This window comes from Pezoporus occidentalis, unplaced genomic scaffold (genome assembly GCF_034315485.1).
Source record: "Pezoporus occidentalis ecotype Australia unplaced genomic scaffold, CSIRO_AGI_Poc_V1 ctg2, whole genome shotgun sequence".
In the NCBI taxonomy this organism is placed as follows: Eukaryota; Metazoa; Chordata; class Aves; order Psittaciformes; family Psittacidae; genus Pezoporus; species Pezoporus occidentalis.
In genome coordinates, this window is record NW_026913855.1 from 11947902 (window position 1) to 12236259 (window position 288358).

Here is a 288358-nt window from a genome sequence, read left to right on the forward strand (position 1 = left end):
GCTTTTTTGTAGACAAAACTATCATTTTTTCAAGGATGTGGCTAGAGTGTGTCCTGGAGATGAGGCCGTACCTGTCATGCAACTAGCAGGACTGAAGTTATTTTTAATTTTAAGTCATACTACATTTGACAGAGAAGAAGGACAAGTGAGATTTCTTCTTGCACTGAAGGAAATCACATATACAGTGTATTGCGTAGTGTTCCACATAGAGTGGTCTTCCAGTAACTATTCACAGGTGCTTACAGACAACTTGAGCACACTTAGTTCACTGAGACATGTGCGTAGGAGGCATTTTTACAGGAAGTTGATCTTTTTTCCTACAGTGCCATTTGGAGGTGATTTCTAGGAACCCGCAGAGAAAATTAACTAAGGAGAGCTTGTCAATCCCTCAGCACTGGCACAAGAGCTCAGAGCTGTGTCAACAAGGTTAAAATGAAGCAATCCTGTTTCTTCCCTGTTTTCCAACAAAGTCTTTTATTGATGTTAGCCTTGCTGGTTCTTAATGCTGAAAAGATTAGCATTTTAATGAAAACAGCTGACTGTGTCCTAGAGGGGGTTAAATCCTCCTAACAGAAAAGAGGATCTGAACAAAAAAAGAGGAAATAAAGTGATTTTTTTTTTTTTTCCCTACATGTCTGACTCAGACCTACTTACATAGACAAGATATTGTAGATACCCACAGACACATCCAAATCAGATGGGGAGCTGGGAAGAAAGCATTAATGCAAAGTAGCCTCTTTAGCATCTCGTATCATATTAGGGCTCTAATCCTCTGGTCTCTTTATCAGACTTTTATAATTACATGGAGCAGAGAATGAGAAGGTAGAAAACCAAATGCAGTTGATTCTGCTACTTGAACTACAAGGTTCATGTAGGTGTTTAGGGGAAGGGAGCAAAGCATACCAGCCCTTGAATGCTGAGCAGCAACACTATAGTAATAACTGAGGGCTGAGAAGGAGAATATTCCATTGCAAGTCTAATAAAACCTAGGCAGCACTGGAATTTGGTCTAGACAGGAGAACACTTCCACATTTACATTGTCACATCTTGAAAGCTGTGGTAATCACAGATGTTTCATGATTCCCGGTGGCTGCCTGGTAGTATTCTGGCCCCACTGATGACAATCACTCAAGATTTAAATGAGTTATAGTGTTGCTTGTGCTTTTGTAATGGAGGAGAATAGAGTTGTAAAAAAAGAGCTCCCATTTTTTGTTCAAAGTGTCTCAGCTGGAGAAAGGAGAAAGGCTAACTTCAACTTCTTACTTCAGAGAATTATGTGTGTGAGAGAGGAGGCTGACGCTTTTTTTCCCTTCCTTTTCTCATTTGTATTGTAAACTTTATGTTACCAAAATTCCCTGTCAAGTGACTGGAATAAAGAAGAGTCACAGGAAACTTTCTTAAGTCAAGTTTTACACATTTAAAAAGGCTTTTCAGCACAGAGCAATTCTTAATATAGCCTTTACCATTTAGCTTGAGGTCCCTTTGGTGTGGGGAGTTCTTGCTGGCTGGGTGTAAAAGCAAGCAAGCACAGCTGGAGCATACAACACTGTGATAACATTTGGAGTTTGTAGAGTGTTATCTTGGTAAGGAGGTTTCCAATTCTACCAGGAGATAAATTGCCCTCCATAGCCTTGGGCTTTTGGAGAACTTGGGGTAAGGATGACACTTCACTCCTCAGCTGTGAGAAGCAGAGCTTCTGGCACTGTAAAGAATGGAATCTTTATTTTCCCTGGTTGTTATCAAAATAGTTGTGGGATGACCCACAAATTGAACATGAAACAACAGGTCTACTTGCAAAAACTAATGCAAAGTGAGTTAATTGGCATTCTTTTGTATATATTAGATTCAATTCTCCATTGTCCTCCACAGCCTGCAGCCACTGGATGCCACAGAAGTTCAGCACAGGGGAGATGTGCATGAAAATCTAATAGTCTTACTCCTCTCCATCAAGTTAGTAAAGATACTTGGGACCTTTATAACTGCTCTGATCTGATGTTCCCTCTTACAAGATACAAGGTATTTTTAATTATGGTGGTAACATTTTAATAAGACTATCAGTTCCCTAGGGCTAATGCCATAACCCAGTTATTTGACATGTTGGGATGACAGGCAACTGTTACAATGTGCAACCTTGTTAATGGAAGTCACGCTAATGAGTGGGAAACCTAGGTGTCTTCTATAGCAGTTCACATTTGACCCTTCACTCCCATTTCCAAGAATGAAGGCACAAGCAAGAGATGGGTGTCAATAAAATCATTGTGCTCCTCATCCCTTTGGGCTTGCAACTACCTGAGTAGCCCCAGTGTGAAGCAAGTGTAAAGATCCCTTGAGAGTTTTCACTGTTACTCTTCCCATCATATATTGCACATGCCCAAGCTGCACTGTGGTACCTAGCACCAATTATCAAACTGTCTGAATAATGAGGGGGGGATGCACCTTGACAGAAGTTAACAGTTTATTAAAATAATTCATCCTCACAACTGAATACATTTTGCATACATGTAATGTAGCTGAAAAGATTTTTGTCCCACTGCTAAACAATAGCTAGTCAGAAATAGCCTTGTATTGCTGTCAGCACTATGAAGTATCTTCCTGTGTGTTAGCTACTCAAGCTCCAGCAAATGTCACCAGGTGATGCTGAAACAGAATTGTGGAGAGCATTTAAAGGAACAGAAATAGCATAAAATTAAGTAATTGACCCTGTACTGTCAATGCTGGGGTCCCCTGTATGCATCACATGGAATCAAGAGCTGTGCAGGAATGTTGTGTGCATGCTGTCAGTCATGGTGGAGCCATGGTGGGAAAAGGATGTCACTTGTTGGCCTCCTCCACCTGAAGCAAAACAGCGAGGCATCCAGAAACTTTTTGTCTGAGTCGTCAGTCAGGTTTGACAAGGCTGACGCATCTCTTACCACACCCTCTGCTTTTGCATGGTACAGAAGAAATTGTGCAGTCCTAAGAGGCATTCCCTCCCACTGAATTCAAAGACATTTTTCTTCTTAACCCTACCAGAAGCTGGTAGCATAATATCCCAGGGACTGTCTAAAAGGAGCACAGCAGGTGTTCAGAGACCTGGGAACGACAGCTCTTGGCAGGCAGTCCTGTGTTTGGCTAGTCACAGGCTCGCACTGAGCACCTTGTGCCAGTGGTTCCCTGACCTCCTCAACCCCTCCAAACACTTGCTGGGGCATATCTACCTTTTAAAATGGATTGTGGCTGCAGGGCATTGTAAATCTGCCCATAATCAGGCACCACCTGAGTGTATTTAAGATATATCTTCCTCATGACAGGGATATATTTGAATAAGTTGTCTGAGCCCTTTTGGTTTGTTATTAATGATATTTCAGACCACCTCTGCAGTCACTATGGAGGTGTTGCTACTGATACCAGCTGGTAAGCCTGTCTTCCCATACAGAGAAGAGCTCAGACTGTGGACTCAAGGGTGCTAATTGAAATTTTCTGAGCTGAGTTCAGACTGAGTAAAGTGAGAAGTGGAAATTCCTAGGACTGACCTTCATGTTGGAGTAAACACGGACTTTGTGAATGCTGCCACTATGCCAAAGCTGTTGCTTCCCAGGCAGCCCTTGCACAGAAGTGATGGTGCATCACTTTACAAAGGCACATAGCCAGATTAGTGGATTGCATGTGCAAACTTGTCCCTACTGCCCAAAACTGTAGGAGTAAGGCACACAGGAGTCACATGCCTGCTTTACCTGGATGATTTGATCTCTGTTTGGAATGTCAGACTTGGTTTTTCACAAGTTGCAATAATGGAAATCAATTACTAAGCCATATTCAGATTTGTCCTTTGAATGCTAGATGTCACTGGTTATCAATGTGTTTTAGCTATTTTAAATTTATCGGATTCCTTTCCACGTGAGGATGTCATTAAATAAGCTCAGAAGATAGCACATGAAATATAAGGGGCTGGCAACTACTGTTAAAAGTTGTTAATTAATAAGCCATTGAGAGGAATTTCAGTGTCCCCTTGGAAATACAGTTCCTAAGTTAAAATACAGATGTCTTCCTGGTATGGACAGGGACAAACACAGCTTGTTACATTCACCTGAGATAGTGTCCTGAATAATTAAAGACCCACTATCCAGTGGCCTAAGCCTGAAGTAGAGATTTTGGGTACACCATTTGTGTTTGGAAGGAGCCTTTTGTGAAACCTGAAGAAAGAGATCATGCCTAACCCTAGTGTTATGTATAAAGGAGCTTCCATCCATTTACTAAAGTGGTGTTTGGCTGTAGTTCCTTTGCCTCCTTACAATTGCTTTTTCCTAATATCCTCATGGTGTCTGCAGTTCCAAAGGAGGTGAATTAGGATGGAGGGCTGCAGCAGGGACTTTGGCTCTAGCTTGGTTTAAGGTGCCCAGAGGGAATATTACATTACAGCTTCTTTAGAATAACTTGCTTAAAGAAGGTCTCCTAAGACCCAGGCAGTTTTAATGAATAGATGTCTTAAGAACTACACCTTCTGATAAGGGAGATGAGCAAGAAACTCCAAATAACTGCACTTTATTCTGTCCTGTGTGAAGTTTTCGTCTGCAATTTGCAGAGTTTACTGGACATTTGCTCTCAAAAGCTCTTTGAAGTCAAAGAAGTCAAGGAACTCAGGATGTTGGGCACATCAGGATCAGACCTTTCCAAAAGTAGTTGAGCAAGATTTAAGCAAGATCATCCAGTTATGACACTGGTATTTTCCTGTAGTCGGTAGAATTTTAAGCAATGCCCACGTGACTTGATCCTGCTTCAAGATAACCGGGTCCATCTAGGGTAAGCACACAAATAAAACTTACTGTTTCAGCAAATAAAAATATTTGTGTTTACTTCTTTCATTTGCCCTTGTACAAAAACAGAGAAGATGATAGGAGCACTGCACTGTTATAAGTATCAGTCCTCCCCATTTCAGTGGGGCTGATTGTGCAACCAAGACCAGCAGAATCCACTTGCTATTTAAGTACATTTTTCTACATGTCCAGGTAACAGTGACTCATCCAGGCCTCTGGGTGTATCACACACACACATGCTGTCTCCATCACAGATAATGCAGTGTCTCACTGAGCTGGCACACCAATCCAAGCTGAAAGGTGGGGCTGATTGGAGGTGGTGCTAAAACTCAGCAAGAATCTCAGATTGGTGTAATACTTTTGATTTTCTAAATATGCATACATATAGATGGACAGATCTCAAAGGGACTTGCTGAAAGAAATACTTTGTGTTTGTTATGTCTAAATACAAGCGCCTGGCTTGATGCATCAACGCTCAAAAAATCTGACTTTTAGCTATGCTGGTGGTACTAATGCAGTGATAACTATTTATGTTTCAAAAAGTTTGAACTGGAGTATCAAGGCACAAAGTTCAAGTTTCCCTCATTCTGCGTTTCCCTTCTATTCCACATCTGTTTTCTACATTTTTACTTCCTTCTTTACAGCATTAAGCCTCTGTGTTTGTTTTTCTTACTCATCCTGACTGCTTTTGTATTCTGCTCCCTAATGACTTTGGACTGTAATATCAAATCATCAAATCGTGCAGATGTAATCTGTATTCAAAAAGCACCCCAAATCCACGTATATATACACACATCTATATGTATGTATGTATGTGGGTACATATTATGCACTGATTCACGTTATATATATGATTCATGTTCCATATAATACAGCATATATATTACAATACAGAAGTCGCTGTATGACTTCACAGGTAATATCCAACTTGCATTCCTCCTCTTTGTAGCACTCCATACAGCTCCGGGCAGTGCCATCAGGATGCCTTTTGGGACTAAGCAACCCCACGTTTGCTTGGAGGAGCTCCTGTGCCTCTGTTACACTGCCCAACATCATCTCCAGCAGCAGGGCAGGTTCTCACATCATCCGCACTGTGGTGCTCCCACAGAGCCCCAGCAGTTCCAGTGGCATTGAGGAGTATTGCACTTGATTTTCTCTTGAGTTCAGAAAGTCTTGTCCTTTGTTATGTTTGTATAGGTACTTTCTGTCCTGTGGCCCATCACTTGGATGTACAATACCAGGAAAATGGTGAGTGCAGGGAAGATGGAAACAGGCTCAAGAATTTATGCATGGTGTGGGCTGCTGGTGATCTCCCACAAATTTAAAGAATTTACCACACATACATTGTCACAGAGCATCAGATGATGGATATGGCTGGCTCGGTACTGCACTTCAGGATGAAAGCCTTGGGGTTATTTCAGAAAAGCTTGGCAGGGTTTTTAATGAGTGACTGCTGCTTCTTAAAATTTGGCCATCTTCTCCTTGTTTTCTAACACCATGGACAAGTGGCCAGACCAGTTGAGGCAGTGCCACTGAACGTAGCTGAGAAATTGTTCCAAATCAACACTTGAGACTGACCCAGTGGTCAATGGCTGTTAACGAAGGCACCACCAGGCATCCTACAGCAAACTGCCTTTGCCGATGCCCTGCACGTGCACAAATGCATTGAAATTATTTCGTGTCTAGGATCTGGCTAATTTATTTTTTTATTTTTAAAGAGTAAAGATTAACTTTCAGAGCACCAGAAGAGAGAAATCAAGAGAAACTAAGGGAAAAAGTCAGTTTAAACACCTGCTACTGGATATCCTCATTTACACACGCAAAAACAGTCATGAGCTGGTGCAAAAGTTTCAGGTGTGTTTCAGAAACGCACTGGGCTTGGAGTACCGACAGCTTTCCCACATGCAGGACCCAGCGTATTTCAGAGTTGATGAAACAAACATTTACGCCGTGCTCCACAGGAGCACGCCAGCCCTGTGATGCACAGGGACAGAGGGCCAGCAGACAGGACCCATCCTTGATGCCGATTTAACCAGCGATGCCTTGTCCAGGCGCTGGTTGCTGGCCGGAGTGGCATGAGGGTGCCTGGCGTTGTGGGCACCCTTGCGCCGTCCGCCCTGTGTCCCGAGGCCTCTGTGGCAGCCGCAGGTAAAGCACAGGCCGGTATGACACAGGTTCAGAGGAAGGTTTTAATGGGCTCCAAACTCCACTGGCAACTTGGGAGGGCAGGAACGTGGAAACACCGGTGCGAGACTGACAGAAGCCTTGCGGTGCCCGGGCGGCTGCCGCGGGGAGCCCGGGCCGGGCCGGGTGCGGCGGGGCGGAGGCCGGTGCGGCGGAGCAACCTGAGGCGGCCGCCGAGGAGGCGCGGAGGACGCAGGCGAGGCGGTGGCGGCGGCTCCACGCCCCGGAGCGCCGCTTAAAACGGCCGTCGAAAGGTGTGGCTTCGCCTTTCCTCTGCCGGCGGGGAGGGGACGGGACGGGACGGGACGGGACCTCTGCTCTTGCCGCCGCCACCAGCCTTCGCCGCCACCAGCCTTCGCCGCCGCCCGGCCGCCCGCACACCACCGCACACCGCTTCACGGCGCGGCACCCTTGCTCCCCACTCCCCTCACCTGCGCGCCGCCGTGATCCCCAGCGCTCGGCCCTTCCCCGTCCCTCGGTAGGCTGCGAGGGAGAGGCGGCACCGCGGCGGGGCGTCCCGGCGGTGAATGCCTTTCCCCCCGTCGGGTCCGGGTCAGTCTCCCCGTCGCTTTCCCCCTCGTCCCCTCTCCCCTCGGGCGGCGGCCCCTCGCGCTCCCCCGCCGCCATGAGCATCAACGGCGGCTCGCACCCGCGGATCAACACCTTGGGCCGGATGGCGCGGGCAGAGTCCGGCACCGACCTGCGCTACGAGATGAGCTCCCATGTGGTGGGGAGCGGCGGTGGCGGCGGCACCCATACCCACAAGACCTACTACTACCAGAAGACCTACGGGGGGGAGTACGGCTCCGACGGATACGGGTAGGTGCAGGCCGGGATGGGGCAGCGAGACCCGCCGGCTTCCGCCGCACTCCTTCGGGCCGTCTTAGGAGAGCTGCCGTGAGCCTGCTCGCGGTTTCAATCCCTGAGGAGACTAACTTCTAAAAGGCTTTTAAAAGCAAGCGAGGAGCTTTTATTCTAACCCTAAAACACTCCCAGAGCTTTTGGTGGGGACTCTCCATGAAGGGAGGGACAGGATACAAAGCAGAATGGTTAATGCTCCCCTTTGCACTCTGGGGTGTAAAATGCATCAGTGCTGGCTGTACTGACCCCACAGTTCTCTGCTGATAAACTCCCTCTTTGCCTGGTGACGCAGAACAGGCTGTACTGAGGTAAATTGCTCTACACCTCATACTTCCAGCCTCAGTTCTCACTGTCTTCCCCAGCAGTTGCATAACTAAGCATATTAAATAATTTTAACTAGTGGGAATCGTTCTCTTACTAATTTTTGAGTTTGTTTCTAGCCTGTGCAAGGCCCGGGAGTTTAAGGCCATAATATTTTACACAGAGATGCCCAACATTTGGTGGCTGGGGAGCAATGATGGGTGATGAACAACATCAGGCTGCACGCCTCCCCTCCACCTTTTCAACTTTCTACTTGTCCTGTTGCTACAAGCACAGTCAAGATCTTGTAGGAGGGCTCCAACTGTGAATCCTGGTTTGGAGAACGCCTGCTTTCATGGATACAGCTGTACCAGCAATCTGTGCAGATCAATTCTGGCAAAGACGTTTTGGAGCAAGGTGGTACTCTGAATGTATGAAAAATAAGTGCAGTGGTCATGACGACTTCTCCGTTAATCCCCTCGGCTGGGAGTTCATGGGACTGAAAAGCAGTTAACAGACACTGAAGGAAACAGCACTGGTGTATGATAAAGCACCTATATCAAACATCGCTGGCCATTATTCTTTTTCATGTGTGGAGTGGCTTTATTAAACCTATTGGCCTTATTATTGATGCTGCTGACTTAGGAATTGATTTGGAAGTGCTGTCATGTAATTTGTGTTAAAATTTAAGCCCTAATTTTATGGGTAGTATATCGTGATTGGATTGCAGAAACATGAGAAACACATACAGTAAATAAACAGCAGATGAGAATAGGCAGACTTTTTTATATCAAGCAGATCTGTAAATGCCTGTAGAGAATGAGGACTATCACAGAGAGCAGAGAGCTCTGTTTGGGTATGTCAGACCTGTTGCTAGACATACTAGACAAAACTCTCATTCTGCCTATTTTTTTATTAATTTGCCCAGTTCTTAGTTTTAGTTCTGCATTTGACTTTCAGTTTGGTGTGTGCACAGGTTAAGTTAGTTACGATAAATTGAAACTATAGCATGTCTACTTACAGTAGTATGAGAATACCTGTTTCTCACTGCATAATTAGAACAGTTCAATACCATGGGAGAGTGCACATACTAGGACACCAAAATTTTATTGCTGTGTTGCATTTGTGAGGATTTGTTTTGCTAGTGGTGCTCCATTGCAAATACCCTTACTGCTTAAAAGAGATAGACAAGAAAAATTAATGGCAGAACATCCTACTTCTGGCTGTTCTTTTCCAGACTTTACACTAGTGCAACTATATTGGATTCACTAGAGTGACTTCCCTATTACTCCTGACTTTCACTAAAGGAGAAACACATACCTTTAATTTAGCAGTCTTTATCTTTTGTAACATATTTTAAACCAGCCCATAGTTGCTGGGCTCTTTTTACTTTAGTATTCAGTGGTAGTTTAACAAGAGTGGGAAGGACAGACCTGATCAGGAGGTTAACAACCTTATATCAACAATCTTTCATTTACTCTTTATAAGATAGTATTTATATTTCCTTTTTGGAAAGGAGCATTTGGCACAGAGAGTTGCAATGAAAGTTCCTGTTCACTTCGTTGTGATGCTTCTGCATGGAACTAAAGACCCCTGTTAATGACATCAAAATACATAATGTGAAAAGATCTGACCATACAAAATACTTTAAATATTTTTTTTTTTGCAAAATAGTATGTGTGTTTGCACTTTACTGAATTTCATAGGTTTATTTTTAACCAGTGCTGATTTGAATTAAAATTTGCCCCAAAATACAAAATGAGGGTTTTGTTACCAGTTAATGAAAAAAGCAGTTGAGCCTGATTTTGCTCATGTGTTGTGTACAGAAAATCCACTAAATTCTGTGTATGTTATACTGGCAGGATCAGGGCCATCATCTATGGAACTGGTTTTAATAATTGCGTTCAGCCTGACATCTTCAGTGCCAAAGTTTAGAGGCAATTACTGAACTCACAAAAGTGAGGCTTCATTTTCCAATGGGGAAGATTACTGTACCTTAATTTTAAATGCAGTAAGATTCAACTGAGGGTCTAGTCTTGTAAGTTTTGGGGCGTATTCTGCCAAACAAGTCTGTGCTGAGTATTACATTACTCACAGAGCAATATAAGGCGCTCCCTACCCTTAGGCTCAGCAAGGTGCTTTTACAACATTCCCGGTTTCTTCTGGCTTGGGAACTCAGGATGAGCTTGGCCCAGAGTACAGATACTCAGCTTGACGGTGAGTCACACACACCTTAAACTGCCAATTCATCAGTCAAATATTTATCAATGTCTTTGCTACAGAGAGATAAAATCTGATCAGCTGTGAGAGGATTAAAAAAGTGGCAAGGTGTGCTGTTTTATTTGTCATTGCTGAAATTAGGGGAAAAAAAAACCCAACCCTAGGATTCATGGTCAGCATGTGATATGAAAATAAATGAGTTCACACAATTCTGCATAAGAGGTAGTGTAACTTCTGTGCTTTAAGTTAGAAAAAGAGTTAGAAATTCAAATTCCATGTCCTGTCATTACTTTCAGGAACTGACAGAAAAAGTGAACTTGGAGAATAGACTCAAAGCCATATTTTTGCCCTTTCCATAGGTCTCACAGAGATCTGCATGGTGCTGCAGAGTGGTGGTAGGGCTAGTGTGGTAACATCCCCTTTGAGCTCTTCTACCACAGTGTTGCACAGTGGGAAAACTGACTTCGCAGATGTAAATACTTCTGTCAGGCAAAAGGATTTGGCTGAGATTTGAGTCGCAGCTGTCTCGCAAAGGTGTATTTCCGTGGTCCAGGGTGGACCCTGGCGTTTGGTCCCTCCCTCTCCCAGAGCAGGAGGTGGGGAGAGGCAGTCTGTCTGCAGCCTGCTGCGCAGGTCAGGTATAGCGTTTAGAAATGGTGCCTGCCATTTCTGGTGCTCCTGGTGATTAATACCCATGGGAAAACGTGCAAAGATTTTCTGTTAATAGGTGTGGCAGGATCCCTTGTGAAACCGTGCTTGCTCTGAAGACGCTTAGCTGCAGGGATCTTGAGATTTCACCAGATCTCACCAGCGACTCTTACAGTTCTGCACGTTTCTAATGGTATTTAGAGCCAGATCCTGTGAGATGCAGACATGTTTGGAGGTTTCCTGTCATCATGACTTAAGTCTATGTGCATTCTATGATTCTGTAATTCTATGGGACTAGTTTGATGAGGCCGTGGTGTGCCAAAAACGATCCTAGTAAGAGCAGAGACATATGGGGATAACCCAGTTATGAAACTCAATGATTTCTGATGCTTGTATTCACCTTCTTGGTGTGTGTGGGAAAGGTGGTTTGTAGTATGTTCATTTCTGGTTATATTCTCGTGGATATTGTGATTCTCCACAGTTCTGCCAGCATATGCCTGTGCATTTCAGGGCACACACACCCAACTGTCAGGCAGTGGCAGATGGGTGGTGGTTTAGTCCTGGGGTGTGTGCAGGCTGTGTGCTGGGAATGGAGATTCCAGGTCAGGTTTTTCTTCTGACTTGCCTACCCTGGGCATGCCAGGTAATCCCTTGATGAATCTATTGCTTGTTCAAACAAGTTTGGGGGTGTGTGTGTGGGGAAGTGCTATGGTTTTGCTCTCATTGTTGAGTTATGGGAGTCACTCAATACTTCGGATGTGCAATACCATCTTTTTTAAAGCTTCCTTTACTTTTGAAGGGAAAGCAAAACAAAACAACACCATTGAATATTTAAAGGCTGAATGTTCTGTGAAGGAATCAGAAAATTTAACAAAGATTATTCTAATTTCGTTAAAAGCAGATCTTTTGGCCAAGAGCATCCCCTTTGTGCTTCCAAAGCTTTAAGGAGCTCTGAAGCTGCTGGAAGGCACTGCAGAGCTGCTGGATGTGCTGCTGCTGTCTCCTTTACCCTGCTTCTCTAGACACTAATCACCCCAGATAACACAGCAACCTCTTGATGTGTACTAACAAAGGCAGAAACCAGAGCAGCCTCCACACTGCAGGCATTTATGCTGGGGTGTTCAGGTCTTCAGCACCAGCAGGAGGCAAATGAGAAAGCAGAAGGTAGCTGGCTCTCTTCCTCGCCCCTTGGGCTCTGTGGGAATGACAGCTCGGTAGGGCCTGCAAGGGTGTAAGCCAAGTGTTTACCAGAGGATCTGTCATTCATTCAAAATTTATCACTTAGGAAATCTTTCGACTGGTGGGGTGTATTGATTCAGGGAGGTGTCTGAGCAGCTCCCATCCTCCCCACATCCCAGTGGCAGCAGGGCTTGGGCTGTCCTCTCATTTCTCTGGGAGAGCAAGAGCACAGGATAACAAGGGAGCGATGTGTTCTGCTTTGACATGCAGCAAGCAGGGTGGCTCCTGTAGAGAATGACAACAATGTGAAGATGCTGTGCCTTTTCTAGGCCTCTTCTGGCAGTAAAGAGATACAGGGCTACATTTTAAGATCCCAAATTAAAGTGATTCTTCTGTGTTTTGAAGTATTCTCATAATTTTAAAACAAAGATGTTAACCCCCGCTTTGTTTTGCTTTGCTCCTTTAATAGTTAATGATTATTAAAGCTAAGTAATTTTAATAAAGAACTCAGCTTAATAGCATCTTTTTGAAATTCATGAGTTGCCTTTAAAGTGAGTGTCTCAGTCTAACATTTTGAGTTGTAGGGACATATAGGTAGTTAAGGTATGAAGCAGTTCAGGCTGTTTCACTCAATGCTGTTCTGCAGGGTTTACAAAACAAAAGCAGTACAGCAAATAGTAAGATTATTGCAAATGCATATATTTATTAGTAGGAGTCCATGTACTCTTGAGCTACAAGCCCTAATAAAAGACCAGGCTCCAGTCCCTACCCTTTCTACTGGAATGTATGCTGTATTTGCAGGGGTGTAGTAAAACAAGTGAAAAACCTGTGTGTATTTTCACCATGTGGTGTGCATACAGTGTTTGGTGCAGCAGGATTCTACTCAGAGGTCTGAGCTTTGGATGCTGCCAGAGTTAAAATCAGATCAAATTGTCATCATAGCAGCAGTAGTTGTTCCAATGACCAAACATTTCTTTAAACTCACTCAGTTTCATGTAAACAAAATCATATGAAGCAAGGGAGACCTTGACAAGATACCATCTATAATAGTCAGCTTAATCTGTGTCCTGTGAGGATTGTTGAGGTTTTGCAGCATTTATGCCGTTCTTTCTGAGGGGTATAAATATATTTTTATAGAGGATCTAGGTAACATGGTTGTACTGTAGTCCAGCTTTGTTCTTGCCTCCACATTATGATGCCATCTAGCATGTTCAGGGATTAGGGGTTGCTTCATTGTCTTTGGTCCAGTATATTCTGTGTTGAAGATGATTTTCCTTTCGCTGGCTGTTTCCTTCTGCCTCAGGGTTGGCTGTCTGCTTACGCTGCATTGGGGTTTCTGCTTTGATCTACTTATTCCCATTAAAAGCCTGTTGGCTTCAATAAGAGGAATACTATACTGAGGGCCTTTTAAACTGCTTATGAAATACTCTCCTGTCACATGGGTGAAAAATAATGAACATGTGTCCATGTGAGATTGTGCTAGTGCCACAAGATTTATGAATCAATATATTTTAGAGGTATTGTCTTGCTAAGTATTTTTATTTTCTAAGTTCAGAAATTGATTTATACCTTTCTTAAGTATATTTGTACAGGCAAATCTTCTTCAGATTTGAAATCTTTGAGCCCTGTTGACTTGATGGAGCTATGCCATCAAACATCAGCTCCCGTACTGGTATCTGCTGTCTCTGAGTATGTGCTGTAACCCTGTGTAACCCCATTTGGTTGGCTGAGGGATTTGAAAGCCTTTAGCTTGCCCAGTGTTATCAGCTGCCTTTAACAGGCCACTACCTTTTCACCCATTAGCCTAGTATTGATCTCAATATTTTGACCAAAAAGGCTCTTTAACAACAAAGCTGACATCCATGGTGTTAAAAGCAGCATTGCTGAAATCTTGTCTTCTTCTCTGTTTTCAGTTTGTACTGCTCCAGCTTTTGTTATTTTGGCTATGTCTTTATCTACTTGATTGGAGGGCCTTGCACTTGCTGCTTTCTTCTTGCAGAGGTCCCTGTGAACTGTAAACAATTAACTTGCAGGCCTTTAGGGTGCACTTAAGCCTCCCACTTCACGGCATCTGCTCCTGCCTTTAAAATAGTTTTGTGCATCTTGTCTTCAGTTTTCCAGCTTTTTAATTACTTGGACAATAATTCTGGCTGTGGTATCCAAACGTCATTGGAATGAACACAGAATACTTGTAATCCTATCTTTTTATCTTTTGAATTGTTTTAGTAGTTTGATTTATTTGAAAATAACTTTTCTTTGCAATTTCTTAGCATTTTAACAATGACAGCCATTGTTTAGACCTCTTCTCAGAAAAAAGTAATGCCTTTGAGGTCTCTGAAGTTACACTAAAGCTAGTGGACATATGCTGATTTATTACAGTAGAATTCTGGTTGCCATCTTGTTCTTTTAGCTTTAATAGGTATCTGGCATGTATAGCTGTGAGGAGATGATTGAAAAAGCAACTGAAGAATACCCTTCTGATGTTCTAAAAAGAGAAAATTGCTTGAAAAGTTCTTCTCTCTTCCTTATTATGTTTCATTCATGAGAATAATTGTAGGTATAATTAAATGTAAATTTTAGATGCAGTCAGATACTTTTAGATCCAAACACAACAGCGATGCCTAAGGAGAAGGAATGATTTAGGAAAGGAAGCTGATGGGAAGCTTGGCACCAAATCAGACCCATATATTATTTTTCACAGTTGTTTTCTTTAAGCTGTTTCCAAGATACACAGGGGTGCATAGCACAGTAGGGTGCAGCATTTGTGCAGCCAAAGGGTCACACTACAAGCCAGAGGTTGCGTGTGTACAGCTTGTTCTAAGTCACCCAGTGATTCTTTCTCTGTCTTTGGGGGTCTATTCCCTGGTATTGGGGGAAGCTGGTGAAAAGTTGCTCAAACTTGTTCAAGAAGAGCTGAAGCACCAACTGCACATACTGCAAAAGAGCTCCTAAAAATGTTTCTCACCACTCCAATGATTTTCCCAGGGATAGCTCTGCCGAGCTTTTTACATTGTCATAATTCCTTTTTCAAAGGATAGTCAGAGTCTGTTGAAGTCAATGGAAAGATTTCTATTGAATCCAGGTGACTTGCTGGCTCTGAGCTGCACAAGTTTTCAACGGATAGTCTTTTTGATGTTAGGATGTAGTATGGAAGGTTTGAACCTCCAGTGATTTGTAATGGAAAAGGTTACCTACTGTGAGCACAGGAGTTAGAAAACTAAGTAAGGCTTGGAAGCGTCTTAGTTTCTTACCGTCTCTTAGTAGTGGTTTATTTTAGTTTCACTGGCAAGTGCTTGGACTTGGGAGCTGCCTGGGCTTGCTTGGGAGCTCTGATTCCATCAGCAAGGAATGGTTCCTTGCTTGAAGCACCTCACCCACATTCAACTAGCAGTGGCTCGCTTTGGTGGCTGAATCCCAAATGCTGGAAAAGCAACCTTCTGGCAGTATGGATGCAGTAGATTATGTGCAAGACAACAATAATGACCACTTTGTCTTATTCCCTCCTCCCCCCTCCATTAGTGTTCTCAGTTCTGGAGTTTTACTTGGAACTCCCACTTTATTTATTTGTAAGAAAGCGTGCCCTCTAATTCCAGGCCCTACATCTGTTTTTGTAGTAACTTGTGCATCCTGCAATTCCTTCTTAAGACACCACGCTATCTTCATGCATTTCTGTTGATAAAAGGGCCCTTCGTACACTTGTATGGACTTGTGTACTCATGCGCTTGTGTAGGAGAGGATCCTGTTTTTCCTTATGCTCTGACATTCAGTGCCTGATGTGATAACATATGTGATACCATCATGCAAAGGCTATGCTCTAATCTGTTGACTTTAACAAAGGTCACTAATAATTCATTCTTACTGTTACTACTGCCAAAATTTTGTCTACTAATCAAAGCTACAAATACCTGTATTGGGGAAAACCACCTTTCTTGTCTATGGCATGCCAGTTTCCACCTTCTACTCTGTGCTGTAGTGAAGTCAGTCCATGCCTGCTATTACAGAATTATGTAGTGGCTCTGCCATCATGGAATCAGCATTAGAACTTTACAGTGCAGTCATGCAGGAGGGCCAGATAAAGCGTGTGTGTCTCTGTGAAGCTAAATGAGGTGGATTATCCCATGTACCTTCCCTTAGCTGTTCTAAATTTGTATTTCTTGTGTCTTCAAAATATGTGATTACTCTGTACTTACTTCATCTTCTTCTTCTCCCCCACAACAGTCAGAATGGGACCTGTACAGTGTCCAGACGCCAGAACACCATCCAGGAGCTTTTGCAAAATTGTTCAGATTGCCTGATGCGAGCTGAGCTCATAGTACAACCCGTGAGTGCTTCTTGTTCTTATCAAAAGTGATTATGAATATTACAGAGAATGAATGCTGCATTGTTACCTGGATTCACAGGCTCTGCTTCTTCATCTCCTTTCTCCCCTTTCAGCTGTTTGTGTGAGGCAACTGGGAGTGGAGTAGCATGCCTCTTTCATCTCCCTCTTCTGTCTGCACTCAGTGTTCAGTAAAACTGAAATGTATCTGATTAAGAAAAGGGGGACTTCTTGATTAAAAAACCCCAACAAAACAACAAAAGCACCATTCAGACAGATTCTACTGCATCTAATTTTTCAGTTTTAGATCAAGACCACTGTCACTGTAGACAGCTATTAATAATGTTATGACCACTTATTCTCTCCTAGTGTGTCCTGTAGAATATCGGCATCATTTCTGAGGCCATAATGAACCTGGACCACCAGGGGAAGGACCTTTATTACCTTGATTTTATTTTTCCAGATGATTCCTAAAGTAGTATGTGAAACTTGATTAAAATCTTCTGGTCTGTTTCATCCCAAATGCATACAGATGATCTTTGCTGTACATTACACTGATACAAACCCATAGCGCCTGGGGTGGATCATTCACTGGCTCTAGATTCAGTCCCAGTGAACATGGGATGTCCTCTGTTCCTGCTGAAGTCAGAGGAGGTGCAGGTTGGTGAGTGTATCCTGCTGTTGAGTAAAACTCGTTCACAGCTCTGGCAGTGTATGTGATTTAATGCACGCTTTTGGACACTCTGTGAACAGAAAATTCTTTTAGGAATGAACTCTGTTATTAGCAGTTCATTTCCTTTTCAGAGATAGAGCGTTTGTGAGCATGTTTATATAAAAATCAATGCCAGAGTAAATACTACATCATGTTAAGGATTAATATTATTCCACTGAAGTTAAAAGAACGTGATGCTTAGTTCCACCTTGGTGCCACAACATACATTGCTTACTTTGTTTTTTTTTCTTCCTGCGGGACAAAGTAATGAGGTCCATCAATATTTTATTTGCAAAATCAAATCACAGCTGGGTTATGTTTTGATAAGCACGGCTGTGTCAGTGTGGGGTGAGATCAAATAGCGTGCCTTCCTCCTTGAAGCACCATGACCATGCTGGTCCACTGCACTGAGGCGGTGCATGAAGAATTTGCCTAGACTTTGAGTGATAAGGTGGGATGCAAATGTGACAGGGCATGGAGCTGGTCCTAGGCTGACAGGGTGCAGTCTGTGTTTTTGCAGGGGGAGAAAGTCTTAGAAACTTCTGAAAACACAGGAGCAATGTCCACGAACTCCCACTAGCACAATGTTTGCTTCTTGTCCTCTAAACACAAAAGCATAAGGTCTTAAAAACTTAGCACGCTGTGTAAAGCCTTGGTTCTGCTGAAATAAACATCAGTCAGACTGTGCCGTTCTTTGTGGAAAGGTTTGGTACTATGTTTTAATAGCATTCTTTCATGTTTTATTTAAAATAAGGACTTTCTGATGACTGTGGGTCTTCTGTTAATTTGCCTTCTGCCAGTTAAAGCTGGCAATCAGAAACCTAGTGGTTGAAAACTATCATGCTTCCTAAAAATAATCAGTCCTCCTAAAATCTTTTTTAAAACAGTGAAGCTGAGGCTTAGATGATTAATATTCAAATAAATCTAACTTTTTGTTTGTCTGTTTTTGTTTGTTTGTTTGTTTTAGGAATTGAAATATGGGGATGGTGTCCAAATTAGAGGGAACAGAGATCTGGAAGATTGTTTTGCGCAGGCAAATGACCAAATGGATATCCTGGATGGGCTGATCAGAGAGATGAGGCAGATGGGCCAGCCCTGTGACATGTATCAGAAAAGGTATTGCCAGGGAACAGGGGAGAGAATGTAGCTGATAAGTCTGTGGTATCTCAAGTGCTTGCCCTCCCTGATGTTGCAGGATGTGTCAGAAATTGGTAAGGTGGAACTAAATCTCTTTGGGGCTTGCTGCCGTGGAGAAGGCCCTTGCAGTAATGTATTTCTTACAAAATTTCACACCATGGTTGTCCCCATGAAATTATAGTCAGCATGTGTTTTCCACAGCCTGTACTTTCAGCACTCTGTTTTGAATACTTGGTGGTCCACTAGGAGAGATAAATTGTGTTGTTTTCATGTTTTCTGAGTGTTTTCCTCATAGGCACTAAGTGGTTCCTTCCCTTTCAGGCTGCTTCAGCTTCAAGAGCAAATGCGTGCCCTGTACAAAGCCATCAGTGTTCCCCGTGCCAGGAGGGCCAGCTCCAAAGGTGGTGGTTGCTACTCTTCTCAGAGTGGCTCAGGCTGGGATGAGTACACGAAACGTGTCACAAGTGAATGTTTAAACTGGATGAGGCAGCAGAAGGTAAATCCATGCAAAACCCAGAGAAAATGCTGACCTAGTGGTTTTTATGACTATCACCTCACATACGGTAATATTTTGGGTGCCAGTAGAGTAGAAAATTAAAAGCACACATGAATGCTAGTATATTATTCCAAGTACCTCCTCCCTCCCCACCCCCAAATTGAACATATAGTGGATTTCCACTGAAATGCAAACATGGATTTGGGGTCTTCTTTTGTAGAGGAAAAAGCATGGAAGTTAGCTTTGAACGCTAAATGAGACACAGCTGTTAGCATAACAAAAGGCATTGCTATGTTTGTGTTAGGGATTATTACACCTGATATTTCCTTCCTTCCTTCCTTCCATAGATTTCCTTTATGATTCATATTTATTTTAACCCTTTACACAGATAGGACCAGATTTACAGATTTAACCATTGTCCAGTATTTTACAGTTGTACCCTGCCTTTATTCTATCCTTAACTCAGTGAGAGCCAGAAGACAGAGCTGATTGCTACAGGACTAGGCTTTCAGAAGTCAGTTCTGAAAGACACACAGAAATGCTGAAGTTGCTATCTGTTGCATTTCCAGAATGAACTTTCCTGAGCACAGCTGTTGATGGTGTAACCTGGAGTAGAAAATGGATGTTGAATGCTCACAGTCTGGTTTTGTGTTGCTGCAGTGAAAGCTGTGTGTTTGTGGTTGGACAGCCCTTTCTGAGGACAGGGAGGATGGAACAAGATGGCTTAAGTTATACTTTGCAGGCTCCTTGTGAATTGAAATTACATTATTTGTATCTCTCTTTATTAGGTTGTTGCTTAGTGATCCTGTCATTGTTATCTGCCTATGGTGTTTGCTAGGTGGCTGCTATGTAAACCAGATAGGAAGGGGAGAGCTCTGTACAGCTGCCACAGTTTTATGTGGGTGCTGGTCACAGTCTTTTCAGTGCCCTCCCACAGTGTGACATGTTTTAAAGGAAGACAGGGAAGTGGAGGTGCAGTCCTTGAGTGGTAACGTGGATAAGTATTGTGCCTGGGCAGCGACAGCAGATATGATTGCTCTGCTCACTCTGTGGGGAGAGTAGGCTAATCATCAGACATGCCATAGTTTGAGTAGTGACATTGAACAGACACTAGGCATGCTTTCAGCGCTGAAAGATGGTGAACATGCAGCACCTCCCTAAGACACCACATGACACCCAGCTCAGACACCCCCTTGTCAAGCACAGGGAGCTTAAACAAGTGCTTTATAGCTGTGTTCCCACACAAAACCTCCTGTGAAAGTAAAAGGCTCTCTCCTTTTCCCTTTTGCAGTCCCTAAGGCAAAGCTGAGGTGGGGCTAGTAAGCACTTAGTTCCCTGTTGGGCTTTTGAGGTGTTTTTTTTCAGGGAAAATTATTTTTGAACTTTCCACCATGCATCTTCTTCCCTTCGTGCCTCGCTGTGTCCCATTACCTGCTAACACTGGGACTAGGATAACGTTTGCCATAGTAATGCGATGAGATGTGGGAAAAAGGTCTGAGCAGCTGTGGTTTTCTGTCGGTGTTCTTCTGTTTTCTGTCTGGATGGTTTCCTGACAGGAGAATCAGGTGGTAGGAGGGTTGGTCAAATTTCCAGCGCACAATTAGGGAAAGTTCAGTGAAACACGGACAGCCTTTGTTCGAGTACTGGCAGTCAGCCAGGGCTGCCACTGTTGCTGCAGACTCTTTGGACTGTTTAAATACAATGAGAAGGGTCAAAGTCCCGTAACTTTTAAATGGCTGAATGCAAAGTGGTTTTGCTTCTTGGATCTTTTTCAAAACTGCCTTTGAACCCCTACGCTTGAGTGTGGTTTGGGCTTTATTGTTATCTGTTGACTCACAAAGATTTGGCTCCAGGCTGGTAATTACCAAATTCGGTCCCAACCCAAGATTAAGAAACATATTTCTTTACTGTGTGCCTGTGCAGACAGGCATTCGGACACAGATGGAGTGTGTCTTTACAGCATAAAAGACGATTTGGAGTTTGAGGAGCTGAACTGTGAATTCATTGGCTTTTAATATTTGAAATAATGAAAAAAAGAACTGCAGTCAGATAGTTTATTAAGTTAGTAATTATCCAGGTTTATTACTTTTTTTCAAAGGCTATTCCTAGAGATTTTCACTCGGCATCCTGCAATAAATATTGCTAAAATGCAAAACAAACTACATGTTCTATAATGATTCCAGTGTATCTTCGGTTTCGTCATTTAGTTTGACTGAAGTTATTGGAGTTTACATGAGTGTAATTAAAATGGAAATATAGTGTACTGGGCTACAGAACTTGACTCTGGGTATTATCACATGAGCTGCATGAATAGCACTGTTTGATAAAGTAATAATTTGCTTTCAGGGTGATAACAATGTAACTGTACTGTAGCACATAAAAGAAAAGTTTGGTCCAAAGAGAACAGATGGAAACTACACTACTGAGCATGCTTCATCTAGTCTATTTTTAAGCAACTTAAATATTTTCTCTACTTTGTTTCTTCTACTTTGGGAGCCTGTCACACAGTTTAAGTGATGACAATTAAAGAAATTGTGACCCTCTATCCTGAACTTCCCTTTGTACAGTTTTGCTCTCTACTGCTTGTTTCCTTTAGTTCAATTCCTTTATGCTCCAATTTAGATAATAATGTTGGAAAAGAAAGTGCAAATACTGTCTCTTTCTCCTAGGCTGAAATGGAGCTAGTGAAATGGGGGTTTGATGCAGCATCCATTGAGCAACAAATTGGTGACCATAGGAGAACTCACAATGCTATTGGAGACTATCGCTGGCACCTGGACAAAGTCAAAACAGATCTGGTAATTACCTTACATGACGCTTAGTCTAGATTTATATCGTTGGCTTGCCGGTATTTCACTACAAAAAGGAATGCTGAGTACTCCAGCTTCTCTTCAGAAAGTAGTGGTGTCACAATAGCAACCAGTTTCAACCCTAACGTTTATCATTTCATTATGATTTTGTGTTCCACTCCTTTCCCCAGAACTTTAAAATGAAATTTTGGTAGCTATTTGACATTTTATTGTTGTGTACCAAGGCTGGCAAATAAATGTTGCAATGTTTTTTGCAAGAAGAATAGCTAAGAATGATTATTCTCACTTCCTGTTTAGGTACATTAAAACAAGAAAGTGAAAGGATAAGGTGGGTGCTTAGATACAGCATCTTGAATAAGGAGGGAGAATGAGGGAGTTTCTGTATTTTGCCTCTCTGAGGCTTCTCTTCCCCTCTGGATTTTGTGATTGGATAAAAAAGTCACTGAAAATGCAGTGATTAACTTCATCTCCTGTTAGCCCAGCAGCTAGGCATAGGAGAGAGGAGTCTTACTTCATTCCCATTCTTCTTTTCTGTTAATTGCTCACAGGGACAGGAGCAGAGAGAGTTGGATCTAAAGAAAAGGCACTCCATTCTGGAGCTCTGATCTCTCAGTCAAGCTGAAGAGTGGAAGGGGTGTTACTACCTTTTCCTTTTCTGTTTCCAAATAGGAAAGGTGATAGTCTGGCCCTTTGGAATACCAGTTCCAAGGTTGTGCAGGTTCCCAGTCCTAGAAAAGGTAATAAAAAAAAGAGCCTCTTGCTCATATTGTATTTTATACTACTTCATAATCTCCAAAGTTAGTTGTAGGACTAGCTGGTTTCCCATAGGTATCTAGGGGTTTGGTACAAAAAGTGATTCAGTTTTGGGAGCTGTTTTGGTATTACAGGGGTTACGTGCAACCTTGCTTATGTACTAAAGCATCCCTGAAGGAAGTGATCTTGTCCAACCTTTGGTTTTATACTTCTTGTGGTCTCCAGTGGTGCAGATCTCTCTTCACCTATGTCTCTTGCAGGAATTTGCAGATTACCACCTGTAATTCTAACATTATGATACTGACAGTTTGAAGAAGATACCAGCAAACAGGCAACTTGTAAAAGGCTCACTAAATATTTGCTGTCTCTGTTTCAGCGGGAGAAGGCGGCAGTTCATCAGCTGGAGGAAGAATATGAAGGACTGCTGGTAAGCATGAGATGTGTTCATTTCTGATACCCTCTATGGTGAACGTTGTTTTTGCTTTATTAACAGCAGTGTGATAGTCAAGGGACACTTCAGGTTTCAGCAGAGTAACAGATGAATATTTAAATAAGTCTGTTCTGCTGTAAGCTGACAGTGCTTTGTAGTTTCTACGTGGTTCAGTTTGAGTCATGAACTTGAGATTATTTCATTACCTGGTGTGTAATTGACTTACTCTCACAAAAAAGGTTTCTAGTTTGCACCTGCTGAAGGGAGTCGGTCACTAAGCAGGTGAAGAGTAGAACTCTACTTCCATAATGGGAGTAAATGTAGTGATGAAGTTAGTCTGTATATCATAGAATGGTTTGGGTTAAAGATCACCAGTTCCAAAACCCCTGCTATGGGCAAGGGCACCTTCCACTGGACCAGTTTGTGAAGGTTAAAAAGTTACTCAAAGGTGAGATTAGAACCAAGTTCTGTCTAGGGGTGTGTGTTACTCCTGCTTTGGACTTCACGTAAAATGCAGTGAGAATTTTGTGCAAATGATACTTGGGATTGGAAGCTGATTCTTGTACACATTTCAAGCAACAGGGTGTGTGTTGTGATGTGAGAACAGAGAAGGAATCTTTGCATGAAGTGTCATCTACGTAAAAGGTTCTGCTACAACATCAAGGATTTATTGAGGTGCAGATAAAAGTGATGCTAAATGTTTGGGCATTTCTTGTGTTTTCACCCATGCCTTTTTGCTTGCCTGTCTACATGCCTGCTACACTTGTGTTACTTGTGTTTGAAATAAAGCTGCTGACTTCAGGTTCCCTTTGTTCTATAAATCCAGACATATTGTCCACTGCCCATTGCCAGCAGGTTTCATAGCTCAGTAAACCCAAGCACCTTACCTGCTGTCCATTGCCAACAGGTTTTATAGATGTATGGCTTTTACTGTTATTTTAGTTTTTTATTTAAAAAAGGGGCATGTTGTCCTCCCTTCTCCACCTAGCAGAGGCATTTCTGTGTTCATGGCTTCTCATTTTTGGAATTTGTTTTAGAAATACTCCTTTGAGAGAATGGATCAGCTCCGTCAATTCCAGAACCTCATCCAAGCCACCAGCAGAGAGATCATGTGGATCAATGACTGTGAGGAAGAGGAGCTTCTCTATGACTGGAGTGACAGAAACACTGACATCTCCAGGAAGCAGGAGGCCTTCTCTGTAAGACACCTCAACCTCCCTAGGTTTTCCATGGTTTTCTTTTGGGATATTGAGGGAGGAACAGCCTGGCTCAGAGTGGGGACTGATCACAGGATGGTCCATCCTTCACTCTTTCGAAGTTCCTGAGGACTTTTATTGACAGTTTTGGATTAAGTACCATGTGACAACATTTTGAGTCAAGATTGGACACCTATTGGAAGATTGTGTTCACATTCAACTAGTTGTCATGGTTTCTTTTGATTTTGGAAGCTGGGCTTATCAGTACTGTCCACTGTGGACAGTAATCACATATAACTTGTGCACACAGTCATTATGTTGGCAAACTAAATGGAGGGACTTGAATCAAGCAGTTTGATTCTCCTTGTTAGGACGGTGTAGGATTTAGGGGTGTCCTCATATTTGGCCCTGATTGTCTGTCACGAGGAAGTAGAACTATACTAGAGGGAACTGCTCTCTTCTTCTGGCAGTTTTGCCAGCACCACACTGAGTGCACAGTCAGAGGTAGTTTCCACTGCTCCTTGTCTTCTGTGGGTAATTGAGCATGTGTGTTTCTTTAACCAATATTGGTGCTGATCTCCAAATTGAAAAAGGAGTAAAAGTTCGCACTATTAAAGAGGTACTGTTTTTTTAGTTCAGTTATTCTGGATGTTGCAAAATGCAATAATTTTTGCTTCCATCATTCCTTGGAAAAGCAGAACTTTGGATGCTTTGCTCCATGAAGCAGCAGCCCTAGAGACTAGACCTGGTTAGAGTGTACCTTCTTTGATTCTACTGTCTTCATAATTAACTTCAGTACACTGAATAGAATTACTATGTAATGTTATCAGGGATCATTTTACATTATTGCAACTATCTGGAAATTTTTAAGTAAATCATCCTGTGCAGCATGTTTGGGGACTTGTTTAATGCTGTGTTTTGGTTGTGTAGAAACGCATGAGTGAACTGGAGCTTAAAGAAAAAGAACTCAATAAGCTAAAGCAAGAAAGCGACCAGCTAGTACTCAACCAGCACCCTGCTTCAGACAAAATCGAGGTGAGTTAGATTGTGTGATTTCACTTGCTCCTTCACTTTTTACATGGGAAAAGTTTTCGGTGAAAGTCTGCAAATGGAATGCTACACTTGGACCTGAGAAGGGTTTGCCTGCCAAAAAGCATGTCCATGTTTTATGGAGCTGGCCACAAGAAGAGCAGACTTCTTAAGAGCTGAGAGAGCTACCATTGCTATCAAATTTGATGATAGATGCATGTAAAAATAATTCAAGGCTTAGAATGTTGTCTGAGTGTACTGAAATTGCTGTATCTTGAGTTGACTACAGTGCAGTGGAATTTATGGTGGGAAGGCATGTTGTCGTTGTTCTGCTATCTCAGTAGGCATGCTTTTGAAGAAACCCACACCCTTTGTTGAGGGTTTATATTTAATCCAGGTGCAAATACGTTCTGCAACTGAAATTCATAGCACATTTCTACAGCTTATTCAAGGCAGTTTTGCTTTCACAGCTTGATGTGCATTTACCTTTCAATTACAAAGGCTGCAACAATTTGGAAAATCTCATTTTATTAAGAAATGCTGTAGTTGTTGCAGTTTTAACATAGTCCTTCCTGCTTTTCAGTGTATCTAAATTTGTTAACTGTTAACATGTTGTATAAAATCATCATTTGTATTTCTTCTGTGGTCTGTTTCTGCCTTAAAGCAAAGTTCCCTGTAAGCTCCAACAGTAAAGTAAAAGTTGTGTGTAATTTTCTAAAGAATACATCAGGATTACTTAAGAAGTTTGAATTTAAAAATAGCCATCATAAAATAATCATGTGTGATATTGTTCCTTGGAAGAACATGACAATTTGCAATTGAAACATTTTATTTGCACTCATTTTTGTGCATTTCATCCCTTTTTGTTCGTGCACTTCAGGCTTTATGCTGATCAAACAAAATTCAATTCATGCACAAATTTCTCTCTGCATTCCAGAAGCAGGCATTTAACTCATTTCAGTTAGGTAGATGCTTAGAAGTTGGGGAAGTATTTGCATAAGTTTGTTGTAGCAGATTTTTCATTTGCATTTATGTGGAGCATAAACAGTTTTCCTTGAGTCTAGGTAAGGAGAGAGATCGATGTGGTGGTTTGAGTGCTGTATATTGCTTTTTTTATTAGGCCTACATGGATACATTACAAACTCAGTGGAGCTGGATTCTTCAGATCACCAAATGCATTGATGTTCACCTGAAAGAGAATGCAGCTTACTTTCAGGTGAGTAGTGATGTGGAGAATTCACACATCCCATCCCAGATATTTTTTCTGTACCAGAATCTTTTTATATGCATGCTTAGATATTTGTAACACATTGTTACTGTACTGTAAATGCTACCATTCTGCCAGATGTGAACTGGGATTTCTAATGAATCCATTGATTTTTAGCAAATATTTTTAAGAGCGGTGTACAACTGAAATCACAACTTTCCTCCAATAGTTCTTTGAAGAGGCCCAAGCCACAGAGTGCTACTTGAAAAACTTGCAAGACTCCATCAGAAAGAAGTTCATCTGTGATAAGAGCATGTCACTACAGTCTTTGCTGGAGCAGATCAAAGAGCTGGAGGTATTGTCACACCCACCTGACAGGTTATGTTCTGCTTTCCTTGGAAATCAGTTGCCCCTTTCAGATGCCAAACGTAAACCCAGGTGTACTGCAATTTTTATATACGGTACTGTATGAATTTGAAACCATAACAGTATATTCCTGCCTATGTCTTAGGAAACCCTACAAACAGATCAGTGTTATTTCAATTTCTGTAGTACTCTTTGGGAACTCTGATGTCTTTTTAAACCTGGAATGAGCCCAACAAATTCCCAAGTTTCTGACATGCTAACAAATTAAAAATCACTTTCATTCATAGGTGATAGAGTAGATTTTGCCTCAAAGGATAAGTGCATTTAAAAAATCATTCATTGTGTCACTATGTCACTGTAGTCTTTTTCAAAGGACTTAACTCAGCTTTTTTAGCTAAGTATTTCCTCATCATGAATTAGGTACTGCAATTCCAGATTGAATATACTGGAGAAAAAAATGGTCAGTAGTGGAAAAAGGCAATTGATGAAGGTTTGAGGGTGTAATTTTGTGGGGGTTTTTGTTAGCATCCATGTTATAATAGACTGCTTCTATTTATGCTAGTGCTTCTTACAGATCACATCAACCACATTGCAGAACTGTATCAAAAAACTCCTTTGCAAGTATTGCAAACTTTAAATTTTTTAATTATAGGCCAAAGGCATATACCACTGGAGCTAAAGGCAGTTTTGCCTACTGTGAGCACAGCATGTGTCCCTCTTAATAAAACAGTGGGAACTAGACGTGGTTTCTTTTTAGAATGATTTTTTAATATACAATTAATCTTTGCAGAATGAACGAGAAAGAATTCTTGAATACAAGAGGCAAGTGCAGAGTTTGGTGAATAAATCCAAGAAGATTGTGCAGCTGAAGCCACGTAACCCAGACTACCGGAGTAACAAGCCCATTATCCTCAAAGCTCTTTGTGACTACAAACAGGATCTGGTATTGTACCCCTTTCTGGCTGAGAATGAATACAATGTAAATTAGAATATGGCAAATGATTTAGTAAACAAACTGTTGAGCTGAGAGTTGTAACCCCTTTGTCTGCTTTTAGTCAGCATTTAAATTTCTTTGACAAAAAAGCTATGACTTTCTTGCAGTTGTGAATTACAAGCTAGGGTCTGGGTGGTTAACAAGTCAGTCAAAATTATTAGGATTAGTCCATTAAATAACATTAATACTTGTAACTCAAATTAGCACAGAAAAGTCTTATTGGTAATAGGGTTAAAACTGTTGTACAGCTGCTTCTCAGCATCTATGCCTATTTTTTTTGTGTTTGCTCACTTTTCCAATGTCCCTCTGGGTTCTTAGGTCAACACTTCACCTAACAAAAGGTGAGGAATGTACAGTGAGTCCTTGGTATCCCCAGTTTTCTGCTGGATGGAGTATGAAACTGATGGTGGTGGCTTTTCTTCTTCCTCAGTACTGGAGCTGGTTGGGCTTATTTCTATGTTTTTCTCTTAACAGTAGCCTTAGATGTGTTTTATGCTTACATGATGTTTCTCTTCATTGGTTCCCAATTACCCAGGTTTTCTGCTCTGTTATCTGTAAAACTTGTTTTACCTGATGCATTACGTTGCACTCTTGTAGCGACCAGTAATTGACCACTATGATTTGTATTTACAGTCTGAGTTTTCTGCTATGCACTGAGTGCACTTTTCCATACCACACTTTATTCCAGTCACAGGAGCTCAGCCCACATACAGTAACTAATTGTTACTATAAGCAAAAGTAAACAAATTTAGGCTACGCTTACCTGACTACTTGCTAGTTACTCTTACTTTAAGCAGGCTAAATTCTGCTCAGATGGAAGTTAGCCCAGACGAGTCTGGAGACGCTCCATGCTGAGATCAATGCAAAGCCCGTGGCCTTTTACTAGTTAATGTCAAAAATTGTATTTGCTGGCTGTAGAGGCATGGTGCAGGTGGAGTACAGACTGGATAAATTATAGGAGGAGCCTCTCCATCTCGGATGTGAGTGGGCTGTAACCTGCACTGTGGCCACATACGTGGCCACATGGTGTCAGGATTTCTGGCAGTTGGTGGATTTATCTATTGCACTTGCTTCCAGTCCCATCACAAATATAGGTGCAGCACTAAGCATTCTTATGTCTGCAGCTCACTGGCATACAGCCATACATGGTTGCATAGCTTTCTGTGGGCATGTGTCCATATTCAGTCTTTGATACGGGGCTTGGCAAGCTGCAAGACTTGACCTGGTGAACTGGACTGACAACAACTACTCAGGGTGTTCTGTGGCTTCCACTTGGTTTTCTCTGCTTTCTTCAAATGGAAACCAGATTCAGGGAGAAGGGGCTGATCTGTACTGATCTCTTGCCCCATTATGAAGCCAAGATGCACACCTAGACCTGGCAGCTGGGAACCACTCCCACTTCTCTGATCTAGATGCATCTTGTCTGTCTCTCCTAGAAACCCCATCTTACGTAAGTAAATTAAAAAATGGGTTTTGTGTGTTCCTTACAGAAAACAGTGCGTAAAGGAGATGAATGTATCCTGAAGGACAATAACGAGCGCAGCAAGTGGCTGGTGACTGGCCCCGGAGGAGTGGATATGCTGGTGCCGTCTGTTAGTCTTATCATCCCACCCCCAAATCCATTAGCAGTGGATCTTGCTACCAAGTGAGTTGCTGCCTGAGTTTGGACACCTACCACTGGGAGAAGATAGAACAGTTTTCTCAAAATAGCAGCCAGTTACAAAATCTGGTCTGTGCCTTAATCACAGTGCTCCCTGACCCTTATAGGATGGGGCAATAAGGGCTAGACCCTTAACTTGAGGAAATTCACTTCAGTGAAGCTTGCTGGGATTTGGGTTGGCATATTTAAAACCTATTTTAAAGTTTTTGCTAGGTTGGCAATATTTTAAACTTAACCTTTACAAGGTTTTTCTCATCTCTAATAATGAAAGTTATGGAGAAGTTAATTTCCAAGATTTTTTTTCAAGTAGAGAACAAACCTTAACACACTCCACATCTGGTGGATGTTTCTTGGGATGTTTTGTAGCTACGCTACAAGAACAGATGCATTTTGACCATGGAATTTCTTTTCTCATCTAAGAATTGAGCAGTACTATGAAGCTATTTTAGCTTTGTGGAACCAGCTGTACATCAACATGAAGAGCCTGGTGTCTTGGCATTACTGCATGATCGACATTGAGAAGATCAGAGCGATGACTATTGCTAAGGTAGGACACCAGCTGGCCTTACCTGTAGGCTAGGGTCAGCATGACCTGACCTCTGTTGTCCCAAACAGTGCTTCTTATGACCTGTGCAAATGTATGTTCTGCAATACCATGGGCCTTCTTTTTTCCTGGGTTGCACCAACAGTTATATACGGAAGTTGCCTTTTTATTAAAGGAGAAGCAAAGTCCTTTCCCATTCAAACATGGTATGGATAAACAGGAAGATTAGCTAAGGAGGTACATTACATACTTGCTGTACTTGTTCCCACTGTACAAGGGCATGAATAGACAGAGTAAGAGGTAGAATTTCAAATTATTCTCAAGTTATGAAACAATGATAAGAAGAATAGATCAGCTCAAAGGGCACTTTTAGCACCATACTTTTAGAGGCAGCTCAGGTGGGTTTTATTCTAAAATATGATTTCTTTGGATTTTTTTGTTATTAGACTGTTCCTTGATGATTAACTAGTCATAAACCTTCCCCAATTGTTCTGTTCTTTTTTAAAAATTCTCTTCTTTCTCATTTCAGCTGAAAACAATGCGTAAGGAAGACTACCAGAAAATAATAACTGACCTAGAGATCCATTATCAAGAATTCCTCAGGAACAGCCAAGGCTCAGAGATGTTTGGTGATGAAGACAAACGAAAGATCCAAACTCAGTTCACTGATGCTCAGAAGCACTACCAAACATTGATTATACAACTGCCCAATCAACCACGGCAGCCACAAACAGGTTTGTCATCTTTTTGCTTTTTGTAGAGATTGGACTGCTTGGATTTCTTTGTTCGAGGTGGTGGTGGTGCATCCTCATTATTTGGTAATGTTCTCATAAACATATGAATGGAAACATGTTCAATATTTTACTGCTGTCTCCCAACATAACAAAACTGGCAGGGAAGAGTATGTTTTGTTCTTCCTTCCTTTAGTGTGAATCTGGGAATAGCCCTCCGAAGTTCACGGAAAAATAGAATTTAGTCCACCTGACATGTTTTCAGTTGTTAGCAAGCAAAACATCACTGCTGCATTTGAGGAAGCAAGTTTGTCTTTGTGAAGGAGAAATTTCATTTCTCAAAATAGCTGCATAAGGGTCCTGATCTTCTACCTGTTCTCAGTTCTACAGATAAACTCAATGCTTAGGGCACTTGGGCACTACATTGGCTTTCTGTATGTAGCTGCTCCGTACTCTGGCAGCTGACATTTACCCAATTGTTTTACAGTGGTCCCAACTGAGAGCTGTCCTGTGGGTTCCTCTAGCACCATTATTGTTAATGAGAGAAATCGAGAACATGAGAAGCAGGAGGCCTGGCTGCTGATGGAGCTTCAGAAACTTCGGCGTCAGATAGAAGCTTCTGAGGTTCAGATGGTTCAAAGAGCTCCTCTTGGAGTGGATCAGGGGGCTGTACATGACTTTACAGTCAGAATAAAGGATTTAGAGGTAACTGTGGATGTTTTACTTTGAGCGTCTCAAGCTTGGTTTGACTCTGTGCTTCAGAGCATGCTGCAGTTGTATTTTTGATCAGCTGGAAAAGACGCACATCCTGTGCACAGAATTCTCAATTGGAAGCTAACCATGATGATTTGGATTGAAGTTTAACTCCTAAGTAGAAAAAGTTGACTCTTGGATGTTAGAAGTCAAATTCTGTCAGGCAAAGAATACAGAAAACCTAATGTAAAGTGAACATGAGCTCATGTGAGGCCTCATCCAGGTTAAAGCACTATTAAAATCGTTTTGCATGGACCCCACTTTACTACCAACCTCTGAAGTGCTGTGCGTGGGATGTAGAATTGATAAGTGGGGCTTACAGGATCTCTCCCTCTCCCAGTTCTTAAGATTTGAAGAAGGCTGGAGACAGATTAGTAAGAAAAGAGAATAGGTTCAGCATATGAGAAAGTCTCCTGAGGCAATGAGGTTGCAAAAGTCTTAAGAGCAGAAGGACTTTGGCATGTCTACAGAGGCAGCTACCAATAAAGTACTCTGCTTTCAACAGAGCTGAGTTTCAGGGTGGCCGAGGTACTCAAAGAGGTATTGGCTGTTGTGAACTGTGCAAAAAAGAAACAACCCAATGTTACTTTGCAGAAAGCAAACTTGCACTGCAAAGTCCTCAGTCAAGGTGGTTAGCAGGCTATTTGGATAAGGAGACTGATTGCACATGTGTTGTATAATGATCATTTAGCCACCAAAATGTGTAAATCAGGCATTCTTTTTCTTTAGGGTGTACAGAATGACTCTCAAATAATGGCTGAAACCCTCAATAAGCATAAGGACTTGCTGCCTAATTTCAGAGGCTGTGAAAAGTATGTGTACTTGCAGTCAGAGATAAATGCCCTGTTTCAAAAACTGGAAAATATTAATGGTGTTTCTGCTGGCTACTTAGACAGGTAAGAAAATTGAAGCTATAGCAATAATATGCTCACTTTCTTCATAATTGTTAGTTTGGAAACCTGCCTTTTGTTACCTGTAGTGTAAAATTGCACTTTCTTTCTTACAAATGCTGTACATGTGGGTAGAAACAGACACCTATTTGACTTTCTTCTCTTTCCTGGAAGACTTTAAAAAAAAAAAGTCATGGGTATCACTGAAATTTCTTCACTATTGTCTATTCTCTTTAATTAATGATCTGCAGTTAATAGGAAATACCACCTTTCTTACTCCAGTCCATAATGGATTTGTTTTGTATTATTTATTTTAGCTTGAATGCACTGAGATGTCTGCTTCAGGTTATTCTACAAACAGAAGATGTGATAAGAGTTTATGAAGTCAGACTCTCTGAAGAAGAAACTGTTCCTTTGGATCTTGATAAAGTAGAGGCTTACCGGGCTTGTCTGAAGGTGGGAGGCTAGGACCCAAGGACGCAGCAAGGCAAAACTTGTAGCTGGCAGCAGTGGTCTATTAAGCTGGGTGAAATCCTTCTGAAACCACAGGAGATGGAAATGCTGATACTGTTGTATTTTACTGCATAGACATACAGCGCTTTTGCAAATTATTGTAATGTACAGGTTTCTACTTCTTCCATCCCCTGGTTGTTGCAGCCGGCACAGCAAAACCGGTGGTGTGGAAGGTCTCCACAATCCATTTCTGTACAAAATTACATGTTGATTTGTATCACTTATGAAACTGTGCAAATTTTTAGATAACATTTAAAAACTGGATATGCGCACCCTGAGGCTTGATTCCACGGCTGTTGCAAATGCAGGAATCTTCTATAGTTCAGTTAAATTTTCTAGTCAGTTGTTTCTAGGAACAAGCAAGGCAGGCCCTTCCTTTTTTTTTCTTGTAGTTGCTCTGCATAGTTCTGAGAACCTGAAGCATCAGCTATAGAATATGACAGCAGAGGGCTTTGCTTTAGCAAATTATTTAAGCATGAGTCTAACTTTAAACATGTTCTTAAGTCAAACTCTATTTACTAAAGTAAGTGTTTAATTATTTAAATCCAGCTGACATCAGTGTATGTGCCTTACTGAAACTTTTAGATCCCAACACACTGTGCATGTAGTTAATGGTTGGTGGTTAAAGTATCCCCATAAGAATAAAATGTATGAGATCATTTTGTTTTTATTCTCCAGAAAATGAAAGCAGACCTAAACATGAAGAAGTCACTACTGAATGCCCTGGAAAATGAGCTGCAGAGAACACTTCAGATTCACTCACAGTCTTGCCAGTCATACACCCTGTATGACATGGACATTGGAAAGTTCTGTGACAAAGTTACCCAGCTAATAGACCGCTGGCAGAGAGTTGACAAGCAGATAGACAACAGGTTTGCACACACTTCCTAATAGCTTCTTCCATATTGCTATTGCTACTGAAATAATCTTAACAGTGAGTCTAAAACAACTAATGTGCACTAATGATCACTTCCAGAGGACAAATAATGACTTCAGGGCAATAAGACTAGAGTAGCCATGAATAGGTTGAATGTACTTTAAAAGGGATTATGTAAGAATAAGCAGGAAAATTTAGTAATTTAAATTTCTAACCTATGTGCTATGGAGTTGTTCTAATTATTATTTTTTTTTTTAAATTAACACTAAGAATTAAGTAAAAAAAAAATCTCAGCATTTTTTTTTTCTAATGCTTTATTGAGCTGTTGTTCAGAATCTCCTTGTAAAGCTTCCCACAGTTTTACCTCATTTATTACTGTGGCTTTTTTAAAAAGTTTAAGAGAGAGAGAGAATGCATTTCCCATTTTGACAGGTTTTCCTGTTTTTGTTTTTCTAGATCATGGGATTTAGAAAGGCAGATCAAACAGCTCAAAACTTACCGAGATCTCTACCAGGCGCTGTGCAAATGGATCTGTGATGCCAAGCGCAGGCAGGATGCTATCGAGGGCATGAAGCTTTGCGATTGTAACGCTATCATGAGATATCTACATGATCAGAAGGTATGCAGCACCTGAATGAGTTGTCTTCAATTATCCAGGTTTTAAATTCTTTTGCTACTTAGAAAACACCAATATCAAAGCAATCTGCAATGCAATGGCCTGTTTTGAATTATAAAGTGCACAAGCTACCAAAAACGTGTAGAAGGCAGGAGAGAGAAAATATCATCCTCATTATTTTCTGTCAGTACTGCTACAGATTATGAACAAGGCTATTTTGGCTCCTGTATGATCACTGACACTTTTACAACATCAGCTTTGAATTAAGGGACTGTGTGGTGATGCAACTTACGGGATAAATTATAGCACAAAAATAAAATGTGAGGAAATACATCTAAGTTAAAGTTAAGGAACTCCCCAGCTCTGGGGGTTGTTCAGTTGCTAGGTGTTCCTTCTGAGGACAATCTTCTTAGGCACAGAGAGCTTGCTGTTGTGAAAACTGCACAGCTACAGGTAATTTCAGGTCTCAGCCTCTGGGGATGCAGTGGTCTCATACTGCAGGTGCTTTCTGATGCAGGTTATGTCTACAGGAGGAAATACTCATAAATCCTGAAGGAATGCTTTACAGTTCACTTTTTTCTTGACAGAACTTGCACAGTGAAATCTGTGGGAAGCGAGACAAAGTTGAAGAACTTCTCAAGCACGCAGACCAATGTTCAGCCGCAATTAAGGTACTTGGATTTCAACATTTTTATGGGGTGTGGTTTTTCATGGTCAAATGCGTCCCATTCTCTCTGCTCTGCTGGCAGGTAAAATGTTGGCTCACAGATGTGTATGTACAGAAATTGTTGGGGTGAAGCGCTTGTGTGTACAAAATATAATGAAAGTAATCTGTGTACTTGCCAACTGAAGACTACAGGCTGATGCAGGAGATACCAGTGAGAATTTCTCTTCAGGAAAATCAAAACCTCCCTCTAGCCAGACCAAACTTTCCAGTTCACATGTTAAAAAAAGCCAACAAAAAACAGTAGAGAATTATTGGTAATTTAAGAATTAGGTCTGATTAGGATCTGGTCTAGGAGGCAAGACAAAGGCAGATTAGCAGGAGGAATGGTGTGCAATGTGTCACATGTGATATGAAAGAGATTCAGAGACAGTTATTTCTGATGAAGTTTTGATTGATAACAGTACCTAGACCGTTTGCTGCCATGAATCTTTTTCACCTCCAGGTGAAACCTCAACTAACAGAAACACCTGTCTTCCCTTTTTTGCAAAATGCTTTTTTCTCTTTTTCCCTTTGTTATTCTCCTGCATGAGTCTCCACAGTGATACTTGAACTGATGAGTTTCTGTTTATGATAGAGGGTCATCTGTATGTGGTCAGAGATATAAACAACGTAACATGTAGCTTTTTATTATAAAAATAAACCGAAACAACCCCAAAACTTTTTGGGAAATTCCGATTCCTAGAGAGTTCCTTGGTGGTCACTAAATGGGTCTTAACTTTCCCTGTTGTTTTACAGGATTATGAACTACAGGTTGCTTCCTACAGTTCTGGATTAGAAACATTGCTCAACATACCTATCAAGAAGAGCGTTGTTCAGTCTCCTGCAGTGCTGATTGTGCAAGAGGTATCCTTCCTTCCTCCCCATCGCTCTTTTGAATAGATTTGTTTGTCTGTGTGAGCCATTGTGACACATATCCATCTGGATTTTAATAATTATCACTGTCATTAGTAAGGTGTGCCAAGCACACAAGCACAAGGAATTAGTGCAGAACAGTCACTGTGCTGTAAAATCATACTTGGGCTCATTTAGTAGATTAGCCCTCAGGAATTTACCTCATTCCTATTCAGTGTCCATTGCATACATATTGTGAGAAAGTAAGATCCATGCCCCAAGTTGTTTAATCACTTTCAACCTGGGAATTAACTACTATTAAAGTTTAACTTAGGTTACCTGTGACAGTCAGACAAGAAGAGCATGATGAACCAGGGATGAAACCTTAGATTTAATGTCAACTCATCAAATGATCTGAGACATAAGTATGTTCATATCTAGCTGTAGTACAAGCTGCTAACAATGATTTTTCTTTTCAAGGCTAATGAGGCCCAGTCTCGCTACATAGAGCTTCTTACAAGATCAGGAGATTACTACAGATTCTTAAGTGAAATGTTAAAGAGTATGGAGGACTTGAAGGTAATCTGACTCTTATTTTCTTCACCTTCCATTTTTATCACAGGTTAGCAAGCTATCACTGATAAAGAATTCCTGCTTAAGTACAGTGGAAAACAGTCCACAAAACTAAGTCCTGAGCCCAGTGGTGTTCCATGAAGGAGGCATATAAGCAGATTCATGCATCTTTTGTCAAAGAATGCAGTATCTTGTGAAATTACCAATGTCATATGTGAGGTGGAGAACACTAGCCTCCTTGGTAAATAGGAGGTGCTTATCAAAGCACACAGGAGGTCCTTCTCTCCTCATTGCAGCCTTGACCTCAGTGACAGTAGAGTTATCTCCTTGCTCCTCGTGGTTGAGGAGCCGCACCTCATTTCAAGCTGTTTCTAAAGTGTTTCAAATGGAGTAACTCCCGATTTGATAGAGCTCAGTGGAAACAGAGAGGGCCGTTTAAGAAGTCACATGTACTGAATGTGAGTCACCTGTTTGAAAATCTTGGAGATTCTAAAGAAGGCTATTTAATACTTTGCCGGCCAACTCTTGGTACATCAGATTTTACTATCTGTATTGCATCTCCCTCCCCCCATCAAGTACCACTTTCCCTCTGAAAGTCATTATGCTGATTTCTGAATAAGGTCTGACACTGGATAAAAAGGATTCCAGATTTTGGCTTGATGACATTAAATAAAAAAGGATTTTGAGCTCTCATTGAAGCTAAGGAAAAAACGTTTTGTAAATTGTCAGTGTTACAAGTGTGTACTGCATTTCGTGATGATTTTGAAACAGTTGTCAGAAGTGTTTATGTAGGGTTTTTTATTTGTTTTTTTGCTATCATTTTGCAGATGAAAAACACCAAAATCGAACTCCTGGAAGAAGAACTCAGGCTTGCCAGGGATTCAAACTCAGAGACAAACAACAAACATAAATTCCTAGAGCAAAATCTGCAAAAGTACCAGATGGATATTTCTCAGCTCAAGGCAAAGCTGATGAGTTTGGAGGAGATGAAAAGACAAGCTGAAATGGATGGAAATTCTGCTAAGCAAAATCTGGACAAATGTTATGCCCAAATAAAGGATCTAAATGACAGAATAACCAGGCTGACTTACGAGATTGAAGATGAGAAAAGGAAAAGGAAGTTGCTGGAGGATAGATATGAGCAGCAGAAGAATGACTATGACCAGCTGCAGAAAACAAGGCAAAACGAGAAAGACAGCCTTGGTTGGCAAAAGTTAGAGTCTGAGAAGGTCATCAAGGAGAAGGAGTACGAGATAGAAAGATTAAGGGTTCTTCTTCAGGACGAAGGCACACGGAAGAGGGAGTATGAAAATGAGCTGGCTAAGGTAAGAAACCAGTTTAGCGAGGAGATGAGTAATTTAAAGAACAAGTATGAAACAGAAATTAATATTAAGAAGACCACAATCCAGCAGATAGCTGCACAGAAAGATGATGATGCAAAAGGCCTCAGAGCTCAGGTTGACAGACTGACAAGAGAAAACAGAGACCTTAAGGATGAGATTGTGAGGCTGAATGATGCCATTCTGCAAACCACAGATCAACGGAGGAGGGCAGAAGAAGATGCTCTTCAGCAAAAGGCTTGCAGTTCTGAGGTGTCACAGCAAAAACATCAGTTAGAGCTGGAGCTGAAACAGATCATTCAGCTCCGTGGTGAAGACAACTCAAGATACAAGCAGGCTCTTGAGGAAGCTGCCTCAACTATTCAGGATAAAACTAAGGAGCTGGAAAGGCTAAAGGCTCAGCTTCAGGAAGAGGCTAAAAGCCGATGGGAACTTGAAAATGAATTGGCTAAGGTAAGGAACAGTTATGATGAGGAAATTATTAGTTTAAAGAACAAATATGAAACTGAGATTAATATCACAAAGACCACAATTCACCAGGTCACCATGCAAAAGGAAGAGGACACAAATAATTATAGAACACAGCTTGATAATGCCATGAGAGAAAATAGGAATTTGTGTGAGGAAATTAGGAGACTGAAGAATACAATAAGCCAGACAACAGATAATCTACGGAAAATAGAAGAGAATGCTCAGCAGCAGAAGGCAGCTGGCTCAGAGCTTTCTCAGAAGAAACAGCAGCTGGAGATTGAGCTAAAACAAGTTATTCAGAGGCACTCTGATGAAAGCATGCGGTACAAACAGTCTCTTGATGATGCTTCTAAGACCATTAAGGAAAGAAACAAAGAGATTGAAAGGCTGAGAAAGTTGTTGGATGTAGAAACAAGTCAGAGAAAAGAAGTAGAGGATGAGAACAGTCAGTTAAAAAGAGTCCAGTTTGACCTGCAGAAAGCAAACACAAGTGCTACTGAGACAATTAACAAGCTGAGGATCCAAGAGCAGGAACTGGCCAGACTGAAAATTGACTATGAAAGAGTTTCGCAAGAGAAAAAAGGCAGGGATCAAGAAAGTGCAAAGTTCCAGAGCACTGTGAAAGACTTGCAGATCCAGAAACATAAGCTGGAGGAGGAACTTTGCAGGCAGAATAAAAACCTAATGGAGGAGACATCCAGGAGGAAGAAACTGGAGGAGGAAATAGAAGGCATGAGGAGATCTCTCAGAGAGCAATCAGTCAAAATAACTAATCTCACACAGCAGATAGAGGAAGTGTCTATTGTAAAGAAGAGGAATGAAGATGACCTTAGACACCAAAGAGAAGTATTAGACGGTCATGTGAGAGAGAAGCAGAGATACATGGAGGAGATAAGAAAATACACATCTGATATCGAGACGATGCGGCGTCAGTTGGTCCAAGAACAGGAGCAATTAAAACAAGCTCACCTACGATACGAGCACTTGCAGAAAACCTCTGAGGAAAAAAGCAAAAACTTGAATGAGTGCAAAATAGAAATCGAAAGGCTTCAGTCTCTCACTGAGAACCTAACCAAGGAACACTTGTTACTGGAGGAAGAGCTGCGAAATGTTAGATTGGAATACGATGACCTCAGAATGGTCAGAAGTGAAGTTGATGAGAAAAATACTGCCATTGCTGAACTAAAGAATCAGCTTCAGATGAGCAGCAAGCAAACCCTGGAGCTTCAGGGGTTGATTAATGATTTACAGAAAGAAAGGGAAAAATTGAGACAGGAAATTGAAAAATTCCAAAAGCAAGCTCTAGAGGTATTCATACATATTTTGATCCCAGCTTTACTGTCTCTCAGATATATAATTAATTGCAGTGTCCATTTGAATCAACTTAATTCACGCTTTGCTGTTTGAGTTCAATCACTGTACTTGCGACTAATATCCCCTTTATGGTCCTTCTCCTTGTTATTTTTTAAACAAAACCAGCAGGATAAGGAAGCACTTCCTTAGCTGCTTTACTCCCTGGGAGCTGTGCTAGGGAGCTGTGAGGACAGTCTTAACTGTCTAGCTGAGCCTGCCCTCAGCCCTTGCCCCAGGAGAAACCTGGGATCTGTGGCAGTCTCAACCACCTATTCTAGGGGAAGATGAGAATACATGGAGTACCACTGTGCTTTACCTGTGTACCATGCTGGCTGTGTGCTTCCCCAGGCTGTTTCAGCCAGAATGGGTTAAAGCAGTCCTTCAAGGCTGACCTGAGTGCTATCACAAACTATACCAGCTAAAAACCCCAGAACCAACAAGCTGTCAAAGTGGGTAAGGTGTTAACTACAAGTGAGGATTAAAGATTATGTTGTCAGCTGTACCAAAGGTATTTAAAGCCTACATTTCATTGACTGTTTTGGGGGTTTATGTTCCTAAGTCACTAAGGGCATTTGCAAATCTTATTATTGGCCCTTATTAAACTTGAGGTGACAGCATAAACAAGTTAAAGGAAACATCTTTTCATATTTCATTCTTCTGCCTGGTTTCTTTTCCAAAGAGCTACTATTTAAATATACACAAATGACCACTTATGAAAATGTTGTTTTTTTTTCTTTTTCCTATATTTGCTCTTTATTTTTTCTCATTCGCACTCTCAGCTATTCTTTTTTCAGTTTTCTTTATTTAAAAAATCTTAATCCTGATTTTTAAAGAATACTAACATTTAGGATTATCTGACATCTGTGCATGAATATAAATGCACGTATTACAAATATATAAACTTGTATTCTCTTAACTGTGGATACAAATGTGCGTGCTTGTAGGTGTTTGTGTCTATGTATACATATATGAAGACCTTAAGTGAATTAAAATATGAAGCAGCATAGGTAAAATTGTTCAGAGTAACACGTGAAACTAATAGGAAAGTGAAAATTGAGTCATATATTTCCTTTTTATCCATGTATGACCAGTCCTTAGCTGATACAAATTCAACCAGGTTAGTAGGACTAATCCAGGGTACATCTGCTGAGTATCAAACTCTTAATGAGTCTGACTGAATGCTCTGTGTATTTGTAGGTGTACTATGAGAAGTATTAGAAAGTTATAAAGAGCTAACTAAACCAGCAGAAAATCAAGGCTATGGGTAAAGAATGGGGTCTCTGGCAGTACTAGAGACATTGTCAGCGAAGGGACAATGTACCTTCACTAGTTTATATGAGTCCGTGGTCTTGGGTTAAGTACTGCTGTGACTAGAACATTCTCCAGTGGCAGTTTACTGTGGGTTAAAAGACAGGCTTGGAAGAGCATTGTAAGTGGAGAGCATAACTCTAACCAGCATAAACTCTAACCACTCTCTCTTGGTTTATTTCTTCTTTAAAATTGTAGGCATCAAATAGGATTCAAGAATCCAAAAATCAGTATAGTCACATTATGCAAGAAAGAGAAACCTTGCTGATAAAAATGAGTGCTTTGGAGCAAGACAAAGCTAGGCTGCAGAGATTAGAAGAGGAGCTGAACCGTTTGAAAGTTACTTTGGAATCAGAGTCTCGTTTGAAGCAACGTCTGGAAAGTGAGAAGCAACAAATACTGAATGATCTCAATCAGTGGAAGAGCCAGCACTCCCGGACAGAGGAATCCATAAGGAAGATCCAGTGTGAGAGAGAGAAGAGTGAGAGAGAGAAGAACACCCTGAGGACTGAGATTGAAAGGCTGCAGATGGAGATCAAGCGGATTGAGGAGAGATACCGGTGCAGACTAGAAGAGACCGCTGTTAAAAACCAGTCAGAGTTGGAGTCTGAGCGTCTCAGAATGCAGAGAGAGATTGAGAAACTCAAGCAACGCCCATATGGGTCCCACAGATCTACACAGACTGAGGAAGACTTCTGTATTGATGCCTCCAAGTTGCTGTTCTGTGGGTTGCGGAAGAAGATTACAGCAATGCAGCTGTATGAGTGTCAACTGATAGACAAACTCACACTGGATAAACTGCTGAAGGGACAGAGGTCAGTGGAAGAAGTTGCGGCTGACATTGAACCCTACCTCAAAGGGGCAGGCGCTATTGCAGGGGTGTCTCTTTCTCCCAGACAGAAGTATTCTTTTGTTGAGGCCAAGCGGAATCAGCTGCTTACAGCAGAAAACGCAGTCCTGCTCTTAGAAGCCCAGGCAGCAACAGGAGGTGTGATAGACCCGCACCGAAATGAGATGTTAACTGTGGACAGTGCTATTGCCAGAGATCTGATTGACTTTGATGACAGAGAGCAAATCTATACAGCAGAAAAGGCTGTTACAGGATTTAAAGATCCTTTCTCAGGCAAGACTGTGCCAGTGTCTGAAGCCATCAAGAAAAACTTGGTTGATAGAGAAACCGGTATTCGTCTGCTTGAAGCCCAGCTGGCTGTAGGAGGGATTGTTGATCCTGTCAACAGTGTTTTCCTGCCCAAAGATATAGCTTTATCTCGTGGCTTGATTGACAAAGACCTGTACAGGATGCTAAACAACTGCCAAGGCACTACAAAGAACTTCATTGATCCCACCACCAAAAAGGCAGTCACTTACATGCAGCTGAAGGAAAAATGTAGAATTGAACCACACACTGGTCTGCTCCTTCTCCCAGTGCAGAAGAGGAGTATGTCATTCCAAGGGATCAGGCAGCCTGTCTCAGCTGATGCACTGCTTGAGGCTGGAATTATTAAGGAATCAACAAGGAATGACTTGGAAAGAGGTGCAATCACAGTGGAAGAAGTGAGTGAGAGAATTATTGATTTCCTTCAGGGCTCTAGCTGTATTGCAGGTATCTACAATGAGGCTACTAAAGAGAAACTTGGCATTTATCAGGCTATGAAAATAGGTTTGGTTAGACCAGGGACAGCCCTTGAACTCCTAGAAGCCCAGGCAGCCACAGGGTTCATAGTGGATCCTGTCAGCAATGTGAGACTGCCCGTTGAGGAAGCTTACAAAAGAGGCCTTGTTGGAATTGAATTTAAAGAGAAACTTCTCTCTGCTGAAAGAGCTGTCACTGGGTACAAAGACCCAGAAACTGGAAACATCATTTCTCTGTTTCAAGCAATGAACAAAGAGCTCATAGAGAGAGGCCATGGCATTCGTTTGCTGGAGGCCCAGATTGCTACCGGAGGAATCATTGACCCCAAAGAGAGCTACCGCTTGCCAGTAGAGACGGCCTACAAGCGTGGCTACTTCAATGAAGAGCTCAACCAGATCCTTAGTGATCCAAGTGATGACACCAAAGGGTTCTTTGACCCCAACACAGAGGAGAACTTGACCTACTTGCAGCTGAAAGAAAGATGCATAAAGGATGAAGCAACAGGGCTCTGCCTTCTGCCTCTGAGAGAGAAGAAGAAGGTGGTACACACCTCGCAGAAGAACACCCTTAGGAAGCGCCGGGTTGTCATTGTAGATCCAGAAACAAACAGGGAAATGTCTGTTCAGGAGGCATACAGCAAAGGCCTCATAGATTATGACACCTATACAGAACTAGCTGAACAGGAGTGTGAATGGGAAGAAATAACTATTACAGGATCAGATGGTAGCAGTAGAGTAGTCCTTGTTGACCGAAAAACAGGTAGCCAGTATGATATTCAAGATGCCATTGATAAAGGTCTGGTTGAGAGGAAGTTTTTTGACCAGTACCGTTCTGGCAGCTTAAGTCTGACACAGTTTGCAGACATGATTTCCTGCCGTAATGGTACTGATGAGGTGTTTCGGCATGAGTCAGTGACCCGGTCTCCCACAGTGCTGAGTGTCAGGAGTTCTTCATCGCTGATCAGGAGTGGTTCTTTCTCAGAGACCCCAGAAGAGTGCAGTCCTATTGCAGCCATATTTGACACAGAAAACCTGGAGAAAATCTCCATTTCAGAAGCTATACAGCGGGGCATCGTGGATAGCATCACTGGGCAACGGTTACTTGAAGCCCAGGCCTGCACAGGGGGCATAATATGCCCTACCACAGGCCAGAGGCTTTCACTTCAGGAAGCCACCAGTCAAGGCATCATTGATCAGGATATGGCCACACGTCTCAAACCAGCCCAGAAGGCTTTCATAGGGTTTGAAGGCATAAAGGGTGGGCGCAAAAGGATGTCAGCGGCTGAAGCAGTGAAGGAAAAATGGTTGCCTTATGAGGCTGGGCAGCGGTTCCTTGAATTCCAGTACCTCACTGGAGGTCTTGTGGACCCAGAAGTGCGTGGAAGAATAACTACTGAAGAAGCCATTAGGAATGGATTGATTGATGGTCGTGCTTCCCAGAAACTGCAAGATACGAACAGCTATCCCAAAATTCTGACCTGCCCCAAGACCAAACTGAAAATATCCTACAAAGATGCAATGAATCGATCAATGGTGGAAGACATCACCGGGCTTAAACTCTTGGAAGCAGCCTCCGTTTCATCTAAAGGCATATCCAGTCCCTACAATGTCTCCTCAGCACCTGGTTCTCGCTCTGGCTCGCGCTCTGGTTCGCGTTCAGGCTCACGCAGTGGGTCTAGGAGGGGAAGTTTTGATGCGTCAGCATGCTCTTCATATTCTTACTCATATTCAGCCTTCAGCAGTGGGTCTATTGGGCGCTAATAACAAGTGAGGGGATGTGTCTGCATTTGAATATTATTTAGTTATACTTTCCTAAGAAAAAAAAAAAACAGACAAAAACCAGCACCAAAGTAAGTGAAAGCAAAACACTTCAGTCTTTTCTGTGTGTGTTCAGCTTCTTGTCTGACAAAGCTGTAAAATGCTTGAAAAATTATGAAATATAGATTAGGGGCTGCAAAAAAAAATTGTCTTTCTGAATTTTTAGTTTTGGTTCCCATTTCCTTTTAGTGTTTGGATTTTAATTGGTGTCTGTATAGTTTAAATACTGTCATGTACCTTCTGTTATCTCTGTCAACCCATAAGCTGATGACTGAGGCTTGAAAGTCTTGCAGTAGTTAATTTTTTTCCACATAGACTTTTTTCAATTTGCTATTATGAAGAAAAAAAATATTAACAATATGGACAGAAAATGCATTTAATATTGGTTTAGAATCTATATTATAAACATGAAAAGCTCTGTCTTCCAGATGCTCTACTTCTCTAGGGTTGGTTAGCCATTTTCTTAAGTATAACTTGGTGGGTGTAAAGGGCTATTGTTAGGCTGGGCTTTTGTTTTACTGTTACCCATATATATTTTCTACTGTTTTGCTTGATTTCCATGTAACAGGAGAGAAAAAAAAGGTAAATCTAACTGCACCATGTGAGCTATTCTGGGCAATAAACTTTTGAAGTTTTAAAGTACTTGTTGTGTGCTTATTAAATTTAGCTATAGACATTCTTTGTGGTACAAATTGAAGAAAGAACCATTTAAGAAAGTAGCAAATACTAGCTTTGTTATAAAAAAAAAGGATACAGGCACATTATTTTTTTGTGATGCTGATCCATCATTTTTATGAATATGGACTTTTCAGTAGGAAAATGAAGATAGCACTAGTAATGGAAACTATGCCCCTAGAAGAAGAAGGCCTGTTTACTCAGTTGCCTACAGACTTGATGGTGACCAGAAGCATAGTTCTGGTCATGATCCAGCCCATTGTCTCTGCAGCTACAAGGGTCTGAGTCAGATTCTCCAGTACATGAGTGTAACTTTGGACATTGAGCAGAACAAAGATAGAGTGGTGGGTCTTAGCCAGCCAGTTTGGTGGCAAAGGAGGATCTTTCAAAACATGAATACTTGCCTCCTGTAGTCTTCTCACCTCTCCTGATGGCTCCTGAAACCCTAGGTTGAGAAAATAGCAAGAGTATTTCAGTGTTTGCATGATGCCTTGCTGTTCTCTTTTCTATGTATGCTGTTGGTGGCCTGCTGGCTTCTTTTATCTGAGCTGAGAAGATAAGAAATCAGAGCAGGACTAAAAGACCACAGGATTAGAGCACACAAAAGTGGTTTGAAGCCACTTCAGCTGCCGTGAATATTCCTTAGCCAGAGCAGAAATGATTTGTATACATCAACATTGGGCCACTTGCCACAAAGTGCAGACAACTGTGGATGGGCACTCTGTTCTTAGCAGGGTGACAATGTATGATAATTTATTATGGTTTAGACAGCTGCTAGTACAGAGCTTTAATATTAGCATAATTTACCCGTAGTTGAAATAAATTCTTCCTGTAAGTAGTTGGAAGCATGTACCTGCCTTTAGCCAGGTACTGTGTAGGGATTCCAGCTGTCTACCAATTTCATCAGTTGCTGCAGAAAGAAGCTGATACGTATAAATGATAGTCACTGCTAATGACAGTGCCTAATTTTTGTAGCATGTTCCTTTTCTGCAGTAAGGAATAGCATGGGTTTTGATACTGCTGTCTCTGGCTAAAGTGTACCTGCTATCCTGGGAAACATGCCCAGTGTTTTCTGAAGATGAGAGCTGTGTATAAAATCTCTATCATACATAAAATACCGTCAGTTACTCAACTAAGAAATTAAATTGACTACTAGTGCAAGTGAGTGGTAGAGACCTCTATAGAAAGTAGGTGAGAAAGTGCCTCCCGCCTCCTAGGAAACTCCACAGCATCGAAGGTTTCTCTCTATAGCTGAAGTTCATCAGCTATACTGTGGAGGAAGACCCAGTGTCTGAGTGGTTTTCTGACTGCTAGGGAGAAACACCCTCTGAAAAAAAAAAAAGGAAAAATGATAGCACTGCTTTATTTAATCCCAGACTGCTTCTGCAGTTAACAATGATCAGGAAATTCCTGGGCTCTACAGTAAAACTAAAGCTGGTCATTCCTGAAGGAAAGTCTGCTCTTGGGTTTGCATGCCCCTGTAGTTTGCACAACCTCAGAATTCCTGCACACTTTGCAGCAGAACCGCCAAGGGACTGAGCATCTGGTTTTGCACAAGGCATTCCTGGCATCTCTGTTAGGTTGTGTAAAGCTCCATCTGTACAAATTACCTTTCTTACAGCTCAGCCACCCTTTTCTCCTGTCATAGTGGCCTAAATGTAAGATAATCTCCCAAAAATGCTAATGACACTGCTTTCTCCTTGCAGGTGCTCCAGCTGTAGATGCTAGTGTGGCATTAGTGCTGTTTGGTGCAGGAGACCCAGGTGCCCAGGGCAGCTGAGCCAGACTAGGCAGCAGGTGGGGCAGGATGCTGCTAACATGGGGTGGGTGCTAAAGAGAGCAGTGGAGAGTTTTCCTCCACCATATAAAGGTGCTGAGGAGGGAACTTAGGAAGAATCTCTGCTTTACAGAACTGAGGTTTGGCAATTGCAATTCTGTGGGGAGTCCAGCCAGCAGAGAGAAGCATGGCAATTGAGCACACCCAGAGGAGCAGCGTGTTGTGGAGCCAAGGAGACCAGGTTTGTGGCAGTGCCCAGTGTTTCTGAGCTAGGAAATGCCAGGGCTTTTTAAGAGCAGGTAGGTTGTGGTTTGCTATGGTGTGATGTGGTGGGAGAGCAGAGGTGAGCGTGGGGCTGCTGCTGTGGGTTTGGGACAGGATGTTCACAGCCTCTATAACTCTTTTACACCAAAGGTGAAATGAACTCTGATCATGCATTTTAAAAGAAAGACTGACAGCTTTAGGTGATCTCTGCTGCTGAGACAGTAATTCCTTAGTATTGAAAAGCCACGATAAGCTTGTTGATCCAGCCTGTGGCTGTGAGCACTTCCCTGTGCAGGAGGAGTGCTTGAGCGGGGTGCACCCAACAGAAGCCTTGAGTTTGCAGTCAATCCTGGGAATTTGCTGTGTCCTGCTTCCTGTCTCTGCCCTGGGGTAGGTAGTGCTCACCCTGTTCAATGGCAAATAAGCTCCCAAGTTGCTGACTTATGCTGGAGAGGGTTCAGTCATGAGCAGCATCAACTCCATAGAGAACTGAGCTTTGCTCTGAACAGGACTGGAGTTTATTTCACAGAGTTAATGCTCTTAATGTGAATTTGCTGTCTTTCAGCTTCAGGCTGGGAAATGGCTGTTCTTAGAACCCAAAGTATGTAAGACACCATATGGTTTGCACAATGCAGTAGTGCTCAAGCCAGAGTTTTGTTTGTCTTATTTATTTGAGATTCAGAACAGCCCTGTGGGGAAGGACTTGGGGGTGTTGGTCGATGGGAATCTTAGTATGAGCTGGCTTCAGTGTGCACTCACAGCCCAGAAAGCCAACCGTATCCTGGGCTGCATCAAAAGCAGCGTGACCAGCAGGTCGAAGGAGGTGATCCTGCCCCTCTACTCTGCTCTTGTGAGACCTCACCTGGAGTATTGTGTGCAGTTCTGGTGTCCTCAACATAAAAAGGACATGGAACTGTTGGAACAAGTCCAGAGAAGGGCCACGAGGATGATCAGGGGACTGGAGCACCTCCTGTATGAAGACAGGCTGAGAAAGTTGGGGCTGTTCAGCCTGGAGAAGAGAAGGCTGCGTGGAGACCTCATAGCAGCCTTCCAGTATCTGAAAGGGGCCTATAGGGATGCTGGGGAGGGACTCTTCATTCGGGACTTTAGTGATAGGACAAGGGGTAATGGGTTTAAACTTGAACAGGGGAAGTTTAGATTGGATATAAGGAAGAAATTCTTTCCTGTTAGGGTGGTGAGGCACTGGAATTGGTTGTCCAGGGAGGTTGTGAATGCTCCATCTCTGGCAGTGCTCAAGGCCAGGCTGGATGAAGCCTTGGGTGTCACGGTTTAGTGTGAGGTGTCCCTGCCCATGGGAGGGGGGTTGGAACTAGATGATCTTAAGGTCCTTTCCAACCCTAACGATTCTATGATTTTATTCGGAAATGTGCGCATTAATTAATAATCTAGACTTACAAGTATGGAAGAGGGGTGCTATTATAGAATAGCAACCATATGCCTTACTGTAAAATTGAATTATTATTAAATAATAAGTATTCATGTGGAGAGTGAGTTTAGTTGGTGTTTTTTAGGGGGTTGGGTGAGGTTTTTTAATTGCAATTTTTGTATATTTTTATAATAAAAATCTATAGGAATCATTTACTTTGAAGTTTCTGTGAGCCTTCACTGTTCTGAGATGCGCAGAATTCACTTGTCATGTGTAAATCTCTCAGAATAATGCTGTACTTGGGGGAAAAATGGTTTTTATATGCCCGAGTAATATGAGAATAATTCCTGGGCCCCTTAAGGCAGGCTGTGCATAGGTTCTCTGCTTCTTTCCGACCTGTGCTTCCTAGCCTGGTGCTAGATAGCTATGCTTTAAAGCTAAGGTAGTTTGAGGTTAACTTTTTTTTTGCCCTCACAGTTGCATCGCCTGCACAGTTGGTACATACTGCATTGTATAATAAAGGAAAAACAGTATTTGTGGCTCCATTCATTATCTCTCAGAGCCAGTTTCAGCTTTAATAGTCCATCGGCAATATATTTTATGGTAGCAGTGATCCAGTGGGAGGCTCCATTAGGAAAGCTGAACATCTACCTGTTAATACATCAGATGTTTAAGAAGCTGATCCACCTGTACATTCACGTTCTGCTGGCAGGTTGGGGTTGTACATAACACAGTTGTTTGCTTCACACAATCCAGGTGCACTTAGTGAACCAGTGCTGGATGCGCAGGGTGGCCACTGTCTGGGTGGGATGTGTTTTACCTGGCTGCCTATTTGGGCAGCCATAGGGTACCCAGAAGACCCTCAAAAGGAAAAATGAGTCAGTATAAAGAAAATACACTGAAAGAGTGGACTTCCCGCTGTACACCACCAAGCTCATGCTGCTTTGACTAGGAGTGACTCCACGAGAAGTGGAGGAATGTACCAGTGTAAAATGTGATGAGGATGTGTGTCCAGCACACGCGTTGAAGAAAAGACCAAAACAGTGACACAAACAATGGTGGTGATCAGGATGTCAATGGCAACTGAGCAGTAAAGCACTGGGGAGGGACATGCCTTCTCTTAAATTCTTTAGCCTGTATGGCTCCCTCCTCATGCAAATAGACTAGAGAGTCATAGAATCATAGAATCGTTAGGGTTGGAAAGGACCTTAAGATCACCTAGTTCCAACCCCCCTGCCATGGGCAGGGACACCTCACACTAAACAATCTCACCCAAGGCCTCATCCAACCTGGCCTTGAACACTGCCAGGGATGGAGCATTCACAACTTCCCTGGGCAACCCATTCCAGTGCCTCACCACCCTAACAGGAAAGAATTTCCTCCTTATATCCAACCTAAACTTCCCCTGTTTAAGTTTTAACCCATTACCCCTTGTCCTGTCACTAAAGTCCCTAATGAAGAGTCCCTCCCCAGCATCCCTATAGTCCCCCTTCAGATACTGGAAGGCTGCTATGAGGTCTCCACGCAGCCTTCTCTTCTCCAGGCTGAACAGCCCCAACTTCCTCAGCCTGTCTTCATATAGGAGGAGCTCCAGTCCCCTGATCATCCTCGTGGCCCTTCTCTGGACTTGTTCCAACAGTTCCATGTCCTTTTTATGTTGAGGACACCAGAACTGCACACAATACTCCAGGTGAGGTCTCACAAGAGCAGAGTAGAGGGGCAGGATCACCTCCTTCGACTGCTGGTCACGCTCCTTTTGATGCAGCCCCGGATACGGTTGGCTTTCTGGGCTGCAAGCGCACACTGAAGCCAGCTCATGTTCATTTTCTCATCAACCAACACCCTCAAGTCCTTCTCCACAGGGCTGCTCTGAATCTCTTCTCTATCCAACCTGTAGCTGTGCCTGGGATTGCTCTGACCCAGGTGTAGGACCTTGCACTTGGCATGGTTAAACTTCTTAGGGTTGGCATCAGCCCACCTCACAAGTGTGTCGAGGTCCTCATAGCTTACTTAGCATATGGCAGATGCTTAAATGAGGGTGGCTGAGTTACCTGGCACTGAAAAGACTGCTGGGAGAAAATGCAGCTTTCTTTCCCTTTCCTTCAATGTGCCAACAGACACGCTTGTATTGCTTCTCTCACCCAGGCCCTAGGGACATATCCTGTTACCTGCCTGCGCAGTGGCAACTGTCAAACAAACTCAGTTTCTCACAGAGGTCAAATGAGTGCTGTGATTCCAACACGGTGAAAACAGTACATGTGTAGGAGGTGCTGATACCAATATCTGATTACAAATAAGCCCTTTACCAGATAAAAAGCTTTTCTCTTGTATGATGTTGCATTTAATGACTGAATCAAGAGTAAATAGAATAAAACTTCAGTAGGAGGTGGTTGTCACTCAACATTTCCATTACCTCCAAGACCTTGGCCTCCATCTAAGCTAGGGAGAGATCTGCGCAAATTGCCCTTCTACCCTTTACAGCGTTTGTCCCCTGCATAATAAAATAGGAGGAGAAGCATGTGTGGCCACTGTGCAACTGTGCTTTGTGAACTGACTTTAGAGGCTTTTGGATTCCTATCTGGTTTCCCAGCTGCTCCCTTCACTCCAGGAAATCCCAAAGATTCTCCAGGGCCAGGCTCACCATTAAGTCCAAGCAGACCAGGTTTTCCCTTCTTAAAATGTTACAGATTTTTTCTTCCTTTTTTTTTTTTTTCATTTTAATTTAAATTAGGCCAAGAGTAATGTGTTTATTTTCATAGGAGGAAAAAAAATGAAACAAAGAATGAAGTATTGGAAAGTTATTTTATAAGCAACCAAGGATAGAACTGGGATAGTGGTTGGTTTCTTGGCTGAGCTAAGGAGCTTAAAAACATAATCCAGTGCTTAATTTTCATATGGTTTTATTTTTAAAGCTTTATAATTAAATTTAGTTCAATTTTAAAATGTTGCCATAAACATTTGCATTTAGGAAGGGTAGAAGGAATGCACTTGTCTATAGCCTGGGAACTTTAGAATCTCCATTTCTTTCAGGTTGCTATTAGAGCTTCCAGACTCAATAAGAAACATGGTATACCCATTGCAAGCTCCTGGTGGGGAATGATTGAAGAAGTGAGGTTGCAAAGTCTTCTCTAACAGTTACAACCTCCCCTTACCACTGGCTCTCCTAGGTGGTATGTGCAAGCTCTGGTCCCATACAATATCCAGTTCCACAGCAGTACACTGGACACTGACCTGCTGCATACTTGCTATGTCATTTCATAGTAGGCTAACATAGTATGTGGGGCATGAGCACAGACTATTGCTGTTCTGGTTTGAGTTCTGGTTGCTGCAACTGAGCTGTCATTGGCACCATGACTGTGTTTTGGTTGATGCTGCATTATGCTGGCGCAGCTCTCCCCTTTTTTTCAGGTGGCCTTGCCATCCTGGGAGGAACTAGTCAGCATCCCTTTGGTAGGGGGACAGGTATTGGCACATACGTATCTGACACCAGCTATGCACTTGTATTTTCTGAGCTTTGACTGTGCTCAGAAAGTTCATACACTTGGAACCTAGTAGGAAAATGTAGGCTTAAACATGACCAAAATACAGATTGTAGCTGAATGTGCCCAAAAGGGTTCTTAATAAATCAGTTTGAATGTCTGATACACAGTTCATGGGTCAGTCTGTGTATTGCTCGGTTTGGCCCGCTGTATTTGAAGAACAGATGCTGATTATTACACTTTACTTGGGCAAGGCAGTAGAGAAAGGCTTTTTATTAGACCTATGCCACATCTGTGTGAGGAAGGGGGAACTGGCTGTTGCTGCCTTGTTTTTGTTCACAGCTGGTTTAATGCAAAGAATGATGAATAGCCAGTTGCAAAAAGCTGGCAAACAGCTGTTCTTCTTGCTTGTGCTAACTGTTGGTAACCATGCATGGGTGAGGTGTGTCCTCCAGCTTCTCTCTAGACTGCTGTCTTTCCTGTTTGGTCTTTGAAGCAGCCTGGAAATGGCATTTGAAGCAGTAACAAAAATTAAATAAAATCACTGCTTCATACTTTACCAGCCCATGGACAGGCACACACTGCCACGTATGTATTTGTACTGCATTGGGTCCTAAAGCTGGAACCCAAGCTCCGGCACTGAAGAAGTAGATTGTGCTGTGTAGCACAGTAAAGCCTGCTCTTCCTTGGTCATCCTTAACTTTGCTTACCAAGGCACCTGAAAATATCTGGGATCATTCACACCTGGAAAAGGGCAGTTAACGGTACTAGACTTCAAGCACACTCTGCAGTTAAGGTGAACCTTAAGAGATTTTAAGCTGGACTCATCATGGTTTGTAGAACTTTTATTTGGTGGGGTTTTCTTTTAGTTCTGGAGGAACAATAAAATCTCTCTCCAGCTCATTTTTACTGCAACCTGACTAGCAGGAAAGGGGAGGCTTAGAAGGCAGAAGCAATTGCCAAGGATATTATTGGATTACATGGCAAGCCTCTTGGTGTAATAATAGTAAAAATTAGGCTCTAGGAATCATCTGGAGTTCTTTAGCCACTCTCAGATTTTGGCAAGGCTTTTAACTGTAAAGTCAGTCATGTACTGTTGGAAGGTAGAGCCCTGGAAGATGCTACTTTCTGCTATCATTTTGTTTCGGTCCAGTTGCTGTAAGCGGTAAAAGTGATTTTTTTCATGTGCTAGCCACACTGCATTGTCTTTTGGTCTTAGGTTTCCTGTCTTGCCTCCTGGCACTGTGATCCCCAAAGGAAACAGTGAAATCTGTCAGGGTATGCTCTTCATGCCTGAAAACTGGCTTTGTTCAGCATTTTGAAGTGAATGCTAACTCACATGCTTTTCTGGACTGCCATCCACTCCTCAGATCCACATACCCTTCATCACCCTGGAGATAACAAAGCACTCCAATTAAAGCTCCCCATCTTGCTCAGTATTTTCCAGTGTTGTGGAGGATCTTTTTGCTTTTGTTTGTGTGTCTGAGTTTAATGCTGTCCAATAATCTGCTTTGATACCGCTGGACAATCACTTTCAACACAGAACAGGAACGTCTTCAAAGCTGGAAGTTTACACATCATGTTCTGCCTGCATGCTTTTAGTTAGCCATCTTCAGGCACCAGGGAATAACTTTGATTTTAGGCCAACTGAACAACGTATGGAACAGTTTGTTCCTTTCCATTCTCCAGCTCACCCCCCCACAAGAGAAAAATCCCATTAGCCTTTCAGTAAATGAGGGAAATGGCATTTTTCTGCACACTATTATGCAGTGAAGCCAAAGCATTGCCGCTAAGTCCTTCCAGGAGTAAGAATATGGTGCTGTTTCACTGCAAGGGTGATGGCAATTTTCAAAAAGGGAAAAAATTGGGTAAAAGACTTTTATTGTGGATTCCTAAAAATCACTTTTTAAAAATTACACTTGCTTTTTCAGAAATTTCTGTCACCATTGATATCAATGATATTGGACCAAACTAGAAATAGGTATTGTTTTATATTATATGCTCCAGTCTCTCCCGTATCTCCAGCATAACCTTAGGTAAAGCACAATTAAAGGAATGGTGCTGTAATTATGTTGCCTGAAGCTTTGCGTGGTACACAGCGTACAGCATCAAAAAGATAGCGATCCTTTGAATAACAAGCATCAGAAAATCACCATTTATAAGCTTTTATCAGTCTTCAATCTCAGAATGGCTGTTTTGCAAAGACTACAGTCAGGACTAATCACCCTGTATAGTAATACTTTCCTTAATTTTTACAGTAATGAATAAAATCTCCTCAAGGCTGCAGTGTGTCTGTCTACCACGTAGCTACATGTTTGAATCCTGTCTTTTGGCTGGGGAAGCAAGATTGCCCAAGTACTTTGTGCCCTTCTTTAAGTAGCTTGTGCAGAAGTAGTAACCTGAAAGATTAGATGGCTTGTGGTAGTCTTTTCAGCTCAGTCTGCTGAAAACCAACAAATCCTTCCTTTTGCCTGATTTTTGCAGTCTTCATGGTCCTTGAGTGCTCAGTCTTGCTGGAGTCAGGAGGACTCATTCTAGGGAAAGGTAGTGAGCAGCAGCAGTGACTTAGTCCCTGTAAAGACATTTTTGTTACAGTGATGGGGGCTAGGGTGTATAGAGTGTGTCTGTGCCTCTTGGGAGCACCAGCACTGGGGTAAGCCCTGCTTCATTGCTGGTGACCCCACTGATTTCATTAATGACTGCTTGAGTAAGCACACACCAAAGAAAATAATAGTTCTGTATGCAGTAGGGCTATAGCATCTAAATCTGCTGTGACTTAGTTCTGCAAGATTTCTGTGAACTTATTTGGCCATTAACACAGGAAGGATTTGTATATTCAGGATGCCCATTTTCAGCATTGATGGAGGCAAAACACATGGTTTGTCCAGCTGTAGGACTCACCATCTTTCCAGGTAGACAGTTGGGTCCGTTAGCACCCGGAAAGCCCTGTGACAAAGGCTGGAGAGCTGTTATTCCAACACAGTTGTTTATTACTCACAAAATTATACCTGCAGTTCTTTAGCCTCCACAGCCAAGCCACTGTGAATTCACTACAAATTCTTTGCCATGATGTGTTCCTAAACTGATACCAAATTTAATATGATACAGGAACAGGGAAAGTTCAGTTCAGATTGGGTTTCAGTGCTTCTGTCCTCGTCCTGTGTCACTCTGGTTTCATCTGAAGCCAAGTGCCAGTCAGTAACACCAAGTTTAGCAAAACTGGTGTCTGGTGCTTTCAAAACTTTATCAAACTGCAGAACACAGGAAATAGGGAAAGTGGTGCTGTGTGCACCTCTAGGGATCTGGGTCCCTCCCACTGCAAGGACTACATCAGGTTAGACACCCCTGGGGATAGGGCTGCAACAGCCAGAGCTGGGCAGTGCAGACAGCATGCCACATCTGGAGAGCTGCTGTACGGAATAAAATCTGCTGCTTTAGGAGGCCTTCCAGTGCCGTGTGCATTACCCATGTTCCTAGCCTTGGACATAGACTTGAAAATCCAGCCTGCTTCTGTCCAGGCTCAGTGATGTTCAGAAACAATTTACAGTTCTTGCCATATGAAGTCCCTGGCTTCTGCTGACTTCTAAGCCACACCTAAAGAGACTATCTAGGAACTGTGTTGAGCTGCAGTGGCCATTTTAACCACTCCATGAGCAGTGATGCGTCTCAGTGCACAGAACCAGTGAGAGCTGGTAAACCTGAAGAATGTATCATTTGCATGGAGGAAAAGACAGTGATGTTTGAACTACATCTTAAGGATACCTTTTGGCAATGTTGTAATTATTAAATGTCTTCTTTCAGTGAAATGTACTATAGAGAATACTCAGTTTTTTTGGACCTCTCTTTCTTGTAAACACAGCAACAAGATCAAGTCTCATAAATGCATACTGTCATTAGGCTGACATTTCATACTTTCTAGCACATGAGCAACCATCTCCCTTGTTCTCATTAATATCATGCTAGAATGCAAAACCAGCTATTACTTTTGGTTTTGAGGGAGCAGTGTGATTACAATGATTCTTACCTAGCTGCTTCCAGCAAACAATGAAAAAATGCAAGGTATTAGTTGCGCATCTTGTTTTCTTTTGGTTTCAATATACCCTGTGTACTTAGCAAAGTAGAATCTCCCTGTGATGGAGAATTCAGACAGTGAAAACCAGACACATTGAGTCAATTGTTTCTTCTTTTCTCAGCCTCATAATGCACATGGTTAGACGTTATTCCTTACCGAGTACAAAAATGTCAGTGAGCTACCAGAGCCCTGCGCTGCTTGGCTTCATCAACACAACTAACAAAAGATAGTCTCGGACTGGGAAACACCACAATCTAAATATAGAACAGGAATTTGCAAGTGAACAAGACAGATAAACAAGGCTGATACAATTATGTACTAACTAAAGAAGTGAAGCTTGTTGTTAAAGGCAATACATGAAGCAATGTAAAATATTGGCTTCCCCAATTTATGAGCCAACTCAACCTGTTTCTTCAGAAAACCTGACAGTTATTCATGTGGGTTTTATTACTTAATTTATTAGTTAATTTATAATTACAAGTAAGAGGTTTCAAACCCATGTAACTGGGTGGTAAAACAGCTCTCTTTTTGGAACCACACAAACCCAAAGCTATTGAAGTCCTGCTAACTGATTTGCCTAATCCTGGTACCTGGCATCTGATAGTGAAAAAAAGATAATATTTGATGAAGGGAACAAAAGAATACAGCAACTGGTGCATGTTTTGAAATTACAGTGGTTGTAGTTATGTGTGATGTGTAAGGTTTTTGGTAGTTTACCATAGTTCCTGAGTAGCTTTCAGAGTTTACTGTATCTGAGTCAACCTGTCAACTCTAAAGCAAGTACTAATTGTTAACTCTGGAGCAGGGACATCACAGATCAGAGGAAATAATTTTCAAGCTGTCATTCTGGTAGTGTGAGTAGTCCCGAAAGACAGAGAAAGGATGAAAGTGCTTCTGTAGAAGCACTGTAGAAGTGTACAACTCTTGGTGCCCAGTGGTAATATGCTCTGCAGTAACTCATACATACCGTATGCCTTATGGTTCTATGTTTATACATGTATTAGGCTTGTCTAAAAGCAGGTTGTTGGGGAGGGAAATAAATAGGAAAATAAAGCCTCTATCTTAAAACATAATGATCCTGTAGTGCAAGGCTGAGTAAGAATCATACCTGATGTGTTAGTTGGGGGTGATGTTGGTGCTCAGCCAAGCTACCAGACTTTCCTTTTTAGTGTACCAACCAGAAGACAAGTATGATGATCTGATAAAACAGTTGCTACCTATCATAGGAGGAATTTTGAATGAGAAGCTGCCTGGATAAAAATCAATGCGGGTGTTAGTGACTTTTGACTTGTGGGAGTGTGGGGTGAAGAAGTGAGCCACTATTAACACATGCTATCACTTTTTTTTAGCTGCAGTTCAAATGCAAGATAATGGCTTTTACATTGGGAACTAAGAGCATGAGGAAAATTATTTAATTTCTAAGTATCTGACAGATAAGTATTATTTGCTGTTCCTAGGTGCTCCTAGGACAACTACATGGTTGTCCTCTGTACAGTCACAGAATCACAGAATAGCTGAGGTGGGAAGGGACTTCTGGAGGTCATTGGTCCAAACCTCCAGCTCAAACAGGGCGACCTACAGGTGGTTGCCCAGGACCATGTCTGGATGGGGCTTTGAGCATCTCCAAGGATGGAGTCTCTGCCACCTTTTTAGGCAACCTGTGCCAGGTCTTGGTCACCCTCACAGTAAAGCAGTGTTTCCACATCTTCAGATAGAACCTCAGGTGTTTCAGTTCATGCCCACTGCCTTTGGTCCTGTCTCTGGGCACCACTGAAAAGAGCCTGGCTCTGTCTTCCGATATTTGTACAAATTGATGAGATTCCCCTGAAATTTCTCTTCTCACGCAAGCCTTTCCTCATATGTGAGCTACTCCAGTTTCCCTATAGTATCTAGATGCCCTTCGTTTTCATCCCTTAGATGAAGAGCACAAAAACATTTCTGGAGGATAAGACATGATTGTGAGAACATCTGACCAGTCTTCCCTTCTGATTTCCCTTGGACATAACATGCTTCAGACTATGATGTGTGAGTCCCACATAAAACAAATGGTTCCAGAGTCTCAGTTAAACACAAAGGCTATAAAACAGTAATGGATTGAGATACTATACATCAGCGCTTCAGGTGGATCATTGCGACATAGAATCATAGAACAGTTAGGGTTGGAAAGGACCTTAAGATCATCTAGTTCCAACCCCCCCTTCATGGGCAGGGACACCTCACACTAAACCATCTCACCCAAGGCTTTGTCCAACCATATATAACAGAGGCAGGAGAGTGTGGTCAAGACTTCAGGCCAGAAATATGTAAAGGTGTTGTGTGAATAGACTGCAAGTTATTAGTATTTTCCTGCCTTTGATATTTATGAATCCTTCCCCAAAACCCAGTGTGCATCACTATTGGTAAAAGCCTGTAAAGGGTTAAAAAAGGAAAATATCCAGAGACTAGATTCTCTCCTCCAGAATTTGAATTTGCAGTGGCCCTAGAGCTGAAATCTATACTTGGATTCAAATACATGTCTCAATCAGAGTAACCACACCTGTTTGTAATCTTAGGTAAATTAAGAGGAATTAGAAGTACTTTGATTTGCAGCTATAAGCAGAGAGGCTTTGCCTCCTGGAGATCTAGGGTGAAGTTCTGGCTCTACAAAAAGAACAGGGAACTGGCTACCAATTCCAGTGGGACCAGTTTTTCACCTTAGTTCTTTAATATTTTCAAGCAAACTCAATCTTTTAAGCAAATGAGTAATACATTTTTGCAACCCCTTAATACTTCATGTGCTGTTGGAGGCTTGCTCTAATAGGTAAATATCTGTCCACCTTACCAGGTGGAATGGAATGATCTTGCTCTCTAAAAACACTGCTGCAATCCTTTGCAGTTTCCACGTATTCAACATAGTACCCTTGTGGGGAAGGGAAAGAACATACAACAAGGGAAGCTAATTAGTAGAGCACAGCTAGGCTAAACTTGGCACATTTCAGCAGTGTTTGACATACACTTTCCTTGTGTGTTCCAAGCAGAAGAAAATATGTATGTCTAATTTCCGTATTTACAAATCCATGAAGAAACTCCCCTGCTTATCTTGCTGTAAGGAACAAAAGAGTGAAAACTAGGCAAATGAATTTAATCAAAATCTCAGAAAAGAAACCACAAAGATGTGTTACTTGCGGTCACTCAGCTCACCAACCCGGTAACTTCACAGCAGGTTTCCTCTGCTGCCATGTTATGATCTACAAGAAGTTCAAGCTATGGTAAATCAACCTACAGGATAAGTCAATAGGAAAACAGGTTTTAAAATTCCTGAACAGTTGCAGTCTAGCTCCACTCTTCTGCTTATACATATGGATGCCTTCACTAGTATATATATGAGTATTTCCCAAATATAGGTCTAAATATAATAATGAATTCTCAGTTTGTGAGAGAAGGAGCTTGGCAAGTTTACGGATTTGTTTGCATGGTGCTGTGGCGTGGAAATGCTAAACCTCAAGGAGGTTTGTGCATTTAGTTTGGAGAGTGTTAAGGTATGAAGTGATCTCAGCTGGAAGTGAGCTTCTAGAAATTTTTGTCTATGGAATCCTGTGTTACTTTTCCCAAATTGGATGGCCCTGTATTGTTCCAGTGGTGGTTTTCTGCAGCAGGCCAGGGCCGCAGGAGGAAATGCTATGACTGCTGTTTTGAATCTCAAGGGTTATTTTAGCTATCGGACAGAGACCCGTTCTGTCTATTGGAGCAAACAAAGCAAAGGGCAGAGAACATTTCAGTCTCTTCTGTTAAACAGAAGGCGTAAATAATTTTTAGCCGGTCTCCTCTACTTAAAGTGGAGCACATCCTTTGCGCCCGAAATAAACCAAATACTGTTCCCAGACCCTAAATCCACACCGCTAACTGCACATGTGGTTCTAGCAGACAGTAATCCTGAACGTAAACATTAATGAAATAATTAATTCACGCTATTACAATACACAACAGAAGTTATGCATAGGGTAATTGTTGGCAGCTGAGGTCAAGTGGAGATCTACATACACAATAAGGCCCAGATGATTGCCCAGGGAGTTACATTGTCCTGGGCTCACCTCGCCTGGGCCCCATCTCTATTCCTTGCTCTATATTGACTGACTCTAGAGTGTGCCTTCTAGCTGGCACTCTCCAAACACAGTGACCTGGCTTTCCCTAGCACTCAGTCAAGTGTGTGCCAGGCTTCATGAAAACCTTTCCCAATTCTCAAAGATGGTACTCTCACTGCCAGACCCTTCTCAAGCTGTACTGTAGATACCAATTGCCTTGCTCTTTCCATAGAGATGTAACCTGAACTGGTTAGCCTCATCTCTACCTTTGTCTCCCAGAGGTCCCATGTCATACTAGAAGTGTCCTCTCATTATGAAAGATGGAGACAATTCCTCAGGAAGAACAAATATAGAAACAATCCACAGGACAGTTTTACACGTATTTATTCTTTGCTGTCAGTACAACAATATGAAGCCCCCTTGAAAAAATACATGTATATTTTTTTTTCCATTAATGATACCTGGCATGGAGAATTATGGTTGTCAGTCAAAGGTGAATAAATGTACCAAAAAGGGCTTTAGATGTATTGTAACACTATTGAAAAAGGAGAAATACCCAGACAAATGAGTAAAATAAAATATTATTATTCTCATATTACCATCACACATTTTAAATCTGAATCAGAGGGAACTGGACCTGCAGGTTCTACTAAATCCAGTGGACATATGGCGCATTATTTTTAGTACTTAGTTTGGCAGTCAGTTACACTTGAGTTCACTGCTGACAAAGGTATTGGAGAAGGAAGGCCTTGTTTAATGTCAGCATAAAAGCCCAAGTGTTTACCGATGTCACTTTATGCACTTAATTCTTCTCCTGATTTGCACACTTGGCCCAAGCTGACATGCTGCCAGGTTACTCTGTGATCCTGGACCAATGTAGACCCCGAAACCATTAGCTACATTGAATTGTTCCAACAGATCAGTGACTGAAGTAGGTGAGAATAGCAGCAAAAACTGAAATATATACTTGAAAGAGATTTTTCAAAAGAAAGGAAAGAGATGTTATTCATAAAGGTTGGATAAAAAGCCACCTCCGAGACAGGAGGTGTCCTTAGGGATACATGGCAGAGTAGCCCAGTTAGCTTCAACTACAGAAAAGTGAGGCATCTGAGCTTTAAAAAACAAACCCACCAACTTGTAATGCTACCTGAAGATAAATAGACCTGACAGTACAGATTTATGGAGCAGAACTGTAATAATCTTTCACGGTGAAACGGGATTACATAAGAAAGCTGACAGTTTTTTTGAGTTACAAATTGATTTTGCTTGTATAAGAGGCCTAATATCAGAGAGATAAATAATGAGCCTGAAATATTACCTGAATAAAGTGTTTATTGCCTTATTCAGCTATCTATATTCACAGTCTATAAAAACTTCCATTTGAATGTTCTGCCACATGGATATTACGTTTGACTGTTACAACATGTTGTAGCATAGGAATAAGCATGCCGCACTCCCCTTCCTTTACAGCTTCTTTCTTCCTGTTGAACAGTGTGGAGGCTGTGACACCTCCAGCATTGCTGTAGGTCTCTATTGGAGTGGGATAGGTATAGCTTGCTTGATGTGGTCTTTTCCAGCAGATTGGAAGCGTGATAGGCATGAGTGTTTTCCTTCATATAACGTGTGTCAGAATAGTCTGTGGTGTATGAGATGGTTGTGGTGGTCATTTTTTGCTTATTCCCTGACTCAGCTACTGAAGGGTGTACTTCCAGGTTCAGGAGCAGCTGGAAAGGCTGTTTGTCTACAGGTCCCATCATAATGTAGTCATCACGGCTTGACTTTGAGAACGAGTATTTGGGAAGGGCTTTACCCACGCTTACTACAAGCGCGCTGATGACTAAAAAGGCCAATGTGAGATAGGCAAATCCAGTTGCAAAAAGCACAGTGAAAGGTCTCCTAGGGTGGTATAGGCAGGGTGCAATTCTTTCTACATTGTCTTTTCTCCTTGAGACTAGTTCTGCGTGAGTTCTCAAAGGAGTCAACGGCATTATGTATGGTGTGTCTCCAAGTCTCCTGATTGGAGGCCAAGGTGGACCACTGATGGTAGTCAATATGGCCAAGGCTAAAGTATTGTTTCAGGGAGTCCTTGTATCTCTTCTTTGGGGCACTTCTCTTGCGGCAACCGGTGGCAAGTTCACTGTAAAACATGATCTTAGGGAGGCAGTGATCCTTCTTCCTAGAGACGTGCCCTGCCCAGTGCAGCTGTAATTTCAGCAATACGGCCTTGATATGTGTGTGAGGCATAGATAACAATGAAGGTGAATCTTTCACACATCAGCAAAGCTCTTATTCTAGTCTGTTAGCCCAGTGTTTCTGGGGCTTTCATCCTTCAGTATATACCTCTGTAGAAATCCTATTGGACTTTAAAGTCTACAGTCACATATAACAATCTATGGCACACCAAAGGCAAGGTTAATCCCATCTAGCTTTAGAAATCTAAATGTTAAGTGATTACAGCTAAGCATCCTCTGTATTCAGGGGGAAAAAAGAGAGGCATTGTCTGAATAAGCTTGCTGAATCACACAGTGGTATCAGCAATGCCTATCTATTTTTACCCATTGGAGGTAGGAGATCAGCTTAGACTGGGCACCTGCCTTTTGGAGAATTAGTCAGATCCCATCTTGCAAGCTGTGAATGTCAGTTCCATGCTGGCTTCATTTCTGCTATAACCTATTCTTAGTTGTTACTGTACACCTGCATCTTAATCTACTGGCATTTCAGTAATTGGAGTCACTGCCTGATTATTTAGAGTATTATTAGTTGAACATTGGGAAACCTACTGAAAATATCAGTAAACTAACTGGAAATCATAAAATTAGGAGTACTTTCTGTTTATTTTTACCTTTGGCCAAGCAAGTTAATTGATTTGATATTATGTACTGGAACTGCTGCAGGCAGATCTTCTCCTTTGACATGGAATAGCAACAAGACAGATTAGAGTGCAGGTCCTCACTGTTAACCATGTCACAGAGGAAACCTGCTGGTACAGCCAAAGACACTGAGGATCTGTGTGATTGGAAAGACAAACTTTTCCAGCTCATGGCAAAAGTACAGCATCTTTGTGGACTCTTCGAGAGTTTTACAGTTCTGAATTCATACCGCTGCTTTACATTGATTAGGCAGTTGGTCCCCTCCAACCTAAATGGTCCCATGATCCTATAATGATGCACTAAGCCAGGACAACAACATAATAACCTGCAGAGTGAAAGAGAGAAGAGCAGTTACTCTTCAGGGAGGCTTATGACTTCCATTAATGTATACTGTTGCTAGGTAAAATGCTGCAGTATTTCTGGTATGCCAGATGTGATACAACACTACATTGCAGGATAAAGAAAGAGCATTTTTATAGACCATGTAGATTCTCCTCTTGGTGAGTGTCAACAGCTTCCTGAAAATATTGGAAGTGTGCTGTTTCTCAGAGAAACCACGCAAAACCCATTAATGAAGTGAAATTCTGGACAACTGGAGTTCAGATGCTGCACAACAGTTCCCCTAAGAACTTTAACTAGCACTTGCCTGTGTTTTCAGTTACCTATTACATACCAGCAGAAGTTGACATAAGATGTATTTTTAGAGGATAGAAACTGGGATACCTGGGACGAACTCAAAAATTAATTTGTAACAGAGTTGTGACATACCTCTACCATGGCAGTTATGATACAGAGGCTTATTTAGCTGAAACCAGTGTCAACTGTTTGCTAGAAATCACTGCTGTGGTTCTTGTGGACATTTTCATTCTCAGAACTCATGTGCAGTGCTGAAAGCACAGCCTTTTCAGACGGGTTTCTTTTCTATGGAGGAAATAGTCTTTTGCTTTCTTACATAAACACCTCCAGCAACTTGAGTCACAGCCCTTGGGGAGAGCTTAAAAGGCTCGCCCACGGTATAAGGATGTTTCCCTCAGAGAGGGAAATCTTTTTACCATCTTAGTTATAATATCTGGAATATGCAGAGCTTGGGTGCATGCCTAATGGTAAGTACCGGGTTTAGGCACTTACCTGAATGGCTGTTCATTTAAAAATCAGTGGTAAAACTGAAGACCGCTTACAGAAAGTGCTAATAGTTCAGTAAACTACTGACTGGAGGGTTTCTGTAACTGAATAAGCTTGGGGGGGGGAAAAAAGTTACCCCTCTTGCCTTCCTTTATTTTTTTAACAATGTATCTACAGATAAAGTTTTGGGTTTGGGATTGTTCTTTTTAAGGTAAGCTTAAAATATATTAGGAAAAAGACATAATAAAAATAATTTTCTTCATGATTTTCTCTTATTTTTGTGCTTGCCTGTCTAAGTTTTGGTCACTTACCTAGAAATAACATCATTGAAGATACTCCTTAAGTTGTAAGTGTAAAGAAGGAATTGAGTTACAATTTTCCCCGGTGTTTAGGAACTATTAATTACTGAAAGTGGTCAGAAATGTGAGTAACCAAGATCAGTTGGCAGCAAGTCTAGACATTGCAGTCCAGAGGAAAAGGTTCCACAAAGTTTTCTATGAACTCAGAGGATGAGCACCTTATTTTGAATATTGAGATATATTGGTTTTGCTTGAGTTTAAGCAATTAACAGGCAAGTGCAAAATCTTATGTTAGTTTCGCTTTTGATCCAACATCTTTACTGAGTAGGGTGTTTTTATCTATATGCAGAGATACAGATAAATACTGAATTTGACAAAATCTCAACATTTAAAAAATGTAAAGCATAATGGTTTCAGCTAAAATGTGATTTAAGGTGTCTTGATCTGCAGCACCGCAATTTTCACTGCCTGCATTTTCTGTCTAGTGGTTTGTCACTTGGTTAATGCACCCAGAAATCTCAATGAAAATCCCTTTAACTGTAGTATTTACAAATGAGTGCAGGTTAAACTCAATCACTAGCATTCATTTAAAGACTCAGATCAACAGAATAGTTGGGTTGGAAAGGGATCTCTGGAGATCATCTGGTCCAACCCCCACCCTGCTTAAGCACAGGGGTGCCTAGAGCAGGCTGCCCGGGACCATGTTCATGAAGTTTTTTAATATCTCCAAGGATGGGGACTCCCCCAGGTCTCTGGGCAACCTGTGCCAGTGCTTGGTAATCCACACAATAAAGCTGTGTTTCCTGCTGCTCAGAGGGGAGCCTCCTGTGTTCCTTTTTGTGCCCCTTCCCTCTGGTCCTGTCACTGGACACCTCTGAAAAAAGCCTGGCTCTGTTGTCTTTGCATCCTTCTTTCAGATATTTATATACATCAGTGAGATCTACCCAGTCCTTCTCCAGGCTGAATAGTCTCAACTCTCCCAGCCTTTCCTCATTTGTGAGATGCTCCAATCCCTCCATCATCTTATTGGCTCTTTACTGAACTCTCTCTAGTAGCTCCATGTCTCTACTGGACACTAGAGGCACTAGACATAACAACTGGCAATGACTTACAAGATAAAACTTGATGCAAAAGTATTTGATAATACATTTTTAAACATCAATTTTAATTTGATTTTAGTGGAAACGATTTATGTGAATGACCAGCTCTTCCTCTAGATGGCTATAGGCACCTAGCAATTCCTGCATGTTGTTTCTCCTGATGTGCCTTATCTCACACTTTATCAACGCTGAATTATAACAGCTGTGGTGCCTCTTGATCTTCAAAAAATGACCCCTGAAATTTCCATGAATCTGTAATTTTCATTGCTCTAAATAATTTTGTGTCATCTGGATATTTTGCCTCTTCACAGTTAATCTCTCTCTTCTGCAAATGAGTCCTCCTGTATGGACTTTAGGATTCCTTTCTGCTGTTTCATTAAATTACAAGTGACTTTCTCTTTGCTTGGCAGTTTCTGACTGTAGTGCTATTTTGCCTCTTATTGGATGGTCACTTAAACATCCTTCTGAGACGTAAGAGACTGCTCTTGTTTTCCTCTTATAAGGTTGGGAGAAAGAAGTTGTCACTTATTGGAAGCACTGATTCAGTGCATCACTTCCAAGTTTAATTTTGAATTAAGACACTATGGGGCTTGAAGACATGTTTGAAGTTATGTAGATGGTTAAGTACTTTGCCTTTGAGCATGAATGAATACAGATCAATGCAGCGATGAAAACAGGCAGCTTTCATGATTCAGTGGTTCTCTGAAATAATTTTCTTTAAAAGTGGAACAAAACTTACCAAAACTAATTATTTCAGTCAAAGTGGCTTAAAATTCCAAAACAACAACAACTTGCTCAACCTTCCAGTTACTTTGATGTATCAGAAAGTTAGAGGTTTTGTTACAATTTTAAGCAGCAAGTTTCTCTCTCCCGATTTTTCACCCTGTAGCTATTCGGTAACATGTTACTGTCTCAGGCTGGAAGTCCTAAAAGCTATCAGTTCACAACTCTTTGTAGAAGTTACTTGATTTTTACAATCTCTTAAGACTGATGAAAGTAAGATATTTTATTTTTTCATTGTAATATATGCTGTAATAAGATACATACATGTGTATGTATATAATATACAAAGATATATGTACATATATATATGCTTTTGTAATACATGAGAAGCAACTGCTTATCCAAGTAAGCCACCCAAGTCAGCAGTGTGTAGTAAGCTGCAGCATGCCTCTGATGTGTGTGTCACTGCAATAACTTTCAAGGTACAGTTTTGCCTTGCAGATTATCAGTCTGTCTGAGCATTCTCCTTTGGGACATGAAAACATTTCCATTTCATTTCCATTTCATTTTATATGGGATGTTTGGTAGAAGGTTATTCAAATGGGGCTGTTTAAACTCAGTGCTTTGCTTTGATGTGGGAACTGCTGAAATGAAAGTTAAAGGAGCTGATGTCAGGTGAGCAGAAGGGGGTCCAGAGCAGTGGCTGAATTAAATTTTAGTCGATTTCTTACTTGTCAAGAGAGTGAGAAGTTAGAGAATCAAAATACTGAGCTAGTGGTACTGGAATCAATCCTTAGAGGAGAAAATGCTTTGCAGCAGTTTTGCTTCATGGATCACACTCTTGCCCATTTGCAATCTCGGTGCAATGCTGCAGCAAATACAGCTCTGATGTGATCAAAGTAATATTGGAAAGGGTACATATGTTTCCATCTGCCTTTCCATGAAGGAAAGGAGCCAGAACCATGGGTCCCAGTGACAGCAGTTCTTGAACAGTCCCACTAGCTTCAGCTGGATGGATCAAAAAATGACCTGAATATTCCCAAGTGCAAATCTCAGTGAGATCGCTCACAGACTGACAATTCAGCAATATCCTATATGTTGTACTATTGCCATAGTGTCTAGAAAGCCAAGACTTACGGCTGTATCTAGCTGCCACTGGAGTTTAAGGACAGGAGCTTGTCCTGCGCAGGCAAGTCCACCTTTAGTTATAGGTGATTACAGGACAGTAGGATGAGTGTATTTGCATCTTTTTTTTTCTTTCCATTTTTCTTTTTCTAGCTAGAAGAACAAACACATTTGCTCATCTCTTCACATGCAAAATACACTAAACTTTGTGTAAAGTGTCTAATTCACTGTCATGCAGTTCTGAAAATGCCATAAACAGTAGCTTAATAAATAGAGAAATAGGACCAGCTTGCCATACAACATGGAAATAGATGCCCATAAGAATGCAAGATCAGTCCAAAATTACATAGCCTAAGTACAATTCAGGAAGTCTTTTTTTTTTTAAGATTCTGTCACCTGGATAATTATTTTAATAGCCACACTGTCTTCCACATTTAATTCTGAGAACGATATTTGGAGGCTGAGAGATAAACCAGCTTATAATTAGTAAAAAATGCTAAAAAGGGAAAAGAGGTTTTACTATACCTTTGTGCTTGAGTCAGACATAAGTTCTCAATTACTGGCTCTAAAAGCACTGGACAGATATGTACCAGTAATTCCATATATAGTAACAATTATTTTAACACTTGCCATTCTGTTTATGTCTTCTGTCTTCCTTGACTGCCCCTTCCCTAATGAAATGGATTTTCAAAGTGTTTTCCCATCAGCAACTGTCTGGCAACTGTTGATCTTTGTGCACCAGGCACGCCTACGGCAATTCTCAAGACGATGAGAAGTATCTGCTTCCCAAATGCAAACATGTCTGACTCTCATAGCTTCTCTGCTCATCAGTTCTTGTCTTTTTACCCACCCTTAACCTCAGCAAGATCTGGGATTTAACTAGCACATACAATTTTTGTATTTTTTCATTATTCTTTCCTGAAAGAGGAAAATGTGAAACCCTGTATCAGAGGAATATTGCCCATGTCCCACTGAAGTCTTTTACTTGTCATATTCTTAGAATAATTTAAATCCAGCCTTATTTAAAATATGAAATATTTTCTTTCCTTTTTCTGATGTATTTTGAAAATATGCTTATATATGTATATATGGACACATATACATAAATGCTTTTCCATAACACACACCATCTCTTAGTATATGTTGCTTCACAGACTCTCCTGTTCTCGCCTAAAAGAAGAAATCCTCACCTCACCTCTTTCTTTCATCTGCCCCTTTTGCCTCAATGCCTTGACCTTTTCTCTCCCAGGTCTTTCCTAAATCCTTTCGCTGTGTCTTTTATAACAAACTGAAATTATCTTCACAAAGATCTCTGTTTACCTCTGATTTCCAGGACCTTTCTCCTACTTTGGCAGGTGGTGATTATATACTCACCCTTGTGTGTGTGTGCATGTTGCAGGTTTTCTGCAACTCATGAAAAGAACTGCAGCATTATTTGCAGAATCAAGACTACTTTTATGAGGGAGTGTATAGGGTGTTTAAATGTGCAGTATAGCCAACTACTGCCAAATGTGCAATATGGTAAGATTTTTTTTCATATATTCAAACTATTTGGGAAAAGGATACAATGTGGCCTTTTGACCACAAATGCAGATAGAATGCTTCAGAAATTTGAAATAAAGTTGACATTAAATGGACAGATTTGTTGATTAACTTTAATACTTAAAATAAACAGATCATGCTGTACATTTATTAGCTGTTAGTCATATTGTCGTTAATTCTGCCTGTATCACAGCAAATATAATCAGGTACCAAATGAGGATACTCAAGCACTGTATCTTGTGTATTTAATAACATATGGAAAGGTGAAAGGGGAAAAGAAGTTGGTGTGGGGGGAGCCCAGCTGCTATAAGCCATCCTATTCAAGTGACATATCACATGTATTTCTCATGAACTTGTCAAGGTGTTGGAAGGGCTTGAATTGAATCAGGGCTAAACCCCTTGTCTTCATCCATCAGCTGCTTCAGGTTGGCCTGATGAAAGTCATCACCTCTGCCAACCACCCCCCTTGCCTTAGGTCATACCCTGCTCTGGTTGCAGAGAGCTGGGTGATGACCCACCAGCAGTCATGCTCTGCTGTGGGGGGCCACTGCACCACGGGATGCTGCCATGAGTGCAGGGGTACAGTCCCAGCTGGGGAAGGTGCTGTCCCTGGTTCTGAACCACGGGGCTCAGCATAGCTGAGCCCCCCAAAAAGGTGCAGGAGCGCATGCGACTCCTGCCACCCGCAAACTGAGCACTTATTTTCATGGGGTGCAAGGCTGGTGTCCTCATGATTCACTGCAGTCTGGTGTACTGTACATGCTAGGACTGCTGTGAGAAGTCTTCGCCTCTGCTTATACATTGTTTACTGGACAATTTGTCCCTTGGAAATGGATGTGGCAATTCCTTTTGTCATGTGTGAAATTAAGAAAGAGCAATATCCAGAAAAGGAATAGGAGATATGCTGAAACATGTAAGCCACGTAGTTCAGAGCTCTGTGTCCTCCAACAACCTGATGATATAAACAAAACTTGAACTGAAATAGCCTGTTCCTTAGCGGATGCAAACAAGTTTCACTGAATTTGCTTTTTGTTTCTCACTCAGACTCTGATTAGTCAGGCTATGAGTCACAGCCTATTCACTCTAAGATAATAACCTTTCATCTACTATGAAACAATTTTGCATACCAAAGCATTTTCTGTAAGACATACTACTCACATACTTTATGTAGTATCTTTTTTAACAGTGGCTTGTTCAAATTTTGTGCTTGAATACGCAGAATTGTTTTTGTACCTGGAGTATGGATCACACTGCAGCGAATAGAATTTCAGAGACATTTATTCAGCCTGGAAAGCATTTTTACAACTTGGCCCCTTATTTCATTGTCTAGCTGACATGTGAGTTCTTTTAACAAAACCCACAAAAACAAAACAAGCAAACACCTATTCCACTCTTCAGAGGCCAAAAATATAGAAATTCTTTGTATCATCTTTATTTAATGTCTTAATTCTCCTTAGAGGAACCGTATGACAGGAGAGAAAAAGCACATTGAGTATTGTAATTTGTTTTGTATAAAATGGTTCCTTGGTCTTTGCTGTTTAGATTAGAAAATATTCATAGATTGACAGACCCTCCCCTACACACATATTAATGATGTCTCCAAACCCTTTTTACTTTCTCTTTGCCATTAGGCATTGTACATTTTGTTTGTATTATATCCTATTCAGGATGTAAGACATGGCCAGCTTTGTGTCCAGATTTGCCTCTTGAGTTACATGTGGACTATCCACATTAGGAAATCAAGCAGAAGGTTACAAAAAGAGGAAAGATGCCATAGGTTGGGACATAGATGCTTCTTCATTTATTATGTTTGCTGCTTCTAGTTTGAGCCACTCAGAATCAATGAAAAAATAGTTTCTATTTAATTTACTGCAAGAGCACCAGTAGAGTTCTGCCTGTGTACACTGCCATATAATGGCAAACATGTAAAAAGTCTTGTCGTAGGAATTGCCAGCTAAGCAGCCAAAAAAAAATGTTTTAACCATAATCTTTCTGGTTCCTTTCCCATCGGTAAGATTTTGCTGTCTCGTTTACTCTCTATTTACACAGGTATTATGAAAATAAATAACATATGAGGCATTTAGCTATTCAAGAGATGAATGCTTTAGAAAAGTTAATAAGCAGATTCTTAGAAGGGCTTAAATAATGTGCAGCAAATAAGGATCATACATCAAATGACAGCAGATAAAATATATATATCAAGAACAAAAGAATGTGACAATCAGTTATATATTCTCAATAGAACAGGGTTGGCTTGGAATGAAAACACTACCAACCTATTATAATGAAATTAAAGGCTAACAGAATTTGTAGACTCAAAGGAACCAAACTGATGGTCCATAAGTAACCCTAATTCTGGTATTTCTTGATTCTGATATGCTCAACTTCGCACATTGAGGAGTTCCTTTTTGTATTTTTTTTGTGTGTGTGTGTGTATGTGACATATATTTTCATAATATATTTTCATTTTCATAAACCCTCTCTTTCCATATGCTTGCACAAAGCAATTACTGTGTAAAACACATAAAATGCTTCCTTGTAAACAAAAGCTCCAAAACCTTGCAGACTAAGCAGACTGCCACAGTTAATAAGATTTCCACATGCCAGCTTAGTTGAATGAAGCCTGGTCTGTTTCATGAACACAGCTATCTTCTGCTCCTTTTCTCAACCATGAAGTCTAGAATTGTGCGAACTTTCCCCCAGAGTTTTACACTTCTAGTACCTCTCAAACAAGCAAATGCACAGTGCACTACAGCTACTTCCATGGACCCAGGACGGTTATCCATTTCACTCCATGTGCAGAAAATCCTTCAAGAGTTGAGGTCATATAGCTTTTATAAGGGCAGTCTTCCTACTGTCATGGTAACAAAGAACCACAGCCATTAAACTCCAGTTAATTCCATGTACTATGCATCCAGAGCTCTAAAAAATAACAAGAGTCAAGGACAAAGAGTGTCTGCTGATGGACACTGGTAGATGTCATCTGGAACATGTGGTAGATGTTGTAGACAGGCCTAGGCAATGAGTGACCAGAAAGTGAAAAGAAAACTAGAAAATTTCAATCCATGGTGATGAATTCTGAATAGTAGCACACAGCCTAGCAGTTCTGTATTTTGGGTGTTGCAAGGTTATCTTGATTTGAAACCCTCTTATGAAGAGGCTACAGACTAGCCCTCTGGCCCTCTGTTGCACTGGTATCATGTTTCCATCTTTTCTGCCCTGGGGTAAAAGTAGTCATTATACTTCTGATGGCTAATTAGCAACATCTTGCAACGTTATATGATGTGATTATTTTTACTGTAATCACCTACACTGCAGAAAATTTGAGACCTCAGTATGTGCTTTCATGCTGCTGAGCACTAGAGAAACAGGAAAAGAGACAGAGAGCCCTGCCCTGAAGAACTTATTGCCTAAAATAAGACTTTTCATTTTCTGTTTCTAAAACCAAACTCATTCATCAATACTGTCTCTAGCAGGAGACAGATGGGATGAAACAGCAAAGCAGTATACAAAAATATACTCAAAATGCACAGATTTTCTAAAGTCATGGCTGGAAAATCTGGTCTCTAGGATAGTTTCCAAACTAGAAAGGAGATTGCTACTCCCAGTATGGCATGTATCTCCTCTGTCATGAAGTTTCTGTCCCTACAGATGCTATAAGGGTTATTGGATGTCATACTAAGCATGCCATACTATGCCCATGGTTACATACTGATGGCCTTGCATTTTGGAAAGGATGATGCTATAGTGGAAGGCAGGAGGAATTCTGCCTTTGGTGCAAAGGATGTTTTGCTTTGTCAACCTCTTGAATATGTCTGTTGTTCAAGGCAATCAGTGTACATTTTGGAGAACAGCATTTATTATGTAGGTTTACAGCTCACCTTGCAATTCAGGCACAGATCTGCAGCTCGCTGGGCAGTGTGCAAAACCATGTTTTGAAAGTGCCATCTAGTGGCTCCATAGGTTGGTTTTGTTGTGGTTTTTTTTTTGTGCCAGAAAGTGAAGTTCATCTCCCCAAAATTCAGGATCAGACCAAAGGCCATGCAGGCTTCCGAGTCAAGGCAGTCAGCAGGGACACCTTAGCAGCTATTTGCAGCCTGCCAACAGTAGTGCAAATGCTATAATCTACCTGGCTAGAAGACATTGCTGGAACAGGGAAACATGCACAGGTGGCCCCAGGAATGGAGATGTGATCATGGCTGCTGCACCTGGACGTGAAAATGGAAGTGGGGGCAGAGGTATACAGAATAAAGGCACATAGAAATAACCAAGTCCTAGTTTTCTGTTGGTAGGCCCTTTGTTCTTTTCAGGAAGATAACAGCCCTTAAATCCCCAAGTTAAAATGATTTGTACTATAGATGTTTTTCTGAATCTTTATTCTTAAATACTTTAAAATATGACTGCAGACCACTAAGGATCTTCAGAGACAGGTGAAGATCACTGATGCGCTTTATTTTCTTAGAAATACAGTGACAAAACAACTTGCTCAAACTGGATGGGGCAGATTTTTAGCAAACCAGTGGCAGTTTCGTATGGACACAGCTCATGGCTTTGTGAGTAGAACACTGGAGAAAGAAAACTTTGTTTTCAGTCATATTTTATTGCAGCAAACCCAAAAGTTTTGTAGCTTTGTGTAAGAGCTCCAAACTGATGCAATTGTTTCCCAAGAGTTGCTGAATTCTATATGGGCTCTTAGTAGCTTTATTACTGTATAGTTTGGAGTTCTTAGTTTGGCATTAGTTCCTCATAGAAATCATCACTTTGATTACTGATCCTTTTCTGCAACTGACAAAGTCATTGTAAGCCAATATAAATCAATGTGTTATTTCATCTTTTTACAGTTTCAGAAGACCACAAATAATTCTCAGAAGTTATAATTTTAATTCACTTGCCACTAATTTAAGCCTCAAATTTTACTCTGGATCGTCTCTTGTGGCTGGAATAAATGGACCATTCACTCCTGGTTCCATTTATGCATATCCATCAGAATGAGTGAAGCTCTGCAGAAAGATACAAACCCTTGTCGAAGCAATTAGATAAGCAGTAATGTTATACTCATTTGTAAGTTAAAAGCAATGTATAACTCTTGAAACAGGTTCTGTATTACATTATATTTTATTCACTAGCAAGTGGGTTTTTCTGCAGTTCTACTTTCTTGTGGCACTGGTAGTTGAACATGTGATGAAATATATGATTCACAAAATTACCTTGTTTAGCTTCATTTATGCACTTCAATCTTGCCACTTCCATGTGGTTCATCCAAACGTTTAGTTAAACATATGTTGATTCATTTTTATTTTTTTTTTCTGGATATACATCCTTTTCTGAATTGGGGTCAGAGTACTAATGATTGCACTATACATAAAAATAGATGTTCATGTTGCTGCTATATCTGTTTTTAATAATTTAGGAGACACTCTGGCACCATGGTGTTGAGGCCTAGACATACTTCTTCATCTTCTAAGACCCAAATAAGTGATATAACATATGATAAAAATCCAAAGAGAAAGAACCCACAAAGAACCATCGGCACAGGAACCTTAAAGTCCCGCGGAAATAGTTCTGTTAATTTAGTTCAAGATTGCACATTCCTGATTTTTACAGTTGAAATTAGTTACATCTGGAACATTAAGAGGGAACACCATTTTTTTTTTGTTTTGATAGATATTTTGGTATTAAACCCAATGATGTCCCTTAAAATGAGGAATATGTGAATGATAAGGAGCTGTAAGGCTAGTAAGGAAGGCCATTTTTTCCCTAATTCTACCGATGAATCAAATCACGCCAAAATTTTGATGTATTCCTGTCTCTCCCACACAGATATTTTGGATATTCATTCTCTATTCAAAAGCATTATCAAATGAAAGAAGCTCTTTCCATAAAGCATTTTCAAAAAGCAAAGTTTTTTCCAGAAAGCTTTCAAAAAAGAAGTCTTCACCTCACCACAGAACATTTGCAAAAGCAAACTGCAGATGCTTCCTCAAGTTCTAGTCTTATGACCTTTAATTTAAAACGTGTTTTGTTTTAAAACATGGCCTATAAACATGCCTGGGGGGAGCTCAACACAGTCATTTAAGGAACAGAAACTTGAGACATGTGGTTGAAATATGGTGGGAAGAAAAATAGAAGGCATCACATTAATGACACAGAAATTTCAAATGCAATTTTCTAATTATTTCCTCTTTGAATGGGATTCTAGAGAGCCAGGGGACAATGGCAACAAGGTGCATGCCCAACAAGCTATTTGGCCTTTAAGTCTGTCATTTACTGTTTGTATATAGCTTTAAGTTTGTAAAAAAGTAAAGCACTCAACAAGGGTCAAACTGTTTATGTGGTGTTCTGACCTTCAGGATGACCAATGGAATAGTGCCTTTCCTGTGTGTATCTGTGTGTATCTACTGCTGATAAGCGATCAAGTAGTGAACTGATTATGTTGATGTATTTCACAAAGAAGGGAAAAAAAGTATAACCAGTACAAAGTCTTACATTGAGATACTGCAGTCTGAGTCCCTTTTAATTGTTGCACTAATTGTTAGCCTCAGGAGAGGGAGGACTCAAGGAATGATAAGGCAGGACACCAGAGTTGAATCTCTCATTGCTGAAGAACTCAGTTGTGTTTAGGGTTCTGCCACAGCCAGTCTGAAAGACAAGCTTTGCTGTTGGGAGTCTACTGATTACTACTGGCATACCCCATACTGAGAAATAAGAGAAGGAAATCAGTGTACTACAAAATAGTTTCATCTTTAGGTTTTGCATGTTTCATAGTGGCATAGCTTCAGTAGAGGAAGAGAAGTTCCAGATCAAGCTGATACTTAAAACTTGCTATCCAAAATGAGGCTCAGGCATTGCCTCTTCCTTTTCTATAGCCAAAGTGTGTTTGTGCCTTCTGGCTGGTCATCCACACACAGCCTTTACTGGAGCTAGCAGGGCTTCTCACTTTGCCATGATGTGGTGTAAGCACATGTTGCTTCAGGAGGTAGACAATGCCTTGGTGAGCTACCCTATAACAGAGTGACTGGCAGGGCCTGCCAGCAGATGTAATGTATCCTTGGGCACTGTCTGCCTGCTCTGCCTCCACAGTGTGGGAGGGGGACATCTGGGCAAAATTCATATCCTTTCCCAACTCATTTGCTCCCAAAGGGAAGGTGCCTGAGGAGTAGACCCCAGTTTCCTCCACGCTGAAGCTCTTATGTCTTCTAGCCATAGCAAGGGGGAACAAGGAAAATATACTTGCTTCAGGTCCCTGTGTAGCCATATTAGCCAGTCACAGTCCTGCTCTGAGGAGCCTTATCGGATGGACTTTTCCCCATGATGATGCAGAATGAGACGTTACCTCTAACATCAGCAGATATTGGGATGGTACCTGGAAGCAATATTTCAAATCTAGTCCAGACATGCTGCAGAGTGCTTATGGATTGAAGACTTTATAAGGAAGAGCATTCACTGAAAAAGCAAACAGGAAACCACATTTTAAAAATTATAGCTGAACATATGGAAGCTTTCACATGCATGATGTGAATTGTGGAGTGTGTGTGTTACTAACAGGCAGTGCTATCGCTGATTCTGTATTACAACAGGCCTGTATCATAACAGACTCCAAAGCACTGTTCTAGTCTAAACTGTAGTGAAGAGCCCAAGTCAGAGCCGGGTTACAAGAGCTGGGGAGCCGCTCTGTAGTGACGTACAGATATATGTGTTTTGACCTACAGTGTTCATTTGTTGGATGTGTTTCTTTTATGTAGTAAGAGGCTATGCAGAAAAAGCAAGCAGGAAAATTCACAAATGGCCTGAAGGCGGCCATCTACCAGCAAGTGCCTGAGATTTCATAAAGGAAAATGCTCAGAATATGAACTTTGAAAACTTTTGCTCCTTCACCAATTAAAAGCAAAGTTGGCTTTGCCTACACAAGCTGAGACTAGCATCATTCAAAAGTAAAGTGGGTGTTTTTGGACTAGAAAGGACTTTCATCAAGGTCTCTTAAGGAGAGGAATTTGGAAAAAATCAAGCTAGGAGTATCTGTAGAAGGCATAAATGTTTCCCTTGCAGAGTTATGCTATTATGTGATGTCTGCAGTTGTGGATACACTCATGCTGGGATGTCTGAGTCGTAGGTTATCTCCCTAAGTTATTATGCAGATGCGACAAAAGCGCTAGACCTGGAGCAGCAGTGGGATCCTGTGCACACTCCTCAGCCTCCTGATTGCCCAAAGGGATTGTGTAGCTGGGACACCGTCAGTGTGAAGGCACGTGGAGAGCAGCAGCGCAGGTTTAGCACGAGGTGCCCAGGGATGTTTCCGTAGGGCTACGCGCTAACTTTTGCCACAGCCAGTGTCCCTGCATTAGTGGCTAGGGCAGCTATGATGGCTGTGAGGGAACGCACAGAGCTGTCTGCTAGCTTTAACAGAAGTTTACAGAACCTCTCACCCAAACTGTCTAGACTGCTGTTGGGGATCGTTGCCAGCGCTGTGCATGTGTCTGAGCCTCTGTGCTGCTCAGGCAGTTACTGAGATGCTGTTACCAAAAGGTGCCTCTCCGCGCTCTTCCCTATTTCATAAGCTGTGCAAACAGATCATCAGTTAAGTGCCCAGCCACGCTGTTTAACCCAGGAGGTAACGACATTAAACCTTCTTCACCACCTTGCCCATGCTGAGGCACAACCGGAGGACTCTGTGTGTGTTTAAATACCTACTTTATGTCTGTTTCTGTAATCTTGGCTGCTCATTTGAACACAGCTGCCAGTCAAGCGCTCCAGCAAGAGCCCTAGCCCAGCCCCACGGGCCTCGGCCACGCAGGGGCGTGGAGGAGCGTGCCTAGCTCTGCCTGAGGCCCACCACGGGCCCGCTCCTGCCCGGCCGCGGCAGGGCGCCCCTCGGCGGCGCGGCGGGGCGCAGCAGCAGGTGCCCCCGCTCCTGGCTGTTGCAGCCGCCGTAGCGGAGGGTAGCCGGCAGAGGGCGCTGCTGCTACGGCGGCCTGCACCTACTCCACACGCGTGAACCGGCGTGCCTGTGTCTGAGCGCGTTTGTATGTCTTCTTTTCACGTTAAGATCGCGGGTTTTGCTCTGTTTAATAGGGCAAGAGGGAAAATTCCACCTTCTGTGCCCAGGGCTGGGAGTGGGGGTGAGGCTGGCCTCGAAAGGGAAAGACCTTATGGTACCTCCCACCTGGCAGCTGTCTCCAGAGCGACAGAATGAATAGGTCAGTTCTGGTTTTTTACTTTTTAATGATTTTTTTTTTTTTTTTAGCCAAAATGGCAAGGCCATTTGCTACCAAGTGTCACATTATTCAGTAATTATTGTGATTGCCGCCATCCCCTTGCCTCTGGACCCCATTATGATTATGATGGCCGATGTCCTGTGCGGAAGCTTTCGGTGGTATAGAGATGGCGCAAAGGTTTTGTGCTGGCCCGCGAGACACTGGGTTTTACACTGCACACCCTCTTCCCCCCCCCTCAGTTTTCCAGATTGCTGTTAATAATGTATAAGAATAAAGGATGCCCTTTGTGCAGTTTGGGGTTGCTGTAAGCTGTCACAAGTGTTTTATAGAGGCTGATTTTAATTTTGCCACCCAAGAGAGTAATAGTCCCAAGGAAATGAAGCATCTTTCTGCTATTGTTATATATTCGAAGGAAAAATCCTGGCACATAATTGGCTAAAAAATAGTAGTGTGATGAGTCAATAAATTTCTATTGTGTAGCTTTCTCTGGGTGAACAATACTATGTTCTGGGGTAGTGTTAAACAATTAGTTCACATATCATACGAATAAGCACATCCTAGATGGATACATCTGGGGGTAGTAGAAATTGTTCATCTCTGGCCAATCAGACAGCAGTTTTTATTTATTTCAGTTTAACAGAATACCTCTCTGGGCTCTGGGAGACCTTGCGAGCAATTGAAAATACAATAACTTTGGAAGGAAAGCCAGCAGTTTTTCCTCTCTCTCGATCCAGAATAATAATATATGACAAAATATCCTGTTCCCACAAGCATTAGCCTTTCTATCCCCAAGTGTGTAAACAGATAGCTGTGCGGGATCGATGGACCTCTTTGCAGAGTATGTCCTGCCATGTGTCTCCCTGCCCTCTTTCTCTAGTGGAAGAGTTTTCGGAGTTAACGTTTCTTCCAGTATGAAGCAGAAAGAGAGATGAGTCTGTCCACAGGTCCGTCAGAAATGAGTAATAAGGTCAGAACCTCAGTTTGTGTAGGTGCAGCTGCCTGTGTTGAGGAAAGTAGGTTGAAATTGAAACAGGCTGAAAATCAGCCATATTGTTTCTTTTGAATTTCAACCATTGACTCCCTGTATAGTGCTATTTAGTGGCAAAATGTTGTATTTTCAACTATATGTGGTGAAAAAAATTACAAGAAATGTACCTTCATCTTCAAATGGTATTCACCATTTTGCCTGATTTGTTTGGAGTAGTTCTGTTTAAATTCCTGAAATTATTTGTATTGTTTTGTGTTACAATAGTGAGTAGAAATCTGAACCATTTTGCTAGATGCTGTTCGAATGCACACTACAGGACAATCCCTTCCCAGAAGGTTTGCAAGCTAGTTCCTTACCCTGAGAATAGAATTTAATTCCTGGATTTAATTTCTTGGTACATTTGAGTTCTTGTATCTCAAGAAAACTCAAATTTTCTCTGTTCTCATTTAATCCAAATTACTGCCTAATTAGGAGTTAATGTTTTTGAAGGGGGACTACCAAGAGAGTTTTCATGCAACTTGAAGCATTCAGGATTCTGTGAGCTAAGTTTCTACAGATGGTGTGTGCCTACAGACACAACTAGATCTTTCTAAGACATTAAGGAAAAGTTTAATATGTTTCATTTTGTACAGGGGGATTAGTGGTCCCCAGCTGTGCCTGAGACCATCCATTCTTCACAGCTGGTCATTCTTGTTAATCCCCAGGAAATGGCCTAGGTTCTAATTTCTTGTTTCTTGAATACAAACTGAGCAAAATACATTCAAACATGATAGTGTAAAAATTGAAATCATACTTTGTGATGGATCTCAATTGTGAAGGAGTAACTTCTGTGGGGGTAAAAAAGTAATACCCTAGCTTCACCTCTGTTGTTTGTTTTGAAGGGTCATGGTAGATAAAATAGGAGAACATAAGCATCCCAGACACCCTTCTTAATGAACCCGAATGTATTTTTAGTCCGACTGTTGTTTTTTTTGTCTTTGAGAAAAGAGGTGTCAGCATGGAAAAACAGTAAGCTGTTATGGCAGTTGGGATTAACAGTCCAGAAGCCTGTTGATGTTAAAAACGCCATAAACCAGGAAAATGCTGCTTTACTTTACTGATGTTCAATATGTTTGAAGTGGATTGCTGTAGCTTTGTTTCCTGAAAAAGGTGAAGTTTCTTAGGACTGTCAGCCCTAACAGTAGATGGTCAGCAGATTGCTACGGTATGACCTCATTTAGGGTTTTGTGTGCTTTCTAACTGTGTAAGTCCACGCAAAAACCAGTTTGCCTCTTTGTTCCTCAAATGCTTATTCTCCAGTTGTAGGGACTGTGCCTGGCCATCTTTGTTGTGGCCTTCTTAGTTTGTGTGCCTGAGGCTTTAAAGAAGGTATTAAACTTCTCTTAGTTCCCTCCCAGCCAGTGGCTTTTTCCAGACTTCTGATTACTTGAGCACTCAAATTTATCATCCTGCTGGTCAAGAACAAATCACAGTTAGAGTGGAAAGTACATGCTTTGAAAAAGAACTTGTAGAAGCACAGGCTTTTCTCATAAGCCATATAAGAATATTAGAGACACAGCAGAGTGAGCAGCAGAGGAATATAATCTCTTAGCCTTACTGCTCCAGAGGCTTCCAAGGGCTTTGGTTACTCTGCTTGAGAAAAGTATGCAGAGTTGTTCTTGTTCCTGCTTCTCCAACTGCAGCAGTTCTTTCAAGCCCCAGGTCAGCTCTCTTCCTTAGGTTGCATTTGTGCTTAAAGGAGTTCATTTGTGAATACTCTTCTTTTTCTGGCTTTTTTTGCTGCAGAGTTTTTACTTTACCAGCTCCTCCTTAGGAATAGCTAGCTAGCCAGAGAGTTGTGTTCTAGCCATGTTGAATCCTTTTCTTTCACTGTGGCAGAGCCATTCTGCTGGCACTTGCCAATGATGTCTCAGTTTTACTTTGACAGCGTAAGCTGTCAAGGGAATGCTTTAACACACAGCAGTTCATGTAATTGTAAATGGCATTTCTCCAGGAACAAAAACAAAACCAAAAGAATTCTTCTATAAACAGTGTGAAACTAATTTTATTTATTTTATTTATGTATTTTATTTTCTAAAACAAGATTGAAATTTGGAATTTGCAGTATAAAAATCTCTGTCCTGATCTCCCCATCACTGCATATGCTAAAATGGTTGGACATTAGGAAATGAAAAGGACTGAGTTTACACCTCTACTGTCTCCTTTGCCTTCCTAAAACTTGGTCACATAAATGAGTAATGAGATGTGATTTGCGTCTACTTAAGGCAAAAAGTTCTTAGTTCTCTACAATTTTCAACAAATGGATGAAAATGGGTATGTGAAAAACCTCAGTTATGAAATACTTAACATTTTACTTAGAAGTCCACTCATGTATTTGAACTGAAATTGAGGCTAGGTGAAATGTTTAAAAATGCCATACTGATTTTCTTTGGTGCATCTTTCATTTGTCTTGAACTAGTAAGTCTTATTTTTGTCCTCTTAAAGATGTAGAGCAACATGTGAATCAGAAAATTCAATATCTATGCCTGATCCATTGTAAAACAGTGTGGCTTCCTTCTTTGTTTCCCACAAAAAGTCTAACCTGGTAATTATTTTAATTATAGTGATTGGAGTACTGTGTGACTTCTGAGAATGTTTATTTTCTTTGCATGGAGGCATGGCTTATATGGAATACCAGAAGAACCTAGTGACGTGTTTCATTCCATGCTAGCGCATCTGTGAGGGTGAAACATAGGATGCATCTCGATTAGCAAATTACTTTGGATCAGGGATGTATTTCTGAAGTCTAGCTCCTGAATGTCCTCTCTTACTATGTTTTCTTTTATGTTTTAAATACAGAAGCTAGGTTGCTTCCACATGACACTGAACTGGAAGATGCACTTCAGTGGCTGTGCTCTAACCACTGCCCAGTGTTCTGTACATGGGACCACACCAGAACTAAAGGAAAGTAAACCCACTTTGAAATGTCTGTAGTGCAGACATTGGATCCTTAGCAGTAATAATTCTGGGTTGCTCTACTCATTAGCATAGCCAGGGCATGTGAATGCAAAACCCGAAATAGGGAAAGAAAGTGTGCATGTTATTTAATGTGTCCATCTTATTCATACTATATTCATTTATGTTGAAAGTTTAGCAGCAGAGTAGTGGACAGGTGGTATATAAAACCCAGCTCTGGAAACTCCAACCCATTGCCCCACTTCAAAGAATATATCAAACAACTTTTGTGAATTGTCAAACAAAGATAGCAAAACAGGGAGAGACATTATTAATTGCTAATTTGAAGTTAGTGCCCTGCTGTTGTCTGGGTGGAGAACATTTGTATCTGTTGTTTATCATTAAAGTATTAAGAATGCTTGCTGCAGTTCCTGCAGTGTTAGTTCAAAAGCAGTTATTTACATTTGCAGGGAAAATCTTAGCAATGACACCTTGCATTTGGTTCAGCAGGACCAGCACTTATAATTAATTGCCCATATTATTATATTAACTTCTTTTTCTGCATCTATGCTCTCGTGCTCTGGTTTACCTTAGAAACTATCCAGCCTCAGAGCTGATTTTATCGTTGCTGTAAGTACAAAGAGAGTAAATTGAAGGCATATTCTGCTCCCAAATTAACTAAGCTAGCAATTTAACCTCATTTCTCTGATTTAAAATATTATGAAAGATATGCCTGTGGACATATGTGTTAACATACCTGGGTACATATGGATGAGATTGACACCCTAGAGTATGAAATGTTGATTATTAGCCTTTAAATATCATTAATAAAATTAAATAACTCATTTTTATATGGCAGATTTTCAACACACTTTAAAAATACAAACTAAATGAGTGGGACTCTGTTTCTGAACTGGAAAAGTCCAAATCCAATCTTCCTGTCATTTTTGAGCTAAAACAGCTATTTCAGGGAAGAAGCAGTTAAACACCCAACCTAACATTACAGTTCTAAGTTTGGAGATGGCCAGGCTTTTGCAAGCTAGTTTTCTCCAGTGCAGTTCATTTTGCTATGTTTAGTGAATCAAAGAAAATTAAATTAAAACTTAATGTGTCTTTACTTCTAATTACAAACCAAACCGAAACAAAAAAAAACAAACCAATTAGTCAGCTGTATAACATCTTATTACCCAGTAACTGCAGATACAAGCACCCTGCTTGTTGCAACCTGCTGGGATCTTAGATTTTCTATGATTTCTGTTTGAACTGAAGCCATATATGTGGCAATATAGCGACTAGCAAGGAACACGGTTGTGATGTAAGTCATTCTACTTCTCAAAGACACACAGAAACGATATCAGCATTTTGATTTATCATCCCATGAGTGTCAGAGGAGAGCCTGGAGCTTCAGGAAGAACAGCTCCACTTCCCTCGTCCTGGAACAGTGTTGTTCCTTCTCTCCAAGAAAAATATGCTGGGCCAAATTGACAGTATCTTCATTTACCTCCATAGAGTTGCAGCCTCCATGAATTCAGCTATCTTCTGCTCTCATGTCTCATGGTTTCTGTAGTGTGATTCACAATATCTTTTTTTTGTTCTTTTCCTGCAAAGCTAGTTAACTCCCAAATCTTGAAAAAAACACAGGTATTCTCGTTATTCAGAATTACATTGTATTCTCTGCAAAAATTTCAGTGTTCCTGATATAACCAGCTGCTTCTGAAATGTTAATTCCTAAGATTGTCTATGTTTTGTTTTGTGGGAAACTCTTTCTTAGGTTTTGGAGTGTCTAAGCCAATGGCATCCTTACATGGTCTGACTCAACAAAGGCATAATTGCTCTGCTTGTGCTTTAAACTAGACAGTCATTGTGACCTTTTGGCTCTGGCAGAGCTTTTGTCTCTATGCCTGTGGGACAGTTGCTGGCATCCTTGGAATGAGGTAGAGAAAGCATTTAACCACTTGCAGTGTCTGAATGACCATGTCCTAAAATACCTTTTGAACAAGTAATGCAAAGGAGTACTGGCCACCGATTCAGAAAAAAAACAAACAGCAAAGCATCTAAAATACCTTAACTTGAGCATTCTGAATCAAAAGCAGTGGGAATAACAAGTAGTTTTTTGAAAACATCACCCTGAGCTTAACTATTCACTTTTTTTCTCAGTTTCCAGACTATTGATAATTTTATAATACTTATGATCACAATACTAACATGTACATAATTTCAAAGCCATGCCACTTCTTATCCAAAAGAAAAAGAGGAAAGGAAGGAATTGGAAGCAGTGATACTGTAAGTACTACAAATTTATGAAAATGGTTGTAACAAACTTATAAAAAGAAAAGGAGGAAAAAAGAAAGGTACTTGTGTGTGATTTACAGTTTTATTTATTGGGGCATATGTGTGAGTTATATAGAGCCCACAAATGAACGGAGTGAGAAAATGATAACATTGAATTTTGTAGCCTTTCACAATGGTTCTGTCTGTTAAACTGCACATGGAAAATTCCTGCTTTCCTTTTATGTTCTGGGGATTTTTGTGTTGTCATACAGTCTGGTATTAAAGTAAATGCTGTGTTCTGATTTCCATCAGTGTGATGTAATCAGCAGCTGAGTTTTCTTGCAGCACCTAAAAATAACAATACCTCAGTCACCCAAAAATGAATTTAGTTTCCTCTGCCTGGCCCAGTTGCATGTACAGAGGAGGTATACCCTCAGTAATGAAACATGGCTGTGGATTGGAAGGGGATATATTTCTAGCATACACTGTCAAAACTCTCTGGAAGTATATTAAACCTTTTATTCTGTGTATCCATCCTTAAAATGCAGGGCACATGGCAGTTACAAGCCTGCAGTCTCCCTTTGTATTTCATGGTACATACACAGCCTTGAGAAGTGCATACCATCCTCCCTTGTCCAAAACACTCAAATTACATCATTTGCCTAACCTCCCTTTGGGTACCCCTTCATCTTGGCTCCAGTCATTGCAAGGCTTGCTTTGGCTCTGTGCTTGTTCTCTTTTCAATGCTTTGTGGAATGTAGTATCTCTTCAGGGCATAATCAGTCAGGGTGCAAGAAAAGAACATGGGACAGATTACCAGAAAAATCACTGCAATGCTGATATCTTGCTGATAGGCAAGAATCTCCACCATCAGCGTAGCAAGCATCTTATTTTGTTTAATTGTTGTGTTTGCTTTTTGGGAAGCAATGTCTTACTCACAGTGAGCACATGCTCTGTCTCTCTAGTCTTGTCTCAGTGCCAATGGTTGCAGCACCAAGACATTTGGCATTTTCTCTACCTTCCAGGAATTCGTGGTTTTTGCATGGATGCTCCATAGTGACAGTCATTTCTTCCCACTACTTCTTAGGAGGGGTAGCAGGAAATTCTGGCAGTGAAACAGTGTGTTAGACTGTAATTCAGGTGTTCCATATGGTGGACACGAACCCTTTGTTCCTTAAAGAGCCTGTCCTGCAGGTTTGCTCAGGATGCAGACTGGGAGTTAAAAGTTTTGCCAGTAGACCCCTGGCTCCACAGACATCCTGGCAAGGTTGATTTTCTTAGTTCTTCCAACTCTGTAGTTGCTGTTGGTCTGCAGCTGGAAGAGAATTCCTTCTTTCATGCTACTCTTGAATAGGGATTTGTTCTTTAAAATCTTTCTGGAGTAGAGCACTAAGAATAAACTAAGAATTCGGGTTTGCTTCTGTGTCCTTGGCCATTATCTTCTGATTTTGGGTAGGTGTGAGAGAAAGAGCCCTATAGTGCGAAACTACGAATTCTGTGGGGTTACAAATCTCAAGAACAGAGGTGAGGAGTGCACTACAGAGAGCTGCCTTTGCCTCTCATTCACAAAATATGTTGTCTTGGATAACCTCTAAGTTTGTTGGCCAAAACTCTTTAGACCTCCTTTGGTACGTTACATTGTTCTTCCTAGTTCAGACAACTGGGTTTAATTTTCAACACATAATCATTCTACACTTCTTTGTGCATTCCCTCTTCATCTCCCCCAGACTGAATGCATTTTGACAGTTACTACCAAGAAATAAAAAATGTTATATTCCATGGTTCATTGGATGCAGTACTGGAAAGTGGTTCATTCCTTTCCTGCATAAGTGCTACCATATACTGTATTGACTGCTGATGTAGAATATATCACTGTGTCTTGCCTGATCCTATATACCCTTAGGAATCTTAAAAGTTCAAATGTCCTATATAGAACGTGTATTTGAACATTATTAGGTCTGGTCCACAATGAATATCGTTATAGCCCTAGAGCCTTCCTCAGACACCGTCATTTTTAAAACCTGCTTAATCACAATAGTTGAACCCTCTCATGTGGCTTTCACAGACAGATTTAATACTTTTGAACAGTAGTTCTTGGAGACTCTTTATAGCCAGAATATCCACTATTTTCTTTCAATCATTTATGACAATCTTCTTTTTTTTTTCCCCAATTTTCCCCTGGTTTAGATTTCTATACCTGATATTTTCTTCATCTCATTCATACTGAAAGCTTGAATAGGAAGTTAATTTTGTATCGGCATCTCTTTAGCATTCATGGTTGAAAAAAAACCTTGGTTATCTTTTAATAAGCTCTCAATTTGGGATGCCGGTAGGCGTTAGGTTTATACAGCTGTTACCAACTCTTAGTGTTCATTAAGTGCTCCTTTTAAATGGCTTTCAAAAAGTGGTTTCATGGAGAGATTTGCATGTTCATTTTTTAATCTGCCACAGCACTGGGACTAACTCATATGCTGAGATCTCTTCTTTCAAAGACATTTTTTACCATCTCAGGGATGGAGAACCAGCATGACTTGTTGATATATTTTTCTACTTTAAATATGAGGGCCTTTTCCTTTGGTGAGGGTAATACATCCTCATTTTTCACAACATGCCCAAGAAAGGTTCAGAGGGTAGTCCAAAGTCATAAATTCATTCTTAACCTATTGAGAGGAAATCTGACTCATTAGAATTCAATATACTGTCTTTCAAGAAGCACCCACGTCCTGGAGCAGAACATCTCTTACTGTTCATTATGGGGAGACACCACTTTGCAATGCTCATGGTGCAGGAAAACAAAATCCTTTTCATCTTCTCTTCTTGATGTAATACATAAAGTGAGAAAGCTTTAACCTCAATCTACAATTTTGTCATTTATTTATTTAACAGCTTGAATCAGCTGTTTGTAACCTTTTTTTATAACCTGGCTTTAGCTGGCCCTTCAAGCTGGTTGCATTTTGTGGCAGCCATTCAGTCTTTGTAGGCTTCTTTCTTTCTGCTTTTCTTTATTCATCCATGTCTGGAAAGGCTGCTTTCTTCCTTGTGGGGAGATGAAATACTTGCTCTCTTCTCTCATTGTAATACTTTACCATATGGGCAGTAGCTGAGCAATAGGAATCCTAAGAAAGAGCAAGAACGCCATTTATCTGTAAATTAAGGGTTTTGGATGGGTTTGTTCCCTGGAGAGACATTTTTTTTTCCATCTATCATCCATCCACCATCCATCATCCATCCATGTGTTTGATTATGGATTCCAAGTTGTCTGCTCGCAAAGCAGTGGGACAAATTTTCTGCTAGTATGCCTTATCACTTCTCTGTACTTCAGAGGATACGCTGACTGCTGCTGGGGCAGGACCTTGCACAACAATTTTCTTAGCCCCACATATAGAGCTGTTTGCTTGGGGTGAAGACACAGGTGTTCACTTAGAACTTTAGGAGTTGTGATTCATGACTCCTGTAACACATGCTCACATGCTGAGGCATGTGCTTATCCAATGAAAAAGGCCTTCAGGAGGTGGCAAACATCAGGCAAACCCATATCAGAAAAGAGGCTCATCCCTTCACTGCTGCCTTGGGTTAGAGAGCACTAAAGTGAAGAGTGAAAAGGGGAACTATTAGGCTATTGAGAGAGAAGAATTAAGATTACCTGTAACAGCTTTCTCCTCTGCCCTCTTATATATCCATTAGTGCTTAAAACTTGCTTCGTTACCACACAGTAGTTCTCCAACCTGCTGTTCAGTAGATGTAAAAAAAGCCTTCTACATGCATTTGGGATATTGCAGTCTTGAGTTAAAGGGTGTTAATGAACACGTAGTGCTGTTAACAAGACATGGAGTACTGCTGCAAGCTGCTCAGAATATCCTATGACTTTTCCCTGCAGTTTTTAGATATAACTTACACCTATGTAAGGAACTTTGAATTTCCATGGTGGTGTGAACAGTTATTAATGTGAATGAAAAAGGAGTACTTTGTCTTCTCTTACTTGTATTTTATAAACATGATCTGTATTATAACTGTTTTTTTGCGTTTAAATATTTCTAATGTACAAGTCAGATTTCCATCTAATTTAAATTAGCGTAATCTCAATGATATGTCCAGGAAACTAGTCCAATCTACTGGCCTTATATCTCTAAATATTACTTATGGGGCCCAAAGTCCCACTGAATTTTAGAATTCAAATAATGTCTAAGTGAAACTAAAACACTTGAAAGCAGGATACATGATTAGCATCTACCTAGGAACTTATTTCTAGCTGTTAGATTTTTCACAGAGTTTGAACAGATCTATCAAATATTATAAACCATTATGAAATGCTGTAGTCTGACCTAAAATCAGTTTTACAAGGGTGGAAGCTTCTAGCAACTCCTTCTGCCAGGAAGCAAATAACCGAAGAAAGCTCCTAGCAGAACTTAGTTGCAAAGATACACAGTGACCATACTGAGGCTTTCACAGCCAGGGATCTGAAAGCATGGGAATATCAGCCTGGTGTCATCCAGGGTTAAAGTTGCTCCCATTGAAGCACAGCTGCAGTTCTTACACAGTTGGGTAATGTGTTTTCAGACTTTTAAAACTCAGAGAGTTTGACTCGGTATGAATTAAACTGTACGCTTTATTATAGACAATAGACATTGCTGCACTTATTAATTTGTTTTGAAAATAATGCCTTCCTAGCAATGTGCTGCGGGCAGTGAATGGGTTGGAAAAAAGCGATGATTGCCTAAGATTTATGTGTAAATTTTTCTAATCCAAGTCTGTTGCTTTAAATGTTCATACATTTTTTTTTCCTCCACCAAATTCTGAATTAGGCAATTGAGGCAACATAAATTTCCAGATAAAAGCAAACAGTGTCCTTTCAGCCTCCCCTGAAACAGCTCTTGGACAAACTCTGAGGGGAAAAAAATGTTAACGATGCTTAAAACTGCACTGACCCCAGAATGAAGCTTTCCTGGGTTCGCTGCTGCATAGTCTCCCTTTTCCGCGGTGTTTCGTAGGAGGTAATTTCTCTGCTGGTTATGATTTGAAAGGGCTGGCGCACAACCCGACCTCAATCAAATTGGAACAGCATGTCACCAAAGGTCCTGCTCCCATGGTATGTGCTTGGAAATACAACTCCCCAGTGCAGAGAGGTTTCTGGCAATTCAGTGAAACCAAACTCAATTTCCATGGTTAAAAATTGCTGCAGGAGCATTTCATTGTGTTGCAGTTGTTGCGCTCTCTGTGTGTATGTGGGGGTGTGCGAGCTTGCATGTGTGTGTGTGTGTCACTGCTTTACTGCTAACAGAGCAACTCTGAAAGTTTGATTTGTGGACAGAAATGACAAATTTCTGTTAAATTATTGACACAGAAGGGAAAATACTTTTCTCCTTTGAAGTTAACTACAACCAAATGGGATTGTTTCCCCACGGGAAAAGTAGGAGTTTAGTTATGATGCATCCCCTCCCAGAAATCTTTCAAATTATACATACTGTACCCTCTGTTTATATAAATATGAATTACATGATTGTGTGTACAGGGTCATTTGCAGTTCAAATGGAAATGCAATGCTGCTAGGCAGAGGCTGTGGAGAGATCGAGGGGATTCTAGGATCTGCCATTTAACCCTTTTCAAACATGGTATATTAAGTGACTTTGAGTAGATCTTCAAGAAAGCTTTGGCCCACTGAGAAACGGAGACAGCCTAGGTTTGCTGGTAAATCTGGATTTCCATGCAGCTTTAAATGAAGGGAGAGAGGCTGGTCATTTCTCATTTACGTGGTGTGCTCTGATTGTACATTGTTGTTGATGGTGACAACCAACAGTTTATGCTCTGCATTAAATTTGCTTATGTGTTCTCATTCAGCTGTGAAGTTCAAATTTTGCAAGGGATGTTTTCCCACACGCAGGATAACAAATTTGTCAGATTGACCTAAGGGTTGTTCTTTTCCAATTTGCCAGTGATTTCTTTTTAATTTCAGCTAACTTAATAATAGTTGGCTTAAATGTCTTTAAGCCATAAATAAATGTTTTTTTGAAATGATTTTTCTCTGTCATGCCATCGGATTTCTGCCATGTATGTCAGTGGAGATACATACATATTTCAACTGGGTGTTTTTCTGTCTTTTAAGCTCAAATTTATCAGATTTGATTTCACCACAGCACATTTGGTTATGTTTTTGCTCTGATTTTCTATATCCTTTTCTATATCCTTTCTACTGCCTTACATCTCCTGCAAATTCTCTGAAGAAACTTAGGCAGAATTGACAGTTTCCTAATTTAGGTAGCTCTGGACAATCCAAACATGATGCATGTAAAGTAGGAATGTCATGACTATTTGCTTGTAGACAAAAAGTTTTGTTCCCATTATGTTCCCCCCCCCCCGATTTCATCAGAGTTCTCCCAAAAGCCTTGCAAGCTTTGGGTAGTCTGCAGCGTATTTCATCTCTAAGAATGCCTCCTCTGTGCAAAATTTCCCACTTAGGTGAACTTTGCCACTGCAGGTGGGAAGTAATCATAACTGGGTACATGCGGTGTCTCCTAAAGATTGTCAAGATCAGGCTAATGTATGTGTCCGTCTTACTTTACATAGGCAAAATATTTCTCTTGCTGTAAATAGCATTTATAAAACCTACAGGCATCTGGTTTATATTTGTTCTAGGTTTGCAAACTTAAGGTTGCAAACCTGCTTGAGAATAAGACCTTAAACCCTCATGATGTGCCATCCTTACTTTTTCTTTTGTCTTCCCAAAGCTCTAGAGAACTGGTTGACATTGATTTGGAGATACTTCTCAGCATGGGCAAAGAAGACAGGGCATCCAGCAAGCGCTCCTCAGCCACTTCTTCAGATGTCTGTTATTTTGCTGTGTTGGTGGCAAGCAGGGTGCAGGGTTTGTCTGGTGTGTTAAAAGACATAATTCACTCCTTTTGTGGGTGGAGTCCTTTCTACTTCCTCTCCTGCAAAGACATTAGGAGAGATGTCCCTGCCTCAGGGGGATAAAGGCTGACTGGAGAGCCAGTGCTCCTAACACCAGTGTCCTGTACTTTCTGAGCTGGCAGAGGAAGGACTTGTTTCTTACCAAAGAGGCTTGGGACAAACTAGTCTGTTACTGGCAGAGAGCGTCAGGCAAGTGACTTTCTACACTGTTGCTGACCTCTTCACTGCTGCATGTACTGTGATCATTCTCAGTTCATTATAAATCATTTTTCTGCAATATCAAGGGATGTGTTTACATTTCCATTAACAGTGAATTTGCCAGAGGCACATTCATAATGGCCTGTTAATAAAAAGCAATGTAGGTGGATACAATTTCAGAAAGCAAATGCTTGAATTAGATACACGGGTATCAGTATTGGATTCACAGGTATCAGTATCTATTGACCCAACACTATATCTCTTCTGGTCTCACCTCAGGTAATGTTAGAGCCAGCAAGGTCAGTAGGCTTTTCCAGTTGAAATGGAAACAGGGCACTTGTATCACCTGAAATTTGTAGCAGCTTCTCTCATTTGGAGATTACTCTTGGTTTTTGACAGACGTGTAACTAATACAGAGGGTTTGCTTTCTAAAAGTTAGTTTTCCAGATGCTTTATTTATGTAATCCTAAGACTCTTAGCCTCAACATACTTTCACTGAGCAAAATACCCAGGCTATTTAAAGTGTGTATGGATCGTTGTAAACAGTATCAGACTTATGTTCTTCCCTCTTCTGTTAAAGGCAGTAAGAAATCTGCTGCAGGCTTCTAAACCAGTTTGTGTTTGACTGACAAAAGATGTAGGCCAGGAGCTGAACACTGTTTTTAAAGTACTGGCCTGCTGAGAATGTGGGTTGCATTTTCTGACTATACTCTTCACCTGCAGAGTCTGCAGCATCGAATAAGAAGCATGAGTATAAACTGGCCAGGAGTAATTTTAGGCTGGAAATAAGAGGGCTCCCGGTATCAGAGCTCTGGGCTTCTGGAACAGTTTTCCAATAGGAGTAATGAGGGCAAGAACAAACTGACTAAATACTTGAAAGACGAATTATGATTAATGTACAGGACAGCATGAAATGAGTATGCAAGAAGAGTAAAACTCTGTGGGCTGACCACAGGACATGATCACATAGGTTATTTCTCTACTAAGTTATCAGTGATGCTTAGATGCTTAGCTCAGTGCTTAGCACTGTCCATTTATCCTTAGTTATTGCAGAGATACTGTAATGTGGATCTTGAGCAGAATGGGAGAAATCAATCCAATCTGTTAAACAAGGTGATATCCTGTCAGTTATTGCTGTCTTTCCCTACTGTAGCAACAGGGTTCTAGGGCTGTGTTGTCTAGCCAAAACCATAATGCAGCAAAGAACCTGATTATGTGAATTCAGTCAGTATTACCCAGCATTTTTAGATTGCTACCCTACTCTAATCTTCCTATTTTATATAATGGTGTTGAACTTCTTCTGCAGCCCAGTATTTAGCCTGCTCTAACACTCCCAGCTCAAACCCATCCTCTCTTCCTACTCTTGCACTCTGAGCTCAGGTAGACTAGCCATGGTGATAGTCAGCTTCAGTCCTCTGAAATCAAAAGACTGTCTTTGTCAGTGAGGTGATGTTAGGCAGAACTAAGGTAGGTTAGAAACAGAGAGAGAAAGATCCAGCCTTTTAAAAGCACAATCTGAGCATTTTACAAACATTTTCACATTTGTGCAGTAACATGCTGAACCTTAACTCTCTCATCTCTACAGCTTTAAAGGAACATTTTCTTAATGAGCACAGTAGAAGTAACTGCTTTTAGCTGGGTATTTATCAGTGGTAATTTAAATGTTGTTTTGTTCTTTGTCAGATTTGTGCATTAATTCAAAGCTCAGTTCAGTTCTGAAGAAGGAATCAGTGGAAGAGACAGTGAGAAAACCTTCATGTTCATGGACTTTCTTGCTCAGTTTACAAGTAAAAGTATTGGGTTTTCTAGCTGGTAGCACCTAAAAAACTTAACCTGGGCTGGGAAAGTCAAAGAGAGTTCTTTCTTCTATCTGCATGACAACCAGTAACAAAGTTCCTTGTTGTCCAAACTGCAATTTGTGCAGCTGCATTTTCTAAACTGGAGATTTTCAGCTTGCGTTGCTCGGATCTTGGGGACTTCACAGATGGCTTCTACGCCTCTATGAAAAGTAACTAAGAAAATTGGGTTTGATAGTAGGCTTAAATTTATTTCCAGAGCTGCACTTCTACTGGGAAAAAAAAAGCCCCAACAACCAGTGTTAGCAATCTGCAAATACATAAATAAATAAAATTGTCTAAAGTTTATCCTACAGTCATATGGATGGTAACAGCCAAAAGACTAAAAGATTTTACACAGCTGTTACTGGGGACAGATGTGGTGTTGTGTATTTGGGCTTAAAGTTGTATTTAGCCTGTATAGGGAAGCTTTTATGTTGGAGATTAGAAGTACACATCTGTTAACTCTTGCTTAACCATCAGTAAAATCTTTGTCATTGAGTGGATTACCTTTTCCCTCATGCAGGTCTGATTAGATGGGAGTTGCCCTCATTCAGTTTCATTGCACTGATTGGTGTTTGGTATATATCATACCAGAACAGTCTCCAATAACCTAAGCAAACTGTACAAATAAAAACATAAACTGATTCAAAGAAATCCAGGATCAGCATGCACAGCTGGTGTGCAATGGTTGCAAACAGAATTACTGCAGTGCAAAAGCTAGCAAATACTCCAGGTCAGGCATGGGTCTGAAGTCTTGGATGAAATTTTTGCATCCTTCATCCTATTTATCCAGTGAAGTGCGTTTAAGTGGAATTAGATTCTTCTGTAAAAACAGTATATAGATGTATATATATGTATTTTATTATATTTATTTCAATTACATTCTTCCTCACAAAAGTTTTCCTAAGCAGGAGCTGCTGAAAAAAGCAGTTCTGCAGTGCTGGTGGTCTTGCAGTATCTATTCTAGCCCACCAACGTGCTCTGGAGGAAAGAGCCCTTTGGAGTCCTCTGTGTCACTTTGATGCACTTTTGAGAAAGTGTCCATAGAAAAGACAAATGCTGAATACCTAAAAATGCTAAATTCACAGTGTGTTCTGTGCACATATGCACACACACAGATTTTCCATAGACAAAACCTTTCTTTTGCTGCAAATAGCATTCTTAAAACCTACAAGAGTCCGGTTTACATTTGCTCTAGGTTTGCAAACCCATTTGAGAATAAGATCTAAACCCTCTTGATGTGCCACCCTTTTTCTTTTGTCAGCTTTTTTTTAGTTGCCAGCTTTAAAGGCAAGCTTGAAAAAGAAGAAACCTTACAATGACTTCAGTTAACATAGTGATAAGTGCAAAAAGCCTGAGTTTGAATGAACTTTGGACATGTGTTGGCAATGCTAGCAAGGGACTTTGTTAATATATAGTAATCCAAGATGACTGTAAATTAAAATCAGTCCAAGCTGTCAACAGGAAAAGACAGAGATAATTTGCAAATGCTGGGTTTGGGAAGTGATGTGAGAAAAGACCATCATTCAGTTGGATCCATAAAAAGGGCAATTGTACTAGAAGTGAAACAAAGGAGAGACATTTATTAGATCAGTTAAATACTCTAAATAGTTTGAATATAGTGATAAAAATATATTTTCAAGTTTGCAGTTTGAACATACCAATTTGCAGTGGCAATGAGTAAAAAGCACCTTTTAAAAGATACTAATGTGCTTGTTGCCTGGAGATATACTTTTTAACATGGGATTTCCTGAATTTCTTAGATTGTCTGATTCCTATTTAAATTGATGGGAATTCTTTTTGTGATTTTCGAAATTCTTCCAGTGCCTCACAGCATATTTGGCCCATAAATGTGTTTTAAAACCCAGCCTAAATGACTGAAGTAGTATTATTTCACCTACTTATTTACTGCCTGGGGGGAATAACTTACAACCTTCCTTTGGATTTTATGTTTATGGCCAATATTCATGGAGGTCACAGTCACGACACAGGTGTCCAAGGGTATCAGGACAAGTATCCCAGTGAAGGAGCAGTGGTGTACTCAGGGTGATTTGGCCATGGGGTCAAAGGGAGGACAGTTAGAAGATGCTGGCTTCCTGCACATGAGAGATGGGAACTTCTGCATCCACTCCTGAGCAGACAGGCCAAAACCCCAGGCAGCCTAAAACAGGACAAGACAGGCTTTTGGGTAAAGGGCAATAACAAGGGGAAGCTGTGGAAGCAGTTTTTCTGAGCTGTTTGGAGGACAAGTTGTGTTTTCAGTAGCTGGTTTTGTTGAACCAGCTTTAACAATCCCCAGTACCTCTCTGGTGATACCCACACACAGTTTTTCCTTCTGATCCAGTCCCTCCAGCTCTTGCATTGATTGTATCTTATTATTTTTCTGCAACTCTTCCCACTCTCTCTACCCAGGAAAAGATTCAAAAGCTTTTGTAAGTAAATAGTTCACTTACAGTGCTACCATGACATAGGATGCTTCATTTATGCAGTTACTGTTAATTTAAATTTGACTAAAGGCATGCCTAGCAATTGTAACTACAACTAACAAATATTCTTCAACTAAAATCCTGTTAGTTCTTCCAGCAAAAATAGTTTGTGCACCGACAATGAAAATGAAAATTAGAAACATTAAATATGTTCAATTAAAGTTATAGCACAAAGTCCTATGATAGCTTATCCACAACTAAAGCTAAAGATAACTTTCTGTTTTAAAAAACAAAGCAAACCCCTTATCCCAGTGTTTTCCATACCACATCCTTTAAAGACAGAGATATCTGGGAAATCCTGTTGAAGCAGACTGCATGAAAGCATTTTATTGAAGTAATTTCTTTTGTTATCCTTGTGGGAAATATGTTATGGAGAGAGTAGAGTTGTAAGATTACAGAGCCCCAGGTAGGATTTGCAGAGGCAAAAGTAAGTTTGAGAAAGAGAGTGTGGGGAGAAAAGAAGGGGAGAACTGTAGGCCGTCTCTTATGAAAATGCCCCTGACATTTGGGAATGCCTTTGCTGGGAGATAAAGGGAAGTTTTGATTAGTGCTGTCACTGTTACTTGCCTAGTGTATCTTAGCTGAAGTTTCTGTAATTCATGCATGTCTTGCACTAAAAAAAACCCCAACCACCTCCATAAACAGTTGCAACTGTGTTCCACAGTAGAAAGTTGTGTGCTCTGACTTAAACAGACAAAGATTTTATTGATGACACTGTAGTATAGTCAACATACGGGCCTCTATGTAAAAGGAAGTACTTGATCAAGGATACATCTAATTATTCATTTGTCAGCAACCTGGTTTGTTCTAATACTTTCTTGGATCTGAATTACAGTCAAAAATTGACGATGATGATGACCGTAGGGTGCCTGGGAATACAAAGCACTTTCACCACATTGGCTTCAATATGTTGTCATGTTATAATTATTATAGCTTATTCATTGTCACTGACCTGTTTAAATATTTGAGAACAAAGTGGTGTGGTTATATAAAACTTTGTGCAAGAAAATGCATCTCTCAGGATCTCTTTTAAGAGCTGCTGTTGTCATATGCAGTCCCCTTTGATCCCAACCACATATCCGCATAGTAGCTCTGAGGATCTGTGAACCATTTCTCCCTTTCTCCCTGTTTCAGATTGTGGCTGATGCTGATTAAAACACTTCAGAGCATCTCTTTTGAAGATACATGGTGGTGACAGTGGCTGATCAAGACCCAGATGCTCAAAAACCTTGGTGGAGGAAGGAAATCCATATGTCAGAATCCTGTCACAGCTTGAATCTGTTATTGGAGGAAAATTAGGCTAATGCTTGCACTGACTGGGAATCAGAAAAACAGGGCTTAGCTCTCAGTTTCCTATCTAACTGTGGAAGGACTGTTTTCATTCTCCCTGTTCCTTAGTTCTTGAGGTGAAAATGAGTCTTTCTCACAGAGGATTGTAAGAGTGATTTCATCAAGTGCTTGCACAGAGCCAAGGCCTTTTCTGCTCCTTATCCCACTCCACCAGTGAGCAGGCTCTGGGTGCACAAGCAGTTGGCAGGGAACACAGCTGGGACAGCTGACCCCCAGTGACCAAAAGGATATGACCTGTATGGAGTCATGCTCAGGCTATAAAGCTGGGGGAATAAGAAGGGGATGTTTGTAGTGATGGTGTTTGTCTTCCCAAGTAACCGTTACATGTGATGGAGCCCTGCTGTCCTGGAGGTGGCTGCCTGCTGATGGGAAGTAGTGAAGGAATTCCCTGTTCTGCTTTGCTTGTGTGCATGGCTTTTGCTTTACCTGTTAAACTGTCTCTTACCTCAACCCACAAGTTTTCTCACTATTACCTGTCTTATTCTCTCCCCTGTCCAACTAGGAAGGGGGGAAAGTACGTGAGTGGCTGTGTGGGGCTTAGTTGCCAGCTGGGGTTAAACCACAAGAAAGGAATGAAATACTTATTTGCTGAGTCCAGCTTCATAGGGCCCCGAATCAAAAACTGGGGTCTCTTGGTCCTTTCATGATGCAAACAGTAATTTAAGATACATATCTGGCACAGTGCAAATACGGAACATCCAACATATGTCACATTCTATTATCTTGCCTTGCTGCTATTAGGTTATTAGTATTTAAATATATCTTCCACAAGCTACTAGCCATAATACCTTGTTCAAGTACCCATTCCTTTATTGCCACAAACTGTCCTGAACATCACATAAATGAAACTGTAACATCACTTGATGGGCTGTTATCATATTTTATTGCTTTATTTTGTTTTAAATGGGAAGAAACAAAACCTGCCAAATGCTATTGTACAATTTGAAGAAAATTAAATGGATTTCCCTATTATTTTGTGTGAGGGGAGTCAACAGAGGCTTTTCTAATGGAGGTCAGCTGCAGGCGTTTGGTTCCACACTAGCAAGGGCCTATACGCTGGTATATCAGTTTTGTCTTATGGCTGTAAGGGTCGGGAATGACTGGCTATTTCTTTCTTTCCTTTTTTTTTTTTTTTTCTGTCTTTTATAATTAATTATCTGCCTCTTCTATCTCTTCAAAGCCAAGTGAAATAAAGACGTTGTAAGAGACTAGAATTACTTGAAGCAAGAATTTAGTTTAGAAAGGTTTCCTTCCCAAGTTGAATGCTGTATTTCCACTGGGAGCTCTGCTCAGCAGTTAGAAACAACTGCCCAAGACCTTGGGTAGCCTTTTGAAATGAGTTGTGGTTTCCACTCACATCAACTCACATGGTAGTTGCCTACCCAGGGCTGAGAGCAGTGCCCTTCTCCAGGTTGCCACAAAGGATGCGCACAAAGCAGCCAGCCTGCATGACAGTTTGGCAGGTGCTTATGCTATGTCTGTTCCCATACATCAAGCAGTGCCTCTTTATGTTCTTAGGTCCTGGGACAGGCCAGTTGAACAAAGCAGTCTCTAGCACTATTTTGGCCTGTGTAAATAGTGCCATTTCAAGTGGTTCCCGAGATGAGTGGATGCTAGCACAGACCAGCGGCAGTCCTGGGGAATAAGAGAGCAGTAGTGTAGACATGAGCCTTTCCAGCTCAGGGGCTCAGTTCCAGAGAGCAATCCTGACAACGTTTACTTTCAAAGCAGGGAACGTGTATGTCCAGCAGCTCTAGGCATGCTGGGGCTGTCCCACTGCCCCAGCTCAAATGAGCTGGAAGGTACCCGCAATGCTCTGGCTAGAAAGCCTCGGCAGAGCATCATGCTAATGTAACTATGCAGCTTCTGCTGTCTGAGCTGTGGCATTCAGAGTTACACCAAATACCTCAAAAGTATTTGGAAATGACCTTTTAATTGCTTGTTTGTGAGGCTGTTAGTCTTTTGCTGGCAGACTCCCCTAGCACAGAGTAGAATAAGCTATTAGAAGTTGGTTGTGCATCAGTCTGACAACAAAGGATCAGTAAGGTGCAGAGACCTTGTTCTGACTGTATGTGAGGTGCAAAAAAAGGAGATGATGCTCTGGAGATGCCATAGCAGCTCTCCCCTCTCCCCAAAACTCCTTTGAGCTGAGCTGCCTTCTTAGGGCAGACAAGGTGCACCTATACACTGGAGGTACTTGGTTTTAAGCTAATCCTACCTTCTAGCTGACATTATTTATTTATTGGTTTACATTATTTATTATAGTACGGTACTTGTTAAATATGAAAACAGTAACAATACGTTAGCAGTTACTCTTTCCACCCTGTGCAAGTCACCCTTTTACGTGTGAGCAGAGACCCACACAGTCCTGGAGCAGATTGGCTGCCCGAGTCTCTTCCAAACAGCTTGCAGGGGCTGGAGCTGTCAAGGGCAGGTTTTACCTGCTTTTCAGTGCCATGATGGCAGGCCTGCATCCACAGTTGAGCTCACCTGTGTGGATATGCTAGCTCAAGGGAGCAGTCATGCTGCATTACAGCCCAAAGACACAAAGTGGCCACATCCCAACCAGGTTTCCCACCTCGAGCATCAGCAGCTGTAACCTCTCAGCCTGCATGCTCTGGGGACTCAGCAAGGTCTGGGCTGCTGGCTTCCCACAGGAGGGATGGAGTCTTTGGAGCTTGTGTGTGAGCTGCCAGAAAATTTGAGCTCCGCTTTGGGCCAACAGTGCAACAAAGACAAGCCTTGCATTACAGGCATGCTGTTGCTCTGGAAACTTGAAGCCTCTCATAAGCAATGTAATTACTAGCTGGTTATCACTTTTGCTTCACCAAGGAGGATATTTTGTTAATTTAGAGAAGGCTAAGAACATAGAAATAGATTTTTTATAAGGCTTTCTCCTTACACCCTTTAAAGAAACCACATTTCTTTCTCTGTGATTACTTTGGGATGTACCTCCAGAGAGCAAATGTATGAAATCTTTTCTATCAGCCTCTGAACATTTCCTGTAAAAAGAAAAAAGATGACTCTCTTTTCTGAGTCATCATCTTGAGCTGGCATGGAAACTTGTTTAGTGCACAGTAGCAGCTTTATCTCTTCAGCTTAAACTGATATACAGTCAGCTCTTCTCTTGACTTGTTAACAAAATGATTATTGCAATGTGCACCTCTTAAATCTAAGTATTAAATGGTGTCTGGGAACAACACATGTCCCTTTCCTCCTGGCTGAATTAGTTCCCTTAAGTAACTAACTTATCTATAAGGCTATCGGTCATGACAGTAAGTAAGGGTGTTGAAAAATATCTTCTTAGGGGATGAGAGAATGTTTTGTTCCTGAAGCATGGAAGAAAAAACTCAGCTGTAAGACAACAGGGTTTTAAAGCTTTTTAAGCCACTACAGTTCTTGATGTCTAAAAATGCCTTTTTAGACTTGCTGTCCTGTGCAGTGTCTTCTGAGACCCTGCTTTTCCCTAAAATACCTGTGTTTGGGTTGGCACCATATGAGGCGCTTTTTAAAGCAAATGTGAATGAAAGCAAGTGGTATATACTGAATGTCTGTAAGCAGCAAAGAACGTAGGAAATGTGTTTTATCCCCCAGAGCCTGAGGAGGCCGTAAAGCAGAAAGCCTCTTGGTGACAGCTCTACCACAACGTGGGGGAACAGAGGCAGTGGGGAAGCCTTGGAGATAGATGAGGGTGGGAGAAGGCACTGAGCTGCCTGCCATGCTCCCTGCAGCTACCCTACCCAGGAGGGAGATGTCCACTGGGGTTAGGGTAGGATGGGTGAGAGGTGGCTTGGCTTTCTGGCGCAAAATGGCTACTAAGCCTAAGGCAGCAGGGAATGGTCTCTGACACATATTATTTGAGGGTGTTTAGGGACCATTGCCTTTGAAAGCTCACCTCTGTCTGCATACATGTAAAGGGAAAGGCAGCCCGAGTACAGTCGCCTCTACAATGGGATGCTGCTGGGAACGGTGTTTGTATTTTCAAATTTAAATAATCTGGCAGTCCCCACTGTGGCCTCATGCTATTTGGGTCTATCCCAATTTTATTGAAAAGTGTTGTTGAGAAGACATATTTTGCACACTGGTCAGAGCCGACTTTGTCAGAGTTACTTTAAATAAGATTTCAGAACTTTTTTCCCCCTAGTTTTGTTCTCTCCAGGATATTTTCCAGTCCCATTCTGCAATACTTGTTGGCAGTATTAACAGCTGTTCTTTCCTTAATTATCATTGGTCTTGTTTTCTTTGGTGGGTTTTTTTTTGTTTGGTTGTTGGTTTCTCCCCCCCCCCCCCCAAGCACAAGGTGATGATCAGGCCTGTGTATCTCAAATGCACACTTTTTGTTTGTCTGTATAAAATGTACATCTCTGGAGGTGAGTGAGGTCAGGTGTTCAGCCCCAGGAAGCAGTTCTAGTTGCTGCTCTGCAACATGCAGCCTCACCAGTATGTGTGCTCGCAGATGACACCAGGACGAAGCAGAAATTGAAGGGAATTGTTTCAGCCAAGTATGCTGCCTAATCCTCTTCTGTTGATGGGGAGTTGGATAGTGAGGGAACTAAGCAGCAAGTACCCTAGGCAGTATGGCATGGGGAATACACCTGAACCTCATCCTTCCCAAACCTGAGAAGTGTAACTCCACACAGCACATTTGGAGGTTATCAGTGGTATTGGAAACCATTTGTGGTTTTCCCAATTTCCAGTTTCTTTACACCTTCTTTCTTGTAATTTTCTGAATTACAATGGCTTTTACAAGCTCCAGGCTCACTGTTTACAATGCCCATTGCACAAGGGCAGAAATAGCAGCTCCTACAAACTTTGAAAGACCTTTCAACACTTGGAAGAGGGCTCATATTTTAATTTAGCTCCTTCTGTTAATTTGTTATAGTTTAAAGACAAACCAACCTAATAGAAAAGCTTTCTGTTTCTGTGTGGCTCTGTGAAAAAAGAACAAACAGACATTAATTGCTAAGTAAAAACGTAATCCAGAATTAGGATTACTAATGCATGTTTATTAATTTAAAGCATTAGAACTTAAATCCAGACCAAATATTTGAAGATGGAGAGTCTCGTAAAGATCTGCATATCTTTTACCTTTTCATCCTTTCCCAGCCTTAGCCTATCATATAGACATCTAAACATTCATTCATTGTACCTCATGTGAGCCTAAAGGTCATGATTTGCCTGCTAAAATCAGAGTCAGTCAGTTCATCCTCACATTATGAGCTACCCTAATCAGTGTTTAATTTTTTCTGCTCACTACAGTAGACAACATAATGGCAGGACATCGGCTGACAGCTCACCAGCTGACACCAGCAGAGGATAGACTGAGGACCTCGCCTCTTCTCATCGTGTCTTTTTGGCAGCATTCATGTGCTCACAGCCAGGTACTGCTCTAGTTTTCATCCTTCAGAAGAAATTAAGTTCTTTCTCTGAGACCCCACTATGCAGGCTGGACAAGGCGCTATGCTTTTTGTACTGGGGTAATCATTACACAGCAGGTATAAGCATACCAGCACAGTGGTAGAAGGTCTGATTACAATACAGGTATGCCTGCAGCCAAGTTTATATGGATTATGATACGCATCATTGCTGCTGTTGTTACCTATGACAGCAGTAATAGTGGGGACCTATTCTTACTAAAATCTCATCTTCACTTTCTAGAGGTTAGAGGTAGACTCTTACCTCATGCTGATTAACGTATTTCTACATTTACTGACCTTTCACTTACATCTCAATAGTCTCAATAACTCTTTTCTAGTCTAACTTGCAGCCTGTACAAAGCAGATTTTGCTGTTTCCCTTTTATAGTTGATGATTTGCTTTCCTCAGTTTTAAACAGAAAAAGCATTACTAGCAAAAATAAAACAAAAAGATTCAGAAAAAATATATTAATGATAGAATATATTAATATTTACTTAATTGCTGTCATTTCAGGTCAGTTTCCCTCAATACATGACACTGTTGACTTCAAATAAACTAAGCTATAATTGTTTGCACGTAAGTATATCCCTGATAGGGTGGAGATGGTGGCCAGGGGCAGAACAGAGTGGAAATTGTTTGTGAAATACATGTTGGGACTTACTTCACTTTTAACTGTTTGCTTTTGCTAGGATAGCTGTCCAGTTGTGTTGTTGAATTAATATTTATAACCATTTTTTAAGGTGTTCTGATCTGGGAAATCATCATTGCGTATTTTTAGATGAGATTTCTGAGTAAAGAAAGTAGTGGTTTGCTATGTGCAAATAAGATGATGTTACTATTTTTCAACTGTCCCTACTTGCAGTGGAGAAAGCAAGTTCAGCAAGCGAAGGGAAAAATTTGAGCTTTCATAGCAAATACTGTTTTTAGCCTGCTTCGATCTTTGAACTAAGATTATACTCAACCACTCTTTCTCATTTCACAAGTAGACCTTGGAAACCAGTATGCTAAAATTAGGAGGCATGTTTGCATTTTCAACCTCTCCAAGGGCAGCACTGCAAATAGACCATTCCAGCTATGTCATTATTGTACAGCATAGGGTTTGGTTTTTTTTAGAAAGCAAAAAGTCATTCTTATTACTTACAGCTCTTCCATGTTGCTTAAAAAAAAATACCTACATTTGCTTAGCAAAAGGATTTTGTGAAGACAGAAGCTACCCTTACTGCAGTGTCCTTGCCGACCCCGTAAGCGCAGGAGCAGGGCCTGATGAAGGCGCTTTGGCGGCTGATGGTTCAGCTGAAGGGAAGGTGGGAATGCCAAGTTATAAAAGTCAAATGTCTTTTCTGTTTTCAGGAGGTGGAGAAGGGATCATTGGAATAGTAAGTTCAATACTATATTCAAAAACATAATTTTAGTCCTAAAAAAAAGAAATTCAAGGTGTATTGTTCTGCTAGAGTCATGAAATCCTGGCACCTGGGAAGCTGTACACCAGAAGCATTGAAAAAGGTTTTGCATATACCTCTTCCTGATTACAGATGAGGTGGTGTATTTTAAGGCATAGTAATGGAACCTCTCTCTTGTTCTTAATTTTATTCTGAAAGCTTCCAACTAAACTTAAATTACCACTTCAATGCTTTATCTGCCTGGAACTGCTTCTCATGATTTATCCATAGAATAACCAGGAAACCTAATTTGCTTAAACCAGAGCGAGGAATGATTTGCTGAATTAAGACAACAGAATACCCAATGAATCCTATTCAAGTAGAAACAGGTAGCCCAGCTTTTAATTGCATACAACCTAAACACTGGCACTGCCAGATGAAATCAAGTGCTGTAGTTAATCCTTGCTGGCACCATGCCACGTCTTGGAACAGGAGTCCTGTGGGGTATGGGCTCTGTTCATGGCCACTTGTACCACATGTTCCTCATGAAGCACTGAGCTGGTGCAGGTTTTTGAATACATACTGAAATTTTGTTTACAGAATGAAAATTAAATAAGGACTTTTCAGGGGTATGTAGAAGACCTCTTTGAATTATTAGGGTTATGGGGTTTTTCGGGGGGGGGGTGGGGGGGGGTGGAGTGAGGGGTTTTTTTGAGGAAAAAAGGTTTTACTGCTAACTTGCCGAGTGGACAGACCCGAGTTTCTCCGCTTTTCCACCAGATGTCCGTCATGAGCAGGAAAAGCCGGTGACCTGAACGATACCCAGAAGCCTGATTCCGCAGCATTTTTGAAGATGAAAGTGAAGACAGTGAAAGGAAAGTTAGAGTGAAAGTACATGTTACCGCAGAGCAATGGATGGAGGATTATACTACGAAGGCTCCTTGGCAAGCGAAAAATTCTGCTGGTAGCACTACAATATATTTTCAATTAACTCTTAAAACATGTGTCAGCCTGCAGCAGTTGCTGAATGCAGAGCCTTTGCACTCCTTTGGAGAATTAGGTATGCAGCTCTCATCCGAAGTCTTAAAATTCTTTGCAGAAACTTGCTCTTTCAGATGGGAGGAATATCTGAAACCTGTTGCTGTAGGTGACCTCTGTAAAAGAACTTAATTCTTTCTACCCTGCAACAAGTTGCTGAGTGATGCAGTGACTTTCCTAGGTCCCATAACATTAGCTGGAACCCACAGTAAAGCATTCACAACTAGAAGTGAGATGCATTTCTGGGGATAAGTAGTGTACATCTTTGGGAAGCACTTCTGAAAAAAGTGACAGACTTATTAATTAGACTGAACAGAAGGTGCAATGACTTCCTAAGGAGGGCATTAGTTTCCTAGCTACACATGGAAACTTACCTTAAGAATATGGTAACTTAACAGGGATGTACTGGAAAGTTTGCTGTGTCCCTGTCCCCAGGCTGCATCAAACTCAGATGCCCAAATGCTGCCAACTGTTATTACAGCTGCAATTTACTGAAGTGATCCCTATGCAAATGACAGTATTTAAAATATTTTTCTTTTAGAATAAAAACATAGAGGTGATACACATTTGAGCATCAGAGAAGCAGAAATGCCCAACAGCTGTCCTGGAATTTGCTAAAATGCTGTCTGCTGCTAAATATGCACCATCTTTGCTGGACTTGAAGGGAAGTGGGGGACACTTTGGATGGAAAGGTTCACACTTTGGAGATAATGGTATAATGAGACATTTCCCTCTGGTGCTGTCAAAACAGGAAACGGAGGCTACAAAGCTCTGCTGGAGACAGCAACATGAACTACATCCAAATGGGCTCAGACTGGGAAGTGAATGGCACAGAAGTGGCTGCTCCCTTTCCTCACCACCTGCGGGATAAGTGCCTGCCTGGGAAACCTCCCTCACTGACCTCAGGGCTCTTGCACTTCCTCCCAGCCTCCAAATGTCCTTCCATAAGGCTGCTATAAAATAACTTCTTGGTGGGCTGAGAGGGATGCAGGACAGCTTGTGCACTGGGCTCTCTGCCTGGGAGCCTGGGTTTTCCCCAGTGGAATCCCACACTGCCTTGCAGAAGGAGAGGGATGTTGCTCACCTCCTCTCTGGGATTGAACCCTCCTCTCCCTCTTTAATCAAATCATCACTGCTGCTCTAAACTGACAGAATTGAATAAATGAATCAGCAGTACAGAAGTTTCCCTGAAGACTGGCTTCTCCAGTCCTTAAGGGACGACACAGACCTCTTTCATGATGGTAATGAAGTCCAGTATAGCAAAAGGAGCATGTTTAGTCCATGCTGTTGGACACACCCTCACTTTCAAATTCTATCAGTAACTAAGTGGAAAAAATAGGGGGATAGTTGCAAAAGTGACTTCCATACTCTTCCCTACCATCCCCGTGATAGCTATGCTCAAATCACCTTAAAGATGCATTTTTTTCCCCTCCAAAACAAGCTTTCAAATACCTAGTATTACTGTGTTCCTTAACTAGTGCAGTTAAAAGAGCCATCTGCGACCTTGCTTTCACAAAGTGAACGCTCTGAGTAACCTCCACTTCTGAAAATAACATACTCAGTCTTGAATATTCTCAGCTGTGTCTCTGGGAAACTGAATATGAGCTTATTGCCAGATTCTGATTCTAATAAAGTTAATGGAAATTTTGCCAGTGACTTCAAATAGTCCAGATATTACTCTCAAGGCCAACTCCTATGAAATTATCCCAGTTCAAACCTAGAGCAATTGCGCTGATTTCAGCGGGGCTAGCCTGGATTTACTCATCCAACCCGAGCAAAATCCATTAAGTCAGAGATCAGCATATGGATGAGCTGCTCCCTGCTCAGCTTCATTGCCGTTCTTAGAATGCTCGATGGTGATGGTGGTGGGGTTATGTTTTATGAAAAGGCTGTAATCACAGCTGCAACCTTAGCATTTGACTTTAGGAGTTGGTATGTTCTTTTACAGCGGTACAGCCTGTTTCACAGTACACAGACACAGGCTGGTACTTCATCAGTGGGGACTGGGTGTGGAAGGAGAGGTACCTGCACCATTTATCAGTGCTCAGTGCTTACTTTTGTTCGGTATTCCAGAAAAAGGGGCGGGATGCTGTAACCCGTTCAGATGAACGATAAGGTTTTTTCAGATTCAGAACAGGTACCACTCCGCTTATTTTCAGGAGAAATAACCTACGTGCTCTAAGTGCTGGGAGCGGTGACCGAAATCCTCTTTTACGAAGGAACAAGCCAGGGGAACCGCCGAGGCCGAGGCGGCCGGCACCGCTATTTAGCGGAGCGCTGCTCCAGCTCAGCAAACCGATGATAACCGACGGGCCTGGAGCTCCGGAACCTGCTCTGCCCCCCTCCATCCCCCGCCACTGTCCCGCCCGCCCCGCGGGGCCGCGCTACCTGCGCCCTCGCCCGCTCCCCGCCCCGGAGGAGCGGCCGCCCGCCCCGCCGAGAGGCGGGCGCGCTGGTGATTTGCCTTTGCCGGCAGCAGCCCCGCTCCGGCCAGCCCGCGGGAACCGGGGCTGCCGCCGCAGGAGCCGCTCGCTCGCTCGCTCACTCCGTGGCAGGGGGAAAGTTCGCTGCTCTTCCTCTTCTTCCTCCTTCTCCCCCGCACACGCAGACCCCGCGGAGCCCCCGGGCAGGGGCATGGCGGACTGACCGCCCGGCCAGGGCGGGGGGCGGCCCCGCCGCACCTGAGCGGCTGAAGGGAGGGGGGAGGCTGCCCCGTTGTGCCCCGGGGGCGGCCATGCGCGGCGGTGGGGCTGAGCGGTGAGCCCCTCTGGCTCTGGCTGCCCCCGCCGGCCCAGCCGATAGCCGCCGCGGGGGGGGCAGGGCTGGAGGGCGGCGGGGAGCCTCCCCGGGGAGAGGGGGAAGTGGGGACCTCGCCTGCCTCCGCCCGGCCGAGCGCCATGCCGCGGCGGCTGGCCTGGCTGTGCTGCTGCTGGGCGCTGCTGAGCGGCGCCTGCCGCCCCGCCGAGCCCGCGCTGCCCGCGGAGGGCGGGGAGCCGCCGCCCGCGGCCGCCTCGGGCTTCCTGTACCGACGGCTGAAGTCGCACGAGAAGCGGGAGATGCAGCGGGAGATCCTCTCGGTGCTGGGCTTGCCCCACCGGCCCCGGCCGCTGCCGCGGGACCCGCCGGCCCCGGCGCCGGGGCGCCTGACGGCGGCGCCGCGCTTCATGCTGGACCTCTACCACGCCCTGGCCGAGGGCGCGGAGGGCACCGCGGGCGCGGAGCGGGGCCACTCGTCGCCCCCTGCCCCGCAGCCGCCGCTGCCCAGCTCGCAGGACAGCGCCTTCCTCAGCGATGCCGACATGGTCATGAGCTTCGTCAACCTGGGTGAGTGCCGCGGTGCGCGGAGCCCACGCGCACGGTCCGCAGACACCCGTACCCGGGGAGGGGAGGCGGACGGCTGCTCCCTGCGGAGCGCGGCTGGGTCGGCGGTCCGCGGGGTTTGCCGGGCGAGACCTGCCTTGAGCTGCACGTACGTCGGCCAGGAGGGCAGCTCGCTTCGGTGAAGGGCAAACCTACCATACCTCTTGCCGATGAGACAAAACCCCGCAAAACCCGAGGGGGGCCAAAAAAAGAAGGGGGCATGTTATTATCATCTTCATTAATAGCATTTTTGCACTTGTTATGCTGATAGCCATCAGTCCGTCATTCAGGATCAAATCCACCCTACTCTGGTTTCTGGGCAGCGGAGTCGCGTTCACGCCGGAGCGCAGGTTGCGTTCGCTCCGTCCGAGGTCCGGCGACGCACAGATGTCTTTCGGGCTGGAGCAAAGTACAGTCGCCCCGTGCTGTCCCCGTCTCCTCTTTCTTTGAGGAGCTAAGCTAACATGGTGATGAATATGTGATTCCATGTAGGATATTCTGGTGATTGAACCCAGGAATGTGATAAAAAAAAAAAAAAATCTGTATCTTGTTGGAATCTTGAAATAAGCTCTGGTAGACATCAACCTGTTCTTTGAACAAATCGTACTGTCAGCGTGTTACTGATGTGAAGCGCTCCAAGTTACCATGTCAGTGGGAAAGCCATTAAGCTTTTTACTTGAAGGAGCCCTCAATACTAGACTGCAATTGTAAAGAAATGGTGTAATTAGATTCAACCTAATGTGGAGAATGAAAATATTTCAGTTGGCAAATTGCAGTTCCTTTTCTAGGGAATTCCTGTGAAGCTCAAGTAGCTTAGCCGGTCGTCTGAAAACTGTCTTTTCACTAGTGCTGCCAGAGCTATGTGCCAGAACGATGACACCTGTGAACAGCTTGTCTTGTTTAAAGCAAAATACAAGTTGTGCATTTCCTCATCTACAGCAGTGATAAGTCACTGCAGCGGGAAGTTTCTCTGAGCTCCCAGAATGGGTAGATGTGTTCAATAGCTTTGTGCCACAGTGTATGTGTTCAGTACAAGAGCTGGGTGGCTTTTGCTCCTGATGAAAATCCTGTAGTATGGTGGAAATGTCCCACTTCTGCTGCAAATGGTTGTTGAAGGATTTGTCTATGTTGAGATTGTGGCGACTGCAACTCATGCAGGCACAACAGAGGTGCCTGGGGTGCTCAGCCCCTGCAGCAGTGCACAGAGCCCTGTGGACTCCACGTACTGCAGTTACCCCTCTCAAGGTCTCAGCCTCCCATTTAAAATTAGCTCAGAGATGTTTAGTTGGTGCTGCTGTCTCGGAGCTGTGATGCTTTGGATTGAGGCATCCTCAAATCATCCTTCAATGAAGCCAGCGTGATCCTCATTTGTCTTGGACTCCGGGGTGTGGGAATACCATAAAGGTTTTGAGTCCAAAGAGCAGCTGCTTCTCTTTTTCTCCCCTCCCAGTTTCCCCAAACGTCTCTGTCCTCTGAATACACAGAACTGTTGCCACACTGTTCCTTGCCTTGGGGAGTTCCAGGACCTATGCTTGGAGCTGTGAGTTTAAGAAGTATGGTGTTGGCTGTAGATGCCTGTTAGAAATCCCTGTAGCACATTTTGTTTAAAGGATGCAGAGCAAGGTACTTGCAAAGGGCCTGGGTGGTACCCAGAGGAGCTGATTTCAGGGAGAAATGTGAACATGTGGTGCTTTAGAAGGTATTTCACTGCCTGCTTTATAAAGCACCAGGAGAGAAGTATTAGACAGTACCCTGAAACTATGTTTCTTTTAAAAATAAAAAAACCTAAAATCATATGATTCAGATCAGTTCTGATAATTTTGGATCTAGACACTTATGTAACAACAAGGAAAATTATTCACGTAATGTAGTAAAATAGCATGATTGAAATGCTAGTTATGAGTCTCAGGAAGTATGAATCAACTGCAGAAATTTCTCATCAACTTCCAAGTTCCGAGTCATAAACCATAATGTCATTTAACGTGATTGTTTGTTACCAGAGTGTTGGCAAATCGAGGGGGTGAGACTGAACATCTGTTCAGCTGTTTTCTGTAGCTCCTCTGACGTGTCAGGGATTTTGGGGGGTCTTTCACATGTGTATTGACGTTTGCTTTTCCATTGAACAATAATTCATTCTATTGCAATGTAGGAACCAAAGGTGTGATAGGAAAGAGCCAGCCCGTGATCTATTAAAGCAGCCTATTAGATGTAGTCTAGGAAATGCAGCAAGAGATGGTGGGATTACAACAGAAAGGAGAAGCTCCTGACCTCAAGGACACTGACTATTCCAATGAAGTGTATGCTGTGTGACCCTGAAATCCCACAGCTGGAGTCTCCTTATAAGCAGACACTGCTAGAATTATTTACTTGGGGTTTTCTGCATGTGATCAGACCTATAATAACTTCTGCTTCATTAAAATCCGCTTCTGAAGAGCTTTGCCTGTGTTCAACATTAAAGACTTCCCTTTCTACTACTGAAGGGCAGCTACCAAAGTGGTGTGAGGAGCCCTTGGGGTCAGGAGTGTATGGTATTATATGGGCAATACCTGTGTACAGGTGCAGGCTACCCTGAAGACGTGTGGGGCTGCATGGGTGTGAAGTCAGTGTGGGTGACCTACCTTCAGGTGCTGATATTGCCTCTGCTGCAGCCCAGAACATTTGATGCACCTGGTTGTGCTGGAAAGCCATCAATCTAGGTCAGCTGTGCAGAGAAGTCCTGCTTTGTCCTGAGAGTTTGCAAGTGTTAATGTTCTTTTAAAACTGTGATTAAATTTTCCAGCCCTGTAGCCCCAAAAGAGTCAGTAGCTTGTAGTCACTGCTGATCTTAATGTGCAGTGCTCCAGCCCTTCCTGACCAACACATATATCCCTTCAGTCTGGGGCTACAACTGATGTGTTTTCTGTCTGGGGAAGGCTATGCTTCCATATGTGCTCAGGGTACCAGTCCTCCTTGTCAATGTCTTGTGAAGCCAAGGGACACTGGTGAGGCCTCAGATTATTCGGACAGCTCAGACTTGTCCCAGGCTCCAAGGTGATGTCCTGGGAAAGCTTCTTTTAAAAATAAAAAAAAAGAAATAAAATTTAAGAAGGAGGGCATAGAGGCATGGATGCTCTCCAGCTGGAGGGAGCTGCTGTCTTACATGAAGGACAAGAAACATCAGTCTTTGAAGCGCAGAGTCTGGGATTTGTCTTGCCTACCTGGTGATGTCTGCACTGTAGTATGGACTTGAGAGGTATGGGCAATGATTCCCAGTGGGGCTGACTATAGGAGAACTTTGAGTGTTCAAGGTTTCTAGGAGATGCTTAGCACTTTGTTTTATAAGGCACCTGAAGAGATGTATTGGGGAGTAGAGATAAGTGTTCTGTTACAAGTAAAACCACATGTAAGATACAACCAGTTCAGGTAATTTAGATAATAAATTTCATTTATCAGCTTAGATACCAAAAAATAATTTGACAGAAAATATCATCTATCTTCAGTAAATTTGGTCCCTATTTTTGGAAGATGATCCTAAAAGTGCCTATTTTGGATATTTTCATTAGTTTGAGGCACCTGAAAAGTGCCTGTTTCTTTCCATTTCCCACATAAGAAGTCTGGATACTAGTACATGTAAGTAGACGGATATAAGGTGGATATAAGGTGCTGTGGAGCAGTCCTGTGTCAAAATGAGGAAGAAACTTTCCTGGTGATCACCCATGCCTACCTACCCTGGCATCCACACCAAGAGAAAAAAGCCACATGCTTCCCACAGGAAAACCCAAGGAATCCAGTGAGAGTCTTTGCGGGTTTCTGCTATCACCCAGATCTGGAGCTGCTGACAGGTGGATGTCTGTGCAGGAAAAGCCTGAACCCAGCAAACCCTCCAGGGGTAAGGACCATAAAAAGTGTGCTTTTTGGGTCTGGTGCCTGGTTGTCCACAGTGTTGTGCCTTTTTGTAGCGGACGAAGAGCATGGATTCACTGTATCCCTGTATTTTTGGGGAGAGGGTTTCCCCTCTAAAGCAAGACCTACAGGTCTCTTGGGAGGACTTCAGGCAAAAGAATGAGGGAAAAGCACAGCTGTTTGCCAAGCAGTCCTGCAGGCAGCCCTGAAGCTTTTCCATGTTATTAAAGTTGGGATCATGGTGAAAAGCCTCTTTGATCTTTGAATCCCCAAGCCCTAGGCGATCCCTTTCTTCCCTGCAAGACTTCAAGTATCTGCTGGGGCAAGAGTGCTCCCTTTCAGTGCAAAGAAGCTGCTCAGAGGTCAGCGTAAGGCTTGCTGTGCAAATGCTCTCTCTCCCATGGCCTATAAAGCAGCACCTTCTGGATGCGATGTCTTCCAAGCAGGCTTTTCATCTTTTTGGCAGCCATCACCTACCAGATTTCCTTCTAGGAATGAGCTTGCACAAATCCATGGCAACTTAGGCGAAAGCAACATGCTTTCGCTCCACATGGCCTTTCACAGGGGGGAAGCAGCACTACAACATCCTTATGTATGTTTCTAAAGGAGGTGAATTTTTTCATCTGAAGGATTTGATCGGCCCACCTGTCTTTTTCCTGGTATCATGCTTGCTGTCAGGGGATGTGAAATGAGGCAACCAAGATGTATCAGGGATGTTGCGTGATTATATTGATGGGACCGTACCATTCATACTGTCATCCCATCTGTTTATACTCTTGGCCACATGTTGTAAAGGTCAAGACATCTACTCAAAGGGAATAACTGGAGTGTGTGATGCTGCAGATCTGGCTGTGTTGCCAGCTGGCTGTGTACAGCCTTGTGCTCTCGGCGTGCGAGCAGCGTCCTCCACGTGTGTCCAGAGCAGGCCAGTATTAGAAATCATGAAGCTGATGATGGGAATGAGTTTACTGACTTCTGCCAAGCCTTGTATACTGGGCTTCGATGCCAAGACAGATCCCAAGCATTGGAGAGCAGCCTTACATTTGCTGTTCAACTGTTGCAGCTCAAGGTCCTCATTTATGTCATCTCCTTGAAGCAGTTGTTTGAGAGCTGCCTGCTAGTGTGCAGCTGCCTAATGACATGATTAAAACTGCAAATGGTCCTTTAGAAGTCCTCAGCTACTCTAGACTGAATTCGAGGGACTGCTGCAGTCCTCCTTCTGCCTTTGGCAGGAGCCCTGCAAAATGCACAGCTCCTGGTGAAGCTGCTCTGCTGAAATGAGTAGAGTGTCACATTTATGTAAGGGCTAAGTGTCATCTGGACTAAGCTACTGGAACCAGACCATGTGGCATTAGTAGGACTATTCTCTATCTTGCGAAAGCTTTTCAGAGCTTGAAAATTTACCGTCTTATATTTGGGTGAAATGTTGAAGTCTTACAACAACCAACAACAAAAAGTGGTTGTAATTGGAAAAAGTCAGGATTGCCAAAGCAGTCTTGATGGATTTGACTCAGATTTGTATGTGCAAATAGCTACGAAGTTTTATTTTGAAATACAAACCCAGGTGTGGGGGTTGTTTGGGTTGGTTTTTTTTTTTGAAAATAAAAGCAATGCTTCCTAGTTCTTTTCCTCAAACAAGGTTGAAACTAAACCACTTCTTATGAAAAGGTTCTATTTAGGCAATTTTCTTACAGCTGGACATGGCTTCATCAGCAAATTGCTTGGGCAGCTGTTGTGGATGCCTTTTGCTGAGCTCCTGCAGGGACTTCATGCTGGAGGCTTGTACCTCTGCTGAAGAGGTCCTGCCTGGTCCAGCCTGGTGCATCACAGTGGTGACGTGCTCTCTTGTAGTTTTAAATATAAACTTTTAAGTGGTGTTTGTGATTTAGGAGGAAGGAAGGTGGTGTTTAGACTTTCCGTGCTGCAGAGGCATGATTCTTTTTAAGTCATCTTGCCTCATGGTGGACTTCGCGGGGGTTAGAGTAAGGTACGAGTTACTTAGGGCGTAAACAGTCCCACCGTGTGTTTCTTCTGCTGTATCCCAGCAGTTGCACAGTAATGCTGTTAAGTACAGTCCACCTACTAATCGTTTAATGTTTCCATGCGGCCATTTATATAGCGATGTGAAACAGAGAGTAAGCACTAATGCCTGCTAAAAGAAATAGGGATTCCCATTTGTTTTAGTGGGCATCAGACCTCAAGAGGCTGTAAGACAGGTTAAGGACCAAAAACTCTTATGTGAGCTGGTGGAGTGCATGGAACTTTTCTATTCCAGTGGGGCAGTGGTTTTAAACTGAAGGAGGTTTAGGTTGGATATAAGACAGAAATTTTTTACAGTGAGAGTGGTGAGGCACTGGCACAGGCTGCCTGGAAACGTTGTGGCTGCCCCATTCCTGGAAGTGTTCAAAGTCAAGTTGGATGGGGCCTTGAGCAACCTGGTCTAGTGAATGATGTCTCAGCCCATGGCAGCGGGTGTGGACTGAACGATTTTTGACAATCCCTTCCAGCCCAAACCACCTGTGATTCCAAATGTGGAGAGAGAATTTGGGACTTGGGATTCTCCCGTCTGTGATACACCTAGGGTGAGGGGCTGTGTGTGAAAACATTCAGCAGGTTGTTTCCAGCTTTTTCCAGCCACAGTTGGCAGAGGTTGAGGAGTGGTGCCTCCTGCCACCCTGTCTGCAGCGCTTGCAGCAGGGCTGGCCGGCACTAGCACGCCCAAAAGGCGCCTGCTCCCTGAGAGCCACGTGGTCCTGTGCTTTGGAACCAGAGCAGGTTCCTAAGGTGATGGCTTTGGGAAGGGCACAGGGCTCTAGCTGCCACAGGGCTGTTGCAGGAGAAAAAGTTTAATTAAAGAAACAGCCCCTCTGGGACTGGAGGGGTGTTTAATACATCATGTTGGACTTTGATTCCTAAAACCTGCTATGGATTTGGGCCAGTATTTCCGAACTTTCAGATACTTAAGCAACAGCCTTGTAGTGTTGAGTGGATTTTGGAGCTGGTTTTTGTTTGTCGTATTCGTGGTGGGGTTTTTTGTTGTTGTTGTTGTTCTGGGTTTTTTTCCTTGGTGATGGCAGGAGATTACTTTTTGTTGTTAAGGGCACAACGATTTTGACAGCACTGCCTTCAGCTCTTTTTACTTTATGTTGCAGTGTTCATCATAGCACAATGACAGAATTGAATCAGTGGTAGCAACAGTGGGATTTTTTTGGCAAAAAAGGATAATGTAGACAGAGCCGAAGTGTTCTGCTAACTAAAACAGTAGCTGTATTTTCAGAGAGCTAGACATGACTGTTTTGATCCAATGTGGTGTTAATCACAAGAATACATAACTGCTTTCCTATGAACTTTCCCCTTAAAAATATCCAGTGATATCACCTGATGTTTTGCATGAATGCTCAGTATAACCAGAATTTAGAACAGCTGGCTCCATGTAAACGTGGAATATTCATAGGTCAAATATTAGTGTATAAATAAAAACATTTTGAAAGTGAAAACAGAAGCACAGTATTTGAAATATACTCAGCGTGCAGATGTACTTCATGGCTTGAATAGCTTTGCAAATTCATCAAGACAGTGTTAACACTTGTTCTGAAGAAGTCAAATTTCCCGACAATAAATGAGAAAGTGTTTTTCAAACGGTCTTCCAAAGTTGTTATTCCATGTATTTTAATGGTCATTTGCAGTATGAGACACGCAAGTTAGCTATTTGAAGCCCCCCTTTAAAGAAGATATATTTGATCAATCCAAAATCTTAATGGTAGCAAATTGAGAGCCACAATTTCTTTTATCAAGTGCAGGCTGTAAAATACGCCTTGTTTAAAGCGTGCACACAAACGTTCCTGGTGGTGTGTGCTGCTGTACGCAGGCGCAGATGCAGTAGTCTTATCTTGTCACTTACTGCATTGCATTCATGTGGCGTATATGGTCAAGGTATTAGACATTCTGTTTGTACAAGGGCTAAGGAGTGACATAATGTCTATTGAAGCACAAGCGTTTAGCTCCACACCAGGCAACAAGGCACACTTAAAAAGTGAGAGCAGATTAGAGCTTGTGGGCAGGTTTTGATAGTCACACCCATAAACCAGGAGAAAAGAGTCTGCAGTTTTGGTGTGAAACGGAGCTGCTTTCTTGCACCCTTGTGTCCTCTGGGCTTTTCGGACCATTTGATAGATGACTCTGGAAGAGTAAAGCTGTAAGCAATCAATCCCAGTCCTCTTACAAGGAATAAAATTGTCCAAATGAGTTGGAAAAATGTTGGGCTGTTACAAGCATGTACCAGATGCAAAAGACTTCTCTGCCTCTAGCTTTGTAAACTCTGTAATAAAAGGTGTTTGGGCATGAACACTTACTGCAGCATAACTTCCATTTTTTTCAAACCGTGTTAAAAGTATCTGGGTTAAGGCGCTTTATTGGGGAATAAAGACATGGTTGCAGCTTTAATTCCTTGTGTCACAGTGGTCAAACTCACTCTGGCTGAATCCAGATGAGCAGAGGTTGAAGCAGCAGTCTTTAATTGTCAGAGGCTCTGCAGGAAAAAAAGGAGGAAGCGTTTTCTGTCCCTTAGCATATGCTTCCCATTCATGTTTCTTCTCTTCTAATGCCCACACTGGTGACGTACTCCGTCTTAGCTGTGATAAACATTTCTTGGTGCAGGAATAGGCCTTATAAGCTTTTAATATACCTGTGTCTTCATCATGATGCCAAGGCCAGTTCATCAACATGAAATCATACAATGGTTAGGGTTGGAAAGGACCTTAAGATCATCTGGTTCCAACCCCTCTGCCATGGGCAGGGACACCTTCCACTAGACCATGTTGCCCAAGGCTCTGTGCAGCCTGGCCTTGAACACTGCTAGGGATGAGGGATTCACAACTTCCTTGGGCAACCTGTTCCAGTGCCTCACCACTTTCACAGTAAAAAATATCTTCCTTGTATGTAACTTAAAGCAGTGAGAAGCTTCTCTGAGGGCCTTGTTCTGTATGCACAATTTGGTGCAAAATGGTAGGAGTAGAGTTCTAAAATTTAAGCCTGTTATGAAATTGTCACTTGAATATCTACACAGAGGTTTGATCCACAAGTACAGAATCCAGGTGCTTGACTTAAACAGTGGAGCTTGGAGAAGATACCTTTCATTTTAGAAACGCAACAGTCTCTTGCCCACAAACAGTCATCCTGAGACTGCATTTCAAGAATGCAGACCCTTTTGCTTAATTATTGTAACATCAAATGTCTTTGACATGAAAGGGACTAAGCAGTGGCTATGTAAGATAATGACTTGTTTATAAAAATAATTTAAACAGCATATGAAAAGGATAAACATGCATGTCCTGCCAAAATTCACTGTATGTTCTACAGGCTTTGGTGATTGTGACTCTCTTGGCTTGCTCTCTCAATTTCTTTTTGTTGTTTTTTTCTTCTTAACCCACAAAGACAAAAAAGCAGAGGGGGAAGGGAGTGAAGAAAAAGGGAGACAAAAAGCTGTTTAGGGAAGTTCTAACTTACTGTGCTATGGAAGAGAAAATAGTTTTGCTTAACACACTACAGTAGAGATTTTCATTCTGAGATGTCTGTGTCTTGTCTCTTGCATGTGGTAGTTTTTACATTTTAATGTTTGTAGCAGCTGTCCTGTCCAAAAATGTGCCATTCTGCAGAATGTGTAATGCTTGTTACTTACTAGACAATGTAAAAATACTGCTCTCTCTCTTATTCAGGACCTCAAAGCATTTAGTAAGTGTTGAAGTCTCACATCGTGCTCTGACAAACATAAATTGTTACTATACTTGTGTCCAAATGGCTAAGCTGAGGCTTGAAGAGCGTGACTGGACTGGGGCTGTGATGAGGTCTCTGAAATTCTTGCTTCCAGTCCTGTGATCTTACTGTGAAACTGAGCTCTGTGTTACCATCCTAGCCGGTCCCTAAGTGGCCTGTGGAGTCAGTGGAATACTAGGGTCTTATTTGGTGAAACCTGCCCTTTCTCAGGTTGCAGCATCAGCCAGCTGGAGGCCATAGGTTCTCACCTGGCATAGGCTTTAGTACTTCCCACGTGTGTACCTTGCTCATCCATGTTGCCTAGTCTGAGCCTTCTGCAGCCGTGCTGTGTTAGAGATACGGCTCCTCAGACGAGCTTGCAAACAGCAAACACCTCTGATCTTTGTGAGTGCTACCTGAATGTGAATTTCCACCAGACATCACAGAAATCACAGAATTGTTTGGGTTGGAAGGGACCTCTGGAGATCATTGCTCCAACCCCCTGCCAAGGCAGGGCCACCTAGAGCAGGGTACACAAGGAACTCATCCAGGCGGGTTTTGAGACTCCTGGGCAGCCTGTTCCAGGGCTCTGCCACCCGTAACATAAAGAAGTTCTTCCTCACATTGAGGTGAAACTTCTTGTGTTTTAGTTTATCCCATAAGTATAGTTTCCCCCACTCCCACTGTATGAATCATCCTTCCACCTGTGTTGTGGTGTAGACTGGTAAGATGAACCTAGTGCTTGGGGTTGAAACCATCCCTGGGGTTTTCATCCCATACCTTGACTTCCAACGCCTTAAATTCCTCCAACTGCATTTTCTTAGCACATGTTTCTGCTGCACTGGGACAGTGACTGGGTGCTCAGGAGGTTGTTCTGCCCAGCCAGCTCTCTGCAGCTCCATCAGGTATCTGTAGTCCGATGGGGGCAGACACAGATTTGAGCAAAGCCATGGGCTCTCCCCTGCCTTAGCCCAACCGCCCCACAGGTCACTTGCACATCTCTTGTGGAGAGGTGTGATCAAATGCCCTCACATTTGTATATGATGCCTACTATTTGCCCTAAGTGGTAGCTTTTGGAAGAGAACAACTTTTCCTTTGTGGTCTCTGAATGATGCAGGAGACACTTGGGTGCAGTGGATGGTAGCATGAGCGTGAGGGCAGTCTCTGGTTTTATGTGTGTGTTGAAGTGCGGGACACTGGTGTAAGCAGGCACCCCCAAGGAGCCGGATAGGAAAAATTAAAGCAGTCAGAGGCTAGCACAACTGTTGGAAAGCCTAATAAAGGTTTGTCTGGCTTTTGGTAATATCCATGATAATGGTGATGTCCATGCTGTGGGGTGGTAGTGTTTTTTGGTGATGTCCATGCTGCAGAGTCATAATGCCTTTTGGTAGTGTCCGTACTGCAAGGAAGGTAATACTAGGTCGTCTTTTGAGTTAACTGATAGTTTTGTTGAGAAACTCCAAATAAAAATGCAGTGTAATGGCTGAAGTCAGTATAATGACTCCTTTATGTTTCAGGAGCTATTGGGATTGGGTCTGCCTGATACTTTTGCTATTGCTAGTCTCAGTAAAAACAATTTTATGGGGTCCCAAAACAGTCTGTTGCTTCTGGCAGCCAGAGAGCTGGCAGTCCCGACTCACTGAGGCTTGAAGAGATAGTTCATTAATTCATGGTACTTTCCAGAATAAACATGGCAAACCTCCTCTGAAATAACAGACGGTAAATTCTCCTTGTCACTCAAGACTGAACATTTGTCTTCAGAAAGGGGCTGTGAAAGAAGCTGTCCATCTCCTAATGAATGAGAAAATAAATAGAAGAAGAATTGTGCATTGTGTCATGCTTGACATGGCGAAGCTTCGGGTGGAATAACAACAAACCTTTCCTCCTGTCTTATCCCTGTTACATGTGGACCTAAACCAAGCAATGCCCATTGGGCAGGCTATCAGATGGAGTAAACTTTCATAGCTCTTCAGCAAGGCTCCCTGGTGGGAACAACTGCCTTTTTTACTTCTTTGACTCTTTTTGGGAAGGTGGATTTCAGCACCTCTCAGCTTTGGGTCCTCAGGAATGGGACCCTCTGGCTTCTCTGTGCTGTGGGACTTGTGAAGGTTGCTACAAGCTGGGGTTGCTTGGAGCGCACAGATGTTTTGTGCAGCTTGTTATTTTCTATGTTGGAGGTTATGAGTCAGATTACTGTTACCAAAATGTTTATGTGAAATCATTTCTGAGTCATATATTTGCATCATATACAACCTGTCTGACAATCAAAACATTCAGTGCTCAGCTAATGATTATACTAAGTTTTCCAACACTCTACTCCAGCATAACATAATTACATGGCAAAGTGCAATATATTACTTTGACAGGGTTCTTCATGCGTCTTGTGATGTCAGAAACATCATCATTGCTATTATTTGAAATTATCAGAGAAATATGGACTTTGTTTGCACGAAACAAAGTTAAGAATAGCGAGAGGCAGTCCCTCAGAAACAAAATGCCTTGCAAATGCTCCTGGAAATGGGCTTTTTCCGTGTTCAAGAAAACATATTTCAAGAAGTTGTATAGTGGTTTCAGCCTTGTTCTCTCCAGAAACATGCTTGATCAGGACTTACTGGTGAATTGACAAAATAGTTGTGGATATTTACTTGGAGAAATTGCTTGGCTCCCAGGATTCAGCATTTGCCCTGGGAGGCTGTTTGGTAGTTTCTGTAGAATACATTTTATAAGATAGAACTGGAGTATTTTTAGCAGTGTGGAAGACATAAGCAGTCTGTAAACTGCAACGTAATGCATGCTGTGTTTATCTCTAGCGTAAATAGGGATTGCTTACAGAAGTATTCTGAATAATTAGGGCGAACATTTAAAATTGTATTTACCTTCAGCTGTGTGAGAACTAGGGCAGGAGTATTCGCGGCCATGTTCCAGGGGATTCAGTAACTCCTTTTTAACTGTTTATCCTAGAATGGGATGGGGAAAAACAAAGCACCCCCCCAACTGTGTGCTAAGGAAACAGTGAAGTAGATGAAAAAAAGGTAGGGGCATAGGGCTGCTCTTTTGTTTGTTTTTTAAATAACTAACAGTGAAAAAACATATGGATATTGAAATGGAGAACAATTTTAGGGCTGACTTGTCTAAATTTGGTTTGCAGTCTTTTGGAATTGGCTTTGTGAGCTCAATTAAAAGTGTGAAGGGCACTGGCAGGTCCTTGTAAGTATAGAATATCATTGCATTTCATCACTCTTACTGAACTGGCAGTATGCAAAATGCAGGATGGATTATGATTGCATTCTTTATGTTCCTAGTGAAAACAGTATGGACAATATAGTATTGGACTTTCCTGGCTACAAGTGTCTGAACTGTGCTTAGTAATTAGAGAGTCCACGTTTGGAGAAATAAAAAGCATCCCCATGCAGTTTTAGCAAGCACCATCTCTGCTGATGTACTCTCCTTGGCCAGCGTCAGTGGCAAATACATAATTGGACTATGAGGACCAATATATTGTGAAGTGTAGTGGAAAATGGCAAAAAAAAAATTTCAGTTGGATAGAGTCCATTTGTCCTGTGCTAATTTCTAGCCCTGTAAACAAACACAGCTGCTGAGTGTAGAATCAGTGCTCAGAGTGGTTAAAAACAGTGATGCATTGCTAGTGAGATCACGGCAGAAAAAATATGTAACATATGAGGCTGCAGTAAGGATCAAGACTATCCTCAGCTCTGATTAATTGTTTCTGTTTGTATATTTTCATCAGTTTATGATGTTGTATGGTAACTGGAATGTAAAGATGGCTTTTTAATATCCAGACCATTCAGCTGAGACAGTTGGAGTATTAAGTATTGGTAACCTGGTTGTGAACTTTAGTAAAAAGGGTCTGGATCAGTGGCCACTACGTATACGTATGTATTTTATATTTCTCTTTTTCATACCAATATGTTATTGATTTGGTCATCTGGGCTTTATTGTTGTTTGTTTATATATATGAAGGATCCATGCAGGTTGATTTTCCTATAGTTTCCTTAATAGGAAATATAGACTTTCCTATAGTCTTCATTAAAATGTCTGTAGAAGTACTGCAGTACTGAACGAGGGACATGAGGCTTCAAACAGTAGAAACCTCAGGGCCAAGCCTGCTAGGTCATTGGCAAAGCAGCAGCACTTACACTGTAATTTGTCTTGTGGCCCAGTTATATGTTTTGACATCCCTGAGCTGACTAATTGCTCTGGGGAAAAAAAGGAAGAAAAGAATGATCTTGGTTACTGTAGTAGAAAAGACAGCTTCCAACATTTTCTGTCCATTGCATCGATTGTTTATTGACTGCTGAATGGTCGTCCCCAGATCTACCAGATTAGGGCTTCTGTGGCTTGACACAATGCAATTATGTAGTGTGCTTGACATCATATTGTGCATCACCCATCCCAACTGGTTATTGAAGAGATTACTTTTTCCTTCTTGGTTTTGAGAAAAGAGAAGACTAAAGGGGCTAGATAGTTCAGGTGGGAAGGAGCGGAGAGTAGATGAGACAGAATATTAATCCCTATGTATGATCGATCAGAGGAGTTGTTGTTAGGGAATCCTCCAGTGCGATGCACTTGTATGTAAGTTGTGTGTTGAGGATGGCTGAGGTAGCAAGGCCTATGTACTTCATGTGAGGCTTCACCTCTGACAAAGCTGTGGTGGTACCTGTGAAGGCTTTTTGCCAAGTGATTTGCGTGGTCCTTGGGCAGCTTTGTCACACATGTGTTGCTGGGAGGCTGTGAAGCTGAAACAGATGTCCTGGCTGCTCTGCAGTTTGCTTTGGGCTCTGCAGTTGCAAGGTCTTCATGAGCTCCTGGCTCTCTGCTTCTTGTCCTGCCCCAGTGGCCTTCACAAGCTGCTTAGAAGCCCAGAGAATGGCAGGTTATCTCCTGCTGCAAATCTACATCTGCTTTGTAATAGTAAAATCTATGAGATAGACTTCGTCTTTTGAACAGCTCTGGTTTGAAAATTTTGGACATATCATAGCTATCTATGGCTTTGAATCGTGCAAGGCGCTTCACTTCATGCTCTCCTGTGGCGCACAGTGATGCCACCCTCTTCAGAAGCCTCTTGGGGCTTGAGAAATAATTGGGTGCTTGCACTGATGTGTACTGGACTGAGATACCATGAATTTCTCTGTGTCTGCAGGATGCGACCAGGGTCCGTCGGTATCCCAGGTTCTGGAAACTCCCCTTGCTGCTACCCCAGCTCAGCTACACGCTGGCATGGAGAGTTTAAATCTCGAACTGTCAGTCTGGCACTTTCCATAAACACTAAATTGACTCCAAGTGGCTAGGTCTAGTGCTATAAAACATACCGTTCACGTCTTATTGCCAAGAAAAAAAAATTACCTGTAAATAGCAGACTTACAGCATAGGGGCTTGTTTCTGTGCTTATGCTTTTTACATTTCCATTTTTGCACCAGCTTGGCAAAGAGTTAACGTAAATGTCAAAACTATTTTTATGTAAATATATGCATTATCGAATCTCTTACTCATAAAGCAAATACTACTTTAAACCCACACAAAACAGCTGAAGCTATATATATTTTCTCACTACTGAATTTGGCTTTTAATAACATGGAGTGGACTGTCCAAAATAAAGTTAGGAATCAAGGGCACTTTATTTTCCAGCTAGCAATATATGTATTCTTGGCTTTGGACTGTACCAGTTTGAGATGGAAGAAAACTTGGATTTGCACTACAGATCTTCTCGGCAATTAGAGAGATCATGGTTAAATAAACATATTATTTTTAAATTAGCAAACTTTTCTGGAAGTCTATAAAGGTACAGAAAAAAGATGAAGGATATTAAGAAACCTTGAAGGCTTTGATATGAAACAGTGGCTTTCTAATGTGTTTCTCTGCTGAAAGTGCAGCCTTGTGCCAGAAGCAGCAGCTACCTGGAGAAAAGGCTGTAATCTTCAGAGTCCCGTAGATTTCACTGATGCTTTTTGAGGAGTAAGGACAGAAAAACCTGAATTTAGCAAGTACAAGCAAAACCAAAGCTGAGGTTAGGGATTGTGTACTAAGCCAAGATCATAGTGGCATGGAAAGAGATTATAAAATCATAGAATCAACTAGGTTGGAAAAGTCTTTTAAGATCATGTGCAACCATTACCCCAGAGCTGGCAAGTTGACCACTAAACCATGTCACTAAGGGCCTCATCTACATGTCTTTTGAACACTTCCAGGGACAGTGATTTTACCACTTCCCTGGGAAGCCCGTTCCAAAGCCTGACAGCCCTTTCAGTGAAGGAATTTTTGTTCTTCTTCCTGGGATTTATGGCTCGTCTCCATGCCAGGCGTTTTCTTGCCCCACTACTCTCCTGCCTGTGGGAAGTTATCTGAGGTCAGTATCAGTTCCCAGAGATAAGGTGGGAAAAGTCACTTCAGAAATTAATGCAGACAAGAGATTGTTCCTGAAACTGAAGAATACCTTGCCTTGCCAAGAAGCAGGGTGGAGGAAGAGGGGAATCCTCAGCTGGATCACATGCGTTCTGCCATCCCACATTTCAGTTCAAAGTTTTAAGTCAATTATTCAGCAATTCAAACCATCTTTGACAGGGTTGCAGGATATTTGCCTGCTGCTGTATGTGGCATGAAGGGAACACGTTGCTATTTCTGTTGTTTCTGTTTGAATAAACCCAAGCTGTACTCAAGGAGAAAAAAGGCGTCATGCTTTCTGAAGCAGATGGGCTGTGAAAACTGCCTTGGTTATCTGAGGCTGAAGGTAATGTGAAGCACAACTGTGGACACCCCCCCCCCCCCAAAAAAAAAAAGAAACAACCAAACAAAAAACTTTAAATGTTGAATACAATCACAAGCACAATTTGGAAGACCCACCAGAGTTGTAGCAAATGCTGCAGTTGGCCATGGGTGGGTCACATCCAGCCAATCTCTTGGGCTGGCTATGCATACCTGGTTTCATGGACATGAAGGAGAGGGGAAACTTTGGTGTCTGGAGGAATGAACTGTAGTGCAGAGAGAGGTACGCATGCAGGTCCTGACTCTCACCCGTGCAGGCAAGTGAATCTGAAGGATGATGTCTAAGAGATTCCAGTATTCTAAAAATAATGTTTTCAGCTGGTTGAAACCACAGCTCTCTCTGAGGCAGCTTTTATTTTGCCTCTTATTCCATCTTTCCTAGTTTGCATGATTCAGACCTGTGTAAGCGCTAGTAATGGTGACTTGCTGCTGTGAGAGCAGTGCAGTGTGAAAGAGGCAGGGCTCACATGGGCAGGAGGTTTGCCATCAGTGATGATGATGAGGAAACAAGCATGCTCTCTGTCCTAAAAGCCTTTTTGTCCGTGAGATCCCCTGTGCATCTCTGGGTGGTATCCTGCTGAGCTCCCCAGATGGCTGTTGGAGTGAGGGGTTGAGCTGCCTCCGCCTGGCGGTGCCTGGGGCGGAAACCTGAGGAAATGGTGCTGTTCTGCTTTTCTTGTGATGTCCTCTCCTAGGAAACCTGATCATAATGTTCCTTATTCTTTCTCGTTAAATAACAGTGTGTGTTAAAAGGCTCTGAGAGTAGGCTACTCTGGGTTGTATTTAAATGCAAGCCTTAAGGAAAAAACTGAAACAACAGATGAATAAAATGGTTGTGGCTTAGCTTGCTCCATAAACACTGTTTTCCTTTTAAAATGCATTTTTGGAAGGTGAGGGGAAACCAGTTACAATTAAGTTTAAATCAAGCAGACTTTCCTTTATTTGACTGGGATGTGTGATTCATCTTGACCAGCTTTTTCTTCATGTTGAAGTCATTCTGCTTGAGCTGCATTCATTCCCTGAGCTTGTTTTGTTAACCTTGCCACCTGAACAAATTAAGCATGTGTCATCATGTGGTATTGCCTTAAGTATGTACCTGCTGGTCACAGCTGGGACACCTATGGTTTCACCTGCTTCTCTGTGTAGCCATAGGACAATTCATCTTCCAGATTTTTTTCCAAAATCTAATCTTTGAAATTCTTTTCTGGGTATTGTGCAGATTATGTGAATACACTTCAATGTCCTGTTTTTTCACTGCTTTGAAATTTCTGTGTGTAGTGGGAGTAAGTGCAGAGGTAGTAAGCTTTGGGTCCATAGGTAGTTATCTAAGGTACAAGAGCTGATACTTTCATTAGCAGTGGTGATGCACACAAAAGGGCCAGATCCGAGCAAGAAAGGTAAATTGATGTTGGGACTAGCAAGGACCCTTAGGGCCATTGCGCACAACAAAGTTGTAGGCATTTTGTGAAGCAAGCTTCACAGAAATCCTTTCCAGTTTACCCCATGTCTCACAGGACTCCTGCCAGCTGCCCTGGCAGGAAAAAATTAAGAGCAAAGAAGTAAAGACCAGCAACTACAGGTGTAAGCTGACTTTGCATGTGAGGGATTGTCAGTAACTCAGAAATGGGTCCCAGCAGGCTCTTGCCCTGTGAAAGGCACTGAGGCTCTTTCTCTAGCTGGGATTGGTATCTGATGCTTCACAGGACCACAGGAAATAAAAGCTTGGTCTATTGATATAACGCATGAAACATGGGACTACTACAGTGTAATAATGGGACAAACAAACATGGGAAGAATGGTGATCAGAGGTGATTGTTGCACTCTGACAGTACTAACAAATTTGACACCTCTGGCCTCACTTCCCAAGTTTCAGGTTCCTGTTTTAGGAGCTGCAAGAATGTGGCTAAGTAGGACAAAGCCCACCCCAACTCTTCTCCAAGTTTTTCATGTGGATATGTGTATGCTGTGCTCACTCTCTTGTATCTTCCTCCTCAACACTGTCAACTTTTCTTAGGAAAATCTAAAATTTGCAGCAGGAATGTGTTGGAGGTAGCTTGTGAGAGATGTAGAACATGGGTATTTCCTTGGGGAAATGTCTGCTTTTGTTGAAATTTGGCTTTTGGGTCTGACTTGTGCCATCTGTACTGAGGGTGGTGAGGCACTGGAATGGGTTGCCCAGGGAAGCTGTGAATGCTCCATCCCTGGCGGTGTTCAAGGCCAGGTTGGACAGAGCCTTGGGTGGCATGGTTTAGTGTGAGGTGTCCCTACCCATGGCAGGGGGGTTGGAACTTGATGATCTTAAGGTCCTTTCCAACCCTAACTATTGTATGATTCTATGATAACACATGCATTAATAGTTGTAGAAGCCATGACTGAATGCCATTGTTCAGTGAATGCCCCAGACATAAGTGTTGGTTTAGATGAAGTTTGACATTATCTCCTTATTATGTATATGATGAAGAATGAACTCAGAAGATCTCCAACTCCACGCAAAGTTATTTGAAGCGATATGTGGCCAGTAGGTACCCTATATGAGGGTGACTGGTTTAACTGAGATATTTTTCAAGAAAATGAGACAGTTTAATGATAATGGGTAAAAAACCTAGAGTTTAACTGAAACAGCACCAACAGACTGTTTCTGTCTTGGAATGCAGTCAGCTAACAGTAAAGGTTTTTAAATAGATACAAAATTTAAGTGACCATACTCTTCAGAGAAAAGTAGCTAAATAAGTATTTCAAGAAAATAGTGAAGTAAAATTGCAATAAATTTTATTAGTTAGTGCACTTTTAAGGCCCCAGGACAGGAATATATCTGCATTCAGGAAAGCACTTAAGCATGTGCTTTCCTGAATAGGGACAGTCTAAAGCTTGTACTTAAGTGCTTTCCTGAACATGGGCCAAAATCTTTTAAGAGTTTATTTTAAAGACACTCTTTCCTTAATTAAAACACTTGGTTGAATTTAACAATTAGATGTCAGCTTGCTTACTGTCACACAGCAGCTTTCTGTAAGAGCAGGCAGTAGCACGCTACAATGACTGAGGTCAGGAAGAGAAGACTACTTCATCAGTTGACACTAGGAAAGGAAACCCAATTTTTATGGGCCTCCCAATAGTTCCCTTCAGCAAGTGCCGGCCGTCTAAAATAAATTGAAGAACTCTGCTAAGAGGTGGCCCAAAACTGCTTACAGGGTCTGCGTTGGAGCCAGCCTGGGCTCAAGGCTTCTTCCCGCTGGTGCTACACAGTGCTGGAGCTCTTGCTGGTGCCGTTGGTACATGTGGCTGGACCGCAGTTGCTCTACCAGATGTTTTGTTCTGTTTATGCAGACATTACATTTTTATTCAGTCATTCCTCACTAGCATCCAGTTGCTCCTTTTCTCACTTTGGTGGCTGAGAGCCAGTTGTGCTAATGGCACTATCAGATGAGCTAGAGAAAGTGAAGTTATTGCAGGGCTGCTTCTCCCCCTGCCGAGGGCCTGACCAGTCTCTGTAGCTCTGAAAGGCAGGATGGAGTACTGCTGACTCTTTCTTGGAGGCAGACAAGTAACTTCGATGAGAGGATTTCCATACAGAGCCCACCATAGGTCCTGTACTTTGGGCATCCTTGTCCAGAAGCGATGTTGATGAAGTGCTGGAAGTAGTGTAGGACTCCTGTCTTGTTGGACTCGTCTTGTAGCAGCCTCAGCTGATCTATGGAGGAGGAAATTCAGTCTTTCATTTTCCTGAGTTGGACTTTAAACAAGGTGTATATGGTTTGAAAACCGCTTGTGTTTTCTTTCTTCTTAGGCTTAGTGGACCTGCCGTTTGCTTCCTAACTGAAGCAGTTCAGTGTCTTCCACCCTTCTGCTGCCTGCACCTGGCTCCATTGTTACTATGATTGTCTTGTCTCACTTATTTTTTTCTTTTCTTTTCTTTTCTTTTTTCTTTTTGTAATTTGAGATGTGCAATTGCAGCACAGCTTGCAGCAATCTAAGCCGTTGCCTATGTGTAGCTATCTTCCTATGAGTGACACCTGCACAGGGTTTTCCTCAGGTTGCAATAACCTGGGCATTTAATTTCTGAAGTTGATAGGTGTTAGCCATGGCCAGGCTTTTAAAGGTAAAGTGAGATGCGATCAAGTCTGTGCCACATTCAAAGCTTCTCCTGAAAAATTTTCCTATTTGAAATCTCATGTGCTGCTGTCCCCTCCTTGTCCTTTTGGACATGGTTTCTACCTGAGCTAAGGAGGACCTGAGGCTTGCTCTTGGTGCCTTCTGGTAAGGAGGCGAGGAATGAAGGAGAAAGTATTTTTTGTGAAAAAAGACAAAGGAGGATGTAAGGTTTGGTAACTGAAGACTGCAAATTGGATCCCTGATAGGCTGAATTTTCCATTTTATGGAGAATGTGCCAAAACACTAGAATAAAATACATACTGTTTTCTCCGCCTTCCCATTGTAAAACTTGAGAGTTGTGGCATATTAACCAGAACCAGACACATCCATTGAGTTTCCATACTCTGAAGCAGTATAGGGTGGGGTGAAGCTGGTGTTAATAGGTCTATTCATCACAATAAATTTTCCTGGTAGATGTGGGTGGTTCAGACTCAGTGAAGAAATGGCTCAGAAGTAATCAGCCTCCACCCAGAGAAGCAGGAATTTGTAGTAGGGAGTGTCCCACATACCGGTAATAAAAAATGATGGCTAACTGAAGAGTCTTTTCCTCAAGGGTTTGATTTTAAATTCAGGTGCACTGAGGTTTAGTTAGCACCAAGACTTATTTTGGTTTCCCAGCTGTTTTCTAATGTAATCACCGTAGGTAAATCTGCGTTTGATTAGGAGCTGGCTTTAGGCTGTCATCTTCTCACTTCTGTCCCATTGCACCATAAAAATCCCTATAAAATATGGAGGTTCTCGAGGGAGTTGGTGTTCTCTGTGCTGACTGACATGAAACCAGCATTTTTTGGAATTTGTGTCATTAAGTTGTACATTCTCTTCAGAAATTTATCTATTTATTCTTCAGTTTAATTGCCTTTTTTTTTTTTTTTTTTTTTTGTAGTGGGGCTTGGAGTTTGTAATGAGAAGTCTGTGCTGGGCGTTGTACCAGTACATAACAGAGAAAGCAGCTCGGCCCTTGACCGCTAAGAGCACGTAGTAGGCTGATAGGAGTTACAAAAGGGGTGGAGGACAGGGTAACAAAGTGTACAGAGATTAACAGTTTAAAATATGTGGCCACCCACATTAAACAAATTATTTAAAATGCATTGTGTTATGTATCAGATATACAGGAACATCTATTTTGTGTTGTTTCGTATGACATTTGGAGATGTACATGTTTTTTTCTGTTTAAGGAAAAGTAAGATTGAACAAAATTTATTTGTGTATATGTAGAGTAGTTTTCAGTACCTAATCACTAATGCCATGATGGTTGGGTTTAGAACTTGGATATCTGATCATGAGGGGATGATTTGAACTCTGCTCAGTGGAGAGAAGAAGGGTCAATCTATCGTGAAATGATGGATTTGTATTGATAATTGGTCTTAGCAGAACATACAGAATCATCCTGCTTTTTGGAGAGCATGGGCATAGAGACTCGGGAAGAGAGCGGGCAAATCTCTAGTTTAGTGAGAAGCCAAATCATGGATGGAAAGGAACCTTTTCCCTTCAACTTCATCTTTTGGGAGGATGGGAAGAGTTCATGTGGGGTTTGTGACATGAAAGAGTTTCTGAGTTAAAGGTAACCTGCTATTTCCTGCCTACACTGTTTGCTGTGGGCATCTTCAGAGATTGTAGGGATAGCTTTGCATTTGGTGTATATTCTGCAGGGGAGCTTATGGGCACCCCATAGGTTAGAAGCACATTCTTCCTGCATCTGATAGATGGACTTTCTGGCCTTCCTCCTGTGAATAGTCATTTTGATATCTTCACTGAGACCAGGTGGGACTTAAATAGGGGAGATTTAGGTTAGATATAAGGAAAAAGTTCTTTACTGTAAGGGCAGTGAGGCACTGGAATGGGTTGCCCAAGGAATTTGTGAATGCTCCATCCCCGGCAGTGTTCAGTGCCAGGTTGGACAAAGCCTTCGGCAACATGGTCTAGTGGGAGGTGCCCCTGCCCATGTCAGGGGGCTGGAGCTAGATGAGCTTGAGGTCCTTTCCAACCCAAACCATTTTATGTTTCAGTGATTTCTTACAGTAAAGCTGATGTTTGCCTCAACTCTGAGTTTCTTTGCAGCAATTGAAGACAGTCTGTGGAAGAATTTTGTTCAGCTATGCAGTGGCTCGTAATTTGATCAAGTAATTCTGAGATGGTCACATTTTTGTGGATGAGTGTGGGAGGCTGTGTGCCACGTCACACCCTTGCAAACTCTGCTTTTACGGTTTAAACCTCATGTTTGCTGATTACATGAACACTGAGGTTTCATTCCTAGGGCTTTATTTCTGGGGCTTCCTGTTCTTCACTCTGAAGAGAGCAGCCACCTCCACCGCAGTCCAGCCAGCGTTCACAATGTGCCTTCTAGGCTGGCTTCATACACCATGTAGTTTGCACAGATGAACTGCTGGTCCTTGTGGGTGAGAGACAGTGGGTTCTAGGGTGAGTGTCAGTGCCTATGGGTTCCTCTGAAATACTTGCCATTGAGGAAATCAGATGGTACATCAGGCCCCTGGCTGGTGGTGGTGAGAAGATACCAGTGGTAAGGCAGGCTAGGGTGGGAGAAGTGGCGAGAGGCTGAGGACAAGCACTGGTGTTGGTCAAGGATGGAGGGGAGAGACATGTGGGCTGGTAGAACAGGTGAGTTGGCAAGTTAGATGAGAACATTTCTGCAGAGATCCCTGGGTAGATGGCCGAGTGAGCATGGGAGTGAGTAAGGTGGCTTACCAGCACCTGGGCAAGCAGGTTAGGTTTCACAGTGAGCAAGGGTGCTACCGTGCTTCTGACATTAGCTGGGACAGCATTGCAGAAATGCAATGATTTTTGTGGAAGGGATAGTAAATGGCGACATCAAAGAAGTTGAAGGAGTGTTCTTAAGAGTAGCGAGATGCTGAATCAAGCAGTGTATTGCGGGAGTGAACAAGTTTGCAAAGCAAGTTGCTGTAATTTGCTGCTGTTGACTTTCACTGGTGCTCCAGGCTAAGTCTCAACCATGCCTGCAAGGAGAGGGAAAAGGCTCTTGGGTGCTGAGTGCCAGGGTTCCTGCTGCAGGTTGTCTTTTGTCCTGTCCTCGGCCAGTCAGCCTTGGATGATGAGTTGGGTGTGTGCCTGGTCCTCGCCGCTTCCGAGCACCAGCCTGAACATCCCTGCCATGGATATAAAATTATTTCAAACCCTTCTCCTATATATTTGATGGAGGGGGGTGGCTGGGCACAGCTTTTCCTTTCCCCTTCTTCTGTAAGTGCTAGAAAGCACCAGCTTGTGATTTTGGGGTCTTGGTTGGTAGTAGCTACCAGCATTAAGAAGATACAGTTTGACTTGAAATTCCTCATACTTCTTAACTTCAGAGGTGAGAGGTATCATTTTGAGTAGTTCTTGTAACTACTTATTTTGGTATTGTGTAAGTATGAATTTTCTTGAGTTGCATTGCTGGATTTTGGCTTTGTTAGTCAATTTTTTTCAAAAATTAACATCTAGCTTTTTTTAACAAAAGAGCTTAAGTGTTATGGTTTGGGCTTTTTAAGGGAATTATTCATTTTTCTATTGAAACGGAAATGAAAAAGGGAAGGGGAAGAAAATGAAAAAAATAGAGTGTCTTTTTCATTAAGAAAGGTTATTTTTTCAATCCCTTTACTGGCATATGTGGTGGATATTTCTAAAAGTGTTCTTCTTTTTTTTTTTTTTTAGGAGCCCCCAGCCGTATTTTCTTGGAGAAAATACTATAAGCATGGAAAAATCTCATTTTTAATTTACTTCATTTTGGAGGGTTTTTTCTTGCTATGAGCTCAGTTTACCAATTGGAGTTACCTAGTTGGTCTCTTGAATCGTTTTTGTCAGTGGATCTCTGCATAACAGTTGTCCTCTTCTTTTTTTCAAGAGCAGGGTTATGATGAGAAAACCAGCCAAAAGATACAGAGTGGGCCTACGTTAAACTGTTTAGTCCAGACAAATTAAACATAAAATGTGCATCTCATGCACTGTGCAAAACACCAGGGGTAAAAAATATCATCTTTTGAAGGTTGGCTTGTAGAGTGCAAAGAAAATAACTGGGTTGCTATACCTTGGATCAAATTTTTGGCTTCCTTTTAAAAATAATTGAAAAATTAGTTCTTTTCATACAGTCATGTGTAAGTATTTCTTTCAGAGTGTTGATCTTGCCTTTTCATAACTTTTTCTTGCACAGTACTTCAAAAAATTCCTTTGCTGTCTTTCTCAGATTTTATCTCAGAACATGTGTTTTTCTCATTAATTTCAGTCTTATGCATTCATTGTTTTACCAACTTTTGGTTGACTTACAGTCTATCTGCAGACTGTGTGTATCTTATTTCCAGTCGCTGTTCAGTTTGTCCTATAAGTGCGATTTCTTCCCTCACTCCCCAAAAGACTCACTTTTGTAGTGCATCAGTGTTACATTATGGAAGCCATTGCCAGTGGGTGTTGTGGAGGCCAGAGATATGAATGGTTCAAAAAAGGATGGAAATAATACATGTGCTGGTAACTGATAAATGTGATAATCTTCATTTTATAGAATCATAGAATGTTTTGGGTTGGAAAGGACCTTAATTAAGATAATCTGTTTCCAACCCCCCTGCCATGGGCACGGACACCTCCCACTAGACCATGTCGCCCAAGGCTCTGTCTGACCTGGACTTGAACACTGCCTGGGATGGAGCATTTGCAGCTTCCGTGGGGAGCCTGTTTCAGTGCCTCACCACCCTCATATTAAAGAACTTTGTCCTTAATTTTCCATGAGGCTGCTAAGCTTCTGATGGATGGAAGACTGCGTGCCAGGGTGCAGATATTTCTGTGTCATCTCTTGTCTAGTGTTTGTTCTGAAATATTTCTTACTGGCCACCCTTGGAGACAAGATGCTGGGCTGCCTGTGCCTTTGGTCTGGTGTGTAAGGCTGTTTCTATGATCTTGTGAATCTGACTTTGGTTAGGGTTCTGTAGTTTGTGGTGCAAGCAGCATGTAGGTCCTCAGTAATACAATGGTGGAAATCTGTAGGGAAACGTTATGTATTCCTCGTCTTTGTGACTGCAGTGTTCATACTTTTAAAGCTGAAGAATAGAGGTAACCGCTATTAGAGGTGAGCAGAATGACAATTTTCAACCTCACATAGGATCTTAGATGACACTAAAAGGATATTTACTTGTGTGCTGGATGAACTCCTTAGTGAATTCATTGTGCACACAAGGGAAGGATTTAGCTCTTGTGTCTTACCTGCTTTTCTGATGAACCATTTCAGTGCTCAGCAGAGGTGATGATGAATCATTTGTGAGGCTGTACCTTCTCTTCAAAGTACTTGACAACCTGGGACACCAAGAAGACCCAGAACTGGCTGTTTGCTCTGCAAGAGGGCTAAGCTGAGGCATGAAAGTAAGTAAGCTTGACTTGCTCAAGGTCACGTCACAAGGTCAGCCTCAGCCCTGTAGCAGCCTTTGGTGGCTGTGTATTTTGATTAAGCAGTTAAAATGGAGGCAGATATTTCAGCTTTTGTGCTTGTCATTGAGCATTGTGAGGAGACTGTTGGAAATTGTTCCTTTGCTCAGTTGTTCCTGGTGGTCTTTCCTGGGAGGCTTTGCTTTGGCATTGCCTTAGAGAAGCCTGCCATCAGGACAAGAGCTTGTGAGCAGACTGTGATGGGCACACAACCACGCCTTTTGTGATTTTGCCCCCATCATGAAAGGAGTAGGGTTGCCAGCCTTTCTTTTTGTGTATTTCTGGAGCAAAAAAGAAACAACAAAGATTGAACTCCTTAGGTGGTTTTCTTGGCTGAAAAGAACAAGATGCTTAATTTTTTTTATTCTTTGCTTTTTGGTTTTGGTGTGTTGTTTGTTTTTTTTGTGTGTTTTTTTTTTTTTTGTTGGTTTGTTGGTTTGGTTTTTGTTTTTTTTGTTTGTTTGTTTGTTTTTTGTTTGTTTTTTTTCTTCTGAGATTTCCTTTGGAAGCCTAGAAAGATCGTTATATAGATAATTTAATAGTAAAAGGAGCTGGCTTTAGTTGTTGGCTCAAGGTTTTTGAATATGTGAAAACAAATAGAAGTGTATTATCAGACTTATGATAAAACTGCTTGATTTGGAAATGAGATGAAAAGCAATATTGATTACACAAGGCCATCAGCTGCACTATGGCTGCAGGGAACCCCTTCCTGTTGGACCACTGGACAGATTTTGCACCAGGCAAGGTGTGTTACGCTGATGAGAAATGCATAGGTATCAGTAACTGCTATTTCAGTCCTAGACGTGTTCATTAAAGGTCCTTGAGCATATGCCCAAGTGATAAACTACATATCTTTCAAAAAAGTAAACCCATTATTAATATGAGTTTTATGTTACAAGAGAACACACACAAGTAGTAACCTTACGAGGCAAGATTGTTTGATTTGGACATACCTACAATTAGATAAAAAAAGTGCAAACAGCTGTTTCAAGGTTTTGTTTTGAATAAACATATCCAGTCTTAGGTCAGGGTGTTTTTATGCCAAGTTCTGGTTCAAGGCCTCAGGGAGATCTTATAACTGACTTTAAAAGTCCCGAAATGACTTAGAAAACAAGAGCCAGCACAAACTGTAATGGTATGGAAGGTCATCGCTGACCCCTGGTTACCACCTCTGCCAAGTTATCGTACTGCAGTGGGACTGCTTTGACTGGCCCTGGTGCACATGCTGTGTTTTGGGGGCAATGCTGTGTTTTGTGTGATTTTTGGATCTTGCAAGAATTCACTTGTTTGGGGGCAACTAGGGTGGTGGGTCAAGTGAGTGGGCAAGTGGGAAACTACCTACATGAGAGACAGATCCTGATACTTGCGTTGTTGGGACCTGGATTATAACTATTTATAGTGGAAAATTTTAATCATGTTGATGCTAGCTATTACTAATAAGAGTGCCTTTTAATTATGTTGTCAACAATTAACTAGAAGGACATGGGGTAAAAGAAAAAAAAGTTTCTCAGATAGTTCTTGAAACATAAATTCGTTTAACTGTATGTGTGCCTCCTGTCTTACTGTTTGCGAATAGTTGAATACATTGGCAGGGATGTTGGTGAAGGGGTCAAAACTTGGCTGAATATGGAGTGAATTAGAAAGTGTTTGTGTTGGAAAACAATTAGACCAAAGCAGGGGAAAGAAACATCCCTATCCAGAAGCCTACCCAAATGTCCATGTTGTGGATGCTAAGTATAACAGTTCAAGATTTTAGTAGGGTTGGCTACATGAATGAAAAGAAGCTGCAGATTTAGTGTCCACGGAACAAGCCAGTAGGTTGGACAGTGAACTGCTGCTGTGAACTGTGTGTCTGCAGCTGGCAGTCCCTGGAATTTAATTGTAGAAAACAGTGGAGTGGATTATTCCAACCAACAGATCTGGGATGTTCACAAAGTGCTCATTGATAATTGGCAAGTGGAGACTGGTAAAAGCAACAACATGTTTATGCTGGTTTAATCCTTGTAGGGTTAGTAACTGAGAACAGCAGTGCTGTTCAAACTAACTAAAGAGCAAACTAGCTAAAGAACATTAGTTCATGAGATTTTTTTTTTTGTTTCATAAGTTAAAATTCAGAAAGATGCATTTCATAGCAACTTTCAAGGAGAAGAGAGTGTGATATGAATCACCCTCACCCTCCCTGATACACCTGTGAGGTATCTGCAGCCAAGCACACATCATTCCTCTCTACTCTCTGGGCCATTTGGTTTCTAAGAGGCAAGATTTGCTTCTTCCATACGCTTCTCTTTGGTGCTTCTGGCAATTTATCTCAGACCTTAAATTTTGTTGTGGCCATTTATTAGTTCTGTGTGTTCAGAACACAGATGGTGCGAGTTTGGTTTGCAGTTTTGAGGATGTAAAAGGCACTTTGGGGAACTCGGCAGAGTCTTCGACTATATTCAGGGGAGTAGGACTTCGCATATGGATAAATGCTCTGTGAAGCAGGTGTATTAGCTTGAGGAAATACTTGTCAAGGAGGAAATGCCAGTAGTTGAGCCTAGCTTGTTTCGCTTAAAATACCTTGGGCTGCTGAGATACTGCTGAATCCGGAGTCCAGGAAACATTTGCATGTTGTAGCCCTGCCCTGTGGCAGGAAGTGCTGGGAGTTTTGGGGTCCCCAGTCCCTTCGAGGTACAACCAGAGGATCTTGACCATGGTCCCCAGCTGCAGAAAAAGTACATCTGACTTAGTCCAAAACCATACTCGAAAGAAATGAAAATTTCCTGACAACTGGAAATCCTGTTTTTCCACCAGCTCTATACCTGGCTCCAATTTCATCTCTTAATGGAAACAACCTGCAAGATCCTAATTACTGGCTGACAGCTTGGGACAGAAGAGGCAATGGCACTGTTAAATGCAGGAAGCAGATTTCATCAGTGCTTTGTCAAGTGTCCTGCCTGCTCATTCATGTGAGGCAATGACTCAGCTGCGGATCCCTGGTCCAGTCCCAGGTCCCTGCCTCAGACTGCAATATGGATGTGATCTGGATCACCTGTGAACAGATGACATGGGATTTAATGCTACCTTGTTGCTTTTATGTTGGCTTTATATTACCTGTGGGAAGCGCAGACTGACAGATGACTTGGCCTGGAGCCTGCCAATACAAAGTCAAACCGGTAGCAAAGAGTCAAGCAAGCTTAAACCACCAAAGGAAATTTTTACCATATCTTGGTTCTTTATCACATTTTTTGATTTAGTAGTAGTAGTTTTAAGGCTGGATTCATGGTTCCAGCAAACCACAGCATCAGCATTAATACTGATTTTCAACCCTTTCCCTGTTTTATTAGCTAGATCGTTTTGCAGATTTGACCTGGAGCTTGGCTTCACAGACACTTCACTCAGCACAACGAGGGGCCAACAGCAGCCATCGGGGATGAGGATATGTCTAGAATGGCATCCTGGAAGCAGAAAGGCAGACAGCAACCTCTAAAACTGTCTCTGCCACCAAAGGTTGTATGTAGGATGTGGTACTGCTCTCTCAGAGCTAAGATCTGCTATCCTGGCTCTCCAGGAGGCCTCAGAGGTTCTTCTTCTGGTACTGGCTGTTATTCCCTCCAAAGAATGGTTCACCTTCCCTTCTTCTGTTTTTTGTTGTTTGGGGTTTTTTGTGGGTTTTGGTTGGGTTTCTTTGCCCTCTTTCTTTTTTCTTTCCTTTGGGTGTTTCAAAACAGTTGTTCATGTTTTATTTCTTGCTGAAATTCCTGACAGTTTATCATTACAGGCACAATTTACATCATTTGTTTTGAAGACCAGCTGATGGGTCCTCTCTTGTATTGAATCTCACGAAGTGAACACAGATGATTTACTAGTACAATGTAGAACCTTTAAGTGGTGATTTTGTGTAGGACCTTGGTTCTGAGATGGGCTCATAAACAGTAACCCCAAGTGTTCTTTATTAAATCTGTGCCCCCAAAAATGTCATTTTAAGATCAAATGTAGATAGGCCTAATATAGATCTTGCACATACAAATGTGTATAAATGCATGTACATGTAAAAAGGGAATTGGATGCAGCTGTACGGAGGACAGAGCATTGTTTTTTTTTTTTGTTGGGCCACTACAGTATTGATACATTAAAAAAAAAAAAAAAAGGAAAAAAACAAACCAAAAAACCCAAACCCAACCCCACCGCCAGCCTTCTGTGGTGTGAAGACCCTCTGGGCTTTGCTTGCATCTCCTCTCCAGGTCTGGGTGAGAAGAGGTTCAGAGATTTGTTGTCTCTTAACTTCTTTTAAGAGGGTTTCCTTTAAAAATCTGTTTATGGTTGGGGAGGACATGCCTGAAAAAACATTTGCACATAAAACAGCTGTTAAGTGAATCTCCACACACTGAGATCAAGAGAACGTGAAGAAATATGTACTTCCAAGGACCTCTCTGCCAACTTGGAGCCTCCTTCAGAAAATAAATACAATCTCCCTATGAGTCTCTGGTAACTTAGTTACTGAAAAATAAATTGAGCTACTTAGACCCTTCAACCTTCTTCCCTCCCCTTCCCCCTTCCCACCAAGTCTGAAGCAAATGCATAAAATTGTGTTGGAATGATACGCACTGAAGCCAGATAGATTGCTTTTAATGTTCCTTTGGTATGTTGTCAGCTAGTCAAGTGCAGGCAGCGACGGAGTTTGTCTGTGTGTGAACTAACCACTTCCAGTAGTGCTGCTGCCGGCCTTCCAGTAGTAAATTTAAATGTCACAAATCCCTTTTTAAACCTCCCTTTGATGCCACTTGCCAAAAAGAGTATCACCTATGAAGGGCTGTCAGAGTTGCAGTAGTGTTATTAAGGACTTTTCCTTATTTAAAGTTTAATTTCTTTTTACTTTTTTTACATGGCCCCAAAAGCAGAGGGCTTGCTGTGGTGGCACAACTCAGTTTTCCTCTGGTTTTATTTGTTGTGCTGTGGGGTGCTGTTCAGAGCAGTGTGCATCTAGTTGGGGTGTCTGCAAAATCCCAGTCCTCTGCTGCAACATCGTGGCCCTTTAAAACCCTCTGTGGCCGCAGCCAGAGGCAGTCAGTGGTGCGCTACAGATGTTTTTACAGTTCATTTCCAAACAGCTGCTTTTCCCTTCTTTCGTCTGTTTTTCCTTTATTTATCAAGTCCCTGAGGAAGGCTGATGGCTCACAACCCTGGCAGGGGCTCCCTCGTTCAAAGTCCTCGCACAGCGTCCTGGGGCAGACCCCTGGGTGGCACGGGGGGCTCACTTCAGCAGGTTGCAGTGAGCCAGGGCACGTAAGCCAGCGTACCTACAGCTTTTCCTAAAATGACCCAGGAAAAAGATGGAAAAGCACTTGAAATGAGGGTTGCTTGCACCAGGGGTCCTCAATGGCACCTGGAGCCATGTTCTATCTCGAAGACTCACCATTCAAATAGGTTTTGCACCACTTCAGGTGCTTAAATGAGCTCCACGATTAAAATATCAAGGCACATCCCCTACCTGTTATCCCAGAGGAGAGTGCACACTCACTTGCCTGCTGCTACTGTCAACCCCTGGTTTTCCCTGATGTGCTGAGATTTGTCCTGTACCAATATAGAATGTTTTGATAACAGGTAATGGGAAGCAGGAAGACCGAAGACAAGCCAGAGCGCCCTATTTGGCCAGCTGACAAAAATCCCCAGGCATTTGCGACTCAGTCCTTGGCTCATGAGCCGGATTTTTTCCCATTCATATTCCCTTTCAGCAGACAGATTTCTGTGGATTTTTCAAGGGAGGGGAGTCAAAAGATGAATCCTTTCTCCACCAGCTCTCTAACAAAGTTTTTTGTTTCTTAACTTGTTCCCAAGTCCATGAATATGCTCCATCTGCTGCTTTTTCTTTTACATTTTTTCTTTTTCGTGGCAGTTCCTTACTTTGAAGGGCAAGTGAATGCTGCAGGGGGACTCTGAGGTTGTTGCAGCCCTGTTTGCTGCTGTTGTGTGATGCCAATAAATCCAGCGCTGCCTTTTTTCTAAACAAGGTTTTGAGTTTTGTAACAGCAGGTTTAGGACGTTGCTTGGACCAGAAGATGCTGGCCGAAAGTTGGTTGAGGGTCAGGTCCGGCTTTGTTAACTCTGACAGCCTGTCAACCCTTTAGTCATCATGTTGTCAAGTCTGGTCTGGGCAGATAATCACTTGTGACAACTTTGCAACGCTGAGAAATAAGGTTAATTTTTTCAGTGTGGCAGCTGGAAGGTTGGATGCAAAACCAAAGGGTTTGCTGGATGAAAATGTACAAAGAACAAATGGACAAATTTCTCTCATTCATGCTGGATGAAAGAAATGAGTGATAAAATGATTTTGCATTTGTGCTGTTCTTTTGAAGAAGAGCTCAACTGGTTGCCCTTCAAGCTAAGTTAAATTAACTGTGTGGTCTTGCGAAACAGAGTGCAATATGCTGCAATTCTCTTTTAATAAATGGCCACCATGCTCTGGCTTCTTGCAGAGCGTATGGAGTTGGGGCAGCATTAGTATGGAAGGAAAAAGTACTAAGAGATCAAATTTGAATAGAATACATTTGAATAGAATACATTATGCGAGCTGGCAGGGAGCTCTGCGACCTGGAAAGGAGTGACAGGGAGCCTGAAGGCTGGGCTTCATCTTTAACTTATTTCTGGAGATCCTCATCAGAGGCTGTAGTGGATGCTGCTTGCGGCGGAGGAGCAGCAGGGCTGAAGGGCAGTATCCCTGCTGGAGGTCCTGCCTGTCCAGGAGACGAGGAGAAATGGGTAGGGTTGGGTTGAGTTGCTGTCCAGTGTGTGTGTGTGTGTGTGTGTGTGTGTGTGTGCTTGTGCAGCAGGGAAGCCAGAGGGTAGCAAGGATCTCTGCTAGGGTGGTCAAGGCAGAAACATGGTGGTAGACTCTCTGGTCTGGGGTCTGAGTGCCAACGAAGGTGAAGGATGTGTAGGTAATCACTGTGAAGACATCCCCATCCCGTTTGTCCATGGAGGAGTACCTGCTACCCAGATTCCTCACATGGTTGAATCAGAGATGGACTGTTCCCTCTCCCACTTGTTGAGCAGCCTACTGCTTTGCAGGTGGTTGGGGATCTCCAAGTTGTACAGTGGATGCTGGTAAATTCCCATTTGTAATATCTTTTAGCTTAGCTCTTGAAAGTGAAGCACATAAGCAGACTGTAATAACAATAGATTGGTCTAGTTGGGGCTGGGAGAATTGAAACATTAACACTTTGCCAGTAAAGAAATAAAACCAATGTCCTGAAAATGGAGGATTACTTCTGCATCTTGCTTTTGCTGGCATTTGAGATGCATCACTTCGGTTAGAATTCCCCATTCTGTATCAATGCCAGTGATTTGCATCTCCCATGCCATATTAAGTGAGTCCAAGCTGAACATGCCTGAATTGCATGGTACCATGCAAAATAAAATGCTATTTCTTTGCCTGCTGTGTCAGGAGGGCCCAAAACAAGGATGGTACTTGCTAGTTAACTCACTTCCATGCTTTGGGTATTTGGCAGTAGCTTTGAATTCTTTCTGTTTCTCTTCTATTGTCAGGCAAAAGCTACAGCAGTTGGTTTATTTCAGAGCTTATCTGCTGTTGAAGTAAACCGTTCAGAGTTAGTGCGGTGAGAGGCAGTTTGGCAACGGCACAGAAGTTATGCAGCAAGTTTTTCCTGTAGTTTCTTCACTATTACGGCATGCAGTATTAGGAAATGTGCTATGAAAAACATTATAAGGCTAGAAAGGTGTCTTTGGCTTTCATATTTGTAAAGATGTTCTTTAGGACAAAACCACTTGTTAAGGTTTATTAAGCATTTATTAAGATTTTTTTTTACATCCTAAAGTGAGACGCCTTAATTCCTAATAAATAAGAGGTCTCATTTCTTTTTTTCAGTTCATGTAGACCTCCCAGTCCTGCCCAGATGTTAGCTTAGAGAGGGAGCTCCTCTTTCTCTTTAAAACCTACTTGCTTCTGATTTAGGTTTGAATTCCACAAAAGCTTAATCTGATGCTTAAACCTATATACTCAGAGAAGACTCCTTAAAGTTCAGGTGGAATTTATACAACTTGGAAAAAGTTGTATACATGAATACCATTTTGGAAGACTGAGGCATTCGCGGACTGATGAAGCAAAAATTTGCATTTAGGTTCAACTGAATGAGAGCACTGCTTTGTTCTGTTTAGCTTGAGAAGAATACCCATGCATCTTCCTTTCTGCAACCCCTCCTCTTACAGCGTTGTTACTGACTAACTTCAGTGGAGGATCTGCACTAAGAAAGTTTGTCGCCTGTGATTGTTGCATTTCAGCGACTAGTAAAAGAATACTGTACGTAAATTCACCCTTAAAGAAGATGATGGGAAAGCAATTAATTTCACTTCTGTTTAGGATTATTTTTGGCCAGAAATTTTCACCAAAAAGGGCTTAGTTTCAGAATACTAAATGTGAAAATCTGTACTGCATGACTTCAGTTATTAACAACAGAAAAGCTGTCCCATATGTTTTACTGGCAGAGAAAACATATTTTTACATAATAGAATTAGAGCAGAAAATATTGTTCCCTCTTGGAAACATTATAGTATATTAAATATGAACTTGGAAGCTACATTTCCAAACAGTTTGATTCCAAAAGCTTATTAAAGTTTGATGTATGCTCTAGTATCTTTCATTTATATTGGTTGTATGCGTCCTAATTAGCAAGGAAAACGTCAGTTGACAACTATAAAATTATGAATGCGTATCTCGCCACTCCTGAGTCTTCAGACAGTTCTTAGGGAATACCTTTGTTTTTATGGTGCTTACCAGTGGAAGTGCAGATTTCTTGACTAAGTATGTGAAGAAATTGCATACACGAATGACCTTTTACCCCTTAAAAACTACTCCATACTGGGGCAATCACTGACATTTCTGAACATACTGTTTTGTTTGTGTTATGGTGACATCTGGAAGCCTTGATCCAAACTGCCCCTCTCCTATTGTGCAAGGCGCTCTACATAAGAATCAATCCATGTCTAGGAGAGTTTAGAGTCTAATTAAAACTAGATGCAGTAAGTAGCTTTACCTAAAAGCCAAAAGGGAATGGGAAGAGGGAGGTAAAGCATGGTGGTTTTTGTTGTTTCCAGGTTCACATTTAAGAACCCCCCCCCCCAAATTCATAGCAAAAGTGTGAGAGCAGTATTTTAAGCTATGAGGCTTGTTGTTTTGCTGGGACACTTTGTATTATTTCACAGCTGGATTTATACAGCTGTGTTCAGATGAAGGTTACGATGGTAGAAAGATCTCCTGGTGAGAGCCTGGACAAGTGCAAAGCTAATGGAGAGACTCTGTTGGAGTCTTGGACCTGCATACTGCAGCCTCAACTGTCATCAGCTCAGTCTGCACAGACACAGGCAGAGGACTAACAAAAGTCTCTGCACTAATAACACTCCCACTGGGTATCCTTGACCAGGCATTTAATATATGCCTTGATCTGTTGATGATTCCAGGTTGCTACTGTTCCTCTCTCTGCCTTTGATTAAAAGCAAGCTGCAGCTCATGTCACTGGCTGGAATGAGCCCTGTTGGAACAAAGAGCACTGCCTTGTCTTAAGCCAGAGGGTTGAACTACTGCCTGGTCCTCCTTAGCAGCCCTGCGAGGCCCATTTGGGATGGACAGCGGCAATATGTACTTCACCATGCTGTTCCACTGCTGTCCTCTCTCCTCTACCTGGAGAGATGGTAGCTGCTTCCCTGTTGTCTGTTAAAGAGCCTTTCTGCAGGGGTTGTCAGGAAAGAGTCCATCTGAGATGGCTTCCAGATGCTGACATTTCTTCTAGAACCTGGACTGGGAACAACCACTTACATTTCCCTCACTGTCTCCCTTGTAAATGGCTACAGACATTTCAACAGGAGTTTATTCGTTCAGGGCACGCTTCAGCACAGCAGTGCCAGTAAGGAGAAATCTTTGTGGAAACTGCTAGAAAAGTCACCATTTCAGCAGCACACCTGTGTCATAATGAACTCACTGTTGTTAGGAAAAGGAAGAAATTTCTTGCAACTCTGTACATATGAACTGAATCTTATATTCAGTCTTGGCTTCTTAAAAAGCCCACTTTTTAACATAGGATATTAGGGGAGACAGGGAGGAAAGAACTTTCTTCTTCAGAGAGATGCCTCCAGGCAGTAAGCGGAGATCGGAAAAATATTTAAAGACCTGTGTAAGCACATTTTAACAATACTGAAAGAAACCAAAGGCAAAAATCATGGTGTTCCTTTTGTGACTGCTTGGTTTTTGTTGGTGTAGTAAGTGCGCTTTTTTTTTCATCACAGCTGTCTGGTCAGAGAGCTTTTCATGCACACATTCATTAGGCAGAGCAAGTTGGAGTTTAACTTTTTTTAGTCTCTGTCTTTGTATTGTGTTGTGTGCGTCATGTTCACGTATGCTTACATGAACGTTGAAATCAGAATATTGACTTGGAGCACGAGTAAGTTAGGATTTGATTTAAGATATTTGATGTGGAACGTGAACAGATGAGGACTAACGAATGCCCCTGTCAGGTGGGATCAGAGGGACCTCCTTGAAAAGGCTTCAGGCACTCTTAAAAATCCCACCCATAAATAATCCTGCAAAATGCCTCTTCCCTCTGTAACAGAAATCTAGAAGGCGCCATGATTTATCAAAAAGCTGTTTCAGTCCCAGACTCTCTGGGATGGTGGCAAGCTTTCAGGCAGATGGGTGCTCTTTTACTTTGTCTTGCTTACCCTAACTTGTGAATGAGACTCTGCGCAGAGTGAGATATAAGCCAAGCCTGTGTGCTTGGCTGGGCTCTTGTGACCATCCTTGGTGGCAGTGGTGGTTGTGAGTGGCACCACTGATGGAGAGATGGCCCAGGGGTTTGTAATGAAGCCCTTGCTAAGGCTGCCATTGACACCTTTGGCTGGAAAAGCTTCTGTTCACTTTGTTGGCCTTTGGCTTAGGCTCTAGGTTTTGCAGCTGGTCCTTAATCATGCTGGCACTGAAGAGCGGTGTATTTGTTCTTACCAGCTTTCCCATTACTACCTGTGTTTATGGACTGGTGGCAAGTGCTGTAGCCTATTAGCCGTCTCTCTGTGCCCACGCTGTCTTCATAACCAGATATTTCCGCAACAGAAAAGGGGATTAGTCACAGGAGGAAGCAGGTGTGTCATGTATAGGAAAGAGCATGATTAAACAGTGGTATTTTCTGCTTAAGGCTTCTCCAGTGAACTGAAGGAGTCATCTTCGGCACAGCATCCCCTGCGGTTCAGCTGCAAGGTTCAGGGAAAGGAATACCCCCAGGCTAACACGTGACGGTCTACCAGCTGCATTTTGTGCAGAAGAATGCTGCCTTTAACTAACCTGCAGGAGGTTTTCTCCTTTATGCTCATGAGCCTTCAGGGATGGAGGAGAAAAAAAATTACTTCTTCAGTTCACTGCAGATATAGTTAAGTGGTAATTCTTTTGTCATTCTTTAGCTAAAGAACCTTTATGTCTTTCCCCATGAAACTATTGGGTTTGCTTTTCTGCTGTGTTTTGCTATCCCCACGACGGGTAGGGATCTGGCCACCCCTGGCTGAGGAAGGTGGTGTGAAGGGAAGATGAGAAGTTTGGGCTTGCTGCCGTTGGTGAGATATGTTGAAACCCAGTTGATACCTGGGAGAGCTTCCACTGTGAGGTTGGGTTTTGCCTGGTTCAGTCTGAGTGCTTTTTAAGGGGAAACAAATCCAGGTGAGGGGAAAGTTGTTTCCCCTTCATCAATATTTTAGGAGTAAATTTTGCCTTCAGATTCATCTGTAGAGCTATCCCTGTGGCAAAGGGGGTCAGAATTTGGGCTTTAATGTTGTGATCTACTATGATTAAATACTGAGACAAGGTACAAACAGATTTTACCAAGTCACATGTTACCTACATATTTGTTTTTTTTTATATACTCTCTAATAGTTCTAAGAAATGGCTGAAAAGGTCCAGCACAAAGCCAGGGTGTAAGTTTATTGTTATGCTACTGTTGGTCAGGCAATTTAGAGTAAAGGACTCTTTGGAAGAGCCAAAATAAGTATTAGGACTTCATGCCTCAGCTCCTTTCCATAGTTGCTCTGCATATCACTAGCAGTAATGAAGGAATAAAATTTACACATAGTCACTTCCCTCGAGTGGCTTCAAATGTGCAAACAGAATTTATGGAGGTGGCTTGTTGAGGAAACTTTTTTTTTTCTGTGGCAGATACTGCAACCACGTAAAGAATGGTAAAATGTCATTGAAAATAATCCGTGTGTATTTTGACAGCAGCTTCCGAAACCCCCTATCTAGTCAGAGGATTATCTTAATCTGGGTCAAGAGATACAGCTGAGGATTTGCAGGAGACAAAATCATTTGGGGTAGCTTTGTTTACTTCAGGCAGCTAAAGAGAGGTCACGGACAAATTCCATTCATAGTCTGATTACAGAGAGTATCCAAAAGGAGTGCAGATGCTGCATTTGGACTGTGCGTGAAGTCCTCTGATTGGAATGATCATTGCTAACAGGGTTGCTGTTTTGTCTGGTGGTCATCCTGGGAGCACTCTGTTGAACACCTGGGGAAAGAAAATGATGATAGAACACCAGAGAAGCAGCACCTGGGGATGGAATTAAGTTAGGGGGTGCCTGAGGAGGAGGCATGGGAAGGTGGCAGGCTCAGAGACCTGTGTCTTGCTGCTGTCTCTAACCCCCATGGTTCGGATATTGTGTCATGAGGATGTGGCCAAAATGTTAGGTTCCTTGGTAAATCAAAGATAATTATGAGGAGCATGACAAGCCACAAATTTTGTGGGGAGGTTCGAATGCCAGTAGCCTTTCAAATACTGGTGCAAACTGATGGATTTTGTTCATAAGCAGAGCAGTAAGGCATAGCCAGTTGGGGTTGACAGCACTTGAAGATGGTCCTGGAACAGTTTTATGTTCTTTCTGTCAGGGGCAGGAAGCAGGTCTTTTCAATCGAGAAAGAGCCTTGTTCCAGCTGGTGAAAGGGCCAGAATCGTCCTTGGAGTAATTGTATCCACTACAAAAGGTTTTTGTGTGTCAAAGGAGCCTGAACTGATTCATCAGGTGGGTGAGGGGCTTCTTTAATTGGTCTGAAATGATGATTTTGGTGATAGACATGGAGAGCAATGATGTTAGGCTTGTCTAATTGCAGGCTTTCTGAGTAGCAATTAACATGTCAGAAACGTAGTTATGCTTGAGGGAAATGCTGAAACTTTCCTTGCCTCCTATTAAAAAAAAGAAGGCAACCACAAATGGAAGTCTCCTGTAAACTAATGCAAACAATCTGGTAATGCTTCAGGAACCTGTTTGTCAGTGGCGTGACCTACTCGTTGCCTGTTGGGAGATGGCTGTAAATAGGGCTGCCAACAGCTCTAGGTTTGCTCTCACTGAAAGCAGAAAAGATCATGCTGCATGTATGAGGCTTGTTAATACCCCTGGCAGCTGTAAGAATTTCTAAGACTATAAAAGCAGCTTATCTCCTGAGGAGGAGAGCCCCCTCACCGCCCCCCTCCAAAATTAGACAGATTAACTTCCTAAGAAATGGAGAGTTATTCCACCCCAAACCTACACTGCTCATTCAAGCTAATCTCTGGAGGGCTGAAAGGCCCCTTGTCTGTGATTGGAATCATATGATAAAGCCTTGCTTGCCTTCTCTTTTATTGTGCCAAAAAGTTTGTCTTGCTTTTGATCTAGCTGAGAGCTAAAGTGGCTTTTAGTGTGTTTGTGTGTCGTATGGAGCATTTTGAGACAGGAATATTGGGTCTTGCCTCTGGGCTTCTGGCATGGCATCTCCTCGTCCCCTGCATTGTGCTCTCCTCAGGCATCTGCTGTACCTTCCCCTTCCAAGTGATGGTTAACAGCACCTCCCAGGGGGGCTTCTCCACTGACGGGTGGGATTTTTCAGACCTGGGGCAGAATGCAGACTAAACAGGGAGGGTAAAGTTGTTATCTTAATTTGCAGATTAAATTCTGCAGGGCAAGGAGAAGAGAATGCTGCAGGTCACTGTGCTCATGCCTCCCCTCCTGCATCCTGGCCCCGCGGTAGGGATGGCACTCGTATCTACTGCTTTACTTAGGCGTGACCTGTAAAAATGCTAACAGTAAACACTGGATTGTACTAGCTGCATGGTAATCAATAGTAATCAATGGTAAAGAATAGTCTCTGCCCTATTTTTCCCTATAATCTACTAATACTTGTTTGATAGTGTCGTGGTTTAAACCCGGTCAGGTAACTCGTTCGCTCACTTCCCCCCCTTTTCTTGCCCTCCCCCTGCTCTCGGAGGGACGGAGAGGAGAATCAAAAAGAATGCAACTCCCACGGGTTGAGATAAGAACAGTTTAGTAACTAAGGTATAACACAAATCACTACTGCTACCACCAATGATAATAATGATACAGGAAATAACAAGGGAAGAGAATACATCATCTCACCACCAGCCGACCGATAACTCGCCCCCCCAGCCCGACCAAGCTCTGACCGATACCTCCTCCAACCCTGCCGTCGTCCGGCCCTCCCGGCTAACTCCCAGTTGCATCCTGGGCATGACGTGCTGTGGTATGGAATACTTCTTTGGTCAGTTTGGGTCAGGTGTCCTGTCTCTGCTTCCTCCCGGCTTCCCCTCCTCCCTGGCAGAGCATGAGGCTCACAAAGTCCTTGGCCAAACCTAAACATCACTATCAGCTCTGTTCCCAAGCTGAAAGTCAAAACACAGCACTGCACCAGCTACCAAGAAGGGGAAAAATGACTGCTACTGCTGAACCCAGGACAGATAGACACTCAGTTTGCTTCTGAAAAGGTCTAGTTTTGGCATAGACATTGTGAAGGCTATAAATGTTATTCCCCCCCCCCTCCCCCCAAAAGACCAACTTTCCACTTCATTAAAAGCTCAAGAGTCTTTTACATCAAAAATCTCTTGCAGATTTTTTCCTAAGAGCAAGCTCTCTTTCCTCCTCCCACCTAAAAAAAGTCCCAAGGAAAAAAGAAATCTTTCCAGTGTTCAATACATCAGGCTTGTAAAAATGTATCTAGCCCTCAGCACATGGGTAAAGTTTATGCTTCCCAGGACTGGATCCTCGTTTCTCTGCAGAGCTTTAGCAAATAGGCTTTGCTTGGATAGGCAAAGACAGCATTTCAGGAGGAGGAGGACTTCCTCCACACCATGTTTTCAGTGCTAGTGCCAGATGCTGATGATGAAGTGTCCCCTGTGCTGCAGCAGCTGTGGGTGGCTGTTGTAGAAACTTTCTATTTCTTTCCATTCTGACATGAAGAGCCTAACCAGTGGGCTTGTGGCAGAGCCTGACTGTGCTAATAATGGGCTGGTGCTGGGGGAAGCTTATGGATGTGATAAGGGCTACAGACTCCCCCCACGTGGTTAGTCTGTTCTTTCCCAGGGTGCAGTAGATTGCTACCACTCCTGCTTTGTATATTGTTGGCTGGGATTGAGGGTCCTGGGAAAAACTTGTCCCTGAAAGCCCTGAAGGGAGAAAGAAAAGAGGAATTGCAGGGCATGTGTTTAGTTGAGCACATTTTAATTTGAGAACATCAAGGCAGCCTCTGAGGCTCGCTTCTGATAAGATGAAACAATCTAAACTGTGTCAAAAAATGAGGCTTCCAAAAACACTTGAATTTCAATCGCAGCTTGAACCTTGGCTCCCTTCTGACCTTATGTAAATCATGTAATCTCCCTGAAGAAGCATAAGGGGCTTTGCACTTTGAACCTGTGGTTCTTGGCTCATCCCTCTTCTGGCTTTCCTGTTCAACTCCTGGAAGCCATTCTTGTTTGCTGTTGGGTTGGGGAACTGGCTGCTCTGTCTTTGGAGCATTTCACATAACAATGGGAAAGATTCATTCATTCATTCATCGAAAACATTTATCTTGTTTCTGTCACAACCTATTTTTTGCCTTCCTCATTTTTTTGTATCTGTCTTGCTGGTCTAAAGTCTGAGTGAGTGACAATTCAAAGCTTGCTTACCTAATGTCATGTGAGGAATAAAACATTTTTAAGTAATGGAGGGAAGATTGGCATTGTTTTCCTGCACACAAGGAAAACGTGCCAGGAAAACACATGTTTTCCTGATACAGGAAAACGTGATGTTCAGCACAGGGGAACCCGTTATTACTCACTGAGCATGTGGTACCAGGAGGAGAACAGAGCATCTGCCTTGCTTCATTTGAAAGAAATGAAAAATACAATGAAAAGCTTTTCACACGTGGTCTGTACTATGCCACATGCACTTATTCGTATCATTCAAAAGCATTGTTTTTAAAAACTCTTTGCAATTTTCCATCAATTGATCAGAAATATGGTAACCAGCTTTGCTTGCACTGCGTTTTGCTTCCCCCATCACTTCTGTGAAGGTCAACATGGATGTTACAGTGGTTGCTGTAGGGGATGCTGTCACCGCGGGCTTCCCTTTATTTTATTTCTTTCTGTGATAACTGTAAAAACTTCATGTTTGTTAAAACATCTCTGGCATTTAATGCCCTATTGTTTTCCTGCTTTGCAAGCAGGAAAGGAGAGTTGTAGATTTTCCTTTACCACAAACCAGCCTTTGGCAGGTGCTGGCTCACTTGGGCTTGGTGTGCTGAACTGCTGCAAGTGAGTTCATTGTAAATGTCTCTAACAATGTGTATGCCTCATGTTTTTTGGCTTATGAAATCATATACTGCTATAACAGGTATGAGAAGGGCTCTGCATCCATTCAGCACAGGTGAGATTGTTATCTGGGCAGTAATTAGCTTGAATAGGACACTGGATTTAACTGCTTCCCTCTGATAACTTTGCACAGTTCAGACATTGAAATACTAGTATTTTTTGCATTACACAGGTTCTTTTTCTCATAGCTTATCTCTGTTTTAAATGGTTCAAAATAGATGGCATTTTAATTGTGCAGCTGTATCAAAGACTCTGGAATGAAACCAGATCTTTCCCAGTGAGGGTCATGCTGAAGTTTTCATGTAACAAGAATGACTGTGAATCAAATACTTGATACTTCATTATGACGAAAGAAAACAAACATGGCATCAACAGTGGGTTTAGCAGTCTTAGCTTTACAAAGGAACTTGCAGAACCATTTAAGGCAAAACAAAATCCTAGAGAGGATCATCAAAGGGCTCAAATGAGAGCACAAAATACTGTACAATGAAAAATGTCAGAAAACTTCAGTGCCATAGATACGTATGTGAAAAATTTCAAGCTGAGCCTTCCCACACTATGGGAGGTCATCAAATAAAGCAGAGTTAGCTCTGTTTATCTCCAGTCAAAGCGACACATGACTTAATTTGGGTTTTAGTCTCATTATTGCTGAAGTGTGAAGTGTCAGGTTAAAAAGACTACACGCTTTCCACCAATAGGATTTGCTCTGTTTTAATGGGTCAGGTCAGTGCTATGGCTCAAAGCGTTGCAAACGATTAATGTTTAATGGATTTTAAACTTTGGTTCGTGAGAATACAAAATTAACCCTGTGGATATCTGTGATTGGGCTTTTTGATATTCACCCGTTTCAAGGAATACAGTGTGCCATTACTGCTGGCAATGGAGAACTGAAGAAAACCCTAAGGAACATACTTTTCTCAAACCTTATTGTTCTTCAGAAAGTGATCCTGGCAATCTTGCATCCTCAAAGATTGCAAAGATGAATTATGTTACATAGACATGTCAGTCTTGGACTGTGTGAGGAGAGCAAGTGTCTAATCTAGGTCAAGCAAGAAAATGTTGCTAGTCTTCCCCAAAGAGTTTTCCATTTCTGACTTTGCCTTCTACATTATTCATAATGCATACTGAAACTTAAAAACCAAAAAAACAAACAAAAAAGAAAGAAAAAAAACCCAAACCACCACCACCACAAAAAAAACCAACAAACCCAACAGAAAACCCCAAACCACGAACAACCAAAAACTTCAGCCAAACAAAACCAACCCCCCAGAAAGCCCTTATCCAGAAGGGCAGAGATTTCTACCCCATATTCTTGCAATTTTTGTGGCAAAAATGAGCAGATAGAATGCCCACATAATGTCCATAGGTTAAAAACACTTGATGGGGTTTTCCAACATGCCATGTATTCTCTCTGGTGACTTTTGACATTGTAACTGTAGTGGTGGATGTCTAAAATGAAGAAATTGGGCTATTCTTTTGTCTTGTCAATGATGTTACTTTCATGGTGGATTATCATAGAATCATAGAATGTTTAGGGTTAGAAAGGACTTTACGATCATCTAATTCCAACCCCCCTGACATGGGCAGGGATGCCTTCCACTAGACCATGTTTTCCAAGGCTCTGTCCAGCCTGGCCTTGAACACCGACAGGGAGGGAGCATTCAGAACTTCCTTGGGCAACCCATTCCAGTGCCTCACCACCCTTACAGTAAAGAACTTCTTCCTTATATCTAACCTAATCTTCCCCTGATTAAGTTTTAACCCGTTACCCCTTGTCCTGTCACTACAGTCCCTAATGAAGAGTCCCTCCCCAGCATCCTTATAGGCCCCCTTCAGATACTGGAAGGCTGCTATGAGGTTGCCATGCAGCCTAAAGCATCATGTCTGTTGCTTACTAATAATGCAGAAAAAGCTGCCTAAGAAACTGCTTAATACGCTGCCTTTTTTGAAGTGGCATGAGGACAATTTGCCCTCATCATAATTTTATAGGAATGCAATAGTCTGGAGTATATAATCTAAGAGGAACAAATTTTTATGGTGGTAACATTCTTTATTCAGACCTTTTTTTTTTTTCTTTTTTTTTAACCCAGAGTACTGGCACATTTATTTCAGAAAGGCATAGATAATGTCAGTGTTGAGTTCTGTGGCTCTATAAAACAGTGGGGTGATGAGTTAAATTAGCGTATATTGATTTGTGGCTTACTTTTTATATGGTTTAGTAAAAGGAAGACAAAATTAATTAAATGTCTCAAGATTTAAGGTCAGCATTCTTCTTCTAGATGTATCATCTGTTGGGGTCCTCTAATGGCTTTTGTTGTTCCTGTGTTGGGTGCCAGAGGAAGTACTCTGATCAGCAAGGTCTAATGGAGGGTTGTTCCTAAAGTGGAATTGCGAATCTCATAAATTGTTATTTCAGAGACCTTTTCAGTGTCTTGAAGCTGAACCCAGTGTGTCACAATCTGTTACTCAGAACCAAACGCAACAAATGTCTCAGTCAAAATTCCGGTTTTGAATATTTTATTATTTTTTTTCTTAATTGAACATTTGTTCATAGGAAACAGAAAGGCTAAGAAAGATGTTAATATTTCACCCTCAATGCCAGCACTAGAGTTGTCTATTTTTATTTACTTTGAGAGACAGGGAGAATTGGACAATTGGCTGAACCACAGTAACCAGCGTCACCCGTTTCTCATTATTTCCGATGCTTCCTTAAACTTCTGAAATCTTGAGACTGTAAAGAAATCATAGAGTCATTTCTTTTGAAAACCACACAGAATTTGGCAAAAATTCCAGTGCTTTCAAGCAATAATAGGATATACACTGTCATCTTTGATCCACACGTTGGGAAGGGCTTCACCCCTACCCTATCCCCATCCTTCTCCTCTTTGCTCTATAGTGTGGACTGTCAGAAGTGGTTCCAGTGTGTAACCCTTTGCAGACGGAAATAGATCAGTGTCCCCACAAGCACTAATTTGGCTGGCAGTCCTCAAAAAAAGGTTGGCAGTCCTGACATTTGTATCCCAGCTTATCTTGCTATGAAGCGCTTTGTAGCAGATGATCTGTCCTGAGGAGAAGTAAAAGAGCAGCTCCCGAGTTGGGAAAAGAATGCGCAGCATGGATGTTGTTTTTCTTTGTGGTTGAGTGCAGGCAGAAAAGGATGAAAATGTGGTTCAGAAATCAAATGCAGACAACCACTGTTCTCCTTGGAGGACTGCACAGAAAGCATGTATGTGCAGGAGGCACTGCTGGTCACTGACCACATCCCACTCACCACCCATTAGGCATTTTCAGAATCCATAAGCAAGACAATGGCAAGAGATTTTTATCTTTATGTTTTCTTTCCTGAAGGGCAATTTATTGTGAGTATCCCTTTTAAGCTTTTGCAGCTGGTGAGCTGGGTTTATATTTGAACTTGAGGCTTCATCTGGGCTAGTAGGGGGTGGGAATAGTAGGAAAAGGTTCAATAGACAAAGGATCAGAAATTTACGCTGGGCACTTGCAAGCTCTTCCTGGGGATTTAAACTATTTGTAGACCTAAACCTCGGATTCAGCTGCCCTTATGGAAGGGGTTTTGTCTTCTCTCTTTTCACCCCATCCCCAGCTCTTTGAGTAGAGTAGCATAAAGTTTTGAAAATACTGTGTTGAATAGTCTCAGTCTTAAAAGGCTTTGTTTCAAAGCATAGCTGGCTATGTTTAGGCAGGTGGCTTAACCCTGTTCAACATGTTACATGTAGGAGTGTGTGTCTAACTCACTTAACACTTCAGAGGTTGAGCTCTGCCCCCCTGGAAACTGGGCGAGTGCTCCCAGATAATGTCCTGACACTCTCAGCATACTATGGGGTTGCACGAAGTTGGCAGAGTGTGAGCACCTGCCAGTCACACTGAGTTTACGTGAACCCTAGAGCTGAACTAGTGAAACAGACTCTTCCATCAGTCCTCTCATTAGCCTTCCAGAGGCCAAACAGAGGCCAAAATTACCATTTTCACTCTCAGAAGCTTTCCGCAGCTCTGTTGATTCTGTTTGGTGTGCTTTTCAACTTGATTCTGTTTGGTGGCTTTAGATACAACATAAAAAAAGCTTTCCTCCTTGTCCAGCGGTTCAGTGCTAAATTGAACATGCAGAAGTTTTTCAAGTTTCCAAAACTCTCCTTCCATTGATGAACCTCGACGCTTGGCAAGAAAAATCCAGAACTTTGCCACCAGTCTCCTGGTGCTGCAGGTGAACGTGCTGGGGGAACCAGTAACTAATTTCCCTCTCGGACTTTTCAGGGTGCTATTGAGAGAGACACACTTAATCTCCTCTCAGTGTCTCACCAGCAGTCTCTGGCAATGCAGCATATAAATGATCTGATGCATGTAACAAGAAGGAAGGGAAGATTTAACTTCATTTAAATTTAACTTTCGAACAATTCTCTCAATCTCTTATTTGAAGAAGGAAGAGAAGTGGATGGGGTATAAATCTGCCACGGAGACACTTCTTGCTTCCTGATGGAGGCAAGTATCTATTGCCTGGAGTTGGTGTAGAACTGCTTGTATTGCGTGAATACAGACCCATGTCCCTCCCTAGTGAATACCTGGTGGTATGGAGGAGCTAAGAGCTGTACAATGTGCGTGCGAACTCAACATGCAAGAAAATAATGAATTTGTACATCTGTGTAAAACATACCTATTACCAGTGTCTCATCATCAAAATATCCCATCCCACTATTGTTGGTTTAGCGAGTGTGTGAGAGAGCAAGGGAAAGAAACAACTCAGTTGGAGGGTGCAAGAGCAACATGCACAACTGTCCATTGAGAGAAGAATATACAGGCAGGAGTGTGAGCATCTGCTTATAGAGGCAACCATGGTCATGGGTCCTGTCCAAAAGAAGGGAAGTGGCAAAGCAAGGATTGTCTGGGAAGTGTACAGGGCACTTCAGTTGTGCTTACACAGCTCATTTTGGCAGGGATGGCACCAGTGGTGCTTGCAAAGCGCCTGCAAGTACTTGTGGCATTTCCCAGAATGGCATTAAACTGAGTTCTGGTTCATCTGTGCTTTGGGAGCAGCAGGGAGAGCTGTAATTCCAAGGCGGTTGGTGAGGGAAGGCAGTCACTTGTGTACACAACGTTTTGAGTCTTTGCAAAGATGCAGGCAGGAGGAAGAGCTGAAGTTCATCTGTGGTTATACTGATGCATATGGTGATCAAATGAGAGGGAGGGTTTCATTCTTTTATTAATGCACCTATACTTGATACCATCTGCTTCTGAGCTCTTTACTGGCTATAAAACACAGTTACCTACAGTAAAAAAAAAGGAAGTGGTTTGCAAACACAGTTTTTTTACAGTGTTACATTTGTAACATAGGTAAAAGTATAGCAAGTGCATGCTTGTATGCTAAATGAGCAGTGGAGAGAAGGTTTTTAAGAGGTTAAATAGATTTTTGGCTAAATAGATTATGCAGTATTTGATCATATACTTTCTAGTCTTTCTGAATGTCTACTCCTGTACCTTGTGATGTGAATGGTATTTCCTTCAAATGCAAAATTTTGTTACAGTTTTCTACTATCTATAGGAATGCAAAATGAACTCTAAACAAATGGAAACTTTCTATTAACTATGTAGACCAAAAAGCAGATGTCAGTCTTTAGTTGGTGGAGGTGAACAGCCAAATAAAGTTCAGCCAATTTTATTGGGAAATGAGGAAAATCAGGTATTTTCCAGTATTACATTGCCTTGCTTATCCAGCATGCTACTGGTATTAAAAATATAGATTTGTTACAGATGCCAGCAAAATGTTTCGTCTTGTAGAGAGAAGAGCATTGTGAGGGAAGCTACAAAATAATTTACATTCTAGTTTCCCAAGGTCTTTCCAAGGTATTTTTTTTTAAACCAAAAGCAAATAGACTTGTGTTTGGTTTTATGTCAGAAGCAAATACCTGCAATCGGTCAAATGACTTGGAGAGAGGTTGCTTTGTGGAAAGGAGTTTTCATGAGACTCTTAACAATGACTCAGGAGTGGAAAGGGGTTTTCATGAGACTCTTAACTTAGCTGTTACAACTTTGTGAAAGGTGTGCCTATCACATCTGTTAGCCAATTTGTCCTATGGAGCTTTTAGTTGAGGAACTATTTAGACTGCAGTACTTCAGATAACTCAAGAGTGTCCAGTATAGTTTTGGTTGAGCCTTCTTACCCAAGCAGAGGCAAGACCTTCTGTGTTTCTGATAGCTGTTTTGGCTTGGCTCAGCTCTTTGTGAGTTACCTGAAGTGGTTAAAGTGTACTTTTGGATTCTACCTGGCAAAGCAACAGCCTTTGGTGAAACCAGGCATGTTTCCCTGAGCCCTTTCTCTTTGCATGCTATGACCTCCCTTATGGGTAGTTTCAAGCAACACGATGCAAGTGCTGTGATCCACCCCTGTATCACCTGTGTTCTCCATAAAGCTGGGCTTGAATTCCTGAAGAACCCCTGCCTGTGTCTCTCTGAAAGGACCTTTTCTGCTTCTGTCCATAAGAGGAAATACACATAGTGCTCCATATACCTCCACGCAGAAGACTAACCTGTCCTAACGCTGGTGATGGTTATTTCTACCTATTGTGCCTTGAAAGGACAGTGCCACCCATACAGGCCAATGCTGTTAAGCTTTTTGGACAAGGGAGTGGTGCTGTTTTGGAGGAACTGACCTCTACAGCACTCAGTCCCTCTGCTGGTCTGCTCTCCCTGTGGGTGTAGGAGTCTCCTCAGTGGAGAGAGCAACCCAAGGGAGCACCCAGTGCTGCAGCTGGGCTGTAGGTTGGGTTGGGTGCGCATCTAGGGACAAGATTTTGTTTTCCGCTGAAAAAGAGTTTTCTCTGGAGCAGAAGTGTTTCTCAGGAGCAGGCTGATTTCATTAAAAAAATAATCAGTTATACGACTTCAGAATAAATTGAGGTGAAATTAGGCTGGAAAAGAAAGGTGAGAAAGGACTCTTCCTTCGCTCCCTTTCTTTGGATTTTATTAGGAAAAGTGTTGGAGTGGGCTTTTCAAGGCGCTTTGAGACTAGTAACCATGAGCTTTAGCAGACACTGAGGCTGAAATAGTGTTTGCATGGTCTGGCCCCACTATTGAGTGAAAGTGGTGGCAAAGGCCTGAAGGGCATCACTGGAAGCTGGAAATTGCTGTAGGGGCTTGGTAGCTTTGCATTGAATGAGGAAAGCAGAAAGAAGGTTGTTTAATTTGCAGAGCATTCAAATCATCCAGTTGCCTATGGGAAAGTCATTTCCTTGGAAGGTGCTGAGCAGCATCAGTCTGTGTGCAGAGATGATTCCCCTCTTGAAGGCAATTAGAGACAGGAGAGGGGAGCTCCATGCCAGAACTGGAGAGTTTTCAAAGGCTTTCTGTCACAGTTCCTTCTGTGTGCAGAGGACAGTTGAGTTTCTTAAAAACTAAATAGTCATACTGCTTCAGACGCCTGTCTAAAGACCTGGACATTGACACTTGGTACCCAAACAGGATTTATTTGTAACACAGCCAAATGAAATATATGACTGTGGTAAATCACAGGTGGTATTAATCTCAGGTCAGTCAGGCTGTTAGTTATCAGACCACTGGCCATGCCCAATGCCTTTTTGAGTAAGATGCAGCTTCAGTAGGTCCTATGACAAATGATGCATTGGATGCAGGGTAGCTATCCCAGCTGCTATTGCTGCATTGGTGCTGCTCTTGTCACCATGAACAGTTATGAATAGACAGCAGAATGGCAATGGCAGAGTAAAAATACTTTTCACAAAACTGAGCCAGAAGTATGAGGTTAAAATACATATTCAAGAGGGTTTGTATCAGCTTTGCTGTTGTTGGGCATCAGCTTTTTTTAATATTCATAATAAAATCTTGTATTTGAACATGAATATTTCTTCCCACTAAAAATATCTCACTGTGGAGTTTCTGTTTTCCCTGATTGAAAAAAGAAAACAACAACTCAAAATCCAAAATATTAACAGCATAATTATGAGAAAAGAATTTCTAATGGAAATACTTACTAGAAAACATATTGTATTTACCTGCCTTTTTTAAAGTGCTGGCCTTATCTCAGTGCCTATGGTAGAGGCCAAGAGTTCTGTTTCACCCACACTCTTTCTGCCTCAACCAAAAGCAGAGTGCTTAAGCTTCTGATTTTTTCCACATGGTAAAGAAACTTTGTCTTCTTCTCATAGAAGCGGTTTTCTAACGCTGAATGGAAAGATCTTCTAACACTTTGAATAGATGCTATCCTCAATAAGATAAACCTTCTATCTAAAATATTTTCCATCTCAGATTTTCCTCTGATGAAAAGATATGGAGTGATTCTTTCCGTGCGTTTGGGTAACAGGGTGAGAAATAATGTTGCTAGAAGCTCTGCAGGATTTTGAAATACAAAGGTGTTGTTATTCAGGTTTGGTTTTTTTTTGTTGTTTTTTTTTTTTAATGTCTTTGGATGAAAAGCGTGGGTCAGAGAGAGTCTGTGAGGTTATATACATCAACACCTCACCGAGACATCAAGCATGTGGAATTCTATATTGCAGTGATTATGCTTTAAAGAATGCCTGAAAGAATTCTCCTCAGCTACCCAAACAAGTGCACGTATATCAGGTAGTCACAGGTCTTCAGAAAACAAACAAAAACGTCCCCAAAAAGCCCTCCTTGGAGTTGGCCTATTTCCTGTAATTTTCTAACTCGCGTAAAGTAGCCAGAATCTGTGGTCTGGACTGGTTTGTTCTGCAGATAATTTTTTTTTTCTTGGGGATTTACAAACCACAGAGAGTTGGAATGGATCAGAATAAATATTTGCTCTTGCACCTACTGATTAGAGCTTTCAAAGTCCCCAATCTTGTTACAACACACATGTGAGCATTAGCATTCAGGTAGGTTAGGTAAATACAAGGGGTTTCCTCTCTACCCACTTCTCTCCTTCTCCCCCTTCCCCATTTTCAGTATAATGGAGATAACGCTTTAAACATGGTGTGTTTTTCTTTTGGTATCCCGCCGTGTTTTCTGCCTGGCGATTCTCTGAGAGACTGTTATTGTACCAGAGAGCACATTTTTTAGAATCATTTTTATCCCTCTCCCTTAGTATTGAACATATTATTACTCATTGTAGAGCACTTCACACTGCTGTTTCTGAATTGGAGATTTCTCCAAGTATGATAGTATGATTAGCTGCAGCTAATAACATCAATTATACAACATTTAGGTTCCTGGTATTCTATTTTGACTGGAGGAAGTTCTTTACTAGGACATGCCATATAATTAATTGCCCTTTTTTGTGCATTCAGATGTATAAAGCTTTAGCCCTGCTGTCTCTACCTGAGAACAGCAGTAAAAACATTCAGTTATGTGAGCCACAACCCCACTTGTTAGGGTGGTTTAGCATTCAGGGGTAAAAGTGGTTTAGTAAATGTGCATTAGAAAGGGGTTTGCTTGTCAGATCACCCTCCTGTCTATATATTTGTAAAGAAAGTGCATTGAGGTGCTAGACTGATCCAATGGTTGATGGTTTTCTTACTAAAACACAGAGCAAAACCATTAGGTATGGCAGCTATCTCCTTGGAGTCTTGCTAACACTGTCACGTCTATAGCATTATCATCCTGCAGTAACTTTAAAAATGAAAAAAAATAATATATTTTAAAGGCCCAAACAAACCCAAATCTTTTTTATAACCAATGTGATTGTCACCGAGCCATAAACTAAAATCTGTGTCTGGGCAATTCAGTTGTTGACAATGAAAAATAAAAGACTCATTTTGAGATGAAAATTTGAAATTAGTTGTGGGTATTTATTTCAATCATGATCTCCATATATTTACTAAAGGTTGAAGAGTCTTGATGTTTTTCTTCAAGGGTGGCATGTGACCAGTCAAGGCAAGAGAGGAGGGCAGTGATGACAAGGCTGGGTTGGGTGGGGCAGAGAAATACTGGGATAGCCAAACAGCACATGAATCGCAGAGTGTGAAGATAGAGAAGCCAAGTATCTAAAAGCTAATGTGTGGGCAAGCGGCTCTGCTGAGAATTTTAACACCTTCTCTTTTCTTCTTTATGGATTCTATATCCAGGACCCTGGTTCCTTAAATGATCAGTATTCAGGAAAAGGGTCAAGATAAACTGAAAGCCAGAAATGCCTACATACACTTGGTTGGTTTTAAACCAGCGAGATTTACTAGTTTCCTACTTGTTAACCTGAGGACTTGTGGAGTTAATTTATGTGCTGTTACTTTAAGACCATTTGTACATAACTTTAATTTTTAAATGCCTAGAGCCCAAGGATTGCTTTGTGTATTTGGTGAGAGTGAAGGGGTGGTGGGAGAAGAGAAAGGGGAAAAAAAAAGTAGAACTTGGCAGAGATTGTCCTGTTTCCTGCTGGATGTTTTTCAGGTGAACTACCCAGCTATGCTACTGTATTAAAATGAGTCCAACTATGTGGAACTAAGGATTATTCCACAAATCCTCTTTTAATAGTTCTTTAAATGGTGTTTTTCCTTAAGTTTTGCTTTTTCCCTATGAATTCCCAACCTGACCAGGACTTCCCCATTTTTCCTGAAGCACTGCATCTCTCTGGCTTGACTGGGCTGGGCACCCATGCTCCACAGCTGGGAAGAGGAGCTGTGTCCCCCACGGTCCTGGTGCGGGGCTGCGGCCACTGATGGATTTATCAGATGAACAGAGACATTCCAAGTATGCTTCTGGTCACTGGGGGATGTGGGAATATAAAAAATAATGAAAAGGGAAGGCTTAGAGAGCAGCTGTTAAGCAAACTGGGGCTTTTTGTCAAGTTTTTTTTTTTTTGCTTAGTTTAATTTCTTTTTTAAAGGGTGAAATTCTTTACCCCTGTGCAGATTGTTAAAGATGTGTGATGTAAGTTTCCTTTCTTTTTAAATACATGTTTTGAGAAGCTGAAAAGCTGCAGGTTAGGTAAAACTATTAATGACAATTCTGTGACCTCTGCTCCAACCGCCCATAGCGGCTGCAAATTTTTAGATGTCTGATGGCTGCTTGGCTGTCTGCAGCATCATTATATTGGTTGACAGCAGATGAGATTTCAGAGGTAAAAAAGTCACCTCCCAAATTACAGCCTGGTGGCATGGCCAGTGAGCAGATGAAAAAATAGGATTTCAGTGGTTTGATAGGGTAGGAGACCTGTTTTTACAACTGAGGCATGACAGGAACCCACTTTGGTTGATTCTGGCTGCATCCCTCCTGTGGGTTGCATAGAGGACAATGTGCCTGGAGTTCATCCTGTCTAAACCAAAATCTGTGTGGTGATAAGCAGAAGGGCTTATACCATGGTGCTTGTTAAGCGAAGGCTCTGGGGACATAATGGGTAGGCTTCCCCCTTCTGCTTCCACAGTTGTCTGCTTCTGATGGGTGCAAGGCAGATGGCAGGGTGGGAGGAATCAGGGTGGCCAGTGCTGGGGCTCCTTAAATCTCCATTTAGAGAGGGTTGGCTTTGCTTGTGTCTCCTCCAGTCCCCAGGGCCACATGTGATGCCATGTAGGTCTTCAGAGCTGTGGCATCTTCTTACCTTGACTCTCCTGGAGACCATTTGCTTTGCAGCCATGTTGAACATTGGGAACTTGTGGCATTTCCAGATCATGATTTTATTCCTTTAATTCTTGCCATCACTTTCTACCCTCTGTAGGTGCAGGGCTTTCTCCTTTCTCATGTCTTCTCTTTTCTCTGGCTGATACCAAGTCCAGTGTCCTTTGTGCTCTCCCACAGAGTACCCTGCCAGTTCCCCGTGGTCTTTTGTGGTTCTTTGGCTGGATGCTGTTTAATGCAGTCCTTTGGAATTGGAGCCCTATGTAAAATACTCAACACTAAATAATAAGTGACGCAACAGCATTTCATGGTGTCCGTTAGAGTCATGTCAGTGATGCTGCTGTTACAGTGTGGTGGCATAGACTTCGGGACAGCATGACAAGCTGAAGCTCAGCTGATTTTTTCTGTGTATCGGTGTCTCGAGTGCTGGATTAAACCTTTTCAATAATTTATAAAAACCTTAAGCACTCTGGGCAGAACTTTTACAGGGAGTGATTACACTGTGTTCAGGAGATACCTCTTTCAACTGGGCTATTAAATGAAAAGCTGAAACCTGCCCGTGATGCTAAGAGATGAGTGCTCAACAAAATGAAAGCATGCAACTTACCTTTCAAGCACTTCTATGATGCCAGTTTTCTTACTTGTTGGTTGATTCACAGTCTTACTGATGAACACAAAACCTCGCCTGTGAAAAAAGCAGAGAGGGAAATGCCCATAAATTAAAATAAACCAAAACTTTCTCACTTTGTACAACCTTGGTTTTGAAATTTAGCTCAGACGTGCGAGTGAATTGGTTTGGGCTGCCTTAAATTCCTGCGGAAGGGCAGATAATTTTGGGAGATGATGCAGGATAAGCCAGGCAACTGCTACACCATGTAAAAACTCCTGAAAACGTTTCCAGACCCACTCAGTGCACCCGGGGCAGCTGTGCACTTCCAGGGAGCTGCGTGCCGGTGGCCATGCCAGCAGGAAATATGGCGTGACCTGTGGTGAGCCTGGAGGGTGGGAAACGCTGCTAGCAGAAAACATTTCCACGGGTGGCTCTAAGTGTCCCAGGCAGTTACTGTGTGGGCATGGAAGCAGGAGTAAACATAAAGCCAAGGGAGCAAACAGGAGCAGAGCATGCTTTTCCCTCCACGTGTGTAGCTGCGATGTGCTTCCCATCGTGTGTCCCTGCTCCCAGGCTGACAGCATTGCCTTCTTCCCTGAATGCTGGTCTGCGTGCCTGAAACCTGGCTGTGAAGTAGAAATGGTTTTTTGGAAAGCATAATATTATTTTAATCATAAATTATTTGGAAATGCAATACAGAAATAGCTTCAGATCAGTTCTTCCAGAGGGGTGTTTTTGCAGTCAGGGTATTTATCGACTTCTCAGTGGGAACTGCATTAATATTGCCACAAAAATGCAAACAGTAGTGCCTTTGATAAAGCAATTTGGCATCTCTTAAGCAGAAAGATGTTTTGTTTTCCTAAGATACAGCACTGTTTTCAGTGCAGGGACCTGTCGTATGTGCCAGCATATGGTAAGAAAATACCGTTTTTGTTAACATTTGTGTTTGGAAGCTGTGGGGAGAGGACGAAGGAGGCGGCTGCCTTTGCGGTTGCAAAGTGATCTCTGTTATTGCTAGGGGACAGCACAGGAAACACAGAAGTGAATGCTGGTTGCAGAGATGCCGGTGGCCTGCAGTCAGCCTCCCGGGCTTAGCTTCCCCCAGAGCGTTCTGCCAAAGGCTCTCCTCCTCCTCACATTCACTTCAGCAGTTCCCATCATGTGCTGGAGCAAGGCTGGTCCCCACTGCTGCCTGCCTCCCCAGTGCAGTGTGGAAAAGCTTTACTGGCCATGAAGTAGGCATCTCTGTGGATACTGTAAAAATGTCTTTTAGTACTTTCTGTTGTCCCATGGGTATTGCATGTTTGGTTAGTGCATTATTTTGATTTTTAGACTGCCTTTGGTTCAAGAATCCTGAAAGGAAGCTTTTGAGCAACTGTTTTAATCTGATTTTGTAAGCTGATTCCAGCTTGATTCCCAGCACAAAGAAACAAAGAGGAGCTCATTGTATTTTTTTGTCCAAAAGTGAAAGGTCCCCCTCCTTTGAAGACCTTCTATAGAGTTTTATGTTTAGAGAGTGATTTGCTATTGTTTAAATTTAATCTCCATAATTACAGTGGGATTGGATTAATGATGGGTTATTTTTCTGAGTCATTATTTTCTGGCACTTGGGTATTGAGCATAAAGACAGGTCTTCATTGGATGTAAACTAGCATCTCTCCAGTGAAGTTAGTGGAATAATTCCACTTTATATTGTGGTGGCCCAGATTTGATATTATGGCTGTTTCGAAGAAAGCACCCTTTTGAAGTTTGTTGGCCTCAAATATGCTTATTTTTAAGTTGTCTTGAATCTTGTAGTTGCATTATATTTACGGTAGCACAGCTAGCTGTTGTCTCTAGACCACATCAGCTGGTCCCACACAGACCAACAAAAGGTGAAATGTCAGATTCAACCGTAAGCATCTTGGCTTTTTTTTCCTGTTTTAAACGTGCTTTTTACCCCCAAGAGCGCAGGCAGGAAAAGTTCATTATTGATGTCTGGTGAGCTTTTACATGCTCTTACCTATGTGAACAAACTGTAAATCCAGTGGCGATGTCTGGAAAGCAGAGGGAAGGACTGCTCCTTTTTTGAAATGAGCTATATTTGCTCATTCTACTTTTCAGAAGGGGGTGAAGAGGGAAGGGATCTTAGGGAGACCTTGTATGTAGGAACATAGCAGCGGGAGCAACAGGCAACACACTTGATGTAGGTAGTGGATTTAGGATATCTCTGCAGTGGTATAGAGTGCATGTCTCTTTAGCCTGGTATCCAACTGACAGTGGCATGTACTATACATATGTATGAAAACCAGGCACGTCAGTGATTCTTTCCCTTATGCATCCACTCTGCTTCCAGGAGCCATCTGTTTTTACTGCCTGATTGCTTCAGGTCCACTCAGTACAACTTCTGTTTCCTTGTTAAACACAGAAAGTAGCTGTGAAGCCTTTTAGTCTTCTGTTCTTTCCATTTAAGATGTTAAACTGGTATTTTGTACTCTTTGGGTTGTTCTCTTTGCTCTTTTTTACAGAGTATTTAGGAAATACTGCTTATTTTAGTAATAAAGATCAGCTTTAACTAGTAACACTACTTACCTAGTTGTGATGATCAGCCAGTGAGGTGGGACTCTTGATCAAGAGACTTGGTGTCTTTGGGAGACTTGGTGTCTTTCTTAAAACTGACCTAATAGGTTTGGAAGAATACAGACAAGCCTTTAGGCATATCCTTGGTATTTGTGCTTAATGAAAAGCATGTGCTGCAGGTCCCATCCATGTCGATGCCTGTGTCTGATGGTCTGTATAAGCACTTTTTATGCAATAGAGGCAAATTGTAAGACCCAGATGAAGCATGAGTCTTGCAGTCAGGTTGGACATCCTCAGCCTGGATGTACGAAAGGCTTGTGTACCTGGGAGCTCGTTTTTCTGTCTTCCCCTGTCATGTGTCTGTTAGTCTTAGGAAAGTACTACTAACTTCTATATTAATCTTGCCCTATATGTTGATTCTTACTGCCTTTTGCTGCTTTGTACAGCAACTGTGGCCAAGGTTGAGGGATTTTCTTAAGCTTACATAAATTTTGTCCTGTGTAAACTATTGACAGTTATTACTGAAGAAATTCTGGTGATGGAAGCTGTAAGGTTGCAGCAGTAGATTGATTATATGTGTACATGGTCCTTTTATTAAAGGGGACTGTTGGAGCTGTGGTAATGCTTAAAGTATTTGAGGTGTGATCCACCACTTCATTGCTCCAGATGTGATAAATGCCATTGACTTAATGGAGAAAACGGCGACATAAACCAGAAATTGCCTCTGCACTTACTGTATAGCTGTGGTGGTGAGTCTCCCATTAACATCTCCAGTTTTCTGGGGCTTTTTCATTTTATTAGGTGGTGATCATGTATGAAGGCTGAGAAGAAATGAATGGGAATGGCTTATATTTGTACTCAAATATAACTTTTGTGCACGTGTGAACATGTGTGCAAAACTCGTAAGCTATGAGTACTTTTTATGAAGGTTGCTTTTGCTGGAGTGAAATTGCAGTGGTCCTGCAAAACCAAGTCATCACTGAAGATCTTGGGGTGCAAAAGACTCTTCAGAAGTTTCAGCCTTGCTGGAGACAGGACGAATGCAGAATGTCCCATCCCAAATAATCATATCTCATTCATTTGAAACCTCACTCCTTCTCTGCCCCCTTCAAGAAGGCAGATTGCTGTGGAAATTATTAATATAAGCAATTGATGTAAAAAATTAATTTCGGACCTCTAAGTTATAAGTATACGTATTAGTATTTTTGGCATAAGCTCCTAGAGTACGAGCTAGAGACTTTCTTAAGCCACCCTCAAGATTCTCACCTGAGCACCTGGCCTAACACAGCTGAGAGCTGGAGAAAACCACCAGTATCACGACATTTGGTGCTGCTGTTCTGAGTGAAAATTGTGTTTCCGCAGGAGAGATGGTTGTCCTGTTATTTCTGCATACCAGTTACTTTAGATCAAAAAAGATGCTGATAATTACTGTGCTTGAGGAGAGTTTATTTCCATGACTGTCCTTAGGGTTATATTTCCTTTGGTCCAAGGTGATGTGACACAGTCAAATGGAAGTTTATTGATATAGTTACCAAAATAGATGCATTGTGTTAATTTTGTAATTAATTTGTGAGTGTGTGTGGAGTGTTTTTAAAGTAACAAGTATTGTAAGCAGTATGTTATTTTTAAACCAAGGACATTTTGTGCTGAATTTGGCTATTGCAACACTGAGTTAGAATTAGAATACACAAAATTCAAAACCACAGTAACCGTAATTCTGCCATTCTTGCCTTTTTAACTGCTTGACAATAGTGTTGTGTTTGTATAGTATTTAAAAATATTTGTTAAGGGGAATGTAAAGAGCTACTGGCAGGCTTCTCTGTTAACTGTTTGTGCGTGCTCAACCACCCTGCTGTAATGAAAACTCTGGGGCAAATACTCCCAATGTCCACAGCTCAGACCCTGCCTGTCATTGCAAGTGAAGGAGCAGCCAAAGCCCCAGCTAGGGTGAAGGCAGAGATCTGCACAGTGGGGCTGACAGTCTGTTTTGCTCAGAGGACAGAACACCCATGATGGGCTAAAACTTCTGCTTACAGTCTCCTTTCCCAACTCACCCTGGTACATGCATAGCTGGATCTACAGTATCTAAGGAGCTACTCTGTCAAATGAGTAATAATGTTCAGGATAATATAGTCTGACCATGAGGATGAATTTTATACAGCTACAGTTCATGTAATGACACTACAATCTCTCGTTTTGCCTGGCTTTGTCCTGACGTTCCAGCCAGCACTGGGGAGAGGTTATGGGAGGCCAGTACTACATAGGACTGCTTGCTTTCAACCTGCCCCAGCCGTGAGCTGCTTGATTTTCCCTGCAAGGGCTTTGTGCAGCTGGGGCATGGATGTGTCCATCTTAAGACAGAAATTAGCTTTGGATTTCACGTGTCACCCATCAGAGTGACCTGAATGAATTCATGTGGGAAAAATAATACTTGGAAAGCCGCTTGAGAAATTCTCCTTTTTACTGTTGCCTTGCATTTTGGTGTGCACTGTCTGCGTTTTGAATACGAGGTCATCTGATGCATTGTATCGTGATAGCAATACAGACTGGGTAATCCTGGGAACCTTCCCTTTCCAAATTTTACTGTTCTAAAACTTGACTTCTTTGTTAAAAATGAACAGTTCCCAGGGGGTAAAAGCCCCCAGAGAAGATCTGTTGGCATTTTATATTTTTAAGCTGTCTTGCTGAATGAAAACAGTTAATTATTAACTTGATGGGGTGACAATGAGTATATAGAACTTAAATATCTCACCACTCCCACAAAGAAAAAAAAAACCCACCGCACCCTCCATTGTATCATGGGAAGATACATGGCCAGAAAAACTTTCCAACTCGTTAAACTTTTATACTGGCTTCATACAAGCTTAATGTAGACTTTTTTCCATCCTGTGATGTTGTAGGGATGCTTCTGACTGCATCTGAGGAGTTCACCATCGACTTAACAGTGTTTCTTTCCGAGCGTGCCTTTCCTATAATAGAAAAAAACCTAAATTACACAATCTGAAGGATAAAAAAAAAAGGTTTCCTTGTTTGTTCCAGGTTGTTTATTCTGTCAAGCCTGACAATGAAATCAGTCTGACAGTTTCTCCTGTAATCAGTCTAGTCAGCTTCTGTGATTGTGTGGGGCATTTGGACAAGGGCAGGGATAAAGGAAGAAAGTTTTAAAAACAGGAAAATACTATTGTAAATGTATCAGGCAAGTTATAAACTGGAAAAGGGTACTTGGAGTCAAGCATCATGCCTGCGGCTACTTTTGATGCTCTGTGGTAGATGTTTTGGTGGGATTTCTTCCCTTTGTGGCTTATGTTTCACTTTTTCAAAGAAGGGTGTGGGAAAATACTGATTTAAAGGACTGAAGTCTGGCTATATAACTTTTAAACTATGTATTTTGTAGTGGAGGGGAGGCTGCTGTAGCTGACTTGAGGTTGAAAAGGAATAACAAGAAGTGATGTTTGGGCTTGTTTTGAGCCCTCTGCCAGGCGGGACAGCTCTGAGCTCTCCCTTGCGTGCTTGGAGAGGCCACGTAGCATCTCACCATGTAGGGCTGTAGCTGGCAGAAAGCGTCAAACATTCCCTTTGCTGTTTCTGGTGTAATTTTAGTTTTCCGGCACCCTGATAGAGCTTTGCTGCTTGCCCTGGCAGTGTCCTTCCCCTTGCTCTTCCTGATCCTCCTTTATCGTGTTCAGCTGTGCCCACAGGTCAGCTTGTCCCCGTGAAAGCACGGGAGGGGACGTGGGTTTTGGCTGGTCATTGCACCCGCGACCAAGGACTTAGCAAGTTCTAAATTGAGAATTGTTGCTTCATGCGCGTGTCTTTCCAAACCCATGGATTTAGACATTCCCTCACCATTAATTACATCCTCTCGTCTCACAGCAGCAAGTAAAGAGGCTAAGTTGGGCACGTCGTCCTGCTGCAGGCAGATGAAGGTAGTTTCTTGTTGGTTGGATGCTTGCAAGTTTCTGACAGTATGTGGCCATGCAGTTTTGGGAGTTGCATCCTGCAGGGCTCGCCTCAGGATGGGGAGTAACCCGGCAGCTCAGGCCCCTTCTCAGAGGGTGTGCATTTGAGTGATACCAACCAGTCTGGTATTACCAGAGTCATTCTCAATTAAAAGCAGGGGCAGGTGCTTCAAAGGTGAGCCCAGATTGTCAGTAACTGGTGGCCACCTAGGTAATTCCTAGGTGGCACTGGAAAGTGATTCGTACCATCATTTGCCTTGGTGCAGTCTCTGATGGAAACGCTGGTTTCACCCCCTCATTTCTGTAAGCCGTAGGGTCCAGTCACCTGTGTTTGTCAGTCTTTTGACATCTAAACTGCTCAAACATATGCAATGCACAACTGCCAAAATTGGCAGTAGCATCCGGCTCTGACAGAAATTTGCAGGTTTGCCTGTTTGCCCCATGGCAGCTCTTAATGCAGCATTTCCAAGTGCAGTGTCCCACTAAATGTTCGGCAGCAGTCACGCGGAGGTGAAAAGATTTCCAGGCGAGCTTCAAAGAGAAGGATGTGACTAACTGTCTCATAGGGAGCCAGGACATGGACCCAGCCAGATGAGGCAGCTCACATGAAAGGGCTGCCAAAGGAAAGGGAGAGGACACAGACAAAACTGGGGCTGGGGGATGAAGTGGAGCAGGCAGTAAGGAAGGATAGAGGGGATAATCTCCATGGGCTGTTCCCAGCAGCCAGGAGACGTATTGGCTCTTCAAGGAGGTAACCTGTGGACAAAGCAACGAACCTTAAGCTTGCTGGCCGTTCGTTGTTCCTGGCTCCACTGCAAGCCTCTGCTGCCTGTCCTTGGACAAGTCACTCTCCTGGTGACTCAGTATCCCAGCTGTAAAACGGGTATTGCTGCTTACCTCATGGGATGTTGTGAGGGTGGGCTCATGGATGCCTTTGCAGTTTGATGTATTAATTGGGGGGGGTGGGAAGGGGGAGAGAGCAACAAAAAGCAAAGAGACAAACTTCCCTCACCACCTTCTCTTCTGAATGTAATCGTGTCCCTAATGACAATATAATGACGACTTATTCATCACTGAGATATACTCCTTCAGTTGCACTGGTGGGAACAGTTTTTTGGCCTCATTTTTTTCTCATGAGGGTTTTAAAGATGTAATTTTGTATGTTTATGTAATATGTTAATGTTTTAAGCAATTTCTAATGGAAAATTAGAAGAAACGATGAACAATAAATCAAAGTCAGGTTAAACCAAGATGTAATCAAGTAATACAAGAGTGGAACTAAAAGTATAATTTGGAAAGGGAGCCTCAAACAGAGAAAACACAAATCCTGAGGCCTGAAGAAGGAGGGTTCTAGTTTGCGTCTGCCTTAAACCCGATACCTGATAGCGTACCTGAGGAGGTCTGAGACCAGAAAGCCAAAGGGGTCACTCCTTCTCAGCTCTCTGATTCTCAGATAAGCTTCTGCAAAAGGAAGGGGATCTCTGGTTTACTTTAACCCTTATAAATGTCACATTAATCTTATTCTGTTCACATGGCAGTCTGATGGCTAACGCACAAAACCAGGAGCCAGAAAACAGCAGTTTTTAGGGCAGTTAGGGAACTGGTTGACCTGCTGCTAACATTTTTTTCTGTCTGTGCCTTCATGTGCTAAAGCAAAATGGAAATAATTGTCTCCTCTTTTGGAAGAGGGATGCAAGGCCTAAAGAAATGCTGTAAAGAACATGGAGATCCACAGGTGGAAAACCCTGGGGTGGTCACAGCTTCAGATCACAGGAGCAAAACACATGGTCATATTTCACCTGTCAAAGCTGGCTTTGCTTTAGAAAACAGGAAATCTCAAAGGCATTGGCTAGAGAAGAGGAACATTCATCTCTTCTCAGTACTGTATTTGAAAGGCTTTAACAACATAAGCTTTCCTGGCACTTGCCGAGCTATCTTTGGAGAAGAAAATAGGATTTTTAGGGTTTGTTTTTTGTGAGGAACAGGTGGCAGCATGTGGAAACCTGTTGTTAAATTTTAGTCATGGTCCCTTTTCCTTTTCCCATCTGCAGTTGAGTACGACAAGGAGTTCACGCCTCACCAGCGGCACCACAAGGAGTTCAAATTCAATTTGTCTCAGATTCCGGAGGGCGAGGCCGTCACAGCCGCTGAGTTTCGCATCTACAAGGACTGCGTTGTGGGGAGCTTTAAAAACCAAACCTTCCTTATCAGCATCTATCAAGTGCTGCAGGAACATCAGAACAGGTACGCAGGAAGGGGCTCGCTCTGTGCCACCAGTTGCTGTCCTGGGGAAAGTTAAGCTTGCACATTCATGTTGAGAGGACTGCTAAATAAATACCAGGATTGTTCTCATTAATGGGGTTTTGTTGTTTCCTTGTGGAAAATGGGCATGGCAGAGTGCAAAACGGACCTCAGCTGCAGAAAGTCCACGGTATTGTAGTCCACGTGTTGTCTTTAAATAGAGCAAGAATCTGCTGTGAGGCAGTAGATTTTTAAACCAAAGTTGTTATGCTGGCGTTGCTCTTGTGTACTGAAATACATCTGTCCTCTTTCAACCTAGTACTACTGCATAAATAAAGCATAGCCTGTTTGAAAAATACTGGCAATTAGTGCAGACTTGACCTGCATTCAGCTGGACTTACGTTTAAGTAAATAAAGCAGAAAAAAATTCAGCATGCTGACCACAGGTACAAAATCACTCCTGGGCTTTCAGTGGCAATGGGGGAGGCAAAAGACAGGGGCAGGGTAGGAAATGTGTTACAAAAGTCCAAACAAGTGTAAATGGAGTAATTAATTTTAAAAGGGTGATGTTTAGGATGAGGGAATCACATAAGGCTGAAAGCTGCAAACAAAGGTCAATTAAATGTCAGAGTAATGCTGTGGTACAAAAGTGTTTCATTACTTCTGCTGAAATGTGTCAGCACTGTAACTGTTTCTTTTCTCTCTGAAGGTTTCCTGGGTATTTGCCTTTCTGATCCTTCTTTCTACATCCTTTCTGTGGATATCATTTTGGGGGGATCTGCCTTTGATTTGCTGTTGTGAGGACAGCATCAAGTAGCTGGTGGTTGTTCTGTGGGGAGTGTGGCATCTGGGCAAATGGAGAGAAATACTTGGGTATATAGGCGATGGGAAGAAGGTGTTAATTTTAGATGATCAGCATTCCCTTTGAGCTTTGAGTTGTGGGTTGCTGGAGTGCCTCCTTGGGTAACGTATGTGCTGGTTAACATGTTACATCAATGCCCATGCTTGAAGAGCTGGTGGAAGTCTGGATGGTCATGCATATTTCCTAGATGTTAGCTGTATTGTTCATTTAGAGCCACACTGAATAAAAAATGGTGAGTGTTGGTCTGGTTTAGATTTCACAAGTAGAGATTCTACTTCTGCAGCTGGAGGAAAACTTCTGCCAAGTGTCTGGAAGCGATCGATATGCTGCTCTGTGATGGTCACCAAAGCAGGGCACAGAGTAGGAGAACTGTCAACTTTTATGTGTATATAGCATTTTTTCAGAGTAAAGTCAGCAAGCACTGTGGGAACGAGAATAAAGTACAGGATATGGCCCCTAATGTACCCTGCTCCTAAAACTTTTGTGAATTCCTTTTTCTGAAAGGGGCTGTATGCAGCAATGATGCTGGCAACTGGTATCTTTGTTTTGAACACCATGCCAGAAACCTGCCAAAATCGTACTGCATTGTGAAGCTGGGACACATGTCCTATGGCACTGGCTGCTGTGGCATCTGCAGGTCCTGGGCATCGCTGGGTGCTAGAGAGCTCCCTTCAGAGAGAACAGAGGTGTCAGCTTGTGTGGGGATCACCAGGGTGGTCTCTCTCCAGAGCTGGCGAGTATTTCAGGTCTTTCAGGTCCCTTCCATCATGTTCCTCCTGCTGCTGCTGGCTTTCATGGTGAGGGGATCCCGCTGTTGGGACTGGGAATCATAAAGCAGCTTCCTCCAGGTCCAGACTGCCAGCAATTCACCGTCCCTCCTGACACAGGCTAGGCGTGAACTGCTGACCCAGGGATGAGTGTCTGTAGTTCATTACTAACCTCTGACTCATCCAGTCCCTGAAGGCTCCCTTTCTGTTTCTTTTTCTTCTTTATTTATTTATTTTTACTGGTGGGAAGGAGGGAGACCTTTGGCTAAAGAAACTTGCGCTTCGGATGAGTCTAAAAGGACTTATCACATCATCTGTGCAGAGGTGGGTAAGATGTTGCTCACAGATTCTTGCAGCTGTAAAAAGGATGTGCCCTTTTCCACCCTTTTTAGCTTAAAGGACTCTTTCATGTTCATGTAAAATATAAAACCACATATGAAAACATGTGTGCTTGTGTATAAATAAATGCCTGTGTATATATTCTCTGTATGTATCTAAAAGTGTGTATCTATTGATAGTCATTTATATTAATTGTCATGTATATATTAAAAGTATACAGCTGTTAAAAGACAGATATTAGAAGCTACTTAACCACTCTCCATTTGTACCTTCAGTTGAGGTTCTGACTCTGTAGGCTACTGCTGCTGCTGCTACAGATTGAAACATGCAGCTGCATTGGTGACCTGGGTGGGCTTTGGCCTGTAAACATTCTTGAAAACAAATACTAAAAACTTGCATCTTAACTGTTCACTTATATCTCTGCGGGGGGGGGGGAATGCCTCAGATTTTTCTGCTATGTCTTAAGGAGCTTTATTCAGCTCATTTGGGTTTTGATTATCAGTTCACTTACATGCTTTTACTGGGGGTGGGGAGGGAAATCCAAAGTGATTTTTTCTCCTCCTTTTGTCTCAGTAGATTAATTTGGAAGATAATGTTTTCTTTTCCTCTTGAGAACACTACAAGGTTAAATTACAAGAGGAGAAGCACTGGGTTTTTTGAAGGAACTTGCTAAATATTTGTAAGGCTTCTGTTGCATTTTAGCAGATATTTTATGAGCCAGAAAATAACAGCTGCCTTTGACTTAAAAAAAGATTTGCTAAAAAAAAGTTATGTCACACTTCCTTTGGACAGCCCGATATTTCCTGGCATTTTATGACACTTTATTGCATAAGGAAGAGTCTGTACAGATCTGGAAGTCTAGCTGGGGAACCAGCAGGTGAAACAGAAGGAGTTGACATAGCACATTTTTCCATCTTGTTCTGCTGACAAATATTCCTTCTGGTCAGGAAAATTAGTCTCTGAAGGCCACAGAAAGTGCCTGTTCAGTCAGCGTTGGCAGTCTTCATAGAAAGGTCAAAGACACCATGTTAATCTTGGCTTTTATGAGGTTAACAGTTGTCTGAGGCGATTATTGGTAGCTAATAAAATACTTTTGGGCACAAATAATATTTAACAGGGCAGCTGGCATGAATGGATTTAAACCAGCAGTCTGCAACAGAAAGGCAGCATGCAGCTCTGAGGGAAAACATATAAAGAAAAAGAAACCTGCCTGTTCCTCTCAAAGAAATGAGTTTGGGAGGGCAGGAGATAAGAGGAAGCTTCAGTACATACAGGTCTTCACCAAAGCTCAGAGACTGGACATATCCCTTGGCTGCAATTACGTGTAATGAAGTGGCTTAATTCAGTGTTACTTGAGCAAAGGAAAAAAAAACCTCATCTGGACAGTTACCACAGCATGAGCGTGTGACTCCAGCCCAGATGTGCGCGCTGCTGCATGGAATTGCAAGGCACTGCTGGCTGATCCCTGATGGCTAAAAAAAAAACCACCAAGCCTGAGGCTAAAATTTCTTGCCAGTTACTGAATTATCGAACTGATTTTTGCCACTGTAGACAAGGTTAAAAGCAAGGATTATATGGGCCCATTCGAGACTGTCTCCTAGGTAGGGGTGTATGTGGAGAGAGCATGAATGATCAGAGATCAATGCTGACTGAAATAGCACAGAAGCTTTGAGGAGAAATTTGACCCTTTCCTTGTTCAAAGCCATCAGAAATAGGAGAACAATACTTGTGGAGGTTCCAGGCTAAGAAATGCACATTGAGGACAGTGTGGTCTAAGTACATTCTCTCTTAAAAGCGAAAAAATTTTTAATACTGACTAACTTGTGTCAGTAATATTTTCATCTCCCCATTCCTTCCACCCTTTGCTAAGGTAAAAAAAAATAGTGCCTAGAAACTAGGCTTTTGTTTTCTAACTGAACTGCAGCTAACGGCTACATTTTGTGACAACACAAACTGCTGGAGCTGTCAGTGGGATGCTGTGAAGAGATTAATGAAATCCTCAGGATGGGTCAAGTTTGTGGCCAGCCATCAGCAGTATACATTTCAGATTGCGTGAAGAAGAAGCTTTACTGAACAGGGCTGATGTCTGGTTTGCTCTGAGGGGGATGACTCTGGGTTTAGAAGTGGGCTGGGGACTGAAGGGCCTGACGTGGGGAGAGAGGACAGGCAATACCTCTTTGGGACCTTTGGCTTCTGACTCCCAGAGCTTAAGAGACTGGGCTGTTTGAAGGCTAGGGTGGATTTTTCATTTTACCTTTGGTATGTGCAGAGAGCAGGGAGATTTGCCAAAGCACCAGTTCAGGAAGACAAGTGGCATCAGCTTCCAGCTGTTTATCTCACCGTTACCATGTCGGGGGGGGGGGCATTTAGTTTCAACAGACAGGAGCTACGCAACCTTGAATCTCCTCTTTTTTGGTGGTAGCAAAGCACAGCTAAGTCCTGCACATGGGTTTACGTCTAAGGTGTAGCAATGATTTTGTGGAAGAACCAGCAAAGCCCTCTGACTTCTGATACCTCTTTGGAGTGGATTGCCATGTAAGTGAGACCTTTGCAAGGCAAAGGAAGAAATAAGTTTGTCCTTGGAAACAGCTCATTAATTTCTTTTTCCTTCTCAAAAGTTTCTCTCTCTCACCCAGAGAGGTGTCAGGTCAGGACTAGGGAGGGCAGTTTATGGTTGATCAAAGATATTAGGCCTTGGTTTGGATCATCAGTATGTTTTCAAGTTTAAATATCCTGCTAATGCAGACCTCGGACCACTCCCACACTGTCCAAACAACTGATCTATGAAAAACACAGTGGCCTGTGTTAGTGATCAAAGGAAGATATGGTACCTTAATGGTCAAGGTTTATTAAACAGTTTTGTTTGCACCCAGAATGAAATATGAGGGCTTGATCTGCAGAAAGATTCTCCTGTATGATAAGACACGTGTGGACCCATAGCTGTGCCTTGCAGAGTGACTGCCTGGGGAGTATGTTCTTCTTCTACTGAGCACTAATTCCTTAAGGGTTAAGGTGCTCATTGGTTTTTAGCTGCCAGTTACAGTGGTAGTAAAGTCTTCCTCTTTGCGACAGGATATTTATACAAATGTGATCCTAGCGTCTAATCTAAAGGGCAAATTGATTTGCCGGCAGTGTTTATAGCTTAGAAAATAAATAACTGTCCTCAACTGCGTTTTGGAGTGGGTTGTGTAATACAAATGACAAAGCTTAGCATCAATCTGTTTCAAGTTGGGGTCAGATTTGTATATAGTGTGCATATATTTGTATCTGATAGAGCTGTTTCCATGATGCTATGGAGAAGTGTCTATCCGCGTTTCAGTTCAGCTCCCACTGTGGGGATGCGATTTGTTGTGGTTTAGGGTGGCTGCTTTTTAGTAGTTTAAAAGTCAGAGTTTTTCTGGATGAAACTTACTGGTTCCATAGCCAGCTGGCTTTTTCCTAACAAAATGAAAAAATAGCATATCAGTGCCTTATTTCTTTTCATGAAAAACAAAGATAAATTATTACCCTGTTCCCTCTCACCCGTCTTCATGCCTCAAAGTGCATTTAAATTCTGAGGTGTATTATTGTAGCCTTCACTGCAGCTAGAATACTCCTTAGTCCATTAAATTAAGCAAATGAGAAACACATCTTCTGTCCCTGTAACGACTTTTTCTTTTTTTTTTTATGTTCCTGTTGGTAAAATGTTCATTCCTCAGAGCCTAAAGCTCAAGACCTTGAGCTAGATGTGGGGGGACACCTTTGCACTCAAATATCAGTGTTGGCTTTGCTGGGGATTATAACAGGCCTGTAGGCTGAGCTTCCCACAGTCTTCGCATGGGGAGACAACATCCACTAGTTCTAGGCTCTCATCTTCCACTATTTGCCAGCTGTAGCCTTGAAACTAGTGTCTCACTTTGCTGCTCTTCCAGTGAGTCTACAAGTCTTAGCCTTCTGCCCTTGCAGACTTTACTGCCAGGGGCGATGCCTGCAGTGGTACAGGACAGCTGCCTCAGCACATGGGAGCTCTTATCAGATAGAAAGGTAGTGCTGTGAGACTGAGCTTACCTCTCCCTTCTGGTGTGCCCCTGTGTCTTGATACGTCCAGGATGGCTCTCCCCTCCCTGTGCTGAATTGCAGACCCCTTCCAGAGTGTCCCAGCATCCCCATTGTGTGCTTTTTCCTCCACTGGCTGTCAGTCTTTGCTAATCAGTGCCCAGTTGCTAGCCTTCTATTTCACCTTGAAAGTAGGTGTCATTGTAGGTGGACAGCGCTTGGTGTTTCCTTTGAAAAGGCTGCAATTTCGAAGTTTTATCTATTCTAGTTATTAGTCCGTCACTAGCGGATAAGAGCAAAGAAACTTGCTAGTTTGCTATATGCAGGCAAATTTTTACAGAAGGTTGATGTCAGTGCAAACTAAAGACTCGGATCCCAAGGAAGCAGGAGAGTATTTAGAAAGTGCGTTAATTAAAATGTAAATCCCACACACTTCTGTGCAGAATTCCCTTTTGAGAAACTGCTGCTAGGCAGTCTAGACTATTATGTCAACTTGTCTTTGAAGAAAAGTAAACAAAAAGGTTCAGCTGAGGAAAGTTTTAGAGACTTACAGTAATTAATGCTTTGGTAAATGGCTGTTGATGCGTAACAATCCTTTAAACACCTGGGTAATTGCGAGCTTTGAAGTTAGGCCAAAATGTTGTTCCGAGATCCATAATTAAAATAAGAGACCTTTAGCTTGGTCATTTTGGAGGTGAGATTTCTGTTTGTTCTTACTGCCTCCCTGGTAAAACTTCTGCCTGGTTGGGGAAAGAAGGCCAGGGAGGGTGGGAAAGTAAAAAACCTACTTCAACAGATGCTTCTTTAAATTTAGCTTTTTATAGCTTTGGTGTTTTTCCTGTAGCAAAGTTCCATGTTGTAATGTGTACCCAGAACAGAGAAATTATTTTAATGTGAACATTTCACTAAGTATAGTAACTGAGATTAAGCACTTGACCTGGTTACTAATTTGACTAAATTCTAATCTAATTAGTGTTCAATTAAAGAGAATTAGCACCCAGAGACATTTTGTTGAAAGGTTTACACAGAGGTTTCAGTTAACAAAATATTTATCTTACAGCGGGAAAAGCACTGAAGTTAAATGCAAGCTGTTTCTCCTGTAAATGCCCTGGGTACATGGTTGGGATGCCGGCGTTAAGAATAGTAGCTATATTTGATATTTATATCTGACAGATCAGCTCGCTCTCCGAGGACACTGGAGCTAAATCCTGCCTTCTGAATTATACAGGCCGTATTTCTCCAGTAAACTGTGTACTTTCTGTTTACTCCAGCCACTTGTGATTGCTCTGTTGACCTTTGCTTCTCCATCCTCCTCTAGAGTCCTCTGAAGGCCATGGAAACACTTCCATTTATTTCCTGGGACTTGAGACCATACTTTAGGGCCCTGATCCAGAACAAAGACCTCCTGTTCTGAGTTGGGAATCTCTAACTTGCAACTTCCCGTTTAATGTCCTCTCTTGTCTCAGGAAAGTTGTTTCGGGTCATTGCTTCAGTTTCTGCCATTCTCTTGCTTTTCATTAATAATCTAAGGTTAATACATATTCTGCCTGCAGCACCTTTATTATGAAAATCATTAACTGAACTCATCCAGATGGTTAAGCACAGTGAAAGTAAAGATGAGACTGTCAGTCACCATAGTGACAATGAGATGACAGCAGCTGTATAAAACCACAGAGGCAGGTTTAGACAGAGAGGATGTTAAAAAGCTGCCTGATTTGGTGATGAAATTCATCCTCTGTACACTGAATTTCCTGCTGTGCAGGTGCCAGAGGTCCTGTGATGTCCTTTGACATGTGGGGTTGCTTGGGCATTAAACCTCTGGGCTGACTCTGCTTTCTTCAGCCTGTGTTGAGAGAGCAGGTATTCCTCTTTGCTCAACGATGCTGGCTCATGTATTTCTTCTGGCCTTTCTTTTTCTAGCTTTTTCCCCATTCTTCTTGCCCCCTTCCTGTTTCCCTTAGGTCCCATCTTGCCTCTGTTATTCTCAAATGCTGAAGTTTTCAAATAATCCATTAATGTGACCACGTACATGGTTACATGCTTTTGTTTGAAGGGCCACTGCCGGCCTCACAGCACAGGATCGATGTCACCAATTAATGACTGGGAATTCAAGAGTTTGTTGCATGCACCTTGCACAGCATGTGATCTGTTTCTCACCTTCTTGTCCACTCTTGAGATTTTGCTTTGACTATGGGCTTGTATCTACTTGTGCGTAGCACTCTCCAGCATGGTATCTTACAGCTTCCTACGCTATTTCTTGTTTTGACATGGCTATAAGGCAAAGCTAGTGATGGTGTTCTCATCATGCAGATGAGAAGCTGATGCAAACACCCATGGCAAAAATGGTCTTTGCCAAAATCATCCAGCAGTCCAGCAGCTGGAGTGGCAATAAGGCTATGTAGCAGCTTTAGGTCTCATGCTTCCCACCTTTCTTTTGCAGCCCTATGAGAGAGGAATGAAACAAATGTGTTTTCTGTGGTCTTCAGAGAGCAGAACAGGTTGGGGGGAAGAAAATTCCAGTTGTGAACATTGGAGCAAGACTGGAAGTGTAAGACTCACATCACTGACATCTGTCACTATGTTTGTTGGCAGCTGTGTTGCTGCAGATGACAGTGGTAGCAGGTTGAAGCCCTCTGTGAGCCATTGGTGCAGGAAGATTCCAGTAGTTTCCCTACTGCTTCTAGATGCAGAGGGATTCTGAGTCAGGGATAATGGGCCTGATTCACAGAGGTTTGGTGGCCATAAGTACTTTTTACTCTCTTTTCTTTGCAGACTTTTTCCCTTTATCCAGGGTCTGTCCATCCAGTCCTTGCATGTCCATGTGTCCCCCACCACTGCAGCAAATCCTTCACCCTTCCCCTTCTAAATAGATATTCTTTCTTTCCCACCATGGGCCAGCATGGGAGATCTCCCAGTCTCCATTCCAAGATCAGACATTGTACAGCCTTTTTGCAGGAGTAATAAGAACATTTCTTCTTGGCTATGTGGCTGTAGGGAAAAGCAGTTTGCTATCAGTTGGTACATGGTATTTGGTTTATCAAGAGGATAAGGAGGGAGAAAGTATGTTCCCTGCATACAGAAAGTCCAGAGGATTTTGTTGCTAAACTCTGAATCTCTGTTGAGCCTGTGTGGGCAGCAATTTTCAAGTTCTTTTGCTTGACCAAAATTCAAGTGATTTCCTTAAAGGAGGAAGGACATACAACATTTCGATTCTGAAAAATACAAAGGAGTGGTTAAAGACACTCAGCTAAATACTTGGGATTGGTTTTTATGTAAGTAATTTTCTTCCCTAATTTTGTTGGAAAGAGGTGACTCTTAAAAACCTTCATGCCGTAAAACAAACTAGTAAGAAACTGTATGCGATTTTGTGCAGCCTGGTGAAGTTTGGGTGGCAAACATTAATTGAAAACAGGCTTAAGCAGAACAGAAAGTATTAGAACGTGTTACCTGCTAGCGTTTCTACTATGACAAAACCATACCTGTGGGGTGAACCTTCAGTGTTGGCTTCCGGTCAAATAATGCAGAAGTCAGTTGAATAACTGATTGAAAACAAGTCCTGTATGAGACTTACTGCAAAGAGTTAACTGGATTGGAGAGCCCCATTGTCCATTTTTCTGCATGTTACAAAGGAATTGAAAACTTTCCAAAATGCGTGTGACATACTGGGGTAAAGTGGAGCATTCTTATTTGGTGGAATTGTACCATTGCTTATTACTTTCGTGGAGGACACTAAGGTGGGGCAGATCCACTGTAAGGCAAGTCTGAATTTTAAGTGCACCTAATCATGATGGCGGTTCAGTCTCAGGGCAGGGGGAAAGTGTGATTTGGTAGAGAGAACTGCATTTGGACCTGAAAAATCAGAGATGTAAGTACACCGTAGGAAATGACTGGGTTCTGTGTGGTTCAGCAGCATGAATCTAAGGATTATAGTGGATCACAAGATGAACATCAGTTAATAGTGTGAGTTTTGTGAAGAAGCCAAAATCATATTCTGACATATATGAGTAGAGGCATAGTCTGTGAGGTGCATCAAATGCATCAAGTCTGTGAGATGCATCTTCCACTGCACTCAGTGAGATCAAGTGAAACACATTCAATTTCCTGGAACGGTGGAAATTCCTGAGGCTGGAAATCTGTAAGATCATGTCAGGCAAACATCTCTCTGGAGTGATGTGGAGGTAGTTGATCCTGCCTGGAATTCAGGGGAATGTGCTAGATGATGCCATATGGTGGTGCTTTCAGGCTTTACAGCTCTCTCGTATCTGCCTTCCCAAAGTGCAAGGCAATGGGGAACGTAAACGCTAAGCCTCCTCTTCATGTTTTTGAATATCTGACTACTCCCATGTGGTTGAGTGTTCATGCAGGTTTGCTCTTAAGGAGTTACCAATGGCTCTCCAGCCAGACATGTTTGGTTTGGGGGGATGTAATCCTGAAGTTACTCTACTCTGGAGGCTCCAGCAGGCATTGTCTGGAGTGGATGAGTGCCAGGAAGATTATGGCACTTAGAGGAGGGAAGGTAGGAAAGGAGATCAGAAAGCAATTGGTGTGAGGGGGAATGTCAGGTGCTGGGAAAACCCCTTTTTGGATATAGTCCATCTCAGGCACTGGAGAGGACCAACGTGTAAGTTGTATTCAGAGGTGGGAATGACCTAGCAGTTCATTCCTCTCTTAAACCTGGACAGGGAAAGAGTGGTCTCAGCTGCAGCTGCTGTTTGTGGTCTCCTTTAAGCAACACTTCAGCTTATATACCCTGCCTGGGAAAGCCCAACTCTTTCAACCCTAAGGTTTCCAAAACATGTAGCAGCTGGCCAGCCCCAGATACTCACTGCTGTTGGAGGTGAAGGTCAGAGCTGTTCCTGAACCCTCTTCCCATTGGAGGAGCCATGGCAAAGACCCCTGTGGGAAAGGCTGCTGAGTCAACCACGGAGTGAGCGGCTACCAGCAAGGCAGAGGAAAGCCTCTATGCTGTAAAAATAGCTGCAGTAGGAGCCCTAATATACTTAAGTGCTTATTTTTCCACATGTGATCTCATGCAAGGCAAGCTGCTGGGCAGTATGACATAGCAGTTGGCCAAAAATAAAACATAACTCAATCAAAATGTTGTTTTTTTTCTCTGAAGTTGACCTTTGATGGGTGGAAGGGACAGGTACCTGTTTTCTCATTTCCATTAAGTTATTGTTAGAAAAAAGAAATCCAGGGAGGAAGAGAGGTGAAGATGGGATTGACACCCAGTATCCATTTTGTGGTGATGGCCACAGGTTAAGGATAGGAATCGTAGCACAGGAAAGTTATGCCTATAATACTGTGGGAAAATGTACATGGTGCTTCTGGGTGCTTCTCCAGCTGATTTCATTGAACTCATTTCATTGAGTTTTGATAGGCATTTAATGCTGCAAAAAAATGTATGTATAGACTTGATAACATTTGAAAGTGAAGCCTATGAATGAGACCCAGTGCCAAGAGCCTGGGAACAAGGTGCTCTAATCCCTGTTGATATGCCTTGGAATAATGTCTTTATAGTGGCCATCACTGCTTGCTGCTTGGCCTGTTAGTTGAGTTTTATTTTTTATTTTGGTCAATTATGGTTTGTTTGTGTTTTGGAAAGGGGGCTGAAACCATGCAACACCTTTGACCAAGCCATGAAATGCCTGGAAATGCTGTTAGTTTGAGCACTGTCCTACTGGGCTAGCATTATACTCTTCAGGAGAAGAGTACCTTACTAATCCCTTGCTGGTGGAGAATTGAACAGATCTGAGGAGTAGAATTGCTTTTCTGCAGCCTAGAAAATAGTGAAAAGCCTTTGTAATCCTGAATTTCGCATGTGCAAGCATGTGCATTTCATGGCAAAACTCTGGATACAGACAGGCAGATTTTAGGTGTTGTTTTTTTTCCTAGCTATTAACATCACTTCTAATGATTTCAAGTTTTGTTTCTGTAACAGCAAAAGCCAGGGGAGGAAATCCCAGACATCACAATATTATCATTATGCTTTTCCTCTGCAGGGCCTCTGACCTGTTTCTGCTGGACACACGGGTGGTGTGGGCCTCAGAGGAGGGCTGGCTGGAGTTTGATGTCACCGCCACCAGTAACATGTGGGTGATGAACCCTCAGCACAACATGGGACTGCATCTGAGCGTGGTGACTCGGGATGGTAGGTTACGGGCAAGTTAATGCAAGTCACCTCACAGGTCTCTTGTACGATGTCTAGACGTGGTGCTGACAGAGACCAGTTGTGGTATGGGGGGGGTGAGCACCCTGCCTTTGTAGGCAGCTGTAGCCAACAACACGAGCAACAGTCTGAGGGCACATATAGAGGGCTGTCAGTTCTTGGCTATCCCATGATGGACATGTCTTTCCTGATGAGTGAGGTGAGGTGTCTCTGAACAGTACCAGGATGAGCTGGTGCAAGTAGGCTAGGGTAGGGCACCAATTCTTGGGTTGGAGGTGGAAGGGGACATGAAGCTGGGGTTCCAGGTGGGGTGAGGTTTAGGGGTTAGAGGAAGAGAATTGAGCAGGGCTGTGGGTATGCACCTCCCCATGTGGGATTATGGCAACCCTCCTGCCTGCTGCAGCTGCCGTCACTGCTCCGATCTCATCAAACCTGAGGTGGGAGCTGTGCACTGGAGAAGTGAATGCAGTCTCTGTGTGGGGCTGTTTCCTCTGAGGATGGCTGCAATGACAGCATTTCACAGTCCACAGAAACTTTGCAAGGTGGAAAAGAAGAGAAGAAACTGCATGAAATTAAGTGTTGGAATATAAACAGTGGGGAAGAATAGGATCTAATGAGCAGAAGGTGACTAAAAAGATGACTATGACATCTGTCGTCCGTAGGAATCGGTCTCCAACCTTAGGTTTTCTTCCTATTGTTTCATGCTGGAGTTTGATGCACCTATGGGGTCAAGTGAGACCAGAGGGGCTATCCACTGTTCTCCCTGAGGAAACGTTAGTGCCAGCTTCCACCTTCCCAAATGGGCTGAGAGCTGTCCCTGTGCTCCTGATGAAAGCACCTCATCTCTTTGCCCTCTGCTCTCTCCTAATCCCATCTCTGCTTCTCGTGTTTCATGGGCAGCAGAACTAATTTCATGACACATCTGGGATTTGTAGTTTACATATCTATCTGTATACCTTTTCAGTGCCTAAACTGAAGTAGAGATGCCATTGGAGTACCAAAGACCCAGGTGCTGCAAGCCTCTCATCCAGGATGGATGGGGTGCTGTCATAAAAATATCCATGGGTCATGGTGGCAGGAGGGGAATGCTTAGTGATTAAAAAAGTAAAGTATAAGCAGGAAGAAAGGAAGCACTGCTGATGGGGATGCCAAGATGTTGGATGGAACAATCCAAACGCACTTTTTGTCTAACACTCCGCTTTCTGTTTGGTTTGAAGGTTTCAGTGTAAATCCTAGAGAAGCAGGCCTTATGGGCCGAGATGGCCCTTACGACAAACAGCCTTTCATGGTGGCCTTCTTCAAAGTGAGTGAAGTTCACGTACGGACCACTAGGTCAGCAACGAGCAGGCGCCGGCAACAGAGTCGAAACCGCTCCACCCAGGCTCAGGATGTTTCCAGGGTGTCTAGTGTCACAGGTAATGATCCAACACAGGTCATCATCCAACACAAGCTGGGCCGACTTCTTGTCATATTTGTATTTGCTCTGAGTGCAGAAGCAAGAAGGGGTATGTAAGCTGGGATGCTCTTGGAGGAGCAGGTTGTATCTGCGAGGAAATGGAAGAGGGGGTCTCACTTAAAATGAGACTTACAGGAGACCTCTTGAATCCAGGGTGGAGTCCAGACCCCCATTTGAAGTTGCAGCCATTGAATTCATGGGGCCTGAGGTGTTTTAACCCTGATTCTTGTGCTTCTAGGTTGCTTGCCACGCAGCATTTGCCCAGCAGTGTATAGTAGGTGAAATGCATTTTCAGGCAGGCAAAGAGGATTGTCTGTTTGCAGTGGAAGTGTTGCATGTTGCAGGTGTTGTACAGCAGCTTTGTGAGTGCTGTTGTGGGCTGGTGGGACAATACAGTAACTCTGAAATTTTGGCAAAAATTGTGTGTTCTGTCTTCTGAGTCTTGTCTGTTTTCTAGCCACTGTTCCCCGCATCACAGTGCTGCAAGTTTTTCATTCACTGAGTACCTTCTTTCCTCTCAAACATTTCAGCCTGTTCCAAGTTACTTGATTAATTTGCTTATGCTGCCCCCTTCATTTCCAATAGGATCCCTGCTTTTCCTGTGTCTAGAAATGACTATACCCCAAGGAGGAGAGGTGGCTGTATTTTTTACTCTATGTCCAGACACAGCACAGGGAGATAAGGCAGCATTGCCAAAACTTAGCCAGCATGAATCAGTAGGCTGTCCCCTTCTCTTGCATGTGCACCCGAAGAGGCCCCATGCGTGGCAGGGCTGGAAAAGTGTTCACTCCAGGATGAAGCAGTATGTGAGCCCAGGGACGTTACCCTGAAGGCTGTCTTGCTCTTCTAAAGGTGCTGTGATGCATGTGGACCCAAAGCAGGTGCAGAACTGGGATGCTGTAATCCCTTTGTGTGCATCAACCTGCCTGCACATCTTCCTCTCATTATATCTTACATCACATCAGATTTTTGGTCTATGGTCTTCCCTGAGCTAGGATTGAGACTGCCTATCAGGGGTTGAGGGCAGTTTTTCTCCTGGAGAACAAGGCAGCTGGCTGGTGTTGATGTTTTTTGTAGATTGAACCTTCCTTCATGTTAGTGAATACACAGGGCTTGCTTTCTTCAGTACAAAAATGGACCCGTTTCCCAAAAGATGCTGTGAGTTGAGGTGGAGTGGTATGTTTAAAAAAGCCCTATTTACTATCTAAATATGGAAAGCATTTCAAGTCCTGCTGTTCAGAGTGCATGAAGTATGCTGCTGGGCTGGTACAGGATCTGGTGAGCTGGCAGTGGGGGGGTTACATGAAGCCATGCTGCTACATGTAGGACTGGGACCCTGCTGTGCTCCCTTTGATGTGGAGTTGTCGTCCTGCAGTCAGCACCAAGTCCTCAGATACTGAGGTTATGGCTGTGGCATAAGAATCTCAATGGTCTGTATTTTTTCACCAAGGAAGCTCGTTTCCCTGTATTATCAACATGTAATTATGACTGGCTTTATATAAAGCAGAACTGAGTAACCCCCATGGCTATAAACTGCTTTGACAGAGAGTCCTGCATCAGTGCACTTCTGGAGCCAAGCTCTGTTCTTCTGCAGAAGAAGGATGAACAGGAAGAATAAGAAATATGTTCATCTGTTGAGGTGGAAAACCATATGCGAGTTCTAGCCCAGGACATGGAGGAGGAATGAGGTGGATGGGAGGAGCATGCAGGTGTTTCTATTCTGTTGGCTGTAAGACCTGGAGGCCCTCTCTCAGCCATGTCTCGAAATGGGTTTAGCTTGGGCTCTCGGACTCCAGGGCTGCCCCTCTAGTTAACCTAAAGAGCTGGGGACTCTCCTTAACATAACAGGTAGTGAACCTCGAGCCCAAGGATTTTGCTGCCGTACAGCCAGCTCCTTCATGACTTACAGTTCCTGTATGGGGCTGTCTCTGTCCAGTGGTGATAACCCTCCTCTTCTGTCAGACCTCGGGCACATCCCTTCCCATCAGCCCCTTCTTATGGAGAGAGTTGCACTGTCTACTGGGCTGCACTGTCTGCTTTGAGTGAAACTCACGCAATACCCCTTTTGGGGTCCTCTGTCGCCACCCTTTCTCCTCTGGAGCTGCTGTGAGGTGTTCCATGAGAAATGAAGGGGCTCTCCTAGTGGCCTTTCCTTCCAGCAGACATGCACGGCACCAGGCAGATTTCCCCACAAACACGGGAAACCGAATACCACAAAGGACGGCATGCAGAAACACTGAAGGCAAATAAGGCCAATTGCTTCCATGATGGCAAGGGTCTTGTTAACAAACATCGTTATCTTGCGGCCAATCTTCCCTTTAGTAAGAGCACTCAGATGCAAACTGGAGCGGTGTGGCCAGCATTTCTGTACGTGCCTTCACATGCAGGTCCACGTCAGCCCAACATCTCCCGTCTTCCCACCCAAGCAGATCGCTTTCATGTGAAGTGGGCTGTTATTAACTGTGTGATCAGTTTACACCAGCTTTATCCGGACAAATCACCAAAGTCAAACACCAAGAAGAAGGGGCTGGCCTCGGAGACCTCTGTCAAAGCTATTTTGAATCACAGAAGCAATTAATTACTGTGTGGAATTTGGTAAGCTGGCACCTTGGGAGCAGCAAGGGTGTTCTCAGACGGATGGACCTCAGTAAATATTTATATATTCTTTGCCAGCACTTAACGTGGGAGAGGATATAGGAAATCTAAGGTGGGTGCATAAGTATCTGTAGGAGGAAGACCATTAAGTCAGGCTATTCTCTCTCCCCTTTCAGCAACACACATGCCAGTGTCCAGCCTTAAGAGAAACATCTGTGCTCACAGAAAGTCAGATTTAGGTTCTGATGAAGGCAGACAACATTCAGTTTTGTAAATCTCTGTTTTAGACAAAATAGTTTGCAGTATGATTAAATGCAGTGCCTTGTAAATGCCAAGCTACTGTTTCTGAATTGCTACATTCAGGGGGAAAAAAAGACGCAATTTTGCTAAACCCACAGTGAGCTCATAGGAGCTCCCTAAACCCACTGAGATTTTGGAGGTCTCTGGCAAACAATCCTTGCAAATCATGTCGTGGCGATGTAAGCTGGGCTGTGGTGGCTATTTGCAGGGACACCACCCCCCCGCAGGCTGCCTCCTTTCGGCCCTCCTGGCTCCCCATGGCAGGGCTGGCTGGAAGGGACATGTACCCTGTTGTCTTTTGGCAGTTGGATCTTCCACTGCAAACCACCTCGAATGGCAATTTGGGTTAAAACAGGTGAGCATGATGGATTGGGGTAGCTGATGCTGCTAGGCTCTGGGGAAAATGTGGAGGCCAACTTCAGTAGCTCAGTGAGCTCTATCTCACCAGCAGAAACCCTTTACTGTGTGGGTTCTTCTCCTGTTAGCCTGCATGTACATCCAGTGTGTATGGTGGTAGGGCATATGTGGAGCCCCAGACCATGGGGAATGGATCATTATTATGTGCATCTGTATTGCTGCATTTTTTTCTCCAACTCAGAAATCCACTGCTAAGGGTTGATTAAAGGTTTGTAACATCCCTAAAGTTCAGCTACAGTAGATTCCATAAAGTAGACCTGGTAGGCAAACATAGCAAGAAAAGAGGGCGCAGGAGCTTGGGGTGAGGGCTAAGCAGGGGACAGGGCAAATGCCAGGAGAAGGGATATTTAGTATGTCAACATTTAAGAAGGAAAAAAACTGAGTTTGGGCAAGTGAGAATCATGGAGTACCGGGTTGGAAGGGACCAGTCTTTCTTGGCAAAAGCACAGCCTAGACAAGATGGCCCAGCAGTCTGTTCAGCTGAATCTTAAAAGTGTCCAACACTGGGGAATCCACCACTTCCCTGGGCAGATTATTCCAGTGGCTGATGGTTCTGATTGTGAAAAATTTTCCTCTTGTGTCCAATTGGAATCTGTTTTCTGTGTGACTCCTTGTAAAAAGGGAGTCTCAGTCTTCTTTGTAGCCACCCTCTCAGCCTCTCCTCAATGGCTTCCCAGCCCTCAGTGCAGAGTGTGAGTCAGGTCACTCCAGCTAGTGAGCTGAACCGATCTTTGGGGGCCAGTTTCAGGCAGTGTGAGAGCGGACACTTTCATAACATGTTCTGCTTCATGTAGCTTGTTAAACAGCTCTTTTTTTCCCCCTTGTGTTTTCTTAAACTTGTGATTGCTCACAGCCTTCCTGCCCACTCCTGTTTTCTCTGCCTCCCTTGCCTTCTCCCCTTTCCTGTAGCTGATCTGGGTAAGGTGTAGCTGGATTTGGAATGTAGCATCATTCTGACCAGTTGATTGCGCATAGATCGACTCCACTGTAACTCCCTATCAAATACAGATGGTTTTCCCCTAAGAAAACTACGCATGTCCCATTGAAGAACAATGAAATTGTGGTTTTAGGTACTTAAATGAAAGCCTTTGACCACTCAAAGTATCTTCTGCTCGTTATGTTTCCCCTCGTTATGATCAGATCATTTGGAAACATCTCATGCTAGAAATCTGCTCCTGGGCCGAGCCAGGACTGAAAAGCTTCATCTGAAAAAACCCGCCACACCCTGGTTTCTACTGGGTACGTCTGGTTTGAAAATAGGAAGCTTGAATGGAGAGCCTCACCCCTGTCCTTGCTACCGAGTGCTCCTGAAAGAGCGAATGTTTATGCTGCAGCAGGCTGTTAACCAGCGCTGCTCACCTGATGAAATCCGTGATTGAAGCGAAGCTATTGAAAGCCTGAAATGCAATCCTTACAGTTTAAAACCCAAACTGCTTCTAAAAACAACTCTCTAATCTTTGGTGGTTTGGAGGGTGGGTTTGAGGTGTAGGGTTTTTTCAGCCCTCAGTGTTAACTGTACCCAGCTGTGATGCTGTGCTGCCCTTAATGTCAGTTGGATGTACTTTTAGTATTATAGTTTTTCCTTTGAATAAATATTTGCATTTGTAGTTCCCAAACTTTGGGGGGGATGGTGGAGGGAAGAAAAAGAAAGGCTTATTCAGAGCCAAGGAAAAAGCCACTGAAAATATTTTTCTATCCCAGCTGCCGCATCTGGGGAAAGCTACACTGGGAGGGTGCCCTTTCAAGCCGCATTAGGGGCGCTGGGGGGCTGGATAGCTGAAAGGCTCAGGACAGCAGGATGCAGGCACATCAGCATGTGGCATCTGCCTGCTGATGGAAACGCCTTTACTTGCAAATGAGGCGTGTGAGAGGAGAGAAGGCCCCTGTGGGTAAGGCACTGGAGGAGAACATGGCCAGTCTGTGTCTGGCTCTGGGATGAGCACACACATGTCACCGCGCGGATGGGGACTGGGGCTCCCACGCTGCTCAGCCGAATTTGCTGCCATCTCTTCCTCTTGTGTTTCCCATGGGAGCAAAGCTCGGGTTCGACAGCCGCAGCCGGTGGCCAAGGCACCCACCTGCAAAGGTGGTTTCTGTGGCTGCTGCGCTGAGGTCCGACAGCCCCGTGAGGCGTGACGGAGTCAGACACTGCCCATCAAGGGGTGAAAGGCCCTTCTGTCACGGCTCAGCTCCTCCGCGGTTCCAGGTGTTCGTGTGTGGAGCCGCTTCTCATTCCAAATGTAAATGGGAAATTCCACTCGCTGTCAAAAGCTACACTTCGTAGGGCCATCAGGAGCAGCTCCTGCACAGTTGAACCATCCTCATACATTGTGCCATGGCAAGGGGGAAGTCTATGGTCAGGGCTTTGCACCCTGTGCCCTCACTTTTCTGTGCAGTGTTGGCACTAAGGAGCAAGTTCATGTCGACAGCGCATCAAATCCTGTGTTATCTGCAGATAAGCAGGTTATGGGAAGGAGAAACTTGTTTTTCAGAGCATTGCTTGTGAAGGTCCAAGAGTGGCAGTGATGCATTGAGTTGTGTGTGATGTCTGGGGCAGGCTGGGGGTAAGGCACGGAGAGGGATGGGGACATGGCTTCATTGCCTATTGGACATCTTAGCTGTTTAAGGACCAGTACAGGGCCACAAGGTGATGATTAACGTTCCCAGGGTTGTAATTCTCTCGGTAAGTATGTGCATTTTGAGCTTAACCACCTAGGGTGGCACACGTTGGAAACCACAGCTGTGGAAGAGGGGGGAGTTTGAGCACCCAGCAGGGATGCTCAAACAGGCCAGCCTGTCCCTGGCTGAAGGAGCAGATTTATTTTTAAGAAGTCATTTTACTGGAGATGTTTTACAAGTGCTGTTTGTCAAGCTATTGAAGGTGACTGAAGGAATTATAAGCAAGTCACTGTTCCTTGGGTGCTTCCATTCCCACAGGCATCTTAAAAGCCTCAGTCCTGCTTTGGATGTCCCTCAACACCCTTATCCTTTTGGCTGCTGAGGGAGCTGCTGTTTCTCACTGCTGAGCCCACAGCACAAACACATCTGGCCAGCTGTGCCCTCCAGTGATGCTCTGCCTGGTTTACTTTCTAAATTCCTGGTTTGTTCTTTTTCTTTTAACAGATTATAACAGCAGTGACCTAAAAACAGCGTGCAGAAAGCATGAGCTTTACGTTAGCTTCCAAGACTTGGGATGGCAGGTGGGTGATGTTTCTCTCTGGGTAAACTAGACATTTTGTTATGAAATGTTATCTAAACAGTGTCACGGTAATTCCACTCGAGGCTGCCATTATGCTTTAAAATGTCCCTTGTGTCTCCTCACTAAAACCAGTCACAGGGAAGGGCAAATAAATATTGATAGTTGTGACATTTGATAAGATCCAGAGGAAGCTTGATACTTTATGAGATTCAAATACACCGTCATTCTCTGTCACTCATGGGAGTCACAGTACGGGCAAGGGCTCATATTCATGTGCCTCTAATGATAAGGAAAAAAATCTGATGTTAAGCAGTGATTTTAAACAAGTGAAGTTTTTTTCTAGTGATCAGCCCTAATTTTAACCTTGGACATTGTATTGAAATCCTCCCCCTCCTGCCCCACAATTAGCACTGGCTGCGGTAGGTGGACTGAAGACTGGGTTTAGTTGCAACACCATGAGCGAGGCCAGGGAGTTGTTTAGAGTAAGTCATTTAGGACCATTATGTATAGAGTGTCAGCAAACATCATGTTTCAAAGAATGCCCTCATGGACTCTTTTTAATTTATTTATTTGTTAAAATTCTTTCAGTCAGCACTTCTGTGAGGGAGGTCCCGTTTAGATCAGCCAATGTTTTTACCAGATTGTAATTCAGGATGCCAGGGCTACCCCTGCTGCTTCTGTAATACCCAACACATGAAAATCCTCTCCCAGTTAACGGGACAGCAACATTTTTTTGTAGCTTATGTCAACTCCAGCCCACTGGCCACAAACACGGCTGCATACTGACTCCATTCCCATTACTTGCTAGTGGCTTTTCTTTTTACTTGTGCACAGTCTTTCCACCTCCTCCCTAGCTTGTTTGCCCTGCTTCCAGGCAGGATGTGTGTTCCAGTTGTGAAGTTCATGGACTAGAGGGCACTGCCTTCACCTTTCTAGTTGCAAGAAAGGTAAGATGTTGCCAAAGAAAGGCCACAGACCAACAGGAGCTGGAATGCAGATCCTACTGCATGATGGGCAGAACCCCCTGCAGTTGCTGGGTACTGCTTTCTCCTTCAAATCTTTTAGCAGAGCAGTTCCCTTATACTGCATTAAACCTCAAGTTTAATTACATGGTCTGTACTGGCTGCTGCAGTAGGACAGTGAATGTCTCATGAAAAGAAGCTCGGTTTACCGGGTGCAAATTATGGGTCAGCTAGTACAGAAAAGTGGAGGAGTGGTTTTGCTATGCCCAGGTATTCTTATGTTAGCAATCAACCAGCAGACATGGCTAGCAAAGCTGCAGCAAGGCTCTGGCTGCTTGGGCCTGCTGTAGCAAACTGCAAGCTAACCCAGGTAATTGTTGTCTGGTAAAGGATCTAAGAATTGCGTGCATGTGAAGTGCACCAGTGCATCCTCCTGCAGAGCCTGACACCAGGGGAGGTGAAATGCCTCCTGAGAATTGCTAATGGTTTTAATTTACCTTTGCCTCTTTTGTGTCAGGAGCAGAGAAGTTGTAATTACTTTAATAATCCCTTGGTGAGGAGTCATCTTCTTCCATAGCATGGCATAGATTGCCAGTGGGGCCACCTGCTTGCACATGCAGCGCAGGCTGGCTGTCCTGTGTCTCCTTTAGGAGACTGGTAGAGGTAGAGAAGCTGTTACGGTGCTACTACTTCCCACCTTAGCAGACTAGTCTCCCTGTATAAGAGCATATAAGGTAGAGTGTCTGTGAGCACTACACCAGTGTTTTATATTGCCATTCTGGAGCTCCCTGGTTGAACTGTTCATGTGTGCACACAGATGCATGTACATGACTTTCTCCAGGAGGTAACGCCTCCTGAAACAGTGACTCAGCCTCGGAAAGGTACTTCAGCTAGAGGGCCTAACCTGCAGGAAATACTGGAAAATAAAAGCATCCAAACCACAGTCCCAACAGGGCAACCCAGCAAGAGTTTTAGGAATACAACTCTTAGTTCATGGCAGTAAAGATGCGCACAGACGTGCACCATTCTTTGCACATTAAAATCAGTGTGTCCATGGAAAAGTGATGGCTCACAAAAAAACCCGAACCCTAACAGCTTCAGTGAAAACACATTTTCACCCTCGAGAAAAAAGTTGGTGGAAAATTTTCATCTGCTCTTAATTGCATGCAGTTGTCTGTACAAGTTGGCAACTCTTTAATTTGAATCACGTTGTTTGTTTCCTAAAAAGGACTGGATAATCGCTCCAAAGGGCTATGCAGCCAACTACTGTGATGGGGAGTGCTCGTTCCCACTCAACGCCCATATGAACGCAACCAATCATGCCATTGTACAAACTCTGGTAAGGATCCAGAAAGCTTGATCCCAAAGCAATAGGTGAATTTGTAAATGAGTTACAATTGTCTCATTTGTATTTTCTTTTTGGCAACAGGTTCATCTTATGAATCCTGATTATGTTCCCAAACCATGCTGTGCACCTACCAAACTAAATGCCATATCTGTTCTTTATTTCGATGATAATTCTAACGTAATCTTGAAGAAATACAGGAATATGGTAGTAAGAGCTTGTGGATGTCACTGACAAACAGTCTTCACATGGACTATGCGATTCTACCATGAACTTCCACACCACATTCCCTGCTTCGATGAACTACCTGACCTTGGAGGAAAAATAATTGATGGACCACCTTTCAGAACACCATGTATGTGCCTTGTGGGAGGAAGGAGGGGGTGAGGACTACATGCTGGGGTGCAAGCAAACTGCTGGACTTCTTACCGACTGACCCCAGCGCCACGGTGGCTGCTCAGCATTGCAGAGCCGGAGTGTGCAAAGCAGCATGTGCCCACACGTGCTTTATTTGTGTGGGATGGTCTTAATCTCACATAGTGGCTTGGCATTTAGCAGTTTTGGATGTGTGCTGCAGTTTTACCAGATGGGCACCGGACACCCAAAACAACTGAGTCTTTTTAGGGAGATGGGGAAAGATGAGGGGAGAGACAGGAGAAACTAGAGTAAGTAAAGTGGTGTTAGTACTTCAGGCTTAGAGCATCCATCTTATATAAAATGGATACTAAAAAATTCCTAAGATTAGGAATTGCCTATTGTCTAGAAGGACCAGTTACTACACCTAGCCTGTTAGTCTCCTGAAGTCTGTAATCATCTTAAATTGTGCCAAAGCAAATGTTTCAGTTCTCTTATTCTCCAAGCACAGTTTAAGTCAGTCTGATCCTGAGAGTGTAAGGTGGCTTGGCTGCATCCTGTGTTAGAAACATTAGTGTGAACTCAGGCGCTGGCTAGTCTTTCCCATTCACTACTAGACTGAGCAGTATGACTTCATACACTTGTTCTTACGCAACTTCCTTCCACTCCCCACATGGAGCTGCCTCATCTACTACCACTTGCCCAGGAAAGAAAGAGGGGCTGCTTCGACAGCTGTAATTCAGATGTAAAAGTTTAGGGGCCATTTGTTCTCTGGCTGGACAATTTATTTACAGGAAGACAGAATGTCAACAACATAGGCAAGTCTTTGGCCAACCTTCCCCAATCAACTCACGCAACTAACAAACTGGTATAAAGGACACATTCGTAGTGTAGCCACCGTTTGTCTAGCAGAAGCTAATAGCAAATTGTTTTGATCAATATTAAACTTGTATTAAATGCACTTACCTCTAATTCTTGCATTTAAAAGGCTTCTTGTAAATACAAGCTATAATTTATTGCACTTGTCACTGTATATTCATTGTGCTGTATCATTTATAGAAAGACTGCTTTTTGAAAAAGTTTTTATTTAGAAAAATCTCAGTGTAAACAATTGTACCACTCTGATTTTATACAAGAAACTCATGAGATTGTGCTTCACTAGAAAGTTGTTAAAAACATGATAATAAAGGCTTCCTTTAAGGCAGAAGTATACACATTGATCTAATACATCTGCCAGTACAACACTTAGCTTTCGCTGTGGCTTTTTCACCCTTACACATTTTTAGATTGAACAGAAACAAAAGTTCTGGACAGACAGTGAAGTGAAGTACCAGGAGAAATTCACTGATTTAAAAGTTCATTGCTGCTTTGCCTTTTTTTTTTTTTTTCCTAAAAAGTACCCAACCTACTCCATATGATGGACAAAAATCAGCATCTTGACAGCATAGTCAAATTAGCCATCCTCATTCCATGAGTTTCTGTGTGCACGACATGCAGAATTCAGTCCTTGGTTTGCTGTTCTCTTTGTATCGTGACAGTCTCTGCAGTGTAAATTCTTTGGCTTTCAGTTATTTCTGACACGGAACACCTTATGCACCAAAGAATAGATCCATATTATAATCCAAGGCACCATAGAGCACATGGTCCTGGCATTAAAACTTATCAATGCTTACAGCTTCGAAAAAGGTTAAGGCTCAAGGAAGAAGAGTGGGGAACTATTTTACACTACTGTAGAAGAGCTGAATGGGGAAAAAAAATTAAACATTGTACTATTCAACACAAAGTCTGGATTCAGGCGAGGGTAGGAAACACATGTCATCAGCTCTGAAGTCTAACTGATCATTTAGTATTAACGGAGCAGTTATAATAGCGCCTATTCACTTTAGCTCTATATAAGTAGAGCATAGTTACTCCTCTGGAGCTGGACAGAAGCAGCCTACGACAATCCACCTGACACACGTACACTATGGCATCAATAATGTTCAGGCACATGTTACAGTACCATCACTTTCATTATGGCTAGACCTCCCATGCTGAGAGGATTAACAGGTAATAACCAGCTCAGGGTGGCCTGGTATCTTCCAAAGGTGTGTGTATTTTCAATCTCCCATGACTTTCCATTTCTTACCAGAGCTATATTAAGACAAACAAGGTATAAGTACAGCTGTAGAGGCAAAAGTGACTCAACACCGTTGTAGCTTTTACCTTTCTAGTAATGGTAGGCAGTTTGTAAGGATTACTTTTGAACCAAATTTAACCTGAATACAAAAATATTCTGCTGGTGCCCTTAAGCTGGTTTTCTTCATGTATTTTAGTCTCAAAGGAAACCATTTACACTTCATTGCGGGAAGGCAGAAATGCAGTAATACTACCAATGCTGAAAATATTCTCAATTTGCACAGTAACTACTTGTTGCTTTTCCTTCGCACACAGGGTAAGATGTCTTTAACACGCACACAGAGGGAAGATACCAATGTTTAGTACATTCAATTTCCTAAAAACAAACAAAAAAACCCCGCCCAAATCCCCTCCTCCCCCCAAATATACTATTTGAAAATTAGCAATGATTGAAATCCCTCAGCTACTGTACAGAGACAGCCAGGGATGGAGCATCTAGACTTTTATTACAGTTCATCCCTTGCCTGACGCAAGACAAAGCTATGCAGTGATTCAAGATCTCTCGTGCCATTGTGTTCACTGACTTTCTTTCCACCTCGGAAAAGCAGAAGTGTAGGATAACCACGTACCTTCAAAAGACACACACACAACAGAGACTTGTTACAGATGTCAAAACTCACTGGTATCCTTCACTTGTATTTACCTGCTCTGAAAAGACACCAAACCCCTCTAACACAATAAGCTACTTTAACTGAGAAAAAAAGCACCAAACCAACCCAAACACCACCCCAGAATTTCCAGTTATCATATTCACAAAGTCCAAACAGACATGCTTATTGTATAGTGACAGAGAGGTGCAATAAATAAAACTAAAGCTAATCAGAGCAACTTGGTCTAGTGGGCGGTGTTCCTGCCCATGGGAGTGTGGTTGGAACTAGGTGATCCTTAAGATCCCTTTCCACCCAAACCATTCTATGACTCTAGGATAAGTGACTGGGATAATACATGTTAATCTAGGCTCTTGGAATGGCAGTTCCAGACCTACCGTCAGTTGTCTGCCTACCAGCACCAAAAGACTTTTATTTCCCCTAGAAATAGAACTTTGCATCAGCTACAAGAAGACTGCTTTGGTGTGCTCTCACAGAGGGAGGCTTCTTAAATTAGGGACTTCTTCAGCTTCATGCAATAATGACCAAGTCTGACAAACAGGCCAGGAAAGAAACTGTGTCACTGGGTGCTGTTCTAACTACCTCTTGTTTGGCTAACAGAGAACACAGCTGTGCTGTCACCAGGCACCTGCAGCGTAGCAGCAGCTCTGCTGCATGCTGGAGCTGCTAACGTTTGGTACACAATACTATCCTGTTCATTTCAGATCTTTCACACTTACAGAAAATCTGCTGCAGACGTTACGTTCCACAGTGCAGTCTACTTCTGCTATTTTGACATCAGTCAAACCTGGAAATTGCTCTTTGGCAAGGTTCTCCCAAGTTGGAGCCAAGTTCTTACAGTGACCACACCTAGAAACAAAAGAGGGAGATCTGTTTAGCAGATACACCTTTCAGTTTATCTCCACTGTCTTGCTGCAATGGCTGCAAGTTTAACCAGCTGCCTTTCCTATCCCCCAGTGATTTGGCCCTCCAACTCCCTTGCACTATTGTGTCACTAAATGAGCTAAGAAAATGAGTGACTTTATGTAAGTGAAGCACTGAAGTAGTTTCTGGCTTTCATTCGTCTCATCTGGAATGCTATTTTGGATGTCAGTGCATTAACATTTTACCCTACAGAAAATATGAAGCCAAGTAAAGACGAGCACAGAGGATATTTAAATGAGGAAAAAACCCAACCAACAAACCGACATTTTAAGTAAGGCATAGCATGTCTGTAGTACAAATTAAATTTTCAGGTAGCATGTGCTAAAGCTACATAGCCCAAGTTTAATTATTTATGAGATTTTAATTTCCCTATTAAATTTCTTCCAGTTCCTAATGGCCTCCTTGTCCAATATATAGTAAAGAATTTTGTTTATATTTTGAACTTGGCTTAGCCAAGTTCATAGCTTGAACTTCTTACTACTGCCTGCCTTCAAGAATAATTCCCAAAGCACTTCAGACTTTAAAGCTGTACTGCTCATTCTATTCTAACCCAGCTGCAGCTTATTTTGGGTTAGTGAAAGAGCCTTGTAATTGCCTTGAGACTGGATCAGGGCATTTACAAAAATAATAGAAGATGTCTCAGCCAGAGTTTTCTTAATGCAAGCCAGTGTATATTTGAACCACCTTGTTAATATACAGTGACAGCATAAAAGCATTTCTGACCATGCACAAAAACTACTAGAACAGGCTGATTTTATGCTTACTATGCAAGTTTACATTAATATTTATCCAAAACAAACAAAGACAGAACTAGCAAGCAACATAATAGCATTTGCTGAGCCCTACACAACTTAATCCATTTGGAAGAGGAGAAGGTCCTTTCTATGCAGAGCACTACAACTGTATACATAAGCCTGACTTTCATTGTTAAAACTAGGATAGCAGCTACACGAATATAGGAAGTATTTTCCTCAACGGTGGATTTCTGAATATTGCAGCAGGGAGCACACTCTGGTTTATGAACCTGACTCTCTGCACCCTGAACCACCATGTCTCAGCTGACTACCCGACACTGATGGTATCTGTGAGATCCAGCAGCACCCCATCAGAATCTCATGAGATGAGGATATAACTTAAGTGCAGTATTAGTAAGAAAAGTTAATTAAAAAGGGAGCCTTTCTTTATCATCTCAAACTTTTCCAGAAAATTTTCTCAGACAATGAACTCCTATATGTGCCAACAAGCCCTGGGTTCACAAATCAAGACTAAGAGCTGCTTTGTACACAGGTGTAAATTGAATTTACCAGCCAGTTCTACTGGTGGTGTGGTAGGAGCGCAGGCACAGATTCCATATCAATCCCTCACAGCACACAGAGGGGATAAAGGGAACAAAGAAAGAGCACTGAACATGAAGGGGGCTATGTGGGTGCATATGGGCAGATTTCTTAACACGGTGGCAGATACTTGCCCACATCCAAAAGCAGGTCTTTCAGATATAAGAGAGTACAGAAGTGGCTCTGAAGCAGTAAACCACACAGGTAAAAAAGGTGACAACACTGGGAAAGACTGCATCATTGAGATTACATAACACTCTCCCTGGTACTTTTTGCCTACAATAAGAAACGCATGCCTACTGCCAAAGTTAAGCTGCAATCTTTTGATACTCCTGTGTATATTTAAATATGGGTTGCATTTGTTTGTGTTGCTTTGTAATGGTGACCTTCCACTACCATAAACAAAAGATCTTTTTATATTTCATATATAGCGTTAATGGGCTGGCTAATGATGAAATCAGTGATGCGTTATCATCTTTCACACAGCGAAATACAGCTTTATCTCTTCCCCCTCACCAGGCTTCCTTCTATTGACTGAGAGAATGGTCAATGGATGAGAAAGACGGCATGTAAGTTTCATTAAATTCGTATTTTAGATCCAGACAACAAATACAATACTACACACAAAGACCTAAATGCAATGTCAGTTTAGGCCAGCAATAATCCTGAGTAAGAGGTACGAACTTACCACGGAGCATAGAATTTAATAAACGTGATCCCCCTAGCAATGGTTGCATCAAAGTCTTTTTCAGAGAGAGAGAGCACTGTAGCCTGTTCAAAAAACAAACAAAAAAGTGTCAAGACCTTTTGTATATGCAACATCAGCCAAATGAGCTTTTAGCTACCTGAAAGGGAAACTCAAACTGAAAAAGATAATGTTACTGATAATATAAATGAGTAGCAGGAGTACACCTCACTTTTACTCCTCAGTTACTTTCCTCCCCTGGAGAGCTGTAGACAAATGCGTATTTCACACTGAATCTCATCCATAATTGGAAAAACAAAACATCCCTGTTTTCAAGGGATCTGCCTGTATCCAAATTTTAGTTGCTGAGGAAAGAAAAAAAGAAAAAAAAACAAACCCCACCACCTTCATTATAATACACTGCCATGAAAATGTTTCAAGGAACAGCCCTGAGAAGAGTTGGCTCAGAGCACATAATGGCCATCTGAGAGTTTAATGAGGTATTCAAGGCATACTATGATGTCTTGACAGCTGTTCTCCCTCTGCTATATCCCTGCATTGCATACATAGAACACTCTTACCAGAAAGATGTATTTGCCTGTCAAGAAAGAGGACATCACCACACCACACTTGCACGGATGCCAGGAGTAATTTTTACTCCTGATAACATCAGGAGCAAAGGCATGGGAGTGATGGGAGGCTTGCACGTATTGCTTACAGACAGTCTTACATGAGAGCACAGAACCATAACAAGTTTCATTTTTTGTGTGAGACCCTTAAGGGTGGGAGGGATTAAAAACCAACCAAACAAAAAAAAACCCCAAAACAAATCTCAAGCCTATAAAAGCTTCAAATTCAAATGAAAGCAAAACAGCAGTATAACTGACAGTATTACCAATTCTACTTTAAACATAGTAAGAGTTTTATAAAGAGAAGCCAAAAGGAAATCAAAATCACAAATTACCCATTACCTTTAAACACTTCTGTAAAAAAACTGCTAGTTCATGAAATTAAATTATTATTTCATTAAACTTAAGTGTTACACCTTCTAAAGAATTATTTATAAATAACACTTCCTAATTATTAAATAATTACAAATAAATTAAGAAAAAAAATAGCAGTAAATAGTATTCTTCTATTCTGAATTTCCTAAAGGGATATCGGATGTTGCAGACATCATTTACAGTCTAACATACCACATCTGAAAAACCCATAAATGCCATCTTCCCCATGACCCATATAGTAAAACAAATATTAAAGAGCCACAGATGACTATCAGAATAGCAATGTGAACTATATAACCGTAAAAATAAATTTAGTATTGGATAGCTCAATTTTAGCTTGGTTTCTTAAGAAAAGGCATCTTATGCAATCACATAGTCCAAGCATCTTTTGATCACTCTGCCTTAATCCATTTGGATGAGTAATTTTAGTCATGTCTGGTAGGAGAGAAGTCTCACGGACACAGCAGTACAGCTTCTGTGAAACGACTGGCAAGTACTTGGCCTATGTAAGACATGGGGGAATCCATGTAGGGGCTCAACACTGAGACACAAACTTGGAGTCTGAACTCAATTGCTGTTGCTGCCTGTGGCACCAGCTGTGGGCTGCTGATGGTAAATGCTGTCAGTGTGTGCTGGCTACATGGGCTAGCACCTTGTTTCAAAATTCACGAAAACAAAACTAGAACCAAGGTGCACAAAGATGGGCAACCCTAGTGGCATCCAAAGCTGTGTTGTACAGTTGCAAAGGCAAGTGGAGCCCTACATTGTGCCTATTACTTGGCAAAAAGTGCCCCCACAGTTCATTCCTGTTTGTATGTGTGCTGGTGCATGCGAGGTTTAAGTAGGAATCTGCATCACACGTGGTTTGCATTATCTCTATAAAAATAGAAAGACAACTAATTACTTTCTGCACTGTACTAACACCAGCTTCTTGGGATCTCCCAAATATGAAGTCAATTAAAAAAAAATAAAATTGAAGGGCATGAAAATTGAATATACACATCATATTTGGTAAGCCACTTTATGCAAGATGAGTAACTGTTAGAAAGGTCAGCTGGGAAGGGCAATATTCTCCTGTGAGAAGCTGCATATAAACTGCATTTCTATAATAATGTTGATGCTTTTTAAGTACATAAGATCATTCTGCATCACAAGGGAGTGTAAATCACAAGGGAGTGTAAATCACTGTCCCTTATTTTCTAGGCAGAAGTATGTTTTCCACATTTCCTAACAGAGTATGCTTGAGAGCCATCCTTAATTTCTCAGCCTCACCAATTATACATTCATCTACAAGAAAAATGGCAGATGAAATACCAAAGTGATTATAAAAGAAAACTACACAACATCAAGTACAACTATGCAAAAGTGATAAAAGTTATTCCTGTCAATTCCTTGGCAACACTCACAACCCCTGTAGCCTACTGTAGCCTGTAGCCAGGATTAAAATAAGCCTCCCAACCCAAGGAGTATTCTTGTCACAGGACACTTTCCTTGCCACTTTTAGATCAGTCTTTATAATCTTTGCTTGTTTATTGTTTCTGCAGATAGTTTATAAGTATAGGACCCTGGCTTTTTTTAGGGGCTTAGCAGCATGTGCCATCTTCCTGGGTTCAAGTGAGAATCTTGCAAGAAACATTCACCTCCATACTGATGAAACATGCTGTCATACTGACCAAGATGCCAGCAGTTCTGCAGGCCAAAAAAGACCACACTGCTTCTAGCTAAACCATAAAAACAGAGCTCATTTTTTTTTCCTTCTCCTTTATTAACCTGAATTCATGAGGTTAATAAATGCATCACTAGGAATTATGGTCTGATTCCACTCATTAATTACTAAAAAAAAATAACCAGGAAAGTATCTGGTACAGTTCACACCTAGAAATCGCCAAGCTATCAGAGCGAGAAACTCATGGAAGACTCAGATGGGCTGCTGAAGCAGTTTGAACATGTCTAACGTCGCTGCAAAGTGCAGAAACACTTACCTCAACATGGGGGGGTTCTGCAGGTGGCTGCGGGGCTTCAGCAGGTTCATCTGCTGGTGGCTCTTTCCCAGAGCTCTGTAGTTGGGAATCCACATATTCCTTTAAGGAGTCAAAGTCCCTCTTCCCTTTGTACTGGTCATTCTACAATTACAAAATAGTTGTGCAAGTGTATATATGCAGTTAATCTAGCAAATAAATAATTAGAAAATAACTGCCAGAAAAAACTAACACAGCCAAATGTAAGCATATTCACAATAAATATGATTAGCCAGTAGTTAAACCTTTCCACGGCATTCCATACACTCCACATCTTCAGGATTTGCCATAGATTCTTCAGTCCCAAAAGGGAACAATCTAAAATTTCCTTGAAATGAAAGGTGGTTCAGAAACATAGAAGCAAATTTTAGGAACTTTTCCACCTTGACCCTCATTTCTCACTCTAGTCAGATCTTTCAAGGTCTTTGGTGAGTTTTTTTAACCTAAAAGCTACTGGAAGGAACAATAGCTGCTACAATAAGTATCTATCACTGTTTCATGGTGGTATCTGTTACCATGCAAGCTCTGTTCAATGCTTTGAGAGGGCTGACTCAACTTGCATGTCACCTGACTACATAGCTGCCAACCAACACACTTGTCACACATTCTTGGAAAACCCAAACAGTAAGGTAATGGTCTCCAGGCAACCGAGTTAACCTAGGAGCAAGAGACAACAGCTGCCTGCTGTGGGGCAGGTATTTCCAACAGCACCAGTCTCATGAAAGTAAAGTTGCACTTCTGAACCTGCACATAAAGCCCTCAACCAGCAAGATCTGTGAGAAGCCATGGTTTGCCTTAGTTGCTTCCCCATATCTCAGGTACTTTCACAGCTCTAGAGAACAAGAAATTAGAGGATCTCTGAGCAGTTTCTAGTCATTCAAATCCACTGCTGGCCATCTCCAAACTGGCTCTTGCGTGACTGCCCATACTGTTCTTCGTGAAAATCAGTACTATTTTCTCTGTTCAAACAAGAGATCATCTCTTGGAGACACTACATATCTATTTTGAGTAGAATTCATGAGTTTTGATTCCATGAGGTGTGGGCTAGAAGATATATTCCCTCTCACAGATCAGGAATAATCTTCAAGAAACAGCATACAATCTTCCATATGTTGGAAGGAGGAAAAGACGCCTCTTCAACTCTTTCCCACATTTTTGGAACTCTTTCTGACACTTTTGTCATTCATAACGTTACTTGTAACTATAGCTACTTTCCAACACTGGTCTAAATCACAGAAGAATTAATCTGATGAAAGAAGCCTGTACCTGCTTGTTTGCATCCATTTCAGCAGGGCAGTGGCAGTGCCCACTCATTCCTCCCAGGGTTTCTGCTGCATCTAACCCAGAAGTATGGTGTGATGCCAGACTTGAGTTATAACAACAGGGCTGGATGGCTGAAGCAGTTCTCCTCCTCCTCCCCTCCCTTACTGAACAGTGTAAGAGCAGCAAGAGAGATTTCCAGGAATTTCTTGATCAGATTAGTGCAAAACTGTTGAAGTTTTGTGGGGATCTTTGTGTTTGTTTGTTCTTTTGTTTGAATATATTGTATCAGCCCATGTAAAAACATGTGATTCTGGTGTCAGTATGCCACCAGGGAATACCACACTGCCAATGGAGAAAAGCCAGCCTGATGTCAACCAAAATACATTGTTCAGACCAACAGCTGAGATTCAGTTTTACCAAATACAAGAGCAGTGATCTGACTTTTTCTTTCACTGCACTCCTGATGAAAATAACTGAGCAATTCAAACTTCAATAATTACAAAGGGTCAAGAAAAAATATTGATCTGGCTGGTCGAGAAAAACCACAGCTAACTTTTCTAGATCAAGACAGTATGGTTCTGGCAAGGTTATCTTGCCATCTGAAAAATAAAAACAAACCATGTGAAAAACTATCCTGGATAAACAGCAAAACACTTCCCACATTTAATTAACTGAAAACACCTCTAACCTTGGGCACACCACCATGTTTGACTTGAGCATTCCCTCAGCTTCCATATCTGCTTCCAACATGCGCCAGGCACCACTGCTCAAGATCATGTATTTCTGGTGTGAATCAGGCTGGAATTCAAAAATCCCAGCGCTGCTTCATTAAATTCTCTGGAGCATCTAATCTTACAAGAGTGCTTATACCAAACCTCACAGGCACTGGTATGTGTTTATGGTTAATTTGACTTTAGAGCGCCAGAAAACTGCCACAGGCAGCAGCAGTAAACTGGACTGAGTAGTAAAACAACTCTGACACTGTAGATGTTCAAAAGGAATGCAAGATGAATGCAAAGCCCTCCAAAACTCAGCAAGTAACAGCTGAAAGAAGAGTTGTACGCTCTCTGCATGCAGATCTGTTTTTATTTCTTAGATTGGTTAGGGTTGGAAGGGGCCTTAAAGATCATGTAGTTCCAACCTCCCTGCCATGGGCAGGGACATCTTCCACAAGACCAGGTAGCTCAAAGCCCCACCCAGCCTGGCTTTGAACACTGCCAGGGATGGGGCACCTGCAATTTCTCTGGGCAACCTGTTCCAGCATCTCACCACCCTCACACTAAAGAACTTCTTTACATCTAATCTAAATCTACCCTCTTTCAGTTTAAAGCCACTACCCCTTGTCCTGTCACTACACACCCCTGTAAAAAGGTACAGATTTCTTGTAGGCCTCCTCTAGGTACTGGAAGGCTGCTCTCTAAGGTCTCCCTGGCTTGTTCTCCAGGCTGAACAAGCCCAACTCCCTCAGCCTGTCTTCACAAAATTGTTGCTCCAGCACTCACTCAGATCATCTTTGCAGCCTTCCCCTGGACTCACGTATTTAATTAATCTTGAAAGTGTGAAGCATATGATAAGCAACACTACTATTTATATGTTTATTTGCTGCTGTTCATGTACATGGTATTTATAAATATTTTACTTCAGAATATTGTAATTTTTTTCATTGCTACAAGGAAAAGTGTCAACTGGGCCCACAGGACTTTCACAGTTATACGAAGTGTTCAGATTTATAAGAAGGAATTTTTTCATTACTGAAACATCACTTAGGTACCACTTACAGATGAAAACCTTCTGATACACACTGTGAAAATTACATACTTTTAAAATTATTTCTATTTCATCCATGGTTTTGTTTTCCATAGGAGGTAAGGTATTAAGATGAAGTAAACACCGATTTCTCTTGCACAGTAGAATAATTGGAGATACTGTTTACAGATTTATGAACATCATACCAGTTAGTTGCAGAGCATAAAGAGCCAAAAGGTATCATTTATTTGTGGATAAAATATACTTCTTCCAGTATCCAACTGAACCTCCACCACCTTTTCTCTCATAAGCAGACTTTCATACATACCCTCTTGATCTAATTTTCCCATGACACAAACACAGTCCAAGTATTATTCACAAAAAATGATCTTATCTTTTGCTGAGCTTGCAGACTCACCTTTTCACCGTTCCTAAACCACAGGAGTGTGGGATAGCCACGAACTTGGGTTTCAGAGCAGACTTTGGAATGCTGGGTACAGTCGACCTACAGTTTAAAATAAATAAATAAAACAGAATGAATAAATAAATAAATAAATCACTGAGTGCATAAAATAAACCTACAACAAGCATCATAGCCTCCCTGATGTTTACAATCTCAGAAAAATACAGGAACAAGCAATACAAAGGTTGGCAAAATTCAGTACCAAGTACTGCCTTGAGAATGATTATGTCTGCCTTCCGAACAGTGGTTGGGTTGTATAACTGAGAGGCTCTGTGTCTGCTTGATTATTTTATTACTTTGTTTTAGGAGGGATCAAGGAGGGACAAGAAAGAAGTAGCAGCAGTTGCAAAGAACAATGAAGACATAATTAAATATTACAGTCAAAAAGTACTTGGTACTCTCAATGAATAAAATCACTGCATGGACAATAAGATACAAAACGCTAATGTGAGAGAGCTTTAAAATGAAGATATATTGGCTCATCCATTTTTTAAAACACTACTCTTTAAAGACTTCAGAAGGCATGTCAACAGCTACCAAGTTAACTTTACCGAAAGGGAAGTTCCAAGTGCATAGCAACATTCAATTCTAATATGTCATAAACCAACCTGTGAAATTATCAGTTTATCATCTTTTTTTGAAGCAGGAAAAAAAAGGTAACTTCAGCATTGGAGTCACTGCTTGACACAGCACTTGGATTATGAATTTTACATTAGAAACACTTTGCTCCAGATGACTGAAGATCAATTCTAAAGATTAAAGAGCATCCTGTCAGTGGTATCTCTGCTGTTGAGACACTATCCTCCCAAAATACATGACGGTCATGGTTCAACCTTCTCAGTTGTGTTTCCTGTTTACTTACATACTTACAATCTTAGCCAAGACATGTTTCAAATTTTTCACAATTTCACAAGGCATACAGTTTCACAAAATTGATTAGGTATCCAGACAAATCTCAGTGGCTTTATTAAATGGAACTACCAGTAAGAATAACTGCAAACATGACAGACAAGTGAATAAAACAAAAATTCTGGAAATTTTTTGTTAGTTTTTCTCTGAGTAGCAGAGAATGATAACTTCCAAGAAGCTGCTTAAGCTAACCAAAGATTTTACCAAGCAGCAAGCAAGGTTCTCAAAAAGTAAATCAGCAGATGCAACATTTGGTACAGACAACATCAAAGGAGCAATAGCCTGCAGTATTTTATTCTAGAAAGAATTCAATTTTATATCCAGGTCTCAATTTTTTTCATACATAAATATATGTATGTCTTCTCTATGAAGTTCAGCCATGCTGACCTGCTCTACACCTGCAGCGTACCTCAATTTGTGGATTTTCAAAAGCATTAAAAATAAGAAAAGTCAAGCTCATCACCCCCAGTAACAACTGAAAGTGCTATGAGGGCAGAGGCAGGGAAGACAGCTGGGTTTTTGTCCCTCTGCAGGACTGACAACACTGCTAACCACTATGCAGTCTTTCAGATCACTGGTATCACTTGGAAAGCTTAAGGATATGGAAGTTGAGCCCTGTCAGTTTTCCACTGTTGGCAAGTACAGAGGGATTCACATCATGAGCACCTGGACTTAGGTATGGGTCAGCAAATAAAGCCAGTAACTGCAATTGCCAGACCACCTCCATACCTCAGCACAGAAGTCACTCCACGTACAAGTAACAAGCTCCCATGGTAAATACACCACAGAACCTGGTTATCAACCCTAAGAGAAATAGTAAAGCAGGACAAGATATCAGTTTTTAAGGTGAAGACCTCCTGAAACCTTTAGAAAGTTCTGGGGAGGTAAAGGGGAAAAAACCCAACCAATCAAGAAATAATTCATCATAAGGAGCCCTGTAGATCTAAAGCTTGTTAAGGAATCCAGTGTGTTAAAGAGCAAATTAAAAGTCACTTTCCCATTCAAAATAAATACTGACATCTATCGAGTTCTGAAAAAGGGGAAGCATAATAAAAAACAAATCTCAAAATATTACTCCACGCATATGAAGTATTGGACTTATTCCCGTCTCTCTCTCTCTCTCAAACACAGGAAGCTAGCTATGGTTCCAGCAAGTCCTTGCTTAAAATGAGGGAGTCCTGTCAACTGCGGATGTATGGGGGGGGGAATCACCAAATTAAAATAGAAGCTGTGACTATAAAAGTATTTAAGAGGTGACAAACAAACAACTGTCGTTTGCAAATCAAAGCACAAAAGCTATGATACTTGGCTGAAATATGCATTCACACAAAACATCTTTTAGATGAAGAGTACTTCACCTACCTTGCCAATCTTGACAGTTTCTGAATGCTCAAAGGCTTGAGCCAGCTGTTCCCAGGTTGGGGCCAAAGCCTTACAATGACCACACCAAGGGGCAAAGAATTTGATGAAGTGATTACCTTTTAAGTCGAAGGGGGAAAAATAAAGAAAAAAAGAAAAAAAAAACAAAACACATTTAACTCATTTGGAATGAATTTGGCTGCAGTTAAAGACTAGGTTCTAATCTCAGACTGCAAATTTATCATGGTATTTCCTCAGTTAAAGATAGGAAACACTGTAAATCAAAGGTCGGGACAGAATGCTTCAGCAATTAGGTTTTCTATACTGTATGCAGTCCCAGTGTTGCCAATTTCCCTGAAAATCCAAAAAGCTTCACAACTTAAAGCCAACAAATGAGATATTAAAGCTGATAATTTTAACCTAACCAATTGCCAAAATATCTAATTCTATCATGTCCATCACTTGACCTATTAGAGAGTAGAAAGAACCACCAAGGCATGTATGTTCATAACACCATAAATGAAAGTAATTATTAGACTTAAACTTACATATTTATTAGGAAACGCCACTGCATTAAGCCAATGAACTACCTAAATAATTTTGTTCAGCTTTACATTCTCCTTTTTCTGCCCTGCTCTTTGCATTTTCATGTTAACTACTCAGGAATCACTGCCTTTAGTAGACTTCTGCGGTGGTTTATAAAGACATTTAGCTTAAAAGTATAAGCTTAGTTGCAGAGTACCATTTCCTCCAATTTCCTTCAAGTAATTTCCTTCAATTGAGATTACTATTAATTCAAGATGCTGCACTGTTTTGTACATATCAAGGCAAGACTGTTAATATGAACTAAAAATGAACTTTATTAAAACAAAGAAAAAACCTAATTTGAAGGAAACACCAGCAACTGGAGAATGGCTCTTTCTAACAAAAGTAATCATAATCCTTTGAAGACTGCTTTTGGGCTGATACTACTAGAATTCATTTCCAATTTGAGGGCTTGTTCACAACAGGAGGTCAGAGGAAAGACGCCACAAAATAACTAGGAAATGGAAACTGCAGTAATACTGTACTGTAACTTGCCTGGTTTGCAAATTGAAGACTTTCAAATTGATTGACATGCTTTGCTTTGGTCAAGTGAACTGCAAACTGAAATTTCTTATGAATAAATGTCTAGCCAAAATCAGCTATTCCACGCCACATACTCTATGATATACCCTCCTCCCTGATAGAAACAAAATCTTTTTTACCCTAGAGCATGAAAAAGGTAAAGGGAGACTTTTTAAGAACAAAAGTTAACCTTCCAGCTGGAACTGCTAAGCCTCCTGCTAAAATGGTTTTATGTCCAAGAGGAGACTGGTGATGAGTGGCACTCCTCGGGGGTCAGTGTTGGGAATGGTGCCGTTCAACATCCTTATTGGCAACATGAACAGTGGGACTGAGTGAACCATCAGCAAGCCTGCCATCAACACCAAGCTGTGTGGTGCAGTCGACGTGCTGGAGGGAAGTGATGCCATCCAGAGGGACCATGACAGGCTTGGCAGTTAGGGCAGAACAAACCTCAGGAAGTTCAGCAAAGCCAAGTGCAAGTTCCTGCACCTGGGTTGGGGCAATCCCAAGCACAAACACAGGCTGGGTGGAGAATGGATTGAGAGCAGCCCTGAGAGGAAGGATTTGGGGGTATCGGTTGATGAGTAGCTCAACATGACCCAGCAGTGTGGGCTTGCAGCCCAGAAAGACAACTGTATGCTGGGCTGCATCAAAAGGAGCGTGACCAGCAGGTCAAGGGAGGTGGTCCTGCCCCTCTACTCTGCTCTCATGAGACCCCACCTGGAGTACTGCATTCAGCTCTGGGGCTCCCTCAGAAGGATGCGGGCCTGTTGGAGCATGTCTAGAGGAGGGCTGCAATGATGACAGGGCTGGAGCACATCTCCTGTGAAGACAGGCTGAGAGAATTCGGGTTGTTCAGCTTGGGGAAGAGAAGGCTCTGGGAAGACCTTATAACAGCCTTCCAGTACCTAAAGGAGGCCTACAAGAAATATGGAGAGGGACTTTTTATAAGGGCATCTTGAGACAGGACAAGGGAGAATGGCTTTAAACTGAAAGAGGGTAGATTTAGATGAGATATGAGGAAGAAATCCTTCACTGTGAGAGTGGTGAGGCACAGAAACAGGCTGCCTCAGTAAGCTGTGGCTGCTCCATCCCTGGAAGTGTTCATGGCCAGGCTGGATGTGGCCAGTGACAGGGATGTTGGAACTAGGTTATCTTTAAAGTCCCTTCTAACCCAAACCTATGGTCCTATGACATTGAAGTACTGAACTTTTTGTAATTGAAGTCAGAGAGGCCTCAGCAGCTTTAGAGATGATCATAAACCTGCTCAGCCACTGGATATGACCATGAGAATATCTCCTCTGTGAATGCAAATAGATATGTAAGAAAATTACAATAAAAATATTAAAACATTTACAGATACACTAAACTTAGCTATCGTCTCAGACTGTAAAGTTTTATAATGCTTAGCATCTCCCTGACAGCTTGTGGAAAAATCCACAAAGAATTTTGTTGTAATTATGTGCTAAGCCACACAGGCTGGGAAATTTTAAGTTAGCTGCATAAAATGCTCTTTTACACTTGAAAATATTTCTAATCAATGAACGATTGCTTTAAGAAGCTCAAGTATCTACCTCACTGATGGTATCACATGGATACAGAAGATAATTTAATCCAGCCTTTGTTTTTTAGGAAAACAGATATCATCTGTTGTTATGACAGCTCAAGTTGTATGGTAAGATTCTGCTCATTCTTTAAAAAAGCCACCATGTGGCTGGCAAAATTTCCCATGTTAGGTATTGATCCTGGCATTAATTTAAAAGCTTCCAGACAAAATATTTTTTAAAATGGCCAAACAAGTGAAGTGTTTTACCCACATGAAATTCTGGAGGAAGAAAGCTAAATAAGTGGCCAGACTGAAGTGGGATGGGGCCGTAAGGATGAAGTGGGTGGATTATATTTATCCCGAACAGCAGCCTGGGAGTAAAAATAAGCCAGCACCCAGTGAAAGAGGAAACTGGACTGGCAAAAACACAAAGTGAGCGGCAAGGCACTCTAGGAAAGAAACAGTTTAGTCAAGCAAGCCCTGCTAGGTTCTTCCATGTGATTATGTGCCTTAATTTTACTGCCTTCTAAGTGGGGTGGTTTTCTTAAACTTTCGCATGGCGTGCAATGTGTAAACACACTATTACATTTTTACACAGTCTGTAACTTTAATCCTCTTTCACTAGGCATCACTGGAAAACAAAAGTGGAAAGGAGGTACCTTGAAAACTAATATTTATGTTGCAGACTTCCTACTATTGATGTCTCTGTAAGCAAGTGTCCCTTGCTCATGAGAAAAATAGTTACCTTCTGCTATGTGCATTTTGAAATTGTCTGCTGAGAGTTCGTACATTCCCTGCTTAGGTTCAGGGGCTCTTGGTGGTTCCACATCAGGTTCTGCATCCTATTAATGAGAAAAAAAACCACAACTTTTATTTGCCTTGTACAGTAAATAAACAGCATTTGATTCCTGTATCACACCATTCTCTGGTAGTGGTGTAAAGTCTGAAATTTTAAATTCCTAAAGCAATGTCCTTATTTAGGTTGATTTAGATATCTAATGTTTCCTAACAAACAACTACTTGAAAGCAAAATGTGAAAAAGACAACCACACAGAAAAGAGCTAGCAGAGCTAGCAGTCACCGGAATTTCACCATGCTGTAGTACAGTGACGGAGCACAATAACTGTTACAGCATTCATCACATCACCATATATTAGTATTCTTAGATTACATAACAGTTCCTTCCTGGCATCACACGTCTGCCATTGCACCTGTTCCAGTGGTCTCTGGGCTATTTAAAAATAGCTGGTGAAAAAGATCTTTTCTTGCTCCCCTATTGCCAGAGAGAGGGACCTAATGGCTCCATGAAGACAGCAACAATGGGAAGAGAGCACACACTTCACAGGTATAACCTGCAGCAAAACCATTGGCACTTCAGCAAAAGCAACTTTCTAGGTACTAGGGTCAGAGCTGGAATGAATTTAAGAACCTCAAGGTATATGTCTTCAAATATTTCAGCATTTAATGTTTAATTATTAAAAATACCATGTTTGTTTCAACATAATGACATTCTAACTGTGGTTCAGCAATTGTTATAGATTTATCCAGATTAGAAACAGCAATCAAATTTAGTTTTAGGCAAGGCCTGGCTACTTTATGTAAATGCTATCCCTAAACTCAAGGGTTTTCTTAGTGATGGTATTAAGTTAACTTACCTAACTGATTATTTTAAAACCTTTCTTTAGGCTTCAACATTATCAGACTATCTGATAACTGATCTACAGACAGCATTCATGATTTCAGAGGTAATTAAGCCCAACACAAATGCAATTTATAATGCATTATAGCTAAATTGCTTTTCTTAATCTATAAGCATTACGGCCTACAGGTGTCAACTGAATTAACACTAAGAATTGTATCTTAAAACGTCAAAATGCTAAGCATTTAAAACTACGTTATGTGCTGTAGTTTTAAATACAGGAAACAAAGGGCAGGTTACAGGATGACACTTTTAATTACTAAGCTGACTTATATGGAAGCTGCCCCATATTGTTACTGCCATCTGACTGTTATTCTCAGGAGCAGATTTCCTCCTGGAAAATGAAACCTAACCTATAGCAATTATAGATAAGCAAGTTTGCAGGAGTGAATATTTCCTTTTCACTTACAGATGGTTCCTCATTTAGTTTCTCCAACATCCAGTTTTCCAGTGCCTGGAAGTCCCTAGGGCCTTGATATTTCAGAGGTTCTTGTCCTGGTTTAAGCAGCTTCAGGCTAAAGGATCAAAATGTAGAAAAGAGTGAGGTGAAAATTTGCACACAGGAAGCATTCTTGGGAAGCAAACATGTTTTGCTAATCCATAGCAACACACCTCAGGCTAAAGTAACAGCTCTCTTGACTATTAACATCAGCATCAGGCACCTCCCTCAACTTAAAGGGTCACAGCTAGAACTCAGGATGCTTTTTTTGTAATTCCCACGTAAGCTTTTAAAGGATATTTTAAAAATAGCAAAAAGAAATACCATGTTAAAAATCAACATAGACTAATATTATTTCAGCCAATAAAGAAGTAACAAATAAAACATTACAGTGTTCAGTTCTAAGGTTATTCATTCATAATGCCTATGAATCCTAATTCAGTTTGTCAAAAAGCATCAATTTTGTTTTGCTCAACCCTCTACATCACCAGAGTAAAAATATCCAATGCTTATCTTCCCAGGAATTTCTTTCTCACATTTCATTCCATGACTACTCTTGGAATATAGGACTTTTCATGTGGTATTAAAGTGATTAAAAACACGCTCAAACAAGTCAATAGGTCAAAGAGACTACTAGGAGAGATTCAAGACTTCACGATTATTGACATTTAGTAACAGCTATCAAAACTTTTCCATAAACTACCTAAAGCGTTTACTATTAAATATTTAAGTTAAAATTGGAAATATATTTGGTAAAGGGGCAATACTGACTTCTGACCTAGTGTTATGTTTAAAGCAAACCCTAGTTTCAATCACTACTGTCAACTAGCCCTCAGTTCTCCTTTGCCAGCTGTCATTTTGTACTGCTTTTTGTTTTTCTCTCTCTTCTTGTTCTACAGTTGGAAAAAATGAACGTATGAAAGTGTTGAAAAAACACATAATACAAATATATGCAAAAGAAATAGGAACTCCCACATCCATTTGTTATTTAAGGTATTCCTGAATGTTCTTTGTGATGATAGAAAGTAAGGTGTTTTTTTTTTTTTTTTTTTGGGGGGGGGGGTGGGCAGGAAGCAAGTTCATAATAAGAAGGAAACAGCAAAAATGAAGCAGAACATCTAAAATGCACCTCATGGCAATACTTTTGAAAAGTAACAAGAAAAAAAAAAAAAGAAGCTAATCAGCTTAAAGAGCCATCTACACCTTTATTTTCTTCAAATGAGAGTAAGCTTCTCTAGTTCAGTTGAGAGAATATTTTGTAGCACCAAATAATCCTGAGACAACTGTACTAACAAGCAAAGGGATCTGCTCAGCCAGTTTTACTCTCTGGGGGATGGAAAGGGGATGCAGCCTTTCCTTTGACGGGTGTCTGGAAAAGCAGTGCAGGGACCAGCACATCCTGGACTTGCGACAACCCCTCTGTGCCCAAGGAAACTGTGAAATTTCCTTTGCTGGAGGTTTTTAAAAACAGGCTAGTTCAAAACTGACTCAGACAGGAAGAGAACTGATATCATGAATTCCCTTTCATCTCTGTAGTTCTATAACTAGCAAATGACTGCCTTATCATTTACACTTTTCAAGCAGACAAAAGTGAGTGCTAACTATTCCTAAATATCCAATGACCTTAGAGGGTGGTGGGGGGAAGCAATATGTCCATACTTCTTTTTATTTAAAGTATCTGCCAATCTGCTTTACAAGGGATAGCACCACAACATAATCTATTCAAATATGCAGACACAAATACTCAGTTTTGGGGATATTAGAACAGAGTTCTATAGTCATTGTTTCTTAGTTTCACTAGTGGAACTAAGACACAAACTGCCCTTATGGCAATTCCTGTTTCAACAAGGACTTAGCTATTTATAACTCCCAACTTCTACTCAGTAGCACTCATCTGTGTCAAAGTGGGTGCAGCCAGGAGCATGTGTTAAGTTCAGGCTGTTACCGAGGTCAGGAGTAACGCTACACAAAATGAGTAAAGGGTGGGAAACCAAAAATACAGGCTGCAGGAGGGCTACAGATGACTACATTCTCCACCTATTCCCACTGAGATGAGTAATTACTGAAGTGGCTGAAACAATCCCATCCATTTTTGCAAGAAGCTTTAAAAAAGATGCAAGTGAAAAAAATCCCTCTACTCCTCTGTGGCAGCTAAAAAGGGAGCACATGTGTTTAACCCAGAAGTACTATACAAGCTGACCTCTCATAGATATTCTAGATCATGTTCTGCCTACCAAAGTTGAGGTAGTAAGCCATATATCCTTTATAACAGGATAAGTTTAACAACCTCAAATTCCAAGTGAATTTCTCCTAGATCAATACATGCAAAATTACCTAGAAAAGGTCTGTACAGCATCACCACTGCTATGGTAGATAACAGTCTTAATCATTTTATGAGGATTAACTTCACTCAAAAATTTAAAAGATCATCTATACATGAATTATGAATGGTGCAGTATACTAACAAACTTGTGACAAGTTATTTTGAAAAGTACCATTACCAGAGATCAGCTCTATCATGCATATCACAGCTGTGTAATGCACTGCTGCTTGAGAAAGAGGTACTCTTGGAGAAAAGAAACAGACAGTTCTGGACTTTGTTTAAACACAGCCATCTTCCAAGACATAAAACAGCTTCTTTAAAAGAGTAAGAGTAGTATGTATCACGAGTCTTGGCAACATGGTAAAACGGCTTAAAATGAACGTATGAAACACACTAGAAAACACAGCTTAGAAGTTAGCTTCAACAAATTGGCAGAGTATCATTTAAAACTAAAAGAGAAACAGGAGTAGACATCCTTTTATACTTACGTAGGGTATCCTCGGACGCCAAATTCAGAGCACAGTGGAGTATCTGTAGTACAATCCACTTTAACAACATAGACCTGCGGGTTTTCCATGTTGTTGTATTTATCTCCCAAATCATTCCAAGTTGGCTGGAGGCGCTGACAATGTCCACACCTGCGACAGAAGGAACAAGAGCTTAACAGTTGCTTAGAGGGGAATGAATCTGTGGAAAAGTCATATGCATAATGGTTAGAGATTTTGATGCATTTAAAAACAGTTAAATTAGAAATCTTCCATACTCAAGCACTGTTACACTAAGCAACAGTCAAGACTATCAAGAATTGTGGGGCACTGCAAACACATGCAAAAATCAAGAAATGACAGCTTCTTGCTACTATCTTTTTACATTACAAAGCCTACTGAACACCCCCATGAATGTAGTGAGGGTATTAAGAAAAGCACTCAGTCTTCCAGCTTTCTAGAAAAATCCTGCTAGGCTGTCTAGCTTTCTTTCCACTCTAACATTTCAATACACTGCATATTTTAGTGGCAGGTAAGATGATAATAGTTTCTAGCCTTATTGTAAGGCCACTCATGCTTGTGCGAGTCACAGGAATTGTAACTCACAAGCCACAAAACATATCAGGGCTGATATTTGGACAGAATTTCTCAAAATCCTCCTATACCATGCTTTGCCTCAGCAGCATACCACCAAGTATTTACATCTGCATATACACAGAAAAGTGTCCTCATACAGCTGCTATAACAGCTGGCTCCCAGAAGCAGAAAATCATCATTATTCTCACAGTTTTCTTAGTCTTTCAACTCATTATAGTAATACCTTATTCCTGTAACTAGATGAAAACTTTTTAAGGAATAGATTTTCATTTCTCTTTAATGGATGCTTTTGCCAACCCTGTAAGACATCTAAAAATACATAATTGGATTAACAGAAAACATTTTCAACCTGACAGTATGAAAGCTCTTATCACCCTTTGCATGACTTAAGCAGTCTGCTTTGTAAGTAACAACCAAAACACTATTAGGACTTTGGAGAAAGTCGCTCCCATTTAAAACATTTTCACTTACACAACTGGATTTGAATCCACTCGTAGAAAAGCTGCATGGGTTCACACCTTCCCAGGTATCCTGATAGCATTAGGAAAAAAAACAAACCAAACCAAACCCCAATCCCCCCAAAAATACAGATTTACTTTAAGATAAAGAATGTCTTCTGACCTTAATAAGGTCCTGTAAGTCAGGTGCAGCATCTGGGGGACCCCCACTATATGGGGAATTCAGACTTCCCATATGATCTTATTCTGATCACCATGATCTCATCATGGTGAAGGGACACCATGTGTTATTACTAAAATTAAATATTCCTTAAATATTTAACATCAAACTGAAGTCCCTCCATGGTCAACTCTTCCGTGGAGCTTGACTTAAAAGCATTTTGGATTCCATGGTCCCTTTGCCTAGCAGTCATGGGGATTTTAAAATCCAAGTTAATACTGACTGCTCTTAAAAAACAGAACATGGAAAACTAGGTAAGGCAATCTCAAGCAATTCATACATTAAGTCAGTGGGGTTGGAGGAGCAGCCAGAGCAGCAATGATGGAGAACTGGACATCAATGAGAAGTCCTGCTGTTCCCTCCCTTACATGGCCTAGGAAGGTGCAAGCTATTCATAATCTCTGTTTACAAATGTAACTGAAGATCCAAAAGAGACTAACAAGGCTGTAGGAAAGGCTCATCCTTCTGAAAAACAAAACCAACCGAATCCAAAACTCTACTTCTTGTATGCCACTAACATCAGGAAATACGGGTGTAAGAACCTGATTTGTAAGAGTTTGCAGATAGGTTGCCCAATTTAAATCTGAGCAGCCACGTGCCACAAGTGTTCATGCATGGAGATTATTTTGCTGTGGTAGTATCTATAGAGTACCAGCCTGCTGTACCTCATGTTGCCAGGTCAGTGCTCCACCCACAGTACCAGCACTTCTCATCTGCAAAACTGGATGGTGGACTTCCTGCCAAAATAGGATGTAAAGGTGCATAGGGACCATATATGTCAACCTGCGGTAACTGATAAGCTCTCTGCAGTCAGTGAGGAATACAGACATTTCTGGAAGCCCTCAGAAGAGCTTGAGCTCTGCAGCTAGCAAGGGCAGCTCCACAGTAAAATACAGAACAAATGCTTATCCAGTTAAAAATGTTGGTAGACCCTGGGATAAACAGACATAATGGTACAAAGAGCACAGGACCAGTCTTGCTCCAGACAGAAGAACCCAGCTAAAGTAAAACCCAACCAACAGAGTTACAATTCAACAGCAACAACCTCTGGTGATCAAGTCCAATTCAGCTAAGTGGACTTCCAGAGGTTTACCAAGAAACCACGCATGTTGAAAAGATATGTAATGGTCACAATAACACAATGAAACTACTCATTTGAGGTTCCTTCCAGGTAAGGAACCATGGGAACCTCATTCCTCTGTAGACATGCAGCTGGCATGGCCAACATCTTAACAATATCTAGTGTCACTAAGAGAGTAATCTGCTCATAGTTCTGTCCCTTGCCAAGTGTAGCTACCAAGGGGTACAGTTTGACAACTAAAGACCTTAGACATCCGATGGCAAATGACTTGGAATGCTCTTATCTTTGGACTAGCCCGCAATATTTTAAGCAAATGTAGGACACAAATGTGTACCGCTGCTGTTTGGGAGTGAGGCCCTCAGCAACATTTGTGTCAAGAATCTGGAAGAGCTGTGTCGGCTCCAATCCAACATTGACAACGCAACATTAGCAGCATCCATAGCAATCTGATAGGAAATCCTAGCTTAATGTTGGATTGTTTGGCAGGCTTCTCCCTTGTAACTAAAGGCAGCAGTGCCAAAACCCATGCCTCTCTGAGAAGCATTGGGAGATTAGCACATTAATATCACCTAGGAATAGGGCAAGAGGCTCTAATATAGCCTCCGGGGCTGTCAGGTTGCCACCTGATCCCACTGATGATAAAACTACTGGTGTGAGTATAAGCACCTCTCTCAAGCACTCAGATGTTCCCTTTGTCTTTCTGTTCCCCCTGGACCTGAAACCTGGCCCTGTTGCTGTCTGTCAGAAGTCAGAAGTCGATACTGAAGGCCCTGAAGACCCAGATATCTGGAGGACACTTGCTACAGGTAAGAAGAACATCCAGAGAAGCCACAAAAAGCCTGGGAAACAATGCAGCTCCCTCACTCTTGAGCTGAGCAGAGATCCTCAGCCCTCACAAGGGCACAGCATGGTCGAGGTTTACAAGGCCAGTGTACTCTTTGATGCACACTGGGGATGTGCAGCATACACTGGACTCTGCAACAGCCCTTTTGGCACAGGATCTCCCACAGTGTGCCGAGACAAAGCCCATCTGGTTTTAGAGATGTCTGTGAAATAATCAGTCAAACCTCAGCCAGGCACAGATATTATCACCTGAAAACAGAACAGAGCAGAAGCACTCCTGCTCTGCACAGGCATTTCTTAGGCCTTACAGCAGTCCCAGGCACAGGTCCTTCACCAGCAAGTCAGACATCCTCCGCTTCTGTGATCTTCAGAGAACAAAAGCAGGCATCTGCTCTTTCAAGCTTTTGCTTAACGTTTTCATACTGCATAAACAACTTGACATTAATAACAAAGTAGGAGTTCCTCAGTTTTGAAAGGAAATCCTTCTCTGCTATCGATTTCAAAGAGCGTCATGACTCACACCTAAATGGCACTGTGCACCAATGGTTAACTTAGGATCAGAACATTACTTTTGCACATTGTTCCCTTAACTAAATTCAAGAAAATCTGGAGAAAAACAAACCCAATCAATCCTAACAACACAACTCCCAGTAACCTACACTGGATCTCAGATAAAAAGTGTAGGGGAAGAGATGAAGAAAATAGAAGACTATCAACAACCACTAGAAAGGCTCAGGGATGAGAAGTACTGCCCCGTGAGAGTGTAACATCCAACAAAACCCTGCTCTCCCACGCAACTATTCGTGTGTCAAATGTACCAGTTCTGGCCATAGGCCCACTTGGTCTCTTGCCAATCTGAGAACTCCTCAGCTGTGCTATGGGTACCTGCAGCCTTGGGAACACAGCACTATCATTACAGTGCTCTCACTGCACATTTATCTTTAAATTCAGTGATTGAAAGAGAAGACAACTTGTTGCAACCGAAGCACTTGTGAGACTTGAGAACACACGGTAAATGACGGTCACCAAATCGCAACCGCTGCCACACACAGAGGCCGCGGATTCTCGGGCTCTTTGAGGAACAACGTGAAGCTGAGACCGGGGCCAGCTCCAGCCCATGAGAACCGGGGCTGTCCCAGCCTGCCCCCTCACAGCCCGGCCGAGCAGCTTCACCGCAGGCCCCAAGCGGGAGGCACCCACGGGTGCTCACGGGGCCGCTTCGGGTGCCTTCGATGCATTCCGCTGCCAAGGGCCCTCAGCAAAGAGGGGGCCACCGCTGACCGGCCCGGCTGAAGCCTCCGACAGCGCCAGCACGGCCACGGAGGCCCGGGCTAGGCACACACGAGGCTTCAGCTCTCCCTCCCCGGCCCGACGCTCAGCAGCTCCCGGCTGCCATTAAACGCGTGCCCTCCCGCCGCTCCCAGGGGGAAGGCGCCCGCCCGGCCCCGGCTGTTGGAACTCGGAGCGGCGCGACCCCGAGGCCTCCCCCGCCGCCGGCCCGGCCGCCTCCCGCCGCCACGTCAATAGGGGAAGAGGCGGGCAGGAGTGCGGCGCGCCGGGCCGGGCCGGGCCGGGCCCAGCTCCGCCGCTCCGGATACCCACCACGGGGCGAAGAACATGACGAAGTGGGGGGCGGCGGCGGCGCCGTGCCGCAGCATCTCCGCGCTGTAGAGGTGCCGCCCGTGCGGGTCCGGGGCCACCTCCGCCGCCGGGACCGGGTCCGGCTCCGGGCCCGGCTCCGGCTCAGCCCGCCCCAGCCGGCAGCAGAACACGGGGCCGAGCATGGCCAAGGAGAGGAGACGCCACCAGGCCGGGCCGGAGCGGAGCAGAGCCATCGCAGCGCCGAGACAGCGATCGGCCAAAGCCCCGGCTTGCTCCTGCCGCCTCTCCTCGCCCCGCCCGCCCTACGGCTCCCGCCTCCCGCTACCGGCCGGCCCCCCTCGGGTACCCCCCTGCACACATCCCCCTGCGCACGCTGTCCGGAGCCATCCCTTCTGGGGATAAAAAATGAGAAAATAAAATAAAACAATGTTTTAAATATATTACGTATGTATTTATGTTTGATGTTATTTTTATATACCATATCATTTGGTGGTTTATATTAATTGTAATTATGCTAATATACAAATCTATATTTGCATTTTAAAAACAACAACATAGATTTATATTTTAATATACACACAGAGAGACATACCGTGATGAAGCCTTTAAGTAAACCAGTGAAGAGGCAGGCAGAGTTAATAAGGGTGCTGTGCCTCTGGGAGAAAGCCCTGCTGCCCAGGTCCTCCCTCCCCGAGCCGTGCCCAACCTGGATAAAGACTCCGACCCTTGGCTCTCCTGCCTGCTACCAAGGGAATGGGTGCTCGCGCAACTGGGGGTTGCTTGAGTTGCAGCAGTACAGCAATAATCAGTAAATAATACTAATAAAAGCAGCAAATAATACTTAAAGATGGGGCTTTGAGCAACATGGTCTAGCGGAAGGTGCCCCTGCCCATGGCATGGGGGTTGGAACTAGATGATCTTTAAGGTCCCGTCCAACCCAAACCATTCTGTAATTCTACAATAGTATGAGATAGCTGGAAGCTGATATAACATAGGAGAGGGGGTTGCTTTTCTATAATTGCTCCAACTTCGGTTAATTTCAGTCTAGATTTTAACTGCAAGTCCTTGAGCTTGGGGTAGTGAACCGGTTAAAAATCACCTGGTTTAACAAGAAAATGCATTTTGATGAAAATGTCAGGTGACTAAATAAATCTGCATACACACAGACACGAGCATACGAGGCTGGCCTTTGTACTTCTGCAGACATCTGTGCTGGTATAACACCAGGGCTTGTGCCCAGCAAGATAGATGCAGCCTGACACCATTCCTCTCTCTGCCCGGCTGTTGCTTGCAGTCAAAAGCACTAATGCTTTCAGATAGGTGGAGTTCACTTCATACTATATCTTCCAGACTTCTCTCTTCCCCGCATCCTCTCTTCCCTGAACTATCCCCTCTAACATCACCTCTTCCACGGGAAGCACCAGGTAGGAAGGAGCTTTCTGTGCTGCCTGTGTACACATCATGCAACAACCATTTCCTTGCCTGGGCCAGTTTCCAGTTAGAGCCAAGGCTGGGTCTGGTTGCTCAGCTCACTTTGATGCTACATCATCTTTCCAAAGGCCATAACTAGACCCAACAAGAATCACTTAAAAAAGTAAAGAATTAAAATTAGAGATATCTTCTACTTTCAAAAACTATCTACCTCAAAACTAGGCTCCTAACAATCCCATGTGTACATGAAAGAGTTACAAAAGACTCAAACTATGTTTATTGCCAAACAAGAAAAAGGTCAAACATAGGTTGTCCAGAAGAGTAGCTAGTCACCAGAATTAGAATTTAAGTACGAATCAGTAACCTTAAGTACAAAGCAGCAGCCTTTTCTTTAAACAAGGTTTATTTCTGTGCTTCAGAGTAAGTGATTGACTAATCATGAATTCAAAAAGAATTAAGAAAAAAAAAGTGCAGATTATTTCCCCCCTTCAGCATATGAAAAAATACCAACAAACCCCCTTAAACAAAAAGGCAGTTATCAGAGAGGGTAAGAATGACTAATTCTCAGACCTTGAAGAACAGTGTCCTGATACAACCAGGTGGGCTGTCTAACCACAGAAAGCACCTCACCAGTTAAGCAAGCTGGTTTCTTTTCCGTACAAGGATATTTTTGGTCTTCCTTTTTTTCTCTGTATATCTACCACATTTAAAATTAGACTTTTAATTAAATTAATGATCCTCTTAATTAAAAATAGATTAATTAAAAGCTATTTTAAGTAATTTTAATAAATGTCTGAATTTAAAGTTTCCATCTAAGATACAGACCACATAAAAATGACATTACTTTCAGCAGAAATATGAGTATAATGGTTCAACATTCCTGAGATGAATAGGCAAAGATTACAGTTTAGCTTTTGTAAGTTAGCAAGAAGTACCGCTAGGGCAGAACTGCTAATAAGAATAAATCTTTCTCTGAGAATACTTCTTTCCATAAAATGCTAATGAGATTAATATTGCTTATGTGAATTAGTGTTTCCTGCTTGCTGATTTGGATCTTGATTAAAATTCTGTTACTGTCCACCACCTCGATCCAGCTCCCTTTTCTCTCTGTCTTTGGATCTTACGAACTTTTGTTCTAGCTCTCATCCTCCTATTTCTATTAACTAATTTGGGAATACAGCAAGGATAGGGAGAAAAACAGTTGAAGCAGCTTTGCAGGTAGCCTGGTGGCAACTGCTGTCTCTCAAAGTATACTTTGATAAACACCCACAAATGTTTCACACAATCTAAGCCACATTGATATCACATTATAAAAAGAGAAGGCACATCAGATAAGGGTGAAACACAAAAGACTTCCAACATCCATATTCCTCTTACTATCATCTTCCACCTAGTAATCCTCTTACTTCTGCACTCATACTATCCCTCGGTGCAGCATGCCAACATCACCCAGCCTCCTGCTTCTCCAGTCATCCAGCCTCTGCCTCCTGTGCCCCAGGTGCTTTGCAGGGATAATCAGTCCCTGCTTGACAGCAGGAGTTTCCACCCAGCTGCAAGTGACTGACATCCAGGAGCTGAACTCCTCAAGTGCTGTCCCAGGCTAAGGACCAGACCACCACCGTGGAGCACCTGAGCAGGCAGGAATGGTCCCATGGGTGAAGAGTCACCAGAACCAACTGTTCTTACTGCACTTACAACACTTACTGCAATTGCTCCTCGCAGATGGACAGTTCACAGGAGCTCGTTGTAGGTGACAGCATACATCTGGGGAGAAAAGCATCAAAACCTGTCAAGCTACAGGTGGGAGTTGATGTTTGTAATAACTGATCTAAACTAACCACCTAATCAAGAGAATATTGCCAATACACAGGAATGAACCTGCATTGTTTATCAGCAAGATGAATTTATCCTTGGATGTCAACAGCCAGTACTGATTATGACTCCTGAGAAGTCCTACAGCCCCTGTATATGTACACCGTTTCCCAAAGTCCTTCATGCTCTTTGCCCCAGTTCTGTAAGGACAATTAACGTCAAAATGTTTGCAGAGGAATAAGCCTGATATGTCAAACCCAGCCCACTGCCTCTTAGCTTCCACTGCCCAGTCAATCAGCTCCCATGGCTAAGAGGCACCGGCTCGTTCCTGGTGCATGCTTTGGCCTGCAGAAATGAAACTGTACAAACAAGTTGTTTACCCACATACGCTTGGGCAAAGAAAGTCCTTAGTTTGCAGCATGTGCTCAGGGGGGCTGTGTATTGCGTAGGCCTCATGTAAATGTTTTGTAGAACCAAGGGAGTGTAGGACCTCAGAGGTCATGGAGTTTAGTCCTTGTTCTAATAATAGCATCATACAATCCTATTTGCAAACTGCCCTAGCACTACAAGTGATGGTGTTTTTAGGCCTACAACACTCTAAAAGTTAGCTCCTTGCCCGGGATTATGAACTTTTTTCATAATCAGCCTGTATTTATTTATGGCTTATTCATACCAGGGTGTTCCTGTGCCAGCCTTATCATTTAGATTAAATACTCTTTTCCTCTTTCACAGTATTTAGAGGTAGCAGTGGCATCCTTTCTTGGCTTTTGTTCTGCTAGACTAAACAAGCTAACAGCTCCCATTCATTCACAAGTACCATCCCACAAATCTTCTGCACAAACCAGACTGGCAAATAAAAACAATCAATCATCCTCTCATCCATTCACACACAGCTGAGCAGCAGATGCATTTTAACGCCTGCACGTCTTAGTTGCCTTATCCCTGACGTTAATGCATCCCTAAAACAGGATTTGCATCTTATCTAAGAGGTTGACTGCTTTGCAGATGTTTCCCTTTCCATTCAAGTCACAGACAACTACTTCCCTTCTATGGCCCTGAAGAGAGAAGATGATGTTATGTATGCATTCAGTTTGGGGTTCTTAAAATGTGACTTGCTTACTGGCAATCAAAGCAACCTACAGCAGGTGATTGCCTTGCTTGATAGAGTCCAGAAATAGGTGCTCTGCAAACCAAAGCCTGATCCACACACACCTCTGTGCCACACTTTTTTCTCTTCTGTACTACTCAAGTAATACAGGACTACATGCAGGTGGGGAAAATGACCCCTCAGAAGCAGCTTTGTTGCTCTGTTTTTCTCAGCTTCCCTTTCCTCACTTGTATTTTCCCCATCTCAGGGACTTCGCTAGAGCCAGTCTTGTTTTCCTAAGAGCTTCCTGTTTCTGATACGTATTTTGAAACAGCAGCTGAAATTGTGTCAGCAGAGGATGCTAATAGCTGGAAACAGTGAGAGAAAACAAGAAATTTCCCAAGACCCTCAAGGAGGGAATACCTATCACATTATCCAGCCCCGCTAATGAGGTCTTTGAGCAGGAAAAGCTGAGCCCCTAGGTTTACGATTTTAAGACCTGTGTCGGTCGTGTTGAGCTTTCCTGACTTTTGTCATTTAGAAATGTCTTAATTAAATCTTTTCCATCTTGTGAAAGCGGTGTGTACACACTTCTTTGCAATGCTTGGTTTTAAATGGAATAAAAATAATGTTTCAGGAGTTGCTACGGTTCCATAAAAATTGCTCTGTTCTGTTCCATTCCTTCAAGTAGAAACTTGACTATATAATTGACCTATTGTACTGGTTTTGTCTGAGATGGAGTTCAATTTTCTTCATACAGGCTCTGTAGGAAGGGCAGGAAGGGAAGATGAGGAGGGGATGTTGCCCTCTATGTTAATGACTAGCTGGAGTCCGTGGAGCTCCAGCTGGGGATAGATGAGAAGACTATGAGTCAGGATTAAAGGAAGGACATGTACAGGTGATATAATACGGGGGGTTTGCTACAGGCAATCTGACCAGGAAGACAGAGTGGATAAGGCCCTCTATAGACAGATAGAAGCAGCCTCACTTTCACAAGTCCCAGTCCTCATTGGGAACTTCAACCACCCTAGTATCTGTTGGAGACAAAGTGGCAAAGCATAAGCAATCCAGGAGGTTCCCAGAATGCACTGATGATAACTTCCTTCTCTAAATGACAGAGGAGTTATGCTGGAGGACCTTATTCTCACCAACAAGAAAGGGCTCGTGTGGAAAGTGAAATTCAAGGACAGCCTTGGCTACAGTGACCATGAAATGCTGGTGTTCAAGGTCCTTAGGATAGCAAGGAGAGTGCGCAACAAACTTGTTACCTGGACTTCAGGAGAGTAGACTTTGGTCTCCTCAGGGATCTGCTTGTTAAAGTGCCCTGGGACAAAGCACTGAGGGGAAGGGGGGCCCAAAAAGGTTGGTTAATATTTAAGAATCACCTCCTCCAAACTCGGGTCATTCCTTCCATCAAAAAGGAAGTCAGGTAAAAACATCAGGATGCCTCCATGGATGAACAAGATGCTTCTGGACAAACTCCAACCCAAAGAGAAAGCCTACAGAGGGTGGAAGCAAGGATGGGTACCCTGGAGGGGATACAGAGCAATTGTCCTCACAGCCATGGATCAGGTTAGGAAAGCTAAAGCCCTCAGGGAATGAAACCTGGCAAGGGATTTCAAGAGCAATAAGAAAAGATTCTATAGGTATGGTGGTGATAAAAGGAAGACTAAGGAAAATGTGGTCCCTTTCCAGAAGAAAATGGGACACCTGGTTGCTTGGGATATGGAGAAAACCATGACGCTCAATGACTTATTTGCCTGAGTCTTCACTGGCAAATGCTCCAGCCACACCACCTAAGTCACCCAAGAAGGCAAAAGCAGGGGCTGGGATCATGAAGGCTACCCACCATAGGCTGGATGGTAACACCCAAAGAGATGTGGTCAACAGCTTGATGTCCAAATGCAGACCAGTGATGAGTGGCATCCCTCAGGGGTCAGTACTGGGACTGGTGCTGCTCAACATTTTTGTCGGTGACATGGACAGTGGGATTGAGTGCGCCCTCAGCAAGCCTGCTGATGACACTGAGCTGTGTGGTGAGGTCAACACACTGGAGGGAAGGGATGCCATCCAGAGAGACCTTGACACACTTGTGAGGTGGGCCAACACAAACCTCAGGAAGTTCAGCAAGGCCAAGTGCAAGTTCCTGCACCTGGGTCAGGGCAATCCCAAGCACAAACACAGGCTGGGTGGAGAATGGATTGAGAGCAGCCCTGAGGAGAAGGATTTGGGGGTGCTGGTTGATGAGTAGCTCAACATGACCCAGCAGTGTGGGCTTGCAGCCCAGAAAGACAACTGTATGCTGGGCTGCATCAAAAGTAGTGTGACCAGCAGGTCAATCGATTGTGATCCTGCCCCTGTACTCTGCTCTTGGGAGACCTCACCTGCAGTACTGTGTACAGCTCTGAGGCCCCCAAAATGAGAAGAGGCAAGTCCAGAGGAAGGCCATGAAGATGATCCGAGGGCTGGAGCATCTGTCCTATGGAGACAGGCTGAGTTGGGGTGGTTCATCCTGGAGAAGGCTCTGGGGAGACCTTAGAGCAGCCTTCTAGTATCTAAAAGGAAAGGGGGGCTAAAAGAAATCTGGAGAGGGACCTTTTACAAGGACATGTAGGGATAGGAAGAGAGGAAATGGCTTTAAACTGAAAGAGCATAATTTTAGATTGTATATTAGGAAAAGAATCTATGATAGTGGTGAGGCACAGGAAGACAATTGCCCCAACAAGCTGTGGCTGCTCCATCCCTGGAAGTTTTCAAGGCCAGGTTGGATGGGGCTTTGAGCAACCTGGTCTAGTGGAAGGTGTCCCTGCCTGTGGCAAGCGAGTTGGAACTGGATGAGCTTTAAGGTCTCTTCCAACCCTAATCATTTTATAATAATAGTTCTTATTGTGCTGTGTTTTGGATTTGTGACCAAAACAGTGTTGATAACATGGGGATATTTTAGTTATTGCTGAGCAGTGTTTACACAGCATCAAGGCCTTTTCTGCTTTTCATGCTGCCCTACCAAGCGAGCATATGGGGGATGCACAAGATGTTAGGACATAGCTGGGACAGCTGAACCCAACTGACCAGGGGGATATGATACTCCATATGGTGTCACAATTGTCAGTAAAAGCTGGAGAAAGAAAGGGAAGAGGAGGCATTCAGAGTTACAGCATTTGTCTTCCCATATCAATGTTATGTATAATAGAACCCAGCTTTCCTCGGGATGGCTGTGCATCTTCCTGCTGGTGGCAAGTAGTCCATAAATTCCTTATTCTGCTTTGCTTGTGCACACCTGTTTTGCTTTACCAGTTAAACTGTTTTTATCTCAACACAGGAGTTTTACCTTTTTTACCCTTCTGATTTGCTCCCCCGTCCCAGTGGGGGAAAGTGAGCAAGAAGCTGTGTGGGGCTCAGCTGCCCACTGGGGTTAAACCACAACACTTACCCAAAGCAAGATCCTTTTTTCCAAACATTTCCCCCCACCCCCCCCTTTTTTTTTTTCCTAGTCTGGGGAAATCTTCTAAAACTCCAAGAGTTTTCCTCCAATCACATTCAAAGACTGCACTGAGATTCTTTGATTTAATTCTTGTTCATAGCCATTGGCAGGCACTTGGAACAAGTGTGCAGCAGTGGCAGCTGCTAGAGCACAGCTGACTTTGAGACATCAGACAAAACCTGGAAAATCAGAGCAGCTTTTACTACACATTGTATTGTGTGATAGTATACAAAATATAGAGAAAGGGCAGTTTTACCATAGGCTACCAAACTCCACTGAGTCAGTATAGTGCTGCCATTTGTGTTACCCCTGATTTTTGTCCCCATGATTTACAACACATATTGGCTATTTTAGTCATTTGTATCTCAGGCGTAACACCTAACTTGCCATGTAAATGTAGTTTTCTCGATTACATTCCACTGTTAACTCTACCTATAATCCACCAAAAAAAAACCAAGGACGAACTCATATGTATGACCCCCAAGAGACTTTTAAAGCTCAGAATACAGCAACTTGTATTTTGACAGCTGTCCTTTGAATCCCAAACTATAACCCCTCGGGGGACATAGCATTATGTAATTTTAGTGACAGCACAATTGTCATTCAGCTAGAAAGAAGGATATTGTGATCTCAATGGAAAAGCGATACTGCCATCTGTAAGCTTATAGCCCTTTTTCTTTGGTAATTTGTACCTCTCATGAAAGGTTAGGAGTGGAAATTACTACAAGCTGCTGAATAAAATGACATCATTTTGCCACCCACAAAATGTTACCAGTTTGACAGCCTAGAAAATGGCAGTAATGCCTAGCAGTAGGGAAAGAGCAATCCCAAGGCAAGCGAGCACTCTTCTGTCTGGAGGAAACCTATGCTCATTGTGTTGGCTGACCACCGTCTCTGTGGGACTGTGACCACTGTGGCCACAAACTCCAGTTTCAATAGTTGCTTTCCCCACTGGCTGCAGGAAGGGAATATGTAATTGCTGGAAATGCTACTGATTATTACAGTTCAGTCAAATGAAACAGAATTTTGCTTTCAGGCAATTTACTCTCAATTGTAAGCCACTATGGTGCAAAATTAATAAACAGGGAAATTAAGTTCTGCAATTAGAAGTTGTTAGGAAGAATAGGATAATATAGATTGAAGATTTCATGGATCATAAAGAAAGAATTTCCTGTCTATTAATTCTGCAGCTGTTTTAATGTGCTTCTCTGAATGATGGAATACTGGAGGCTATTTTTTTCCATGGCTGAATTCTCTTCCATTACACTGCACACACCCTCTTAAGTAACCTGCAGCTGCTTTTATCTGCCACTATGAATGATGGTCCATTGTGATATTTGACACATTAGAGAGCCCTGTGATTTCTCCACATACCTCAAATAAAACCAATCTAAGCTCAAGAAACAGAGACTGCAAGCATAAGTAGGATTTTAAAATGTCCTGAGATATCCAAAAGGTGAATGTGGATTAAGAAAAAAGAAACCGAAAAGCATTTGTATGGACAGAGTTACTCACTCATCATTTCTGGCCAGCTCCACATGCTGTATAGCAAGAAAACCGGTTTTAATTATTTTTTAATCAGCATTTTTTCCCTGGTCTGTCCTGTACCCTTCTGGTGGCTCACAACCAGCATATTCCTATATCCACCCAAAGAAAAGTTGGACTCTGATGTTGCTCTTTCAAAGCCAGCTGCAATTCCTAATAAGAGCAATTTTTTTAACTTGTTTTTTCTCTTCTGAACTGCAACACCACCTCTCTTTAGAAAAGAAGACCCGAAACTATGGAGGACTTTAATTCTAACTGACAGGACTGCCATTACTTAATGTTTGTTTTATACTTTCAGTATGTCACTTAATCTAATTTGGATGTTTTGCAGCACTAATGAACTTCTTTACCCTGTAACAGCTGATGTCAAATGCAGGATTTATAGTTTAACAGAAGCAAAGAGGAATTCACAGCGATTCAAGAATAAAGCAAATAGCCAAACTTCTAAATGCGAGTTAGCTGATTAGGATTTAAACACAGATATCTTCCTTATGTGCACTTCAATCCCTTGAAAACTTGCCTTTTCTGTTGCTAAAATCTACAGTTTTGCATTTCTGGTACAAGGACTTTTTTCTTTCTAGCTCTCACCAAGCCAACAGCTTCTTTCTTTATTTTTAGCTCTTTATCTTACTGCTTTGTCTTACACCTTCATACCCATACTTCTCAGTATTTCCTTTCTTTGGCTATGGAAGCGTATGAATTAAGAAATTACAGTCTATCCTACAGATTGTAAAATTAGCTCTCCAGATATCACATGATAAATGAAAGAAATATTTTAAAAACATATTAAATACTCACTGTATTTCTTTCTAAATCAGGCTGTCACCCCCCTTTCTATTTCACATATATGACAAACCCATCGAAGACACATAGAAAAATAACCTACTGGTCATGGCTCCCTTGGGTTCACAAAAGGAAGAGGTCTACAGACAGGCTGTTACTACACACCACGAGAGGAACAGCACAGCACTGGTAGGAAGAAAGTTTGGAGACAGTTAAGGAACGTAGTTTGTAAAATACATAAGATGGGAGCAGCAGGGTAAAACAAGAAGAAAGGAAAACAGGCATGGTCTGCAGTACAGCACAAGAATTTGTGTGGAGAAGAAATATCTGAGTTGGAAAGAGCATAAAGACATGCATGTTGTTTGGGGGAGCCAGGTGTCTATCCATATAGACAAAGGAAGAAGAAATCTAAAAGAAGCTACAGCAACCTATGTGTGCCTGCTGCAGGACCTAGGATATACTGCAGGAGAGATGGTGCCTGGTCGGGAATTGTGTGTTCTTAATCTGTCAATCAACTGGAGGGCAAGCGTTCACGAACGTAACTTAAGAGCATGAGAACAGCTGTAAATTACCTTGTGTCCTAGTTTCAGCTGGGATAGAGTTAATTTCCTTCCCAGTAGCTGGTGCAGTGCTGTGTTCTGGCTTTAGTCTGAGAACAGTGTTGATAACACACCGATGTTTTAGTTGCTGTTAAGTAGCACTCGAACTCAAGGACTTTTCAGTCACTCATGCTCTGCCAGTGAGGAGGGGAACAAGAAGCCAGGAGGGAGCACAGCCAGGACAGCCGACCTGAACAAGCCAAAGAGATATTCCATACCACAGCACATCATGCTCGGTATATAAACCAGGGGGGCCGTCTGGGAGGGGCTGATTGCTGCCTGGGGACTGGATGGGCATTTGTTAGCAGGTGGTGAGCAATTACCTCATGCATCACCTGTGTTTATTGAGTTTGAATCCTCTCTCTCTTTTTGTTGTTGTTGTTTATGTCAATTATTAAACTGCTCTTATCTCAACCCATGAGTTTTGCCTTTTCCCAAATCCCCTCTTCATCTCACTGGGGTAAGGGCAGGGGGCAGAGAGTTGCTGGCTGGGGTTAAGCCACCACACCTTTGTTGGGATACTCTACCTCAGTCTGCTGCATGAATCAGTGACTGCAGGGCACACCATGCTCCGCATGGCAAAATGTTACTTGCTGGGGAACAGCCAGTCTGCCCTTATAGGGCCTCTCAGAAAGGACTGTCAACACTTAGAACTTTTTACTGATCATTATAAGGCAAGGGTCACCAGAGTGACAAATGTTTTAGAAGATGCTAATTCCTTGTTAAGCTGGACATTTTATCAAAGTCAGATATAAAGTCACACACTTTAAAACAAGGGATCATGCCATAACATAGACAGTAAAGAAAGGTGTTCAGGAGGCAAGAGCTTCACAAAGTGCTCAGGAAGCATTTAATGAGAAGGCCAGAGACCAAACATGGTGGGACATTTCCCTAGAAACCCAGGAGAGGGAAGGGAGAGCATTCGTGGTCAAAGGCAGCAGGAAAAGAGAGAGGAAATGGGAAATAATAATGTCACAAAACATCCCCAAAAAGACAAATCTTCAAAAAAGATGAAGTCATCAAGGAGGCCAAAGCTAGCAGAGAAGCATGCCATCATTCCTCTGAACACAGAAAGTCATCTAGGAACGTTACGGAAATGGGTGTAATGGGGAGACAAAAGAGGATAGGACTGCAGCTAACAGTGGCTGACTTGACTAGACAATGAGTTAGCCAAATTAGCTTTTTCTAGCTTAACCTGAGTGATCTGTTTAACTCCTGCTTGGTAGAAAAAGACTTCAAAACATCATGCATGTTAAGGACTGCTTTCAACAAACGCTTTACCACTGAGGTAGATAGGAAGAGGGGCTGTGGTAGGATCTTTGGAGTTTGTTTTGGATGCATGTAGCCGATGCAGTTTCATCAGCTTTTCTGTCATTCTCCTTATGTGTCCAAATGGTTCTCAAGCAGAGACTTGTGTTTTAGGAGCAGTAACTGTGCCCTTGCCATTTCAGTTTGCTCTAAGCTGCTTTAGCCATCAGAGGTTTTGGAATCATCATTCTCAATGAGAAAATTTGCTCTTTTTGTAGACAGAATTTAATCTTATCTCATGAAACATGAGTGTGGTTTTGGTGCATTTAGTGTGCTAGAAAAGTATTAAGTACCTGTATTTCTGATCTAATCCTTGCGTAAATACCACCAAATCAGTGACTGTAGCTTTAGGCATTCAGCCAGGGAGAAATTAGTTTTCTGTGCTGATGTTCTCAATGGAAAGCTCAGGTACCTCAAACAGTTTAACAAAACTAAACATGCTAGTTCTTCTGTGAAGTTTCAGTCTATGAGATAAAAACTAAACCCTTCCTTGATTGCCATTTTGCCAAGATATGTAGACCATATGTATGCCCACTACTAGAAAGTATTAAATGAAATATTATTCTTTGATGTGAGCTCAAACACAATTTGTTAAAGCTCTGCTTGTAGAAAATTAAAAATCTTGTAAGTAGGCAGTGGCAGCCATGGATGGCTTAGAACATCAAACCTTTGAGCAGTTAAATCTATTTTCTTTCTCCACCTCATGCAGAAGAACATGTAATTTGATCATGAAGCAGGGAGGTACCAAAGATAGCCTGGGAACATTCAGCCAGTGGCATAACCCACCAAAATCCCAGTCTTAACTGAAAACCCTTCACCAGGAAGTACTGTTTCTCAAGCACTATTGTGGGTCATAAGATTCCTCGTAAAGACAGGCACCAGCAAACACCTCTCCGAAGCTTCATTCTCTACAAAACTGCCAGGTAAATAAAGTGCATTTATTCCACATATTCTCCTACTTATCTTACTTTTTGAAGGACGATGGGAAGGGGGAGAATCTCACTCTGGTTTTATGATATTAAAAATGTATTTATCCTCACATATTGCTTATGAACTTGTGTTGTTTATACTGACCCATGATTTCATGTGCTCAAAGCCAGCAATTGGCTCAGGCTCTAACTTTCTTCTACACTAAAGAGCTCTGAGCCCCTGCCATCACAGAAACTGAGCTGTAACTAGTTGTTTTTCATGTGTACAAAGCACTATGCGGAGTCTGTGATGGCAAGCAGATATTATTGCTAAATAAGTAATTCAATATAGGCATTTACAGGTCATTCCTGCTGGTACAGGGCACGTGAAGCACTGCAAACCAGACATGCGTCTCGCCGTCTAGGAAAAAAAGGAAAGCACCTTTTCTCTCACACCGGCAAGATGCCCTGAAAAGTGGATATACTTTTTATCCAATTTACAGTGTTATCTTCCAGAAATAAAAGATTATTTGGGAAGACTAACTCCATTTCAAAACAGTATCTCAGAGTTTTACACTGCCTTCCAGAAACATTAGGATAGTAACAGGCAAGGGCTAAGCATGTTTTGGATGATAGGAGCAGCAGAGAGAGGAAACCCAAGGTTAAGATGCAGGACTTGTTCACTCAATATTTAGTCAGTGTAACACTTAGTTCAGATGTAATAATCCAGTCTGCATATATTTTATTCCATTTCTAGTGTAAAACTGAAATAACGCAAGCAAAGAACAGAACTGAGTCTCCTACCTCCTGTGCTACTGAGTACCCACGCTTCAAAGTATTGTGGGGAAAACTACTAAGAAGTGATAAACATTTATCATCCAGGCTTATATGTCAAGGAATATTTCTACTTAAAGACTCATGTGACAATCTTTCTTTACTTGTAAATATATACCTGTTTCCAGGACCTGCAGAAGCTTTCAGCAAAAAAGGAATCTCAGACTCTGAGTTAACCACATTAAAATGAAAGGGCATAAAACTATCAATGAAACCACCTTTTCCCTCCATTTGTGAATGAGATGGATCCGAATGAAGGCTGCCATAATATCAGCAGGTTGGTGTAAGTGCTGGAGGAATGGAAAGACATTTTTGGCTGTACCTCAGGGAAAGCACAAGCCACCCTTTCCACATGCTTGCAGGATCTGGATCCTGTTCAGTGCACAGAAAATCTTCCTTGAGCGGGCAGCACCTGTGACAAGGGCGCTTGTTTCATCCACCAAGATGTGATCCTGGCTGCAGTTTCTTCCCCTGTTATCTCAAAGTAGAGGCAATATAAGGTTCTCTAGATAAGGCTGTGTACATACGGCTTGTTTACAAATGGAAGCTATTTTTTAATGGAAGATCCTACTTTTAAGGTGGATCTTTCATTGTAAGCATGTAACAGACTTGAGCCTCCAGCACTCTCAGCACTACCTCAGTCATCATCAGCTGAAGTATCCAAACTGAAGCCTTCAGTGCTACCGGGTTTGGAGAGACACAATAGACTCAAAACCTTCCTGATGAGTACAGTGACAAGTCTGCACTTTTGCCCTACTGAAAATAAATTTATACTCAATCCATGTGAGTGATGCGAAGATTAATTTTTGAATACTTTCAAATTAATTTGGAAAAAAGGTACCTTAAACAGTAAATATGTTCTCCTGAGCACTCTGGATAGCAACTATAGGAACAAGTTCTAGCATATGATTAACTTTTGCTTTATTCTTCCTCTAACTTTATTGCTTCCTGTTCCTTGTAACATATTCATTCAAACTACAGTGAAGTTACAGCTGCTGTCACACAACTCTACTTGGACATCCCTACTGTGCAGGGAAAGATCAAAACATGGATTTACAAAATTTGAGAAATCATGCTGAAAAATAAGCATTGTAATATCTGTTATTACCACTAGCATCTGTTGTCGCAGTGGCATCTGGCTTGGGACTTCTGTTTGCTGATAAAGTTCTGGTACCAGAAGAAGTCTTGCTCCTTGATACAGCTCCAAAAGTCAACACACATCATTGGCTTTATTACGGTGAATCACTCTTTCAAGCCTTCACCTGCTCAACATCTGACAGTTAAAGGAGACTTATTATTTCAGGTACTTTAATGTAGCAATTACTACTGTTGGACTACAGTTACTACAGATTGGAACCCAAGTCATAAATTTGAGATGCTTATTCAAACTTCTGTAAAGTTGGAAGGCACTCAAAAAAATCAAAGGCTTTGGGTCATTTCCATCTTTATCTGCTTGCATTGTCAGTGGCTGTCCAAAATGAGACACTGCAAAGAAAGAGGGGAGTATTTACATGCTGCATTTCTCATACTGACATGCCTTGAGTCCCACTGATGCAAATGGACCTGGTCTTACGTTGTAAACTATTGATTTCACATGGTAATATTGTACAATATTGCCTGTCTGCTATTTGTACGAGGCACCTCCCTGATACACCAAGTACTTTAAGACATCGCTTTTCCAGTCACTGATCAACACAACGAAAAACTAAAAAAGAAAAAAATAAAAACCACAACAAAAACCCACCCCAAAACCTGTCTTGCAATTATTTTTAGTCTTTAATAAGTTTTTGTATGTTGTTAATTAACGAAAACTGCTTCAAGAGGTGTCCTGGGAAATCAAGGAATGTTAAGGCTGGCGTGCTCATTCCCAGGATCAGATGTTGAGCTCTGCAGCAGTGTTCCAGAAGAACACCTGCAGAAAAATCAAAGTAGCTTTGTCTCCCTCGCTCCTCACAGCCTTATTCCCCTCCACTCCATGAGGCAGCCCTGACCTACCCACAACAGGCATTTTCAAGAGTACCCTGTAAATGCAGTGCTGACACTGGGGATACATTTGAGGTTCATCTCTCTCCTCTTTGCATGCCCGTGTATTAAGGAACCACAGCAGCTGCTGAAGGCCTGTATCAGAAATGCAACCACAACACTGATCTCCCCACCATCTCATCAGGGCACTAGATGACACATTTCTTGGAATATTTCAACAATGTAGGTAGGTTATTCTTTTTGCTGAGCCCTAGGTCCCAACTAAACACCTTTTAATGCTCTGAGTATCCTTCCAATGCTGGACCACTCGCAGTTCATGAACAGGAGTCCTCCCTGAAGTAAAGGCAAAGCTCTGTGAGATGAAGCCAAATTCAAGCTGATGTTTCAGCAGCTTCCAGCCACCACCTTCTGAACTGTCCTTCCAAATCAAGCTGCCATCCCACACTTGACTCTGTTTTTGCTGGGGGCTGTCCTGGTGCTGTGTATGCACAATGTCTGAAACTCTGGGAAACTTTCAGTGTCCTCTGCATCAAGAAAGAAAATTGCTTTTTCATGAGTGCATGTAATTACTAATAGAAAGGCATTGTCCACAGGCAGCTCAGAATAGCAGTGTTTGTTGAAAAATTAAATCTCATAGATCTTTAGCTCTCTAACCTGGATCCATTAGAGGACAGATTCTGCTAAAATCTACAGAAGTGGGTTAAGCTAGAGGAGATACCGATTTGTACTTGGAGGAAGGGTTATTTGCCTTTACCACTTTCAAATGCTATTTTTAAGTAACATCAGGTGCTCTTTCTCAACCAGTGTTCAGTGCTGTTTGCTTCCCAGTCTCAAAAACACCTTCCAGGTGCATTTGCTGAGTGTTAGTAGATTAACACACTGGGGAGGGAAGACAAACCACAAGCAGCTGCATCTGCCTGTGTGGAAAGACTTCTGTAAGTGTTACCCAGCTTTTAGAGTCCTTTACTCCATGAAAAAGAAAGGTTACTGCCTGGCATAGCTATCAGATACACGTTTTGGATGTATTCTTAAGTAATTTGGCGTGAGAAATGGACTGGAGAAAGATGAGCTCAACGCTTAGAGTCCTCTTTGAGCCAATGTTACTGCTGTACATAAAGAAGCAGCTCTAAGAAGCTGAAGAAGTGGAACATTCATGGATGGTATCCACCCAAAACTGAAATACCAGGATGCTGCCAATGTCAGTAGTGGAAGGGAGTTCTCTCAAGCTCTTTAAGATAGCTGTGGTACGAATATAGCACAGTAATCTGTGAGAGGATAAAAAGTTCTACCAGTTGCCTAAAGTAGCCTGAGGGCATAAATGGAGAAATTATAAACTGCCATCCAATATGTTTGGTAATCATGGCTGTGGTGGAAACAACTGACAGTCTTGGCACCACACATCCGAATCGCCTCCATTCTGAAACATAACTTCCCTTCTGGGCTCCTTTTACTGTTACTTGGGACTGGCTAGCTTTTCTTGGCCTTTCCAGGTCAGGAAGTTAGCAACAGCCTTTTGGAGCTGAAGCATGCTCTGCTACACACAGTCCTGCTGCACCCAAAGTGGCCATACATTTTGATCTATTTTTAGAAAGACATTTATGACAACGCTCCATTCTGATCTCATGAGAAGGTGTTTAACTTCCTCACTCCCAGCCTTTCTCTTGGGAATCCAGTGTAGTCCATGTTATAGAATCATAGAATCATAGAATAGTTAGGGTTGGAAAGGACCTTAAGATCATCTGGTTCCAACTCCCCTGCCATGGGCAGGGACACCTCACACTAAACCTTCTCACCCAAGGCCTCATCCAGCCTGGCCTTAAACACTGCCAGGGATGGAGCATTCACAACCTCCCTGGACAACCCATTCCAGTGCCTCACCACCCTAACAGGAAAGAATTTCCTCCTTATGTCCAATCTAAACTTCCCCTGTTTAAGTTTTAACCCATTACCCCTTGTCCTGTCACTACAGTCTCTCATGAAGAGTCCCTCCCCAGCATCCCTATAGGCCCCCTTCAGATACTGGAAGGCTGCTATGAGGTCTCCACGCAGCCTTCTCTTCTCCAGGCTGAACAGCCCCAACTTCCTCAGCCTGTCTTCATATGGGAGGTGCTCCACTCCCCTGATCATCCTCGTGGCCCTTCTCTGGACTTGTTCCAACAGTTCCATGTCCTTTTTATGTTGAGGACACCAGAACTGCACACAATACTCCAGGTGAGGTCTCATGAGAGCAGAGTAGAGGGGCAGGATCACCTCCTTCAACCTGCTGGTCACACTCCTTTTGATGCAGCCCAGGATTCAGTTGGCTTTCTGGGCTGCAAGCGCACACTGAAGCCAGCTCATGTTCATTTTCTCATCAACCAACACCCCCAAGTCCTTCTCTGCAGGGCTGCTCTGAATCTCTTCTCTGCCCAACCTGTAGCTGTGCCTGGGATTGCTCTGACCCAGGTGTAGGACCTTGCACTTGTCATGGTTAAACTTCATGAGGTTGGCATCAGCCCACCTCACGAGTGTGTTGAGGTCCCTCTGGATGGCATTCCTTCCCTTCAGGGTATCAACCGAACCACACAGCTTGGTGTCATCGGCAAACTTGCTGAGGGCACACTCAATCCCACTGTCCATGTCAGTGACAAAGATGTTGAACAAGACCGGTCCCAACACCGATCCCTGAGGGACACCACTCGTTACTGGTCTCCAGCTGGACATTGAGCCATTGACCACAACTCTTTGTGTGCTGCCATCCAGCCAGTTCTTTATCCACTGAGTGGTCCATCCATCAAATTGATGTCTCTCCAATTTAGAGACAAGGATGTCGTGTGGGACAGTGTCGAACGCTTTACACAAGTCCAGGTAGATGACATCAACTGCTCTACCCCTGTCCATCAGTTCTGTAGCCCCATCATAGAAGGCCACCAAATTGGTCAGGCAGGATTTCCCCTTAGTGAAGCCATGCTGGCTGTCACCAAGCACCTTGTTGTTTTTCATGTGCCTTAGCATGCCTTCCAGGAGAATCTGCTCCAAGACTTTGCCAGGCACAGAGGTGAGACTGACTGCTCTGTAATTCCCCGGGTCATCCATTTTCCCCTTCTTGAAAATGGGGGTTATATTTCCCTTTTTCCAGTCATCGGGAACTTCACCTGACTGCCATGATTTCTCAAATATGATGGCCAGCGGCTTCACAACTTCATTTGCCAGCTCCTTCAGGACCCTCGGATGGATTTCATTAGGACCCATGGACTTGTGCACGTTCAGATTTTTAAGATGGTCTCAAACCAGCTGCTCTCCTACAGTGGGCGCAAGGTCTTCATTCTCACAGTCCCTGTGTCTGCCTTCCAAGACTTGGGTGGTTTGGTCAGAGCCTTTGCCAGTGAAGACCGAGGCAAAGAAGTCATTCAGAACCTCAGCCTTCTCCAAATCCTGTGTAGCCAGTTCTCCCGAGAGCTTCCTGAGGGGGCCTACATTCTCCCTAGTCTGTTTTTTATTTGCTATGTACTTGTAGAATCCCTTCCTGATCCTTATTTATATGTTGTTACTGATAAGTCAAGAAATTTACAACACTTTAAAGAACTAGACAACATCCATCCAGGATGGAGAATTGTGTTCCAGCTTCCTCAAATCCTTGTAAAAAAAAAAAAATAAAATATATATATCTATATAATCTGGATGAAAAACACAACTGAATCTTAGGCAAGGTTAATATGATGACCCAAAGAGGAGGCTTAAGGAGGTACTAGATGGGAAGGAAAGAGGCACGGTGAAAACTCAATAGGCAAATTGATTTGATAGCACAACATTAAAATAAAAGCAGTTAGTTTACATCAAGTGTCAAACCAGTTGCTAACACTTATATAGCTGAATGCTTAGAAACAGGAGGTAAGATTATAGGCTGAAAATCCCAATACTTTAAGGGCAATGAATACTAACGTTTTTTTAAAGCCATGTTGGTGACATGTTAACTCTGGGCTGATGCTGGGCACAAAGGGGCTCTCAGCCACCACTTACCATGCTGATGTGAGCAGCACCTGGTCCCATCACTCCTTTTGCTTCTGCTCCTCACCTGGTAAAGCCTGTTGGGGCACTAATCTTGCTGCCAAACACCCAGCACAAGGGAAGGGCACCACAGCAACAAGTAGCTGAAGGTGGGGGTCACTGCCAGTCCCTACCTGGAGTTAAGGCAGCCCATGTAGCATCTCTAGCCCTGGCCCTGCAGCCCCTGCCTACTAGTGGCTTCCAAGTTGGCACTAGGTGCCATCACTAGGTGCCCCAAATGACCTTGTACATCATGGCAGTCTCTTTACCAGGAACAGGAAAGATGCAGTCAAGAGATGAATTTCATTCATAGAACAGACTGCATTGATTTCTCCCTAGAGTGTGGTTGCATTTTGTAAGAAAAGTATTTTTCAGTTTGTTGATTTCTTATTTTGCCTTGTGATCTAATTGTAGCTTTTTCCTTTGCTTCCCTGGCACCACACTGGCTATTATTTATTTATAAAGCAAGCAAAAATGGGCTAAAAGGAAAAAAAGATATGGGAAAGGTGTGGTCTCTTCCTCTAGTAATACCAGTCTATATGTGATGGGACAAAGTGGAAGAGAGAAGACAGGAGGTTGAGATCAGCTCATAGACAAAGATTACAGCATGAACAGCATTTGTACAGCATGTACAAATTTTGTAATGGTGTTGGCAATGCAGAGGAAATCATTACTTTGCCACCCTGAACTCAGATAAACCTCGGAAATCAGTAACTTTCTCATCTCTTGGTCTAGTGGTTCTGAAAAGTTGTATTGTAAGCCAACTTTGTGGGCTTTTTTACCCCACTCCTTTCTGTTGTGAAACAAAAATAATGTTAATGGTTCAATAAAGCCTAACTTTAGAATTCAAAATACCAGGAAATTTAAAGTTTAAAAAGGAACAGCAACTTCGTGTCCTTGCATTGATGGAACCAGAGTCCTAAATTGGATATGACGCTACATACAAGGCAGGTCTTAGATATGAAGTGAGAAGTAGCATGATCAAACAGACAAAAGCAGAGTTTGAATTGAACACCTGTTTTGGTGGGGACAGCATGTGTCTGTATCACACTTGCAAAGAGCACGTTGCAAGAGCTGAAGAGCAACAGATGACATAACAAAAGCTTAAATGAGAGATTTAGTTTAAGTTATAGAGAAGATAGGCCTGCAGAAAAAGAAGTGGAAGGATCTCAGTGTGTTGTAGCTATACAGACACAGGAGAGGAAAGAATAACATGAAATAATCTCTACCAAGCCAGACTGGAAAGATGGATTCTGACACCGAGTCAGGTGAAGAAGAAAATTTGAGTAAGGCACATAAAGAAATGCAGAACAAACTAACATGCTCCAGCTTCTCCTTAATTTGAATGGGGTTTAGCAGTATGAAGGCCACCTACAGCAGACAATCTACAATATACCACTTCACACTGCTGCTCACTCTAAACTGCAAAACTTAACCATATTTTTTTTTTGTTAAATTACACATATTAAGTCATGATGGGTTGTGTGTCACATAGAACTTTATTTCCATGGGTTTCATTTGGATTCAAAATGCTATTTGAGATGGCCATTTTGTCTAAGAACCCATGCAAATAAGAGCTGTACCTATCCGAGAGTCATCATGCCTGTGAAGTCTGAATTTATCTGACTTGCTAGCAGGGGGATCTTCTCTCAGAGAAAACCATGATGCAGCCACAAAGTGAAACTGATATAATTTTTGTAAAAGAATTTGCCTCAGGTGTTCCTACCTTTTACTCTCAAGCAAAAGAGCCCTGAGAATCCAACACAGTTGAGTCGATGTGACCAGGTGCTCACTATTTTGCAGAATGAGACTCAAGAGAAGCAGGTTGAAACATCCAATACCAACTGTTGTGAGCCCATTTCATGTCACCCACAGCGCAGGATAAGACGACTTGCTCACATTTAAGAATACAGCATGTCATCTGAGAGGAGCTTAACCAATTCAAGGATGAGTGTGCACTCATCAACAATACTTACCTCAGGCCCAAATTATCTTCAGGGTTTTGTCTGTGTGGGTTTGCCACTTGAAAAATGCCTGCTGTGTTAGTCTGCTGTGTTGCAGGCTACTTAAAATAACTGGCGGGTTATCATAGAACATTATGTTAACTGATGTGTGCCCATCTCCTCCTCTGCCAGGTAAAGCCTCCAAGGTGAGTTTGGCTCGGTTGCATCCTGCTGTTTATCCGTGGCAGACAAGCAGCAACCCCTGTGCTTCCAGAGCTTCAGCCTCTCCCTGAGCTGGTGATAAGTTACTCCCCAAGTCCTTTTTGCCAGTTGTTCTTGGCAAGGGGATCAGGGAAGACTATTGTTGTTGCTGGCTGTTATCTCTGCCTCTGACTCCACTTGGCAGGGGTGCAAATCCATCTTTCTGGTGTGGAAACAAGCTGCTGGACTCTGGATGCGTCAGCTCATTAATAAACAAAGAGTTACAAAGGAAATGGGAATCAATCTTAACAAAATAAATGTATAAAAAGTTTATTGGATGCTAGGGTGTTTGTCCTCCCCAGCTTGACACTGCTTTATCTTGGGCCCCAGCCTTCCTATCAGAAAATGGGGAAGGTAGTAGTTTACCAAATTTTAATCAGCTTAAATGTTGATCTATTACTTACATAGCATGGAAAGTATTTTCTGTGTTGTTACTGGTGAAGGTGGGTTATTTTTAATTATTAATATATATCCATTACTCCACTTCTATACCTTCTCTGCTTTCTGAATTATGCCAATGCTAACTGGAAAACCTCCTATCACCTACTGCTTACCCTCTTTCTGTGAAGGAGCCTAAGCCAGCTGCTCAGTGGGAAGCTCATGACTGAAGTATTAAATTCTCATTAAATTTTCTTCTGTGTTGAAGCAGAAGTATGTGATCAGATTCAGAAACACAGAACTTGGCTGGGGGAGGGGGTGTTGCAGCTTTTTCGTGAAGGGGTTGGTGGAGTTTGCTTTGCATTCTGTTTGTTTTTGAGGTAATTTTCTTGTTTTAAAAATTAGAGGGTTTTTGTATTTTCTCCTTACAACAGCAGCCTTGTCCAAAGCTCACTGTTGGCCAGGGAAGATTTCATTTCAATTGGGCCTTAGTGTTGGGCCAACAATACTATTATAGTGAGAAAGAAAGTCTAGCTCTTCTAAGGTTCCTTGATCCCACCCTTCAGGACAGTACTATCACATTTCTTGCTCTTGCAGCAGCACTGGGAAAGCCTCACAATTTTCTCATCTGCAAGATGTCCACAGCTATATCCCCCTTCTCTCATGATCAGAAGGCAGTCTTGCTCTCCAAGAGGCACTTCAGCAGCCAGTCCCCACACAAGCACCCAGCTACTCCAGTGGCATTAAAATAAAGCAAGATAGATATATTCCAGCTTTTCTTCTAAAGCGTAAGCAAAGCCTGCTGTAGGCAAATTTACCGCTGGACTTCGAAATTCCACATGAAGCAAAGCTAGACAGAGAGAAAGCTTATTTACTGTGAAGTCTTATATACAAAAGCAACAGATTATTACAAATTTGGCACAGACAGCAGCCACCTTGTCTTTCAGTACCTTTGCAAGGTAAATTTATTTCAAAGGCCTAGAAAGCTTTTCTAATGGCGTGAATGTGGTTGCTTACAGAAAAATTTTGGATTCTTCATGTTTTCCTAATAGAAGCACTCTCTCTGTCCTCCCCAAGTCACATACCATGTAGTTATATCCTGCACCACCTTTCAAAGTCATGAAGGATCCAAAGCCACCCCACTTCCCACAAGGTATTTCTAACAGACAGCACTGCCTTAGTTCTTCTTCCTGCCTAAAATTCACTGCCAAGTTTAACTCTGGAAGTAATTGCAAGATGCCCAGCCATATGCATTCTCCTTATTCAGCATTTTGTGAAATACACGTGAATTTGTACCTACCCAGAAGAACATCAAGCTGGTATGAGATGGAGGGATTCTTAAAGAAAAAAGAATACAGCAGCATACTTCTGGTAAAATATTATTTTGCTGTTGTTGTTGTTTATGCATTCCCAGAGTTCCCTAAACAATTATGAATTAGATAGCAATTGTTACACAAACACATGAGATTTGCTGTTTGAAAAAGTAAAATCCATGGAAAACACATACCCAAAGCTAAGTGTCCGACAAGATGCCCTCATCTGTATTAGAAAGCATTGTGTAAAGGATAGTATTCAAGAATTAGGAAAGGTCACATGAAATTGGCTTAGAAAAACCAATGGAAAGTTTCCTAAATGAAGTCCTTCGATGAAGCATGGGTAATTTTCCCAGAAAGTTCACCTACAAAGCAGTTGGTCAATGGCAACCTGTAGCGTGGACTACAAATCAATTGCATGTTATAGAAAAAACAATTTCTTTAATCAGTTGTAAAAGTCGAATAGATTTTATCCATTTTTCTCTCTACTCTTGCATTATATAGACATGATTTACTCTGTCCACACTGTTTTACTGTATTAAAGACTTTACTCTCCAAGTTAGACTTTTAAAGCTTTCTCCCTACGTATACACTTCTCCAAACTTTGTTTTCACTGTCCTTTTCCCATCTCAGTCATATCCCTTCTGCAATGAAGCAGACTGTATTTAGTAGTCTATGTGAGCGCGTACTATATGCCATGGTATTACATTATTTTATTTTTAGTATTGTCCTTTTAATGCTACCTACTTTCCCATGTACCTATCTATTTTTCAGCCAGCACTGCAACATGAAGAAATGTTTTCACTCAGTTTTTCACAGCAATGTATCTTTTTCCCTTCTGGTTTCAGTAATTCAAAATCTAGTACATGTAAATAGTCAACATTGTTCTCTAAATCACACTGTACTGCAATCAGAGCTCCACCATCATGTCAGATTGCCTGCTCTTTGTTAGGCCATTCTACATTTCCTTCTCTTCCTTTCTAAATGTGACTGAGTGATTTTTTTGGTCATGTGTTGATTTACCACCCCACTGCCTCTGCCTTCCTCCAAATCAAACATTAGACAGCACCAACACCAGTACAAACCTTGGGGGAACTCTCCTTAACCTTACTTAAACTCTGTAAAACCAACTTGCATCCATCTTTTCCATTATAAATCTTAGACCTTCTACCATAAAGTAAACCAAACTGACCTTTTCACGTTAAAGAAAGCAAGAAAGAAGGGGAAAATAAATCAGAACTGTGCAACCCGATTTAGGCTTGTTAAGGAAAAGCACAGTCAAGGACAAGGTAGGTAAAAGAGGAATGTTAGAGCTCAGAGGGAGTCCTTGTTCACTAGGAAGCCAAACACTGAACAGAAATGAGAGGAGAGAAATTCCCCTTGGGAAACAGCTCTTGAAGGCAAGTCCACATCATGCAAGGAGGCTGTACACATGACGTCCGCTTGCTCAGTTGTACCACTGGCATGCTGCACAGAGAAAGAGAGGACTGATTATTGCTGGAAATGTACATGTCCTAGAGGATCTCTTCACCTATGAGTCCAAAAGCAGCTGTTGCACCCATTGCCAAGGGTTTATGAGATGCAAAATAAAAGTCATACTCAAGGAGAAAAAAAAAAAGTGAGAAAAACAAAGTGCTAGAACTCTCCAATTCTTGCAGGTATAATTACAGAAAATTAAAACAAAAATAAGGTGGCTTCTGGCACTTTTGGTGTTCCGAGGTGTTTACTGTTTTGAGTCTCGACTGCGGTAAAGTGTAGGACGCGTAAACAGTGAAGTTGACCAACCAGATGGAGCACGCAACCTTCTAATTGGGGAGTCTGCCCTAGCATCCGGCCACCGCCGGACACACACCAGCCCCCACAAAGTCAATTTTTATTTTCATTTTTTAAATTATAATTTTAAATTATAACTTTAAACGTCAGCTCAACCACTGATCTAAAAATTCAATGGATATACATTTGGTAGGCAAAAGATTTTTTTTTTTCTTAATATGAATTAGCTTCTATCTTCTCTGTTTATATCATTTAACAGCAAGAAGTACAGGAAGAGAATCTAACTACAAATGCCTTATGTATCTTTGTAATACCACTACCCCTACAGCTTTGGTTTTACCCTCTTCCCTACCTACACAAAGTTAAACAGATCACAGGAGCAAGATATTATACTTATCACAAAACACAAATATTCCAGTAAGATATTCAGGAAAAAAAAAATAAATCAACCAACCCCTCCCCAAAGCCCAAACCCTACTGCCCCTGGATCCACAGCAGTTACCTGCTGGAAAGAAGCATGATTTGAGATCTTCTCTTTCCTTTTCAGTTTTACAGAAAATAAATTTTGAGCCTTTGTGACTCAATTATTTGCACTCTAAGATAATCCTGTGTTCTGCAGAAATTAAAATAACAGATAATAAATTCCTCTCTATTAAAATCCATGGTTTCTTTTTTTTTTTTTTCATACTGTGTGCCTAATGTTTCTGGACCATATGTCCTACAATACACTTTGTTTTCAAGCAAGCTGACACCTGAATCTTCTAAGCTGATCTTTACCTTACCAAAATATCAATATAGTTAATACAGAATAGCAAGACATAATAATGACTCAGTTTGCTTTGCTTGACACTCTGAGTCAGTTTTTCTTTCTCTTTCTTCTTTATGATCCTATAATAGAGTGAAGGTCTGATTCCCAGCCCGGATTATTTTAGTTAATAATCCTTTGTGCACACTTAATTGCATAGGGGGCCACAAACACTCAGAGTATTAGGTAGGTAAACAACATACTTGTAATTATGAAAGGTGGCAACTGAAATAATGTTTCACATTGTAAATTATCTGACCTTTCAGTTAAACATCTGTTACCAGCTTAATGGCCACTAAACATGTTCCAGTTCTAGAAAAAGAAATTGTTTATTACCTTTTATTCCTTTAAGATTACATTGCCAGCTCAAAAATAAGCCATTTATGCATCCAGGGCTAGCAGGCAGGAAAAGAAAGATCTATTTAATGATAAGCTAAATTTCAACTTCATTATTTTTTTTGTTCATATGAAAGTCACTGCGACATTTTGGTAGTCTTACTATCTGCTCTTTACAGATAGTTCTAACCAGTCTGCTGTTCACAAAGTGTCATTAGCCATGAACATGAAACATGCTAAAGGTGTCTGACCTCATTACTGATGAGATGCCTAGCAATTATAAGTGCTTAGAAAAAGCTAAGCGTTGTGATGAACCAATGAAAGCTTGATACAGCAAACAGGATTATACTTTCTACTATTTCATAAAATAGAGATAAGCAGATACATTACAAACCTGCAATGATAGATTCAATTTGAAAAAGACCTAAATAGTATGGACACGAAAGTTATGTGTTACAAGAATAGCAATTACATTAATTACATTTCTTTACCATAGTTCAGGGTCATTACTAAAAAAGGAACTACTTGCTTTTGTCCTTGAAGAGTCCCGATTCCAAAACCACTACCTAAATTCTAGCTGCACTGAAGTTACTGTGAATTTTGCTGAACATTTCAACAGGAGCAGGATTTTGTCCTTCTGTTTTCCCTGGCACAAACAGTACACACTGTGGAGACATGCAAACCTCTCTGTTGAGTGTAGTTCTTCCTGGCCAAGTGATCCCTTGTAAATGCGGAATCTGTTTCAGGATGCTAAGTACAGAGCTGAACTCTGCAACCTTTGCTGGCATGTGGCATACGCTTACACCTACCCCTGAAGCTGGCAGGATTGTTCAGTTGAGTTCTCTCAAGTAAGTAACAAAAGAACACAATCTCTTCGAAAAACTGCACAATATATCGTCTCATTAAACCAGGACTCTTTTCTTAATCAATTAAATACAATTTATGTATTTCCCATTTGTAGTTCTCTTCAAACTTCACCCTGAAGCAAGGATCAGAGCAGATTCAATTAAGAGCTTCTGTTTTAATAGTATTTGATTTTTGATGCACACTGATTTGCTGTTTTCTTGTTATGACTTTGCAGATTTAATAGAGCAAGGCTCCTGGTGCTACCTTGCCAAAATGCTTCACTTAGGATCCAGACACACACTTCTTCACCACTATCTTCCATCTGCTTGATTATTAAATACTTCAAGTCAGTTCTTCAAAGATCAAGTGCATCAACTCTTTTCCCAGGAGCAGCATTTCACTTTTCTATATGCCTATATAACCTCTGTCATACAATTCAAATGTACAATCCCTTCCAAGAACTATTCAAGCATGAATTAATGACTAAGCTGAAAACCAGAATTGACAGAGAACCCGCCAAAGCAATATCTGAATCCCCTTCAGTATATTTACTCTTCTTTCCTTTGCACTAATGGGGGGGAAACCAACCAAAAACCCAACCAAAACCAAACATAAAATGAATATGGGCAGCAGATGTAGCTAGTCATTGGAGTGACAGAAATGGGACCAGGATAAGGCTGTTGAAAATTGATTTCTTTGAGATGCAAGAGGAAAAGATGCTTTTTCACTACTTGTTTTTTCCTGTTTTTTTTCCTGTTACAGTGCAGTTCTCAGACCATGTCACTGGCTTCATTTCACAGAGGTAAAAGGGAGAACCCCCCACCCCAAGTATTTATTATACTGTCCTAATCCCTAAATCAATTTTGTTCAAGGTACTTTGTTGTCAGATTGCTGTTTCTTCTACGTGCAATTCATACGATTGCTGTTGAAAGCTCATTAAGAAGCCATGCCTGTCACCAGACAGAGGAGGATGTAAAAGCACTTCACTGTTCCTGCACTGAAGAAAAACAATTTGCCACAGCCAGACCCCTTCAGCAGTGCCAAGGGCATGGTAATTTATTACCTCTGGATGTCTGACTCCAAGTGAAGGAAACTGGAATGTCATGCCTTCATTCATAACACCGTCTCATGGAATTATTTTTTCCGGATTCCTGGGAAGTTGAAATATTTGAGAAGAATATCAGGAACTGTTGTTTTAGCCTGTTTGGTGAGTAGATAATTGCCTTCCAACTCTATTATTTCAGGAAATGATGTGAGTGTTGCATTGTTCCTAGACGGGGGCAGTAATGTTTTTTAACAGGACACATACATACATATTTTTAAAAGAAACAAAACACAACAAAAACATGCAGTCTAAGCCACTGTACTGGACCAGACTTTTTGAATCTGGTGTAGATAAGAGGTTGGCCCAGACAACATGTGCACATTTCACAGAACTAAGAGCATTCTTTAGAAGGGATGTAAGCAACACTATTTGTTGAAGAAATAAAAAAAAAAAACAACAACCCAGCCTCAAAGAAAACCTTTTATGATGTGGGATTAAAAAGCTCATTATGTTAAGTGATATCAAACATGACCAGAAAAGACCCTAGGGAGAAATTACACTTCTTTATTGGATTCTGCAGGACAAACTAGCCTGGGAACTTGAAAGCACAGGGAAGGTGCACGTGGAAATCACATCATATATGAAGAATAATTTCTTACCGTGTGAAAATTATTTCAGAATAGTTTTCAGATGAAGTTTCTCTTTATGGCAGCCGTTTCAAAGGCAGCATACTGAGGCAATGACCTACAGTAGCACGAATACAATAGCTGCTGGATCACCTCCTTGCAGAGGTATGTGGTCTTAGTCTAGTCCTGTATCGACAGGCAAAATATAATCAGCACCGAAACTCGTAACAACAGAGGCTCAGCTTGAGCCTCTTACATTATTTTGACTGAAGATAATTTCAAAAGCTCAACTTGTTTTTTTAATTTCTATTAAATTTTTGATAAAAGTGAAATTGGGCCTGGAAAGAGTATAAAGAGGGAACTACTATTTCTTCTTCAGGAAAGACTGCAGAAGACAAAGGGATAGCATACAGAAACTCTGCTATGACTTTTCACGCTCCAGTTTGACAACCACACACTTCTCTAGGATTGCATCCTCTACAACCAAACAAAATGAAGAAAGAGTTTGCATTTTGTGATCCCATGGTGATGGTGACTGCCACCTCAGCAACAAACACCAACCACCATCATAAAGCAACCTGATGTAGTGGACTGCATCATCTGTTTCCTTGCTACTCCAACATCTGGCTAAGAAACAAAAAGTCAATAATTAAATAACTTTATTACATAAAATTGTATCTGTTCATGGATGTTTTAAAGGAAACTGCATTTGCTGTACCACGAGTCCCAGCTGCAAGGGAATTTCAAAACACAATACATCCTGGTCACCCCACATTTTTTTTTTATATATATATATATATATATATATATATATATATATATATATGTATTTTGTATTTTTCACAACCAGAAATGGCAGCCTGGCTTGGACCGACTTCTGCTGGATACATGGATATACAGAAAGCCTTGCACAAAATGAAAGGTACTGTCCTACACTAGGTATTTGGTATATATATATATATATATATATGTATATGTGTGTGTATATATATATACACAGCATTTGTATTCTGCACTCACAGCATCCCAGACAATGAAGTCAACACATAAACACCTCTGAACTTACATCAAAGCCCTACACTCTCAGAGTGCTTCTGGATGCCACAGAACTTCTCCACTGTTGTGATGTATTGCAGGCTGCTGATTCTGAAAATGTTTTTGAACCATCTAGGGCTTGATAGTTGAAAGGATAATTCCTCCTTAGGATTCCAAATGCTGGTCAGTTGTTCAAAATCAATTGCTTAATAAGTATTTTCTAAGTTATGCTCAATTTTCTTTCAAATCAGTACACTAGAGGGATGCACAGTATTTCCTATTTATGTAATTCAGTTTAGAAGCTTTCTAGGTGACATAACAAATATTGGAACAACTTAGAGTCATCTAGAAAGCTTATTTTCAGGAACCGGAATTTATTTAACAAGGGCTAAAAAACATCTGGAAAGGACAAACTTGGGTCCACGCATAAAGGACTTCCTATGACCTCAAGCAATGCGGACTAAATTTCCCAAAGCTAAAGCTACTGAAAAGCGCTGTGCATATTCTAGAACACAATACAGCAAGAGGCATTTTTGCATATCCTATTTTGGGAGACCACTGGCTAGGAACCACCCCAGAAATTTGCAAAGCAAGCTTGAGAATTTATTGTCCAGTTAACTCAAAACCAACTAAAAATGCTTATCCAGGTCCTGCAGTGTTTGCTTCAGCAAAAACAAAGGGTATTTTTCTCCAGATTACAGAATATAGGGACCATATGTCATGAAATGCTGAATAAATTTACAGATTATGTGCATCTCAAAATGTTAGTAATGAGTAACAAGCAAGAGCCATAAATCGTGCTTTGGTTCTCACTAAATTGTTAAAGCCAATGTCTGTTAAATGTAACAATGATACTCAGTTAAAGGTCTCTTTGTATCCACCCAGTGAGTCATCAGTAGAGAAGACTGAGGAAATATGAAGTTTTATTTTACATCAGTTTTGAAATACAGCATTTCCAACCTAATTGACTCTATGATTCTCCATCCTTCCGTGCAATTGTCTTGAAAGTTCATATTGAAATGGTCAGCTTTTTTTTCACTTTTGATAAAATATTAAATAAAATCCTGAACCCTCCAGGTTCTGATTTGGCCCAGAGAAAGCATTTAAGGAGGCAATCTGAAATCTAGCTGGATAGCTCTGCTAAATTCCTAGCCCTAGCATCTGAGCCCTGGATTTTGAGTGCTACAGCTTTAAGCCCTCACAACTTCTGCAAGCCTTTCTTTTTCCTGGTGCTCACCATTGTCTTTGCTCCTTACTATACATAAAACTGCAAAGGTCCTGCATGCAATCCTATACACTTTTCAGAACTGGAAGGTACATATAGGTGGAGTACTGTATTTCTAAAAGATTTCTTTCAACACTTATAAAATTCCCTTTGTTAATTGCCCCCAAAATAGCTTTTGACATTTTTGACTTCTCCCTTCTTTTAAATGTCTGTGTTACTGGGAATTTCTGAATAATATTATGATTAAACTATTCATGAAAGTTGTGTTATTCATTAAAATCCTATTACAGCAGCTACAATCCCATCTTCCTGCAGAGTCTGCTGTATCTTGACATACAGACCATAACTACACCAACAGCACTGAGCCTACTGCATCTTTATTACTTTGAGAAGTTCATTCCATTACAAACAAATAAAATAACTGGCCCGTTTAAAAGTGCATTTTAAGTATGGGAATTCTGTCACAAAATTTATGTCAGAAGTCCTCATTTCTTTATTATGGCACAATCTCTATCAATAAACTTTTGCCTCAAACCATCAAAAAACCTGATCCACTAAGCTGAACACCAATGAAGTTTTTAATTTCTGATACTGGGTCTAACTTCTGATTATAACAAATCTTAATTAGAACACATAAGTATTGTGGAAAACACTGTTCAAATCAGCAATAATTATTATTATAATATTTAATTATACATAAATAATTTTAGGAGTGACTTGTAAACTTTTTTGAGAACTAAAAGGGCAAAATGCTGTGGGTAAATATTTTTATTTAAATGATTTTTTATTTAAAAGCATGTGGTTTCATGCACAAAATGTGTTGTACTTACACAAAATACTGCATTACAACTGAACCTAAGTGTTCACATGCTATACCTCTTGAAAAAGGCTAACATTTCTTCTCAGGCTTGCACTGACACCTACTGGAGAATATTTGGAAAACTCAAAATCCATAGCCATGAGATAACAGGAAGCTTTTTCTACTTAGGAGTGAACTATATATGATTCAATCAACTGGGTAATTATGCCATCTATTTGCTATTTAATTTGACTACCGAAAAAAAACCCGCAAACCCTCTACAGTTTCTGAGAAAAGGTTTAACAAGCCATAAATTAAAATACCAGTGAAGATGCAATGTTCCAGCTGCAGTTATGGAATTTTTCTACAAAAAGTATTACCCAGTGTTAGCATAGAAAGAAGAGTAAGAGCAAGTAAATGAGTTTTCTAAGATAAAAAAAAAAAAGATAGGCCTTAGATATAACATCCCAAGGAGAACACCAGATCTTGTTAAAACAAGGCAGTTAAAAAACAAAAGAAGCCATTATTTCTTCAGTTCCTCAGTTTCTTATTTCCCCTAAATACAGCAGGAGCAGATCTCATATAGCAGTTCCAAGAAAGATACCAGTTACTTGCTATGTATTCATTAGAATAAAAAGACTAAGAAAATATTTCAGAAAATATTCCAATATGCTGTTACCTGACACCCAAACTCACTGCAGTTACAAAAGAACAGTAAAACTTACTGTTCAGTATAATAAATAGCACCAATAGTTAAGTGAAAAGTTCTACACACAGTCTGGCACAAAGATGGATTGCAAAACTCAGCTGCCATACTAGAAGTTTATGTGTGGAGGAACTTTTCTAGCTCCTACTGGAATCCAATGCAAACTTCTATAGCTTTTAACAGGGATTAAATAAACTCTCAAGACTTTTAAAACTATGAAATTCAGTCATGCAAATATTGCAAGGTAAAACATGTTCTTCATGCACCAATGACATAAACCCAACTTTTAAATTAATTTTTATATTTCTCCTGTACAGCAGAGACTAGTGAATAATAAGAATTTGAATCTCACAAAAAGAGTCCCACTGTGGAACTATTGTGTTCACACAGACCATAGTCCCACCTTGCTAAAAAACTACTGAAGATGGATCATTTTTATCCAATAGATATGTTCAGTTTTGACACATCAGTGTTGTTTTTTTTTTTGGGGGGGGGGGTTGGGGGTGTAGGGGAGTTTAAGCATTTGGACAGAAAAAACAGGTTTTCCTCTAAATGTTGGCAAGTTGCTTCAAAGACAATGAAGCATTTCCAAGTACCTTAAAACCTCCAACATATCATATAAAAAAAGGTGAAAGTTTCTGAATAAAGAATTTCAGCAACACAGTTTTCAGGCAGTCCCCACAATGAATAAGAGTGGGCCAACAGGCAGATACAGACTATGAAAAAAGTGTTTTCAAATAATCTTCAAAATAAAAATACCTGCATCGTTATAAAAGATGAACACATTTTTTAGTGCTGGTATTTAGAAGCTTTCCAAAGAATCAGGAGCATGTATCCCAGAAAATTTTGGAAATACCAGTTTATTTTCCAGTGAATATTCAACTTGCAACACTTGTAATCATTGCTTAAGAGCCCTAAAATTGGCAAAATACTAAAATCTACAGCTCCAGTGTACAGTTAATTAGATATCGAAATCTTAATAAAAATTATCAGTGCAAAAGTAAAAATTAATTCAGTATGCAATGAAAAGCATTTTGTTGTAAAGATATGTGGGCTTTCAGCACATATACATCAAATAATCTTCCAAGAGAGAAGCAGTTTTCAGTCTGTGCTCAAAACAATCAAAACTATTCCACACTCAACTCTGAAGACAGGCAAGAACTAACTTTTTAAAGTCTGAGCTTTGTTACAACATTCATCATGGGTACATAAGCTGAAAAATATTACAGAGGTCACCTTCTATTCAAATAGGGTTTTTCTAAAAGAGGCTTTCCTATTTTTCATGTGTGGGATACTTTTGAGACATCTACGTTTTTTCCATCCACAACAGAGAATTAACAACATTCCAACATGCCCCAGCGTCGGCAAGTCCTCTTTCCAGTCCAGATACACGATGATGATTGATGAAGCTGTTGGGCCTACAGTAGCAGGCAGAGCAGCTTGGCAGGAATTCAGTGTTATTGAAAGAAATCTCAAATACTTATTCCATCTCCTCTACTAACTTTAATCACACTATCAACAGGCTGCCAGGAACGGAGCCTTGACACGAAGCCATAAACTTACACAAGCAACCATTGTTGGCATATTACTGTTGCAATACAGGTAAAGGGTAAATTCTGTTTATTTTTACCTGTTTCCATTCTATATTGGACACCAGCTAAATTATGGAAAGATATTTCCTGTACTAACGGTTAGCTTGCAGCGTATTTCATTAAGGGACTATGTCTCATTTTGCTTGGTTAATGAACTGATTAAGTTAACTTTTTCAGTTACATTGCTGTTAACTGCAAGTTGCAAATAAAAGGAAGCAAAAGGAGTTTCACACACCCTGTAAGAGTAACAGTTACTAAGAAAGCAGATCAGTATTACAGGTATTTTACTAATCTGCTCATTTGTTATACTGATAAAGCAACGAAAATCTTTCCTCAATTGCTTTATAAAGTTCTGACAAGCTTATCCTTAGTAAACCAATAACATGTCAAATATTTAAGGTAAATACTGTACTAGCTACAAAGCTAATACAAAGACCAATATGTTTCTCTTGATTACTTTTGAGCTTGTTTTGGCTTTGCTTAGAACAGTAAAGCTTAGAAAGAGAGGACTGAGACATTTACAGGGAGAGAAAAGAAACTGTTGTCCAAGCTCACTTAGTCGACTATTTTTATGTTAGCAAAAACCCACTGAAATCTCAACTCTACTTCATAATACTGAACATACAACCCAAAAGCTGGAATTAGAACTGGATTTAAAACTCTGTTGAGAGTTGCTAAAGCTTCAGAATAAAACATTCTGTAAAAGAGGTTGGTTTGCCTGAAATCTATGAAAGGGCTTTATGGTTTTCCCAATGACTTCTCAGCTAACTATGGCTGGAACCTATTACACCTACTTTTTCGGAAAGAGCTGAGGCTGCACACTGGGCTAGTTAATGTTACATTAGTCTCTCTCTTCCCAAATGATACGATAGTCTCTGCAGATGGGAGAGAATTCCAGTTTGCAATTCCCTGAGCCGATGCAGTCACGCAATGTAATTTCCAGTTCCACCTTCCAAAAACCGAAGAAATACTGGCATTCCACCTGCCCTGAACAAAACAAGCATAGATAGGCACTTAAGTTGAAAGTATGCAAAGCTTTTCTTCCCATACCAAACCTGTAGAGGAAGGTCTTTTTCTTCTGTGTTTCAGCTTTCCAAAAGAATCACAATCTAAGTCAGAAGCAACTGAGTGTTGGCACAAACCCAGCATTATTAAAAAAGAAAGGTCTTAAAAATGAGCGTATTTGGCCAGTTCCTTCTCCATATCAGAATACTGCTCTTTGAGGCGCTCCATAGCTTTTCTGTGCTCTTCATCCACCTCTGCTCTTTTGTTTTGTTGTTCTTCCATGAATTCCTCCCAGTGGGCTATGTGCTTTTCTTCACGAGCCATCAGCTTGTCTGCCTGAAGCTGAGAGAAGGAAAATGTGGAGTTTTAACAATCATTTCCATATTGAAACAGAGGGTTTGATGAGAGCTACATAATGTTCAAGTGCCAGAGAAACTGGACTTTTACTTCAGCAGAGGAAAGTGAAACTAGCAAAAAAACAGATGAAAGGGTAAAACTAAACAGAAAACATTTATTTTTATAAAGTATAGTCCATCAAAAACAAACAGTAAAATGTCTCTGATAATATTAACATGACAGCATTCATGACGATAGCTTTTCTATACTATACTGGTGAAAAATAAAAAAAAAAAGCATGGAAAGACTTTAAAATTATTAGCTTGCCTAGCTCATTTCTGTTGGTTTCTAAAGGTCGTACTTTGCATTATTTGTTCTTCTGATTACTTATGATGTTATAAATACTGTACGCAGCTGATATAAATCCATATTATCTCATTAAGATTTGTTTTTAAATTCCTATTTTGGAAACAGTGTTTAGTGGTTTTAGCCCCTTGGTTATGTGGAAAAAAAAAACCAAATCAACAACCAAACAGCAAACAGACACTGCTCTCCCCCAACCCGCCCTTTTTTTCTTGCGTTCACACAGAAAGAAGCTGTCTTCTGACAAAGACAGACTTAGGGATGTCCACTGTTCTGAAAGTAACCAAACCAGATATAATTAAAAAAGAACTAAAAAACCCCAACAAAGCACATCTAATTTTTAATAAGTGGTCTTAAAGATTTCACAGCAAGTATGAGCAGGCCTATGTTGTATATATACTACTGACTAAAAATACGCTGGACACATTATTGTGTCCAAGTTATGAGGAAAACACTAGGCCCACTATATTTTATATTTGTGAGTGCTAGACAAAATTTTATAAAGTTATGTATGTCTATTATTTAGGTACATATACATTACCAGAGATTAAAGGACACACTTGAACATTCAAGACAACATTTGAGATTTTATGTCAAATATGCATAAATAAAATGCTTATCTGCTTCACAACAAATTGCTATGGTTAATAACACTCCTACAAATGATGTCAGCCAATCCTTCAACATACCGTTCCTCTTTTCTTGACATTTGCTACTTTCCCCTTGAATATACGACTAGTTGAAACAAAATTATCTTCTACATTCTTGAATACATTTTTAAAGGAAGAAACAAACTACATTTCTATTTTACCACATAATAAAATAGTTCAGCATAGGCATCAGATACTAGTCTTGATGAAAAGCCTCTAATACAAAAAGGAAAGAATGAAATGGAATATAACCACATAGATATTAAATGTTTTGAAACTGGCAGTTAGTGTTTCTGCTTTAGCCAGCTAGCCCTCACTGTGATTAATGTCTTCCTTTATAAATAAGTTATTTTTTCCCCTCATGTTTTCATACTGCTTGGCTTCTGGTACGTCTGATTCCTTTCATTCTCTTATCTTGGGGGAAAAGAAAAAAAAAACAACAGCTATTTAGGAACAGAGCTCATACACACATTCAATATGCATGTCAAAATGAGATGTACTTCTGTACTATATGATTCCTTGCATACAGTATTAACAGTCTCTCCTCCTTATATTATAAATGCTGATGTCACAATAAATGTAGGCAGTTGTTCTTACATTTGCTCCATCTTCCAGCAAAAAAGATTAGTCTTTCTCTCCCCCACCTTTTTTCTCCTTTTTGATATATCAACAATGACTACTTTCTATGTACAGTACTTCTGTGTGGGAATAAAAACTATCATACAGCTTTTACAGACATCTGGAATTTTTGTCAACACAATGAGAACCCACTTATGCATTCTTCAATACTATGTATTTTTCTTCAAAATCACAAACCATGTGTGAAATTCACCATTTTTGCAATGCAGCATTTCATACACATAGTAGCAATATTATGCAGAGATCCATTTTGTTTGCAACAGATGCAATATTTGCTACTAATAAAATACATCAGTGGATACTAACAGTTTTAACTTGTACACTACTTCACACTCAACACATTTTGAAACTGTCAGGCATCACACACTTTTTGACGGGATTACAGAGCACCTACCCAAACCACACTTTGGCTAGACTAACCCATGCTCCTCAGAACATGAACAGTTTGCAAGGAATATAAAATTTATGTTGCTACTTTCTACTTTCATTTTCTACTACACTATATCTAACCAAGGATATAAAGTGATTTACCTGTTAAAACAACCTAAGACACTGCTAGAACATGAGATAGCAAAGTTCAGTTTATCAAAAATCTGTGGTCTAATTCCTTTCCCTGCTCAATCAGTCTTTAGCTTGTTCTAGCACAAGAGAAGTGACATTGTGAAATAAAGGGGTATTAATGGCCAGACTATGTACATTGCCTAATCTATGCTTACATAAAAATTTAAACAGTTGAGTACTGAGAAGCAATTGTTGTAAGTGCTTGTTCTCTTAAGTACATAAATGCAAGCACCTTTCTATTGAAACAGTAATTATTTTTTTTTTTTTTGTGTTGGAAATAAAATAACTCCATAATTGCAATTTACACCTTTAACAAAGCAAAAAGTGGCACCATCTCTGGAGCTAAGGTACTAAAAGGCTTCCCTCATCTCAGCTTTCTCCACTATCTTGTAACAGCTTTAAGATAATACTTTTTACTGTGATGAAGAAGGAAATAATGCTTGCATGTCTGAAAATGCAAATACAGTTGCATTAGAAAGCACCCCTTTTTCCTCCTTAAAAAAAAATATATATATAAATGAAAAAGTAGTAATTCAGTGTTAATTTTCATTATTTTTAAACTTTCCAGAGTAAGGCTTAATTTTAATAATTCCTACCTTTGTCATTTCAAATGACTGCTAAAACAAACAAATCTGTAAAATAACTATAGTATAAACTCACAAGTAAAAAACCTACACAAACAAGCTGTTTTCATATTTAGTTGTATAAATATACCAGTGCATGATAACAAGACAAAAGACAATATAAAGATCCCATATTCAGGCTTCAGAACAACACATTTTGTTCTTAGGTAAATCCTCGTGTCTTTTGTAACATGGAAAAATCGCCATATGAACTAAAGTATCCAGACAGACTTTCCTGAGCCAAGAAGAAGCCTTACGTAACTCACAAAATTGTATGGTATTAGTACAATATTAAGCTAGGAGGCGAAAAAATTGTTAGCTATATATTGCAATGTTTTAAGCATTAGACTGTCCAACGTTTCCTGCCATGCTGTAAATTTCTATGTGAACCAAAAAACTGTTCAACTGTCAGAAACAGTACATTATGGTTTAGGCTTTTACTATCTGTGTTAGTGACCGGCACTTGCTACCCCTCTACTGCATAGAAAAAACCCCACATCCTTACCCCACCTGCAAAGAATTACAAGGTAGTACAAATGGTCTTTCTCTATAGCTGTTAATTTGTCAACATCTGGATAGATGGTTTTTGCTTATTTAATCACAGAATCATCTCCTCAGCTCTGAACACTCTTAGAACTCCAGCTCTATCCTCCTATTAAGTTTCCAGCTCCAGACCAATACACCAATACAGCTTTTATCCTGTCTTTGGTGGTTATTCATTCTTTCTGCAATTCCTCTTCTCCAAACAGTGTTTCAGCTGTACTACTGGAAGTTCCTTCAGTCACCCAGCAGAACATAAGCCATAGCAAGCTGTTAAATTTCACTTTTCACACATAAGCTGAACATTTGGCCCAATTTCTGTCTTTCAGTATAACTTCGTAAATACAAGGGTTTGGGAAACTCAAGCTGAGCTTATTATCTGTTGTATGTTTATAACAATGCCGACTACTTTTATGAGTAATTTCTTTAATAAGATATTTAGACATCACAAAATTTGGAAGATTTTCAGCTTTCATGTTCATATAAAAAGTTGACAATAGTTCTGAGTTAAAGTTCCATTATCTGGTTTAGATAAAAGCCAAAGCTTATCTAAATTACAAACGCCGTTGCTGCCTTACTGATTCCTGTTCTGGGAATTCCTTTTGGTGTGTTAGCAAATTTACATATTTTGGCAGTGACATCTTTCATATTCCTTTTATATCAACAACTCAGTTCAGACATTCGTTATTTGGAAAAAATCTAATCTGATTATGAAACCATATTTCACTCAGTAGCGCATACTGCTTGAACCTGAAAGACAGTAAAGCCTTCTTGTATATAGTTCTGACTCATCTGATTTAGTTGTATTTATTTCTATCCTTGTTTTACTCTCATTGGTTATGCAAAAAATTAACATTTTTAAAATCATGGATTTTTTCAGGAAACTCTGATTTTAGTATTAGTTGGGCTATTTTTGCTAGCATTAAGAAACACAAACAAGACCAAAACCACATTTGTAAAACCCCAAACCAAAACCACCACCATCTGTGCAAGACACAGACTTTGAGAACTGTCACCATACTAGTTCATACTACAACCAATAAAGAAGACTATAATGGGAAGTGGTAGATAGCTTCCAGTATAAGCCTATACACTTCTAAATAAAATATTAACAATAATAATAAAAAAGAATATAGTACACAAAACCAGGTTGAACTACTAACTGAATATTACTGATCTGGATGGGAAGACGACTCAATGAGACAGGGATTCTATGAATGCTTCATTCAATGACACCCCTGTAATCAGACATCACTTTATACCTTAAGTGATAATGTGGTAGGGACAACATAATTTCCCTTTTTTTACTTGTTGATATCAATAGCTAAAAGGAAGTGTAAGAAAAAAAAAGATACTTAGTAAAGAAAATTATCTTAAAATTCATTCCATTCAGCAGACATTGAACTAATTTCACTGAGGGCTGCTAACAGTAATCACTTGACACTAAATCCCACCAAAACTGCATTATATTTTCAGAACACACGATTTCAGAAAGGAAAGTAAGGAAAAAGTATTTTAAAAGTAAGGAAGAATTATTTCTCCTCAAATAGCACTATAATGACATCTCCCATCCATAATTTTTAAGAAAGTTACCTACCTGACACTACTCACATTAGGAAACTTTCAAGCCAAAAAGTCTTATTACACAAGCTTAAGGAAACAATATTAATCCTGAAAAGCTATTAGTATTCCTCCACTGCATACAAAAAGCCCCAAACCAAACCAAACCAAACAACCAAAACAAAAAAGAGTGAAAACATACAGCTAATATTTTTAAAAGTAATAGTTACCATTCTTATTGAGTGTTCATTCTATAAGTTATAATATTTCATTAAACTTTTACTTCAAACAGTAGCAGAACTGTAAAGAGTTTCCTATTTAACCTCCCTACCAGTATCTTTGCTAGTGTTAAACACAAGCAAACTTTGTCAGGGTTCAGTGGCATGCTATTCGCACAGTATGAGTATTCAAACTGCAACTGGACTGCCCATCTTCATCAATTACAAAAAGGAAAGAAAAACACAACTATCAGCTTACATAAATCAATACTCAGCCTGTTTTGCATGATGGCCACAGAAATGTCTTCAGTTTTTCTGAACTAAACGATTATAAATAACATTTTGCAAGTACAAAGATAACATAGGAACACAATCATGAAGGAGTAATGGGAAAACATGTAACTAATTTCTTGTATAATTTTCCAAATTTTAGATTCAGAGCACATGTATTTCAAATGCGCAAAGTGTAGCCAACTGAAAAGATTCCAATGATTCGCATGTTCCTATAATATAGCCCTTCATTAAACAACCCATCCACAAGTGAAAAACACACTTCCTTTTCAACAAGCAACATATATAATATGGTCAATGTTCTCAGCTAACTAGGAAAGATTTACATTTCCATTCTGGTAGGTTAGTAGGTGTTTTTTGTTCCACAGAAAATATTTTTTTTTTTATATTTAAGCTTTCCTTGTATGTGACAAATATTATAGTCTGAGCTAGGAGGGAAAATAAAGCAAAGGAGATATATATATATAAATTGTTTCCATGTATCAGGAGATTGTAGGAAGAGCTAGTGATCCATTAACTCTGCAGTTAAGAACTTACATGTCCCTGCAGTATGTGTTTTATGAGTGAGAAAACCCTCCAAAATAAGTTTTACTGCAAGTATATAAAGTATAGAAAAATACGCTTTTAAGTTTTGCTATACTGAAGGGAGATACTGCTGTAGAAGCATAAGACTCTTACTTAGATCACATTATAAAAATCTACCCAACCATCCTTTACCTTCCTCTCTTCATGCTCCTTCTGTTGGAGTTTATGGATCATACCATTGGCAGCTTGCACTGAAATAACAAATTGCAGTAGATCAGTCTGCTGTTCTAAATAAAAAAAAACAAAACAAAAACTCGCTTGAAAGGGATTTAAAAGACATGAGGCCACTGCAGGTCAAAGATCATATTGCACTGCGCCACTTAACTGCACAAGAAAGATTTGTCAGTACTTGCGAAAATTATACTGGTAACTGTACGTAGGCTTATTCGAGTTCAACCCTTGTGCATTCTAGAAGCCAAAAAGAGAAAGGCAGCTAGGTCCTCTTGCGCCCAGATGCCTTAGTATTGCTGATGAGCTAGAGTGCACTACTCAGCACCTCAGAAGACATAAAAAACATCTCAAGTCAGTAAGTAGAAACAGCTGAGCAAGCTCCATGTTTTAGTTGGGTTTTGTTTCTTATTTTTTCCCATCAAATGCAAAAAGTGATTTAGTATAAATGATCTACATGGAGAATATCTTTATGCTGGAGTCAGCATCTTCTCTAATGAGACTAAGCCTAGGAAAACTCCTCAATGGAAACAGGAACAGTGTTCCTAGGGCGTTTTTTTTTCCCTAACTTACTTAATGCCTAATTAATGCAGAATCAAATAAACTAATTACAACAAAGCAAAATCTTCCCACTTCTCCCACTAACACATCTTGGTATCAAGAAATACTTTACTTATCAGCATCTTAAAGCTGGTGACTTCTCACACCAGGAGGCAGGCTCCTGGCTCCTGAGGACTTCCAGTTACAGAACAGGCTCACTGCCTTTCTAGCTGATGAGGAGCTGGGAGCACCAGGAACTGGAGCATCTGGTTGCTCAGCCTGAGCCATTCAGGGCATGAGAAGACAAGTAATAGTTGTAGCAGACTCCCTACTGCCGGGGACAGAGGCTTCCCACCTATCAATATGTTTTGGCATCAAGAGGTTTGCTGCTTGCCAGGAGCTCACAATCAAGATGCTGTAGACAGACTACTGAGGCTCAGACTATTACCACTGCTGCTCTTCCTTATAGATTACTGCAGAGGTGACCTGAGAAATACCAGAAATGACCACAGGGATCTGGGACAGTCAAGGCATGAGGATCTGGGTAATGTTCTCCTTAAGTTTACTGGTGAGGGGGACCTGATGGACTTTTGGGGTTAAAAATTGGTTGCACAGTTGGTGTTGGCAGCAGGGTTTCAGTTTCTACATCCATGAGATTCATTCTGAGCATCAACAGCTATTTGGAATCTACATGACTAAAGAGGGCAAAAGTACCTTTGCCAAGAGGCTGACCAACCAGGTAGGGACAGCTTTACCCTATAAAATAACAGGTGAAGGAGTGATTCCTCAAAAACAGAAAAAAACAAAACCAAAACCAAAAGTAAAGCTGTGGATAAGGTAGACAAATTGAGGGTCTGGGATGATGGTAACAGAAAGGACATAGCACCCTTTTCAAGGATCACTTCATCCAAGCTCAAAAAAAGACTCATCCCAACAATCAGGAAATCGAGCAAAGACACCAGGAGGATGTATGCATGGAACCATTCTTGTATGAACAAGGAGCTTGTAACTGAATTCAGACTGAAAAAGCAAGCATATACGAGGTGCAAGCCCGGGCAGGTGACCCAGGAGGAGCATGAAGTTTCTGTATGATCTGCAAAGATAGGACAGGAAAGTCAAAGCTGATCCAGAGCTGAATCTGGCAATGGATGCAAAAGGCAACATGAAAGGATTCTAAAAGTATGTAATCAGCAAAAGGAAAACTAGGGAAACTGCAGGGAACTGGGCATGGAATCTGCTGAATTACTCAGGGGAGCTGGTGACAAAGAACATGGAAAAGGGCAAGGTACTCAAAGCATACTTTCCCTTAGTCTTTAAGATAAAGACCAGCCTTCATGAATCCCAGGCCCCTGAGACCAGAGGGGAAGTCTGGAGCAAAGAAGACTTACTGTTGGTGGAGGAGGAGCAGGTTAGGGAGCATTTAAATAAACTGGAAATATGTCCACAGGGTCTGAGGGACAACACAGCTTGTGTCCACAAGTTTTGAGGGAGCTGACAGTATTGTGAGGGCACTCTCTCTCTTTGAAAGGTCACTGCATCTGGGAGAGGTTCCTGAAGACTTGATCCTTCAAGGAACTTGAATCAACAAGGACAAGATGGAAGATCAGAGAACACTGACCAGTCAGCCTCACCTCAATCTCACGAAAGGTGATACAGAAAAATCCTCCTGGAGGCAGTTCCAAACACATGAGAACAAGAAGGTGAACAAGTAGTCAGCATGGATTTAGAAATGGGAATTCATCCTTGAACAGCCTGATAGCCTTTTATAATGCAGCAGTTAGTTTGGTTGATGGGGGGAAAGCAGCTGATGTTGTTTACATCAGCTTCAGTAAGGCTTTTGACTGTCTCCCACAACATCATCACTGACAAGTTAAAGTACAGGTGAGATAAGCGGACAGCGAGGTAGAATGAAAACTGGCTGCTAGACTCTGTGATCGGCAGCACAATGTCAAGTTGGAGGCAAGTCACCAGCTGTTTACCTCGGAGATCAGCACTGTGGCCAACAAGTTTAATGTCTTCACCAGTGACCAAGATGCTGGAGCAGAGTGCACCCTTAGCAAATCTGCAGACAACAGAAAACCAGGAATGGCTGAAAGACTGTATGGTTGTGCTGCCATTCAGAGAACAACTGGACAATTGGGCTGAGAGGAATCTTACGAAGTTCAACACACGGAAACGACAAGTCCTGTATCCAGGGAGAAATAATCCCAAGCAGGAGGACCAGCAACACAGGCCACGTCTGTGGTACTTTGCCCAGTAAATAAAAAGAGATGGAGTTACTGGAGCAAGCCCAGCACATGGCAACAAAGACAATTAAGGCACCAGAGCATCTCTCATATGAGGAGAGGCTGAGAGAGCTGGGACTGTTCAGAGTGGAGAAAAGGTGGCCTGGGGGGGGAACTCATCAGTGTGAATAAATATCTGATTGAAGGGAATGAAGATGAAGGAGCCATACTCTTCACTAGAGTGCTGACTGCCAGGACAAGAAACACTGGGCTCAAACTGAGACACATGAGATTACATCTATACAGAAGAAAACACTTTTTTCTGAGGGTGGTCAAACACTGGCACAGGTCACCCAGAGTGCCCATCTGTACAAATATTCAAACCGCAACTGGACACAGCCCTGGACAACTGGCTTTAGCTGCTCCTGCTTGAGCACGGAGGTTGGACAAAGTGATCTCCAGAGGTCCCTTCCCACCTCAACCATTCTGTGATTTAGTAATAATAATGTATTGCACAGCTGACCATTAGGAACTCAGGTAGTAATATCAAAGGTTTACTCCATTCATTCCTTATTTGCATGACTAAATTTTAAGTTTCAAATATTTTCCTGCCATTATTTTGTGTGCATAGTATCACCTACCATCTGTTATTCTGCATATGCCAGATGCCATATAAATCAAATATATGAAATTGAATGCTTATACAATATGCTATACATCAAATATAACAAAACCCACACTGGCACGTTTCAACTGCATAAATTTGGCGGCTAAAGCTATACCCCCTTGAAATACCTTTTTCAGAAGCTATCCTCCTGAATGAGTAAAGAAAAAAAAAGCTACTGAAAAATTATTACAACAAATTTTAAACTTTCTTCTAAAATCTGAGCAATACGAATTATATTGGATGGTTATAAAGATGAAACTAGGATTAACATATAACAATTATTACTACTACTCTATTTGTGACTAAAGATTATAACAATAGCACATTTCGTAACTATAGAGCAGCAAGTTTTGTTTTAAATCATGGGTACAGCATTATATTCTCCCATGGAAAGAGACTTGAAAGTCACACCATGTCACACTTGCAACAAACCAGAAAACTGAAATTTTATCCATGGCTTTAGCCAATATGGAAACCCATCCTGTTTCTAAGTGAGACTGAAATGAAATAACTTCTACTTCAATCAACAAAAAGCTTTAACATGACTTTAACAAGAGCTGTGGTGGCTGAACCAACAGATATAAAAAAAAGTCCTCGTTTCCTTTTCAAAATCTCACAGAAATGACAACAAAACACATAAATGGTAGAAAATTTATCCAAGGGTGGTAATTTTTCCACAAATCATATTTTGGATCCAAACTATTTAAACTGTTCTTCAAAATAATGCAACAACAGAAAGAAGAAGCAACATGCTTACATTTCTTGAATACTTCATTCAAATTGTCACTCATTGCCTGCTCACACTTAGGAAGAATGTGTTCATTTGTGTCAAAGATTGTGTTCTTCAGATTTTCAAGTACTCGTAGTTCTCGGAGGCCACGTTTTTCCTGTCAGAAGAATTAAAAAAAATGAGTGGCTAACAAGGAATTTCCACTTTCCAAAATAAGTTGGTTTCCCAGTTGATAAACTAAAAGCTTTATCTCAAAGACTATACCATTGTCTATTAAAGTGTTACTCAGCTCAACTGATAAGATTAGTTTTATAAAAAAATAAAAATAAAAAGAGAGTAATGCTCCATTCTTCAACTAAAATGTAATAATATGTTGAATGACATTTCTGGCCCTTATGAGATACTAATGGAAACATTTGTGTGGAAAAATGCATTTTTTGGCATAAATCATTTCCAGCATATCAAGAAGAACAGGAAGAAACAGAGCTTGAAAGCACTGCGTTTTTATAACTCATTGTCACAGAGAAATAACACAGCAGTGATTCTCCTTGCTTGATGTCTGACCTTACAGAGTTAGCAGATATCTGACCATACAGATTTACAAGGTTAAAATAATGTGAGTAAAATTATTTTTACTGAAGTAAAGCAATGACGTCAAGACTAAGAAAATAACATAAGACAGCTGACTAAAGAGGCTCACTGCTGATCATAATTACAAGAAGAAGCTGTGCTTGCTTTATTGTTTATATAAAAAAAATCCAAACCCACTCTTTTTCTGAAGCCACGGCACTACTCCCACCCTGAATTTCACCTGCATTTTCACTTAAGACAATGGAAAGGATTCTAAAATCTCCTCCAGGTTATGACTACAGTTGTACACAAGCATTCCTGTACTGAAAGCTGTGAATCATAAAGCAATTTTAGATAATCAAAACATACTGCATCACACAAAGTGAGCAACTGGAACACCACACCAGTTTTAAAACTTCAGAAACACAGGCACAGACAAGTAAAGCCACTTAATTAAACAGGCTCCAGAACTCCTGAATACAAAGCTACGTACTTTACGCACTAGATGCTAATTATTGAAAGAAAAAGCATATGTCCTATCCTACTGCAACCAAAAAATATCTGGTATCTCCAAGTTAGAAACAAGTATAATCTTTCGAAGAAATTTTAAGTTGCAAAAACGTAAATAATCCTCTGCTTTGCCTTCCCCTCCCCGCCTCGCCTGTCCCCTTTGAAGTATACACCAGAAATTAAAGAAAATATCTAAGAGAATACGAAACTTGTCTAAGAAATAGAACAAGACTTTGGGTGCAACAAGAGAAATGTATCATAGAATGGCTTGGGTTGGAAGGGACCCTAAAGATCATCTAGTTCAAAGCCTACTTCCATGGGCAGGGACACCTTCCATTAGATCAATTCTAATTTTATAATTGAGTTGAAAATTTTTCTTTCTCTGAAAAGCCATTTAAAGCTGTCTAGTGTATCGTAGAACTTGTTTAAGGCAAGCAAAAAAACCAGCTCATTCCTTCTGGCTCTCAAGCTCATACACCACAGATCTGATGAGACTTTGGTTGTTCATATATGTATTTTGCCAGTATAGAGACAAATTAAACCTGCTTGAAATCCTAGAAATAATCGGGGCGGGGGGGGGGGGGGGGGGGGGGGGGGGAGATATTTTATTGTTTCTTTTTCTGTGTTTTTTTTTTTTTTTAATGATATCTGCAGACTGAAAGTTTGAGTTATAACTGTATTTTCAGGACTAATTTTAATCCACATTCTGAAAGAATGAAAATCTACTCAGAAACCACCTTTGGCTGACGGAAGATTCTACTTTTCTACACTTTTACTGCCATCTTGTGGAAACTGTACTACACTTTACAAGCAAAGTTGCATAAAACACTTTTACACCTTCAGTACTTCAGCCTTATCTGCAGCTAATCAGATTATATTGACTTGATTTTTAACAATTATCTTACTTTGCATAAAGTATTGCTCTTTTCTTCAAGTAATATTACTTTCTCACAGAACAAAAAAAATAAAGTAAAATTAAATTACAGCTGTACCAGCTGAATCCAGCTCAGGAACAAACCAGTTTCTTAATGAGATGTAAACCTATACCAGCCAACAATATATTCCTTAAACCAACTAGACATCTCTAAGATGTTACCACTACATTCTCCTACATCAGTATTCCTGCCAGTCTTCTGCAAGAAAAATATTTATGTCCCTTTTGAAGCTTAACTTAAATAAAAAGACCTCAATTACTGCCTTGTTTACTAAAGATGCAGATATATACTACAGGAGTTTAAGTTATTCTGGGCAGCAAATATACACCAAGTCTTTCTGAAGAATTTACATACACATTATAATATCTAAATCTGTTTAAAGTCTCAGACTCCAAAGACTGCTTCACCAGATATGATAAAAATACTTACTTCAAATTCTTTAATGAAGTAACGTATTTCTCCGTGAATTACTGGTCTGTGATCCAGCAGTCTTGAGTAGATTTCCCCAACATCTAGAAGATAAATGAAAGTCAGATTTTTAGCTTTATTCGCACACTCCAAACTAGGCTACACAGCATACCATACTCCAATGTAAGAAAGACTACTGCTCTCCAAACACATGCAAAATCAAAAGGGCACCAGAACATTATTTGCTGGCTAACCTATCTATTCAGCGAACTAGCAACTTAGATAAAATGCAATGAATTGGTATTCCAGGTGCTGCCTGGAATATGTCTCCAAGATTCACCTTTCTGTGAAGGTGTATGTTCTTCTCTGTCTCTCAGCATGCTCAGTTTCAATTCTCCTCTTCCTCTTTAGTACAGCTTCCAGTGTAGTTTCAACAAGCACTTAAACTGGTACTTAGCTGGTACTGCTGTCTTCACAAAGAGCCCTACTTTTTCTGTCCAAGCTGTTGAGTTACCATGTGGAACTCCCTCTCCACTGTATCCACACGTGCCTGTTCCACACCCTGAATCCTGTCCCATTCAAAAAAAGTGCAATCATGCAATTTCCAAATTAAAATGTTTAGGTTTATGGACTATGTTATATGACCTTTCTGTTATTTTAACCCAAAGACTTAAATGGATAATTAAAATAAAATCAAACTGTATTTTCTGACAAGATTTTTATTTGAGTGGGAAACACCCTTGTCTTCAGGGATGTTATGAGACAGAAAGGGACTTGAATGGCTTCTAGGTAGGAAATCTGAGGACAGGAGCATTTTCTCTGAGCTGTTACTGGCCACTTTGAAAATCTTTACCCAGAGTACTCTTAGAAGGGTCAAAATAAGCCACATGGAAATAACAATTATTTCATATTTGCGGAACATGACTGCAGTAGATACAGCACAGGTTGAAACACTTCCAAATTCAAACGCTCCTGTGTACAGATGAACTACTCCAGAACACACGTGCCTGGGCAAACAAGATAAAAGTAAGAACTTCCCAGGGAACTTAATGCTAGTGGCAAGGACCCAGTGTCAGACTCCACTTTGCAAAGTGAAGCCAGACACCTGTCTTGGATTTGGCTTTACTTCACAAAGTAAAGCCAAATCCAAGAGACTAAGAAGCCAGTTAAGCCTCCCAGCTGCCCAGCTTCGAACGACAGACCACGCTGAGGGTGGGAAAGCAGCCACTCTTTGGGAAAGCTGGAATGCTGCCTGCCAGAAAACGACCTGGGGTGCTGACTGATGACTGCTGAACATAAGTCAGCTTGTGCTCAGGCAGCCAAGAAGGCCAAAGGCATCCTGGCCTATATCAGCACCAGTGCGGCCAGAAGGGCCAGGGCACTGATCTCCTCCACTGGTGAGGCTGCATCTCGAATACTGTGTTCAGTTCTGGGCCTCTCACAACAAGAAAGACATTGAGATGCTGCAGCAGGTCCAGAAAAGGGTAAAGAAATCTGGTGAAGGGTCTAGAGCAGGTCTTACGAGGAAAGGCCAAGGGAACTGCGGTTACTTAAGAAGGCTCTCTACAACTACCTGAAAGGGAGCAAGGAGGTGGCTGGTCTTTTCTCCCAAGTAACAACTGAGACGACAACGGGTAATGGCTTCAAGCTGCACCAGGGGAGGTTTTGACTGGATCTTAATAAACATTTCTTCACCAAGAGGGTGATCAAGTATTGGAACAGGCTGCCCAGAGAAGTGGTGGAACCACTGTTCCTGGAAGTGCACAAAATCGGTGTAGAAGAGGTCCTTAGTGACAAGGTTTAGCGATGGTCTTCGCAGTGCTAGGGTAACAGTTGGACCTGATGATCGTAAAGGCCTTTTCCAACCTAGCTGATTCTACAGCCGCCCCTCTCAAGAGGCCCCGCTAACGGCCCGCAGCCCCGCAACGGTCCAGGCGCGGTGTTTCCCCCGGCTGCTCTGTATACTGCGGGCTCGGCCACCGTAAGGAGCCACCGAGCTGGGCCGGTCCCGCTCCTTACCTTTGATGATGGGCTGGATCGGGGACCCGGCCGCCAGCGCCTCCCGCTTCCTGTCGCGGGTCCGGCTGGGGGATGCGAGGATAGCCCCGCTCATGGCCCTCAGCGCCCCAGCTCCGGCCCACGGGCAGCCCGGCCCTGCCCCGCCCGCCGAGCTTCCGCCTCGACCCAGTGCCGCGCGGTGAGGTCATCGCTGCGCGCCGGCCGCAGCGGCAGCGGCTCTTGCTGTAGTAACCGGGGCGGGCAGGGCGGCTGGCCTGGCCGGCTGCTGTCACCGGGCCACAGCGGTCACCGGCCACATCCAGATCCTCCCGCGGATCCCCCGCTGGCTGCGCTGAGGGGAAAGGTTTCTACACGGCAGGAAGGTGCTGCCGCCGTGGGGGCGATCTGCGCGGCCAGGCCGGCAGCGATTGCTCCGTCCCAAGGGGTGCGCCAGGGCGGCTCCAGCGCAGAGCCTCGGGCTCGGCTTCCTCTGAGCACAGCGCCATGCGTTCCTAAAACCAAACCAGCCAACCAACTAAACCAACCAAAGGACCAAAACGCACTCCACAGCCCCCAACAAAACAAAACACACCTGACCCCCCCCCCCCCCCCCAAAAAAAAAAAAACCCAAAAAAAAAAAAAAAAAAAAAAAAAACACAAAAAAAAAAAAAAAAAACACAAAAAACCACAAAAAAAAAAAAAAAAAAAAAAAAACCACAACCAAACCCAAAATCACCAAACCAGTACTTGGTGTTCGTTTTTTAGGAGACATGCATTCAGATAAATTAGTTTGCTGATATTTATAACAGTATATTTTCAAAGTATATAAAATATTTTCAGTGTATTTAGTATTTTTAAACTGCATAGAATATTTTCAAAGTATATTGAAAATATCTTAACATTCTTAACTCTTTTACAAGAACCCTAGCGATTTTATGTAGTTTTTGCTTTTTTGCTGGATGTAAAATAGACTGCCGTGCTTAAGTTTTGTAGCCAACATATCCAACAGTTGTAATTACAGTATAGTAAGTTTCTCTTGGGACTTTGTTTTCATGCTTCATAAGCTCAATAACTTTTAGAACAGCTTGACCCTATTTCAGTCATTGCACCTAGCATTTGTTTTCTTTAACATGTTCTTTTTTCTTCGCATTACATACCCCAATGCTCAGTGTCTTTTTATGGTCAATGAAGAAGAAATGGACCACAAATTCTTCTACAGCTGCTGCAGCCTTCAGTGTTGTGACCTGGAATACCTGAAAGGAGCCAGTTTACAATTAGTGTTTTATCAGTAGAAAGCAGTATTATACATTTCTTTATTAGAAATTAGTTATGCCCATTTCCTTCTCTGCATAGCTTTTGTAAGTAGGAGTAATTGCCTCCAAAAAAGGACTTTATTATTTTTGTTTATAGTGTGAAACTATTACACAACAGACACGCAAAAATGTTCCTATTCATAAATTGTTTCCCATCATCAAAGCTCAGAAACTGCCCACTGAAATCGCCTTTTTTTTTGACAATACATATAATCTTGTGAACTCAGTGTTAAAAATGAGTGCATTGGTTTCATTGAAACAAACTCCTCCAAAAATCAGTCTAAATGTGGTTAGAATCTGTTTAAATAATAAAATGAATCTTTGGAAAGTGTTCAATACTTCATTTAAAATATTACTAAATTCAGCATAAATATGTGCTCTAAAAGAGTTTTTCACTCCATCATTGTTACTTGGTCTGTAAATATTATATTAAATAGGTAATTAGCAGGTATAAGAATTGTTACTAAAAAATAATTGGATTTCACATCCCTACCCCCACCCCCCCCGGGTAACTACCTCTTGCAACCTATAGATCAGTATTTTTACTTTTCCACTTGGATCCAAAGCAAGTAAGCACTTGCCAATCACCAATAAATTATACTAGTACTTTTATGTTAACAATATTTGTAGGATATTCCAGCTGGTTTGATGATCACTGATAATTAGGGGTAGAATTGTTCAAATGTTAATTTTATCCCTTTCCAGTCTTCTTGTCATCCTTTCCTAGTCTTTCCCTCTAACAACTTCTTTCCCCCTCTAAGCCCTATGCTCCAGCTATCTTTTTATTTGCTGAGGAGGAAATCCTGTAGTTAAGGGGGTTTGTAACTACTGCATTTCTAGGAAAGAGTTTTTGCATTATGAGTAATGTCAGGTTCAGAACTACAGGACTGCAACAAGGACAAATTCTGTGACAGATAAGTGCATCGGTTTCTATTACTACTGTCCTGAAACCTTTTCTCCGTTTGTATACCGATTATTTATTGTTTTTTTTTTTTAAGAATATGCTTTATTTGCTGCATTTATGCCTGGTTTGTTTCTTTTTTCTTCCTCCTCTTGCTTACTCCCACTGCACTGTCAAGTTTATTTTCAAAACATATTTAAAAGAATTAAGGAGGACTTAAAGAGCGGATGGCTATAAAAAGACAATACTTGTGGAGCCCCTAACCTGTCAGTTTGTAGGAAGTAGCCATCAAGTCACAAAAATATGGAAATAGCTCTGGCTTGGAGCATGAAAATCAACATATGTAGTCATCATGTATTCTTTTGGGAGATACGCTAAACAACCTCTGTCACTTTTGCCGTGCAATGGAACCCGCTTTCTCTTTCAGGGATCACCCTGCCACTTCCCATTAGTGTTAACAGCACTCCGAATTGCAGAATCTCCAGATGAACGTGCCGAATCCTGTCATTTCCCCCACAGGCTGTCTAGCGATGATAATCCACTAAAGGATTGTTTCATCCAAGTGGCGGTGTCCGAGTCAAATGCCAGCAACAGGCAGGAAAGCCCAAACCTGTTGAGGCAGATATCTGCCAAGATGGGAGGAATGGGAGCGACGGCCCTTAAGAAGGCAAGGCGGGGGACATACTTTGCGCCAGCAGAATAAGTCCATGGGCTGCACCCGTGATGGGAGACTGAGACCATGATCGTGATGGGTGGAAGTTTGCGGGCCGCAATGCCGATGCTGGCCAAAGCAGGCCTGGGGGTGTGCTGTTTGGAGGAATGCCTTGTCAGATTAGTCGCGCGGCTACTGTATTTGATGCTCAACCTGGATGGACAGGCCTGCCAGGCAGAAACTGCTCAGGCAGATGATGCTAGGGAGGACAAAAATTATCCACCGCAAGACTAAGAAGACAGATGACACCCAGCAGGAACAGCAAGCCAAATCTGCAGAATCCACAATGCAGCTGGCTTGCCTGAGGCTACCTGCCTCTTTGAAGTGGAATAGACATCACCGAGGAGCTGTCAAATTAGATCACCAGCCTGGAAATGCTGAAAAAGACTTTGTTCTTCCAACACAGAAGGGAAAGTTTAATAGATGAAAACCTTCCTAAAGGGGCCAAGGTAGTGTGGGAGGGGAAAGGGGAATCCTTCAGATGCAGCAATGATAAAAAATTACTCACCTCCCGCCTGCCTGCAGAGTGAGAGTCGGGATGTGCCATGATCTGCAGCAGCCGCAGTGGCTACAATCACTACCAGCATGGAAAATAACGGCCTGCAGGAATGTGCACAGAGCAGCAACAAGTAACTTTGCTACAAAATCAATTCCCCCTCCCCTCCAAATCTCTGGTATCTTTACATATCTCCCTAGAGCTGGGTTCTGAAGTACTATACATCTAATACTCAAGACATGTAGCGGTGGGATGCAAAGACCCAGCCTGAATCTGAAAGCTTGTGCAGCAGAGGTGCATGATGGCACCTCTCCTCACTCATCTTTTGCAATAAAGCACAAAAGAAGTGTGTAGCACAATTCAATTTTGATAAATCTAGAACAAAAAATAACATTACCAAGTGATTAAGCATGTGCTCAGGTGTATGGCGACTATGAAACCTGGCATAGCCATTAGGGAGAGCAGCAGCACGATCCAATTATAGATGCAAAGAAGAAATTCTGCTTTTAGGGGGAAAATATTAAACATATTAATCCATTAAGTAGCTGCATCATTACAATTACACTTTGAAGTTAAAGACCATGAAACATACCAAAGATTAAAAGAAATGATAGGATTGAAAGTGAAAAGGAAAAAAAAAATATATAGAAAAGAAAATCACATACTAGAGTCTAGGTCTGCTAGACCTTTGAAAAGAGCATACACTGGATTTCTTGACAATGACTTTATAGTTGCATCTATTTATTTTCATCTTTCTCAGCTAATCTCTTGTGAAGCACTTTGTCCTTACATCTTCCAAATCCATAGCACTGGGGAGCAGAGTTTTGATCATCTGTTGCCTTTTAACGAAGAGAATAAAGATGCCCAAGTTCTATAGCTGTTTTCATCTGTGACATCACTTGAGTGTATTTTATTTCACAGACAAAAACATGTTAACACTTCTAAGCTGCATTTTCATATAAAATAGTTAAGATAAATGTCTTACTTGAATTGCAAAGTTCTTGTATGCATCTTAAATCCTAGTGTCTCAGCTCCCTGCTAATAACCCAGGATCCACACCCACACCGAAGAGTCTAGATTACTCTTCCATGAGTTATACTTTAAATAAACAGGTGGACATGCATGTGAGAGAGAAAGCAAGCAAAGTTGAATAATTATTTTATCAAGATACCCAAATGAACTACACCACCTTCTGGGAAGTTTAATATGTACCATAAAAAAAAATAAGTTACCCATTTCTAGGCCTGTGTATTTCCAAAGATTCAGACAATAGCAAGAAATTCCTGGGAGAAAGGCTATGTCAGTTTAAAAATATTTTGAAGAGGGCAGGGTAGGCTATGAAGAAGGATTACAATATCAAAAAACAAGATTAAAAGGATGTGAAAGTATCACCTCTTACATGCTAACAGCTAAGGTGCTAGCTAGGAGACTTCAATCTCTGGTAATTCCATAGGAGCAACTGTTTTGAAAGGAAGTCCCTACTGTGGGTGGGCAGCGAAGAAAAGTAAGCGACTTTGCGTGATGGGACTGTTTCAATTGTTAACCTGAGGTGGTATCTCCTAACTTGTTTTCTGTGTAGAAAACTGGGATGTCAATCGGATAGGTAAATCACTGACAACACAAAAGGAACTCACCCCTCCCCCTTAAATGTATTACCATTGTACACTTAATCTATCACAGAAAAAAAAAAAACAAACAAAAAACTCTTTACAGGTTTGCTGCTGAAAAGCCTTTGCTTCAGTTCCAGTCAGATTTTCTTAGTACCCAGGTCTAAACTGGAACAATTTTTTTTTCCTGTCCAGTGTAAATCATATCTCAATTTTCTCATTTCTACTCACTTTTCTCTAACCCTATGTTAAACCTGGATTTGTGTTTAAATCACTGCTACCCAGCTATAAGTCTCAGTGCAAGAACTGCCCCATGAGACTTCTGAACTCTCACTTGAAAATAAAGTCATACATTCAAAGACAACTAAAAATCATCAGCACATTTCTAACATATCAGATATCTGTTTCAGCCTGGCTTTTCTGCAAGCAGCTGCCATCTTGGCATCAAAGGGAAAAAGACAAGTGGTAAGTGTAAGTTTTCACTGAACACTTACAATTACCATATTTATTTTACTGCTGAATTCTTCAGTTGCTGAAAGGTTGTCATGCAGCACTATCTCACCATATGGCAACAACCTCAAGTCCCAGAGGCACATACTTAAAAGACCATAACATGTCAGGCCCCTTGACTAAATTAGATAGAACAATTATGCAAAATAATAATACTGCAATGATGAGATACATTAACAAATGAGAGTGCCACTGTTCATGAAATACTGTGAAAATAAATTCCACATATCACTGTGGTCATCATCATCACCAAACTGCAAAGCAACAAAGTAAAACATCACAGTATTTACAGTGCCCTTCAGCAACTGAAATTTTGCGAAAGAAGGTTGCAAGGGAGAAAAGTCACTTCTACTAATGTTCAGTGAAAGTATGATAACACATAGACAAGTGTTAGTAGCTTTAAAATCACCAGAACATTTACCCATGTGCACTCTTTATACAAACCATTGATGTTAGTTTGAAAGATTACACACACACCTCATCTGTACATATCGAGAAGCATCATCGTAAAAAATGTACCTCATAGAATTCCACATAGATCAAGCTGTTTTGTGATTTTTCAGAAGTTTTTGTGCAGACCTAGTTGTCCTTGATGATCAAAAGGCATTATAAAGAAAAGGGGAGAGAGAAGGAAATTAATACTATTTGGTTTTCTCAGTCATCTCTCTAAAGACAAAAATCTTGGTTCATCATTCTTTGCTTTTACCGTCTACCCCCTTGAGCTTCTTCATGCAGGGGAGGCAAACAGAAATGCTCAAGTTAGCATACAATAATGACCAAATGCCTTTTTGGATAGCAGAGAGTTAAATTTTACTAATACACTTCTAAACATTTCATCTGTTAACTGATTTTTTTTTTTAAACACTTCAGCAGCAAGAAACACTTTTGTTCTACACCAGAGAAAATAAAACTGGCACAAGAGGCTAGGGGATACTGCTACAGTAGCATGCAGCCACCTTGAGAAATCCTAACAATTGGAAACAGCAACTGTTTGGGATTAAAAAAAGACACTTCATAGCAGCATCCTGAAAAAACTTGCCTGAGCAGATGACAGTATTGTTTTCAGCAGTATTTTTAGCTCTGGTTCCATTTCAGTGTTCTTAGCTGTAACATAAGCTGCTTGTTTCCACAGATGAAGGTTTGCACATACACCCTATAAAGCTCCAATTATTCTCACTCACAATAGCGTGTATAAGACCAACATTTGCAAGATGAATGTGGAAATTCCGCAAACTCCAGCCAAATGCACTGATTCCCACTCATGCTACCCTTCAGAAACAGGAAATGGTTCATCACAGTAGAATTTTGTAAAAGACATTTTTCCAAGTCTCATCATCACTTTCTCGCAACCATAAATGGGGAAAAAAAAAAAAGCAAACTCTCTTATATACATTTTACTAGGTAACAAATTGGGAAGAGTGCAAGTACTGACAATAAAAACCCGAAACCTTCAGGTAGTCAAAAGTGATAAGTATGGAGTACGAAGTTTCCAACGTACATTTGTGCTAAAGCCCACTCCACAATTCTTGAACAGATCTCAATATTTCAGTGAGATCAAGTATACAAGGCCTACTTCTAAATAGCAAGGAAGAAAGGTAACTAATAGGATATATAGTAGAAGCTAAGAACTAATTCCTCTGGGAAACAATAAGAACTTTTTCAAACCAAACGAGTATTTTCGTTTTTAACAATATAAGACATTCCTGAAAGTGTGCCTGTAAACCCTCTGAAGAAATTATGCATATACAGAAAACACCTAATAGCCTGGAATTGTGCAAGATAAGCTTACCCATGCAAATTTCTCCTATCCTGTTATGTGTTAGGATAGATTTTAGTATCTATTTTTTTTCCTAAGGCTCAAACACCATCCAAGGTACCTTTATATTCACCTTACTGGATGGGAGGCTTCTAAAGCAGAGCACAAGACGAAAGAATCCACAATTGTGAAGTTGTTTTCTGAATACTGTTGTAGAAACCAAAATGGAAGTTTAACAATTAAAATATCAAAGTATCTTTATATTTCTTTCAGCATTTTAAAAGAAAACGTTAACTGAATTGCACAGAAGGTAATTACGTAGTTCAGGTGTATCCTTATGGCATTATGTTAGCGCTGTCCAAATGCCTGCTGATCCAACCTTGAGAGTAAACTTGATAGAGGATCTCATTATCGTCTTAAACTGAGGGGGAGGTTGTTTTTTTCCTGTTACGTGGTTTGGGTTTTATCATCTTGAAACTTGCATTTGCGCTTGTGTGGAAACAGCATATGAAGCAGGAATCTTGAGAGAACGCTAACCTTTGTTATTCAGTTTGAAAGAAGACACTTCTAGAATCAAAATAGAAGTACATATACCACAAAATGAAGCAGAAGGTGAAACAAAATTTTCTTTACTGTAGAGCTACCAAGAAGTTTCACAGCCAAATTAAGACTAAAGAGTTTTAAAATAATTTATTCAGTCACATAAATACTTTGTAACATTTGCATGTTCCCTTTTTCATATCCTTGGCACACAATATAGCTCTTAACTTTTACAAAACTAGTGTAAACATCCATGGAAAATAAAATGAAAAGAAAGCATGACATACATAAAAATTCAATAAATAGCAAAAGGAGTGAATAATTGAAGGAAAATAATTCTTTCCTATAAGGACCGTGTTATTACCGTTGAATACTTAATTGAAAGAACTTCTCATTTTCAAAAAATAGTGACTTAAAACTCAATTTTCATCTTTCCAACTTTGTTGCATTTAATCAGATACATGATACAATTTAGTAAGTTCAAATTCTTGAATGAACAACAGTAATTCAATGCAATTCTATTTGAGGCATCAACAGTTTTGGTTCACATACAGAAAGTTGCAAACCAGTATTTGCAAGTTAGTGGTTTTGGACAGTATAACTTCTAAACTCCCAAACACACTTCTGACATGACATTAAGATTTTCCTTAATGAGCATTAGTGTATAATCTGTTTTTGATAAAGACTACATTAGACAGATGCTGCCGGACACCTGGATAATGTTGAATGTGGTTGAACCAACGAGACACATTAAGGTATTTCTCCTTTTCTTGCACTGTGAGATCCACCTGCATGGGGAAGAAACACAAGGCATCAATAAAACGAGGCACTATATCATGGGGAAGAAACACAAGGCACCAATAAAACAAGGCACTGTATCATTAATGTCAAACGTGGTAAGGCAAAATAAAAGTGGACAGTTTTATAGCTGATTCCAACTTGCATAAACAGTGTCCTGGGTTCAGCAGTAGCAGTCATGTTTCTCCTTCTTGGTAGCTGGTGCAGTGCAGTGTTTTGACTTTCAGCTCAGAAACAGAGCTGATAGCGATGTTTTGGTTTGGCCAAGGACTTTGTGAGCCTCATGCTCTGCCAGGGAGGAGGGGAAGCCGGGAGGAAGCAGAGACAGGACAGCTGACCCAAACTGACCAAAGAGGTATTCCATACCACAGCACGTCATGCCCAGGATGTAACTGGGAGTTAGCCGGAAGGGCTGGGAGACTGCAGGGTTGGAGGAGGTATCGGTCGGTGCTTGGTTGGGCTGAGGGGGGCAAGTTATCGGTTGGCTGGTGGTGAGGTGTTGTATTCTCTTCCCTCGTTATTTCCTTTATCATTGTTATTATTGGTAGTAGCAGTAGTGATTTGTGTTATACCTTAGTTACTAAACTGTGCTTATCTCAACCCGTGGGAGTTGCATTCTTTTGATTCTCCTCTCCATCCCTCCGAGAGCAGGGGGAGGGCAAGAAAGGGGGGGAAGTGAGCGAACGAATTACCTGACTGGATTTAAACCACGACAAACAGTTTTTACAGTCTGGCACTATTCTATCTTAACTTCACATATGAAAAAATCACAACCCAAAATATGGATTTACTTTTAATTAATTCAAATGAACAGACCTGGAGGGTGGAATATATATTTGCATTACAACAATGGGTTAAAAAGGGTGTTAGACTGCTTGAATTTAATGCATCTATTTATGGGGTTAGCATACATTATTGGGGGTGCAGTGAAGAGTTCCACAGGGGGCACTAGTCTTTCATGTTAATCTAGCCAGCAGTCTTATCAGTAAAGTAACCACTTTGTATTTCAAGGTGTATTATAAGTACAGCTATATGGGTTTTTTTTCAGGCAATTTCAGACTGGACAGAAAAGTTGAACGTTGTTTTCTATTTTGAGCAGTGGTCATACAATAGTTACTAAGAAACACCATAGCTTAACACTTAAATGTTCAGATGTGCTAGCTCACATTGGCAGCAATGGAACGATTCAAATTACTACAGTAAACCAAACTGGAAACCTGTCCATACTTCATAAACTTAAAGTACTATCACTCCTACAGTTTGACATCCTGTTGTGCTCTCAAGTCAACAGCATATACACTTGTTTATTTTAATCCAAATCTAAACAGCTGCAAGAGCAGACAGGAAGAAGCCTCCAACTACAATCTAGCTATTCCAACAGCTCCTTGCCACTGGAATTGTGGCCAGAATTAATCAGAAGCTTCAAACCTACCTTTACTTTTTATTAGAGGACTAGCTCAGATGAAGTCATGTACTATTACAGATATTAACTATATCTTTTAAAGCCACCAAAGTTCACATCACCAACATCCTCACTGAAGTCTTTTATTATTTCAGAATTAAGCCAGCTGCAGAAGAACTATTCCTATCCTCTATCACCTGCATTACTACTCCTTGATTAGCAATTTTAGGTCTCCTCATTCCTCTGTTATGAAGTCAGCTTATCAGTTTAGACAATCATGTGTTTCCTCACATTAACCCAATACAACTGAATTACATATCAGGTAGTCCTCAAAATAGACTACAAAAACTGCATCAGGAACAAATGTGATCCTCACATCAACTGCCCTATCTCATCATCTCACCAATACTTAAACTGAGCAGCACGGGATTCACCTCACTTCATTTTCAGTTAACCAAGTTACCCATCAAGCTTAAATTAGTCATCTTGACAACACCTGCAGTCAATGAAAGAGGACACACCTGTAGAGGATAGTTTTTAACAGACAAATCACAGCCAGACGTGCCTAATACTTCTCACATTTAGACTTCTAGAGCTGATCTAGGTTAATCCCCTTCTCAAAAGCTAAACAGATGCCATATTCCTTATGCCTTGTTCTGCAAATGCCAGATTTTATGGATAATGCAGGTGCACTGCAAATTTCATCTTGGGCACAGGACCCCTGGAAACAAATGTTGCAACAAACTTTAAATCACAGGAAGAGCTATACACATTCATTTACTCGGCTATTTAAGTGAAAAGCTGGTGTTCAAAACTAACTTTCATGTTAAATTTTACCTCGTGCTGCACCAGCCCTTTCCTGAAAAAGGGCTGCCTGTAATATTTGCTGCTTTTCCTGACTGTTCTTTCACACAGCCCAGCACTTGGCTAAGAACTGTAAAGATTTAAGTATGTAGTTGTAAAAAGATAATATATATATATACTAGAAGATGAGCCATGGGAAAACTACAGAGGAAAGAATAATTTCAAGGAGTTGCAGGAGGAAGGAACTCTAAACCAATGCCACATACCATTAAAACTCTATTAACAGCAAGTTAAGAGCACAATAACTGCAGCAACAACCAAAAATCAGGGATCTTGCAGCTGCTCCTAAACCCAACTAGCTGTTCTTCTTATCGAACTCACCTGCCACAATATAAGCATAGCACTGCACATGCATTTCCTCAAAAACTTCTGCAGTTTTGAACTGCTGTGAACCCCAGTTAAGCAGCATGAGAAAATCTGAGTTTCTTCCTGCTGGCATGGAAATGTAAACATTATTCCTACAGCTGTATAGACTGACAGAAATGCACAGACAAATCAATTACAGCCACATATTATTTTTGCTGAGCTAGAAACATAAAGGAGTCAACCAGCATTAGCCCAGTGGAAGAGAATGACACTGATAAGGGGAAAACTCCAGAATTTTTAAATGCATTACAAAAAGAATGGAAGCTATTAAAATGTGACACTAAGTGCTTCACAAATTGCCTCAGCTTCTGCAAGTGCAGGATATCCATGACAAAACCTTCCATGCAGCACCATTTACAGGGAAAATGCTTTGATCATCTGCAGTTTGTTATAATGGTAGTTGGAAGCCAGTGTTTGGTATAAAGTTGTAGAACCCTTTACAAATTAACATAGAGCATGAAAAGAGCAGCATGTGTATTCTAAGGCCATTTAAAATTACTGAAAATGAAGAAAAATATTTAAGTATGAGCAGGTAATAAAAATACCGTCAGCTTTAACTGTTAGTTGAGCACGTGTAAAGTTATAATTACAATGCCTTTTTTGAAAGTCTTTAATGGGTAAGCACTTTGTTAGGAAAATGCTGAACTAAATTTCAGATTTTGCAGCAGGTACAGTATTTCCTCCCATAACTTTATACTGACAATTCTCAATCTTCATATTTCCCTGCTGTAAATAAAAAATAGAGTCTGGAAAACTAGTCTTCCTCCGTTCTGTTCGTGTAGTGAATAAACATCTGAAGGGCAAAACAGACAGCTACTCTAATAACAAAACCCCTTTCTGTACTCTAGGCACAACAAGCAAGATATTTTTACTTATTTACATAATGTACTCCATCAGCGAAATATATTAAAAAGCACTTTGTGGCATGCTCTACTTTTTACTTGGAATGTAACTCTTAGGTTAATTGTTTAGAGATCACTTCCAAGGCGTTTTTTTACAACATTGTTAGATGGGTATTTTCTGTTCTTCCTCATTAAATTAGATAATTCCCCCAAGTTAAGAAAGGCTGCTGTTCTGCTGTTAAAATAATTATTTGCTATTAAAGCAATTATTTTAATAGCAAAGCAGCAGACACTCAATTTGACAGGCTTTTTTATGTCATGGGGAAAAAAAAAAGAATAAAGTCTTATTCTTTCACCACGAAGCTCACAAAGGGTAACCAAGGTGGTCATTATACAACACAACTAGAAGAGTTTCTAGAAGAGCTATAAATATACATGCCTTAATTATATTTGCTTTCAGTTGCATTGGGGATGGAGGCAAAAATTCCCATTCCCACACCCAGAACGTGCATGGAAATTCTAAAAATACCTGCCTATATCTCAAGTTCTTCAGCATCAAGAAAAGGATAAGATACAATCTCACTTTTTAAATTTAGCCTTTAGATATGAGGGGAGGATGGAAAAAAAAAAAACCCAACGCCAACCTGCTAAACAGATTTTTAATGAATTATATGCACTTTTATATAGTTTTGACTAATTTTCTGTTGTTGAAGGAACATGCTTAAAATTAAGTCTTCTCTTTAAAGTGAAATTGGTTTTGCATTTAGTTTAAGTACCATTTCTAGCATAATTTTTCAGAAGGAAAGTAATGAGGTAACAACCTCATTACTAAAAGCAGTGTATCGTTGAGTATTAACAAAAATTCACAGCAATCTGTTTATTACAGGAAATGTTCATTATGGAAAAAAAATAAGTGGAAAAAAGCTCCTAGCGCATTCTCATTTTAGTTCAGTATTAGTTCTGATCTGAGGAGAACAACTTCGTTTTGTACTTGATTTGACCCCGAAACTTTGACTGAGGCATCTTCCATTTGCAGATCTGAATTTCACCCAGAACTTATTTCTAGGCCTTATTAAAGAAATTTCCAAGTCAGACATACAAAGTTCAGACTACCTCTTTGCTTCTGACAAAGTTTTGTAGTGATTATTTCTCTTAAATAGAACTGAACTTCTGCTGTTTGAAAATACTTAAGAATAAAAACATAGGGAAACAAGTTCATTACCACAGGGGGAATTTAATGCTTACTGATTGCTTGAGCTATCTTTAAGCAATGCTTCCAAATTCATGTTTTCTCTGCAATCTATGCTTTAACCTAGTAGAACTTCATTGTTCATTATACTTATCCACATATGTACTTAAGTAATCAAAGTGTCTAAAGACAACAATATTTATATCAGATACACGGAGACATGGAATTACATATGACAATGTAAATCACACCGATTTAGAAAAAACTTAATATCAAGCATTACACTTTTAGGGTGTTTGACCTATGTTATGATGCAGAACAACAATGTATACAATTTAGTTCCTGCCTTATTATTACAAGTGTATTTCTAGACTCAAAATAAATTCAAGTCTGCAATAAGCCTGAAACACTACCTGTGGATCTGACTTTCATTAATGACGGTGGAAGGAAGGAAGTAATACAAAGATGTATGATCTATATTCAGAAACACTACAAAAGGGAAATGAAACTGAGTGCAGAAGGAGTGAGTGGTCTTAAATCATTTCCAATTAAAGTCGCACCAGAAGACTTTTAATGTTTGAATAATACTCAGCTCATTCAGGACAATCATGGTCTGACACCAATATTTACAGTATTTTGTTACTAATGTACATGGTAGCATGTAGTTGTTAGTCTATCAAAATGTAAGAGATTAAGCCTGAAGGTCATTATCAGTAGTATTTTCAGATCACAGTTCTTGCTGTTTAGAACAATGGATCTCCCTCTCGGTGCCTCCTATTTCTACCTTCTCTCTTGAAGGATTAGAGGAAGCATGTATTGATATTTTGCACAAGGCTTAGTTGAAACAGTCATGTGTATGACAAACTGCTTCACTAGACCACATCACATTAAGAGATAGAGCAGCTTCCCCCCCAAAGCTTAGGGCAGAGCTGCAGCTCTGGATGTACTCTCCTCTCATTACAGGAAAAATAAAAATAAATCACAAGATTCTACAGTTCAAGTGTTCACCTTTATAGTTAGGAACCTATATTAATCAAGCCTGAAACCTTCAAAATAGATGCAATTCCCAGCTAGCAGCTTCTAAATTTTCCTCTTTATTTAGGACAGCCACCCCATTATTTGCCCTTTATACCCTTCAGATTCGGAAAATGAACTTCCATGAAGTCACACATTTCAGAAACAGATGCTGTACTATAAACTTGTCCCAAGTAGTGTCTGGATGGTTGCAGGCACCCAGGAACACCAGGTCATTTGTTTCTACCATCTGCTTCATTTCCCAAAGCTTATCTTCTTGATTAGGTGGTCTACTCTAGAGCAAACTCTAAATTTAAAATATGCTTTATTTTCTTCTGCCTAAATTATTTTCAAATAAAAAGTATCATTGGAACTCATACTCTCCTACAGCATATACAGTCATTTTTAGAAAGTACTTACACATTTTTTCTGTCTACATATCATATGTGAAAGGTAACCCATTCTGACACTCTAGTCAACACATCCATCCTATTACTTAAGATACTTTACAAGGCAAATATAGTTTAACAGAATTAATTCTAGGTGACTTACTCTAACATGTTTTCAAAAACCTTCTGAAATGAAGCTTCCCTTCCTGCTCCTCTGCTTCACACTTTCTCAATTTAACCTACTCCTCAGTCTATGTTCTCATTTTTGGTAGTATTCCATTACTTGATCTTCCCTCCCCTTCTCTGCCTCAGCCTGCCTTTTGAAGTGTACTGTTCTTGCACTCTTTAATCAGAGTCCTGTTTTTAATGGTATAACATAACCATTCACCCAGTTGATTAAATTCACTGATTCTCAGACACACATGCATGTCAGAGGGACAGGTATTATCCCTGTTATGTAGAGGTAACTAAAGCATTCGGAACACTACAGGTAATACACTTCTTTTTTGACAGACCCATACCTAAATATTAAAATAAGTAAAAAAAAAACTAAAAGAAAAAAAAAAACAACTAAAAAAATTCCACAAAAACAAACCCACAACTTAAACCTGTTTTATTTGAAGATTTTTGTATGAAATCTCTCAATTTTCATTCTGTGATTTTCACTGAGCAATTCAGTAGGTCAATTTCTACAACAATAAGCTGCCCTTTAGATAAACAATTATGAGAGCTGTACATATAAAAATAATTCAAATAACACTTACCATGACATGATGCAACCCATAGTACATCAGAATGTCTGCTAAGGTAAAAATGTTTCCTGCAAGGTAGACTTTATCTTCAAGGTGTACGTTAAGATCCTGAAAATGAAAAAGCCATTGTACTGCTGTAGTATTAACATCGTAAGACAAAATATTAAGGCAATTGTTGAAAATAACAGAAAATCTACTCTGGAGACCATGCACATAAAATAAATGCCAGCTTAAATTTATCCCTATTCAGCAAAGGAGAAAAAAGTGTCAAGATAATAAACTATCATACTTTGACAGCGAGGATTCAATAAAATGTAAATGTTGCTCTCTAAACTCAGTACTAGCCAGTTTGCTGCTGGTACATAATTTTTGTAATTCTTCCCCTTATATCCACTCAAATTTTTGTAAATACAAGTGTGATTTATTTTATATTCCCATCTGACTCCACACAAGTACTTTCAAGTCTGTCTTCTCGGCTCCAAATTACTGGAGCTCCAAAACCAAGACTTTTGTTATTGTTAGCACATATGACTCAGAAGCATTGCTGTTAAAGACATTTAACATTTGATAAGTGGAAAATACAATTCTACAATCAAAGGAGAGCGCATTGCTCTTCCAGTAGCAGCTTCTCCTGTCCTCCAGGACTCAATGCAGCTGGTCAGCAGTCTGGAACTGCTACCCATTTCAGTATCATTTGACACCTGGTTTTATTAACACTGAAATCACTGCTAGCAACTCTTATTGACTGATACTGTAAATTCAGTTGTTGTCCAAGTCCCTTCAAAGAGAACACTGCTTCAGCATTTTAAGATCATCTCTCAACTATTCTGTATGAGAGGCTGAGGGTGGGTAGCAGAAGGCTCCATTTAGGTTCAGTGAGTAATTATTTCAAATCTCTACTACTGAAAGACCTTTTTTCACATCTTTTTGTATGCAGTCATTCTCCGCTGCAAAACAGG

At 41.6% G+C, this 288358-nt stretch overlaps 5 protein-coding genes and 1 long non-coding RNA gene across 10 annotated transcripts in view; 2 read left to right on the forward strand and 4 right to left on the reverse strand.

The window, feature by feature from the left end:
- Positions 1 to 7103: 7103 nt before the first annotated feature.
- Positions 7104 to 44909, forward strand: DSP (desmoplakin). 4 transcript variants are annotated; one of them, XM_062617860.1, is made up of 24 exons: positions 7104 to 7231; positions 16404 to 16506; positions 18183 to 18331; positions 18674 to 18848; positions 21518 to 21646; positions 22788 to 22838; positions 23879 to 24040; positions 24968 to 25072; positions 26187 to 26282; positions 26503 to 26628; positions 27430 to 27582; positions 29124 to 29278; positions 29714 to 29840; positions 30367 to 30571; positions 31056 to 31273; positions 32051 to 32217; positions 32529 to 32667; positions 33403 to 33596; positions 34058 to 34220; positions 34805 to 34888; positions 35680 to 35787; positions 36256 to 36354; positions 37176 to 39467; positions 41019 to 44909. In XM_062617860.1, the coding sequence occupies exons 2-24, from the start codon at positions 16480 to 16482 to the stop codon at positions 44211 to 44213; spliced, it is 8319 nt and encodes a 2772-aa protein (XP_062473844.1). In that variant the 5' UTR covers positions 7104 to 7231; positions 16404 to 16479; the 3' UTR covers positions 44214 to 44909. The 4 variants fall into 4 exon arrangements, with proteins under 4 accessions (XP_062473844.1, XP_062473845.1, XP_062473847.1 ...); XM_062617861.1 differs by lacking the exon at positions 7104 to 7231 and adding an exon at positions 7285 to 7796; XM_062617863.1 differs by lacking the exon at positions 7104 to 7231 and adding an exon at positions 7286 to 7796 and having other exon boundaries at positions 37176 to 37673.
- Positions 44910 to 73649: 28740 nt separating this feature from the next.
- Positions 73650 to 77494, reverse strand: LOC134163090 (uncharacterized). The gene is made up of 3 exons (XR_009964563.1): positions 77402 to 77494; positions 76100 to 76209; positions 73650 to 73766 (listed from the first exon to the last, which is right to left on the reverse strand). It is a non-coding gene; the product is annotated as an uncharacterized LOC134163090 (long non-coding RNA).
- Positions 77495 to 107327: 29833 nt separating this feature from the next.
- BMP6 (bone morphogenetic protein 6) lies at positions 107328 to 195842 on the forward strand. Its single transcript, XM_062617864.1, has 7 exons — positions 107328 to 108107; positions 171466 to 171658; positions 183661 to 183809; positions 185045 to 185242; positions 191719 to 191795; positions 193985 to 194095; positions 194186 to 195842. Exons 1-7 carry the CDS (start codon positions 107681 to 107683, stop codon positions 194333 to 194335), a joined length of 1305 nt encoding a protein of 434 aa, XP_062473848.1. The 5' UTR covers positions 107328 to 107680; the 3' UTR covers positions 194336 to 195842.
- On the reverse strand, positions 195521 to 242745 carry TXNDC5 (thioredoxin domain containing 5). 2 transcript variants are annotated; one of them, XM_062617866.1, is made up of 10 exons: positions 242727 to 242745; positions 216549 to 216698; positions 213708 to 213813; positions 212345 to 212441; positions 208950 to 209065; positions 206634 to 206720; positions 203171 to 203311; positions 200188 to 200270; positions 197961 to 198090; positions 195521 to 197202 (listed from the first exon to the last, which is right to left on the reverse strand). In XM_062617866.1, the coding sequence occupies exons 2-10, from the start codon at positions 216635 to 216637 to the stop codon at positions 197080 to 197082; spliced, it is 972 nt and encodes a 323-aa protein (XP_062473850.1). In that variant the 5' UTR covers positions 216638 to 216698; positions 242727 to 242745; the 3' UTR covers positions 195521 to 197079. The 2 variants fall into 2 exon arrangements, with proteins under 2 accessions (XP_062473850.1, XP_062473849.1); XM_062617865.1 differs by lacking the exon at positions 242727 to 242745 and adding an exon at positions 221347 to 221643.
- A 12333-nt stretch (positions 242746 to 255078) lies between these two features.
- On the reverse strand, positions 255079 to 272106 carry BLOC1S5 (biogenesis of lysosomal organelles complex 1 subunit 5). The gene is made up of 5 exons (XM_062617867.1): positions 271970 to 272106; positions 269972 to 270054; positions 267555 to 267684; positions 263330 to 263388; positions 255079 to 257173 (listed from the first exon to the last, which is right to left on the reverse strand). Exons 1-5 carry the CDS (start codon positions 272061 to 272063, stop codon positions 256994 to 256996), a joined length of 546 nt encoding a protein of 181 aa, XP_062473851.1. The 5' UTR covers positions 272064 to 272106; the 3' UTR covers positions 255079 to 256993.
- Positions 272107 to 279918: 7812 nt separating this feature from the next.
- EEF1E1 (eukaryotic translation elongation factor 1 epsilon 1) overlaps positions 279919 to 288358 on the reverse strand; it is a 16857-nt gene continuing 8417 nt past the window's right edge. Inside the window, exons 3-4 of the mRNA XM_062617868.1 lie at positions 287412 to 287507; positions 279919 to 280571 (exon numbers count right to left, since the gene is read on the reverse strand). Coding sequence (XP_062473852.1) covers positions 280431 to 280571; positions 287412 to 287507 — 237 coding nt within the window. The 3' untranslated portion in view covers positions 279919 to 280430. The remainder of the gene's footprint in view (positions 280572 to 287411; positions 287508 to 288358) is intronic.

What these genes read in the sequence shown, in the direction of transcription:
- DSP (XM_062617861.1), top strand. Translation starts at nt 7,603, where the DNA reads ATGAGCATCAACGGCGGCTCGCACCCGCGGATCAACACCTTGGGCCGG. An exon ending in CTGAGCTCATAGTACAACCC is followed by an intron (nt 16,507 to 18,182) that starts GTGAGTGCTTCT and finishes TGTTTGTTTTAG; the next exon opens with GAATTGAAATATGGGGATGG. An exon ending in CTTACCGGGCTTGTCTGAAG is followed by an intron (nt 32,668 to 33,402) that starts GTGGGAGGCTAG and finishes TTTATTCTCCAG; the next exon opens with AAAATGAAAGCAGACCTAAA.
- BMP6 (XM_062617864.1), top strand. Translation starts at nt 107,681, where the DNA reads ATGCCGCGGCGGCTGGCCTGGCTGTGCTGCTGCTGGGCGCTGCTGAGC. An exon ending in CAGGGTGTCTAGTGTCACAG is followed by an intron (nt 185,243 to 191,718) that starts GTAATGATCCAA and finishes TTCTTTTAACAG; the next exon opens with ATTATAACAGCAGTGACCTA. An exon ending in TCCAAGACTTGGGATGGCAG is followed by an intron (nt 191,796 to 193,984) that starts GTGGGTGATGTT and finishes TTTCCTAAAAAG; the next exon opens with GACTGGATAATCGCTCCAAA.
- TXNDC5 (XM_062617865.1), bottom strand. Translation starts at nt 221,579, where the DNA reads ATGGCTCTGCTCCGCTCCGGCCCGGCCTGGTGGCGTCTCCTCTCCTTG. An exon ending in GTCATGTTCTTCGCCCCGTG is followed by an intron (nt 216,699 to 221,346) that starts GTGGGTATCCGG and finishes CTTCTGTCGCAG; the next exon opens with GTGTGGACATTGTCAGCGCC. An exon ending in GGTTTAGGAACGGTGAAAAG is followed by an intron (nt 203,312 to 206,633) that starts GTGAGTCTGCAA and finishes TTGTAATTGTAG; the next exon opens with AATGACCAGTACAAAGGGAA.
- BLOC1S5 (XM_062617867.1), bottom strand. Translation starts at nt 272,063, where the DNA reads ATGAGCGGGGCTATCCTCGCATCCCCCAGCCGGACCCGCGACAGGAAG. An exon ending in ACTTCATTAAAGAATTTGAA is followed by an intron (nt 267,685 to 269,971) that starts GTAAGTATTTTT and finishes TTCTTCTGACAG; the next exon opens with GAAAAACGTGGCCTCCGAGA. An exon ending in GAATGAAGTATTCAAGAAAT is followed by an intron (nt 263,389 to 267,554) that starts GTAAGCATGTTG and finishes TTGTTATTTCAG; the next exon opens with TGCAAGCTGCCAATGGTATG.